Source organism: Diadema antillarum, unplaced genomic scaffold, assembly GCF_040938485.1.
Source record: "Diadema antillarum isolate AM-2024a unplaced genomic scaffold, OU_Dant_1.0 seq00000819_RagTag, whole genome shotgun sequence".
Lineage (NCBI taxonomy): Eukaryota > Metazoa > Echinodermata > Echinoidea > Diadematoida > Diadematidae > Diadema > Diadema antillarum.
Genome location: NW_027271696.1, coordinates 540,448 through 828,805, shown reverse-complemented (window position 1 = coordinate 828,805; position 288,358 = coordinate 540,448). Strand labels below are relative to the sequence as shown.

Genomic DNA, 288,358 nt, shown 5'->3' with positions numbered 1-288,358 from the left:
TTTTTGTGGAATTCCCTTTATATTTTCTTTATATTATTGTTCACACATGACATCATAACCTTTAGTAGTCTCATCATCCAGTGGTTTCAACACCAAAACTTTAAAAATTCATAAGTTTTGCAGTGATTGTCTGATTTTTCTCAAAATTTCACTAATGTGTACTACTAATGTTGCTGCTTTCACTCAATCCACATTTCTCTTTGGGTTGGGTTTCCTTTAAAGGGGATGGCTAGTAACTGATCAGTGGGAATGCTGGGGGATGATTGTTCCAATCCTTGTGGGATTCATTTAAGAGTACATTATATGTCTATTATTGTGTGAAAATTATTTGCTTCAGAATGGTCTCGTATTCAAGTAATGTGCAGTTCAATGTTTCCAGGTTAGCATGCCTGTACAGTGACGGGGCGATCGTTAACGGGCCGTTAACAATCGACACTGTACAGGCATTGACACTGTACAGGCATGCTAACCTGGAAACATTGAACTGCACATTACTTGAATATGAGACCATTCTGAAGTAAATAATTTTCACACAATAATAGATATATAATGTACTCTTAAATGAATCCCACAAGGATTGGAACAATCATCCTCCAGCATTCTCACTGATCAGTTACTAGCCATCCCCTTTAAGGACGGGCTATTTTTCTACAACACCCATTTCCCATAGCCACTTGCCTGAGTATACTCGGGACTCATCCTCAATTGGTTAAGTAACTGATGTGACATAATTGTGACTTTAATCCCAGCTCCCCTTTTTATCTACCGCAAACGTAAAACGAGGTATGATATCCAGAATTCTCACTATGCTATCACTTTTAAACTACCCTTGGACATGTCCGTTTAACCCTTGCTGTTCAAATGAGTCTAATGTGCACAAATTTGACATGCACATATTTCACACACATTCCTATGAAGAGGAAATTGATGTTGCACACAGAGATATCGAGAGAGGTCTATCATTCATTGAGTATAAACAATGGATAAATGAATGAGTAGCAAGCACTGCCTGTTTCCCTATCAATATATTTTTCTTCACTAGAGTTTACTAAGGTGTTACTTTTCCCTCAAAGTAAAGTACATTTTATCGGTATCTGTAGGCGAGAGATGTCGTTTAGTACAAGGAGCTGTTTGCTTCATAGAATTTGAGCAATATGTATACCACTGTTTTGTCAAGAGATGATGCACTCTCATTTTCACAAACAAAGTTTAGAATATATAATGAGATGTATGCTGCTGCTATTTACTGAAGCATTTGTATGCTGCCACATCAAAGTACCCTAAAGATTCATCTGTCACGGAATTGAAGAATATGGGTAATTATGTAGGGCTACTGGCAAGTGTAAAGTGCACATGTGCATGGGTAGGAATAAACATGGAATCTGTGTTGCAGGCGAAGTTGCCAACCTCTTGGTATTACCAGATGGTGAGCCACATGTAGTTTAACAATGGATGTCACACAAAGGGTTATTTCCAATCAAGAACTTTCATTTTTTTTTTGTTATGCAGATAGTGAATGCCTTTGTTGTTAAATTTGAAATAGTAATACCGGTACCACAACTTATGGTACTGTAAAAGTGAATATTTTCGCGTGACTAATTTTTCGCACTCAGCTGGGTAAGGAGAGTGTTGCGTGTATTTAATTCTGGGGAATCAAGACCTCAACTACTGGAACAAATGGCAAGCAAAAATATTTGCATGCTTTTATTTTCGCGCTAGCTTCTGGTTGCGCGAAATGCGCAAAAATTTCAACACCGCGAAAATTTCCACTTTTACAGTATAAGATTTACCCTGAAACTTCAATTCCACAGAAAAAAAAGAGAATGCTGAATAGCCCGGTACATCTAAAGAATCATTCAGGATTCAACAAAAGAAATATGTGGACTGCTAGAATGCAGGACACCATTAAAAAACACATTTTCTTTTGACACTATCTGCATGTAGTATGAAATCCTTTTGGAATGGCATTTTCTCCAACTACACAATACTCGTGCAACATTTTGTTTCGCACGTCACAGAAAATCAAGTCCCTGAACCTGCGTGGGTGCCGTCGCGTGACGACGTCAGCTTTGGAGGTCCTAGCGAACAACCTGCCCTTCGCTGTCAAGCTGGATTTCTCCAAGACAAAGATCAGTAGTCTGGCTGTCCAGTCCCTGTTCCGTCTATGTAGTGACCTGCAAGAGTTAAGCCTTCAGCACTGTCAGGTTTGTAGTAGTGGCTGCCCGAGATAGGGTATTATGATTTTGGTTACCTTCCATTTGATCCCTATCTATATTGTTCATGGAGCCTAAATCAGGGAAATGTCAAGTCGTTTCAAATGACAGTATCTATGAATAGAATGCATGGACCATTATTAATCTGTTCCTTACTGGAATCTGGTATACCAAGTTCCCATGGCGTCAACTGATACACGGAACTCGGTATACCGGTTCCCAAATTGTAGACAAGAGTGCCTGCATACGTGGCCTAAATTCATGTTTGTTATGCTGCCTAGAAAAATGACTTTAATCGAAAGATTACAGTTTCTTCTATCAGTATCAGTTTTCTTTCGGTATGAAAACTGTGTGTTTCCCAGTATTATATTCCTTTTTCTCCAGTGTAGTTGATTTTGCTATAAACCTCATATGAAGATGTAGGGCCCTACATAGCGATCAAAGATGTGTAGAACAAAAGAGTTTGTGAGCCCATCAGCGCACGGTCTATTCATACTTAGGACCTGATCGATATTTTCATCGTTCATAGTGACACGTGTAGTTGACCGTGGAAAGGGAATACCTGTACTGTTTGACTGCTTTCGCACAGGTAGATCACCAACTTGTCTGTTCTCTGTCGACCTGCAAACAGAATCTCATTTGGGGGCATTGGAGGCTCTCACAGAATTGTGGGAGGAATATCTCATTTGGGGGCATTGGGGGCTCTCACAGAATTGTGGGAGGAATGGGTTAAAGTAGGACTTTAGCAAATACTTGATGTAAAATTCTTGTCAAGTAACAAAAATTCCAATTTTCTGCATCCAAAAGTCATGGGATTGCAAATAGAAGTTGCATTGGCAGATAGTTTTGTACTCTAAATTCAATGCATGGCAACTTGCATGTGGTTATACAGCTTTAATGACATTGGGGCTATAAGGGTACATTCAGTGTTTCTTTCCTTTCAAAATCGTTAACCAGTAAATCATGACCATGGATCACCAATGTTTTTGGGTAGGTCACCTGCAGGCAATTTTCTGAGGTGCCGCGTTTGGTGCATAAACATTGCAGTATGTCCTTCAGAGTTGTATATCAAACATCATGGATTATGCAATCTTTGAATAAGACTTGCAATGTTGTGGACCAACACTGCAGCTATACAGTTCTCTATTTCTCTGCTCAAAAGGTGGATTTCTACACAAATCTGACATTTGGACCATGATGGTTATTGAGTCATCAGATGGCCCATCTGATAAATTAATGTATTTGTTTGTCTTGACAGAATCACTATGTGACAAATGCTTGAAATACATTCTTTATTTTTCTGGATGATTCAGTTTGGATCTGTGAATAAAAAATAAAAAATAAAATGTATACATTTATAAGGGCTCAACACTTTTTTTTTTCCTCTGGTGGCCCATTCAAATCATTAGACTTTAAATGTTGGTGGCCAAAAGAAGAAATGTAGAAGTGCTAAATGAAAGGAAACAAAGCTATCTATTTTTAATATTAGTTGATAAAAAGGTACGGTATGCAAAAATAAACTTTTTTAAATTTTGATGGCCCAACACCAATTTTTAGTGGCTTTGGGCCATCAAGCCACCGCCAATGTCGGGCCTTGCACATATCATAAGGTGAGAATGATAATAATAATAGTAATGATACATTACATTTGTAATGTGCTTAATACAATGTTTCTAAGCCCTAGGAGAAAAGATGAAAGGAAAGAAAAGGGATAATGAAAAATGAGAGATAAGGGCATAAGTTGCCACTGAAGCCATTGTGTTCAAGGCACCTCAACGTCCTCCTCATTCTCAACAGACGATATATCATATAATCACGTATGTTATCTTTGCAGGTGTGTGACAATGATGTGGGGATTCTGTGCAACCTGGCCATGCAGCACCAAAGATTCCAGCTGCGCAAGTTGGACCTCTACTCCTCCATGGTGACAGAGACTGGCATCCGGGCCTTACTGAGGAGCATCCCGCAGCTCTGCGAGCTCCACAACTCAAACCTCATCTCGAGCATCATTGCCGAGTCGCCGATCACCGAGGAGTATGCGGCCCAGTACCTCCGCACCTTCTCGCAGTCATCAGAAGACGGAAGAGGACTAGGGAGGGACTGTGTGGACCGGGAGAGAGGCCAGAATGGACTGAGGTTGCTGGAGTGCAGCGATTTCACCACCCTCTCGGACAGTCACCTCAAACTCATCTCGTTCCTGTGCCCGCAGCTCACCTCACTGGATCTGAGATTCGCCCGTGGGTTCTCCTCCAGGGGAGTCTCGGATCTTGCCGGCCTGGAGCACCTGCGGGAGCTGAAACTTGCCAGCTCTGGGAATCTGACGGTGCTCGGGGTGTGGAAGTACCTCGAGAAGCGGGGCGCTCAGCTGAAGGCGCTCTCACTGGAGGACTTTGATGGACTGGATCTGTTGCGCATCGGCGTCCTGTGTCCCAACCTGTGCAGGCTTCTCGTGTTCATGATGCTGGATGATATATGCTTCCACTCGGGTGACGAGACTCCGCCCGGCCCACAGAGGCCTTTCCAACACCTCGAGGACATGGCCCTCTGGTGCACCAACACAAACATCACCCTCACAGAGGCCATGCTCAGCTACGTCTTCCCGCAATGCCGCTCGCTGCGGACCCTGGAGGTCATACGCGTGGCGAGCTTCAATGACGCCATCATCGCAGAAGCCATGGCGAGCCACGGCTTCCGCGAGTTGCAGTCTCTGACGCTCCATGAGTGCAACGCCGTCACCAGCCAGGGCATCTCGCAGCTGGTGTTAGACGGCCAGAATAGTCTGGAGGCGTTGACCCTCATGGACTGCTTTGCCATCAACAGGAGGGACTACGAGGGCTGGTGCAAGGTGGCAAAGAAGCTGAACTACAATCTCAATATATCCTGGAAATGAGGCCAGTCTCTTTTCGCAGCATGCTTTGGGAACTTTGAGATTGAGTTTTAGGGTGTTTCCTGATGAATGGCTGCGTAATGTCTCAAATGTTTTCTCCAAACTGGGAAACAATGAAGTCCAGTCTAAGATTAAAATTTTATTCAGTTGAATACTGATACCTTGTCACAATTTTCAACTATGACAGTATATTCAAGATTTTTATTAAAAATTGCATTTCTGAAATGTGAAAAATGTGATGCATTTACCTCACACTCGCATTGCTGTATTTATCGAGAGATACATAAAGTCCATATATGTATATAAAGAAGTGAGTTTTATTTGAGTCGTGTGTGTGTGTGATGAGTGTTTTATTTATCTTCCTTACCTGATGTGTGTTTTGAGATGACATCTGTTGGAAGTGTTAATTGAGTGGAACCAAGATTTTCACCATTTTCTAGCAACTGTGTAAAGTCCAGAGTTTCACCTTGTGCCAGTCCTTGAGACATTTATTTTAGAAAGGTAAAAGTGATGTAGGGATGAGTCTTGTGACGATTAAGTTGTCCTGTAATTTTTCATAATTATGGAAAATCAGCTGAGTATGTAAATGTCTTAGCAACCAAGTGCCTTTTAATTTGCCTTATTCTTTTTTTTTTTACTTGAATAGTATGCTGTCTGGGAACTTCCAGTAACAGAGTTAATAAAGACACTGTTTAAAGATTGCGGTGGCTCAATTTACGAAATTGTCAAACTTTGATGACTACTAACCGTAGGATATTCAACTGCATTGGTGAAATATGCACTCCAGCATGCAAATAGTTGTGAGAGCTATGCTATAACTATCAAGAGATCTATGAACAAATATTGCCATGCTCATAAAACAGCTACTAGACGGTGTATTTTAACACTGTTGTCTCTTACAAATATTGAAGCTTCTAGCATTTATATTGAACTCTATTTTTTTTTAAGCTTCACATTTCTACAATATCAGAGATTAAAAGCACAAAGCACAATGCAGCTCAAATTTTTCAAACTGGAACCATTGTAAGAAAAGAGAGTACCTTTGATGTAGATTGATCAAATTCCATGTAGAAAATTAGTGCAAATGCAAGTAATGATTTCAACAGAATCAGCATGTCATTGACGTTGAACAAAATCATACATACACGTAAAAGGAAATAAAAGTTGATTCAGACCTTGGTTGTGGACCCTGACAAAATTGTGTAATTCTACTCATTGCTGATCATAGATATCATTAGTGTGTCACTTCCTGAATAGGAACATTGTATCTTTGATTTTGATTTTGATTACATTTTAAGTACACTTTATTATCCCCCCCCCCCCCCCCCCCCCCCCCCCCCGGAAAGTATTTGTGGTGCCCATACTAAAAACAAGTGGCTGTGTGATGAAAGTCTACTGCCTGTATAACCTGCCAGTTTCTATGCTGTGCATGTTGTAAAGCAGTGCAATCAGCAGCCATTGCTACGTAAATGCTGCTTACAGCAAACAATGGCTGCCCCCACAAAAAAATTATTGTATTGCAATTTGTCACTTTGATGTAGGATGTGAGTGCTTTCGGTCACTTATTGATTCCTAATGATTTGTGATACTGAATTAAGGTTGAATGAACTTTCTACCATGTCGTCATGTGCTTCTGGATAAAAGATAATACAGTAACTTTCAGTTTTGCCCAGGATGTTGATGTACCTAGTATTACCTAGATACGTTTTGAGCTCACCACCCTTAGTGAATATTTAGTGAAGTCCTGATACAGTGACAGGAAACCACTACAAAAGCAAAGAAAAGAAATGAAAAGCAGGTTTCATTTTCGTATTGCAGATGAGATACTGGAGACATACATCCAGCATGTGCTTGTAAGGTTTTGCCAGAGTTTGCATAAAGTTACGAGGTTGGAGAAATCAAATAACTTACATATTTATTGTGAGCGAGAAATACTCCAAGTCTGTGTAGATAGTATGAACTTTGGTCCACTTAGTGGCTGTGAGAGTGTCTGATCTTCAGCATTTTTTTTTTCAGTTTTGTCGAGGCCTATACCTGACTTATTGTACGTGGGTTGTCATATTTCGTGCATGCTCAGTCATTCTGTGCAAAGCTTTCGCAAGATCTTTTGCAGTAGACTGTGATTTTCCAAACCATTTTAAATCCTCAAGTTGCATGCTTAGCCATTATCTGAAAAACAAACAAACAAATTGAAAAATGGATTTCTTTGTACCAGTCGACAAAGGTTATATTTGATCCAAGGAAGCTGAATATTTGATGCCGGGAAGTTGTTCAAGTTCACAATGCTTTGCCGTAGCTAAAAAAAGAGGTTACAAAGGTCAAGGATTCCACTTTTTTAGTTCCTGTAGAGAATCAAAATGAGTCACCATATATGTTCTCTTTCGTAGGCTTCTAGATAGTCTACTATATATAGGAGCTTTTAATGCAAAAAAAAAGAGGATGTTTCTACTATATATAGGAGCTTTTAATGCGAAAAAAAGAGGATGTTTTGCAAGCTGGTACTGGAAAGTCAAGAGGAAGGGGCATGAAAGATAAGACTAATCAGGAAGAGTATCGGAAGAAGCATTTGCTGAAATGCGAGTGTGTAAAGATTGAATGCAAGATATTCTTCTTTCTTCCTGATAGATTGTGGTTAAATGATCATTGTGTGTTGTGATTCAAGCCAAACAAAGTTCCCAGAAGAGCTCAAAATTCATCTTACACCATTTGGAATTTGCTTGCAATGCATACGTACGTCGAAAGGGTCTACCCAGAATTGTGTCTGGCTGGCGGGATTTGCCAGGATGATGAGTTGTTTTTTGCATATTTTGAGATCAAAAGTGTGAAATAATTTCAATTGTATGCATATGACTTTTATTTCTGAAACATACGAGGTGTGTCAGAAAAGTTCCAGGACTTGTGTCATAGAAGATTTATTTCAAACTCAAACTTCAAACTAAGAGGTTTCACCTTCAAAGAAATCTATCTGGAGTATGTAACAGTGATCTTAGCTCTCTGCAGCCATCAGATTTTTTTTTCTACATAATTTTATATACACACATCCTCTGTTTCTGATTGTTCAGCAATGACCACAGAGCAATCAACAAACTTGAAGTTTCTAGTACAGTTGGGGATAACTCCGTCAGAAGTGGCGAGAGTGCTGCAGCAATCTTACATGTCCTCTCGTCCTTCTGTAAACCTGTTGTATTATTCAAAAAACATGTATGCATGACATCGTCTCATCTCCGTACACTTGCAGCAATCTCAGCGCATGTATCCTCCCCATTCAGTAGCGAGTGGGTAGAATGTTACATGATGATCAACCATGCCCTAGCAATCATATTTTAATACAAGCTGCCTGCGATTCATGATAGCACGGAAGAAATCGACGGACCCTGCTTTTGTCAATTATCAAGTATGCTCACAGCCCAGCAGGGTTCTCAGACTGTAGTACTTCCGCCGAACCTGTTTACTTGATATTTCACATTTTTGTCTTTACCCAACTGAAATTGTGTTATCATAGTGTTATTTCACACATTTTTTTTATGCATAGTGTACATTTTTAGCAAAAATCAACAGTTGTGCAGAGATATGTGAACTATATGTTTTCCTGTTAACTGGTAAATCAACTGCAGCATTGTATTTTTATTTCAGATAAAAATGATCACGACATATATGTATGTGACTCAAAAGACAGATGTTATGAAGAAAGTGATAAGTCCTATCTTGCAGATTTCAGATTGCACCAAATTTCAACCACTGTGCAATGATAAAATTTCACTTGCCAAATATCATGTCAATTTTACCCTTTAAAAAGAGCAACAATTTTGAATGACTTTTACACTTACGTATGTGAGTGAATGATAGATTTGGCACAATTGATCAGTATGGTATGCAGGGAAGCTGTAGCTGTCAGAAAGATTATGAACCTTCTTGGGTGATTTCAATAAGTTTGTTTGACCCAGGACCACTTCTGTCAAATAAGAGCATCCAACAATGTACTGTGATTAAGGTTTTGCAGAGGCACAAAAGATGTCTCTGGTGTGAAGTCTCTTGAGTTATGCAATTTTTAGGTGGACTATGCAGTGAATATGTTTTATAGAAATTTTAGCTGTAAGAGATGTCAATTTATATGAGGGACGAGGCTTAATCAACAATTTGAGTTTTGAATTTTTAGTAGAAGTCTACCTCTTACTGCTTCTCGCACAAAGTACGGATTTAATCAAATGAGTACAACACAGGTCTGTACTCACAATACTCAATAGATCTTATGCTATGTGCAATATGAAATTTTTTATATATTTATGAATGGTTTTTTTTGTAAGCAAATCATGAATTCAGGCTATCTGCTCTCTGTTGCTTTTTGGGCTCCTTTATTTTGTAAAAAGTGATATTTGTGGTACAATAGGAGTCTCCTTTTGGAGCGCTGTAGAGTGAGTTGTCTCCCTCTAACGAGACCTCATGTGATTCTTGTACAGTAGTGCACCCAATGCAATTATCAGAGCATCATGTCCCGCAACATCTATTCAAAGGTTAATGGTCAGTACACTTGTATCTCACAGCAACTAGAATATGCCATTAAGTGTAAGAATTGGAAGGTGCAGAGTGTATTTATACTCATGTTGTTTTGCATAAGTCGGGGAACAGCGTGAGGAAGTTGAATTGTGATGGATATAAGCTGCTATGTCGTCGCTGGGGCGACAAGACCTTGTATCTATGAAATGTCAAATGTTCAGGAGAGCAAAAAACATGGCGGCCAAAGCACTGTGGCGAATGGGATAGCCTTTCCTTTGACATGCTGTGGTGGCTTCATTTTTGGAGTAAGATAGTTGGGATTTGGACAGGACATCACTTAACCCATTATTTGACCATTAATCCAAAAAAGTCATTTTCGCCAAATTTGCAGATACAAGGTCTTGTCACCCCAGCGACGATATGCCAATCGCCATGAGCAGGTGCAATGCCCTTCAAAGTGGAGAGCACATAGCAACAGTCATGATAATTGTTTCTAAACCATTGTGATACAATGAAACCTGTCAATAAACCTCACTCAATGGAGGAGCCTACACCTTCCACCCCAAAGGATTTCCTGGGCAAGTGTTCTTTATGTGCATGTTTATTAAGGAAGTAAAATGCTTATGTGAAGGAGTACAAATTTAGTGGTCTTTACACACAGGTGGTCACTAATACAGGTTTGACTTGTCAGTGAAATTGTATGTTCCTTGTGCAGGTGGAAGGATGTCTGCTCTGAATTGGACTCTGTGCGTGTTTACAGTTTTTACCTTCCGAGCTAGGCGCAATGCCGACTTTTATCAGGGTCTTCTGTAAACAGTCTGAATGTAACATTATAACCTATCCCCTGCTAAGATGATATGCTTTTAAAATGTTAATCTTTGGTCAAGGCAATTCCTGCCATGGGGAGGAAGCTGCTAGATAAACAGATGCCAAAATAGGAAATATGGTTACGTTTTATGGCAGTATTTTCGATACGGGATGGTACTACCTGAATGTCTTGAATTAAAGCCCACATGTGCATTTCATTTGTTTATCTGCTTTTGTATTTAGCATGATGCAGGGACAGCAATATATGGAACGGTTAGGCAAATGATAACAGATTGACGTAAACCTCTTAGCATAGTAATGTTATGTTACTTCAGTTCTAGGTTTGTGTGTTTGTTTTGTCAATGGTTTGGTATGGCTTCATCAAATTTTGAAGCATCCAGTGAACAATACTGCATGCACACATGCATGCATGAAAGGAGAGAGAGGCATGCAACCATAGTCCTGGAGTAAAAGGAAGGAAGCGGATTGAAAATCTGTGGATTAGTTTAGTCCTGCCTTGGTATAATGGGTAATAACCTTCCATGTTACAAGCAACACATCTCTCCACTGCATACATTACTTCCCCACTACAAGCAAACGGAAGTTGCTTCGTGACATCAACATATTATTCAGGGAATTTCTGACATTTGAGACCAAGAAAAATCTTCCTGTTGTAAGAGTTCCATCCTACAATAATTATGTGCTCCATGCCCAATAGACAGGTTCTGTAATGTATTCGGATTTTACGCTTGCTTTCTTCGCAAAGGTTGCCCTTAACAACCACAGAGCTTGCCGAAGGCTTGCCCTCCCTAGCAACAACAAAGTGAATTCCTGCCTATGGAACTTAATGGCCGGGAGCAGGTGAATGAAATACACCATTACTTGGCTGTTGGAAAAGAAACATCCATATATTGTGATGCATTACAGAAATGGTCTCTTCTACACAATTAGAATGTCAGAAGAGAAGAAAGAATATGAGCTGCAACTATGAATAGCAAATATATTCATGTTATGTTTATGTATTTGTGTTGCAAGTTGCAGGGATCCAAATATTGATGTGGTGCTGACGAATTCATCATGTTGCAAATGGACATATTGCATGGTGTTATATCAAGTAGTCCAGTCTGGATACTGGTACATAGTACTGAATCTACCAAGATGTTTGATGCATGTCCAGAAAGTACTGTTTTGCAATTGTAGAGCTGTGATTTCATTTCTAATGTATAATTAATGGCTCTCCTTTGATGCTCTTGAGCCAGATTGAGCATGTTTGGAGGTGTAATTAAACCAACTGCTGATACTACAAATGAATGACATTGCAATTTCTAAGAGGTTTCTTGTGTATGTGTGTTAAAATTGTAACTTTTGTAGCTACCAAAGATTCATATCATACACAGTAGAAATACAACATCTTCAAACATTCTAAGTGGTATCTCACTTACTGGTTCTTCATCACAGGTTACCTCTGTACTAGGAGGAACCTTGTTACCTCTGTACTAGGAGGAACCTTCCTAATTGTTACCTCTGTACTCGGAGGAACCTTGTTACCTTTTGAGTCATGTTTTCAATTCCTCTTTTTTTCTTCTTCTTTTTCTGGCTCCATTTATTACCTGGTATTCATGGCCTTCCCACTGTAAGTGATGCCACAAGCATTACATGTATAGTTTCATGTTGCCACAAGCATTATGTTTTCATGTTGCCATAATTGTGTCTTTTTCAGCTCTGTCAATATGTTTAACAGTTATTTTTCCAATATTTAGTGGTGATGTCTTAAAAATTTGGAGCAAGGATGGCATTAGACTGGGCATTTCACAACTAAGAGTTGAGGAAAACATTTCCTGTGTGTAGCTAGGGCAGAGGGTCAAAGGTGAATGTCAAATTGTATATATTTCACTTCGCACCACAGCTGCTGCTGACACTGTCTGTGGAATGAGATGTATCACAAAATCTGATCCATTAAGCAGTGGTAAAATTTCCATATAGTCTGCTTGATGATGGAAGCTATTTCATCTTAACTTGGCTACTTATCTACGTAGAGCACCTCATGGAAAGGTAACAATGACTACGAGAGTAAGAAATTACAATTACATCCAGATGTAGCACCAAACCACGATAATGTGGTTTCTTCTGGAGCGATTGTTTGAGTATAGATCTTTGGCAGAATGCAAGGAAGGGCATCACATATGCTAACTTTGAAATCCACTAGCTGTTCTATGTAACTAGGAGGTGGATATATTTGACATGTAATAAATGTTTAAAAAATGTGGAATGTAGCTGTGTTTGTTAAGGCCAAAAGCTGACTGTTGATGTGGGCTAAAATGTGAGGTCAGGATATAGTTATTTGACTGTGTTTGCATTAAACATAAAGTCCTATTTTCTTATACTTGTTTGGGGGATTAAAGGAGGAATTAAACCTGAATACACTGTATAATATATGGAAACTGAGTGAAGGCAATTAAAGCAGCAATGTTAGTAGAACACATTACTGAAAGCTTGAGAAAAATTGATGGAAAATCCATTCATAATTTATTAATTTTTGAAAGTTTTGGTGCAGCCATTGCTAGATGAGAAGACTGCTACAGTTCATGACGTCACATATGTCTATGAAAAATGCTACAAAGAAAATATATAGAGAATTCAACAAAATTCATATCTTTTGTGAGAATTATACATTCCCTCGACTTGTTACTAACAATGTTAAGGGCAATTCCCCCTGCTTCTTGAAAGAGCTGCACATTAGTCAGGTGCTCTTTCAGTTAGCTAGAAAAATTCCAATATGTTGAATTTTCTTTGTTTTCTTTATATTGATCTCCATACATGGTGCCACAAAGTGTTGTAGACTTCTCGTCCAGGTATGAATGGCAGCACCAATACGTTAAAAAAAATCATAACGTATGTGACCCGCTACAACAAAAGGATCCTAAAGTCGCTGACGGCTGAACAGAGAAAAATCGAGTTTGAAGTCACATCTGTTTTCTGTTTTTGGCATAATTCTGTACTCTAAAGTTTTGTCTATCATCTGCTGAAATTTCGAAGCTAAATGATCAAAAGAAAGGCAAGAAATCAGCGTTTTTCTGGGCCATGATTTTCCGACTTTCAACGTAACAGAAACGTGTCCGAAGATTTGGATTTAGCACCGCAACTGGACTCCGCCCCTAGCAACGAGGGAGTGATCTTATTGGTCAGTGCGTGGCATCCTGATTACTGATTGGTCGTGGGTAGACTACTGGCGCTAAGCTTGAATGAACATCGCGGAGGTTGCTAGGAGCACACCTTCTATTGTCAAGCGGTGAAAACTGTCTTGCCTCCCCTTGATCATGACAGCGTCAGAAGGATAACTTTGAAGGCGTTTTTCTTGAAACTCTAATTTCCTCAACCACTTGACATGCTAATAAAATCAGCGATATCTCTGCAAGCGAGTACTTTTATGAGTTGTGCTATATATGAAATTAAAGTAGAAGAGTAAAGGGAATAATGTCATGCAATTTTCAGAAAATTGTCCTTCCTCGACTTTCGGATCCTTTTGTTGTAGCGGGTCACATATTGTTAAGAATTGTCTGATTTTCCTCAAACTTTCACTGATGTGTTGTGCTAATCCCTAGCTGCAAGTGGAAGGAGGAGGAAAAGAAGAAAAAGTTGAAGTTGAATGAGGAAGAGGAGAAGGAGAAGACATGTTGAAGAAGATTGATTGAGGAAGAGAAGAAAAAGAAGAGAGAGAAATGCTGCCTTTCCTTTTGATGATATGGCACGTCTACAGTATGTCAGAGTGATACCATCTGCTGGCTATGTTGCTGGTCGCCTGGGGGTAAACCACATGCGTGGGGACAACTATGCATCCAGATCTCTTGCTAGTTTTCTGGTGTTTCATGGAGTATAGGAAACCCCCTGCTCTCAGTGAGAAATGAATAAAGGATCTGTGACATGCATGATTTGTGTCTATTCTCACACATGGGACTTACATTTTGTATGTCCTTATCCCAGCAGCTATAGGAACAGAGTGTTGGATTTTTGCCTCTGCCTAGAGGGGGCAGCATGCTAGCTAGGGTTCAGCTCCATTCACTGGGAGTTGAACCTGAGCCAACTGATTGTGAGCCAGATGTGCTACACATTAGCCTTTCTCAAGGACCGTCATGCTGTTGTTAGCACTGACAGCCATCTACCACGAGAGTGTAATAAAGAGAGGTGAAACCAAGCGCGTCCGGGCAAGAGACCTTTTTGAGATCTGCAATTGTGATCATTATTTGAGATTGGAGGAAAGACTAACCCACAAAACCCCTCGTACAAGGACATATGTCTGCCCAAATATATTGCATGTGGATGATATTTACTGCAGCAATATTAGTAGAACACATTATCAGTGAAAGTTTGAGGAAAATTAGGCAATCTGTTCAAAAGTTATGAATTGTCTGAAGTCCCTGCACAGCCATTGGTGAATGAGAGCACTACCACAGTTTTTGATGTACATTGCAATAATCTAAAGAAAATATAAAGGGAATTCCACATGATTTCATTTTTTCATGAAAAGCATGTCCATTCCCCTTGGTTGTTACACATGTTAAGGGTGTAATATTGTTCCCCGTGCTTTCTGAGAGTGGTAAATCAAACATTCTTTCATTTTGCTAGAAATATGAAATATGTTGAATTCTCTTTATATTTTCTGTTTGTTGTACATGCTTTACATCACAACTGTAGTACTAGTAGTCTTTTCACCCATTTACTGTCAAAATTCATAAGTTTTGAATGGATTGTCACATTTTCCACAAACTTTCACTGATTTATTTTACTAATCTTGCTGCTTTCACTCAATCCACACTTATATTTTGTGAATTTGTCCTTTAATTTTTCCAGTTAGTCACCTTGCCCAATAAAATTGGTTGATTTCACCCATTAAGATGACCATCAATGCAAAACGTGCCTGCATGAGCCTATTACATGTGGACAGTGCTCTGCAGACTGGTTGTGCTCTTTGCTTTACCCCAGGACGCTGGTATCTAAATTTGTTTATTCATAGGGCGTAAGTTTAAAAAATTGATGTGAGGCTTTTGACAAAGGCTAGATAAGCTGCAGACTGAGCCACCCACTGCCCTAGGGAGTGAGATGGAAAGAGAGAGAGAGAGAGAGAGAGGGAGGGGGAGAGAGAGAGAGAAGGTGAGATTAAGGATGGGAAAAGAGAGAGAGAAAAAAAAACAACTTTAAAGGTATTGTTTACCATTGGCAGCAGTGATTTAAAAAGATATTCGAGATATCACATTTGATGCATATGTGTAGGTCATTTGTATCACAAACCATCCTACCATATAAAAATTTCATAATCTTATAAAGCCTAAAATATAAGGAGATACATGTATCACTATTTTCCCCCATTAAACCATAACTGTAGATGGTTTAGTCTAGAAACATTTTTATTATAACTATTTTTCACATTTTGTATATTTAACAATAGTCAACATTGACTATGCTGATTCAATTTTTTACATTGGTTGTTTCTATCCCTAACTTACATTTTAAAACAATTTTGAAGCACTAAAGGTGGGTCTTTGTTTCATCTGCAAATGGTAAATGGTGCCTTTAAGGGATGGTGTAGTTCTAGTTGAGATGGGAATGTAGGTTTTAAATTGTTGCAAAATAATTAGAAACTACTTATATGAAATATCAAAGAGCATACAATTCTGAGAGAAATTAAGAGTTGTTTTCATGAAAATCGGTTTTGAAATATCCAAAACAAAACAAATAAAGTGGTCTCATAATATATGGTGGGTCAACCTTTTATTAGGACCACTTTTTTTATCTTGTGTCTGCAGGGATATCTCAACCATTCAAAACCCATTTTTGATAAATAAACTTTTAATTCCTCTTAGAATTGTATGCTCTTTATATTTCATAACAGCAGTTTATATTTTGCAGAAAGTTAAAAAGTGAATCCCTATCTCAACCAAAACTATACCATATTCCATTAAGCTTTAAAAACTTCGTGGTACAGTGATTTCCTCTTCTGTTTTACTTGCTTCTAAATCATAATCACTTTCAATGCTCTCAGCAGGATTTATCCACTTGTGTGATGTGCTGTGATGATGAATATGAATATGAATGTGCTTTTTATTCGATCTCAAAATTCCTGGAATACATGTGTCCTGTCTCATTGCAAGCGTCATGTTTTCATGTATTTTTGTTTCTCCTCGCAAAGAAGTTACCACCAATGACCAAAACTGCCTTTCCAGTTATCCCACCACTATACCTTGAAACTATTCAGAATAATTCCAAGGTCATGCTAACCTCCAACAAGGATATTTCATAAGAGAGGTTCAGAGATTATTCACCCACACACACAATCTTGCACCACGTGGGTGTATAGGAGTTTGTTTTTACCCTGATACCAGCAGTAGCAGGGCAGCACCCACGTGTGGCGACCGTATGTGTCAAACACGCCTCTATTCTTCGAACATGCAAACTCAATTATCATGGACATTATCCTGTTTTCTTGGTATTCCTCCTCATTAAGTGGGTGAAATAATATGATACTTTTCCACCCCTCACAAGTATGTCTGGCAAATGGAGAAAAGACATTTAAAGGAATAGTTGGTTGGGATGGGGCATTAACCATTTTTTATTTTGAACATATAATTGGAAACCACCCATGAAATATGTAAGAGCATAGGCCTACAATTCTATGAAGAGGAATTCAGAGTTTATTCGATGAAAATTAGTTTTGAGATGGCTGAGATATCCAAAAAAAAAGTAAAACAAAGTGGTCCTAATAACAGTGGGTCCCACCTTTTATTAGGACCTCTTTGTTTCTGGATATCTCAGCCATTTTCAAAACCAATTCCTCTTAGTATTGTATATGCTCTTGCTTATTTCATAAGAGGTTTCTCATTGATTATCTCACAAAAAAGCTGGAAACCTGATGCCCCATCTCAACCAAAACTATACCATCCTTTTCAGGGGAAACTCCTTAACTATTTCCACAGGCATGTCATTATTTCCCTTACTGATAAGTAGAAAAGGTGACAAAGTTTGAACCAAGCTATATGATAGTGCACTCTGGTTCGCCATCCATGATTTGTTTTGCAAATCGATCCTACTCACCATGGATTCACTCTCTGTGCTCACTGTTTATTTGTTCCTGGTAATCCTTTTATTTCATCTTGCCATATGGCAAAAAGAGATGGAAGAACTGGGAAGAAGTCCATGCAAGGAGTCTAACTCAACGATGAGTCAGATAATGTCAACTATTCTCCACAGTTTTTTTTTTCCCCTTCGCTCTCCTCAACATGCCTTTGGCAAGATTGGCATGATTCATAGTCTGCACTTACTTTCCTCATGTTCATTCATACATGCACACACACACACACACACGCACACACACACACACACACACACACACACACACACACACACACACACACACACACACACACACACATACACACACACACACACACACATAAACACACCCATTAACTCATGCACAATGCACTGCATTCCATCAGACTAGCATTCACATTTTTCCAAAGTGAACTAGATCTAGATAGAATTAAATCATCCCTAAAGAAATTCTTCCCAATTTCATGAATACTGTAAAAGTGCAGGGTTTTGCTTTCGTGCTCGCCTGGGTGAGATGAATATATCGCATGTTTATAATTCTATGGAATCAAGACATTTATTAGTGGAACATATGACGTGCAAAAATATTTGCATGTTTTTATTTTCGCGTTGGTTTATAGTTGTGTAAAATTTTCTGAAAATTTCCACTTTACAGCAAAGTAGTGATAGTAATACATGTATAGGCCTACTACTAGTACTAATACTAGTGATAGTAATGACTATGATTCACAATGATTGTGATAATAATCATAACAATAATGTAAATGATAATAATTGTTTTGATTACAGCGATGATACTGATAGTAGTAACAATACTGATTGTCATTGTTCATAATGGGCCATCACCCTTGCTTCAGTGTTCAAAAGGCAGTATAAACAGTTGATGATCACCAACGATCAGTATGCACACAGCTCAAAAAATAATCAACAAAATGAGAGAATGTAAATCTACCCTTACAGGGGGGCTTTGTCTGGAAACTTGCTGTCAATAAATAGAGATGATCTAATCCCCCTAATCCCTCTTGTGTCATCATGTTCTTCCTGTCGAACAGAGGCACATTGCTGCACGCGAGTGGGCTTGCTAATCGACTGACAACTAGGTCAAATTTGGATGGCTTGATACTGAAGTAGACAATGTGGCTGGGTGCATAGCAAGCTAAACAAGCTTGCTTCCATGTTCTGACATTATTTCTATGTCTTTTAATGTAGTATAAGTGTTCAAGAAACTGCGCATACTCATGAATATTATTTTTGCTGGTTGTGACACGTTTAGCTGGTAAGTGACTGTTTAGCTATCATGTGCCACATACATCTTATCTACACTTGATTTTGTAATTGTCATCTAGTCCATGATATATATCTATATGTTTATCTCCATCTTTATATCTCCATCTATATCTATATATAAAATAGCTGTATTTATGTATCTATTTTTATTCTGAAGATAGAATAGATACATAATAAGATATATAGACATAGAATATATTTATGATACATGTTTACATATTCAGCCACATTTTGTTATTCATAATGTAGTTACATTCGTAGATTAGATATTGACAGATATATGTGTATGTATATCTATATTTATAAATATATATAAATATATACTTATGTTTATTTATTTATTCATTTATCTATTTACTCATTTCTACACCATAGAAATTGATTGTACCCTAAACAGAGACCCACACAGTCATAATTAACACGCGCATTACGCAGAAACTGTGAATCATCTCCCAGTGATAAGGGATTGTGCTTTTAAATCTGCCCGATAGGACAGTCTTGATTAATCTCCGCGGCTAAATATAACTGCTCATCAAATTTCACATCATCAGCTGTATACCCACACAGCACTGCGCAAGAAAGACGCTGAACTGAAATTGGAGCTTATAATTGCACTGTGTTTGAGCTTGTGTATGTGTTGGCTTCCTTGTATCATGCACATGACATGTGGTGGAATGTAAACACAGCAAGGAAAGTAACTTGGGACTGGAATTCGAGAATAGGTTTACTGGATATTAAGTAATTTTCTTCTTCCCCCCCCCCCCCCTCCTTCTCTCTTTCACATCTTTCCTTGTCTCTCCTTTTCCCCTGGCTCTTTCATGTCTCCCCCTCCTCTCTCCCTCCTCTCTCAATCTTTCTCATTTCTCCCTCCCTCTGATTCATATATCTTTCTCCCTTCTTCCCTCCCTCCCCTTTTCATCTCTCCCTTTCTCCCCCTCCCTTCTCTCATCTCTCCCTCCCCTCTCCTTCTCTCTTACCCTTAACTCATGTCTGTCTCCCCTCTATCTCTCCATCTGAATCTATCTCTCCCTTTCTATCTTATCTCTATCTTTCTATGGTATATCTCTTCCCCTCTATCTAACTTTCTATCTCTTATATCTCTCTCTTTCTATTTCTATCTCTTTCTCTATCTCTGTATATCTCTCTGGTTATCTCTATCTCTCCCTTTTTATCTTATCTCTATCTTTCTATGGTAACTCTCTCTCTCTCTCCCCCCCCCCCCTCTCTTATATCTCTCTCTTTCTCTTTCTATCTCTTTCTCTATCTCTGTATATCTCTCCGTCTATCTCTATCTCTCCCTCTGTATCTCTATCTTTATCTCTACCTCTCTATATATATCTTTCTTTCCATCTATCTAGCTCTCTCCCTCTCATCTTGTCTTCGTTCTATCTCTCCATCCATCCCTTCAAACATCGTAGTTGGCTAGCCACAGGCAGGGGGTTTAGTCACGGCATGAATCTAGCGCTATCAAATGACGATTAGTCAAGATCTATACGCCTACTGTCCCCGGGAACTGATGCAGGCTGGGTTTTTCTGGGCATAAAGCTCCCTGCAAAGGGAATTAAATTACACTTTTTTTCCTACCTTCCCTCCCTCTCACTCTACCTGTATACACACACACATACACACACACACACACACCAATGTGGTATTGCCTACAGATTAGATTCCTGCAAGTAACACCCATTCCAAATGTCGGTGGTTTCTTAATTTTGCCTGAAGAAGGTTTGTAGAATGCCAGACCAAGCATCGGCACACAATATTAGTGAATTCAAGCAGACATCGAAGTCAAAGACAACAGGGGGGCAGTAATGACATGACTAATGCTCTCTTCACCGACATCATGCCCTTCATTATATCCCTTATATACGTGCGGACATGATACTATAGTATCTACGTGAGCTGCCAAAATTGTTGGAACAGTCTTGTACTTAATTGCTATGTCGGATAGAATAGTCACCAAAACACAAACTGAATACCTTTAGCAGCTTGCTCTGTGCTTAACAAGTTGACTCAACTTTAATATGTTACTGTATACGCCATAGATTTAGCGAGTCTAAATTTTTGCGAATCGGGATCTCCCGACGATTTCGCAAGTGGTCAGATTCACAATCGTGGAGTTTTAGTACTGAACGGAGAAATGTATACATGCACGTCACATTCACATCGGGATCATGGTCAATATTTTCGCGGGTCTTTAAATTCGCAAATAGAACCCGACTCGCGAAATTCCGGAAAATTAAAATGTATACAGTCATTGTAAAACAACACAACCAGAGTCTCAATCAGGAGGTCACTGGTTCAAATCGGCGCAACTCTAGCAGAAGTGGTGGTATCCTTTAACAGACAAGACGCTTTTTTCCTCACTGCCCAGCATGGCCTTCAGAGGGACTTGGGCTATTTGCCCATAGGTATAACTAACTCATATGCATGCAAGTACTTAATTCCTTTGTAAAAAAAAAGGAAGCAATAAAGAAAACGAAAAGTAAACTTGCTTCTGATGCAAAAATTTAAGAAATATTAGAACCGGTCAATATATCTTCCTTTAACTCTGTTATCATGATTGTCAGTTGACCTGTTTGCATGCAACGTTAATCAATAAAAGTTTGAGGAATGGACCCGATAGACTTACACCCAACACCCAAAGATATTGGGTTTCATCAGGCACAGTCACCATGATGTGACAAAAGTCCACCCAAATATTAGCTTGCATAGGATAGGCTTATACACAAACACACATATGCACACACAAACACACTGTAGTCTTCCTGGAAATTCTTAGACAATTGAGATATAAAAAGGAATTTCAATAACAACACAAGTGCCCCCACAGTGATGTACTTGGCAGGTACCCCACTTGGCAGCCATCTTGCGTTTCATTCGTCGACAAACTTGTGGACACTTAATTCGCTGCGTACGTATAGCATGTCTTTAAACAAGGAAGAGAGTGTGAAATAACAAACCTCAAATACACTATACACTCTTGGTCTTGAAACTGTCAGCTTCCCCTTCTGCTTCCAGAGAATTCAAAACAAGCCTTTGAAAAGCTTTACCAGTACTTTTTCGTAGACAATGCCAGTGAATCAATTTATAATCAGCCCTTCAGCACCTCAAAAAGCTTCTTGCAAATGTCAACCTCTACTCACTAAGAGAAGGGGGTTAATTTCACACACATTTACACAGGCCAAGACAAATTGATCATGAACTCATTCTGGAAAGTTATATGAATGAATGAATTCATTCATTCATTGGAAAGTTACATGATATAATATATGTGATTTGTGTGATGTGATGTGATGTGATGTGATGTGATGTGATGTGATGTGATGTGATGTGATGTGATGTGATGTGATGTGATGTGATGTGATGTGATGTGATGTGATGTGATGTGATGTGATGTGATGTGATGTGATGTGATGTGATGTGATGTGATGTGATGTGATGTGATGTGATGTGATGTGATGTGATGTGATGTGATGTGATGTGATGTGATGTGATGTGATGTGATGTGATGTGATGTGATGTGATGTGATGTGATGTGATGTGATATGATGTGATATATATTTATGATATGATATGATATGATATGATATATGATATGATATGATATATGAGATTAGATATATGATATGAGATAAATGATATACATGTATGATGTGATTTGATATGATATGAACTATATATTTACACACTGCTCCCTAGGACACACACACACCTTTGCAGCACTTTTTGTTTTGAGTTTGTTTGAGTATGTGTGTGTGGGTGTGTTTCTATCTATTATCGCTGCTTTTTGTTTCGCTTCTGTCACAGCATTTACATACAGTTCTGTAGCAATCGAGGTCTGGTAACCAAGAGTACTCGTCCCATTGAAAAAATGCTCCACGATGCACATGTAGAAAGAAAACTGTTGTAATCTACAAAGTCTGTGGACAGACACAAATGCAGAGGACTGATGCACAAAATGAGCAAGTTGTACTTTGTGACTTTTAATGACGCCACGTCATGGCGAGCACAAAATGTATAGGCCATGTCTGTCATTGATACTTTGTCGACTGGGATCAAAACAAGTTTACAAAATGAATGATGAAGAATTTGATATTGATATAACACAGGAATATTCCTTGTGACTTCAATGATTTACATGTAGACTTCCATGCTTGCCTTCAAAGGAACACTCACAAACACACACATGTTTCACACAACAGCAGAAATCGCACTGGGTCTTCTCACAAAACATGTCAAATCAAGAAACGTACAAACACAAAAACACACAAATTATACCTCATAAATAGGCTTATTTTAATTCTATCTATTTGACCAGCATACCAGTCTGATCAAATTGAATAAGTCTCAGTTTTTAATCATTTTGAAGTATTTAAACTCAAACAGCCATGCACATTTTTGCATAGTTCACAATTCTAAGTCAAAATATGAAGTGTAACGTACAGTGTCCAGAGAATAGCTTTTTCTGAAGTTGACACCCAACATCTGAAGTTTGACGACCCTGGACTTTACATCAAATTAACTGATGAAGTCATCTACTACTAGTACTCTTTCAAGCACTTCTATCACCTAAGGTACTTTTCACAATTAAGGTACATTATTCGGAAGGTTCTTTAATCCAAAAATGAAATAAGGTTTGTTATTCCAATAATCATTCCGAAAGTTTGTGAATTTGAAAATAAGATAAGGTTTGTTACTTCGAAGATTCGTTTATCCGACATTGAAATCAGGTTCATTATTCCGAAGGCTCTTTTGTACACACCTCCTTTTCATTTTCGGAATAACAAACCTTCGGAATAACGTACCTTATTCCAATTTTTGGAATTACGAAACTTCGGAGTATTGCCACAAATGCTCAGGTTAAAGAACCCTCTTTCATTTTCGGATGAACAAACATCTATGAACAGGAAATGGTGTGTTTTGAAATATTGAACCTTCAGAATAACAAACCTTATTTCATTTTTAGATTAATGAACCTTGGGGATAACGAACATCACCCTTTTCACAAATGGAGGCATGCTACTCTAGCCAAGTAGGTGATGTGGACTCTCCCATATCAAGGACTCTACATGACAGATATGGGGATTCTGCAAAAGACGAAAAGAAATGATCTGTAGGATGACACCATAGTCCTGCTTAGCACAGGCAAAGGGCTCTGTTTTGCTGTGCTGTCTGAAAACAAAATGGCTGCCTCTGGCAACAACATGGCCGCCATGGCTTTACACAGGAAAGGGACTGACATTATACAGTATTACAGGAGGAGCACATGAATTAAATAACCAATCATCACAACCTGATTCAAACAATGTTTTAGTGCGGTTTAAAGTTTGATAGGTCACTGCGGAAATCACAGGAAAGTGACTATTATTTGCTTTCTACAAAAATGGTATCCTTACGGACAATGATCTACTGTAATATCATCATCATCCCTCAAGAAGCATTGTGAATCATAATATGCAAACACACATCTTCGTGTCATGATTCCATACTTAAAAATAAACAAACCTATCAAAACATTACAGTATAAGCAGTTGCAATATGATTTGGGAGGTCTACACAATAAAAAGAGCAAAACATATATGAAAGTAAAATATGAAGCATCTGTAATTTCTCTTCAACGTGAGCTACTTGATTGGTCAGACTTGACACAGGAGGAAATCATTTGATGAAAACCAATATCCAGCTGCATTTGCACCAAACTTGTAAGAGTTTGGATACATACATAATTCCAATTTGTTTTTTTGTGTTTTACTTAAGACATCATTAGAGTCTATCACTCTGGCAAACACAATACTTTCCTTTTTAAAAACTAGAAAGGCTTATTCATTTATTCCACACGAGTATGATTGTATCAAATAATTTGACACACTTTCTAGAAAGAAAGCAAGCAACACCATTATGAAGAGATGTGCACACCCTGCTCACCTCAACATGCAGCTTGTACGCACACACACACACATATATAATCATGTATATATGCACATGACTGCTCAATATATTACATTTATTTATGCATTTACATTACAATAATACATGGTACAATATCTCTTTGTGTCTCTAAGCACAGCCATAAAGGGGATAAAGATTCTCACAACAAGAAAAGAAAGAAAAGTGAGAGTACAGAGATCTACAATCTTGATCAAAATGTTACCGTGAATTCCTGACAACACGTTTGTGACTCGTTCTATTTTGCCTTACACACTGGAGAAGCTTTTTTGCAGTGCTCTCTGCTTTCTTTTGCTGTTTTTTTTTTTCACTTCCTTGCAGAGTATCAATATCATGTTTGCAAATATATATCAAAATGTATTCATTCACACGGGATTATACCTCAGTGAAACACACGGGTCTATTCTGTGGCTAGTCTACATCTTCAGTCTCTGTGGCTCACATTTACATACAAGACTACATTTAGCAAATGCCAAGACTTGTGGAAGTTTGCCTACTTCTTGGTAAACACACAATGTATGTCACATAGTACTAGGCATACCGGGCACTAGGCACATCCAGAAGATTAGTCTCATTCAAGACTAACGCATGCTTCAAATTTGAGGCAAACACATAGAATTTGTTCTAACAAACAAACAAACAAGCGAATTCCCGTATCTACAGCTTGGATGCTTGGACAACACTACCATTAAGTCTTCAAGAACTTAGTGCCCAAAGTTTGAAAGTGTCTACTAGTACCATCTGGTTGCATGATACAAGCAGTCCGCAGGTACAGTGTATCAAAACATCCGATTCTAAAATTTCGATACATTGAGCACTACTCTTGGGTCAAAGGTCAAGTCTGTTCACAGACATCCTCTACAGAGCTTATGGCCTTAAAGGCATACTTGTACTGCAACGCCACAATAATCTTATCAGGTATGGCATGAACTTGGTGACATCATTTCCTGTGCATTCATTCTGGTAGATTTTATGTTTAATTTCCTTGGAACACATAACAAATACAGTGCACTTCCATTATAACGAACACAGTTAGAACAAAATTTCAGTTAGAACAAAATAAAATTTAAGCCACAAAATTTTCTGCTCTGTTTTTTATTGTTCGTTTATTTCGTTATAACGAAATTTCAATATAACGACAGAAAACTGCCAGTCCTGAGGACTTCTTTATAGCAGGAGTCCACTGTACAGCAAAAGTCCTAGGTGCTTGTGAACAAGAATAATTTCGCAATGGTTTAGACTGTCATGAGAAGTGCAAACAAAACAGTATGATATTTGGCCTGGGCACATTAAGTCTGTGAGTCTACCTTGTGTGATGTTCTATCATATCTGTTTCAGACCGACAAAATCACAGCCTCTACATGGGACTTTAACTGTTTTCAGCCCTCACCGGGGAGAGCCACATCTGGGGTAATATTTGGAGCATCAAGGGCTGACATCTGTTGAAAGCAGGAAAAGAACAACAACAACAACAACAACAACAACAACAACAACAAAGCTAGAATGCTGCTCTTTCTTATTGATATGTTCTGGTTTTGTTTTGTTTTTCTTTCCTTTCCTTCATTTTTTTTTTTTTTTTTTTTTTTTTTGGGGGGGGGGGGGGGGGAGGGGGGCTGCAATATTCCACAAGATACTGTAAGCTTGTAAACATACGTACTTGGATATGTTATCTCAAACAGAGCAATTTTGGCAAGGTTCCCGGTCGTACCCTGGCAGATATTCCAGCTTACAACAAACAACATCCTTATCGCTTGCACTGCTTCCTCTGCATATAACCCCAGGAACTATGTTCCTTGGCGCAGCATGAGAAGCTGCAAATGTTGTAGATGGTGATAACAATGCAGCAATGCCCACGATACGACACACACTGCATTTCCTTTTATTGGTTTCTTCAAATTTTTCTCTATTGCTTCCTAACTTATCATGTGCTACCCTACCCAGAGGACACTGCTGGATCCTTGCCGCATTGACCACAGTACCTAACCACTTCCAGGACGAGTAAGATATAGCATCGCAGATTTCGTCATTGCAGAGTGGTCAACACGGGGTGGCTTTCCTGGAATGCGTACCCAATGCCATATATTGTACTCAAACAGTGCAGAACACATTAAGATTCGAGAAGCAAAGTGCACAATCGCCTACACATTTCAGAGTAGCCTTGACTTATTGGTTTCATTAATGATGTACTACATTTGTATTACATGATATATATAAAACAAGGCATTTGACTTCCTTCTTCTACAATCTAATAGGAATATGTTTGTCATTGTTGGGTTGGCATTTTTTTTTTTACTGTGATGTCAAGTTGCACCCAAACTCCCCCGGAAGTTGAGACCATGATATGAAGGTATCTTGAGTTTCAATTACTTATTCCTCAGGGCCTGAACATGGCTTTACTTTATACAGGTAGAATTTGAAGCACAGTTACATTCTATATGACATGAAAGTGTCAGATCTGTATCATTGATATACATTGTAATTACTCTGTCATGACGACAATGCTCTCATTTTTATTATTAAAAAAAAAAACAGTGAGTGTGGGGGAGAACAGACCTGATATGTGCACTAAGTATGAATGACAATAAGACAAGCTTCCATGAATGTGTGTTGGTTCGTTGTTTTTTTTCCACAGCTGTAAGCCACTGCTCTGTAAGCCACAGCTCAATTTACATCTACTTAGTGATGAAGATGACGGTTTCAAACGAAAAACTCAGATCTCGCTCAGCCCTCTCAGAACAAGTGACAGATTCGCCATCTTTGCGCATTAGTTTCATTATCTTCCACTATTGCTGTTTTGACTTTCTTCTAAGAATTTCACGCACAGATGAGGGTGGGGGGAAGTAGCAAGCTAAATGATACCATAACATCACACAGACATGTTTGCTCAGTACCAACCTAGAGTGCAGGATACGTCCTCAGCTCTAAATACCCTCAGTGTCTCATTAATAACCTCTCTATAAACAACTGTCAAAAAATGTCAATGAGAATGCACACAAGCAGTTCACCAATTGTAATGACAAGGGTCTGCAACAATCGTTCTGATGGTTCGGTCCTGGCACCAATTGAGTTATGTTCAAAGTACAGTGTGCGAGGTATTCACAGGGCCTGAGGTTCTGATACATTCACACATCAGTAGAGTATTCTCCCAATCCTATACTGTATTTACTTCGGCAGTGATGCAAAAATCATAGGACGTGTGAACACTAGTTAAGTTGACGCATGGTACGGAAGGGAAATTCAAAATCTAATTTGTTACACAATGTTTCCAATCTGGTGCTTAATATATCATTAATCATCCATGTACTATCCATAGTGATCTCTTGGTCTTCACAGAAGAATAGACAAGCAAAGATATGAGAAGAAAATTACAGCTGATAACCATATCTGCGACTGCAGAATCATCAACATCACACATAATGCTCTGCTGTACAAATTTGTTACATCTATTCAAAAAAAGAATGGACAAATTGAGATGTTTCATTCTTAAAGGTGTTATGTCAATGATACAAGTACTCAGTAATTAAGATGACCTTCACAATATTTCATTTATCAATGCCAACAATAATATTTGCTAGATTTGCATCGAATTATCATACTATTTCCACAACATATACATTATATTTTCTGTAACTATAAAACAAGCTGATATTTGCTATTTAGATATCTTGTCCATGCCAAGCTTCGTTTTGGACGTACACTTACATTTAAGTAAAGGAATTCACATCTGATACACGTACATGTATGTTACAACTGTAAGAGATGTAATATAGATGCCTCTTTTTTGTATGACAAAGGGCACTGTTACCATTGTAATATGTGAATGCATGAAAGACAATTATGAATTCCTCTACTATTCATGTCGTGACATTGGTTGCCACGGCAACTGCATAAACTTAAGCTATACTTCAAAGTGTGATTAATGTCATTACATGAAATGCATGGATAAATGCTCGGCAGAAAATGTTGGCTTGCCTTGAAAGCGGCACACACACATAGAAAAAAGAAGAAGAAATAGAACCCCTTCCTACCCAGCATTCAATGTGTGGAGTGTTGGGAGCATTCAGGTAGAACGACCCTTTGTTATTTGACAGCAATGCTTTTTAGAATTCTTTTTTTTTTTGTTTTCTACACATTCCTGTTTTTGTCTTATGTTGCGGCAACTGCAACATGACATGATGGCTACATGTCTTCGTCATCATAATGCTGAGAGTATCAACCCACCTGGTACATGTATACTCTGGTGGCAAGGAGCTACAATGGTGCACACAAGCAGCAGAGCGGCTGTGAGCATCCACGGTGGTGCATTCCTCAAAAATCAACTAACACAGATAATAAAAATGCAATATTATTTCAGGTCATACTTGCTTTCTAGATTCAAGCATCATTATTCTGCTTTGTAATGTCATTTGAAGCATGAAAGTCAAAATATATATGCACTTGAAAAGAGAATAGTAAATGCTTCTTTAAATACAATTTCATAGAAATCCTTCTTGTGAGTACACATATTATATTCACATCATATACTCCCAATTTTTAACATTAATGTAAATAAAAATGAAAAAGGAAATCTGATAGCAAGAGAGTTTCATTACAAATTTTCAGTTCACTTCCAGGAAATATGAAACCATGCTTTGCTAAAGCAGCAGAGATCAATACCAGATTCAAAACCTTTGGTACTGTCAAATATTTGTCCAGTATTTTATGGCAAAATGTTGACCTGGAAATTGCTGCAAACACACTTCATCAAGTTGAACCCAAACACAAAGTTTGTATAACCCACTTGTCACACAGTTCTGCCTTCTGCCGCGTAAAAATTAAATCTCAAGGGCAAATTTCATTCTACGTGATATCTTTATCTTCAAATTCATCCACCACTTTTTGAATTGAGACAACTCTTGAATTTCCTGCCAAACCCCACCCTTATGATCATACATGTGTAGATCAGACCGATCTGGAATAAGCTCAGAGGACCAAGTACCTTACTTTCCAGTTTGGACTCAGGCAAACACGTTAGACCCAAAGATCGTTGACTATGCAAAGCTCAATTTCACACCAAATTTAAACCTCTCTAACTTCTTCTTAATGCCTTAACAACAACAACAAAAAAGAAATGTGACAAATTTTGATCAAAATTGAATGACTGCACCAATACCACATGGCATCTTACTACAAAATATAGACTTCAGGGAATTTTCATCCTTTTGTCTATATGAGACAGAGGTACATAGACCTCGTCTACTGTCTGAAGACTGCATGAATAGTCTTACTTGATGGTGACACTGTAATGCACCAAAACAACATACAGACCAGTGCACGCAATGCAGACATGAAAAGGGTATATATTATCAAACAAAATCATGAAATTTGGTTCAATAAACAAAAGAGCATGGGTCCCACTAGTTTCAGATCTTCTCTAAGAGAGGAATATGAGGTAAGTTTGTACACATACCAGCATATTACTGTAAAAGCGGAAATTTTAGAACACGAGATTTTTCGCAATTGGCCGCGTAAGATTAATTTTGCATGTTTTCAATTCTGCGGAATCAAAAGAAAATATAAAGTAGTGCTGCATATAACAAAAAAACAGTGTGCTTTTATTTTTGCACTTCTTTCTTGTCGCGCAAAGTGTGGTAAAATTTCAGCTTTTACAGCAGCATTCTTAAGAGCATCCTGGGAGTTTCTAGCCTCTGCACATGTGGTTACACACACACACACACACACACACACACACACACACACACACACACCCCATCGAGGACATTTGGTTCAACCCCTGTGAAAGTGAAGTCTGAATCACATGTCACCAGTCTCAAGGACTCAAATTTATTCCAACAGGGAACAAACAGACGTGATCACCACCGGACGCAGAACTTCTGCATTACTTTCCCCATCCATCTCGGTCATTATATGCCTTTCCCTTTGATCGCAGATGACCGGGAATATCATGAACAAATTTTGCAGTCACTGCAGCAGGACAGAACCAAGGAGTAACCTTTTGTCTGTAAGTACACCGTGTTCATTTAGCTACGCCTTACCGTATCGTCATCTCCGTCTGCAGTATACCAGCATGTGTTGACATGAGATTTGATCCCAGGTCTGCTGACACCATACTTCTTTGACGGCACAGTCCTGCAAGCTGACGGATACAGTCGATCACGTGACCTTGCATGTGAGATGGACGACAAGCCCCTAGACACACATGATCAAGCGCTATGGTTTATACATTCTGATGATGTCCGCGATAACCGCCCGACATATCGGGCAGGAGGAACCGCGCATCTTGTTGGCGCACTCGAAGCAGCAGCAGACATGGCCGCACTTGTAGAAGACGGCGTTGACGGGCGCCTCGAAGCATATCGAACACTCCTCCTCTTCCGACACGCCCGCCGACGGGGCAGGGGGCGGTTTCTGGGGGACCTTGGCCCCTGCAGTCTTTGTCGGTGGCTTTGACGGGCGGGGCGGCTTCGGCTTACTCGTTGCTGCCGCGGAGGCAGATGTCAACGGTAACGACTGGCCAGAGGATGCAGTCCCCGTGATAGACTGTGACGATGACGACGTTGTCATGGTTAAGCTCAGAGAAGAAAGAAGCTCCGCAGTAGCCGCGGCCTCGGCCTCGCTAGCCGATGCTGTATTCAAGTTGGAGGTGTTGCTCTCTGCAGTCGTCTCTGTCATACCAGTACTAGGAATGCTGATTGTCCGAAAGCCTAGAACAAGTGAAAACACATACACACACACACACAAAGTGTGTAAGTTAGATGTAACAGGCTTTGTGACAGAAACAAGCAGCTGGTACAGCTTGTGTCATGCCGTTTAAAAGGTCCCAGCAATCCAAATGTATGTTGACCTCTATTGATGTCTTTTGGTCTATACATACAGTGTAAACCAAATCAATAAAACATGAATTATATGCATCATATATTTTTACAAACTTTTTAAAAAGAATTTTTCTGCACCCTGTTAAGGCCCACATCTTTAAAAAAAAAATCATCCAGATCTTCTTCATAGTATTCCAGCTGTGATATCATCCTGCATAATAAAATTGAGCTGAATACTGTATAGACACAGTTATGTGCCTTACCATTCATTGCTATTCAATGCATGCACTTACAGTACTCATAACAGCATCACATGTTCTTTTAAATGTAAATGTTTTTCTTTTTTTATATTTTTCTTTTTTTTTTTACATAGCATTAGCAATGAATGTCCTGTACACATATTTATGTTTCAGAGAGCCATTACATATGATCGCACTGACATTTTCTCATACATAAATGGCTCTTACCTTTGTAAGTCAATTGATATGTTAATATCGAGAGAAATGCTACTTTTTAAGAGGAAATCTTGCAAGATTCATGAAAGAATGATTCTCTCTTCTTCATGTTCTGAAAGCAATTGGATCACACTCAACACAGTCAAGAGGGATATTGTGCCTTTCTAACATGATCACAAAAAAGAAAAGACAACTCATTTGTATGAGATTCAATCTGTCAGCCTTTGACACCTTGACCCTGACTTTAAGTTTGACTTGTGAGTTTGATTTGTAATCCCCTTTGCACTGAGAAAATGTACATAAATTCCTCCATTTCAGTCTATATCTCCTTTACCACAATTTATTCCCATTTACGTGTTAAGCTCTCTCAGCCAAAGGTATTTCTTCAAAACGAACTAAAGTGTACTTAGCCAAAATTCTGTAACTTTTGACCTTGATCTGTGACTTGCATCTCTACTATTCTACCAATTTGCTTTCTTCCTTTCTTCCACATTATACTCCCAAGGAACATGCCAAGATAGGGTTAGGGCTGGTATATCGATTATATTTTTCAGTTCAATAACCTTTGACCCTCTAACCCTGTCATACCGTATATTCCAACTTATTGTCTATTACATGTACATTGTACACATGTACTTCCCATCCTCCTTACAAAACATATTCAGCTGGAGAGTCCTACAGTTGTACATGTAGGTTAAAATGGTAGTTGAGTGACCTTTCACCCAAGCTCATCTCTGTATCATGTAGCGCATACATTATCAAGAAAGCCCAGTAGAATGTGTTTTTTTTTCTTCTTCTTCTTAAATCACAATATTAATAAGATCTGGGGTAGATGGCCCAGCAAAAAAGAGAGAGAGAGAAAAAGGCATAACAAACAAATGTGATTCATGAGGCACCCTTTGTGTCCACAGCATCAAAATAGACAGAAATGGAACATGCCCTGGAATGCATCTGCTGCCTTTCACTGCGTAGATATCTCTCAGTTTTCATGAAAATGTACATTGTACATGTATCAGTATACAGTTACACTCGCATTTAAGTCGATCTTCTCGGGACTGAGCAAAACACATCGACTTAGGCGAGTTTTGACTTGTGCGTAAGTCGCAAAAAATTCGACTTACAGTTACACCACGCGTACACATGTATAATGTACATGTATGTTGTCTACTCTGGAGCCGAGAGCTGGAGCGGTGTGCCCGATATTTGCCCTTCAGCAAGACACTTTATCCACATTGAATATTACAGTTATTCATTTCCAAAATTAAGAGCAAACATCTGACATTTATTCTAGCATCTTATGGAGCTGATTGTTACCGCTGTTCATTTCCAAAACTGAAGGCAAACATCCGGCTTTTTTTTTTTTTTTGGTGGCCCGGCGTGCGTTTTTTGTGACCCTGGTCGCGTATTAACCATTCGCGAAATCGTGATTCGATTCGCGAAAAGACTCCGCCAAGTATATAAGGCATAGATCGCTACACTCGGCAGGGGCTACGTCGTCCTTTCACCTGGTCTGGGTAACGGAAACCAAAATCTCGCGTGAGTTCTTGCGTTACCTATCGTTAATGTCAACGAAACATCGTTAATTTGCGCTTGGGATCGTTACTCATCGTTACTACAAACGTTAATTTTCCCGATTGTTAGTTTGCGTTAATAACGATTCAGGTGAAACCGCTTGCGTTAATGAAACTTTACTAGGGAGCTTTAGGTTTTGACGCACGGACGTTTGAGCCGACGCTTGCGCTGGACGTTCTCCTCTCCCTGCGTCGTGTGGAAACGTAGCTTTAGATTACGCTGGGACGCAACGTATAAAAAATAAAATCGCGCCCCCATATGATCAGTGCATGAAGAAGCTCTCTACGTCGCAAACTGTGCGGACGTGAAAACAGCCCAGTACGCGTAGTAAACAACTCAGGCGACGCAAGCTAAAAATAGATTGACTTTACGCGCGCTACTGCGCACGCTCAGACCATGTTTTTTTCCTTTGAACGTCCGCGTGTCTAAAATCTAAAGCTCCCTAATGTTTATTGACGCAAAGTTTCTTTTGGTAATACTGTATGTAAACAAAAACTGGCGTCTCGTGATTTTGACAGTGATTTATTACACAATAAAATCTTATTCGACTTAGGCAAAGTGAATTCAATGGTTTTTCCGAGAAAGTGTTCTTGGAATTTCATCGACTTAGGCAAGTATTCGACTTAAAAAATTTGACTTGTGAGTGAATTAATACACGTAAGTCAATGGGGAAAAATCAGGACTTTTTAAAATCTTCGACTTGCGCGATTATTCGACATATATGCGACATCGACTTAGGCGAGTTTAACTGTATTAGAATAAACTGCAGAATAAGGTCAGTTGAGAAACAATTGCGCATCGACCACATTTCAACCAGGAGGAAGACTTCACTATCTTTTACAAAGTAGCTAGGTTAGTCTCTTTCTTTGCTTTTCATCCTTGGGAAGTATTTACTGCTTCTGTTGATATCAGTCAGTTGACTTAATAGTACATAGTTAGTGTTACCTGTACCGTTCTTGTTTTGCTAATTATTTTACCTGACTTGCTCTGGTACACATGTAATTGTGATGTTTCATTTACAGTCTTTCATAAAGTAAGCAGGATTCCTCCTCTGGAAAGGCTTTTCTTTCATTTTATTTTTTGTTCCATGATTAAAAAAAATTATAACATCCAAACAAACAACAAATATTTGATTTCCTTTCATTGATAAAAAGAGAGAAACTTCTGTAGCATAGACTACACTTTGGGGAAATTCCCAGTGAGACCCAATTGTTATCAAAAGTGTGACAATCAAGGAAATAACAGAAAGAGATCTCTAGTGCTGAAGCTGTATCAATTCCTGATAAGGTTTCCATTGTCACTATCATGACTGTTTTAGTTTTCATAAATGATATTAATGCATCATGCACGCGGAATGGTCCAAGTTGAACTAAAAGTGGACATCAAATATGAAAGTTATGTGGCTTTTCACAAAACAATGGGGTGGGTTACAACCTACAGTACAATGTCTGATAATATGATGTGAGGTAATGATGTCATATCTCACCTCACATGGCTCTGATCACTGTGTGTACCAACCGTATGTACTGTACATGTAGCGTAAAACCAGAATATGTTTGCACACATTTTACTTTCGTGAAATTCACTACAGCCAAGATTCACAAAATCAAAATGCATGCAAAAGTTCTTGTCTACACTATATATGCATTGAATGCCAGTGGTAATTTGCGCAAATTTCATGTTGCTAAAAAGGCCATCAGCTCCAATTCTCGTAATTTTCATGCCGCTAATATTTCTGGTTTTACAGTTCTCCCTTTTGCTGACATGAAATCATGAAGAAACATATCCATCACACCATATGTGCTGTTGCATTGTATTTGTAATGATAAAATGACAATCTACGGCCATATTTTGCGAGGTTTCTATTTCCAATTGCAAATTTAACCATTCACGAAATTGTTGGGAAGTCCTGATTCGCGAAAAATTAGACTCGCTAAATATATGGCATCTACAGTGTACAGTATGACTTATCAGAGGTATGGGATGTAGAGATTTGTATGGGTGGGATCATCTACCTCAAACAAAATTTGCATTACATTTTTGACAATGTGAACTTTAAAAAAAAAAAAGAATATAGTGTGGGAAATAGATAAGTCTTGCTCTATCATCATCATCATCGTATAATTACAGGGAATAATTTTCCTGGTATCATATTGCAATTTGCCATGCATTTTTGCACCATTGCTGCTACACAAGAAATCTTTTGTACAGCAGTTTCCTTCCACAGAAGGGTGCAGGATACCATCTGAATTATTATTTTGAATCAGCTGAAATTGCTCCACAAATTCAAGTTGGAAAATTATTCCCTGAATGATAATGTTGAACTAGTCCAGATAATCTATCATTTCAATTTCCTATCTGAACGCTTGTACAAAATTTGTATGTATACATCCAAAATGTAGTGTAGTTGGCCATGATATTGCAGGAGTCAGATTCAATCTACTGCATTTAATTCAAAATAATAAAGATTTTAAAATACATACACACACACACATGTACTCATATTGAGTACAACTGTATGTGTACATTCCCAGATACATGCATGATGCTGAACAGGCAAAAAGTTATGCTGCAGGGCAGTGACTATTCAATGCATTTTTTTTTTTCCATGCAACAGGTGTTACAGAATGATACACACTGTCCTGCAAACAAGATAACAAACTTGGTAAAAAACTGTACATGATAATGGCTTTGTTGCTAGAACACACACACACACACACACACATAGTTTGTATGCTATTGGACACAGATGCACAGTGCACATGTACAAATGAGCTGCTGTTATACACATGCTATTGTAAATAAAATTGTACAGTGAACCTTTCTCTCTCTCTTTTTGCTATGTACAGTATGTCCCCAATCAGTATTCATTGACTGATATACAGTGTACTTTACAAAGTAGTACAGAATAATGAATTGTCATAGCAACACGACTCTAAACTCTTCCTGCACTAACCATTACTGGCACTTCCTTGTAAACCCAATAGCTCATTTAAAAAATAAAAAAAAAAAATCATACAAAATCAGCCATAAAACCATGACTATGGATGTTTGCACAATGTGTTTTGCTCTCAATTTTGTCATTGCACATGTTTATACACGGAAATCACATTCTCAAAAGTAAAACTGTGAAAGCTGACTTAACTGCCATTTTCAATTCCAAGAAACGAAGGCGTCACAAGCGTTCAAATTCTTTGAACTCAACCATTCAGACGGCTCACTTCATCATACTCAGTCGTTGCAACTTACAGTTATAGTTTAACAAATCTTTGACTTTCATGAGGAATGAAACTGAAACTTAGGCAACTTTATCACCTTTGGAATTGATTAGTGGGTAACCAACTGCAGATGTTTTGGGTCATATTTCGTCAACTATCTATCTAGTGTCTACAGCTATAGATCTATTTCTCAATAAACCAGGTTACTCACATGTATTCAAAGTCTAAGCATGCCTTTATGACTAAGAATGTTTTTAACAACCAGAAAGCTTACTAGCAATATCAACCAGACCTGTTCCTTACCGGGACCTAATACAAAATTGTACATACCAGGTTCCCAAAGTGTCAACTCACATACACCTGTACGTGAACCTGGTATACCAGATTCCCAAAGTGTAGACAAGAGTGTCAGCATTCATGGCCAAAATTCATGTTTATTTGTGTTAAAATTCTGACGAAAAAAATCACTTTGATTGAAAGATAGAGTTTGTGCTATCAATACAAGCTCTTTTTCTGTATCACAGCAGTGTGTATTTTGGTCTTTCCAATGTACACTGTAGAAGTGCACTCATTTTGATATAAAACTTGTATGAAGAGGCTCGTAGCCATCCAGGTTGACCTCACCATATTTTCACTTTCTCTGACCCAATTCGGTTACCCTTACATGCTTATGTCCCCCCCCCCCCCCCATGAATAATGAACATTGAGTTGAGTTGTGCATCAAATGAAAGAAGAGAAGCTTATCTTTCCATTCATGTATATCTCATAATAGCACATTTACAATTTTGATAGAACAAATTTGCAATGAAACTCGGGTTTTGTTTTTTTTTCTTTTCTGGGAAACACTATATTTCAATTTATCAATCTGATTCTTACCTAAACTCTGAACGGCTTGTGTGGTCCCATAGACGTCAAAGTAAAGCCATAGCGGTATGGTTGTATCCACAAACATGAGGCAGCATCTGCTGGAGCCGTCCGCATTCAGCAAATGGACTTCACCTTCAGAATTGAATACAACCCCCAGGATGTCGTTCACGGCTGGCTGCTCAAATTCTCGCGTCAGCACCCAGTACTCTGGCCTGTCGTACACGTGCTCCGCATCATCCGGAATGGGGGCATCCCGCAGCACTTTGGGATCACAGTTGGTGAGTCCAATGCCCAAATGTCCAATGTATCTGTGGTTGACCTTCTTGATGGAGATGAAGACGGCTTCGTCCATCTTGAGCGACCTGCAGATGAACACCAGTCCTCCGCAGAAGACGTCACCCTTCCTCTCTGCCGTCATGAGGCCATCGCTGAATGAGATGTTTGAACCATGCACACTGTGGAATGGAAGGTGCTGTATATGGGGGTGAAGTGGGGCTGGTAGAGGGGGGAGGGGCGGCAGTTGCGACAACGAGCCCGGTGGTGGTGGGGGAGGAGGAGGGGGCAGAACAGTACCCTCACTCGACGAAGCATTGATGGTGGGTGGGAGAGAATGAGATGATGCAGATGAAGTTGGACCCCTTGCGAGGATTTCGTTGTGAGGGTAACTTGAGGTTGGAGCTAGATTGAATGTGTTCGGCATGGTGTGCTCATCTGAAAAATAAAACAAAAACAAGTTTTCACCAAATTTACAATTTGTATAAAACTAACAACTGGTCTGTGTCAAACTCTTTAACTATTGTACATGTATACGGTGTAACTTAAAAGTTTATTGCCCAAGTCATTTCATGTCACAAGATACACATACATGTAAGCAATAGTCCGTTATGCAAATACTACTCATTTAAATTTCACTTTGACCTGCATTCTCATAATGGTTTCATACACAACATGTACAAATATTGTAGCATCAATACCGGTATCCTGTCAAAAGTGAACATAAGTGGTGGATGATTTTTTTTTTTTTGCCAGATAGTTTCATTTAGAACCAGAGCCCATGCACATCTATGTGTAACCTTAAACCCTTAACTGTGGCAGATGTCAGATTTGATTTATGCATCCAATTGATAATCAACTGCCAACATCCCTCCATAAACAAACAAACAAACAAACAAACAAACAAAAAGGATTTAAATGGCACCCATGCCCATGGTTCCTCAAAAATCTACATTTTAATAGTTAATCTACCCTAAACAGGTCTAGGTTTTGGGAGTAAATGAAATGCAACTGTACTCTAATCACGAACAAAAACAAACAAACAGTACTAATATCACTTGCAATTGACACAATAAAGTCTATGTTTTCCTTTTGCAATTAATCACAACTTTAACCCGTCGAGGACGGGCAGATTTTGCTTCAACATGCATTTGCCACAGACACCTGCCCGATTATACTCGGGACTCTTCTTCAACGGGTTAAGAAAGTGAATTCTGTGGTGTCAAGATGTATGGAGGTATTAAATGCCCTCACACATACAAAATGCATACCAGTATTCACAAAGAGTCATACAGTTGTATATTCATGAAATTTAAGCAGAAAACAGTTCAACAAAACCCAAGTGCCATTTCCATGTAATGAACTTTTATGACCAATAATTTTACTGAATTCTTATGGAATTCCACACATGCAAAGGGATCTCAATAGCTACTTTCCTCTTTCTTTTTCTTTTTTTCTTTCTTTTTTGTAATTTCCACTTGCATGAAATCACAGTCAAGGCATATGACTTGAATGTCCATTAACTGCCAAAACACTTCACCCTCATGGGGCAAATCAATCATGGTACTAGAATCAATCATGGTCATAGAAAGAGGATCCTACAAGTATGTCGATTGCTGTTACAAAGAACCGTCCTTTGTCACTTGAGTCTTCCCGGAGAATTGAGGATGTGTCATTTCATTTGAAACATACATGTGTTTACAAAAATTCTCAAAGATACTTCCTTCTGTAAAGTCTCACCTGAAACAACACTAACGATTTCCAAGGTCAACATGGCATACTTACAGTATACTTCCTCAATGGTACTGCTTCTCATTTTCTCACAAAGATTGTACACAAATGTTGTTTTTCCCCTTTGGAAGAAATGACTTTTAATATATAGTCAGTTTCTTTGCTTTTACATCAGCTTCTGAAGAGCACAAAAGCATTGAAACATTTGTATGTCCAGTAAATGCAACATCCGTAGCATCTATTTGGCACAACACTGACAATAATTTCAGGCAAGAATTCATTGCACATCCCTATAACATGTATAAGTTTTGTTGGTTAATGTAAAATGGCCAGTCACATTCACACCAGGTGCAGCAATTTTGAAGAAGTTGGTTGTGTTTTTTAAACATTAAATCATTCATATCAACACTTAATGCATTTGTATTCTTACTTACATCACTCAATTCTAAATTTGTATCATTAAAATCCATACCAAATACACCAAGGTTGTAAACTGTGTCTGCTGCGCAATAACAGTACTGTAAAACAAGGAATTTTCGCGTGCACTTTAATTTCGCGAATTTCGCGAGCGGCAAGATTCGCGAAATTAAAATGCACGCGAAAGTCCATGTTTACATTATATGCATTGAACGCCAGTGGCACTTCGCGAAAATTTCATGCCACGAAAAAGGCTGTCGGCTCCAATTCGCGAAAAATTCATGCCGCGAATATTTCATGTTTTACAGTATTCTGGTGTTCAAATACACTTTGGGGAATTTAGTTTTGCACACTGAGCATTCAAAATCCTGAAATACTTCGAACAGATTCCAAAGATAACCCTTCTAGTATTTTCATGCATTGCTCATGAATTGTCTGGTCATGAGTACAAGCCTGTTCTCTTTATTGAGTAATACCCACTAACTTGACTAGATTCACTCTAATTCTATGTTTTTAAAACATCCTAGAATCCAAGGCTTTTTCATTTTTACATACATGTATAGAATGTTTCTAAATGAATACAAGTGTACATACAAATTGTATGTTTTCTCGCAGCAATTTGATGAGTTGTGGTTACGTATACGTATGTATGTGACTAGTGGGTCCATGATGTGTATGTACCAAGATACATGTAGTGTTAGAGAGCGGAGAGCAATCAAATGTAAGAGCATGGAATGGAAGCGCAAGGTGTTGGGAGTAATACAGACTTGGCGTCACTTGAATCACAAGTTTACAGACCACACTATGGAATGGAATTTACACATGCTACCAGTGCATGCTACCTGCACTGGCAGCTTCAAGGGATGGTACAGTATTGGTGGAGATGAGAATTGGGCTTTTAACTTTTTTGCGAGATACCAAGAAAACACTTATGATATAGTTACAGAGCATACCAATTTAAGAGGAATTCAAAGTTTATTTGATGAAAATCGGGTTTGCAATGACTGAAACATCCCAAAACAAAGTAAAACAAAGCGATCGTAACAAAGTGTGGGTCCCACACTTAATTAGAATCGCTCTTTTTTGGATATCTCAGCCATTTCAAAACCAATTTTCATCAAATAAATGTTGAATTCCTCATAGAATTACATGCTCTTTCATATTTTATAACAGGTTTCTCATTATCTCATCAAAAAATGTTAGAAACCTGAAATTAGGTCTCAACCAAAACTACACAATCCCTTTAAACTATTGAGCTTCAAAATATTTTGTACTCTTTTGGAGATAAATTATAAAAACAAAAGTTAGACTAAAGTACCTATTGTAGCATGCATGCTGAATTCAATTAACTTGAGTTCATTATGAATTTGAATGCCCACACAAGATCTGAATGCTCTTATCAAATCTCTCCACTGCCTGTTTTAGACAGAAATTTTGATTTCTTTGGGGAAAAAAATACAAAATTGATGACAACATATAAATGACTGAGTGAGTGCAAAACCCTACGGTGTACAGTTGTACATTGAAACCAGTCTCCATACCTACTGTAAAACATGATATATTCATGGCATGAAATTTTCTTGAATTGAAGCTGACGGCCTTTTTCACAGCATAGAATTTTCAGGAACTGCCACTGGCATTCAATGTACTGTATAGTGTAGGAAAGAACTTTTGCGGGCATTTTAATTTTGCAGATCTTGGCTCTCGCAAAATTTGCGAAATTAAAATGCACACGTACATTCTTCATTTTACGGTGTCAGCCGGCACTACAGAGATTTTAACTGCATCTAGAAATTGAAAACACAAATGTTACTTACAAGAAAAGATTAAAGATTAATCATATAACATACAAGAGAATATTCTGTGCAGCTTCTTCCCAAATTATGTAGTTCAATGCTTACCCACTATCCTAACTCCAGTAGTATTGCCGTAGACATCGATGAGTGCCCATAAAGGTTTGCTTACATCCACTCCATTGAAAAACATGTGAAAGGGTTCATTGTTCACACTGTAAAACACCTCTCCTCGCGAGTTCACAAAGAAACTGAGCACATTGCCATTGGCTGCCAGTGTCTCCCTCAGCGCCTTCACCCAGTAGCCTGGCTTCACAGTCAAGTCCGGGCAGGCATATTTAGGCAACATGTGAGGCTTGAGGCGGTCGGGACAGTGACAGGTGAAACCGAAGCGGATGACACCGCTCCAACCCTGGGTGCTTTGGATCAGCTGGAGGTGCAGCGGATCCTGCAGCCTGAGAGGCCGGTGCGTGAACACTATGGCGTTGCAGAAGCTTCCATTCCGCGTTGCAAGCTTGTGGTTGGGCGACAGCACAATGTTCTTTCCGTGCGTTGTGTGGAAGAGGTGGTTGGGGGTGCCGCTGCTGGGGCCAGCAATCTCGCTCGCTGCCGTTGGGATGGTGTCCGGTGGGTGAAGAATGTTTGGCCAGCTCTGGCGAGTGGACATACCAGTGGTGGTGTGCTGACGAGGTGACTTGGGCCGTATTGCTGCAGTAGGACCCCCAAAGGTCACTCTCCTCCTATCATTGGCATGGGCATCTCCACCAGAAGATCCCCCATTCCCTCCTCCTGCTGGTTGTAACACATAAAATGACAAAATCCATGACATTCATAATTTTCTCAAAAACAAAGCATAGAGAAAATACTGGTCTTTGATCACATGGGAAGTCAATTTTGGTTTCTTTTGGTTTCTAGAATCACAGCCACCATGGAAACAGCTAAACTCATGATAGCTAATTGGGGGTATCTTAGTAGAATGGTTGCGGCAGAACATGACTACAAGATGTATAAATTTTATAATTATGTCACTACCGCTAGTCTTAAGGTTAATACAAAGGAATGTATTAACCTATTCCGTACGGGAACCTGTGGTGGCCTGCATATTATTATTAAGTCTATGGGCATTTCAGAATTCAGTACAGAACGGGTCAAAAGAAAAGGTGCACTCATTTGGCCGAGTCAGGCAAAATGGATGCAACACTATTATAGTCTACTGTGATAATACTACACAGGAATACACATGACATGGCAGACACTAAACAAATGTTCAAGTCACTTTAACAACACATTACCATTCTTTTTACTACGTTCCTACTGTAACTATTCACAACAACAACAGTGCACTTTCAAACTAGACTGTGTCTAGGGCCCTAGTAGTAGTAGCGTTAGAGGGGTTAGCTGAACCTGAGGTAGACACGTCCGTCTACCACCATTATTTATTACTACTTAGGTTAGGAGAGCATGGCAGCATTACAATGTATATATTTCATTATATTTGAGACCATCGATCATATCATGAGAAGTTATGAGTTTCTTCAGGGGCACAGACCAGACAGCAGGATCAGGGGGGCATTTCATAAAGCATTTTGGTCAGATATTTTTCTGACAAACTGTTAGACCGCCTAGTTACAAGCTACTGAAATCCTTGCATATGATCTGATTGGCTGAGAGGAAATTTGTCTGACAACTTTGTCAGACAAAATGCTTCATGAAATGCCCCCCAGGAGTAGGGGCCTTTGTTTAGCAGTTAGAGTCTAAACTCTAGTCACAAGTGTGTCGCAATGTGTGTTTTCATGTGATCTCCGGACGGGCAGTGCTGGGCGAGGGCCGGGCTGTGCAGAAACCATAAATATCTCAACTAGACATAACAGTTTTTAGGTTCTAATACCATTTTTGCCTTTTGCAAATACTGCCTTACAGTACACACTGCATAATACTAATAGTGCGAACGTAACGTTCGGTTTCTGCATTCACAAGACAACAACTTGGCTAGGATGGCTAGTCATGTAATACTAGTAATACTAATAGGCAGGCAACCTCAAACAGACGAGGATATCGTGCCGAAAACTCAGAAAACCACGGGTAGAAAATGCCGGACATAAAAATAGGACGGCATCGATAGTCTGACATGACGTTTCTCTGAGACTAAGCTGATGCTGAAACGATTTCTCTCAGTATACTTACCGCTGTTGCGACTATTCTGAGTGCCGGGGTTCACAGGAGTAGTCGCTGTTTGACCCATGTTTGATCATCAGAGACAAAGAATCTAGGCGTCTTCTTCGCTATCTACAATTACTTGTGACAAAATCTACACAAACGAGACAGATTGACGTGCCATTTTGGTCGCTCGACATTGACCTTCTTGGAAAACCAATGGAGACTAACTAAAGTATAAATGAAGCTCGTTCGCTAATACTTATTACTTTTGTGTCGTAATTTTTATTATTTATGATCAAATGATACAATAAAAATATTTTGAAAATGATTCTAATATGTTTTTGTTTTTTAATTATTGAAAATATACATTTTGTAACCTTAATATTTTTAAATCTTTAAAACCGTCTCGATCTCCGCTCCGGTCCGTGGTATTCGGTAAACCACTGTCACTGTAGGAAATATTTCTGTAGGAAATATTTCCTGAAGATATCATCATCAGTGAGAAAAACAATTATGCACTATACTAGTACGCTGTATCACCATCTTCGTTGGAAAAAGGTGTTTTGGTCAAAGCTTGTTTCTTTACAAGCTACTAGTAGATGTAATATTCAGACCCTTTTTGATATGTTAACATAGGTGTGTCACTTTTCATCCCCCCTCTGTGAGTCTCTCGATCTCGAAGTTCTTTGTTCTTTTTTTTTTTAGAACGTCTTCTTCTTCTTTTTCTTCCTCCATTTTTTTATAGGGAGGGGGGGGCAGGGCCATGCTTGTGTAGTAATACATTAAATAGTCATGATCCCTGAGCTTTTGGTCTCCAATGTATACATTGCTTCGATGGGTCGATACACGTTAAAGTACTGACACTAAAGGCGAGGGTGAATGATATGCATGAAAAATGTATAAGGGAGAAAAACATTGGTAAATAATATCTGCCTAACTTGCGGTTTTCTGGGCTATAACGGATTAAATTGGAAGTTTCTAAACAGTTCTATCATTCAACTTTTATTTCGTTTTATTGTCTGTCCAACGTCAATTCTTAGAATAAGTTCAACATTTTGTAAATTTCAGCACCATCATTCTGCATTTTCAGTAAGGGTTGCTACGCGTACCGGAAACATCACAATCAACATCATACAGGGTGACTCAAGTTAGCAATTTATTAGCAAGTTATTTACACCCCCTGGTCTCTTTGCTCGTCATCATTTTATTTTGTACCTCGCGTTGTTTTAGTCATTGATTTTTATCTTCGCATCTGAGGCTGTTCAGAGGCAATACAATGATCTGCGTTACTTAGATTTTAAAAAACCCAACAAAAACAACATGATTATGATTACTGGGTATAGGTCTATATATCGCTATAGTCGCATGCCATACACTTATATACCTACAACAATGAGACTAGCTCAGTTTCGGATAATCCTAACCCCAAAATGATCCTAACCCACTCAAATGCATGAGTCAAGAAGCGGAATTGGCCGGCCATGATTATTCTGAATCAGATTTCAACAACGGTTACACGTGGGCCGCGCAACAATGACGAGGAATTTGTCGATTTGTCGATTTTTTTTTTTTGCTTCCTTTTTTTTTAAATTGGAATAGGTACAAGGATGTGGGTGTGATACCAGTGCGCCAGCGTGTATAGGTCTCTCATCATCTGTGGATGATTCTCCATGAGAAGAGAGAGAAAAAGAATAATATTTAAAAAAGTGAAATACGAGAAATATTCGGTGTCATTCGTGTTTCAACTGCATGCCTTTTTGTTCATTCTAATCTTGAAATTTGCTCGAAGGTTCTCGATTAAAGAAAGACTGTGGTAATACCATGGGCATGCACTCATGTGATTTCATGGTTGTTTGAATCTGTTTGAACGCTGAAACAAAGTTTATTGTACAGTCTCCCTTTCGAAGTAAAAGAAAGCGTGCCCAGTCTCCAAATGAAGTGAAATATGTATCGAGATTCACCGTCATCAGCCATGCCTTGTAAGTTTACAACAGGCTTTTGATATTTTCTTCATTTTTTATCTTTCCCAGATTTATTTTAGTATATAGGAACGAAACGTGAAAAGGCAAGGGTTGCTCCACTTTATTTACAGGTGTATATAGGTTTGACCAATATTTGGGAATTTATACGACTTTCTCCATTGCTCGTTATCACTGTGGATACCCAAAGCATTACTGTTGAAGAAATACAATGTTAACCACAATGTAAAACGGATACGGCCAAAAAACAAGCGGATAGTTTGATGCCCCCCCCCCCCCCCTTATATACACAATGACTAAACTTTTAGCTTCGAAAGGATAACAGTTCTAACTTAACCCTATTCTAACTGGGGGGGGGGGTAAAATTGACCCCCCCCCCCCCCTTGACGTTTCGCGCCACGATTCTCCGCAACGCGCAAAGATTTTGCCGCGTCGTTTCATGACTTTTTTCATTGAAGTTTCCCATAACAGAGACCAAATTTGCGACGTTCGGGTACACCATTCTGAAGTTACGCAATGTTTTGCATATGCATGTCAACCCGAAAACGGCTCAAATTCATGATTTCGTGTTCAAATCCAATGTAAACTGTATCCTTTTTTTTTTGTTTAATTGATATAAATTAGATTATTTCAACTTTTAACCATCGAAAATTCTAATGTAGATAAGCTTGAAAAAAGTGCCTCCAACAAATTTGGAAAAAACAATAGAAAACAAAAGATCGAAAAAACAATGAAATACATAAGAAATTAACAAAACAATAAAAAACAAAAGAATCTGATTTTGATTGCACTATTTTTTACAAGAAAATTGTTTGATGTGTCTTGAGGAACTCTGACAAAAAAAATTTAGCAATCCTTCAATCTTTTTGATGGAGTTATAGGTGAAAATATATGATTTCATGCGTTAATTTGCATAATTAATTTAAGAAATATGAAATCAACATTTTTCTATTGTATGATCATGTAATCTTGTATGACATCCGGCTCTATGTTCAGGCAAAATGTTCAGTCAAATTGTCTATGTTCAGTCAAATTGACCCCCCCCCCCCCCCGTAAAAACTTGGTCTCAAATAGCCCAGTTAGAATAGGGTTAAACCAATAAAGCGCGGTCCTATTCCATAGAGTTCATCAGTGTCCGTTATTATAGACATTATTACGAAAGGATGAAAGAAAAAGGGAAGAGGTTTCATGATCTTATTCACAATCCTCTTTCATTAGTATGGTATCTTATGTCCATGTAAGGACCTAAGCAGAGCAGTTAGTGACATACACAGTATATTATGTTACTGATGATAGGTACTAGATAATAAAGACCGTGTAAATTGATGTTTCATCCTCCTCCTCCTACTTTTCTTTTTTAATTTTCTCTCCTTCTAGTCTTTTCTCAATCCTTTTACTCAATCCTAATTTGTTGTTGTTGTTGTTGTATTATAATGTACATAATGCTGTATTTCAATCTAATATTTTTTTGTGTTAAAAAGTCAGTATAAGCGCTACACAAGTGTTATTTATTATTATTATAATTATTATTATTATTATTATTATCATTATTATTTTTATTTTTTTTTATTATACTCATGATATGTTACAGGTTTAGTGATGTATGAAAGCTGACGAAAAAGATTTCATTTCCCTCTGATGATGGACTTATGTATTCTAAAATGTTTAATGGCGCTTAGCTCAGTTTGCGATGAAACTCTTCTGTATACAATCCTTCTGGATATCAAAGTGAAATGGCACACCGTGATGTAGGCCTAATATCGACTATAACTGTAACTATTTACATAACTTACATTATAACTCTAATATAGAGCCAAACGGGGTATCTCCTTGGTAGAGCGAAACGGAACACAAGCATTTTTTTCTTTATATTATGTTGTATTGATTTCAACTATTGGAATACAAACATAAATCATTTCTAATTATGGTATACATTTTAATAACACAAGAAAGAAAATTAAATTTGCGAGAAAAGAAATAAAGAAAAAGAGAAAAAGGCAGCAAAGTAGAGGTATGTTTGACCTTCAGCCCTCCATCAAGGGGAGAGGGGAAATAAAAAAGCAGAAGATTCGCGGTAGTTCATAACAACAAAAGGAAGAGATGATTTCGATTCACCACAGAGAGAGGGGCAAAGGGCAAACTCACTTATACTTTGAATGTATGACTATTGTTATAAAATAGATAGATATGAAGAGAGCATCTATTCCCTCCCAAACACTCTAACGTATATATAGTAAACATATCATCCTAACATATTGATTGTACGTACATACATACAACTATATACAAAGGTTCGGAAGAACTTGCCCTCTTCTCCACATTCCTGTAAATGCCGAAAATCTCGGGGAAAAAAAATCAACTACCGCTGTATAACCATACAACTGGGTACTCTGTACGCGGAAATATTTATCAACATGTAGTTCCCAACACCCTTGGCAGAGGATAACTCGGTCGGCTAAGGTGCAAACAGCAATATAAAAGAAATATTTGACAGGATATATAAAATATGACGAGGTAAATACAATTCATGTAACAAGCGTGGTTTCATGGTGTAAAAGGTACTACACTATACAATATGCATATGCACGTTACAAATCAAACTTCCATTTTTTGAAATGGGTTGATAATTTGCCTCTCTTTTTTCGCCAAATAATATTCTGTTTCCTTCAGATTTTTAATAAAAGATTTTACTGCCACATAATTACGATTACCACCTTTAAATTTGCACACATAAATGAAATATCTAACAGCCAGAAAAAGAAATGTCAAAAATTTATCTTTAACAACCCCCCAAAAATTTATTAAAATCTGTTAAATTAAAATTAGAATCATACTTTTTATGTATGATGCGTAACAACTATAGAAATGTCATGGAAAACAATGCGTCACAAATTGAGAAAGTTGTATGTTCGATGACTTCGCATGTGTGTGTGTGACTGTGTGACTGTGTGTGTGTGTGTGTGTGTGTGCGTGTGTGTGTGTGTGTGTGTGTGTGTGCGTGTGTGTGTATGTGTGTATTTTGTAAAGTGATATGCTGATAGGCTACTGATATATGCAAAGAGGCCATGTAATTCACAAGTCATGCCCCCTTATGATACACAAATCTGAGCAAAATGCATGGTATTGAATGAAGGAGCACTTTAATTTTGCATTAAAAAGACATAAAAAGAATAAAGACGAATCGTACATCTACGTATCTTTCAGCACGCATTATGTAAAATAATTTACAAAATTACGTTATAAAGTCAAAATTCCTTTCTGTTAAATATCAATTTCTGCTAAAGATAGTTTCGAAGATTTTCTCGGCTGAAACTGAAATGACCTGCCATTTGTCTGCGTGGTCTGTTTCCGTATAGGCCTACTTGGAGAATTAGTGTCCTCTTTGCTGATATTGTCAGAATAATCATGTTTCACGATGAACTCAAACAAAGTGTCTGCGTTCAGAAAAAAACAAACAAACAAAAAACAAAAACTAACAAAAACGCTTAGACCAGAACTCCATGCCTGCTCCTTCCCTTGATAACATATTCTTGACACGTTTTTGTTGCGTATTTCTTTGATAAAGTATTATATACAGACATGCACAACAGTACTGTCTTCCCATCCGCGGCCGTCTTTCCCTGTAATAATTTTAAAGCGTTTGTTCGTGATACTCTTCCTAACTTTTAGCCTGTAAAAGCTTTGACAATTTGCCTATTAGATAGACCTACAAACCCATGCTCTTTCTACTTTTATTTGTACAGCCTTTGTATATACTAAAAGCAGGGGCGGCACCAGTTTTTCAAACATATTCGATTCGGGCGCTCTAGTTTCCTGCCACTTGTCTTATACCTTTGAGCTGCCACTTCTGCTGCTTCTGGGTGCTTGTCAGCTGGGCCCAGTTTCATAAAGAGTTGCGATATCTCTCTAAAAAAATTGAGTGAAAATATTCACTCTTAAAAGAGTGAATACAAAAAAGAGTGAATTTAGAGTGAAATTGGAGTGAATTTTTAGTGAAAATGTTCATTTTTACTCATTTTGGAGTGACCTCAGGGATCACTCGAAGATTTGGAGTGATCCCTGAGGTTACTCTAAAATGAGTGAAAATGAACATTTTCACTCAAAATTCACTCCAATTTCACTCTAAAATCACTTTTTTTTTGTATTCACTCTTTTAGGAGTGAATATATTCACTCGATCTTTTTTAGAGAGTAGATCTTACGCTCAATTTATTGAGAGTAAGTTTAAACTTACGCACAATCTTTATGAAACGGGCCCCTGGTACACGATATCTCACGACTCCTACCGAATATGACTCAATCGCCGCAGAGGGCGCATTACTGGTACGTGGAAGGGACTGTTGGCATAGGGTCTGGAAATTAGACTAGGGGTCTGTCTTATTTAAAAACTTGTGATAGAAATCAATCACAAGTTTATTGAGAGCTGCAATGCAAGTTGCGATTGATCTGGGGACTTGTGATTGATTTGAAGGCTTCATAAGACGGGGCCTAGGTCTGTAGCGATTCGATTTCTTCACTTTTTATTTTAAATAATAAGAGTATTATTATTTCCTTCCTCTTTGCATACTTTCAAGACATTACATCAAATAATGATAGATTCTCAACACACACACACACACACGCACACACACACACACACACACAAAATCAAACGATTACATCTAAAACAAGACAAGATCATCCACACAGAATAGGGCCTATATTGAAAAATACTTCATTGTTTTGCCCAGTTATCGAGAAGAAAAACCCTCATTATTTTACTCAATTCACTGTTTTTCTCATAATTTACCCAAAAAACCCCTTACAATATACTTTCTCTCGATAACAATTCAAACTTGTACATTGGTTATTATCTTCTCTCTTTTTTTTCAATTCAAATAGTTTACAATCGAAGTAAAGGAAAATGTAAAATTTAGCCATAGAGACACTTGCACTTCATATTAGATCTAGCCCAGAAATTATGGGAATAAAGTTAAGTGTACAAGAGGAAATAAAATTGTCTATGTATGCTGATGATATCACCGTTTTTTTAATTGATCAATGTTTTCTTAATCTGGCAAAGATTTTAGATGATTTTGCTATCTGTTCGTCTTTATCAATTAATTATGATAAGACAAAAGTGATGCGAATTGGTCCATCTGTGTTTACTACTGCACCTAAGACGGACGTGCAACAATATTTAGGAATGTAGAATTTGTATCTGCTCTCACTGTTTTAGGAATAGATATTTCGTATTCTTTTCACGACCGAAAGGCACAATTACAACGAATTTTGATGAATATTAAATCTCAACTGCACAGGTGGAGATTTAGAGATTTATCCCTCTACGGGAAAATTCAGATTGTTAAGACTTATGCTTTATCTCAGTTGCAACATATCGCAAGTATAGTTTCAGTGCCAGATTCTTTTATACATGACGTGAATAAAGTTATTTATGAATTCATTTGGAGAGAACCAGATAGAATAAGGCGCGATGTTTTAGTTAAAGATTATGAGGAGGGAGGTTTGAAAATGTGCTGTTTAAAGTCAGTGATGCAAGCTCAAAAAATAAAATGGGTGCAGAGGTTATTTGGGTCATGTTCAAAAGGATGGAAATCCATTTGTTTGAATTTGTTGGCATCTGTAGGAGGAGAATTTTTGTTCTTCTGCAACTTCGATGTTTCAAAGTTAAAGATTAATGTTTCACGGTGGTTTTTAGAGGTATTAGAAACGTGGTCCCTCCTTCAGAACAGAGAATTAAGCATACCCAATCAAATAATCTGGAATAATAAATACATTTTGTTTCACGGGAAGTCTATGTTTAATACACATATAGTAGAGAAAGGTTTTTTGAAGGTAACTGATATGTTAGATGAATACGGCCGACCTCTGCGTTGGAAGGATTGTAAGGGTAAAGGCTTTATACAGTTTACTCAGTATTTCACTCTTCTTGATTGCTTCAAGAGGATGCCAAGTGAATGGAAGCTTTTTTTTCTTCGTCAAAATGATCACCCCTTTATTAAACCCCTGAGTATTATTCCTTTAATTTGGGTTAAGGGTAGATGGTTGGAATTACATAACGTAACAACAAAGCATTTATGTAATATATATTTGCATTTGAATAACCCTGGAAAATCTAGTGTTTTTGATCGTTTTGACGTTATGTATGACATTGGATTTGAAGATGTTCAATCTCTTTTCAAATTACCTGCCCGTTTGACAATTGATACAAAATTAAGAATAACGCAATATAAGATATTGAATAATTTGATCCCCGTTAATTCGTGGCTTGTTCGAATAGGAAGAAAAGACGACTCAAGATGTTCCTTTTGTAAAAGTGAACCGGAGACAATAGAACATTTGTTTTTTGATTGTCGGAAGGTGTCAGTATTCTGGGAATCATTGTTTAAAGAGGAAAAAAGGAAAATTGATTCCTTGCAATTGTTTTCATGTCAAAAGGTATTATATGGTGTTATACATCCGAGGAACGATTTTGTTTTTTCATACAATTTCATACTATTATTGGGTAAACAATTTATTTTAAGTTGTAAATATCAAAGATTATGTCCTCAAAGGCAACATTTTGTGCAATATGTAAAAAAATATAGTTTGATAGAAGAAGAAATAGCTAAAAGCAAAAATAAATTTGATTTGCATGGAGCAAAGTGGAGGAAAATAGAACAAATAATATCTTTGAAAGTCAAATGCCCTTCCCACTCTCTTCTTCTTTTCCCTTGCTCTGATGGTTCTTTCTTCCTCACCGCGGTTTATACTCCTTTTTCTAATTCCCTCCCCCCCCCTCTCTCTCTCTCTATCTATCTCTCTCTCTTGTCATGGCATTCACGGTATTTTATGTTCATGAAACAATTGTTCTGTCCTGCATTATCACCTCAAAGATTTGCTGCGTCGAATACCCCCCCCCCCCCCCCCCCCCATGCCGGGAGAAAGGACAGGAGACTTCGCATCTGCAGCCCAGGGCTGGGTGTATAATAATGTTATCGTACAAAGGAAGTTACGGAGAGTGCATAAATGAGCTAGGTGAATAGTACCTTTGTTTTGTTTTGTTTTGTTTTTTTTGTTTTTGTTTTTTTTAAGATTGTAGTGTGTGTTCTTACGCCTTTGGTTTTGTTTTGTCTGGTCTTTGGTAATATTTGGTGTTTCCATTGAAGCCTATTTTTTCCCCCTCGTTTTCTGTGTATACGATTCTAGAACTATGGTGTTAACGTGTATTAGAGACTATAGTCCAAAAAAGGATCAGACGCCTGGTAGTTTTACTATCATTGAATGCTATCAAACTTTTGTTTTGTGATTTCAAAAATGCATTTGTCATATTCCCTGTGAAAAAGCACGATGTTCTTCGATCTGATAAATAAAATCCAGAAATACAAAAAAAAAATGTAAAATCAAATTTCCTACCTCAATAAAGGTCCTACCCAATTAAGGGAGGTATACGAATTTAACACTTCCCTCACATCACAAAACACCTTTCATAAACATTCCCGACAAAGTCATAGCCCCTGGCCCTACCCCTGTACACACCAAAAGACCCCCCCCCCCCCACACACACACGCACGCACATACACATTCATACAAACAAGGAGTTCCGGTTTATCTGTCTGCACATAAAAACAAGAAACAATTCCATTCAAGTAAAATCCATTAAGTTGCTCCCGTTTTTGTAAATGCACCCTCAAATTTCCTTTTTTAAATGTTTTTTATCTCTATAACATTTCATCATATCTCTTTTACTTTTTGCACAGATGAAAGAGTGGCTTTACGCACTAAAGTCCTATGCTTCACTAAGAAAATTAGACAATGTTTATTACATTAAATATTGGGACGTCTGTAGTGGGTATCCCATCCCCCGGGCACCTCACAAAAAGATTTTCAATCATCTCTATCAACCTTCTTTTAGATACAACCATTACCTCTTGTCATAATCGTTTTACTTTAAAACTATCTAAAATAAACGTTCATTATACTTTTGTCTACAAAAAGAAAAAAATGATATGACTCTTATAGGAAAATCTAAATCTGAAAAGTTCCTGTTTCGTATATGCAGCCCCTTGTATAGTTTGTATCAAAGTTCCCATTGCCTACTATGATTATAACATTAATGGCGCCCCTGTTATCAAAATTTGTCTTCACTCTCAACATTTTCTTTTATTTCATTATTTTCCAACCATGTTATAATTTCTTCTCCCTCTCTCCCTTTCGCTTGCTTTTTCCTATTTTCTGCATGACAGCGACTTAGTGTTGGGGTTAAGTGTCTGGGTGTTTGTCCAGGGCAGTGCCAGGCCAAGGGCTAGTCAGGTTTATATTATGTTCGTGTAATTCACTTTGCATATCTAATTTCATGAAAAAAAGGAAGATCAGTGATATATGTATATTGTTTTACTATATATGTTTCAAGGGGATTGCACCTTGCAAGTATCGCTTTTTAGCATTCCTCCCCATCTCCTGCACTTTCTAAACTTCAAAACTTTGTGGTTTTTCTTTTTCACCCTATCAAAGTGTATTTCCATAAATTTCATTTATCATATTTTGTACTGTTGACTATTCATATCATGTAATTATATCTTATGTAAAAAAAAAGTTTTGTTGGAGATGGTTGAATGAAAGAATGAAAAACTAACAGCGTTTACCTTCTTTTCAATAAAATGTCTACATTAAATTCTTGCTATATTTTCAACATTTCTGTATAAAACATTGGTATTATACCTTTCAAATCCCTTTTTAAATGATAATATAAATCAACCGCCAATTGAACCTATAAATCATGAACCAATTAGGGACTACCTTCCAACCTTATTTTTCTCTTACAACCGTTCGGAATCATTCTCTTAGTCTTAATAAATACTTTAAAATTCGCTACATTAAGGTCCCAAAAGCAACAATATTGATATAATATTTTCCGTGTTATTCTGTACTTTCCTTCCCCAAAATGAAATCAAAGTATAATTGTAATTGCTTGGAAAACAACATGGGGAGCTGTCATAAGAGACGAAACATAATTCAACTTTGAAAACATCATGTTCAACAGTTTGATTTGTTCAAACATTTTCAAACTCGCTCCTTCCACCAACCAATCTATATTTTGATTTTAATCACAATTTCCTTATAGTTCATACATCATTTATCTTTAAATTACGCATATTTTTTCCACTTTCACTCAAAGAAATGCACAATGTCATCAGTGAGTCAATGGGAGGTGAGCTAGCTACCCTTTCTGCTGCATCAGCTACACACCGAACATGTACTCGTAAATGTGCAAATGCGCGGCGGCGACGTTGATCTCCCCTAGATAGGATCCACGAATATTCTCACGGCCACGGGCGGACGACACGCACGGTATCGGTACCCAAGCACGGTAGCAGAAAATCTTTTTCGATCTCCAGTTTTGCGGCATCGTTACAAGAGATGTGGTTTCTGTTTCTCTTGTCGTGGGTGGCAACCTTCGTGCAGGTTTGCCTTGTAACCTTAGCATTAGGTAAATATGTTGATTTTAATTAGATATTAATTTTATTGTCCACGCAACTTGCAACCACAATGCAATGACATGACGTGGCCGTGGTGGGTTCGTGCTTGAGCGTTACATGCCAGCCCCATGTATAGATTATCGTGTAAGTTAATACTGGTGGTAAGACAAGAAGCTCGAGCTAACTAAACGTGCTATGCTTCGCACAGCGTCTGGTCGGGCTAGAGCTAACTAATACTTGTCTTTAGTCTTTACAGCACTTGATGATGGTAGATCGGTGGTGGTGTAGTTTTGGTTGAGATGATTTGCGACTTTTTTTGCGATATAATTACGAACCACATAACTTTACCCATGCCATATGAAATCAATGACCAATGACTGACTGTGTTACAGTTACACAATAAATGTGGCAAGATGAAAGAAGTCAGTGTAGAAATGCATGCAATGTGTGTGTATATACGTATGGAGCTGGAGGTCTGTCTGTCTCGGCTCTGCTCTGTGTCTTGTGCTGTGGACGTATGTACAATGTACTATGTCTATGTGTCGCTTGTGTGTGCTCTGTTAATACTGCAGCTAACCGCAGCAGCGACCCCATACGGACAAATACGTACCGTAAAGGCTGTTACTGTGTTACAGCGCCCCGCGACGGGGTTATACTGCAGCCAGCGACCCCAACACGTACTGGCTTTTACAGCTACAGCGCCCCGCGCCGGGGTTACTCTGTTTAGTGCATTTGTCAATTTACTTCATTCACCTAGACGTCCTAAAAATTTAGATTGTAGAATCAACATTGGTTTTTTTTTTTTTTTTTTTTTTAGTAGCTCACACTTAAAATGAAAGATTTGTTAGACTGAGCACTAACTTCCGTTTCAATTCATTCAGATCACTCGAAAGAGTGAGTTGTTTTGAGCAACAACATGAAAGTCGGCATCGATATCAATGCTTCTTCATAATTGATATGGTTCAAATTTATGGGAGTGATTGGAAATTAGCTCATGAGTACATATCCTATGTTTTTGTTGGAATTTGGTTCAGTGATGGTGGAATTTGGTGGAATTTGGTTCAGAGATACAAATTGTATTTAGAAGTACTCTACATGGATACAAAAGTACGCTAGTGCAGAAATACATATTGCCTCTCTCCACTATATGTATGGTGTGTCCAAAGTTTAGATACAGCTGCATCAATTCAATGTCTGCATGTACTGGCAAAATAAATGGTGGGGCATGCAGTGGCAACAGAAATCACGAAAACGCTTTTACTTTTGAAAAAAGTGTTTTTTGTGGGCTGACATTGTAATGTATGGTGCAAATAGGGAATGCTGCATCAAGCAAACAGAAGATGCACATATGGCATACCCATGCTGACTTGAAATGTCTGATAATGAGAAACAACTACAGCTACAGGGAGGTGACTCAGTGTGGTTCACAACTTGAAATTTGAGTGTGTTGCAAGCTCAGAATGTGAGAATATTGTAGAAATTGTATGCATGCGGAGTGCACATCACGAGCACTATGCAATATTTCGCAGCCTACACTGTATCTGTCTTTGTGCTGCTTACAAGATTGTATGTTCAATGTTTTCTCTCATGTTTTGCACTCAAGTAACTAAGTACCAAGTAGTTTGATATTTTGCAAATTTTGCACATGTTTTTCACATCGTTTGAATACATTTTATTGTCCCCGCCGAACGAGTTCGAGCAGGGGACTATGAAACGGGCTCTGTACGTGTGTGTGTCCGTGTGTCCGTCCGTCTGTGCGTCCGTGTGTCCGTCCGTGCGTCCGTGTGTGATCAAAATGTTCAATTTGCTACTTCTCTGTCAAATATGAGCCAATTTCGATTCTGTTTGCTTTATATGATAGCACTACATGGGAGCTTTGAAACTTCTTCGCAGAATTGCAGTTGTGACCTTTGACCTTGACCTTTGACCTATATTGTACATTTTGCTTCAAAATGCTACTCCTTCGCCATTTCTAACCCGATTTCGATTACGTTTGCTTTATGTGATGGCACTAGGTGAGGGCTTCAAAATTTCTACACAGAATTTTGACCTTTGACTTTGACCTTTGACCTTGATTTTTGACCTATATTGTACATTGGCTACAAAATGCTACTCCTTCGCCATTTCTAACCCGATTTCGATTCCGTTTGCTTTATGTGATGGCACTAGGTGAGGGCTTCAAAACTTCTACACAGAATTTTGACCTTTGACTTCTTTGACCTTTGACCTTGATTTTTGACCTATATTGTACATTTTGCTGCAAAATGCTACTCCTTCGCCATTTCTAACCCGATTTTGATTCCGTTTGCTTTATGTGATGGCACTAGGTGAGGGCTTCAAAATTTCTACACAGAATTTCGACCTTTGACTTCTTTGACCTTTGACCTTGATTTTTGACCTGTATTGTACATTTTGATACAAAATGCTACTCCTTCGCCATTTCTAACCCGATTTTGATTCCGTTTGCTTTATGTGATGGCTTCAAAACTTCTACACAGAATTTTTACCTTTGACTTGCAACTTTGACCTTTGACCTTGAGTTTTGACCTATATTTTACATTGGCTACAAAATGCTACTCCTTCGCCATTTCTAACCCGATTTTGATTCCGTTTGCTTTATGTGATGGCACTAGGTGAGGGCTTCAAAACTTCTACACAGAATTTTGACCTTTGACTTCTTTGACCATTGACCTTGATTTTTGACCTATATTGTACATTGGCTACAAAATGCTACTCCTTCGCCATTTCTAACCCAATTTTGATTCCGTTTGCTTTATGTGATGGCACTAGGTGAGGGCTTCAAAACTTCTACACAGAATTTTGACCTTTGACTTCTTGACCTTTGACCTTGATCTTTTTACCTATATTGTACATTTTGCTACTAAATGCTACTTCTGGCGGGGACATATATTACGCACGCACCGCGTAATTTCTACTTTTCCTTGTTTTGAGCTTGTTGCAAATTTTTGAGGATGTTGCATAGCATGTTGCTGGCTTTTGAGGATGTTGCACAAGAATTGAGCATGTTGCCCAAGAATTTTAGCTTGTTGCAGAGACACACTGAAACCCCTGGCCCTGTGGACCACCCTGGAGGTCATAGATATAATGTATGAATAATGTCACAAGTAAGGTAATTGTGGTACGCCCTCTCTGTGTTCCATATAAAGCATGTGCCAACATTGCATAACTATACATGTAATGAACATATAATATAGTTGGTTGCTGAGCCATGAAGCGTACTTCTTATACCTTGTGCAGTAATGGTGATTACATAACAAATTGTAATACTTTTATTTATTTGATGTCATAGAAAGAAAAAATAAAGAAATCAGATGAACTTATGATCCTGAATTATCATCACTTAGGTGAAAAATTGCCCTTGATTTAATTCAAAGTATATTGATATTCAATATGATAATGATTTGGTATGCAAAATGCTCTTAACTTTCATTCCATTTCATGTAGTTATTTTCACAACATTGATTCACAGCTGCAGGGCTGTACTATCTAGCAGAACTGGTTGAGGAATACACAGTGTTTGCTGGGAAATGCATTCGATGGCTCCATGTGGTAAGTAATACTTTCACAGTGCAATGTAGAATTCAGCAGATATCCCATCTTTCTTCTCTGTATGAAATCATGGGACATCTTACAGTTCAATGGTGTATAAGAGTAATTGATATCAAAGTACAATACTGTAGTGAATGGTAATGTTAGATTTGAACTGATGATTTTATTACCAGGATTTATACTGTGGACTACATGAATGTGCAGCTACAAAAGATTTGACCAGCCTGCTGTCATACAAGTGTAGCATAGATCCTGTTACGGGAAAGTAATTTCCAATAATTGTGTAGGCCTGAAACAGCAGACAGACCAAACATGTTTAAGAGTTATTTTGCAATTAAATGACATGTCAGAATGCCTGTGGTGTGGCTAAAAGTTACACAAATTCAACCACCCACACTTTACACATTTAATAAGTAATATTTGATAAACATACTGAAAGAGTACGTATAGAATTTATTCTCATTTAGTACAATAGTAGAAGTTTGCTACTTCACTCTGGAGATGGCCTATATCTTCAGAATGAAGTCTTTGAAGATAAGGACACGAGAAGATTCAAGTGAATTGTATTTTATTATAAGATGTTTAGCTTTCAGAAAGCTACACTGTGTTATTGTATGAAATATCTAATGTGTATGTGTTTATCCTTTGACTTCATCCAGGGCACTGCCGTGGTCTATGTGGGTCTCCTTCTGTTCGAGGATCTGCCTTACAGCATGACCTTGGTCGGACTGTTCTCTGTCTTTGTCTACTCATTTATGCTCAATACTTTCCCTTTTATTGAGCTGACTTCCCCATCCTTCATTGCCAGCACATGTAAGTATGCACAGATGCAGTGCAATCACATGGCAGTACTATAAATGTTTATGTACATTTCCTTTTAATGACTTGAATCTTCACATTTTGACTGCCGCCATTTTGTCTAGTTCAGGGTACCTTGTGCCTTTTGTTCTGCTTGTGTGTTGTTTCATAGTCTTTGCTATTTATTGTTAACAGCCCCCCCCCCCCCCCCAATAATTAAACCAACAAACAAGCACCTAAGATTATTTGATTCTCAAAATACAGAGTGTTGAGTATTTTGGGTCATGTTAGTCATGGTTTTAACTGGTATTTGGTTGTGGCATGTTTTTGGTGAGTGAGTAGAATTCACTCTGAGGAAGGAATTGTCATTCATTTAGATCTTGATCAGGAGCAGATGAGCAAAACTTTGTTTAAAATTTGATAGACAAAAAAAAAAGAAAAGAAATTGAGGATGTATGTCAGTATATCAGCTAGAATAGTATTTCTGGATCGCTGCTCACACCATGCCTGTTTGGTCATGTAACATTTATGTTTTGTGCTATGTATTTTCCTTACACCCACGGGGTGTTGACTTTTCTGTCTAGAATCATTAATGTCAGAACATGTGGCTGAAGATATATTCCCTGCAATCACCAGAGACTCCAACCCCAAGCACCTTCTGATCTGGAGATTCTCCCGCCCAAAACCCCTAGCAAACGGGAGACTCCAAGTTCATGTGTGCCAAGCGCGAAGTTCCTAGGGTTCTAGCATGCTCTCTGGTGCTATCTAAGGCTTATTTTTTCAACACACGGTAGCAATAAGTAAGAAATCATTTCCAACGGGAGACACAGAGCCAGGGCGGGAGGAATTAGATCTCAAGCGGGAGAACGGGAGATTTTGCAAAAGTGGGTTTTCGGCGGGAGATCTCCCGTCGATAATGGAAGAGTTGGAGTCTCTGAATCACAGCGAAAATTATCTAAGGCAGTGGAGAGAGAAAGCTGAAATCACAGTCGTGTCATGCAATAGTACAAGTCCATTATAATGACTCAGTGAAATGAGAAAGATGTACTGTGAAACTAGAAACATTTGTGGCATGCAGTTTTTCACAAAATGGAGCCAAAGGCTTTTTTTTTTTTAATGCCATGAAACTTTCACAAATTGCCACTGGCATTCAATGCATTGTGTAAAAAGAAAATTGTGTGCATTTTACTTTCACGAATCGTGGCTCCTAGCAAAATTGAGTTTTATGCATGCAAAAATTTATGGTTTTACAGTTACAATAACAACATTATGATATTTTTCTTTTTAGATGATTATCCTAACATATGGTGAATATGTTTTTGAGCATTTTATCTGATTTTGTTGTTAGCTGGAAGTTTCTCTAAGATGGTTGTATTCTTTTATTCCTATTTTTGATAAAGAAAATCAACGTGGAGTTACTTTCACATCGAGATGTTAAATGCATTATCTCTGCTGGTTACAAGTCTGTTTAATAATGATTTCTATTGTTAAGATTCTGATTTTTCTCTTGCCTTTTAATATTCTTTAACTTTATTGATTTCTGTCCCTCTAGTACTGGTCATTGTCAATCACTATCTGGCTTTCAGTTTCTTCTCGGAAGTGTGGCATCCATTTTCGGAGGTGAGAGTCTCTAACATGCCTTGTAACCTGTAGCTACGATTGACCAGTGTGTGAAATAATGAATGATATTATTATTCTGTAAGGTTCTTTGATAGTGCCTCACACATTATTTCACTGAACAAAACACGTAGCTATTGTTTCATGTAGCTTTGAAATGTTGTAAAGTATGATTAGTCATCATCCACCCATCATCTTTACAATCATTACCATTTATTAACTCTTTTTCATCCTCTTCTGTAAGTCCTTTTGATTAATTCGCAAGATTTGTTTGTTATATCAGCAACATCAGTTTAAGACTAAATGTATCAATAAGAAAAGACACAGGGAGCCTTTGGTCTACGCAGTAGCAAGTTAGATATGATAGGGATTTGATTTAGCATATATACCTGAGTTTCTGAAAGCAATCATCATAGTTCTGATAGTTATTTTCAATTTCATTTGTTTCAGAAATGTTTGTCATTGATTATTGCTATTATTATTATTGTTATTATTATTATTGCTGCTTTTGTTGTTATCATCATCATTATTATCATTGTCATTATCATTCTTGCTTTTATTCTTCTATCTCTTCTTCTCTAATAACCAGGTTCTAGCATATTTCACCCTTTGCCTATGGTTAGTCCCATTTGCATTCTTCGTCTCGCTCTCAGCAGGGGAAAATGTTTTACCTACAACAAATAGACCAGAACCAGGTAAGTATCTTCTATCCTCTCTTGTCTTGAAGCTTTCCAAACCAATGTTTTTAAACCAACATTGGAATCAGAGTCCAGTGTCTCCTTTCAGTTAAGAAGCCTGAAAGTAAATTGTCCATTCATGTATTTTTTTTTTTTGTCCCCGCCGAACGAGTTCGAGCAGGGGACTATGAAACGGGCTCCGTACGTGTGTGTGTTTGTTTGTTTGTTTGTTTGATTTATTTTTCTTCCAACACAATTTCATACATAAATCAAAATCATTTTCAGTAATATCACATGGAATATCAGTAAGCAGATTACAAGTACATGATTCAAAGAAGGAAAATCGATGTGTAAATTAATTTCATTAAAAATTATGCGGAAGAAGGACTGCCACTATAAGCAAAAGCTTGAGCACGTGGCAGCCCAGGGACCTATCTACATAATACACAAAAAATTATATTTTTTGCGGAATGGAGAAATACTACAAAATATAAAACACTGTAAATACATTATGTTTTTTATATATGTATAGTGCATAGGTATGAATAAGAGTAACGTGAAATATGATGATGATGATGATGATGGTGATGTATGATGATGTTGACAGGGTAATGATGAAGAAAAATGTGATAATGAAGATGAAAGTGATAGTGATGATGCTGAAGATAATGGGAATGATATGAAATGATAGACACAGAAACATTGCGTATATTTATTGTAGTTTTAAATCCAATTTACAGGAAAAGAAATGTGATCATACAAAAAAAATATATATTCAAATGCTATATTCATAGATTGTAATCTGACAGTAATGTAGTTTTCAGTCTAGCCTTGAAAGAATATAAAGTTTTACACGATTTAACATAATCTGGGAGTGTATTCCAAAGATTTGGTCCATTGTGTCTTATAGATTTTTGTGCAATTAATAATCTGGGATTTACTAAATGAAAATTTTGCGAATTACGAGTGGGATATGAATGAACGGTATAATTCAGTTTAAAGATATCGTGAAAAATGTTTGGAAGTAAGTTGTTCAAATACTTATACATAAAAAGCAAAGAAAGTAATGTATTTATATCAAATATATTCAGTGTTTTTAACTGATAAAAAAGTGAACTGGTGTGGGCTAAGTATTGTGATCCAGTACAGATGCGAATGACTTTCTTTTGTAGTAAATAAATAGGGTTGAGTTTAGTTTTTGAACTTGTAGCCCACACTAGATTACAATGCATAATATATGGTAGGATTAAAGAATTGAAAAGCATAAAATGTGTCTGTGTGTCCGTCTGTCCGTCCATCTGTCCGTCCGTCTGTGCGTCCGTGTGTGATCAAAATGTTCAATTTGCTACTTCTCTGTCATTTATGAGCCAATTTTGATTCTGTTTGCTTTATATGATAGCACTACATGGGAGCTTTGAAACTTCTACACAGAATTTCAGTTGTGACCTTTGACCTTGACCTTTGACCTATATTGTACATTTTGCTTCAAAATGCTACTTCTTCGCCATTTCTAACCCGATTTTGATTCTGTTTGCTTTATATGATAACACATGGGAGCTTTGAAACTTCTACACAGAATTTCAGTTGTGACCTTTGACCTTGACCTTTGACCTATATTGTACATTTTGCTTCAAAATGCTACTCCTTCGCCATATCTATCCCGATTTTGATTCCGTTTGCTTTATGTGATGGCACTAGGTGAGGGCTTTAAAACTACTACACAGAATTTTGACCTTTGACCTCTTTGACCTTTGACCTTGATTTTTGACCTATATTGTACATTGGCTACAAAATGCTACTCTTCGCCATTTCTAACCCGATTTCGATTCCGTTTGCTTTATGTGATGGCACTAGGTGAGGGCTTCAAAACTTCTACACAGACTTTTGACATTTGACTTCTTTGACCTTTGACCTTGATTTTTTAACCTATATTCTACATTTTGCTACAAAATGCTACTCCTTCACCATTTGTAACCCGATTTCAATTCCGTTTGCTTTAAGTGATGGCACTAGGTGAGGGCTTCAAAACTTCTACACAGAATTTTGACCTTTGACTTCTTTGACCTCTGACCTTGATTTTTGACCTGTATTGTACATTGGCTACAAAATGCTACTCCTTCACCATTTCTAACCCGATTTCAATTCTGTTTGCTTTATGTGATGGCACTAGGTGAGGGCTTCAAAACTTCTACACAGAATTTTGACCTTTGACTTCTTTGACCTTTGACCTTGATCTTTTTACCTATATTGTACATTTTGCTACTAAATGCTACTCCTTCGCCATTTCTAACCCGATTTCGATTCTGTTGGCTTTATGTGATGGCACTAGGTGAGGGCTTCAAAACTTCAACACAGAATTTTGACCTTTGACTTCTTTGACCTTTGACCTTGATTTTTGACCTATATTATACATTGGCTACAAAATGCTACTCCTTCGCCATTTCTAACCCGATTTCGATTCTGTTTGGTTAATGTGATGGCACTAGGTGAGGGCTTCAAAACTTCTACACAGAATTTTGACCTTTGACTTCTTTGACCTTTGACCTTGATCTTTTTACCTATATTGTACATTTTGCTACAAAATGCTACTTCAGGCGGGGACATATATTACGCACCGCGTACTTTCTACTTTTCCTTGTTTACCATTTCTGACTGTGTATTAGTTGCATTCAAGGGGAGAAATTGTGAGCGCACAACTTTTCTAAACTACCAAGGGAACGCAAAATGTCAAATTTTTAATGTTTTTCAATGTCTTCTGTCTTTCAGCAGATGTTAACAGTTATGATGTACATGTATGTTCAAACTCATTGACAATTCTTGCATCGAGATCTTTTTAATGCAACTGATTGACAAATTCCCCTTCATCAGTGTTAATAAGCATCGATTATTCAGTGTTTTAGTAGTAGCCATGACAGGAAATCATGAGCATACATACTTGGGTTGGACTAGAACAACAATCTTGTGATTGCCAGTACAAGACAGGTGTCATAACCACTGAACTACTGAGCTTCCGCCCGACAGCCAGTGCTGGTTCTAAGCCTTTTTGCTGCAGGTACTACATACAGTATTCATTCAAATTTAATGATGAATTCTCTTGTGGAGATTGTTTTATTGCAACTGAACTTACCAATTTACAAATTGCCCCTATGATGCATGTATATTCATTCATTTGCAGTAGGCAAAACAGAAAACAAAATAGAAAAAAAAAAAAAAGAAGAGAAATACTCTAAAAAGACACTTTTTAAAATGTCTGTGTTTATGCAGGTAAGGACGATGTTGTGACAAGCTACTTCAGTAGAAAGAGCAAGAGGAAGGGGCTGCTGGCGGGCTTCAACTACATGAAGGATTCGCTGCTTCCCCAGCGCACAAAGGCCTTCTGAATCCGCTGGCATTTAGAAAGCAAGGAGAGGAGGGAAGATATCTCGAGCGCAGAGCCATTGTCGTAAAAAAAAACGGCAGCGACTTGCTCTTCCCGGTTTGTGTCTGTATGATTGTGCGCGAGTGACACCTTCACTCCAGCCGGCCTCATCAGTCTGCTGAAAATGGGGTAACCAATTTTTTGTTTGTTTGTTTACATGGCAGCGGATTTACCATCTGTCAGCTCCAAGAGGCGTCCACAGTCAAAAATCTGTTATCTTTTCAAGGTAGCTTGCTCTCTGGATTCAGACAGAGATGCAACACTAGACTTGGCACCGATTTATTTATAATAATCATATCTATTTGTTTTTTTGCATGCAAAGTGAAGCGTAATAGTGTTCTTTGCAGTATTGTACCAGACATTACACGTATGTAGGGTTATCGTCATTTCCAGTGAGCAGTCCAATGGAATTTATTTGTTCAAAGATAGATGCAACACTAGACTTGGCGCTGAGTTATATCTATTTGTTTTTTTCATAAGTGAAGTGTAATAATGTTCTCTGCAGTATTGTGTCAGACTCGACATGTACGAAGGGTTATTGTCCTTCCCAGCGAGCAGTCCAATGGAATTTGTTGCATTGTGAAAGCCCCTTTGCCAAGTAAGATTTCATTTCCAGGTCTGATTTGATATCAGAGTAATGCTTGCCATGTTGGAAAGCATGTTGTTGTTGTTGTCGTGTTTTATTTTTTTTCATGTATGGTATCGCTTCCTACTGTAACTTCATGAAGAAAAGATGAATTGCTTTGCAGCGTCATATTAATGAGTGCGATGTGAAGTTTGTGTTTTTAGATTTGTCCGATTGTTTTTAACTTGAATTGATGTAGGGTGAATCTGACTGCTTTGGACTGTTGCAATAGCTCCAAAGTAGGATTTTGAGAAGTCAACCAATAGGTGGACAGATGAGAACAGTGCGTTTTTATCCAGTACATTGAAGGCATCACATTCTTCTTCTTTTTTTCATGTTACATAAAGGTGAATGATGTAATTATGTAACGCAGAGAAGACACTACATACTTGTCGAAGTGCTGCACGACTACAATATATAATCTGCTCTCTTAATTGTGTATTTTCTTTTTAATGGTCCTCTCAGAATGATCAACTCTGGAAAATGTTCTGCTTATGGCCAAACTATCCAAGTTTCTTGAACATTTTGGGATTGTGGATAATCATCGTACATTGGTGAGCATTGAGGAGATATCAGTGACTGTTTTATAAAAACCAAACCAAACAAAACAACAAAACGAAAAACCAAACAAACAATTGAGAATTTAAGAAAATTCTCAAACCATGGTTGCAGCAAGCTGAGGAGAACCAAGTGACCATGTGACAGGCATCTCAACAGCTAGCTGCAAAATCTTTGTACCCAATCATCTATCTTTTACATGTTTTTTAAGGATGAGAATGCTTACTTGTCTTGCGTGCAAAATTTTCTTAATTTGGTCACAGAAGTTGCTACACAGAATGGCATTGCATTGAAAGTAATGATGATGATGTAATTACATTTACAAAGTGTATATTCTACATGAAACAGATGTTAAGAAAGTGGCAGAATAAAGAACCTGAAATACCATGCCATATACGTATAGGCATTAAAGTCCTAACTTATTTTGGCCTGCACACACTTCTGATGCTGTTGTAAGTTATACATTGCAATGTATGAGTGATTTTTCTCTTTTTTTAAAACTAGGGATGTCAGTAGTTTGTTGGCCATTAAGTATCATACTGTATACGCCATATATTTAGGGAGTCTAAATTTTCGCGAATCGGGACTTCCCGTCGATTTCGCGAGTGGTTAAATTCGCGACCGTGGAGTACTGTACTGAATGGAGAATTGTATACGTGTGCATCACATTCATATCGGGATCAGAGTCATTATTTTCGCGAATAGCACCTGACTTGCGAAATTACGCGAAAATAAAAACTTAGTGAAATATTTGTGTATACAATAATTTATTGGCAGCGTAAAGGCACAATTTGTGCACAACTTCGTGTTACACGTAAATACTGATTATGAGGGAAAAAAATCTTTCCTGGATCGCATCCATGTAATCTTTTATACTTGAGATGACTGTCAATAGTTTCCTCTACAGAATCACAGGATTTATGAAATGTCTGCAGATCTTTATGGTGTATCCAATTTTTGTTGCACAATTGGTGATTATGGAGCTGTAAATGGTTGCAGAGTTGTGTAATTTTTGCTGTGGTTGTTATACAAGCTCTGCCCATCAGGTTTGCTGTTGGGCAACGGTATGCATGACTCTTGGGCAAACTTTCGACATTCTCACGTTCCATTTTTATGTGTGGTCGATATTGGTGTAAGTGTGTGGAGTGGACTGAACTGTATGAATCCGAGTATTCTTTCCAATTATCATGCTCCATTCGCCTTTTGTCTGTATGCTTGATACTCGTTTGATTTTCACAAAACACTTTGAGCTTCCAATCTTGTTTTCAATTTTGTGTCAGGCTGGTGATGCGCTTGGTGCAGTGCAAATAACTCAGTACATCCTACATGTAAAGAATTTTGCTGTGTATGCAATATTAGAATATTAAAAGGAAAACATGGTCTTTTGCACTTTGTGACCAAGATCAGGGTGACAGTAATAACATGCAATTGGAATCTCTTGACCAAAGCATGTGAACTTTGATATTGCAAGCTCCTCAAGTGCTGTTTGTAAAGGCAAAAGAAGAATGTAAACTTGTCATGATAAATGTAGCTAGACTATAGATGTAGCAGTCACTTTATCACGACACCATTAAAGCAGAACATTCAGACGATTAGTTTGCGTGGGCATGTAATACGGTTAAATGCCTAAGACTGAGTCACTGCTCAGAAAATGATAATGATAATGATGATGAGAGTGATTAGTTGGTCTTATTCACCTGGAGAGTCACCTCTTTAGGGAAAGTACTGCTCTTCTAGAGAGCCCTGCTGTTGTCAAATCATTTCCCCAGCATTGCTAGGTACCTGTGTATACCTCTGTGTCATGAGGGAAATCTAGGGCAAAATTTGTATTACTGTTGAAGTGGAAATTATCATGGTGTGGAAATTTTTGTACATTATGTGTGATATGAAACTAGCATGAAAATAAAAACACGCAAAATGTTTTGCATGCTATAATATGTAATATATTCACTTCTTATTTTGATTCCGCAGAATTCAAGTACAAGCAAACTTCATCATAGCATGCCAAGTGCGAAAATATTACTGCTGTGTGAAAATTTCCACCTTTGCAGTACTTCACGTAATGTCTACCATGTATGTTTTATATAGCTGTTAAAGGGCAAGTTCACCTTCATAGAAATGTGGGTTGAGTGAATGCAGCAAATAGTGGAACATATCAGTGAGAGTTTGAGGAAAATCGGACAATCCGTTCAAAAGCTATGAATTTTTGAAGTTTCTGCTCAGTCACGGCTGGATGAAAGACTAAGTAAGCTTGTGATGTCACATGAGTACAACGATATAAAGAAAGAATAAAGAAAATTCAACATATCTCCATTTTTCTCGCATAACAAAAGAACACTCGACTTCTCTCTTTCAGAAGGCAGGGGGAATAATATTACCCTTAACATACGTTAGTAGCAAGTCGAAGAAATGTGCACTTTATTCAAAAAGTAAAGTTTTGTGAAATTCTCTTTTTATTTTCCTTATGTAGTTGTACGCATGTGACATCATACACTGTAGTAGTCTTCTCATCCAGCAGTGACTGCGCAGATACTTAAAATATTCATAACTTTTGAACGGATTGTCCGATTTTCCTCAAAATTTCACTGATGTGTTCTACTAGTATTGCTGCATTCTCTCAATCCTAATGTATATGAAGGTGGACTTGTCCTGTAAGGAAGCCAGTTGATGCTTGTAAAGTGAGGGATCGTGGGACCAAGGGCTTTTAGTCCCCTCCAAAGGACTACTAGGCAATGAGGGATAAAGTGCCTTGCCTTGGGGCACAACCACTGCAGCAAGGGGAATGGAACTACATCTTGTATGGACCTCGGATTGTCAGTCCCATGTCTTATCCAATGATCCCCAACAGATCCTCTGTGATACAATATGTACGATGTATACGTCATATATTTTGCGAGTTTAATTTTTTTTGCGAATTGGTACTTCCCGACAATTTCATGAGTGGTTAAATTCGCAAAATTAAGTTCTTTATTTCTGCTCCAAACTACAATGTACATGGTATTGAGTAATTTGTGTCACCTGCCCTATTTGATTTGTACATCAATTGTGTGCTACATCACTTGCTGTCAAATTCGACAAACTGTGGGTAAGCATGGCAACGTTTTTACCCATATGTACCTAGGTAAGATTGTTTGGATAGTGTCTAAGAAAATGAAAATGAATTATGAAAAAAAAGTTTACTTATCCCATTCAGGACTGGTGGCACTCATAGATATAATATGACAAGATATCTACATAGAGTCCCGATGTTTATTTGTTTTGTGGACTCTTTTCTCAGAAAAAAATGCTATGTTTGTGATTCTATGATAATTCAGTACACCTGTGAAATGATGTTTCTGTAATGAAGTAATGCATTAGAAAGAAGTTGGGTATTTGACAGCACTTTATAACATATGTATATTCGAAGTGGACTGTCTTGAATTAGATAAATGATTTCAGCTTTGTTCTCTTTTTGGTTATTGTTTATTCAATCTACAAGGTTGAATTAAAATTGCTGAACCTTCTGTTTTGTTGCATGTCAGTCCTGAAATTATGTAATGCAAAGCAACAGTTTTAAGTAGAATTTTGATGTGTCAAATTTGTTTTTTGTTTTTATAAACATATATGTAACATTAGGCCTTGGACTGTACATTTTGTATGTTCTGTTCCTGTGGAATACTTATCATGTGCACGCATATACACATGTATATTCGTTCAAAATACTTCACATGAATTTTCCATTTGGACAAGCATGGGTAAACCCAAGCTGTAGTGTAGGAAGTTTTCCCTGCATATATAGTTTTGTTTAATTATTTATTTATTATTACTATTTATTTATTTTTTATGCCTCCGCCACGAAGAGGCGTTATGTTTTCGGTTTGTCCGTCCGTCTGTCCGTAATGAATTTTGTAGACAAGGTAACTATCAAAACCTGTTGAGATATCCAAATAAAACTTGGCATGTATGTGTATTAGGGGGTGAAGTTGTGCCTATCAACTGTTGGGTGCACATGCTCAAGGTCAAAGGTCAAAAGGTCAAGGTCAAATGCATGAAATTTCACTATTTCCCCCATATCTATGCAATGCCTGAAGATATTTTCTTGAAACTTAGTGTATACATGTATTACCCAATTAAGATTCTCTGGTGAAAGCTTGGGTCATGAGGTCAAAGGTCAAAGGTCAAAAGGTCAAGTAAAATATTGACACTTCTTTTTTTTTCTCTGTACCTTGAAAAATTGTTCAAGGTATCTTCATGGAACATATACATGTACTGACTGGCAGTGATTATCTAGAGAATGTAGGGTACATGGGCTCAAAGGTCAGGGGTCAAAGGTCAAGGGCAACACTTCAAAATTTACTTTTTCCCTCATGTTTATGCAATGCCAACAGGATTATGTTTTTTTTTTTACACTTGGTGTATGGATGTGTAACCTAATAGAAATTCTAGGAAAAGTTTTTTTTTTCTTTCTTTTTTTTGCCTCGAAGGTCAAAGATCAAGTGAAAGTGCTGAACTAACTTCTTCCTCCATATCTCGGAAGTGGCTCAAGTTATCTTGAAACTTACTACGTATTTATGCATGTTCTACCTGAAAGTGATTATCGTATGAATTTTAGGGTCAAAGGCCAGATGAAAATTGTAACAATTTACTCTTCAATACAGAAATTGCACTTTTTCTCCATACCTTGAAAATTACTCAATACATAAATGTATGAATGGGTCAAAGTCAAGTTAAGTCCTTAAATCCCCAAATACATGCTCTCCTATTCATCCAATTAAACCTAGGTCAAGGAAGGTGAACATTCAACACATTTGTGACAAATTTGTCATTTTTTGCCAGTTTTGTGAAAATGTAATCACACATTGTCCACATGTACTATCTAGACCTATTAGGAGAATCATGCATTATGGCAGAGGCATACCAGTCACCATAGCGACATTTCTAGTTTTTTTTTTTTTTGTTGTTTTGCTATGCATGTACACAAAATCACAGCATCCCTGTTTATTAGCTGCACTGTTTGTAACTTTCAAGTTTCCTTTACTGCAAGAACCATTGACTGATTGAGGAAAAAATGTTTGACCCTCACATATTGATTATTTGTTTTGATATATTTACTTTGGTGTATATGCATGTTCTGTGCTGGCAGTGTGGTGTCCATAGTATTGGAAATGAATGAAAGGTAATAGAAAATATTTTGTTTGTGTCACAAGACTCCTGTAATACCCTGACTGCAAATGTCAATAGTAAGTGTTTTTAATTTGCCTTTCTCACTGGGAAATAACAATCAACATTTTATTGTGAATTACATACAGGAGGCATTTCATCTCGTCTGCAACATGCCAAGCTCATGGAGTACTGAGGAAAAGAATGAAAAACATATCAATTTAGCAGAGTAGAGCATTCTCTTGAAGCAGAAGAGATGCTCTTGTAGATCAAATGTTTTATGCTTGAAGAAAAGTTGTCAAACTTCTGTGTACAAGGATGGCCAGTCTTTCTTTCTTTATTTTTTTAATAGAGCCAATTAGCTCTGGTTATATACCCAGCATTGTCTTTTTTTATCATCATTCATGTGCGATACTAATCTATGATGCTCTAATGTCATCTTTGTTTTGCATATCTCAATTTCCGTTGGGAGGAATGAGAGAAAAAGGAGACGAGAAAGAATGACAGAGAGAATGGTTTTGAGAATACAGTACATCTGTAATTAGTTTTACTCTGAACGAAAGTGTGATAACTTAATATGATAACTTAATTTAGAATGCCTTCTGTATTAACAAAAGTAGGCTGCCATATGACACCTTTGAGCCAATCATGCCTATCATTATTAGTGTGAAAGTTCCACTCAAGGTCTCTTTGGATTGTCAGGTGCTCTGTGAATTGGAAAATGCTTGCAGTGTTTTTCTTTTAAAACTGAGCTTGACTGCAACTTGCTCAGAGACATCCTTGTCAAGTTATAGATGTCAAATTGTATGACGTTCTGAACATGACAATTTAATGCAGTTATGTCAAACATTCTCCCATTTACGTCAAATCTACAAAGAATGTGGTACATACATTTACAATCTTTGAAGCATTATGTGATGCCTTTTTAGTTTCCAAAAACATGTGTTTCACTGTGCAAATAAACTCTCTTCAGTACTAACAACGCATTTCTATAAATGTAAAGTTGTTCGCCCATGTCTAATCTTGTAAGTGATTGATATTGTAGAATGAACTGCTGAAGATATTGCCCATATTCATCAAAGCAACAGCGACCACAGCTTACTGCCATTTGACTGCCATTTTGTTTATAGATCATCAATGACAGTAAATTCACCAGTGAAAATTGTCTACATATCAAAGAAGAAAGCTGGGCTCCATTTTTGTAAGAAGTTGCTATGATAGCAACACTTGGATGCATTGGCAAGTGTCATGGTAATGATATGAATCCTGCTTCCTCATTGACTGTTCCCACAAGAAGTTGCCATTGTAGTAAGAATTGCTATCATAACAGCTTTCTCAGGATATGAGACCCAGAAGTTCTATAAAGTTTGAAAAGTTTAAAAGACTAAGTAATGCAGTAAGACTATCTAAGCCAAGTATCCTGCGAGACTAGTAATGCAGCAAGACTATCTAAGCCAAGTATCCTGCGAGACTAGTAATGCAGTAAGACTGTCTAAGCCAAGTACTGTAAAACATGATATATTCGCAGCATGAAATTTTCGCGTTATGGAGCCGATGGCCTTTTTTGCGGCATGAAATTTTCGCAAATTGCCACTGGCATTCAATGCATATAGCGTAGACAAGAACTTTCATGTGCATTTTAATGTCGCGAATCTTGGCTCTTGCAAAATTCGCAAAATTAAAATGCATGCGAACATTCCTCATTTTACAGTACACTGTATCCTGCGAGAATGTATGCCACATTGGTTTATGTATGCTAGCATTATGTCATTTCCATACAGTAGAAACATTGTTGATGTATTAAAATTTGATACATTTTTTTCAAAGTGCAACAAATACTGTCTCTTGTTACTTCTTTTTGTCATTTACCATGAGCATTACAGACATACTTGAATTAAGTTAAAGTGTGTTATAATTATGTGAAATGCCAGTGAGTGTGTACACATTAACAATCAAACGTGCTGAAGTGACCATCTTCCCTATAGACCCCTAGATTTGATTCCTTGTGATGCACCTTTACATTCATTTATATATCTGTATAATGACAACCTCAGAAAGTGTATGGTATTTACATACTTGGCAACATTTTGAAATCCTGAAGAGGTAGATTTTGCGAGGGAGCGAAGCAACCAAGCCCAAGCGCGCTTGCGTGCGAGGGGGGGCGGGAGGGTGGTGTCCTCCCTCCCATGGTGTGGACTAAAATATGAGATTTGGTGCATGCTTTTTAACCTTTTAACCTGGCTGAATACGGCGTTTTTGAGGAACGAGTTCCTTGAAGGGAATCAACGCACAATGAAGGGAAAATATGACTTCCATTTCATTTTATGGTAGGTTTGCTACAAAATCGGTAGATCAGAATAGAAAATCGGTAGCCGGTCAAAACCTCTAAAAAGCGGTAGTCTACCGCCCAAAGCGGTAGAGTTGGCAAGTATGTATTTTTTTTAAAGGGCAGTTTACACCACATTTATAAATGGGTTCAGTGCATGCAGATATATTAGTAGAACACTCCAATAAGTTTAATATGCAAGATTGGATGCCTCATTTAGAAGTTAAGAATTAGTAAAATTCTGGTTGAAACCATGTGCTGTTGTCGCTGGATAGGAAGGATACAAAAATGCAATGTATGTCATGTCACAGTAGGGGAATGGTATACAGAAAATGTATGGAGAGTTCCACATAGTTTTATTTTTCTAGCACAATGAAAGAAATTACTCTCACATAATATGTCAGTAACAAGTTGAGGATATGTGCACTTTAAATGTAAAATGAAATATAGTGGTTTTTTTTTTTTCCTTTCAAGAAAGCAGGAACTCAGATGAAAACTTCGAAAATTATTTTTTTAATGATAGTGAAAAGAAATGTTCAAATCTGAAGTTTATTTTGTAGAAGGATGGTGGAGAAGTATACATTGAAACATGCCACCTTCCACATACAAAATAAGTACTGCACTTCACACATAGTGAATACAAACAAATACACATGATTTTCTTCAAGATCTGTATTTTATAAAGGGTAAGGTTTTGAAGTGCTTGGTACAAGAACAACAACAACATCAGGGTTTCTCTCCATCTTGCTTCGTTTAATTATATGGTCCATTAACTTGACATAATTCATGTCATTTGACAACAGTTTACAAAGCTTAATTAACAGCTTCGTTTCAAAGCATTGCCACACAGACATGGCAGACATTCAGTCAGTGAACACATCAGATTGAGCTAGCCGACAATTCTAATCAAAAGGTTTAATAAGATATTGCAAAACTTAATAAAACTTTTATGTTGACAACAAAACATCCCGGGGAGGGGGTCAGGATACCATATGGAATTATTTGAGCCGGCATTAAGCCCTCCAAGATTTTGTTCATAAATGTTAGATGGCAGTAACGTTTTAGGAGAGAGTACTTGGGGAATATACTTAGCTGCACTGTCATCTGGACAAATACTTTTGAAAGAGGTGTATACATCCTGTGTAGAGTGATGGGCTGCTGTTAACATGCAACATAAACACAGTACTGTTGTCATTCCAGTCAATTTTGACATACCACCACAATGTTGTAGTACTGGCACTACATTGGGAAGATTCTCTCCAGATCATTTGTGGGAAGCAAAAACATATACTGTTCGAGCTGAAATTTTCGCGTACAGATATTTTTGCGAATTGCTACTTGGAGGACATTTTCGCGTGTTGTTAAAGGGGCATTCCAGACGATTTTCATAATTTCACATCATGTAGTACATAAATCGACAGCTCCATGTATAGATTTGTGGAATTTATTGTGGTCCTTGAGCAGAGAAACCAATAAATTGAAAATCTTAAACAAATTACACTGAACAGTGTTGATGACATCAGAGCCTCATATATTTCAGAAATGTAGCGGTGTAATTCCATTACAATACCGCTTGCTCAACAATTTCACCTGTGAAAAATCTATGCATGCCTTCTTCCTTTGTTCTGCTGCCTTGAGCCCCAACTTCTGCATTCTTATGGTGAGGCTGCTATGTCATCATCCTTGTTCATTGCAATTTGTTATCGATTTTGAAAACATTCTCATTCCTCATCCCAATCACTAAAAATTCTAAAAACTCTGTATTCAGTTTAACTAATTTATAGTTGTTCAAATATAAAAGTCTGAAAATCATCCGGAGGTCCCCTTTAATTTCGCGGTTGCGAGGGTCTAAATGAACTTACTTGAACTCTCACACGCGTTTTTGTTTTCGCGCGTTTTCATTTTCGCGTGTTGTTATTTTCGCGGTTCAAAGGCGATTCGCGAAATTCACGAAAATAAAACCACCGCGAAAATTGCAGCTCGTACAGTACCCTGTGATGACATTCTCGTGACCTGAGCTTGTTCTCTTTGTGTACATGTACTGATACACACAGGTCTGGACTGAATGCCAGTATACTCAGTCAATGCTATAATCCATATACACTGTATCTGTTTATATGTCCCCTTCAACGCTACGGGAGATAGGTGCAGTAAATGTTGAAGTCAGCCCTGGCATTTCTTTTGGAAGTTTTTGTCACAGAGGTCACTCGACAGGGGAACTTCATAATACTTCAAATCCGTAGGTATAATCCTGACCATGTAGTTGAGGAAATCGATATGGCTTGGCGATGTGTTTCAGGGCATCGGCAAGTCTCTGGTTGTTGAAACTGTCCCCGTCCGAGGAGCGACTGGACTTTGAGGATGCTGTCGAAACCTTCACCTGCTGACCCGGGAACAAGCTCGACGAATTGTCATTTGAGATGTGAGCATAGACCTCCTCCATCGGCTTTGTGCTGGAGTCGTACAGACGTTTGTGCTGGGCATCGATGATGTTCTTGCACTTGAAGAGCAGTGGACGTTCGTGAGGGGACAACTTCTCTAGGAGGATTCTGTCAATGACCTCCTGGGTGAGGTCAGGCACAGGCTGTGTATACAGCGTGGCTTTGTCTCTATTGGGCTCACCGGTAATCTCGAGAATGGGAACTTTGACCTTTGCAATGGGCTCCAAAAGGGGTTTCTTCTTCCCTTTGCACAACCTCTGGGCGGCAGCACCGCCTTTCCCGTCGGCCTTCTTTGTCTCTATCTTTGCCTGCGTCTTCGGTTGCCCTCTTTTGCTCTGGGAGTCTCCCTTTTTGCCTGTCGTTGTCTTGTCCTTGCTGGCAGGCGCCTTGACTCGCCGCGGACTGTTGGCCTGGAAGAGCTGATTGGCTGCGACCCCCAGGGCTACGGGCTCCCGTTTGGTGGAGGTGGCCGCCGTCTGCGCTTTGTGGGCGGTCAGTCCCTTGTTCTCCAGCCACTCGTTGAAAGTGTGCTCCACCTGGATGTCTCTGTAGGCCTGCTGGTCCTCCCGCTCCATCTTGTCCACGACGTCTTTCAGCTCCTTCAGCTGCTGCAGCTCGGTCACCTTGACCAACTCGGACTCCTTCTCCCTCTTCCAAGTCTCAGAGGCAAGAATTCTAGAAGGTGGGTGGGAAAACAAACTTGCTGTTCACATCAAGGAGCAACAGTCTATTGAGAGGGCTGACCCTCAATACATACATTGTTACTTTGCCATTAGTAAAAACACAAAATAAAAGCTTCTGAAATAAAACTTTACTCTTGGTAAAAGATGAATAAACAGCTCTTTAACTGTCCAATTCAAATTTGCTCAATACTGACACAGATGCCATACCTGGTATTTGTATACCAGTTTTGACCCCTAATGAATTACACATAATTCATTTATTTCTTTTTTTAATTTAAGCAACTGAACCTAAGTATGAAACACAGAGTATCATCTCTCCCATGTCATAAACTTACTTTGCACCTCTGTAACACAGCAATAACTTCTTGTGTGTTGCTACATGAGTGGAAGTTGTGGTCTGCCACATGTATGCAAATATAAAGCTGTAAATATAAACTGTTAAAGAAGGTGGTAAGGTGATTTAATCTTACCTGGCACACTTTCTGTGACCCCAAATTTTGGCGTAATCCAACGGAAGGTGATCATTACTGTCCACTTTGCTGATGTCTGCCCCTCGCTGGAGCAACACTTCGAGGCACTTGACGCTGCCCTCAATGGCAGCCTGGTGGGCAGGAGACATCAGGTCCTCGTTCACACTGGGAGGGAAAAATCATGCCACATGTTTGGATTATAATCTTGGCAATAGTTTAGTTCGAGATCCTCACATCTCATCTACTTTTAATCAAGCAGCTAGCTATGTGTATTATCCACCAACCATCTTAGCACACTCTAGTACTTCTTTAAAAAAAAAGAAAAAACATATTGATGCAAATTTTTCACACAAAGAATTTTAAAACTGATACATGATAATGAAGACATTAACCATGAGACAGCTCTGTGCATTCTGTGTTCATTCTGTATGGTGGTCATAGTTGACTTACACCATGCAGGAGTATAATAATGATTAATAAAAGACATTGTATGGAAGCATGCAAGTTATACTGTGAAAGTGGAAATTTTCGCGGTGTTGAAATTTTCGCGCATTTCGCGCAATCAGAAACTAGTGCGAAAATAAAAGCACGCAAATATTTTTGCTTGCCATATGTTCCTGTAGTTGATGTCTCCATACCGCGGAATTAAAAACACGCGAAACTCTTCTTATCCGGCTGAGCGCGAAAAATTAGTCGCGCGAAAATATCCACTTTTACAGTACTCAGTCTAGGGGAAGATGCATTCCAATGTCTTATGGTAATCATATCAGTGCTTTAGCAGTGATTGACAGATGATGCCATCAATAAAATCGTGGTTTAATTGGAAGTTTGTTTGTTTGTTTGTTTGTTTGTTTGTTTGGGGTTTTTTTCTTTTGGTGGGCATATCCAAGTAATCTGAAGAAATATATTCAAAAAAATATATATGGCACATATTTACAATAGATATTCTTTCGGCTACTTGAGTGATGATCAGGGTATCGTAAATCAACACAAGTTAACATATTATATGCATTTGCTTTGCATAGGTCCTTTGAATATGAAGTAATGGTATGAAAGAGGAAGATTTGAGTGTAGATAGAATTATCTCGACACTTACGCAGAAGGATCAGCTCCCATGTCGAGGAGGTATCGCAGGCATTCCAAAGCTCTCTTTCCTGTCCTGCTGTTGATGCACAGATGGAGAGGTCTCCATCCCGTGGAGCTGGCAAGGTTGACATTGACGTGGTATTTCTCTACCAGGAGTCTGAGGCACTCGATTCGTCCGTGGAGAGCGGCGAGGTGGATTGCCGACAGACCCTGTGACACAGAGGAAAATGAAACATTGCATAAGTTTGGAAGTTTTTGCACCCTGAGCAGTAGGTTGCATGTTTCCCTGCAGCAGACAATTTGATATTAAACCATCTTAAAACTACTGTCACCTAAATCCACTGTTCATATAAACAGGATAGTACCTGGACCTCTAGTTTTTCCTGTGGGTGTGACAGGGTTAACATACGGCATACAAGATTGCTAGGATTAAATGTAAGAAAAGCCTGCATTTTACCCATGATAGGTGTGAATCACTATGCTCTAGTCAGTTTTATTACACTTGGCACTTTGAGATTTCAGACTGAACAGAATCCAACACTGAATTACCAGCACCATCACTATAATCCAAATATCCCTTTCAAGCCTTCCTGTTTAAAAAAAAAAATATGGAAAAGAAAAACAAACATACAATGCTGCATGGTTAAGTCAGCAGGCAGTCAGTGTTTGCACTGCATTCAACAGAGTCAGAACTAAGTTAAACGATAAGAAGTAGAACAAAAAAAAAAAATTGATGATGAACTGTGTAACGTTACATGAAAATGATCAGTGATCCGTATTGTCACACTGACCCTACACTAACTGCGACAGCCGCCACACGCAGTGTGTGCGTGTGGCGGCTGCGCAGTGCTCCCATAAAAGATCTTCATGTTGAACAAACGGGTGCCTTTGCGGCGCTATATTTCCTAAATTTTTCAACAGAAACTACTAGGAATACTTACATGGGTCGATGAAACCTAAATGACTATCATCGGCGACTGTTTGATGCATTTCATTGCTTGTGATGCACAAAATGATGTCTTATAAGCAGCTCACCGATGTTCACAGAATTCACAATCACTTGCACAAGCGCACAGAATACTTGAACTAACATAAGCGAAACTGCAGGGAAGCCGCCAGGACCGCGCCTGGCAGCGCGGTCTCCGGGGCTAACCCTACACATGCAGCATGCAGAAAACCACTTGGTCTACCAGGTACACTTTAACGTTAGATTTTTACTCGCAATTACAATACAATTACAATGTCGATGACCATCGTTTGTGCAACAGGACAGATGATATATTAATTCTACAAGGATTTACTTTCTCCTTACGTTTTTGTCAAACAGCGCTGGATTTTTGCCTCCTTTCAGGGACTGCCTCAGCCAAGCTGTGTCCCCGATCGCTGCAGCCATGAACTCATCGCCACCGAGAAGCCCTCTTCGGGTTCGTTTTGAGGTGGAAGTCGACGGAGCACCAGTCGTGTATCTCGAAGCACTCCCCGTTCGTGACACAGATTCCGACATATTTGTTAAGACAGTGACAGCATGAGAAAATAAGCTGTAACAGTTAGGAAGGCTTTCTAGTACTGTACTTCTAACTGTGGCTGAGTAGGTCTATAGAGTCTATAGACTATAGACATAGTATAAACAACCCTGTTGTTGTAATCAATGGAGCACTACACACAAGTACCAAGGTCTAACAAATCTTTAAAACAACCGCTGTATAGGTTCAAAATTGTGAGAACTCCTCAGGAATTATCAGCGCAACATGAATAGATTTCTCCTGTTATCCATCGACGATCCATCGGCATTGCAATCAGTCCTTCTGATCCTTGGACAAACTAGTCACAACAGCAATACAGAATGTACACAGGATCATTGCCGATCACAGGATTTATAAACACACTCACGCGGGTACACGGAACTGGCAATCTATCGGCCGCCGAATCTGGCCGCCGCCGATGATTGATGATCGAGCGAGAGATATAGATACGAGAAAGTCGGTCAGCAGCTGCTCTTGCACGTCGTCGCACGTTCCCATGTTGACGAGTGTTGCTAGGCAAGCATCAACGCTTCCGGGTTTTTATTGTCAATTTTTGCTATTTTTTAGTCAATTTACTTCAATAAGATTTTTTAAATTGTAGGATATAATAGATAATAAAATGTATACAATCTATTTGATATGCATTTTATTATCATATAACTATTTACCGGATTAAAGAATTCATGAATGGTATGATTTGTAACTATTTGATGACTATGTCAAAGGTCATTCTTATTAGCAACTGCACGCCACAGCACACAGCGACACTGAGCTGAGCGAGCCCTGTGGTTGAATGCATGCACCGCTTGCTGCTAGCTGCTTGCGAGCTGTGAGAGATTCCATCAACCGCCGCCGCCAGTGCAGCTGCAGTGTGGAGCCAGTCACCGCCGGTCACTGATCACCGAGCCGAGAGTCTTGGCAGCGGGGGCGAGACGAGTCCGTTCAGGCGTTAGATTTGTGTATTTGCCAGCGCAGGTAAAACCAAGGGAGATTCTGGGGTACAGTAGCGTTGCGTTGTGTTGAGAGCGAGAGACTTGGACTTGTAAGTTGTAGATAACTAGAGTAAATTGCTGTGGGACTTTAAAACACCCTAAGCAGAGCTTGTTATAATGACATGTTAATATTGATAATAACTTAATTAAACATCCAAAGCCAAAAGGTCCCAGAAATGACAGAACAGAACTCTGATCTGAATAGATGCAGATGATTGAAAATGATTCTATACTAGAATCTAACGTTAGAAAAAAATTGCAGAATAAGGCCTGAGATGAGAAACCAAAACAAGAGGGAGGTGGGGAAGAAAGAATGGAGGGAGTTGTGACATAGAGTAGGCCCTGTGTAGGGTTGGACCTACTACTCATCGACCGCCTAATGTTTATTTGCTTGATAAGAATATTTAATACTGAAATTCACATAAAAACTTGACCTAGGTCTATGTGATTGAGAAAATCCAGCACTATCAAATGCCGTTGCGGCGTTGGTCCCTTTTCGATTCGAAGTTTCAGTGCAAAAAATATCGCCGTCGAACTTGCGTGGCCTCGTTTCATCTCCCCGCGGTAACGCTCCTTATTGAGATTGACCGCTGTTTTTGCATTGACAGTGCACGCAAACCGAGTTGTATTGAACACCGTGTTGTACGAAGCTTTTTAGAAACTTCCATGGACATTACGATTCAGTGAAAATATTCATTCGAAATTTTGTCCTTGATTAAAACCATTAATGAACAGTGAATTTTCGCGTTTTCCCACACTATCCTCATCAACAGTCAAAGCCAATCCATTTTTATGTGCTCTGCGCGCAGTGAAGTGTGTACTAAGCGTTCTGTGCGCCAATACTTCGCGGTCGGTTTCAAAAAGGGTGGTCGATATGTAGTAGGGCTACCATACTAGATGCAGAGTACCAAAATATGTTCCTTGTAGCGTAGAACCAGTTCTATCCCTCAATAGAGATAGAGTCTACATTACATAGTCTACTAAAAAGAATTCTATAGAATAAAGGAATAGTGATTAGGATTCAAGTCTAATAGAAACTGGGCCCATTCCTGGGCCGTCTCCACAACTTGTTCGCCGCACCATGGCGCTTTATTGGCAGATCCTAGAAGTTTATTACTCTCAATATAAGTTGTATTCTAGTGTATGTCCTGCACGCTTTGCTTTAGAAGTGTGTTTGAGAGTTTTCACACCTTTGCTTGGCATGATGAGGAATCACTACGATACTGTGTCTATCAAAATGTGCAATCTAACCTTTGTCATTTATTCTGAAAGGGCAGTTCTGCCATTGAATGGTATGCATCACATGAATGAACCATGGTTTTCTTGCAGATCATGTTGTGTTTTGACAGTGAAATGTATCTTTAAAAAAAATATTTAAAAAAACTCTTGCAGAAACATGTCATGTGTAAAACAAAGCACTCCTCATTTTGTTCTTTATATTTAGACATTTCAGGTATTCACATCAGTTTAACAACTCTGCATCCAAGATGGCTGCCAGCAGAGCATCTGAGAGGAATGCCCGGGAGTTCTATGAAACCAAGCAGAGGGCAGTGAACTTCTACAGAGAAAACCGTATCCCAGAACAGCTGGAAGAGATTCTGAATAGCATGTTTTATGACAGCCCAGCAGATGTGTATGGGTATTTGGTGAGTATGGAATATTATTTTTATATGTGACCGTGCACCTCAAAACGAACATAAAATCGCACGCACTGATTTTGCGTGAGGACTGAAAATAAGTGAAATGGGTCAACCTAGCCAATCTTGACTTTTTCATATTTTCTGAAAGAGCGGGTCTTCTTTTACATTATGCTGAAATTTGGTATCATAAATCGGGCAGGAAAGTGTGTTTTTTTAGCAATTTATCTTGAACATTTTTGGTAGAATAGTGTGATTAGGTGTGTCTTTAGAATCCCTTTTTCTTTTCTGAAAAACCTTGTCCACACTCTTCACTTTCAACTCTAATAACTTTTGAAAGGATAGTGCTCCTGCTTTGAAAATTGGCATTAATCATGGACAGAATGTGGTAATGAGGCATGCTTAATTTCAGTTTAATTTGATAATCCTTTCATTGTTGTTACTCTGGTGGTTTACTTCCTGTTCTTCGTCCCATTCATCGCACAGCCAGCACGGTTTGGTAAAGATTAAGCGCTTGAATAGACACTGTACTTCAGAGCCTCTTTTCTCAGTTCACACTTTTCCTGAGTTTGTGCTTTCTTTCCAATATTTAGATAGGTTAGGAGAGTCCATTTGATTTGAGTTATACATCATTTTAAAGCTTAAAGTCTGCTCTTTTATAATATGGTCTTAACTAAAAATTCATGTCTGGCGACTTTTTGTTTGTTTTGAGGTGCAGGGTCACATATGTTCATTTCTCAGTGTACAACGAAGCTGTCAAATCTCAGCTTTTTTTTTCTTTTCTACCCATTTCGGGATTCGTAGGATATGCTTAATAACAATCCAGTGTCTACATGTTGTGCCACCAGTTCTTTTTTTTTTTTTTAACTTATATAACAATATTGAAAGTATTGTTTTACAACCCTGATATTAATCTGTTGACACTGTATATGAACATTTGGCAGTGTAAGAATATTTCTTGATTTCGTGCTAATTAAGAAAATAATAGCACATAGATAGTTTCAGAGGTATAAAATTTTGTACAAAAATGCTCGTATCCACAAAATTACAAATGAGCAAAATTCTTTTAAAATTGGTCAAGCACTAAAAATTCACATTGTGAAAGTTTGCACTTTCGCAGGGCGGTTACAAATGTGATACAGCAAATTTGCAGTGTCCCATAGTTATGCGGCTGATTTAAAGGAGTTGTTTCAGACATCCATCCAGTCTAACCAACACATCTTATCTCTCGGCAGGCGGAATACTTTGAAACTCTGGCAAAGCCTCCCAGCATCCATAAAGTCACTGCTCGAGAAGTCCTTGATGCCAAGGGTCAACCCACAGTTCAGGCAGATATCACCTGTATCATCAAGGGACTTGAAAAGGTGAATAAGGGGATATATTGGGTTTATCAAACTATGTCATAATGCAGAGTGTTGAGAGTTAATGTTGAAACTGTATTTTTGTCAATATACATTGATCAACTTCTAGCTGTTCTAGTGTGGAGGTGAGATATCTTGGATCCCGCACCTATGTTTGTTTGTTGGTGTGTTGTTTTTTTTCAACGAGAAATCAGAATGTAATTTTAAGTTGCTGTGTTTTTGTACCCAAAAAGAAAATGTTCAAGGATGCATCATATTTTACCTAAATAATCATAGCTGGATGAGAATGCTATAGAATGATGCCTCCTAGATTGATATTGAATAATTTGCCAGTTTTTGAGGAATATGATTTAACAAAGATATTTTGTATATCGTCATCCATACATATTATCTATTAAAGGTAAAATTGATAATGCCCACAATTCAAAAAGTCAAAGTGGGAAAGGAACTCGAACTGAGACTGAATATAGTTGAAGCTTTGTAATCAGGTGTTTTTGAAATTTTGCATTGCAATGTTTGCCGCAGCCCTTTTCCAGAGCAACTGCTAGCAGCATGAACCATCTGCCTGACAACATTCCCGTGGAGAAGAAGGAGGTAGACGAGAAAGAAAGGCAGCAATTTACCAATGCCGCGGTGGATACGGTAAATGGTCCAATCAGAGAAGCTCTTGCAGGCCTAGACCCTACACAACAGAGCGAAGTGGATGACGCCATCATGTAAGTGCCTCTGCCAGTTCAAACCTGTTTCACGCTACTAACCCAGCATAACAAGTTGGTGATATCATAGACAGAGTTAACATCTTGTTTGATCAGTAGTATATGCATCTCATATTCCGTGTCTTGCATCTGATTTTTGTGTGTGTGTTTTTTCCCACCACATAAAATGTAATAAAATGTAAGCACTGGACAGGATTTGATCTCGGGATCCCCTGTTTTGGAGTCTGAAAGCTTTTCCTTTTTACTGCTTTGCTCTTGAGGGCTTATCACCGTGTGTCATTGTGGTGCTCAACCATCAGCAATAATACCATATCAGGCCTTGAATTTCATTTGATTTGGGTCATTGACTCTTATATTTTTGGAGTAAGCATCAGGACCACCTAAAGGAGCATCAAGACTAAAATTAATTACCTAAAGATAATGTTTTTACTTTCACTCACAAATTTGATTGAGGTTTGTGTGCCTTGTAACAAAAGTTATCACTATTGTCTTAAGATATGATGCTGTGGGACATGTAGTACCTTGACATTTACTCAATGTGCAGCTATGCTATCAAGCCAGCTAGCTAGATCTAGCTCACAGCTGAACTGAAGTCGAGCTTCAAGTTTATTTGAATGCATTGTGCAAATTTATGAAAAGGCAGGGAAAATCAAGTGTTTGTCTCAAAACTTATGAGGATTTTCTATTTACTTTTACTAGAAATGGATCATGGCCAGTAGTAGCCTTTAAAATAACTCTTCATATTCTGGAGGGGCATCCTAGCTATTCAGTGGGGTGTCACAGCCACTGGCCTCATCATCTCTGTGTAATTCGAACCCTACTATGTTTTTCAAGGCATACTTTACCATTTGCAGATGAAACAAAAACCCAGCTTTAGTGCTTCAAAATAGTTCTGAAATGTGAGTAAGAGATAGAAACAACCAGTATAATCAGGGAGGTGGTCCCACCTTCCTGGTAAATCAATGTTAAGCATAGGTAAGTATACAAAATGTGAACTAAGGTTATAATAAAAATGCTTCTAGACTAAACCATCCGCAGTTATGGTTTATTGAGAAAAATAGTGATATCTCCTTACATTTTAGGCTTTATTGCAAAATCTTTGTATTGTAGGATGTTTTGTGATACACCTGACCTACACATATGCATCAAATGTGATATCTCGATTAATTCACTGCTCCCAATGGTAAACAGTACCTTTAATCGTATTCTGTCCAGTAAGCTGCTGGAGAAGCTGAAAGAGGAGGCGGACAAGAAGGAGGAGGAGGAACGACTGAAGCGCATCGAGGAGGAGCTCAACCAGGAGCCCAAGGAGCCCGCCAAGGAGGAGAAGGTGGTGTCACCCAAGGGCAAGAAGAAAGCAGGCAGCGCCCGCTCGGGCATCGTCCTCATCGAGGAGCCCCGGGAGCCAATGTACCCGGGATGCAGTGCGGCGTGTGCGGTCTCACAGGCCGTCGCCATGGCGGGGGCAGCGGTGAAGAAAGTGGAGCTCTATGAACACGTCAGCCATCTGGCTGGCAATGTGGTGAGTGCCAATGCTCTTTTTTTTTGTCTCTTGTTTTGTTTTTTAATGATTTTTGTACTGTATTCAAAGAAAATGATGTGAAGAAAAGATGTCACTCCCAACTTGTCATAACTGCAAATACCATCTTGACTAGTATAGTGTGGTCATGAATATAAACAATGTTGACTTGGTAAGTCCAGTGAACCAATTCTGAGCCATTCCAAAAGGTTCATTTCCTTTTCACTGTTACATATGATACTGTAAATATGGAGTAATTTTATGATGGACATTTTCATGAATTTTGTGCTCTACTGAACTAGCACAAAGAAAACAGTGCCAATAATATTGTATTAGATATTAAAATTTAAAAGAAATGCTCGTGCCTGCAAAATTATCAACTAGTCCAGTTCACTAAGCTTGGCCAATTATTGTGTGAACTTATCCACAATAAAAAAAAAAGAGAATAATATAAATATTGGGTAAACTCATCCAAGTTGACAGTATGGCAAATCTCTTACAATTCAAATTTGATTACCTTTTTTCCTTTTTTTTTTAAATCAATTTTTCATTTTGAAACCTCCAGAATATTGAGGAATACATGATGCCCATTCCAATGATGAGTGTCCTGAGCTCGGGAAAGCCTGCTCTGGGGAAACAGAACTTAATCAAGGAGCTACTGCTACTCCCAAAACCGGGATGCCCTCTTGTGGAGGTAAGTATGAAAGCGTTCTTGTATGCCATATTGCATGCTTCTAAAACAACCTCCTTAAAAGCTTTATGATTCTATCCATCAACAATGCTTAATTTAGGTTTTGCCTGGTTACAAAATTTGTTGCCTCATGACTATACACTGTTTTTGTTTATGATGTGGGCATGTCACATTAATGATTATGATGACTTGATAAATATCAATGCAAGACTTCCCATGTTGTGTACTGTTTGTGTCTATGAATATTACGCTATATAAAGGATGGATGACAGGTGACAAGAATATCAAATCATTATACCCCCGCCAAACGAAGTTTGAAGGGGGTATATAGGAATCAGCGGACGGTCGGGCGGTCGGTCGGGCGGTCGGGCGGTCGGGCGGTCGGGCGGTCGGGCGGTCGGGCGGTCGGTCGGGCGGTCGGTCGGGCGGTCGGTCCGTTGCAAATCTTGCGTCGCGAACTACTTCCTCAGTTTTCAACCGATTCCCATAAAACTTGGCACAGATGTGTGCCTTGGGTTGTAGATGTGCAAGACGTATTTTTTGACAGTACCCAAAAGTACGTTGCCATGGTAACGGCATATTATGGGCAAATATGGGTACAAATCTTGCGTCGCGAACTACTTCCTCAGTTTTCAACCGATTCCCATAAAACTTGGCACAGATGTGTGCCTTGGGTTGTAGATGTGCAAGACGTATTTTTTGACAGTACCCAAAAGTACGTTGCCATGGTAACGGCATATTATGGGCAAAAATGGGTACAAATCTTGCGTCGCGAACTCCTCCCACAGTTTTTGATCAATTTTTATGAAATTAGGTACAGATGTTCATCTGAATATGTTAATGTGCAAGACACATATTTCCGCAGTGGCAAAAAGTGCGTTGCCATGGTAACGGCATGTTATTGGTAAAATATAGGGCAAAATGCTTCATGGCAAAACTGCTTCATCAGTGTTCTTCCAATTCTCATGGAATTCATATTGAATGTTTGTCTTAGGATATAGGTCAGCATGACACATTTCTTGACAGTGACAAAAAGTATGTTGCCATGGTAACAGCTCACATATTATGAGCCAAAATGATGGAAAATTTTGTGTTGCAAACTACTTCCTCAGTTTTTGCCCAATTTCCATGAAACTTGGTACAGACGTGTGCCTTTGGTTGTAGATGTGCAAGACGCATTTTTCGACAGTACCCGAAAGTACGTTGCCATGGTAACGGCATATTAATGGCAGAAGATCAAGGAAAGATCTTGCGGATTTAACTACTTCCTCAGTTTTTTGACCAAAGCTTATCAAATGTTGTTTTGACCAAAGCTTATGAAATGTTGTTTGACGGGGGTATAACCAGTCGCTGTAGCGACATTTCTAGTTGTCTTTCCAAGTCAAATATTTTAAAGTTTTATAGTCACATGGAAGATCATCTTACCATGCAACTGAGATTAGAAATAGCATCTGCCAGATCATATACCTGTAAGGCTCAAAGTTTTTGTCACTGCGGGAAGTCAGCAAATGAGCTCGAGTTACTTGGCAAAACAATGTGCTTGTATGTTTAGTCTAATGGTATGTCCTGCAGAGTCGTACACAGAGAGAGGAAGACAAGAAAAAACAACAACAAACAGACGAACAACAAAAACAAGCAACCAAAGAGCCTAGGAAAGTTCTGGCTAGGGATGATAGCCAAAGTCCATGATGTAGGGCATACAGGGAGATGCAAGCTACCTTAATGGACGAATGAAGGACACAATAACACACCTGAACAAATTTCACTCCTTTGAGCTGCATGTTCTCTCAAGATGAGTATCAATGCAAACATTCTAGGATTGCATTATAGTGTTGTTTTTCAGTGCTAGGTATTGCCTTTAAAGTTGTCTTTCACTGATCTGAATCTTTGTTTTCATGTTTGTGCAGAGCATGAAGAAACTCACCAGTGTGTACCAGCAAATTGGCAAACTTCTCTTTGCAAAATCAGGGGTGAGTGGTCTCTTTCTACGTACTAATTGTGAATGAGAGATTGTTTGAAAGATACACATCGGGTGCAAATAAAGGAGATGTATTCTGAATGTGAATTGAAAAATGGGTTATCAGTTTTTGCGACAATGAATTTCTCTGAGTTGTTGAGTGCAGCAGGGTTAATATGTAAGAAACAATATTTCAATGAATTAAAACACAAAATTGTGCTCTAATTTTGTAAATGTGTATGAACTTTATCAAGGTCTCTTCAGTTTCAAGTACTGGCCTTGTTCATGTTTTTTTTTTTTTCCAACTATGCCTGTAGTCACCCATCTTGACTATCACTAAACTGTCCGTGACCACCATTGTGTGTGTGTTTATATATGCTGGGTGCCTGTGTGTACTCTGTGTGTTCCTTTGCCTTTTCATATCATTCTTATACATCATACTACTCTGCATATAACTCTCCGTAGATTAATTATGAATTTGTTTAGACCCATGCATACAAATTTAAGATTTTATGATAATAATAATAATAATAATTGCATTTATATGGTGCTTTGTACAGGTGTTTCTAAGCGCACAAGGTCTGATTCAGGACAAATTTACTGCTTCCTTCAGGGAATAAAGAGTGACAAGAAGCTGCCTGTAAGTGCTAAAAGATTAAGGGATGTTTCTGTATAATTAGTGATGTACAATATCACAAGAACTCACATCATGCTTCTTATCCACAGGTGGCTGCAAATTATGTCAATGACCTCGGAACATATACACCTCAGTACGACAGACAGGAACAGCTGCTGGACCTGTTCCAGGAAGCAGTCCAGGCCCTGGAACTTGTCCCTGGAGAGGACATCTTCATGGCCCTCAACTGTGCTGCCCACGAAATATATGAACCCGTAAGACTGCATGTATACATTGTATTTTTTGATGTGAGATTACACAGTCTTTGTATTGAATATTATTCCAAAGACCTTAGCAGTCTGTTTAGAACCCATTTTGTAGATATTGTGAACACAAAATGACCAATTCTTTGTTTGTTTGTTTGGGTTTCTTTTCTTGCAATTGTCAGCTCATGTTGAAGGATGACCTTCTTGTATAATTGCTGACTTTATGCAACACACTTTTAGGTTTGCACAAATCAGTGCTGCAATACTGATATCGAAATACTGTGTAATGCTGTTAGTTTCTGTGTCATATCTAAGAGTTAGAAAGTATATCGCACACGGTTATTTTCTGAATCGGAGACTCTGATGCATGTGGTGATAATCTTCCAGGTCATGTATGTGTGTGCTAAATGTGAAGAATGCCTTTGAACTATACTGTAAAACAAGGAATGTTCGCGTGCATTTTGATTTCGCAAATTTCGCGAGCGCCAAGATTCACGAAATTAAAATGCATACGAAATTTTTCATCTACACTATATGCTTTGAACGCCAGTGGCAATTCGCGAAAATTTCATGCCACGCAAAAGTCCATCAGCTCCAATTCGCGAAAAATTTCGTGCCGCGAATACATCATGTTTTACAGTAGTATGAAGAGTGTTTCTTGGAAGGAATGTAGGAGGATGTGATAGTAATTTTTCTCTCTTTCATTTGAAAATGAAGTATACAAGACAAGACCACATTCAGTCTTACAAAACAACATGGTAATGTGATTTTTAACATGTCAAAGGTCATACCTGAAGTATCACTTAGCTCTCCTTCCATCATTCCTCCTCCCCAACCCCCTCTCCATTGGTTTTCCTGTAGGAGAAGAACAAGTATGAGGTGACAGCGGGGCTGATGAAGACACCTGATGACATGGTAGAGTTCTATGCCGATCTCATCAGCCGTTACCCAGCCGTGGTGGCCCTGATTGACCCCTTCAGGAAACAGGTGTGTTCCCCCCCCCCCCCCCCCCCCCCCCGCTGATTTATAAGGCATTCCTTAATTAAAGGACAAGAATTTAGTGAATGCAGCAATATTGGTAGAACACATTAGTGAAAGTTTGATGAAAATCAGACAATGCATTCAAAAGTTATGAATTTTAAAGTTTCGCACACTCACTGCTGGATGAGAAGACTACTACAGCATATGATATCATATGTGTAGAACGATATAAGAAAAATACAAAGAGAATTCCACAAATTTCATTTTTTGAAAAAGTACACATTCCCTCGACTCGATACTGAGATATATGTTAAAGGTAATAATATTCCCCCTGCCTTCTGAAAGAGGCAAGTCAAGTGCTCTGTATATTATGCGAAAAAAGTGAAAATATGTTGAATTTTCAAATTGACAAATCTTTACTTTGCGTTATGTATTTCCTTCATTGTTTGATGGAAATAGAGTATAATTGTATTGAAATTGAAGAAAGATTTCTCTTTTTTTCCTATTTAGAAGCTAGTATGTGCTGCATGAGGACGAAAAAGTCTCAAGTAGTGATAGATCCTCTGGAATGGTAATTTTAGTATGCATTTTTTTTTTCATGTACGGTTGGTTGACTTTTGTTACTTGTGTTCTACAATTTCCCTGTTTTTTCTTCAGGACTGTGAACCGTGGAGTAAGCTCTGCGAGAGGCTATCGGAGAAGTGCTACATTATCGGAGAGCATGTTTTCCCCCGAGTCGAGCGCTTCGTGCGAGAGGGCTTTGGCGAGCTGGCGTCCAGTGGTGTCTCATTGCGGATGCGACAGCTCACCACGGTAACCGACATCATCCAGGCATCGTCTCTCATCAAAGGTAGGCGGGGAAGGAGCAATTAATCTTTTAGTCATATTTACATACTCATACAATATTCAAGACAGAAATATATATCTCTGGAAAGGGAAAAACAATAAGTGTATGACTGCCTCTTTGTTGTGAATTTTGAAGGCCAAATTTTATTGTGCTCAAATGTTTCAAGAGAATGTGGAGTCCCTGATGATTTGTGTACAAAATATGTAAGTACTTACAAGTTATCAGACTTAGGACAATAATTAGAAGCATTCCAAACACAATGTACCGGTAAGCCGTTTGGGCAACATTGAGGTGGTCATGACATTCTGACATGTGTGATGTTGCTCATCAAGTTACCACCCAGTAGCAATGGAATAACCACTTTTGCATCAAAACTTGCCGGTCAACATATTTTTCTATGTTAGCAAACATTGTGCTGTACTGTAGAAGAAGTGGAAATTTTCGCGGTATTAAAATTTTCGTGCATTTCGTGCAACCAGAAGCTAGCGCAAAAATAAAAGCGCATGAATATTTTTGCATACCACGTGTTCCAGTAATTAATGTCCTGATTCTGTGGAATTAAAAACGTGCCAAATTCGTCTTACCCAGCTGAGGGGAAAAAATTACTCACACGATAATATCCACTTTTACAGTATGCCAAAAACCAATGTGGAACGTTAGTTATATGGAAAATGCAAAATATGAAAATACATGTATGCTGCGTTAAGGAACGGCCATGGAGTACACGTATGATCTGTATATCTGTACTTCACTACTACAGTCTGCACTTGACCAGTTGAGGACGGGCTGATTTTGCTACAACACGCATTTCCCCATAGACGCTTGCCCGAGTATACTCGGGACTCGTCCTCAACGGGTTAAGGCCACTTTAGCAGACAGATGCATGAAGGTATGAGAAATGTGCAGCATTTATTTGTCATTTTCTTTCCCTTTTTTCTCTCTCATCATGTCCAGAGGAGGGGTCAGTCACAGTGGTAGCCAGTGTGCCAGGCGACACCTCAGAGACATTCCTAGCTGATCTTGTGAGTGCCAAATTACATTGCTTCCATCTTACTTTCTCCTCCTTTATTCAAATTTGGTATGTGTGTGTGTGTGTGTATGATGCTGTTTGTGTATATTATGTAAAGATGTGTCCTTGTTGCTTCAGAATTGTTTTCAAATTGGTAATTAGCTTTGTTGACACATAGGCTAACATGCTTGTCACTGTATAGTGGCAAGTACTTGTAGCTAATGAGTCACATTTGTCAAAAGCTATTAATACGTTTGTATGATGGTGAAGTATGATCCTTGATTTGTTTTTGTTTCTTTTACATAATTTCTTATCAACATTTAGTCTACCAATTAATCAGTCCATTCCCCTAGATAGATAGATAGATAGATAGATAGATAGATAGATAGATAGATAGATAGATAGATAGAGAAATAGATAGATAAATGAATAGATAACTAAATAAGTAAAGATGAATAAAGATGAATAAATAAAAAAATTATGATTAATAAAATATTGAATAGATAAATGGATAAAATGAAAGATATATTGGTAGATGGGGATGTGAGGAGGGAGAAATCTTAAAATTACTCAAAATATAACATGTATTAAGAATTCAAACTCTCATGCTCCTCAGAAGATCACATTTCAATTTATATCTTGAAGGCAACAGTGGTCATTCTACCAGGAAAATGAGGAAAATATCACCCATCAGTGTTGGTTTTGTCACTCAGAGACTCCAACCCCAAGCACCTTCTGATCTGGAGATTCTCCCGCCTGAAACCCCTAGCAAACGGGAGACTCCAACTTGATGTGCGCGAAGCGCAAAGTTCCTTGTGGCCAGGGTCCAGCTCTAGGGTTCTAGATGTTATCTCATGCTATCTAAGGCTTATTTTTCAACATACGATGACACTAAGTTAGAAATCATTTCAAGCAGGAGAAATTAAATCTCAAGCGGGAGAACAGAAGATTTAGCAAAAATGGGCTGTCGGCGGGAGATCTCCCATCGAAAGCGGGAGAGTTGGAGTCTCTGGTTACTGTGTTGGTGCATATAACTGTATGCTCAACCTGAACACTTGCTAATACAGGCAACTCCCATTATAACAATGTCCTTTTGACTGGCAATTTTTTTGTATCAAAATTTCATTAATAAAAGCATATCGTCACAGGGGCGACAAGACCTCGTATCTGCAAAATGTCAAATGTTCAGGAGAGCCAAAAAACATGGCGGCCAAAGCACTATAGCAAATGGGAAAGCCTTCCCTTTGACATGCTGTGGTGGCTTCATTTTTGAAGTAAGACACTTGGGATTTGGACAGGACATCACTTATCCCATTATTTGACCATTAATTAAAAAAACTAATTTTCATCAAAATTGCAGATACAAGGTCTTGTCACCCCAGCAACGATAATATAGATATATAGAGAATAATTTTTGGAACTTGAATTTTCACTTGGTTGTAACAAAATTTCATGTTTAACTGTGTTTGGTGTAGCTGGAGTGCACTGTAGTATGTTAATGTTTGTATGAATTTTGTACAGGCCGTTGGCGTCGGAGCAACTTTTGTCAAGTTCGGGGCTCCGGCCAGGGGCGAGAGGACGTCGAAGTACAACCGCTTGCTTCAGATCTCCGAGAGCTTGAAGGAGCAGGGTCAGATGAGGTTGTTGGAGGAGTTCGCCTTCCCCGTCAAGAGGCCCCCCACACCCCCTGCAGAAGAAGGGGCAGATGGCGCCAGTGCAGATCAGACAGGGGGTGCAGCTTGAAATGTCTGTGTGACCAGCTAGACCAACAGACAGACATACTTACACAGATGTGCACACAGACATACACATTCATGCAAAATCTGTTAACATGAACAGGATTTGCATTATGGAGTATGCATTATTTTTTTTTTTCTTGTTCCTTTTTTTGTTGGGGGGGGGGGGGGAGTATTTACTGAAAAAAGGAGGGTTAGTGGGTGCCAAAATTGATTGGAGGAGAGTAAATTCAGGAATGTTAGCACTCTCCTCTCGGGTTGTAATCATGTTATTTATCTGTCTCCAATGAAGAGATGCCAGTGGTTGTGTATTTTCAGGCTGTCTGTCTGTCTGTCTGCCCAAGTTATTGCAATCAAGGTTTGAAAAGACTCTTCCGCATCATTTTAATGATGTGTAACTCAGGTATGCTCCACAAGTTATTGATGGGCCAATTTAATCGGGGCAAAATCCGTCTTGGTCTCAGGTCACCGAAAGATAACTGGCCATAAATGCCATTTTCAAGTCACAACTTCAGCTAAGAATGCCCAGTTATAGTATGATTTGCTAGCTGTGAGGATAGAAATAAACAGTTATCAAGATGAAATGATGGAAACAAAAGCTAAAGTCAGCAGTTGCTGACTTTTTGGCTCAGAATGTCATCTATTCCAACAAAAGCTTCAACTAGAAATGCCAAGGCTGTGTAGTGCATCAATGCTGGCTTATATGGCAAATATGATTTCCATTTGTACGGAGCATTTTGGAAGTGCATGCACCTTGCTTTCACAGCCACAGGCCGGAAAAAAAAAAAAAGAGGGGGGGGGGAAACAGGGTGAAACATTCTAAGAGTGTATTTTGATGACCAAAAGCCATTGGTACATGTCGTTGTATCCCTCATGCTACCTTAGCAAGTGCAGAATTATATTGGATCCAAGTTTGACATACGATTGAAGGGATGGTGTAGTTTTGGTTGCGATGGGGGATTCAAATTTTAGCTTTTTGCAAGACAATTAGAAACCACTTTTGATATCAGATATGAAAACGGATACATTTCTGAGAGGAATCAAAAGTTTATTTGATGAAAATTGCTTCTGAAATGGCCGAGATATCCCAAAACAAAGTAAAACAAAGTTGTCCTAATAAAAGGTGGGTCACACCTTTTATAAGGACCTCTTTGTTTTTGGATATCCCAGCCATTTCAAAACCAATTTTCCTCAAATAAACTTTGAATTCCTCTTAGAATTGTATGCTCTTTCATATTTTGTAAGAAATTTCTCATTATCTCACAAAAACTTGGAACCCGAGGCCCATCTCAACCAATACCATACCATCCCTTTAAAGTTTAGAAAGGGTTCATCAAGTCCTTATTTTTTTTCCCTCAATACAAAGTGTCTAATTCTGATCTTGATATGAAAGCTAGTCAACCAACTTCCGTCCATTCAACATCTTTTATGCATTTGTATGAAATTTGTACATTCTGTATTTTATGTAAAAAGCAACATCCTTCTATATGTATTTGTACAAAATTTATTCACTAGTATTTTCATGTAAATAAGTAAAAAAAAAAAGATGTAACTGACTGAAGTGGATTTATTAAGCAACAAATATGTCAAATATGAAACGTCAGTTTTATTTGCATCAAGCATTTCCCTTTCTAGTGTGAATTGGGTGAAAGAGGATGCGAGTTAATTTTTGTACAGATTCTGGCCTCATTTGGCAAAGCATATAGTTGCCTCGATACTTTAAACAAATAAACAAGGAAATTAACAGCTGCAACAAAATACTATAATAATGCACACAACTTCCTGAAACAAAACACCCCCAGCTATGAAAATAAAGCACCTGCAGAGTGAAAATAATCCCAGCTAATATTCCTGGTATGCCAATCATAACAGAATGAGATGTCAAACAAGGGCAGAGCGGGTTGATGGATAGAGTTGCGACATTGGGGTGCAAAGGTCACGTCAAATAGTTCCCCCTGGTCGTCGATGTCGACTAATTATTTCTACAGGGTTTTCACATAGGCGCGCAGTACCATACGGATCCAGTGGCAGTGTGAGATATATTGTTGCTTGCGACGGGAGTGTGACTTGTTGAGAAAAATGTCGTGTTTTTACGGCAATCATGTAAACTTAATGAAGTAGAGAAAGGAGTACTTACTGTCGAGGTCAAGGAAACGGATGCAAACAACCTGAAAGGATGAAATATTTTCAGAGTTGTTTTAACGCTCCTGGCTGATGTTGATGGGCGCACGTCAAAGTGTAAGGACAGAGTTGTCATGTAGTCCCACTCCTTTACAATTATTGTTGTAATTCAAAATCCCGGGCTGTGGGTCTTTACTGTTGTTATAACGACGAGGGGAAGCTATTTTGCACTCTCGCGCAAAACCCATGCGCGGAGTGTGTAACTCTACTTTGCGCGAGCCACGGAGCAAAATAACAATAAATGCATTGTTTGCGTCATAATAGGGTACGCGGTTTTCTAAAGTCTTATCAACATCATACGACCAGGGGGAACTATTTTTAGGGATTGACCAATCAGCGCGAACTTCCGGTGTCGCAACTCTATCTATCAACCCTCTCTGAACAAGGGTATTTACTGCCCTCTGTGTTCGGGATTGCAACTGTGCCTTATTACAGTATCCACAAAATCACTATGCACGCGTGCTTTACATTTGCACTAATTTTAAGAATACACTGTAGATTACATCTGTCAACAGTGATGTTAATCATGACTCTCACTGCTTGCCATGTGGTGATGAAAGCCACTGAAAATGTACTGTGAGTGCACAACTATGAATTGTTCAGGTGACACACACACACACACACACACACACTCCTCATATTTTGTCTATGAGATCTTCTAATGTGGCACTCCAACAGACCGTTTCTGTGATGTATTACAATTTCTGCATGTTTCTTTTCCTACTTGTAGTAATGAAACATTTCATTCACCTGCTTCCATTAAGATCCATATACATGTACAGGAGTGCACTTAGTTGGTGCTCGGTAGAGCAAGCCTCCAGCAAGCTCTATGGTTGTTACGGGCAACTTTTGTGAACAAAGCATGTATAAAATTTGAATACTTATGTACATTACAGAACCAGTCTATTATTGAAAGCCAGATATACAATTCACCTATGGTACATGATGAAACTGGAAACATTTAAGTGGCTTATACTATGGAGGGCACTACAGTTGTACTACAATCTAACTCAAACACATACGCCAAACATGCACACAGATACAAAAGTACAGTTGTATGTTGATCACTCATTGCAACCTATCGGCAAAGCCTATAATTCGTAGCCCATGTGATTTGTGTGTGTGTGTGTGTGTGTGTGTGTGTGTGTGTGTGTGTGTGTGTGTTAGCTTGCATTTCTGGTTATTTCTGTATGTTTGACATATGAAGTGGTATCCCAAACCTCATCCGTGAAGTTCAAAAATGAAAATCTGAGCTGAGAAGCTTGAGTCTTCTACGTAGTGAACATAAAAATGTAGTACCTTAACATTGGTTGAATATTTTATCAAAGAGTTTGCTTCATACGAATCAGTGCACTCAAAATGAAAAGGAAGTGCCACAGCTTCGAGACAAACCATCCTAATGCGCTTGTCAAATGTTCTGAGTGCATAAGCGTATGCTGTTCCACCCTTCAACCTGTATCACCAATGTTTGAGATGGGATTCCACTTTACACCGGAGAATGAGAAATATAGATGAATAAGAGCATCAGTTAAACAAAACAGATAAGGCAGCTGACTGAGAAGTGACATCATATAGCACGCAAGTTAAAAACAAAAGAATATGAAATGTTTTTCTTTAAAAAAATGTACATGTTGAATTTAATCATCAAAGTAGCAAGACATTTATACACAATTTCCACACAGAATTACAATAGCAACATTGATTCTCACCTAAAGTTCTCACTAACCCCAGCAAAAAATGAAAACCATGCAGTTTTGAATGTACCTGTTCTTATCACAAACGTTTAAAGATAATTTTCATTGCGTCAATGAATGCACACATGATGCATGCTTGAACTTGATGTCATGGGGTGCCATACTTTATCGACAAGTTGAAATAAACTAGAAAACACATAAATGTACTAACATCATCATGGTATGATTGGTATGTACAATAATTACCAACATGCATGGGACACGAAGTACCTCCTCTTTCCATGTCTTGAAACTTTGCAAGTATTTTGTGTTTGAGGTATTTCACATTTCACCAACATCAAACAAACTGAGGGACAGAAACCAATGTATTCCTTGACCTATCAAACTGCCTTGGATTACAAGCTCATCTGGTTCTTTCGACTTGAACTACATCAAAATCAAATTTATCCCATTTCATATCCCATTTTATCCCATCCCAATGTGGCAGGATATCCAAAGAAAGGGCACTAGATTTTCGCTTGGAAATACAAGTGAACATTCAGCTTGGATGCCAGACTAAAAAACAAACAACGACAAGCACCTTTACAATGCTCTCTTCTCATCTTCGATTTGCAGAAGAAATTGACGCACTCTGGAATGTCAACATCTCTTAACTCATCCTTCTCCCAGTTCAATAAAGGCAACATACCACACTTGCTATGTTCCTAACACAACTCCCTCCAAACTCTCCTATCCTTTACTACATATTTACATTTCTAATACACAGCACTGATGGGCCTACTCCACAAAGCTTCAGTCCACTTTAAAAAAAATACAAATAAATGATGCCTCCGGCGACACTTCGTGGCGGAGGCATAAAAAATATGTGTCCTTAGTTGAGCAGCTGGAGGACATAAAATGAACAGGCATACTTCTGAAGTCAATATTTTCCACTTTTTGTCCACATAATGAATACTCAGAATGAGTTTAGCTTTTGTTGTTGCTCTTGTTCTCAGTCACATGCTTTCTGATCTAATGATGACCTGCACAGTACATTTGCTGGCCAAAATTAGGATAGAAAGGACAGACATTTCTTCCTATTTATATGCCATGCCAACTTGTAAAATCTATTACTGATGTGTCATGGGGAAAGGAAGATACAAAGCCATTATCTCATGAATCATTTCCTCAAATGAAAAAAAAAAAAAAAAGGGGGGGGGGTTGGGATACATTTGACACAAACAGATAGATGCCAAATTTGACACAAACAGATAGATGCCAAATTTGTTACAATATCAGCAGTTGCTGGCAAGCCAGTCTGGTACGGATTTAAACTGAAAGGTTTGTGAAAAAAAGTCCTCCCTAGATGCTGCTTTCTCCAGGTCTTGGCCAATCGGATGCCAACACTTCAACATCACACGCAAAGGAGCGATGTGCATGGTAGACGGCCGCTATAACACTCTGTCCAGAGCTTCCAATAGGATGATGCTGTTGCCACGAACGACCTGGGGAGACAGAACAAAACAAAACACAGGCATCATAATGACATTTCTTTTCCACTAAATAATTTTATATCAACATTATTCACATAAAGCATTTATCAAAAATATATAAGAAGCACACACACAACTAATTTCGGCTGCCTAAGAAATTTATAGACATCCTTTTAGACTGTTTCACATACCATAATTAATTTCTTACCTTCTTGTGATATTCAAGAAATGCAGCATACCAAACACTGAGTCAATTTTAGCGACGTGATACTGAGCACATGGTAAACATACCAGAACTGAGGGATGAGGTCCTAAACAGTAAATGTATCAAAACAAATGTTTACTCAAAGAATGAATCATGAAGTTTTGATTCGAGCACTGTATGACTACACTGAAAAGCAACATGTTGTACTAGTTCATAAACAAGGAAGTAGTTTTGCTGTTTGACAGCACAGTGATTTGAACTCGATAATTGAACATAGGCTCTCCTGAAATGACTACTGTTTATAAAGCATGTATAATTATGCTTATCAATATGGCATAAATCCCTCTTCAGCGGCTCATGGACAGCATGATTTCCGAAATTTCTTAAACAGTCATTCTCTTCACTGAAATGGGACAAATTCACCTATGGCACAATTTTGACAAACTTGCTGTCTGGTACAAACTGTCTAAGCATTGAGCTTCAAGAGATGGAGTTCTAACTGGCTGTAATTATCCATACAGTCGTCTGATTTCTATGGATGGACAAAGAATTCCACATGTGCATTTGTGCCTTATTGATGATGGGGGTTTGATGTCGTCATCTTTCTGATCAATCTGAAGATTCATTTTGAATGCTAACATAATGACAGTCTTTTCCCCTTGGAATTTTTTTAAAATATGAAATGCTATTTCATCTAATGACAAGGCATATTAAACAAAAGTAAATTCCATCCAGAAATATGTGCAAAAGTATAAATCTAAGTTGTATGTTGTGAACGTATATCAAACTGTACCCTCTCTGGAAAGCCGATTTTTATTATTTTACTAATCACTTTCGACAAATGAAACTGATACACATGAATGTTATAATCTTCGAGGACCAGTTTAGTTCTTTCTTTATTTATATGTCAGATCAGTGTAAAGACATTTAAACTCAAGTAATTAGGTGATAAGCTTACAGTGTATCACCTATTGTGTTTGTACGGAATCTTTTTAAAAAAATACATTATTATTCTTTCTTTCTGACAAACTCTGTGAACAGATTAAATTCTATAATCTTGGTCTAAATGCTGACAAAGCATGGTGCCTAGACTGACATGTACAGTCTGCAGCCCGTAAAGATCAAGAGTAGACGAAAAGTGCTTTTGACAACCCTTCAGTTTGCTTTTCTTGACATTCTCCTTTTCATATTGATTGCTGAATTTTGTGTTTTGATTGAAGCAGAAGATGTGTAAGGAATAGAGAGATCCCTTCTATGAAATATGTCATTGGTGCATCACATTATTTACCAAACTTCCACACATTGCAAGTGCAGCAAAAGCTTTACATTGTGTTTCCAAATACAATCTAATAAAGTCACACATCTCATCTATCAATTGTACTTTTTTTGGATTCTGCACTGAAATATTTGGGTAATTCTGTTCGTACCTTGGACAACATTTAAAAGTGCTTCACATTCTACTGGTATTTCATTTGGACACTTTCATCTGAAAGGGCTTTTGAGCATACAAAGAATGATAAAGCCACATCGTGATCCAAGCTACAGCACACATGTGCCAATGAAGTGCACTCCTGTTATAATGAACAGGGTTCTAACAAAATTCCGGTAATACAACAAAGTAAAACTTCAGGCCGCAAAATTATGTGCTCTATATTTTGTATTGTTTCTTTGTTTCGTTATGATTAAATTTCGACATAATGAAAGAAAACTGCCGGTCTCGAGGACTTCGTTATAACGGGAATCTACAGTAAAACTCTGAACATGAAGACCCAATGCTGAGTCATTCTCGTTTGATTCAAAGAATTGTCAGCCTACCACCATGCCGATGTCGTTCTTCTGTGTGGGCGAGATGTCCTCCACTGCCTCGTCGATGACCAGGTTCATGAAGGGGTCGAATCCTCTCAGCACTCCGGTCACACGGCGGTTACCATTCAGCTTCACTGCCCGGGACAATAGGATTGGAAAAGAGTTAAATATCTGCCCAAATACACATATTATATGGGGATATCATCATGCTGAAGCATACATAAGTCTCTGAGCCTGATCATCTCACTATCAAGTGCACATTTCATGACTCTACTGGTACAAGTCTTAAACAGGCCATTGTAGTTTCAGCTGGTTTAGTTTAACAACCAGACTGAAATATGAATATCACTCAAAAGTATTGTGTACTACAGATATCAACACAGATATATCTCTATCAAAATCATGACCAAACTCACAAGCTTTCCATCAGCACTCTAGGTATTACAGCCATAAATCATCAAACTGCAAATTTTAATTCACAATCTGAAAGAACAGCATGTACATGTAATCCAATAATACTGTACTGATGTATGTATCACCTTTGTCCACACAAACTAGATATATTCATTGATACATGACAAAGTCAAAACAATATCTTATACCAAAAAGAGATAGATGGGTATCATACCAAAATCACAGGCTGCGTGCTACAAAAATTTACCTATGGGACATGTACGGTGCACATTGAATATGCTCATTAACACTTTGTGTTTCCTAAAATACATAACAAACATTTGCACATGTATAAAACGCGAACTGCATCACACCAAGTAAACAGAGGGTTAATCTAATAAGTTTTTGTATTGGATATTCATATGCTTGCCTGGAACTTAAAATTACAGGTAGTAGTTCGAAACAGGCGGGCATGAGGGTATGCACCACGGTGTGTTACGGTTTAGTGATAGATCAGAAACTAGAAATGTCGCTATGGCGACTGATGCCTCCGCCATAATGCATAAAGTGAAATTGTAACATTCTCATCTAACCTTTGACCGTTTGACCTTTGACCTTATGACATGAAACTCTTTCTGGAGAGTCTTTACGCAGTAGTTCATGTCTACACTAAGTTTTTAATAAAATACCTTCGGACATTGCATGGAAATGGGGAAATAGCAACATTTTTAGCATTTGACCTTGACCTTTTGACCTTTGACCTCTTGCCAATGTCACTAAAATCAACTCAACTAATTGCCCCATCATACATCATCCTTGGACCAAATTTGGTGAAAGCTGCTTCATCCAGTTTTGAGTTATCACGTAAACACTTAAATTTTAGGATTTGACCTTGATCTTTGACCTTTGACCTCTGTCCAATTTCACTCAAAAACTAATCAAATAATTTTCCCATCGTACATCATCCTCGGACAAAGTTTGGTGAAATTTGCTTGATCCAGTCTTGAGTTATTGCGTAAACGGATACAATTTCATGATTTGACCTTGACATTTGACCTTTGACCTTTGGCCGATTTCACCCAAAATCTAATCAACTAATTGCCCCATCATACTTTATACTTGGACCAAGTGTGGTAAAATTCCAGTCAATATTACTCAAGTTATCGCGTAAACGAATGCGGACGGACGTACGTACAGACGTACGGACGTACGGACGGACGGACAACCCGAAAACATAATGCCTCCGGCACCACTTCGTGGCGGAGGCATAATTATATCGCTCATATGAGTGTTTAATTATAATTTGATCAACCTAATACTTTGATAATGCTACCCACTTTTGCCATTCGGGATGATTTATGCCTTAATGTATGACTAGATCACTGCTGATCAATATTTAGAAAATGCACAATGACCAAATTTGATTACACAGGAATGTCACATATACAGTAGCCAGGGTCTACATCAAGTAATGAAAAAAAACAAACAATACTTACATGATAACCTTTTGTCCATGAACCTGACAAGAAAAACAGAAAGAAACATTGTAAGCACAATGGAAACAGTGTGCCATATTACAGTAGTGGTGACCAGCACTTTACTGAACTGTCATGAAGCAGCACCCTTCTTACTAAATTCTCTAGCACACTGATTGATTATTGAACTATGGTTTGCACATAACATTCATGTAAATTGTGTGAAATATCTTGGCAAACTGGTCATTTTCCAAATATCAATCAATTTAAATACAATTTGAAAGCAACAAACAACGCTGGTGGAGTACAGTTAAATCTGACTATACCGACGAAACCGAAATAGAAACAAAAACAAGTATATGGATATTACGGTATTTTCTCATGCTTTATATGCTTCTGTGTACATTGAGTAAATCGTAAGAAATATGAGTTTTAAGACATCATTTTAAGTCCTGTCCTATCCAATTCTGCTCCCCCCCCAATTTGAGTGGATTGCCATTGTACTGTAAAAGTGGATATTTTCGCGCGACAAATTTTTTGCACTTGGCCGGGTAAGAAGCGTTTCGCGGTTTTTAATTCAGCGGAATCAAGACATCACACACAGGAACATATGGCGAGCAAAAATATTCGCGTGCTTTTATTTTTGCGCTAGTTTCTGGTTGCGCGAAATGCGCGAAAATTTCAACACCGCGAAAATTTCCACTTATACAGTATGGGGTCGGTACTTGTGTTGTAGAACTCTACAGTAGCTAAACATGCTGCAGCTTATGGATTGAATTGCCAGGTACTCTGGAAACAAATCAGAGTAAGCCCTAGCCCTGTGCTTGACTCCAGTGTGAGCCTGGGCTAAAGGTACTGAAGCAGGTTAGCCAGTACAGACTGAAAGATCAGTCTGTATTATATTGTGAGGGATATACTGTCAAACATGATATATTTACGGCACAAAATTTTCGCGACTTGGAGCCAACAGCCTTGTTTGTGGCATGAAATTTTCGCGAATTGCCACTGGCGTTCAATGCATACAGTGTAGATAAGAAATTTTGCGTGCATTTTAATTTCGCGAATCTTGGCGCTCGTGAAATTCGCGATATTAAAATGCACGCGAACATTCCTCGTTTTACAGTACATATGATTTTCTGCTGAGACTACATCCGGCTTCACTGAATCTCTCTCATATATAGACTGAAGGTTGTGATATGCTATTGCTATACATTGTTCTTCACAAGGAGGATGCTCTAGAATGGAAACCAATTTGCAGGTGATCAGTTATCACCACAGAGCATGAAAGTACAGGCAGCGTGTGCGCTTCTATATATATATCCTTTGCTTGTCATTTATGTGTTAGCCTGTATTCTAATTTAGCATGTCAAAAAGCTGGTAGCTTTTTTTTTTCCATGAAAATTCCACCCAATTCTTTGTTAACTTTGGTATTTAAAACAGCTGGTGAGAGCATTGTATAACGTATGAGATATCAATTTACTATTTAAGCTAAAATTTGTCGATTTGAGTACGACTGTGAATTAAATGTACCTCATCAATTTGTCCATAGCATAGGGACAGTAGTTAAGCTCCCCCCCCCCCCCCCCCCCCCCCCCCCGTCTCTTCCAGACAGACAGATTTTTCTGCCTAGTCAGGCAGCCGGCAGTCAGCTAAACTTTTACAGCAGAGTAGACCGATATGGCAATAAATCTGCTTCTTCTTTTGTCTTGTATAATAAAGTGACCCTTGATTCGACAGCTTCCATAAATAGACCACTCTTACAAATAAAAATTCCCTGAAATTCATGAATTAAAAATGGCGCATATCAAGTGCGAAATTCAAACTATGCAACTACCTCCACACATGTTCCGAAGAGCACAACAGTGGGTCACATCGCCGGACCCCCGAAATCATTGTCGCGACCCTCCCGGGTCAGCTCGCATAAGCAGTTTAACGGGTAAGTAACGGGTAAGTAAAGTTGCATAGCAACACATATAGACTTGTTTCATTCTAAGTTTCGAAGTTACAGTTAGTCCGTTTATCTGCATTGAATCTGTACAGCATGTACACCTACAGCCACAATCGCAGCCGTTTCTGAGAAAACTTGAACGTTTAAACGATATTTGCGTGCCACCCATGCCAGAATTTGCGGTATCGCCATGGTTTGATCGCAACGTGTTGTGTATGCGTTGAATCTCTCGTACTGCGTGCGTGGATTGCATGGAGTACATGTACATGTAGCGCTCTCGTAGTGCGATGTACAGTACTATCCCAGTTTCTCCCGCGTGTGGCAAGCGCACTAATACATTGTACATTCATCATAGGCAGGGCGAGCGCACGGCGCGGCACGGCGCGAATGTCGAAGCACGGACATTGGGGCCGAACAATGAGTACAGGCGTTCGAACGATGATTGCAGTGCATGCGTTCAGATCATGATCATGCACATTATTTTGCTTCCGCAATTTAGGATGTCAAACATTTGGTAACTTGTAATTTACCATGTTTGTTCATGCTATTGTATTCAGTGGCCTCTCATTCTAAACTGTACAAAACTTACATGAATATACGGTCAGCCCCTCACACAACAGACAAATCATCTTCCACTCCCTCCAGTTCCACTGCATTCCCTCTCTGCTGCATGTAACTGCGACAGCCGCCACACGCAGTGTGGCGGCTGCGCCGTGCTCCCATGTCAGATCTTCATGTTGAACAAACGGGTGCCTTTGCGGCGCTATATTTCCTTAATTTTTCAACAGAAACTACTAGGAATACTTACATGGGTCGATGAAACCTAAATGACTATCATCGGCGACTGTTTGATGCATTTCATTACTTGTGATGCACAAAATGATGTCTTATAAGCAGCTCGCCGATGTTCACAGAATTCACAATCACTTGCACAAGCGCACAGAATACTTGAACTAACATAAGCGAAACTGCGGGGAAGCCGCCAGGACCGCGCCTGGCGGCGCGGTCTCCGGGGCTATGCTGCATGCTGCTGCTGTTGGTGTTGTGAGGGGCCAACCGTATCTACCAATTTGACCCACCGCCCCGTAAACCGCATCCCAGGCCATATAAGAGTCCACTGAACTAGAGGCAAATTCATCAGTCTACTGGCGGTACAACTACAGAGCTTAGTCTTCAGAGCTGAAGAGCCTTCAATGAAAGAAAAAAAAAACCACCAAAAAAAAAAAAAAAAAAAAAAAACCTACTCTACACAACACTTATCTCAATGGCTGGGACTGAACAAAACGATGGCGACGTAGTGTCGATAACTTGATTTAATGAGGAACTATCATCCCCTGTAAAAGCAACCATAGCACATTACATATTACGCAACATAACAGGGTGACCTATTATTCAGATTAAAGAAATTCAGACCATTAAAAAAATCTCAAGTAATGAATTTCATAAATTAATGCGATAAAACAAGTAACGTTAACGCTGTGTTTTACTAGCGACAACAGTTGTTCATCATCAGAACGCGCTGATAATACCCACTTTGTTCTTCCAATAGCTACAATTTAGTACGAATTTACGGTATCTAAATTAGTGCTATGAATTTTCTTACTTTTTCAGTTCTGGTGGATGTGCTTTACTCATGATGAATACCCACGATTACACAGATCTTGACAGATTGAAGTTCTGTTCCACAGGCAAGTCGCTGTTGATCCACGCTCGCTCGATCGGCAAATTCCACAACGTACGCTCTCTACCTAGAGATCTATCACATACTCGTATCGCACGGGCACGTCGCTGGGGGGGGGGGGGGGGGGGGGGGGGGGGGGGGGGGGGGGTCATCTGTCGTCTACGTCTGACAAAGTTTCTGTTGTTGTTGTTGTTGTTGTGGAGGAACGGTGCTCTATAACCTTAGTTTCAGGCTGTTCTAGTTGTTATTTCTCCAGAAGAGCAAAACAAACGAAGATTTTTGATGGAAAAAAAGAAATCAATTACACATTCTTGTCTCATTTCGATTTAGAAAAAGTGCGCGTTCTATTTCCTCGTAGAAATTTCTCAAACAATGATTATAAGACACCAGTAGATGTCTATAATGCAATGTATGTTTTTACCGCAGTCTAATTTTTTTTTAAACTGGCATCACTGCTGAAGAGAGTGACACTTTTGTCTTTGTTGCTTTTATATAGAAATTGCATGATTTAAGGTGATGATTTTCATCTACTACTTTAGCATATTATGATATCATTATCCTTAGGTTAGCTATCACTATAGTTACTCACTATGATTATATTAATGACCAACATCGCTTCCGATTGATATTCAGAGATCCTTCCAACATTCATGCGGACTTGCATCACATGTAGAAATATAGATATTTCAGATCAATCATGAGTAGAGGTCCTAACCAACTGCATGGTAAATTTAAGTATTGTACAGTGGAAAAAAAAACAACTACATTGGTTCAACATTGCAAGTAACGTGTGTGTTATTTTTTATGTAGGCCTACCATGATTAACAGTGATCGACAAGGATTTCATAATGGTGACATATCCACATCACTCAACATGATTTATGTAGCAGTTTGAATTTTCAATGCGCCAGTTTTCTTCAAACATTTCGTAATGGCAATGAATTTTTATCTAACCTACGGTCTAAATGACAGTTTTCTTATGAAGAGATTTACTTTGTTAGCCTTTCGCTTAGGGATTTACTTTCATTAGCCTCTGATTTTCTGAACATTAATTTGAATTACATTCTCGAGGCTTTCCCCTTGATTTGGTCCTTTAGATATGTCTTATAAACGTTGTAACTATATTCGTTTCGCTCAAAAGTAGTTGACAACTGGATACATTACAGACATGCACCGGTATGTGTCTTCTCACTGTGAAATTCTCCCATTTGATCAATTCGATGAAGATTTTTTTTTTTTCCAATTCATGTTTAGGCCGTTCGTGGTTTTCCCACCTTTTCTAATGCAATAACATTTCCATAAAAAATATTCTCAATTTGTTATTTTTTTTCTGTTTCATTTTCAGTGATTGCAAAAGGATTTTGTCATTTGAAGCATTATGTTTTTAACTCGGATCGGACCCCTTGTAGAAGGCCATTTGTGGCTAAAAGGGCTATCCATACCCATGTGAGTTTGAAACCCCACACTGATTATACAACATGACTCCACTACCTTTCGGAGCTCAGAGCTATTGCTGACATCAACGACTCGTTATGCCAAGACACTAAGACAGGGTAGATTCTTAAAAAAGAAAAAAAAAGTATAGCATGATTCATAAATGCCTCATTCCAACATAATTTTTTCCGGGCATTATAGCCCTATAAATTTCAAGATATGTGGGATTTCTTGGTGTTTCCCCAAAGACTAAAGAGAGAGAGAAAGAGAGAGAGAGAGAGAGAGAGAGAAGAAGAAGAAAAAAGACCAGGAGAGGGAGAGAAAGAGAGAGAGAAAAAAGACTACACGGTTGTGCAATTTGCATTGAATAATAGGTGTTGACTATTGACAAATGTGATTAGTTTGCCTGTATACGTTCACGGGAACAAATCTCATTTTGTCTTTGTAAGTTGTGACTTAAACATCTCTGGTTCTGATGTAGGGCCTACGTCGTAGTAGATCGGAACGTCCATTTACCTTTTTTTTTGTATGTCTCCGCCACGAAGTGGTGCCGGAGGCATTATGTTTTCGGGTTGTCCGTCCGTCCGTCCGTCCTTCCGTCCGTCCGTAATGAATGTTTCATGGACAAGGTAACTATCAAAACCTGTTGAGGTATCCTAATGAAACTTGGCATGTATGTGTACTAGGGGGTGAAGTTGTGCCTATCAACTTTTGGGTGCACATGCTCAAGGTCAAAGGTCAAAAGGTCAAGGTCAAATACATAACATATCACTATTTCCACCATATCTATGCAATGCCTGAAGATATTTTCTTGAAACTTAGTGTATACATGTATTACCCAATTAAGATTCTCTGGTGAAAGTTTGGGTCATGAGGTCAAAGGTCAAAGGTCAAAAGGTCAAGTAAAAATATTCAAACTTTTTTTCTCCGTACCTTGGAAAATTTTTCAAGGTATCTTCATGGAACATAGTATATACATGTACTGACTGGCAGTGATTATCTAGCGAATGTAGGGTTCATGGGGTCAAAGGTCAGGGGTCAAAGGTCAAGTGCAACCTTCAAAATTTACTATTTCCCTCATGTTTATGCAATGCCAGCAGGATTATTATTTTTTTTTTACACTTGGTGTATGCATGTGTAACCGAATAGAAATTCTCTGGAAAGTGTGATTCTTTTTGCCTCAAAGGTCAAAAGGTCAAAGATCAAGTGAAAGTGCTGAACTAACTTTTTCCTCCATATCTCGGAAGTGGCTCAAGTTATCTTTGGACTTACTACATATCTATGCATGTTCTACCTGAAAGTGATTATCTTATGAATTTTAGGGTCAAAGGCCAGATGAAAATGGTGACAATTTACTATTCAATACAGAAATTACACTTTTTCACCATACTGGTTCCTTGAAATTACTCAATGCATAAATGTATGAATGGGTCAAAGTCAAGTTAAAGTCCTTAAATCCCCAAATACATGCTCTCCTATTCATCCAATTAAACCTAGGTCAAGGAAGGTGAACATTTAACACATTTGTGACAAACTTGTCATTTTTGTATTTTGCCAATTTTGTGAAAATTTAATCACACATTGTCCACATGTACTATCTAGACCTATTAGGAGAATCATGCATTATGGCGGAAGCATACCAGTCGCCATAGCGACATTTCTAGTTTAATTCTATTTTTTTTTCTATGTTCTTCTATTTCACTTTATATGCAGCATTAAACCCACCCCGTCGTACTGTGTAATGTGTATTTCTGGGGTTAGGCCGGCTTATGATAATGGTCTCCTGTATTTCCGCACTTAGATAATGCTTTTTGATTTTGTCTCTCGAACCGAAGGTACATGAAATCTTAGTTTAGATATACATAACAGGGGCTACGCCTACAGAACCACATTTTTGGATGATGTTCATGCCACCTGCTCTTCTTCATTTTGCTTTATCAACAACAAAATAATGCTGTACATGTAAGTCAATCAGTTACCTGTTCCCAAGTATTTCCGCTGTTAGATTCAAATATTACTCAATAACTAATGACTTTTCACTGTGACTAGTGTGAGTGTGTTATATTCTTGTGTTAAGAAGGAATGCAGGAATAAAATAAGATTGACAAAAATAATTATGTTAACTACAGCGTATAGTAAAATGAGAACAAATTTCAATCATAACTATCTCACTACTTTTCCCAATCATTTAAAAAAAAAAAAAAGTTCCCATTGTTCAGCACAACTTTTTGCATCCTTTTGCTTGCCTCGGCTTTGTGGTATCCAGGTCTTGCTTGGTTTTAGTTGTTTTTTGAATTGCAAGTAAATGTCGGTTCGTTTGTGCACTGCCTTCTTTAATTGTGCAGCACAATACATTGACTGACTTGAGCACAGGAGAGAGGATAATTGGGACTTTTATTGACAAGGCTTCCTTCTTTTCATTCTTTTCTTTGCTGCAGCACTGTATGTTTTCCGTAATGAAAGGCTGCGTCCAGGCACAGCCATTGATTGGTTGTTATATTTTCCCCTGGCTGTACAGCCAATCATACATCGGGATTTAGAACCACGTGACAAATCCCAGGCACACTGAGTGCGTGCTCCATGCAGATGGGATGCGAAAACCAAAACAAGTTCTGTATTGTTTACCAACTGCGAAGCTACGTGTACCATACCAACTACTATCGAACAACAGCATTAAACACAAATTAGATTAATTTTTCAATTTCTTTGTTTTAGTGTTGTATGAAGAGCACACTGACGGCAACATTGGCGTGATTTTGGTTAGAAGACGGTGATTCTGCGCCACGAACGGAGTCATGGAAGTTGAGTCTGTCCCCCAAGTCCCCACCAACCTCGTGCAGGAAAATGGAGACTTCGTCAACGATAGAGACGATGGGGACAGCAACAACAATCCAGGGGCCCTTACAAACGGCACCACTCTCGCTTCTGACACCGCTATCGAGGGCAGAATCACCAAGAAAGCTAAGCGACGACTCAAGAGAAGTCCGTCGAAGGAAACCCCACTTCTTCCAGCAGACCACAGTACGACCAACGTCGCTTTGAACAACGTTCTGAAAGATAGACGCGACAGAAAATCTCGCTCTGGAAAGGGACGGGGATTACCGAAGAAAGGTGAGCCAAGTCAGAACAGGCGACTGGTTGTGTGATTATCCGCGTGGTATGTCCGTCCGTCGTGTGCTGCATGCCATGCTCACTTCCTGTGCTGCAAAACTGTGCACTATGTGGCGATTTGTTTATTTGTTTTATCTCTCATACCTTCCCGGGTGCTCATGCAAGAAATGTTTACATAACATTGATGTTGAAATGTAGGATGCTCCACTATGTTCATGTATTTTAATTTGTAATTTAGGGTTGTTATAGAAATCTAGTGTTGTTTCTGTAAATTTACTCTTCTTGTTTGCAAAGTCTAGAGCGTCCCTCCTCTTCAAAATATTCAGGAAATTTTAGCACAATAGCAGTGATATTAAATCATTGCCAAGTGCATGCAGAAATAACGATTACCAGTTCCAAGAGTCCAAGACTCGCTCACTACTCATCATATGCGTACATTATGTGCATATGCCTGGCGGAGGCACATGTTCTGCTGAAAGCAGCCAGTGCCAGTGGCAGTAAATGTGATGAATTGTTACCGTCGGGGTGCTTGATTATCTGTAAGGCTGTGGGCTGGGTGCGGCCTAGCCCCGGAGACCGCGCCGCCAGGCGCGGTCCTGGCGGCTTCCCCGCAGTTTCACTTGTTATAGTTCAAGTATTCTGTGCGCTTGTGCAAGTGATTGTGAATTCTGTAAACATCGGTGAGCTGCTTATAAGACATCATTTTGTGCATCACAAGCAATGAAATGCATCAAACAGTCGCCGATGATAGTCATTTAGGTTTCATCGACCCATGTAAGTATTCCTAGTAGTTTCTGTTGAAAAATTAAGGAAATATAGCGCCGCAAAGGCACCCGTTTGTTCAACATGAAGATCTTTTATGGGAGCACGGCGCAGCCGCCACACTGCGTGTGGCGGCTGTCGCAGTTAGGTGCGGCCCTGTTCAGTGTGCATTGCTAGAAACTCGACTCGATGTGGAACCTCACAATCACATAAAGACAGGTCGGCTTATCGCCTGAAACTTCGCATTTGGTCAGAATCAAATGCAAAGTTGCGTTTGATATTTGCATAAGAAACCATGCAAATGTTCTTTTTTGCAGTGGGCCTGTGCTTAAACGCAAATTGAGAATAGGGCCTAAGGTTGTGAATAATTTGGGGGGTTTGCATCTGATTTTGTTTAGTTTCTCGTAACTAGGCCTAGGAGTGTTAGATGCCAGTTTTCCGTCAGAGTGGCTGGCTAACTTCAGTGGATTATGTGCATATATGCTGGGCATACATGTACATTGTATGTGCATTGGTATCAAGAGAAGTGAGTGAGAAGAGCAAATTGGTAACTATACAATTTCTGTAGGCATCTGACACTATTTATGGCAATAATTTCAGTATTGATTGTCAAATTTATTTTGCAATAAAATAGCATTGCTTAGAAAATGATACATGTCAGAATACATTTTGTTAACTTAAAATATCAGTACAACTGTAAGTGTCAAAGTCGGGTCAAAACAGTGCATGGTCACCTTTTAACCCCACGATTGCCCTTTTTTCCTTTTTTTTTCTTTTCAGAAACTCCATGGAACTCTATGAATTAAGTTTTTATAAAGTTTTTAGATCAACTATGCTCATCTGTGTAGAGCTCTTGCTCACGTTGGATAGATATTTATTTGCGCGGTATTTCTTCTTTTTCAAACAGAATATCTCTTACTCTAACTTCTACAGATTCTAGAAAATGACACTAGTGAGGTAGTGTACTGTCATATTCATAGATCAAGATTTTAAGTCACACCCAATTTGCACCAAAATCACAGGATGTAGTGTGTACTTACTTGCCTATCTTCAATCACTCATGTAAATTTAAACCAAATACTGTAAAAGTGGTTTCTTTCGCGTACAGAAACTTTCGCGGTTTCCATTGGTGCGGACTTTTTCGCGTGTGTTTAAATTCGCGGTCAGTAATGATAGCGATGAACAAGCGACGAGTTCAAAACATTTTCGCGTGATGTTAAATTCGCTGTTCAACCTCAAAGCGCGAAAAGCGCGAAAACAAAACCACCGCAAAAGAAACCACTTTTTCAGTACTAGTTGGTCATTGGGAAGTATCGATATCGATGTCAACATTCATATCATTGCTTATTAAAACAACTACATTGTAGTTCTTCCGGAGCCATTGTGGTTTATGCTGCTTGCACAATCTGATTACTGCAGACTTAAGTTAGCCATCTAATATTTTATGTGACTAATATTTCAAGTATTAAACAGGGAGCAACAAATTAATGTACAAATGATTTAATTTATGCAAGTCAAATAATATTTTCAAAATTAACAGCAAAAAAAAAAATCAAATCTGATGTAGATAATTATGTAAAAATACTGGTTTGGGGCAACCCTTAGAAGTCAAATCAAAGTGCATTTTTGCTCAGGCACAGTGTCTGTTGCATTGGTGTAATATTGTTTTGTGTATGATAGTGCTATCTTTCCACATGATGAGAGTGGCAAGAGAGAATTTCCAGAGTACAGAGTTAGAGCTGGTGTGTGTGTGTTTGGGGGGGGGGGGGGGGGGCTAGGAGTAGAGAGTCTGAGAGAGTTTTGGCCATAGTGGTTATTTGTGCAGGCCTATGAATTTACACAAAGGTTGTGGGAGAAAATGACTAAAAGTGATACTTTGGATTCATATAATAATCCCAGTTTAAACCTACATTTCTATTGTCATGTTTGATCTTCTGCAAAGTAATCATGGCAGTGATTTTCATTCCAAGATTTTATTTATTTATTTTTGTATTTCAGTGCATGGTAAAAGTGAACTGAGTACCGTATCTCCTTTTTACAGTGTGTCAGGAAATTTGACTGTGACTGGTCTTTTCTTCTTCTTTCTTTTAAAGCATAAATGTTAATTTCCCTTTCATATGAAGTAAAGCATACATTATTGTTGTACATACTGTGTACATATATGTACAAATAATCAATCATTCATCATTTTGGAAAACTGAAAAACAAAAAAGATAATGTGTGCCGTCTTCATCCAGACATTCAATGTGCATTTTAGTTTAAGAGATAACATGTTTTCAATTGCATATTATGACAAGAAGCTGCCATACTTTTAGACACTGTATATTTTTTGTAGTCCTCAGAAACCAAGTTTTATGAACATTTGAATTTTGAGTTTATGAGAAGTAGTCTTTGAAAGTACAAATTGTAAAGTTGTATTTCTCAACTTTCATCCCTATCAAGGGGGAGCTGGAGGCAAAGGAACATGGGGTAAAATGGGAGAGCTGTATGATGAGAACGACGCCGACTGCTATGACATCAACGATCCCAACTATGACTCTGAAAACCAGGTGAGGAATGTTGCGAGCGGTAGTTGGGCGGCTTTGTCACATTCATTTCCTTTTGATGGAAGGTTGTGATTTGCTGATGGGATAACACAAATCAACTATCTGTAGAGGCAGACTGCCACATATGTTTCGTTTTTTTTTCTGTCTATTTTTAGCAGTGTTTTGGCACATGCACACCTACAACCTGGTCATATGTGTGATTATGAAAATATTAATTTTTGTGGTGTTCAGTGTCCTCTGGTCATGCCATATGGGGAGGAGTAGGTACCTCATTTTAGCATTAATTTTTTGACTAATAATAGCAATCATTCTTACATCACTTACATCCTAACATATTGTTATCATTAAAGGACTTCTGTTTACTCCAACATAAAAATGTCCTATCTTTGAGTGCTGTGTGTTTGTATTTACACATATGTTGGCCAGTTATATATTACTCAACACTGGGAAGTTATCAATGTGTATGTTATATTGCTAATGAAAGGCAAATCATGGTGATCATGGTACAGCTACAGCTCTAGAGTTGTTAGACAGATGAAGGGGGTGGGAGGAGTTTTAATTTCTAAGTTAGATTAGTGAGGAAACCCATTGTTCAAATGTACCAATAATCCAAAGATGGCATGCTGCATTTTAGCTGGTTTGCGGCAAACCAAGTCCCATGGCACAAAGTTGTTTGTGTGCCGAGGAGTCTACTGTTGGGCAGTGCAGGGGACTTTGCCCTGTGTGAACTGGGAGTGACCTGTTCGGCTATCGCCACACCGCTGCTAATTGATTGGTATGCACAATGGCAGAGCCACATCTGGCGATGCAATACAACTTCAATTTCATTGGCTTGTTCATGGGCCCACTGCCCCAGGGACCCAGAGTTCATGCTCTTCTGTCCCAGCTGTGCAGAAGTGAGTGTAAACATATTAGCGTAAAAGAGCATTGTATGGTCTGCCTGGCTGAGTTCAAGTGTAAGATGTGGTCGGAAGAATGATGCAATCGTACATGAGGCACTGAATGGACCTTGCGTGCATTTGTGCCGTTCTTCTGGGCACACCTTAAGCTCCTCCTGTCAGTATGTATGCGGCATTCTTCTGGACGCACCTTACACTCCATGTGTGCATTTGTGTTATTTTCCGGGCCACACGATGATAAGTAGTATGAACCACTCTCTCTCTTTCGGTAGGACTTTGATCAACAATATTATTGGCAAAGGACAACAAAAATATAACCTAAAATTCAGAATTTACATTTTGCAAATATTCTATTCTGAATTTCCATTATGTTTTTGTTTTTGTGGTGTGATGGTCCTATAGCGCCAGGTCATTCCATGTAAAGCAAAATCTAATAAAGACAACATCTGTCCTGTTTATGTCGTACTGCGCCACAAGGAATTAACAATATCTCCCATTGAAACATGTCAGTGGTCTGTGAAATGTGGTGCCCTGTAGATGATGCCACACCACACCGAGTGTATCTGAGAAAGGCATCCAAGCGCAGATTTGATTAGAGGGAGAGAGGCTCCTTCGCCTCTTTCTTTGCGAGCCAATAGTTATTGGAATCTCATTTTCCTGGAAGCTAGCCAGGGTCCCTGCTGTTGAGGGTGGTCACCTGACGTACAGAGAGAGAAATGGAGAGAGTGCAAGCAACTGTCTCTCGACATGGTGCCTGACCAGAGCATCATCATTTTGCTGAGTGTTTGTTGCTCATTGCAGCGATGTATCCAGCGTTGTAACATGGAGTGGTTGGCGAGAAGGTGACAGGTGCTGTATGCAGTGGGCAAGTGCCTGTTTAGTGCTTGCATACAAGATATGTTTTTGTCTTTGTAGTCTTATAATCCTAACCGTCAATGAACTCACCTCCCACAGTTTATTATCGTTATTCTTGTTCCTGTTGCTGTTGGTGTTATTGTTATTGTTGTTGTTGTTTGTGTGTGTGTGGGTGTGTGAAAAGGATATGTATGAGAAAGGAGGTATTGACCGATTCGGGTTCGTTGAGGGCAGCAGACATTTTACGGCACAGGGCGCAGCCATAGTGGGTGTATCAGCCGACCCCCCCTGCTCTCCCCCACCCCGGGGCAACATGTTTATCACGCACTTGTAACAAAGGCTCGCGCACTAGCAAGCATTCGCGCACTCGGTACGAGACGCCTATTGGCTAAAGCAGTTTTTCATTCTGCGCGCGTGCTAATGTAGGGAGAGGGGTGGGGGAGTGGGAAGGGGGGGTCGGCTGATACACCCACTATGGCTGCGCCCGTGCCAAAAATACACATAGCGTGTCACAGAATCGGTCAATAGTTGTGTGTGATACCTCCTTGGTATGAGTGCATATTGTGCAATAGTAAACAATAAGCCAGTTTGTAATTAGCTCATGTTTACGTTGGTACAAATGACCTTTCTATTTTCTTAGTTGGTGAGGCACTTCACTCATATAATTCAAGCAACATAATGCGTACTGGTAAGTTTGCCTGGCGTAACAATTCATGGAATTCGTGTTTAAAAAAAAATGATCTTGCATAGCGAGACCAGATGACCAGAATGGTCCGTCAAACAACCCTTGGGGGAAGCATCCATTTCTTTGTTTTGTATTGAATGCATTAAAACATATTTAGATTCGTATTGCCAAATACCAGGTTTGCAGTCAGGTGGATATAATGGCAAGTATCATGTAGCCTACAAGGATTGCATGAATAATCATTATATGACAGATGCTTATCTGCGTGAATTTAAAAACCATCATCCGTTTTGGTACCAATGACCTTTTTCTGCTCATGCGCAAAGTAGAACTACGAACTGGCTTATTGCGCAAGTTCAAGCATGGACAAGTTTGATGTGTGTCTGCATGCATTGACATTGTGCAACTCTGCAAACAATTGGCAAGTTCAGGTACGCACATTGTACCTTCGAGAGGGGATATCCCGTGTCACTAGGTACACCAAAGACAAATGATGCAACTGTAGAACTTGTATGTGCATGATCTCGAACCGTGACAGGGTGTATATTTTGGATTGTAGACTGATCGTAGACTATTGCCCAATGTCGTTGGGAAATCCCATTGACTCCATCAGGGTTTCTCTCATGGGCTATACGACTGTCATGTGTCTTTTGTTGGCCACCGGATGCAGAATTACCCAAAGTGAGCTTGTCTTCATGAAGGTGTAGGCCTAATGGATTCTCTCCATTTGCAGTGATGCGTAGAAACGTGACTCATTTGCATTCGGAATTGAGCTCTGGATGGAATGGTACTTATGCAAATGATAAATGAGAGACATTATCATACAACACAAGCCAGGGTAAAATCGTCCCGTTGGTGTTTGGACAGCCTCTCATTTTTTTAACATAATTTTGCCTGAATGTTTTGCTGTATTGATTCACAATGAATGTGTTGAATTACTAAGTAGAAAAGTTTTCCAAACATTCAGAAAATAAGCAATGCAGCATAGAGACCCTTAAGCATGAGGCATTGGTAAAATTGAAACAACAGGGATGGTGGATTGGTGGAGATGAGAATTGGGCTTTTAACAATTTGCGAGATACCAAGAAACCACTTATGAAATAGTACAGAGCATCGCCATTCTAAGAGGAATTCAAAGTTTGTTTGATGAAGATTGGTTTTGGAATGGCTAAGACATCCAAAAACAAAGTAAAATGAGGCGATCATGATAAAAGAGTGTACGTCCCACCCTTAATTAGGATCGCTCTGTTTTAGATATCAGCCATTTCAAGACCAATTTTCATCAAATAAACATTGAATTCCTCTTGGACTACATGCTCTTTCACATTTCATGAGAGGTTTCTCATTATCTCACACACCAAAAAAAGATGTTAAAAAGACCTGAAATTAAAACTATATGATCCTTTTAAACTACACATCATCATTTCTATCCTCGTACATTGACATTTAAACTTGTGTAAAGCTGTGTTGGTCAGGCAGTAGACCATTCACCCATTGCTGGGGTGTGCAGTGTGGTGATGAAGGATAACTATCAGCAATATGACATTTCTGAAGTTACTAGCATGCTTTTGCACTGTCAGCTTCATGCGCTAACTCCATAACAGGGTGCTGTGAAGTATGTCTACACCATGTTCGAGTTGACCAATAGTGAACAGTAGAATCAGATAAACAGAAAATCAGATAGATGGAATATGAGAAAGACATGTGGAATTTCTAATAAAGTTCACATGTTTTCACAGAACAGTGACATTTTGTTCCCATCATACAAATGATGTGATAATTATCAGTCATTGCTGAACACCCCTCCTATCAGCTTGTACACAAAATGTCATAAAGTCATGTTTTGGATGCCAATGGAGAAACTTTCTATCCTTAAAGTCTCTCTCTCTCTCTCTCTCTCTTTTTTTTTGGCAAGTTATGTCAACACAAAAATAATACAAAGGATACCCTTTTCTTTTGATGTGTACCCCCCCCCCTCCAAAAAAAAAAAAAAAAATCTGGTATTTAACCTGTGAGTATATGACATGTTGAAACTTTAGACTCATGCAAATGTGCAACCTCTACCATTCTCTTTTTATGTGATATGACTCTTCACGAAAGGCAACCAGAACATAATATCAGACTTGTACTATTTATTGCGATGTAAAATAGAATCACAAGCTTAGCAAAATTGGCCTTCAGTGTACACAAAGATGATGTTTACACAGAGGTCGTATCAAAATAGGTTTGTGTGACAGTACCTATGCTCTATTCCTGAGAAAGCATGCAGAAAGGAAAGCATACTGTAAAAGTGAATATTTTCGAGTGAGTAATTTTTCGCGCTTAGCCGGGTATTGAGATGAGTTTCGTGTGTTTTTAATTCTGCGAAAATGAGACATTGAATACTGGGACATATGGCAAGCAAAAATATTTGCGAGCTTTTATTTCTCGCGGTACCTTCTGGTTGCGTGAATTGCGTGAAAAAAATTTCAACACTGAAAATTTCCACTTTTACAGTAAGTTGCCTTATGTGAGTGAATCTCTTGAGGTCTACTTTTGTGCTGGCATGGAATGAAATGTATGCTGTAATAGTCATTTCATGTTTGTGCTTTGCATCAAGACATCAGGTATGACCAACTAGGGCATAAAAAATGCAGATGGAATATCGCTGGCATCGTGCCCTGTAAAGGGATCAAGCGTATGGTTCATTGACATTGTGTGCGTTCAAATGTCACGCTTCCCCTGGGAGCCCAAATCCTTCAGGGCCTGGGAATGGATGGGGGAAAAAAAACCCAAAAATCCTCATAAAGAAAATGAATGCAACATGAGTCCAGACTTGCCATGCTCTTTGAGCCCATGACTGCCAGTCAACAACAAGAACAGTCTTAATCTTAAAAGACACTACAAAATGATATTGGGGTGGGGATGGGGTGGGAATGGGATGGGGGCGTAGAATAGTGTGATCTCTTTTGGAGCATCTATGAGAGGCCCTGGGGATTATTGGCCCAGGAAGAGATCTTGTCATGCGTTGATTTGATGCAACTAATATTGCAATGTCGCACAGACTTGCCAGGTCTGACTCATCACATTCCATATGTGTAATGATGAAAGACAAATATCTGGAGCGCACCTTTTTTGCCTTTCTTTTTGTACACCTTTTTTGTCGATCTATCTATCTATCTATCTATTTCTTTCTATCTATCTATCTATCTATCTATCTATCTGGGTCATTCCATGGGGTTGGGCCTGCTCTAGATTTTCATGTTCTGCAGGGAATAAAAGTCATATTCTGAAAATTTTATCAAATAATTGCTTGTGGTTTGTGGTTATTCTTGGAGAGAGATGTGTGAAGAATTATTTGATGAATAAAAAACAAGCCTGTGTACAAATTTATTTTGTCTGTGACTGTTTCATTGTTGATGTCTCATGGTTTTTTTGTGGTACCAGTTGTGACAAAAATATATGCCATTTTCATGGCAATGTAATACAGAAATACACAACCTTTCAGCATTATGCCTATCATAATTAAGAGAGGCAAGGTGACTTCTACAAAGACTATAAGGCACATAAACATGTGTCACAAAATAAGAACACCAGAGCATCTTGAAGCAACCTCATACCGATGTTACAAACGAAGTCCGCGGCGATTTTTGTTGTAACATCGGTATTGCATGGATTTACATACACTTATAATCATAATATGATCAGAAACTTGATTTCTGTAATTAGACTCATATTTTAGGAGTATTATTGTCCAAAAATTAGCATCAAAAAGCTCCAAATAAAAGAGAAAACACAGAACATATTACCGTACTTCCGTCCGAAGTCCGGCCTCTTCGTGTAACATCGGATAAGAAAGTCGCGCTCGCGACAAAAAGAAGAGCTACTAACTTCAGCAATCGTATTTACGTCACTGGCAGTACTTCCCCAACGGCGGGAAGACCACTTACAGCCCGTTCACACCTACCTGGACGGCGCAAGACCCGTTTTTCTGCTGTAGTCCGTGTTACATCGGTACGTGAATTTCGATGTTTCCGATCGGGAATTTCAATGTTTCCGATGTCAATCAGTAAGCTTGTACGCTATTTTACGAAGTAAATAACTTTTGTCACATTTTGTAAACTGTATTGGAGGAAAAAAACGATATTAAAACCACTAAACTGGCCAAATATACGGTGGACGATGATGCTGTTAACACGCTGTAGTCCCACATACTGAGATATTTGTTACTTGTTCATGTTCGTAATTGTGATCGCCAAATTTCCCCTTTTATGCCCGTCTCTGCAAAAGGAGCATGTGTCCCTCTCTTAGAAAACCGTACAAAAGTATGTCCAGTGTATCTTCACGGCAATATAACATTATTTTACCTCCCGATTCTTGTGAATTTTGGACCTTACTTATGTCATTCGTATCTACCAAGTAGATGTGCTGAACGTTAGTACGGTACTATGAAGTTGGAATACGTAGACGTCCAGACTGCGTCTGAGCTAAAGAAAGAGTTTGCCCAGTTTTGTTGTTGATATTTTGGGAATTAAGAGCTGTTAGATTCTTTCTCTTGAACAGATTTACAATGTCAGTGTTTTCCTTTCAAGATTTCACTGACCTGTTAATAGTGTTAGATGGCTTTACGGTGCTCTGATGAAGCAGTACCGGTACATGGGTTCACTGTTTCCATTCCACGTTCACCCACTGTAAAGTCTCAAAGCTAAAATGCCAGTTTCGTATTCATTTTGGGTAGGTAATTGGTAGGAAATAGTTCCATATGTACCGCAATCAAAATTGGCATTTTATAATATTGGTCTATCCTATCCTAAAAAGAGGGCAAAAATTTTGAATTTGATGGGGATTGAGTACCGTAAAAAAAAAGAAGGGGGCCTAGTATTTTGTTTGAGGTCTATTTGGAATAGGACCGTAACCGTAAACCTAACCCTATCCCTAACCCTAGCCATGACATTGGGGGCAGCGCCCTGCCCTTGGCCTTGCTAGCTTACATAGATGTGAAAAAAAAAAATTAGCGTAGAATATTAAAATGATTTTTTACATGCTATATTATTATTAATATTATCAACATTACTGCTGTACATCATTTTAAGCGTAACCCAATTTTTTTTTTTTTTTTTTTTTTTTTTTTTGTGGATGGTACACATGGAACTGTAGCCAACTGGTATGACAAGAGGTAGAAAGGTAAGCAAAATTGTCCAAATTATTTAATTCCATTCATATACACAGATACATCAACAGGAATATAAAGAGTACACAGACACAAATTTTCTGTTAATTCTTTCATTTTATTTCTCTTCACACCTTTTGTCCAGTTTGTCGATGAATCTGCCATGGATCCTCCTCTGCCGCCGCTACGTGATTAAACTACGTGAAAGAGTGAAAAGGGCACAGCCACAGCACTCCACAAACAGAGAGAGGAAGCTGACAAAGCAACACCAAAGAAGAGCGAACATAACAAACTAGACAAAAAGAAAACTTCACGGAGGGAAAATGGACATTGTAGAAAAGAGCAGAAATTAACTTCAAACAAAGAACATGGAGAAGACAAGAAAACTTGTATGATTTCTCTTTATTAGTTTTCATAGTTGAGTTGACAGTTGATGAAGTTGTTAGTCAGAGTATATAAGGTCAAATTGTGTAAGGCTCGACATCATTCTTCTTATTATTATTAAGTCTACCTTCTTTCATACCAGAGTTACAAAGAATTGAAGTCTGTGTAACATAGGTATTGTTCCAAAGGTATACAGCAGGTATAATTCCAAAGAACTGTTACATTAGTGTTATTCATGGGAACATACATAAAGTCTATGTGTGTAGGTTTTAACATCTGACACCACAACAAAGGAAATCAGTTGATATGTCGTAATGTACCTATGTTACGAAGACATACTGTCCGTGTAACATAGGTAGTATACTGTGGACAAGGTTGTAGTACGAAAACCCCTGATGATAACAATAAAATCATGTTTTCACTTGAATGTCCATACAACTCACTTGCCTCGACTGTAGTTTTTTAAAGATTGTTGTTATTGTGTCACTCTTGAGGAAAAAGTTAAACCTTTGGTTAAAATTGTTAATGGTTTGTAGAAAAAACATGTTAATAAAAGTGTCTTGCAGTTGATATCAGAATGGACAATCTTACTAATAATGATCTCATGTGCCTGTCAGATAACATGTTGATGTGTTATGGTGGAAAAAAACTGGGATATGTTCATTGTTATCATTTCAGAACACAAAATTATTGAGGATGTCACAAAATGAAGTCCATGTAACATAGGTATTTGTCATACCTGTTTACCCATGCTGACTGAAAGTGTGCGAAGTAATAAACAGATTTCTAGTGGAATAAGTTGAAGAATGGGAGTAACAAATCAGGGGGAAAAAGAAAATTTCAATTTACCCAACTTGAATTTTCAACTTGTATGTCACAATTTCAGTCCCAACCCCATGGAATTACCCATCTATCTATCTATCTATCTATCTATCTATCTATCTATCTATCTATCTATCTATCTATCTATCTATCTATCTATCTATCTATCTATCTATCTATCTGTCTGTCTGTCTGTCTGTCTGTCTGTCAACAAATGTCTATTGGTCTATCCAGATCTTGTTGAGCATTTTTTTTTTCCAAAGTGCAATTTAAATCTAGTCTCTGTCTGCAAGTTGGGCAACCTTCCTGTTTTTGTTGCAGGGCTAATGTCATAACATTTTAGGGTTGAAGTGAAATAACATTTGAGGATATCACATTTTGCCGGTAATGAAGAGAGAAATGGTAGAAATCCTTGTCATGAAATGATTATTCCTTGGTGAAGGGAACCAGTATCGTCTTTGGGATTGCCATCAGCTCTCCAATTTCCTGCCTGGTCTTGTGTTGTCTGTGAACTAGATTTCAATCTGAAGCCAGGAAACTGATATGAAAGATCACCGGGCAGCATCAAAAGTTTGTTTGTTTGTTGTTGTTGTTTTTTCCTTTTCAATATTATTGAAAGCAAGATGTGTGATTTTTTTTCTTTCCTTTTTTTTTCTTACCCAGCTATGTTAAAATGTTGAAAAAGCTAACATTGCTTATTCAACTATTTGATCTCCTGAAAAAAAACAACAACAAACAAACAAAGGTGATTGAATGGTATGGTAGTGCAAAGTGCATTGCAGTTTATACATGTATAAGCATACAGACTTCCTTGGTATTGCCAGTACTACAGAGCTACATTTAGTAGGTGGACCTATATTTTAGCAAATAAGGATACTTTTTTTTTTCTTTCCATACTCTACAAGTTAGATTTGTCTGTGAGATACAGATTGTACATATACATTGTATGCATGTATAGCAGTATGGGGGTAGTGATGTGGTCCTCATGGCTGTGAATAAAAAAAAAAGACTCTGTAGAAATAATTTGTAAAGGATAAAGTATATTTTATGACCATCATAGCCTTATACTCTTTATGCCTGATTTTAATGGATCCTGGAAAACAGTGCTACAACATGATCCATGCACCGACAGAAGTCGTCATTTTGATAAATGCTGGCAATGCTTTGTAACAGCTCCAGGGATTCTGATGAAAAGGCACACAAGTGTGGAATTACTCAAATGTCTGTGCAATGTAATGCCAAGATAATGAGACCATCTGGTATTGATGTTACATACGGTACATTGTTAGTCTTCATGCATCAGGAACAAAGTGTAGACATGACATGAATTGATCACAAGAAGAAAAGAAAAACACCTGGATTTCACATTATGTGGCAGAAGCGTGTGTCTGTGGAGCTCATTCAAATTTAAAAGTGACCTTGAGAGACTAGGCGTTTTCACATCAGCCCGATGTTTCGAATAGCGCGCTATTTTCTGACTTTTTTCCGATCACGAAATAGCGCGCTATTTGATAATGTGAATACAAATTAGCGCGCTAATTTTATCGCTCTGATCAAGAAAATTTCTCGAGTCCAACTCGGGAAATTTCCGAAATAGCGGGATAATTTGGGAACTAGCGCGCTATTTGATAATGTGAAATCGCCCCAAGAAATTAGCGCGATGCATCCCATCATGCCTAGCGTGTGTGATGGCGATCATGCAGAAAATTTTTTTGAAAGCGCGCGCTCTACTGGTATACCTGACACTGTTTGCGCATGCTCAGCTGTCAAATTAGCTCGAAAAAATTTTGGGCTGATGTGAATAGGAAATGAAATAGCGCGCTAATTTGCGATCGCGAAAAATATCTCTAGCTTGGATTTTTATCGGGCTGATGTGAAAACGCCTAATGTTTATCATTTGAAGCATATACACTGTACACCCACCCTTCATCATTATTTTGAGTTGTGGAGGATGTTATTATCACAAACCTGAAAAAGATACTTCAGAGGGGTTTCAGTATGGTTTATTTCTTAATGATAGGCGTACATACAGGTTAAGGGACTTGCCAGGTTTTGCAAGTACAATGGCAAATAGTTTTAAAAACAAAATTTATAAATAGTGTTGTGTTTTTTAGAGTCTTAACAGAAAAACAACAATAAACAATGCCATCAGAATTCATATCACCAGGCATTCTCTCAGAAATGTTGAAATAAACATTGATGTTTAAGATGTGATTTTCTAAGTGCAGTTAATGCAATCTTTTATCTTATGTGATATCATTATTTTGAGAGCTATTTTCTTCTTTGAACTTTCTTGTCATTCACTATGGTATGTGATTTCTTCTCATGTTATGTACAAATTCTTCCGTCATATATGGTTTGCATTTAAACTTCTCTCCTTTGTGATATCAAACAACTGTACCACAGACTGGTTGTTGTTGTAAATTCTTGTAAGAGCTTATTATTAAATTGTATCACCCTTATTAAAACTAGATGGAATTGGTTTACTTCATACAGGAGCTTAAAAAAGCATTAATTTGGCCCGTTCGAGGTGCTTTCCTTGTTACATCCAAAATGCCCAATATCAAAGCGTGATAAGAGAATATATACCAATCTTTTTTTTCAAAAGTTCTTACAAGTTCAATTATACTTTGATCATATTTGAATTGCAGATTCATTCAGACTGGAGACATCTAAAGCATACAATACTGCAGTTTTATTCAGATGCTTCTCAAACGTATGAATTTACAGTTTGGGAGATAGTAGTTTTCATAGCGACAAACGTACTGTCGGCTATCTCAACCTGGTATACTATTCTACCTTTCAGGATGACTACACAGTGAAGACTGTGATTCCTGTGCTGAGTGATGAAGAGGTGGTGGAGATGATCGAGCCCATCTTCCAGGAGTTCTTCGAGCATGGCGACACCGACGAAGTGGCAGTAAGTCTTTTTTTTTAACATTAGATACCCATAAAATATATCAGTGCTGTGTGTAGCTCAGTCTATCCTCTGTATTATATCTTTCTGTCAGTGAAAATCTTGAGTGTTGATCACCAGAAGAGGTAATCTCTCCAAGCTTGTTCATCAACATTCAATACTTGATAGATAGAAGACACCATGAAACAGTTATCACTATTATGTCGGCCTCATGGTTTACTTCAGCTTTGCTGGATTTTTAAAAAAAAAATATCAATAGAAATATGCCACAGTGTTAAGAAATACAAACTTGGTAGTCTGATTGCTCCAAGAAGCTGTTCACCACAGATAATTGTGTTATTTTGATTGAATGCAGCTTTTATGATGATGATTTCTGAGAAACCAGATTTCTTCAGCAGCAGCTCGCTCAGTAATTGCAAAGCAGATGAAATGGGTTAAGTTGTCTTTGCAAAGGAGTCATGCTCCAAAGATGCTAAATCCTTGGCAAAGATTCATCTTTTATGCGCATTCGAAATGGTTGAATGATGCTGGATGGTAACGATCCATGTACGATCTGCGTAATATGTACTCCAGATGGGAGACTGAGGTGACTTATGGAAGTATGATTCATTTTTGTAGAGAAAAAGTACAGTGAATTAAAAATAACAGCTCATGTATTCACAAATGTTGAGCACAGTTGATATGATGGGTGACCATTTAGTTACTATCAAAATAACATGCTTGAGTTTAGAGCCTAGCAAAATAGTCTCCATAGAGCCCTATTGAAAGTATTTCTGTTAAAAAAGAAAGGTGTGTTTAGGGCAAATTGAAAGGTGTGTTCTGAAGTGCCTCGGAAGATTACGTAGCTACCTATCTCTTTGCAAGGTATCTATTCAAGTATGCAAATACGTGCTCAAATCAATGGAGTGTGGATAGGAAATTTTTCTTTTTTTGGTCAACCAACCTAGCATGGCACCTGCATGCATACCAATGGTGAATCTTCCCTCTTGTTTACAAAATTCATACCCCTCTCTTTTTCTCTCTTTCTTCCTGTCCCATTTCTTAAAACTCCTGGTTTATGCATTGACAGAGTGCAATGTCTGTTTTCGGCATCTCTGTGCTAATGGTACTTATAGTAGTGCACTTAGCACAGCAGGTATCCAGAGCAGACAATAGAAGTAGATATGGGGCAAGAGGAACAACGCCTATCAGCAGATTTCCCGCTCATCAAAGGGCCCCTGGAGTCGGCATGTTTGAAAATGTTGAGCTATAATGCATAATCTTACCTGCATCAAGTTTTGATGCCCCCCCCCCCCAACATTATTTTAAGACTGGTACAGAGGGAGAATTTGAACATGTTGTTTTAAAAATGACAATAATGTTTGCCAGAGGAATGATATTATCCTAGAATACAAAGAATTACCAGTAGAAGTTCACTTCCTTTTAGAGCGAATGTAGTAGTGTACTTCATGACTAGTTTTTCACAATCTGCAAGCCCTTGCAGCAAAGCTGTTAACAAGCGAAGAAATCAATTTTGCTCTGCTTGTAGTTGTATCCCCCAGCATGTATGCCGGAAGATACTTTGGATTCAGCAGTGTTACGCTGCCGCCGCCATCTTCGCCGCTGCCGCTGCCGCTGCTGCCGCCGCCACTGCTGCTGCTGCTGCTGTCTTTGCCGCCGCCGCTTCACATTCTTGTGTGCGCTCTAGCGGCCACAAACCTTGGCGGATTTCTTTGAAATTTAGGATGGAGGTTCATATTGGTAATATCTCCACACGTATGCAGGCTTGTCTGGCCGACCTCGCCATTTCGGAGACCTTCAGCCCCAAGGTCCCGGCCCTCGTGGTCACCCTGGCCCTGGAGAAAAAGGCCACGCAGAGGGAGCTGACCTCTCGCCTGATCTCTGACCTCTGCAGCAAGAGGGTCATCTCCGAGGACACTCTGCGGGCGGCCTTTGAGAAGCTCATGAACGACTTGCCGGACCTGACTCTTGACACCCCCGATGCCCCCATGGTGAGCCATACTGAGCCCCACCCATCTGCCTTGGGAACAGTAGTGTTAAGGAAAATAGGGGAGAGAAAAGAAATGAAAAAAAAACCCAGAAATATACAATGTCTGGCATTTGAGAGATGTGAGTGTCTTTTGTTCCAGTGCAAATGTAGGGTTTAAATGGTCGAAAGTATAAACGGTTGAGTTTAAAATTCATGCAGTGGACATTGTTGGTATACATCATCTGAAGATTTTCTGGTGTAGTTGTGTATTTGTTAATACTTGTATCTATGAATTTTTTTTTTTCACTTACAGCGGAAAATGACAGAAAAATTCATGGAAAAATATGATTTGCTGAAATAAGAATTGCTTGAATGTCTCACAATTTTGTTTTTATGTTTGTTTTTTAATGAAAAGTCTCATGTACTTACAATGTTGACAATGTTGGCATTAAAAAGTCAAGTTGATTGGAGGTTTCGTTGTGAATATTTTTATTTTTTTATGTCAGAGTCAATGTATGTGATATATTAAGCAGTTTATCATTCAAAAGTTGACAACTACTTGGTAAAGTAACATTTTCATTGACAAAGCCAGTAATTTATTTTGGATTATCTTTGCTAAAATGAATTGGATATTGAAATACTTTACATTCATTTGAAAAAAAAAAAAAATCTCCCATGACTTTTGTGATAATCGAATCCAGATATATTCTATGTCTGTGATTGTAATTACAGATCAAAGACTTACAATGTGTATCATTCATTACTCTGATACCTGGTGAATATGCCTAAAATGCTAACATATTTTGAAAACATGTCGACTATTTCATTAAAACTGCTAATGATCCATGACACTATTCAAATTTAATACTTAATTGCCTAGTAATGGTAAAGACATGGTTGAAAGTCACTACTGACTAGGTGTTGGTCTTGAAATTCTTTGTGTAAATTTTCACCAAACACCATAGCTATATATTTTAGAATCTCTACTGAATTAAGACTCAATTTTCATGGTGTGAAAATTATAGCGATTGAATTGACTTTGTGTGCGTGGTTTTGATTTTCGCCGTTGGTCAGATTCTGGGTCAGTTTATCGCTCGGGCCATTGCTGATGATTGCCTCCCCCACTCCTTCGTGCAGCGCTACAAAAGCAACACGGAGTGCGAGCACGGCAGGTAAGTCCGGGTCGGGGAAAAGTGACCCTTTGAGCCGGGACGCCACAGGAAGCGTTCAATAATCCCAGCCCCACCGCCCAGACATCCTCTTCTAAAAGAGCTCTCCGAGTCGATTAATATCCCAGATCAACCAGACATTGACCTGGAGAAAAATCCGCTGTGCTTGTGTGAGGGCTGCAGCCCTGGTTGGGTGTCAGTCCTTGTCACATGGCCTCTTTTAAAGGCACTATTTACAGTTTGCAGATGAAATGAAAACCCAGCTTAGGTGCGTCAAAAGTAGTTCTAAAATGTGAGTTATAAAAAAAAAAAACCAACCAATGTAGAAATTTTAATCAGTATAATCAATGTTAAGTATTATTAAATATACAAAATGTGAACAATAGTTACAATAAAATTGTTTCTAAGAGAAAGCATATGGGCAATTCCGCGGTTAGTAACGTTACATTTAAAGAAATTTAGATATTTATTTTTACTACTAAATCACCATTTATTCATTTCAAGTCAAAATCGTCGTAAAACATGTTCATCCTCCCCAGGTCTATGATGTACAAAAGAATGAGTACAAGCCAACAAATATTAGAATTGCTATGGCAACTAATAGGGCTGGTTAGTAACGTTACGAAAAAAGGACATGACAAAAAAATCAATGTCTTGTAACAAAAAGTGTGCAAAATTTAAAGTTACTTCAAACAAAGTGTTGCATTAATTTCAATTATTGCATCATGACAAATGTTCACGCAAATATTTTTAGCAGTTCGACCGATAATTTATTAGCTAGACCCCCAAATGCATGGTTAGTAACGTTACGGTTAGTAACGTTACATTTGTCCGGAGTAATTCCGCTGGTCATTTCACCCTTTTGTAATTGACAAAATGTCACATGACTTCTGGAGTATTTAAGTATATTCATCTTTTACCTTTTAGCAAAAATTTCAGGAACAAATTTCAAAGCAACCCACTGTAATTGGCATTTAAGTGAATTTCAGCATCCCCAGTCCCACATGTACATTTTAAATGATGGTTTTAGATCTCGCAAAATCAATAAATATGAAAAATAAAATCTACTGAATTTTAAAGACCTTAATGATTGGTGAACATCCATGGCATTAGTTGATACCTAAATTAAAGAGTAAGATAAAGAGGCACATTTCTTTTATCCATGTCATGTCCACCTAACTGCGGAATTGCCCATCTACAGTTATAATTTATTGAGAAAAGTAGTAATATATCCTTGTATTTTAGGCTTTATTGCACAAATTTTTATATGGTAGGATGTTTTGTGATACAACTAACCTACACATATGCATCAAATGTGATAACAGTTTTTTAAATCAGTGCTCCCAATGGTAAACAGTACCTTTAAAGAGAGATGTTCTTAGTCACAACACATCTTGGGTGGTCTGGCTTAGTAAATAGTCCTTTGCTGCTGAGAGCAATTTTCCCCCTGAGCTACTAGGTAACATGACACATTGCTGAATTCATGTTCACTGTGTGCCATGTAAGAACTGTACCTATTTTTTTTTTCAGTCATTGCAAGCAAAACATTGTTCAATGATCCCAGTTATTGCAAAGAAGAGAATATTTGCACCTTGCTTGTCTTGTAGCAGGACAAAATGAAATTTGAGATTTTTTTTTTCTTCTTTTGAGCGATTTGTGGATGCCACATTTATTCAAGAAATAATTTTGCTTGGCGTGGGAAAGAGGTGCCAATTAGATCTGCCATCTCTTCCGGCCTCAGTTCTGTGTTCCTCCAGGTTCTCCTTTTTATGTCCTTTTTCCTGAAGCCAAATTTGATGCCACAAGTGATAATTGGCCAACAGATGTAAGAGTGCTGTAGCTACCAGTGTCAGTTTGGTGCTGTGCATTCAAACATTGATGTGATGTGGTGTGATGACTTGATAAAAAAAACATAGCATGCCATGATGTTGTACTGAGCCAGTGAGCAGACAAAATTACATTGATGCAGGAAGGGGTAGGATCGAATGCATGAATAGGTGTACAAAGATTGCAAGTTGCGACAGCCACTGCTTTGTAGCAACAGCAGAATCGCTTTTAGCTGATTAGCATGATAATGTACTGAGCCAGTGAGCAGACAAAATTACATTGATGCAGGAAGGGGTTGGATGGATTCCATGAATAGGTCTACAAAAAGTTGCAAGTTGCGACAACCACCGCTTTGTAGCAATAACAGAATCGCTTGTAGCTGATTAGCATTATTTAGCTACGAATGAATGAAATCCTAGTTCTGTTACCGTCTGTTATGGCTCCTGAAAGCTTGTCCAAAATTAAAGGAGATGCTTGAGGTTTAATAGAGTAAAGTTTGACAGAAGTGACATTATATACATTGTATGACTTGACTGTTCTAAGGAAGCAAACCCAGGGAGAACAAGAGAAAGATTTAGAGAGATAGTGACAAGACTAACCTGTGTCAGTTTGTGTGCATTCGTTTTTGTGTGTGCTGATATCGTAGGAAGGCGCTGGAACGAGCCCATAGTCTGCTCAGCGTAAACCATGGCATCCATCGCATGGACAACGTGTGGGGAGTGGGCGGTGGGATCAGACCCGTCAAGATTCTCATCAAGAAGGTATGGCCTGTCGCATCAGCATTCTGTCCCCCCCCCCCCTTTTTTGTCCCCGCCGAACGAGTTCGAGCAGGGGACTATGAAACGGGCTCCGTACGTGTGTGTGTCCGTGTGTCCGTCCGTCTGTCCGTCCGTCCGTCCGTGTGTCCGTGTGTCCGTGTGTCCGTGTGTGCGTCCGTGTGTGATCAAAATCTTCAATTTGCTACTTCTCTGTCATTTATGAGCCAATTTTGATTCTGTTTGCTTTATATGATAGCACTACATGGGAGCTTTGAAACTTCTACACAGAATTTCAGTCGTGACCTTTGACCTTGACCTTTGACCTATATTGTACATTTTGCTACAAAATGCTACTCCTTCGCCATTTCTAACCCGATTTCGATTCCGTTTGCTTTATGTGATGGCGCTAGGTGAGGGCTTCAAAACTTCTACACAGAATTTTGACCTTTGACTTCTTTGACCTTTGACCTTGATTTTTTGACCTATATTGTACATTTTGCTACAAAATGCTACTCCTTCGCCATTTCTAACCCGATTTCGATTCCGTTTGCTTTATGTGATGGCACTAGGTGAGGGCTTCAAAACTTCTACACAGAATTTTGACCTTTGACTTCTTTGACCTTTGACCTTGATTTTTGACCTATATTGTACATTTTGCTACGAAATGCTACTCCTTCGCCATTTTTAACCCGATTTCGATTCCGTTTGCTTTATATGATGGCACTAGTTGAGGGCTTCAAAACTTCTACACAGAATTTTGACCTTTGACTTCTTTGACCTTTGACCTTGATTTTTGACCTATATTGTGCATTTTGCTACAGAATGCTACTCCTTCGCCATTTCTAACCCGATTTCGATTCCGTTTGCTTTATGTGATAGCACTAGGTGAGGGCTTCAAAACTTCTACACAGAATTTTGACCTTTGTCTTCTTTGACCTTTGACCTTGATTTTTGACCTATATTGTACATTGGCTACAAAATGCTACTCCTTCGCCATTTCTAACCCAATTTCGATTCCATTTGCTTTATGTGATGGCACTAGGTGAGGGCTTCAAAACTTCTACACAGAATTTTGACCTTTGACTTCTTTGACCTTTGACCTTGATTTTTTACCTATATTGTACATTTTGCTACAAAATGCTACTCCTTCGCCATTTCTAACCCGATTTCGATTCCGTTTGCTTTATGTGATGGCACTAGGTGAGGGCTTCAAAACTTCTACACAGAATTTTGACCTTTGACTTCTTTGACCTTTGACCTTGATTTTTGACCTATATTGTACATTTTGCTACGAAATGCTACTCCTTCGCCATTTTTAACCCGATTTCGATTCCGTTTGCTTTATATGATGGCACTAGTTGAGGGCTTCAAAACTTCTACACAGAATTTTGACCTTTGACTTCTTTGACCTTTGACCTTGATTTTTGACCTATATTGTGCATTTTGCTACAGAATGCTACTCCTTCGCCATTTCTAACCCGATTTCGATTCCGTTTGCTTTATGTGATAGCACTAGGTGAGGGCTTCAAAACTTCTACACAGAATTTTGACCTTTGTCTTCTTTGACCTTTGACCTTGATTTTTGACCTATATTGTACATTGGCTACAAAATGCTACTCCTTCGCCATTTCTAACCCAATTTCGATTCCATTTGCTTTATGTGATGGCACTAGGTGAGGGCTTCAAAACTTCTACACAGAATTTTGACCTTTGACTTCTTTGACCTTTGACCTTGATTTTTTACCTATATTGCACATTTTGTTACAAAATGCTACTTCCGGCGGGGACATATGTTACGCACTGCGTAATTTCTACTTTTCCTTGTTTTTTGTATCAAAACATAGCTTTTGAACAGAAGGAAAGAGGCTATTTAGAGCTGCCAACCAGTATCTTTACAACATTTGACATGTTCTTTCTTAAATCAAAACAAAGAAAATATGTTTTTGAAAGGATTTTGATGTTGCTGTCCAGAACGTTACCAGAGGCATTATGTTCAGTTGTTTTGGGGTTTTTTCAACTTCATAAATGTAGCAAAATTTTTCAATTTTTGAACCCAAGTAAGATTTTTGCCCTCATCTTTTTTATGCCTCTGCCATGCAGTGATGCTGGAGGCATTCTTTTAATCTGTGTCAGTTAGCATGTTGATATTTAGAGGTTTACAGCCTCATAGTGGCATAGTGCTCTGAAGTATTCATGGCTATTTGAGCCCAGTGACATTGATAAATAGGGTCAAATGTAATATTTGGTGGATTGGAGGATCAACTTTCAGTGTTTATTTTGTGTCGACCTGCAGTGTTGACCTTGTGCCAAATCACTACATGCAGGAAGAATATAACATCCCTCAGTACTGGCATGCAAATCATGCGGAAATTGTTGAAACTTGATGAGAGCTGTATTTTGTATACTACACCCCCACCACCCATTTGCAAATGGTACAGCTGTGTTCAAAACCTACTGCGTTCAAAACCTACTGCAATAGCCACTTCTTTGTGGACACTCCAAAGTTCACATGAACATATGACATGCAGAAATGTAAAGCAGCAGCCATAATTACAAGGAAACAACAGGTTCATGTGGGCCAAAATCATGCTGAAATGATGAAACTGCCAGCAGCAGCCCTCAGTTACTCAATGATCAAAAGTTTTGAGAAAGTGCAGAGTAGTTGTGACCTTGGATAAGGTGGTAGCAGTGGCAGTTTGTTCAACCCCACAGTCCACGTTTTTGCTTCCTAATCTGAGTTGAGGGGGTCTTTGAACAGTAGTGTTTCCCCATGGTGCTTGAGTTGTCACACCAAGTGTACCTTTGAATAATTCGCTTGCCAGATGGTCCTGCTGCTCAAGGAGTATCTCTCCAGTGGAGACGTCCAGGAGGCCATCCGATGCCTGCAGGAGCTAGAGGTGCCTCACTTCCATCATGAGCTGGTCTATGAGGTATGGCCAGCCATTGCACCTCTCCCTATATAATTGTCTGACTGTCTGACCCTTATAAGCTGTCCTACCCTTTAAAGGAATGGTACAGTATTGGTGGAGATGAGGATTGAGCTTTAAACTTTTTGCGAGATACCAAGAAACTACTTATGAAAGAAAACAGAGCATACCATTCTCAAAGGAATTCAAAGTTTGTATGATGAAAATCGGTTTTGGAATGGCAGAGACATCCAAAAATAAAGTAAAACAATGCAATTGTATTAAAAGGTGGGTCCCATCTTTTATTAGAATCACTCTGTTTGAGATATCTCAGCCATTTCAAAATCAGTTTTCATCAAATAAATGATGCATTCCTCTTAGAATTACATCCTCTTTCACATTTCATAAGAGGTTTCTCATTATCTCACCAAAAATGCTAGAATCTGACGTTAGGTCTCAACCAGAACTATACCATCCCTTTAAAGGGATAGTATATTTTTTTATTGAGATGGGACTTCTGGTTTCCAACTTTTTTGTGAGATAAGAAGAAACCTCTTATGAAATTTGAAAGAACATGTAATTCTAAGAGGAATTCAAAGTTTATTTGATGAAAATCGGGTTTTGAATGGCTGAGATATCCAAAACAAAGTGATCCTAATGTAAGGTTGGTCCCACGTTATAATAGGATTGCTTTGTTTTACTTTGTTTTTGGATATCTCAGCCAGTTAGAAACCAATTTTCATCAAATGAACTTTGAATTCCTCTTGGAATTGTATGCTCTGTAACAATACATAGGTGATTACGTAGTATCTTGCAAAAAGTGAAAAACTCATTTTTCATCTCAACCAGTACTATACCATCCCTTTAAGTAATCAACTTTCTGTGATTCTCCTATCTGATCGTTGACTAGCCTTATCTTCTGAAACCGTTCTACTCTCTGTCTCTGATCAAACAATTTTCTGCAACCAATCTTCAGAATGACCAGCCTGTCCAACCCTTGACTACTCAGTTTTATTTGACTGTCCTATGCGACCACTGACTAATATCTTCTACGACTGTTTACCTTCTCACTAACCAATTCTACGAGTGTCTTATCCCCTGACTAATTGCAAAGTATAATAAACATCTTTAATTTTTTTTCATCTTGCAGTCTTTTTTTCATCTTGCAGTCTTGTCATAAACAAATCTTGAATTATAATTCTGATTATGTCCAGTATTATATCATGTCGAATAAAATCACTTTGAAATGTTACTTAAGAAGCAATTTGTGGAGTTGGGTGCACACATTTTATTGCAAAGTAATTTTCTACTTGTGTCAGTAGAATAATCTTCACTTCTATAATGTGTAAAACTAAATGATTGAGATGGATTATGCCTATGGTATGGTGATCAAGAAAGTTGAGCACCCCTGTGTGATTAGCAGTCTTGTGAGAGGGGCGATAATTAATGAGCTTTTCCTGTGAGATTTCAAAAGTGGACTTTTTTCGTGTTCCGTCCCCAGTCTGTGGTCATGGCCCTGGAGGTTGGGGGAGAGAACACCACGGCGAAGATGGTGAAGCTCCTGAAGGAACTGTATTCAACCACCGTCATCACGTACGACCAGCTGGTGGCTGTGAGTACTCCCCAAAAGTCCCGTGTCACTTAATAAAGGGATGGTAGAGTTATGGTTGAGATGGGGATTCAGATTTTAACTTTTTGTGGGATAATTAGAAACCACCTATATGAAATATTAAAGAGCAGATGATTCTAAGAGGTATTCAAAGTTGATTTGATGAAAATCGGTTTCAAAATGCCTGAAATATCATAAAACAAAGTGGTCCTAATGAAAGGTTGGACCCACCTTTTATTGGGACCCACCTTTTATTAGGACCAATTTGTTTTTGGATATCTCAACCATTTCAAAACCAAATTTCATCAAATAAACTTTAAATTCCTCTTAGAGCCATGTGCTCTTCAATATTTTATGTAAGTGGTTTCTAATTATCCCACAAAATGTTAAAACCCGGAATCCCCATCTCAACCAGAACTACAATTGGTTGTATACCATCCCTTTAAACATCATGAAGACAATGAACAATATAGTCTGTGATCTGTTGGTGACTGTGATGGTGGGAAGTTGTGAGATGGTTGTGTACCATGTGCAGACATATTATCAGTATCTGCTGCATAAAGATAGTCCTCTGGTCTCCTTGACTTGTGTTTTAGAAGTTTGTTGTTGTTGTTGTTGTTGTTGTTGTTGTGTTGTGTTTTTTTTTTTTTGGGGGGGGGGTCCTGTTCATAGTGGGGCTAGATATGAGAATTGGCTTGTAATGAGGTAAATCGTCGAATCCCAAATAAACTTTACATGTTAACTCTTGGAAATTTGATGTTTGTTTTATTGCGGGATCAATTTTTGTGTCAAAAAATAGTTAGACAAAGAATATGTGTGGATATGTGGGAAAATTTGGAGTCTTGAACCAAATAGTGGGCACAATCATGCACCTTTTAAACACTCGCAAACTACTGTTGTATAAAACCCTCTCTATACTTGTTTCCATAGTCAGTACAAGCTTGCAGTGACTACCCACAAACAGTGACAAGAGCCACATACATGTATGTTCTTGATTGTCTGTGCTTGGATTGGCTTAGTGGATAAGAATGTAGCAAAATGAAAGTCTGTGACACAATTATTGTCAAATGTAAAACATTTGACAACATGCTTAGAGAATATCAGTTTCGCGTTGCTGTCGCAAGAATACTCTAAGCACTTTCCAGTCGCATTTCCACTCTTCCCCGAGTTCATCAATATTACACTGTACCATGTATGTAATCCAGTCATTGGCAGAACAAGTTCACACAATGTACATTTGTGGTTGTGCTCCAAGTGTAACAGATACAAGAAGTGTCCTGATATAACGCAGTAAAATCAGCTGGTCCCGACGACCTCGTCATAACAGGATTCCCCTGTACGGACAGGCCACATGTGAGACTGACCAGCTGGTTGATTGGTTTCTTGCTTGCTTGCTTGTTTGTGCTTAGGGCTTTGAGCGTGTGTTTGATGCCCTGCCGGACCTGGTGTTGGACGTGCCCTATGCCTACCAGATCATGGAGTCCTTTGGTGATCTCTGCCTGAAGGAGAAGCTGATGTCCCCCCAGATGAGGGACCGTGTGCCGAGCAGGTGAGATTCTTGACTCTTGGCCATTTATTTTAGACACAGATTTTTTGGGGTACATTCATTTTTGCGTGTTTTGTGTATTATTTATTGTAACTCGCATTAAAGTCAAAACACAGTACTCGGAAGGGCTCAAAATTCATCTTCCACTCAGTGGACTCCTGATATAATGAAGTCCTCGGGACCGGCAGTTTTCTTTCGTTATGTCAAAATTTCGTTATAACTGAAGAAATAAACAATAAAAAACAAAGAGCCGGTAATGTTGCGGCCTAGATTTTTATTTCGTTATGACCAAAATTTCGTTATAACTGTGTTCGTTATAACGGGAGTGCACTGTATTTGAAATTTGCTTGCAATACATCAAAAGGATCTACCTAGAAACTTGCCAGGCTGTTGCGATTTGTTAGGATAATGAGTTGTTCTGGAGTATTTTGAGATCGAAAGTGTAACATAATTCTGATCGTATGCAATAATGAGTTGTTCTGGAGTATTTTAAGATCAAAAGTGTAACATAGTTCAGATCATATGCATACAATATTCATTCCTGAAGCACGCTCCCCATTCAGCAGGGAGTAGTTAGAATGTTACGCGAGTGTGCACTAGCAATCGCATTTTCGTACAAGCTGCTCACTCTAGTGCAGACATCTGTATAATAGTATGTGTTTTTGTGTGTGTTTAGGTGTGTGAAATTAGAAATTCACTTGCATCAGGTGGCAAAGGAAAATTGTACAAAACTGTTGTATTCTTCTCGTGAATTTTGGTTATCTTGCAGGGGCCGCAAGCGCTTTGTGTCCGAGGGCGATGGTGGCCGCGTGAAGGAGTAGAATACCTGAGACAAGCAGGAGCGTATAATTTATGTGTGGCTACCAACAAACCGCATGGCGTCTGTAGAGGAGAAATGGTTTATGTCAGTATCAAAATCTTTTGGTGCCACTCAGGTATTTCATATTACTACTGTACAGAGTTCCTACAACCGTAACTTGTAAATGAACATATAAATATAGTTTGATAAAAAAAGAAAGAAAGAAAGAAAGAAAGAAAACAGATCAGAAAAGAAATAAACAATCCCTAAATGGGTCAGGTTTAGAAGAGACAGTTTCCAAGCTGCATCTATCAATAGAAAGGAAATATTTTACGATACAGTTCAGCTGTGCTATGTGAACTTTGTGAAAGTTTACTTTACAAGCTGAAAACTTTTAACTTTTAAAAGACGGCGTAATTGTACAGTAGAGACAGACAGGCCAGTATCGCTTTCTTCCTTGTGGATTTGTTTTTAAGCCTGATCAATCAAGGGTTCAGATCTTTACTTTGCATTACTACTGTATCTTTACTGTAGATGATTGCATCAAGTTGTTTTGTCTTACTTCTTCCTGCCATATTAGTAAAAAGAGAAAATTAACTGCTTGAAAGATTAAAAAGTGTAATTATTGAATTTCATTCCAAAGACACTCCAGTGAGGAGTGCATAAGCAGTGCACAATGCATACATATTTTTTGGAACTATATATATTTTTCGTCTTCTGTGAAGCCTTTTGTTCATATTTGTCTTGGCCAATGCAAGTAACTGTAGCTGAAATGAATACTTACTTTGCAGTGTAGCTTTGAGAGACAGGATTAGTTTTTGAAAGTGACAGACAGCAAAAAAACCTCCTCTCGAGGTGGTTGAAGTCTAATGTTTGTTTGTTATTCGCATATACGATCTACTTACAGGCAATACATCGTACTAACAAATCAATCTAATCAGCAAGCAACTGTTGTGAAAGAGGTTGTGTTTCTTTTGGGTGCAGTTTGTGCATTTTCAGAGCACTTTCTGGCCACAGCCGGTTGATAGTGTTTAATCATTTTGTATGAAGGACAGGGAAGTACTTGTATGTAGGCGTTTACCGAGCATCGTACGTTCTGTCAACTCCACAATGAGTCTAATAAAAATTGCCTGTACTGTCTTTCAAACGCTGTGTGTGTTCAAGACTCGTGAATGGGTTATTCTGCTGCCTGTACTTCATTGACACAAAATTTCCATGATCAAAATGTTACAAATTGTACCTTCTTGCAGACATGATTTGCATGTGTGTCACTGAAGCTAAGTGATTGAAAAGTTGCCACTGGCTACCAGGAGGCCATTCGCTGCTGGGATGACAAGACCTTGTATCTCACATTTTGGTGAAAATGACTTGTGAGTGAAGTGATGTCTTGTCCAAATCCTAGCTGTCTTACACCAAAAATGAAGCCACCACGGCATGTCAAAGGAAAGGCTATCCCATTTGATAAAGTGCTTTGGCTGCCACGTTTTTTTGCTCTCCTGAACATTTGACATCTTGTAGATATGAGGGCTTGTCGCCCCAGTGACGCATTACTTTTGAAAATCGAAAATATTCTTTCATTTGGCAACAGTGTTGATGTGATCTACTCCTGAAGTACCCCCAAAGTGCTCTGCTACTGAAGTATCCCAAATTGCTCTTGGATAGTACTTCCAACTCTAAAGTGTCCTTCCAGTTTTTGTTAACGCATGGTGTAAAAGTGGAAATTTTCGCGCATTTCGCGCAAACAGGAACTAGCATGCGAAAATGAAAGCACACAAACATTTTCGCTTGCCATACGTTCCAGTCATTGATGTCTTGATTCCACGGAATTAAAAACACGCGAATCTCATCTTACCCAGCCGAGCATCAAAAATTAGTTGTGCAAAAATATCCACTTTTACCGTATGTCCCCAAAAAAATTACAACGGGACCCTCCGCGATGATAACTTTAAAAATAGTGAATCAATCCAAATACAGTTTCAGGGTATGACACTATAACTCATTGCCCACATCTTACAGAAAACCCCATTCAATTTGATTCAGTGGTCAAAGAGAAATGAGGAATTTTGTTAAGCATGTCAAGAATCTCTTCCCTCCAAGTTCTGTCTATTGTGTTCACACACAAGAGCATCCAAGTGCTAAACTTGGAAGAATGCTTTACAACAATCCACATTTCTCTGTGACCACTTAACCAAATTGAATGGAGTTTTATGCAAAATAAAGCTAAGATGTTATATTTTAAGACCCTGAAGTAGCATTTAGACAGTTTAATCATATTGGGTGTTATCAATGTGAAAATCTGATTGTAATTTTTTTGGGACATACTGTACAGTATTTGAGAACTTTTGCTTCATTTGAAATCAGTTTCAGGCATGGGTTGTGTAAATTATCTTGTCCAGCCGCATGCTTGCAGACATGAAATTATTATCATTTTTTAAAGCAAGGCCTGTGTAGGCCTTCCACACCAGATGAGATTTAAATGTACTTTCACATTCATTCTTGTAGGCTTGGAGTATGAGTGGAGTTCACTTCTACCCATCAACATACAAGCTTTGGTCTTGGTCGAAACTCACAGTGCACACACACAGACACACACATTACAAACACTTGCTTTTTTCTTCCCATCGGCTTTGCATAGGAGAGTCATTGGCCCGAATTTACAAAGGTGGTTTAAATCAAATTCACAGTTTAGATGTAGTGTTTGGACTATTACACAAGCGCAGAATAGATATACCTTTCACATATGTGTGTCAGCGTGCATTCATTATTGGCTGTCTCTTGGTGTATGTCATTTGCACCCAGGGCTGTCAAAACTGGCCTAATGATTAATCCATGAACTAGATTTAAATTACGGCCATTGAGTCTGTAACTACAAGAAATTGCAAGAATAAATAGGTAAACTGATATGAATCAAACTAATTTTTCACTCATCGAGACAGATGTACTCGTTAGTATTCCTAAAAAGGCAGTAGCAATGTTGCCGTGACAGCCACAGTTACGAATAGTTCATTGTTGCTTTAGCAGGAACTACCATATTTTTCAGTATGACAGGAAGTCTTTTATACCGACTAGCCATACATTAGAAGACCATCAAATTGATGGACACACGCACAGAGATGCACACTCTCTCTCCTCTCTTATACACATATCATCACTTACTGTAAAACCAAACATTTTGTGTGTGTGTGTGAAACTTCATGCTGCGAAAAAGGCCATAGCCTCCATTCGTGAAAGTTTCATGCTGCCAATGTTTCTGGGTTTACAGTGTTGTTGTTTTGTTTTTATTGATTAATAGCAAACGCTTGGTATCTCCAACAGAAGTCACGAACATAAAATTGGAACCAGTAGTGTTACATTGCAACTGTATTTCACATACTTTAAAAAGCCACTGTTTAGAACATTGGGAAATACATATTGACAATCTTTATGTGGAAATCTGTCAAGGTAATAATTGTGAATATACCATCTGCGCACAAAATCAGGTTTAAATGCAAAGTGACTGTCATAAAAATTACGGTACATGAAAGAAATGGAATTTAACTGCACAAGCAAATTTTGAATGTCAGATCCTATTTGAAGCAAGAGGTCTAGTACCTTGACTGCCCTGCATTTGGGCAGTAAAGTCTGTAAAATCCATAGCCAGTCAGGTTGACCAATGGATAGCCCAGCAATGGGATTTCAATCAAAATATCAGGGACTGCCATTGTCGTTTTGTCAGAGCTATGCTCGATGCTCACAATGTCACATATTACAAGTTAGTCCAGATGGTATTAAAAGGTAATCAAAATGCCAGAAGCATTTACAGTCTATTAGAAGTCACAGCATAATTTAATTTCTTGTTCTTTCCAATGCATATGTGTGGAGCTCAGTTTTCACACAAGCTACTTTGATACCATATACCATCTTTGTAAAATATTTTCTATAATACTTGCAACAACAGCATTTACACATTCCTTATTCTGTCATGACATCATCAGAGGAATCAAGGTGAAAAATAGAGTTTGCTTTGAAGCTTCAAGCTAGGTTTACAACATGTCTATGATCTAATATAGTTCAAGTCATTTTTAAAATTACGATGTAGATCTCACGTAAGTATACAGAGGATTCAAATATGTAATACACAGAAAATTCTATCAACAATTGATATCCTGAATAATACACAATGGAAGTTGTATGAAATACGTTACAATGCCAATTGGACGGAATGACATCAGGCTACGTAGGAATAATGTAAAAGAGTTTGAATGACAATACATGAATTGGTATCATAACTCAGTCCCCAAAAGGCAGACATCTCTTTTTGGTGTAGCTCACACATGTAGAGTTACCCTTCATATCATGAAAAATGAAATGCAAAAAACGATTCGACTCTTCCCCACCCCCCCCCCCCCCCCACCCCAACTCGGGCCAGTGTTCTTAATTTCACTGACTATCAACATGTCACTCATGCTATTCAAAATTCATGTTGACAGAGCACAATGTCAAACTTATTTGCAAATTTTTATTTTTGCACAAGTAAAACAATGCATCAAATGTGGAACAAGTTCCACACCATGCACTATTGCATGCTTCCATTGTTACTGGGATAATACTTCCGTCAGGGAAGTTGGTTTAACCGAAGTTAGCAAAACACTAGATATCGCTTATTGCTTAGTCAATGAAAAGAAAGAAAGATAGAAAAAAAAACACTGCATGGCAACTGATATTTAAAGTGATAATGTGTTTCCTCGACATCATAACACAGGTTTCTAATTCTTTGATAGTAGAGAAGAACCCTGTTATAGCTTTGGTAATGAACATTGGCGTACTGTAGAAACCTCGCTGAATATTGTTAGGAACCTGAAAAAGCCAATTCAACTTATTAAAATATTTGTTTGTGGTTTTAACAATACTGGCTCCTAAGACACCGTTATACTTTGTCATACAGTTATGACTGTCGCAGCAGACTCTTACTTAATTTTTGTACAAAGGCAAAACAGTGCCTGGGCTGTGAGGCTAAAAAAATTTGAGGAAAACTGTAGATGATATACACACGCACACACAGAACATTTCCTTGGTGGTGTCGAAAGTACGTACCATTGACCTCCCACCTCACAAGAAGCTACACCTGGGTGACCATTAGATTTGGCAGGCCATAACAGACAAAGTTGAACCAGCCCCGATTGATCAACTCCAGCTGGTTCTCTTGGCCCTGCTGCTGCTGCTGCCCATCCTTGCCTTTGACCTCTTGACCCGTGCCACTTGACCCCTGACCTGCGGCCTGAACCTGGGCAGAAGGCGGGGCACTCTTCTTACCCTTGTCCTTCTTGGTGTCCTCGGCCTTGCCCCCCTTGGCTCCCTTGGCGCTGGCCTTCTCCTTGTCCTTCTTGGCAGCGCCCCCCTTGGCTTGGGAGGGGGTGCCGATCTTGCCCTCTTTCTCCCCTCCTCCTGCCTCTTCGCCCCCTTCCCCGGCCCCGTCTCCCTCCCCCTCTTCCTCCTCCTCGCCTGGTGCCTTGTAGTAAGGGATGAACATGCGCCGTACCGTCTGGCCAGAGGTCCTGCCCACTTCCAGCATCCCTGTGTAGGATTAGGGTGAGACACTTCAGTTTTCATGGTATAATGGTACTGGTAAAACTGAACCACTAGTGCAAAATGTGCATTGCTAAACAGGGGAACCTCTATGTTGTGAGCTGATTAGAACCACTTAAATTTTTGCATTTTATCGCGTATCTTGTTATATCAAGGATGAACAAAAAAGAAAAGGAATGGGACCTGTAAATTTCGTCATTCTATCAGGTATCTCTCTATATCAGACCTTGTTATGAGGTTCCACTGTATATGATAAGCCACTAACGACCTGGAGACACATTTGTACAAACCTATACCACCAGCTTATTCTCGTAACATACTACTTCTGCTTTATAACACACTGATCACTGGGTCATGTTGTCATGCTTATAGATCTCAACTCCTTGGAATTGTAGAGATGAGTGTCCTAGCTCATATTCATTTTTCCTCCTCTGTAGGCCATTTAGGAATGTCCACTTTAAGTGCACAAGGGTCAAGAAAGAATTGCTCAATCTAGCCCGAGAAACAGTAGCAAATTCTATTAAACTAGCAGCACCCGTGGAAATCCACGGGTCTGAGGGGTTTTATTTTTTTTCTCATAATACGATTTTGCACATTTTTATTGAAGAAATAAAAAGAAAAGTCTTCTCACTCTTTCGTTAATTGTGCTGTCTTCTAAATGACCACCCTTCCCAGAAATTTTATAATACATTTTTGTAGTATATGCCAGGCGATCCGGTCCATTGGTAGGGATCATTCCCGCCACTACTTGCTTTTATTATAGAACTTGAGTTTCGAGGGGTTATTTGCACCCGTTGAAGTCCAACAGTTGTCTTGTTGCCCCTCACCCCTCCCCCCCCCCCCCTCACGCACACACACATTTCCACCTCCGCAGGGCAAAAAACAAAAACATTCAGGGAAAAATTGCCAAAAACGCAAATGAGATTCCCCGAAAGTTCTGCCCACAGGTTGTTCCCGTCGAAACGGGAAGATATTAACACTATGACTGATTACCCCCTGCTCTTGCATCCACGCGGGCACCCGCGGGAATCCACGGCTGGTCTCAAGGCCTCGGTTTGTTTTGTGTTTGTTTTTTTTTTTCATGTTTCTTTTCCCCACGTTATGAGAGAAAAATAAGATATTTTCGTCTTCATAATTTTGCTCCCTCCTTTTTGTTTTTAATCACCAAAACTTGGCTTGATATATCATATTAATATAGAACTACATCTGCTTGAGATTGTACATTATCATAATTAATATTAGGCCTACAATTATTGCTCCTATTATTGTTATTATTATATCATTATTATCATTATCCTTATCATTATTATTATTATTATTATTATTATTATTATCATCATTGTTATTATTTGGGGAGGGGGAGATCATAGTCATCAGGTTTAATAGGCACCCGTGGGAGTAGGTTCTCACGACCTCGTATTTTTTTCTTTAATATTTTTCCCATGTTATGGAAGAAAGAAGAATATATACATCACTTCATTCGTCTTCATTTGCTCCCTCTTTTTTGTCACCAAAACTTGGTTTGATAGACCATAGAACCACACATTCTATTTCCACTTGCAATTGTAAAAATAGGCGGTCGGCAAAGCGAGGTTTTCCTCTACGTCCGCTCATCTTATGAATATGTATGATTACAGCAGCTCTGCAGTAAACGAATGGACACAGCTGCGCGTGTAATCTGATATGTAAGGGTACGATTGGCAAATATATTTAGCCGCGTCTAAACAGTCTGCGTACAATGACACCGGACTTGAGAGCAAACGGCGAGCAAACTAAATGACGTACCTGAGCTGCATATAGTATTCTGCAGTTGTGCAAAATACAATTACATAACCAACGTTCGTTGTTTTCATTTGGGGACGCCAATAATGGCGAACTGTACGTAAATGCCCTTGTAGTCCATGTCACGCACACACAGATTCGTGAAATCATCGTGAATACATTCAGTACACGTAACAGGCGGAGGCAAAGGTACATCACAGAACTATATACACACAGTGTAGAGTGTGTATAGAGTTCTGCGAGGTACATTGTGTGTGTGCGTGCGCGTCCGCCGGAAGATGTCAGAGATTTCGCTGCACCATCATCTTTCCCCCAGTGTCTCTGCAAGCTAAAAGATGGAAGATCGAGAAAGCAGGAGGCCAGCGCAGGTTCCGTGAATATTGAAACGCTCGGCTCTTTCGTCACGCACAAAAATGCATTATGCATGTAGCTAATTAATTTTTCTTTTTCGTCCTCGACGTCGACACGGAGGCGGAGAGGGGACGAAACCCACGCCATTCGATGTAGGATACTCTCCTGCGGCCGACGGCACCGGTCGCAACTGCCCGGAGCCGACGGCTCGGGAGGAGATAGACAAACCAGCAACGCCGAAATAAAACAGGAAATACATAAGGCTCCGACAACAACAACAACTTCGAGTATTATAGTAGTAGATTTACCTCCGCGCTAATAAGGCACAATACATCACATCCTTAGCTTTGTTATAGCAAATTGATAACTAAGTGATACCCTTGATCATGATAAATGCACCTGGCAAATTTTGTAGTAAACAAGGATTTAGCTCAGATATCAGCAAACAGATATCTCAGTGATACACTTTATCACAACAAATGCTCCTTGCTGATTTCGTAGTAAACAAGGACTTACATCAGCTGTTTATATAAGATTATTTTCGAGAAAGAAAAATTCTCATCAAAGCATTCCTCGTATCTGATCAAAGTCTTGACACTAGAGCGCATTCACTCGTCGAGTATTACTCCACAGATATGCATGTTTCAGCGACAGCAACAAGACCATGCCATACTACGGTTTGACAATAACAAGGAGTGTCCACATTTGCCCTGTGCAAACAACCCCAAGCACTAAGTACACAGAGTCTGGAATGACTTGTGTGTGTAGAGGAGATCATATCAGCTTGTTTGCTGCCAATAAAACGTGCAGCACATGGTCAAAACAAGGTGGTTCCCACACAATGTAACATGTCACAGCACGTTTGTTTACAACGACTGTGGACAATCTTCTCTTTTAAGCATGGAATTGGGGCAAAGCTGATTCTTACTCTTCTATTCCTTTCCTTTTCCCCCATTGCAGGGGATTAAGAATTGCTAGTGAAGATGTGTCCAAAACATGTAACTTTGACATTGGCAAAATACACCTTTGCAAGAATCCAACCTCAAAATGCTACCAGATACACTACAAGCTGGGCTCACAGGAAACAAGATACCTGGAAATACACACATCTACTTTCAGGAAATGGTTTCAGCTGGGAATAGGATATGATGTAGGTATGATTTGCCAATTTATGCCAGTTATCTGGATCTATTAGTCTTTCGACACCAAAAATCTGCAAATCATAACTGAGTGATATCTCAAGAAACTTCCATTTTACTTATATTTTTTTTTTCTGCCTTAGGATTGATTGATGCTCAAAGAGGTCTTACAAATAAAATTCCCAAACAAACACAACAAACTAACTTTGTATGAAACCATCAAAATCAACTGTATATTGCTGACAGAGGAAATTGATAATCCTCTCACATGGAAATCAGATTGTTCAAAATTTGACATCTGCTAAGGAGAGCAAAGTGTTTGGCACGATTAGGTTCTGTAGTGTGTGTTATGACATCATAATGAGATGATGATGATAATGATGGATATGATGATGGGATATGACATGATGATGATGATGATGATGATCCGTCATCATCATCATCATCACCATTATTATTTTGGGGGAGACTAAAAGCAGTTGGACAGTTGCATGCCGGGATGTGAGAGTTCAGGTTTTAATCTGATTCAGACTACAACTTTGTATGTTATTCTGCTCCAAACCCACATTTCCGAGTATTGATTTTGTTGTTGTTTTTTTGTTGTTGTTTTTTTTTTCAGTTCAGATGCATTGAAATTTTCACCTTTTAATGCACTTCAAACCTTTTTTCATAAATTTCAAATTTTTTCAGACTTTTTCCCTGCAAACACCAAGTACTTTCACACCCCTGTGTATAGGAAAGCATGCTACTTACCTTTCATGAGGGTGTTGAACGTGCAGGCGTTCTCGGCCAGCTTACAGTGCCACTGGTTAGCCATCACACACCCCACCCCGGCCAGACTGAGCAGCATGGCCGTCTCCACAGGCTTCTCCAGCGACAGGTCCGTGTTGCTATGGAGACAGTCAAATTAAAGGGCGAAGAGTTTTAAAATCACCATTCAGTGCAGTCTTGTACTAAACCAGGCCCCACTTGGGACGGGTTGAAATATCCTGCTACACAAAGATGGGCTACTTTAGCTAAAATTACAGGGATTCAGTTGCAATGTGCTGTTCGACAAGAAGTCCTCTTTAAACACAGTCAAATTTCTCAATACTGTGATTTCAGAATGAAATTCATGATAAATCAACTACACTGTACATATGAATTCTCTGCATTCGTACAGAATTAAAAGAAAAGAAGTGTTAAACTTGTAGAGCATGCTCATAAGGCTGACTGTTAATCAAAGCTCAACAAATAATGGGATCACCCCACAACTTTACAAACTACATGTCTCTACATGTAATCTGTTCAGTTGATAGCAATTACATAAAACATATGAATATCAAAATAAACAAACAGAATAAATCTTATATGGGGCATGATGCAAAGTGTATCTCGCCAACTCCTTTGATCCTCTACAGGATACAATACAGGATATACTTTGTGAACCTTCCGATTTACAAGGACAGTTACTCCAATACTTTCCTGAGATATCACTTCCGTTTACCTGGTAAATTATGTCGTATCTTTCTCAGTGTGTATACACGTGTATTTATAGATGCCTGAGGAGGCAGGGAAGGGAATGTTTTGACTTGCATAACAAAGGATTGCTACCATTTGTGGAAACATAGTACATTCATGTGTTAGAATACTACCTGAATATGTTGCCCTTCAATGAAAGAAAGAACCAAAAACAAAAACCAAAACAAAACACAGAAACGATTGAAGTTCGTATAGGAAAAAACTCGAGACATTTGTATCATGTTATGAATGAGCTGTAATATCTCAAATACATATTATGGCTCTGACATTGAGCATCAAATTTTGTAAATATGAAGTGTACTGCTAAATATGTATTATGGTATGAGTCATATCAGAGTATATAAAGATGCAAATATCAAACTCTTGGATGCTGGCACATTTGCACGTAATCGAAATGATCTGAAAATGCTATCACACATGTATGTGACAAAAGCAGAGCCATTAAGAAATGAAGTGATAAATTTCCATATGTCTGCGGAAGAGGCGGTAGTTTCTTTGAAAAGTTGGGGAAAAAAAAATTTTTGCAGAGCATTTTAATGGTATTCATGTAAGTTTTACTCTGAATTCTCCAAGCCCCATAATGTTATATGGACTTCCCCCCAGGCGTGGAGTTTTTATGAATATATAATGAGGGGTAGATTATGCCTCGCTTTGTTGGCGGCATTGTGAATAGTGCCGTTAATCACGAACTGCAGTGACAACCAGTCCCATTAATGAGAGTTTCTTTTGAGGACAGCTGTGGAAATGGCTTCACACCATACATGCAGTTGCATTTTACGACTGTGTGGGAGGACGGTGCCGACTAGAAACACAATGTTTTGAGGTTTCCTTTGTCTGCAGGCTTTGTCAAACATAACCTCACTGCATCTCTCTGTGATAATGCGATGAGGTTATTGGCTCCAAAGCTCATTCAAAACACTCGGTTTCCATTCGTGATTACACCATATTCGAGTAGTTTGTTAATGTCAGCCAGACCATTGTACATGGTCGCAGTGTTGTCATTCATTTGGCAACAAACAAACAAACAAACAAAAACATATATATGTATGTAATATTCATGTTGTTCTATATTGCAATGACTGGAGGAAATGAATTTGCCATATTTTTTAAAAAGCAAGCTTGAGCTGGAACATGCTGTACATAAACTTATACTGCCGATGACAAATGTATGATGTGATGAGATGGTGTGTAGTGTAACAGTGCCGACAGTCTTATTCTAACATGATACATTACATTTTAAATATTCTTATCTCTATCATAGCAGTTTGATATGCCACCATTATCAGTAAACGTGTAAGATGGATTGGACATAAAAGCCATTGTTTCATTATGCAAAATCTGACATTGGAGAGCCAAACACAATATGATAGTGTGACTATTGGAACTACGTACTTTGCACCACTAGTTACAGAAAACGCAGGAAAAAAAAATGGCTGTTAACAGAACACAGATCTATTCTAGGGGAGAGACTTAGTACAACATAACGAACTTGTCTGCATTTTGTGAAACAAAATAGAAAATAAATTTGAACAAAAAGTGCAACGCATAACAAAAGTATCAACCTTTACTGCACACAGGCACAGAATCAGATACTATTACAGGGCAAATTAAATGTTTGTAAAAGATACAGGGTTAATGACAAAACTAACAAACAGTCATTTGATAAACTGTGTTAGACAATTTAATAATGCCAGTATAGCCTCTGGCGACACTTCATGGCGGAGGCATAAAAAGGGGGTATGAAAATGATGTATAAACCAGTTGGTTAAATTAACGAGGTTTTAGATTATAGCGTTAACATCATAACATTAGCCAGGCAAGGCTATGTGACCTAATGACTTACTTTTGATGGTGACACTCATTATTATAAGTCCTTAACTCAATTTCTGACTGTGCATTGAACAAACTCCCCTTTTACTTGCACTTCTCATATAACAGTGCCCTAGCTGTTCTAAATCAAACAAGAATGTTTGACCACCTGAGAAGGAAACACATTTGTCCCAGACTAGAGAAACTCAATCTCCAACAAAAAAAAAGTATTTCAAACATGCTTGAGAGGGAGCACTCGATAACAGAGAAAAGAGAAAATAAAATAATTAACAGAATTGTAAGCTTTGGAAATCCAAATCAACACCTATGCAGGAGAATCAACACCAAGGTATAAACAGACTGAAGAAACTAAAATCAAAACAAAAATATATAAGTGAAAGAAAATAATCAGGGAGTTAAATGTCTGCAATTACCCTTTGAGCAAAATAAAAAAAGATTTGCTTTCGTGATACCATATGAGTTATGTATTTAACAAATATGATAATTCTTTATGCCATGATCTGCACTGACTGACTACATAATACTGTAAAACCAGAAATGTTGGCAAGCATTTTGATTCTGCGAATTTCGTGAGAGCCATGGCTCGCAAAAGTAAAATGCATGCAAATGTTCCTGTCTACACTACATGCATTGAATGCCAGTGGCAATTCACAAAAATTCTATGCCGCAAAAAGGGCTGTCAGCGCCAACTCGCAAAAAATTTAATGTTGCAAAAATATCTTGCTTTTGCAGTACCCAAGTTGTCCGCAAAGCAATTCTGCGGTGATAAAACCACTGAGAAATGTGCAGTCTGGATTCTCTATGTCATTGAAAAGCTGATGACGAGAGATGTGATGTGGTAGGTTGGGTGTAACAGTCATGAAATTTTTTGCATATCTGAAATATTCATATCCATAGTCTACTGAGAACTGCTGGCAAGCTGCAAAGGTGGGAACCTCGAGGCCATCTGGTATTCCTGATTGGTGGAAAGTTGGCAAAGTTGGAGGTTAGTGCCGCAAGTCACACCTCGTGTCACCCCCCCCCCCCCCATCAGACTCTGACATCCACATCTAGATTAATTTGCATTTCATGTAAGTGTAGATTACTATCTATCAATTTTTCTGCCCGACAGTGAGAACTTGGACCAATGCTTACAAGCAAACAGGAGCATGTTGACTATTAACGATGATACATGTATTGTCTTCTCTATGCTCTACAGTATGTCCCAAAAAAAATTACAACAGGGCCCTCCGCAATGATATCTCTAAAAATAGTGAATCAATCTAAATACAAATTCAGGGTATGAAACTATAACTCATTGCCCACATCTTACAGAAAACCCCATTCGATTTGCTTCAGTGGTCAAAGAGAAATTAGGAATTTTGTAGAGGATGTCCGGTACCTCTTCTGTCCAAATTCTGTCTATTATTCACACACAAGAGCATTAAATTGCTAAAATTGGAAGAATCACTCATGACATGCTTTGCAACAATCCACATTTCTCTGTCACCGCTTAACCAAATTGAATGGGATTTTCTGCAAAATAGAGCTAAGATGTTATATTTCAAGAACCTGAAATAGCACTTAGACAGGTCGATCATACTGGGTGTTATCAATTCGAAAATCTAATTGTAATTTTTGGGGCGACTTACTGCAGTATGTCCCCAAAAAATTACAATCAGATTTTCGCATTGATAACACCCGATGTGATTAATTCTTTTAAATGCTACTTCAGGGTCTTAAAATATAACATTTTAGCTCTATTTCGCAGAAAACCCCATTCAATTTGGTTAAGCGGTCAAAGAGAAATGTGGATTGTTGCAAAGCATGTCATGGGTCTGATTCTTCCAATTTTAGCAATTCAATGCTCTTGTGTGTGAATAATAGACAGAATTTGGATGGAAGAGATTCCCGACATCCTCTACAAAATTCCGTATTTCTCTTTGACCACTGACGGAAATCGAATGGGGTTTTTTGTAAGATGTGGGCAATGACTTACAGTTTCATACCCTGAATTTGTATTTAGATTGATGCAATATTTTTGAAGATATCATTGCAGAGGGCCCCGTTGTAATTTTTTTTGGGACATACTGTATATCTTGGTAAGCAAATTCAAGTACTCTGTTTAATATGCCATTGATTCCCCCCCCCCCCTTTTTTTGGGGGGGGGGGGGACTTTTGTAGCCTTTCTCAGGATTACTTATGTTCATCTTGCAGGCACTTTATAACTCTGTGTCTACAAGATACATAGACACAAAAAGTAGGTGTAGAATGTGCCATTTTTTTCATTACACAACTACCTTTTTCCATTCTTGCAACGCCATGAAGTTCACAAATACCTCTATCTGTTTGAATGGGCTGTGTCATGACAAGCACCAAGACTTAATTCCACATCAGCTAACTAGTCAACCCCACAAATCATTTTGCCTTACAAATTCCAAATAATTTTGGGGAAAGAAAACTAAAATACAGCAACACATGTGACTCATCAGACTGGGAAAGGTTTTTTGCTTCAGGGTCATCAGGAATACCAGATTTTCACTAGGGTGGCATTAAAGAATTGTGATAAATAAAAGAATACGCAACTGCATTGGCAATCAGCAGGATCCATCAGCAGTGATGCAGATTATGTGTGAGACTGTAGTTGACATTTTGATTCTAAACATTAATCTATTTTCATCTGATAAGAAACATTCAACATTTCTACTGAACTTTTTGTGTCCATCACAATTACCGGTATAATCTTCTTCAATAAGTTTCCGTGCATCATGGTTTCTGCTCATCATGAAAATTATTCTATTTGATAACGTCACACAGAGGTTATACCGAGTAATCATTTCTCTTCATTTTGCCTAAGGACAGAGTGAATTTGGAATTGATCAGCCCAAAACTAGAACCTGCACACTACAGATGGATGCCTGCATGACTGGGAAAGATTCCATAGGTATAAGCTGCTTGCACGTAGCGTGAAGAACATGAACGAACTGCTGAACGATTGCAACGTTTTTTAGGGGTTCGGGCTTCGTTACCGTTCCATTACTGCAAGATCCTTTGGTGGATTAATTTCTTGACCTAAGGCTCTCCTGTAAAATAACATCAGCACATCCACACACACACACTTCAACATATGACAATACAAGATAATCCAGTAGGCAATCCCAGTGAATGGATTGAACAGTTAAAGTTAGCACTAATTCATAACAACTAACATAATTCATGGTACATAGACAGACAACATATCTCTCATATATGATAATCAATATGATATCCCAGTGACACATTTCTGAAGATGAAATATGATCACTACCTTAAAAATGTGTAACAGTTTTTGACGACTTGAATAAGTACAGTAAATTAAGATTTCATATAGTTTTATGAAGGTGATTGAGAAAATTCTAGCATTGAGACATCTGGAAGAATTAACAGGATACAAAGTTTCAAGGGTTGGACATTCCCGTGAAGTCAGAATTGTTAGTGGAAAATGAGCAAAGTAAATGGGATTCCAACAGTTTGATTCCTACATTCTACTTACTCTTAAATCCTAGTGATTCCATGAGAGTAACTATTTGAGTTAACTTATAAATCAGTGACATGGAGATTCCCTTAAAAAGAAAGATGTTACCATCCCCACTTCCTCCATTTTGTTTGACAAGATGGGTTATTACAGAGTGTACATTTTCATGTCAAGTGCTCGAAAATGGTTTTCACAAAGTACATGACATCACAACTGGTGGCTAGATAACAAAATATTGCCATCGCACACCGAAAACACCAGTGAACATTTGACCTTTATGGTCTTTAGAAGCTCATCAGACCTTGAAATTAGTAATCGTGTCTTATGTGGATTGGTGACGTGGGTTTGAATGGCAAGTATCTTTTACATTATCAGCATGCAAAAGATGAACCAAAGACATTCCTATTCATATTCTTCCTGATCTTGAAAATCTTCAAATGTGGATAACAGGATGATCAAATACTTATTATGGCATCTCATGACCAATCAGTGAATCAACCATGGTCCCATAATGATTTTTTTTTTTAATGATTTTTAATGACAAATATCTTTTACATCATCAACACAAAGAGATGAATCAAAGACATTCCTAAATAGTCTTCCTGATCCTGAAAATCTTCAAATTTGGATGACAGGATAATCAAATATTTATGGCATCCCATAACGAATCAGTGAGTGGTGACAGCCATGCACCCATAATGATCTATGTAGCCAAACAACAAATATCTTTTGCATCATCAATACAATGAGATGAACTACAAAACTCGTGAAAATTCTTCCTCATCTTGAAAATTCAAAATCTGGATGGCAAGATTATCAAATGTTCGGAGCACCTCCCGACCAACAAGTGAGCGGTGGTAACCATGGACCCATATGATCTATGTAACTAAACAATTTATCATACCGTATACAACATACCATCTGACATGACTTACCTTTTCTCTACATCAATCTTAGACTGTCTCATGAAGCTCTGGTTGGTTTGCACAAGATCCAACACAACTGCAAGAGAAATTTCTGAGAGAGGGGGAGATAATGAGAAATAAAAGAACAAAAAAAAAACAACAACGGGTGAGTTGTTGTGTTAAGCATCTTATTAAAGATAATGGTACATCTCCATTAAAAAAACAACAACAACCAAACACAGGTTTTGGACAGTGTTAATGCCCTGCATTATAGCAACACTTTTGATGTTTCTATGTACATTTGTTTCTACACATAGCACACAGAAGGAGGAACTGTACCGACTTTGGAAAATAAGAATTTGGAAGCGGGAGTATTTTGGGAATTCTTCCAGTGCAGAAACTTCCCATCAGATGGTACTAATTTGCAAGATTGTAGGTTTCCTGATTTTCAGTATCAAAACATTGTGCTGAATTTTCCACGGCAGGAGTAATATGGAACAAAGTTCACAGTGAAAGTAATAGACAACTAAACACACCTGGACTTGATTGTCATTGTTCTCATCAATATAAATTCATATGCCGCTCGACATATCATTTAATGCCCATTTTTAGATCTGTTCTTTGTTTGCTTCGTGCTGTTGTTGTTGTTGTTGGTTGTTGTTGTTGTTGTTTGTTTGTTTGTTTTTTGGGGGGGGTGGGGTTTATAGGCTGCTGTATTATTCACATCTATGCTGCAGTTCTCTAAAAGAAACCTCTGGGATCCTCTCTTGAAAGAGATTTTGTTTCTCAAAAGTCCAATGTGTCCTACATTTGTCCCCCCGCATGACAGTGTGCATCATAATTCTACTGCTTGTACATACTTATGCATATGTGTATGCATATTTCTTTTCTTCCCTTGGTATATATTGAATAATTCAATTTGGATGCAGTACTTTATATTTGATTTTTGCAGCAGGCACCTCGGTCTCCTCGTTGTTATCTTATCTAAGACAAGTAGGCCTACAGTTCTCCTAATGCAATATCAAACTCCCATCTGTACATCATCTCAAGTGTTTCCACGCAGCTGATAAATATCTCTTTCTATCTCAAGCAAATGTGAGAGAAACTTTGCACTGCATAGCAAACACAGCAGTGGAAAGATAATAGATATACAATTTTTCAGTGCAGCACTTCCTTGAACACCATGACCCACTGGCATGGCAGAAATGCACTTCAAAAGATGAGACAAAAACTGACCTTGTCTGTTTTTTAATGTGCTAATGTCATCCAGAGACCAGTTTCACACTTATATTTGCAACAGTTGTAAGATATTTCAAGGTCTTATATCCCTTTTGCAACTGCAACAAAATTTGAAATGGTTGAAGAATAATGTCTCCCAACATCGTGTACAGTAGTACATTTTAGAGTCTTTAACCCATTGAGGATGGGCTGATATTGCTACAACACGCATTTCCCATAGATACTTGCCCGAGTACACTTGGGACTGGTCCTCAACGGGTTAAAGATGAAATAAAAAACTACAAGCCAATGTCACTCAAGAGTATGCTCCACTTTTGTGCCAAGAATAATGTTGGATTTCTTTTCAGGGCTGAATAAATTCACTGGAAACCTTCCCCCCTTCATCATAAAGAAGTTTTCAATTTTATCATTCTGTGGAAAGGTCTGAATTACCTACCTTTACATTAAACTAGCTTTACAAAGGAATTTAATTGTCAGGGTTGCAAAAGGGACACCTGAACTTTGATAAATGCAGTTACTACTGGAAGTAGCCAGGGCACAGCTAATCAGATGAAAGCAATTAAGTTGTTGCCAGAGTAATGATTGTGAAACATCTATATCAACAGGACCTTTTGGTCAGGATCTTTTGATGAAATTGTCGCAATCCGTACTTTTTTTTTTTTGGGGGGGGGGGGGGGGGGGGAGGGGCTCACCTGATAGATTGAGGGGTGCCACCTTGAAGGGAGGAATGTGGGAGAAGAACTTCTCCAAGCCGTAGAAGACGAAAGCGTTGCAGTCTGTCATCTGTTCTTCTATCTCTCCCAGGCTGGATGAAACAAGGGAAGGAAATGTTTGTCGATAGACTCATTCTCAACATTGTTTAACAGTGGTGGGATGAAGGTACAAGATGGTAGTTGGCAATCTAAACACATTCTTTATCTTTTCCAGATGTTTCTTCCTCTCTACACTTCTATGGACAAAACAGTGAGGAGTTTACAGACCAAATACCTACAGAGGAACGGTTGAGATGATTTATGACTTGGCGATGCCATGTTGCTGTTTATAAAAAAGATTTTTTTTTTTTGAATTCTTTTTTTTTTTTAAACTGTATAAACAAAAATTCTCTGTCTCACCTTGGTACATGGTCATCACCCATGAGACCTTCCCAACGGGCAGTGAACTGAGACATGTAGAGCTGCAGGGCCTCCTTCGCCACATGGATGGGACTATACTCCTCTGGTGGCAAAAAAGTAAATAAAAAGAAATATGAGGAAATCATCTGATATCACCAAAAGAAAAGTGTAGATAACTGGGTGTCAACAAATATCATGCAGTGCGGATTATACAAAACACCAAAAGAAAGATGAGTTTTATCGTTAGAATATGTAAAAGCATACAAAACTATTTTGTTGATGATGATGACACTTGTCATTATCATCATCACTGTCCTCCTCCTCATCCTCCTCATCACCATCATCAATATCATCATCACCATCATCACTATCACCATCATCACCATCACCACCATCATCATCATCACCATCATCATCATCACCACCATCACCACCATCACCACCATCATTTCATTTTGTCAACCAGTCTTGATATAAAGTCAACTATGAAAAGAAGGCATGACAATTTTTGCTTTGCCTACAAGACTAGACTGTATCATCTGTTTGTTTGTTACAATGTACACAGTTTTAAATCAATACCTTCTCATGTGACAATTTCTTTTCCACAGAAATACATCAATCATTGCTGATAGAGCACGTGGATGATTGGATAAAAATGTAAAGCTATTCTTACCTGACTCGGGACTGTCATTATGTGGATCAACAATGTCTGATTGAAAATGAAAAAACAGGTCAAGGAAAAATTCGTGATGGATAGATGAAGAACTAGATGTATCGCTACGGCGACTGATATGCCTCCGCCATAATGCATGGTTCTCCTAATAGGTCTATAGTACAATGTCTTGACAATGTGTGATGACAGTTTCAAACAATTGGCAAAATATTAAAATGACAGGTTTGACACAAATGTGCTGAATGTTCACTTTCCTAGAACTAGGTTCAATTGGATGAATGATTAAAATGTCAGAGTGCAGGTATTTGGGGAACTGATGATTTTTACTTGACTTTTGACCCTTTTATAAGTTTATGCATTGAGTAATTTTTCAAGGTATTGAGAAAAAGTATAATTTCAGTATCAAATGGGAAAATACATGTAGCATTATCTAAACCTGGCCTTTGACCTTTGACCTCACAGTTCCAAAGAGAATCACTGTTAGGTTGAACATGCATAAATATGTAAGTTTCATGATGATACCTTGAGTTACTTTTGAGATATGGAGGAAAAAGTGCAATTCAGCACTTTCACTTGACCTTTTGACCTTTGACCTTTTGGCAAGAAACTTCCCACAGAATATATAATGGGTAATACATGTATACATCAAGTTTAAAAAAAAAAAAAACCTTCATTCATTGCATAAATATAAGGAAAGTAGTGATATTTTGAGGAGTTGACCTTGACCTTTGACCTCCTTGACCTTTGACCCATGACCCCCAACTTCCCTAGATAATCACTGCCCATCGGTACAAGCATATATACTAAGTTCCATGAAGATACCTTGAACCATTTGCGAGATATGGAGAAAAACATGAAATTTCAATTTTTTTTTTCACAAAATAACCTGTGACCTTTGACCTTTGACCCTGTGACCCTAAAATCCACACAAAGTATTATCCCCCAAGGATATACCCTCATACCAAGTTTGATGTAAAACCACCACACAGTTCTTGAGATATCGACAAAAACAAAACGGGACGGACGGACGTACGGACGGACGGACGGACGGACGGACGGACGGACGACCCGAAAACATAATGCCTCCGGCCACTTCGTTGCGGAGGCATAAATCATCTTTGTCATAATATTGTCACTCACTTCCTTCCAGCTTCTTATTACCCATCCATGAAATGAGTTTGTCAATGATAAGCTTTAATGAGGAAAAACAGGATGAAAGGGCAAATTTACACTCCTATTCCTCAGAACAAGGCAAGTGCCAAAATGTGTCTCGCCCATTCGCGTAGAAGAAATTAATGTTTTTCTAACTCCCGGAAGTTCATTGACCCGCCTATGACCTTTGACTTGTGGTGACCTTCAACTACCCAAGGGACATCTACCATCCAAGTTTAGTCACAAACAGACATATACATCAAAAGTTATGAGCCATAATCAAAACGCGCCATAAAAACTTAACATTGGGCCCTAAAGTTTATTGACCCCTGCCTGTGACCTTTGACCTTGAGGTGACCTTCATGTTTGGTAAAATGTGTAACTTTGTATAACCATTCTTTCCTCCAAGTTTAATTGAAACTGAAGTCCTCAGTAGAGAGTTATTCAAGTTTTTGTAGCGTTACGGACAGACGACGGACGGACAGACGCCACAGGCGATCCCTTAGTCTCCCTGCACCTCCAGTGGGCTCGACAAAAAGAAACACACAATCGCCATGATTTTATGTGGATGTCCAAGTAGAGCTATGATAATTCAATTTTTGAGTATTCACACATACCTTTGATTTGCAAGAGAAGCGGACAAGCATGAAGTAATCCTCACAGAGGATTAGAATGAAAGATTTTGTTTGAAAACAAACACAAAGATCATCGTCATTTTCAACAAATGCAGTTACCATGGCAACAGCCGGGCAACATCTAGTCTGCAAAGGAGTGACTGGTTAATCAATTGCTGTGACAGTTCGCAACTTGGACTATTCATAGCTTATGTACGTGTGTGTGGTAAAATGAGATTAGGCTTGCAGGAAGTAATCATATTCCTTCAAAGACCACAATTGTACCATGTAAATTTACATCTTTTGATTTGGTCAAATTGTATGGTAAGGATACACTTGAAGCTGTGAGTGTCCAACGGCAGGCATCCGGGTGGAACTGGTCTATCCAAAGGAACCTGACAGAACAGATGGATGAATAGATGGATGGATAGATAGACAGATAAACAAGTAGAAGATGAATGAATAGACAGACGCATAAAGGTTCAGACATGTACGGTCACAAGAATATACATCATGCTCTAGTACGTCTAAGAAAACTGGCGCCAGTATTGGACTATTAACTTACCTAAAACACAAGAACAGCAGTGTTTCAGCACAGACCCAGTCTGCATAACTAAATACCAATCTCAGACTTTTCTCCACTAAAGAAACTGAGAGTACAAGTACAAATATGAAATTGGACATTGAAAATATGCATATTACCGGTGTCTACGGGTGTGTACGAGATTTCTGTGTATTACTTTCATCTTGATATTACCATACCATTTCAGAGATGCCCTACAATTTAAAAATCTATACTTATGATGGAAGAAATAGATATCAAGATGGTGGAGATTCTTATTTGGCTATTTATTGCACACATCAATGTGACATCAACAGTATCTAAGCTGAGCAAAGCATACATCCTGCAAACTGAAACTATTTTTGTCTGTGAAAATGAAGTCAGAAACGATGAATAAATTTACCACTTTCACTCCCTTGTTCTTCTCCTTGGCTGCCTTGGCTTTGGCCGCTTCCTTCTTCTTCTTCTCCTCCGACATCTCCTCTGTAATTAAAAAGAATTATCACAATACCATTGGGACACAGTCATAGCAGCAAAAATCACGAAATATCAGCAATTGTGATATGACACAGCGTCTTCACTGAAAATCAAATAAAACTCATTTAAAACAGTGAAATCTTTCACGAATGCTTTGTATTAGACAAGTGATGTTGATGAAGGCTTAAAATGCCACAGATTTATTTGGCCATGTGTGCAGTGTTTGTGTACTTTCAAAAGGCGACGATTGGCATTTAGGCTATGCAGGTAGCGATGTGAGTGGGTCTCGTATGTATAGCAATGCTAACATCAACACATAACTTGAAACTACCAATTTGATAATCCCAAGGAAGTGGTGTTAGCCAATGGGGAAAAAGCATGTAGGTGATCACCACAAAGAAGAGTGACAAGATGAAATTCAACACCATTGGAGGCCAGACACTGGCTATCAGAACTATGTCATAATTTTGAGGTCAACCTGAGGTCAACATCGACTGATTTCAAGTTTAGGACCGAAGCTGGTGCTAGTGTTGTGATGGCAATTCTCCACCAATCTGACTTTGGAATTGTAACAACCCTGATACCTTCAAATCTAGACTACATTGTAAACATCTCTACTTTCCATCAACTTTGTGAATAATTTGTGACATATATATATATCGTGAAAGCCGGGCACCTTTGAATGTTCTATGCAGACAGATGGCACTATATCAATGCGGTTCACCATCACCATGATCATTAGCACTGAACTTGAATTCACCCCCGTCACAGACCCCCCCTCACCTTCGGGCTCCCGGTAGAAGCGGTTGTAGAGCATCTGGAGGGAGAAATCCCTGGTCAGTGCACCGATGGCCGGAGAGGAGAAGACGGCCAGAGCCTCGAGGGGCAGCTCCAGCAGCCACTGGTCAGCCAGGATGATGATGCTCTCGTCCTGGGGCTGACCGGCCGCATCCCGCCCAGCCGGCTGACCACCCTGGGTGGTGAAGGTTCTGGGATGAGGTGGGGGGGATATACATAGGGACAGGCATGTAAGAGACTTTTTATTCAAATTTTCCTTTCATAAGACTATCAAGATTATATGTGTACATCAGTGCACTTTTTAGCCCTTCAATATATAGGCTATCTCTCAAGAAATAACACCTACTGATATCACTGACAATGATTACACATTTCATACAGTACTGTCACAGGATTCAGGAAGCTGCCTAGATATCATAGCATCAACTGATATTACCTACTTGTCAGCATAAGTAGATCGAGTACTGCAGCAAATCGTCCATGGGGTGAGAAGACCTTGTATATCAGGTGGCATATATCAAAAAATCCTCAATTTTGAACACCAAAAATATTGAATATCAAAAATACTGATTTGAGTTTTGAAACAGTACAACATATTACTAATGTAATCGAAAACAATCTTTCTTCAATATTTGACATCAACATAATGATGCTTTTCTGTGAAAGTTGCGAAAATGGGACAGGTTTTTTGCTCTCCTGAAAATTTGTGATTTTAAGATTTAAGGCCTTGTCACCCCAGGGACAAAATGGAATGTTCACTGTAGTAGTTTATTAGTGTCAGAGACGACAAATCTCAGGTTTGGGCCCATCATGTGATTGAAGATCCAGAATAAGACATGGAATGACTAAACATTTTGTTCCAAAATTTCCCCTCACAAAACATGTCTGGATGAACATACAGCAAACTACTAGTGACAAGGACCTGTTACCGGTAAGTCCACAAAAAACATAACAATGTCGGAATTTCAGAGGCTGGGTATCTGTTCCAAGGTCATTGTGTCACTGCCGGCAAACAGGGACAGCCTGGTGGTGGTGTCTCTGCCCGGAAAGCAGTAGATGACAGGTTCGAGTCCCACTGGTTCTTTTTTCTGACATGTTTGTTAATCTACAGATCAGCAGTTGTGATTTTTAAAAATTTCATTTGTAGAGGGAGACAAATTGAAGAAACTCACACCTGAACCATGTCCTTCTGAATATCTTGCTTTCAAAGTAAAAACAACTGAAGAGGAGAAAAGATGAAGATGGATTACCTGACAGCAGGCTCCAGGTAAGATGTAATAGGTCTGAGGTAGTCTTCCAGGGATGCTAGAAGTGCCACAAACTGCTCCTGGAGTTTCTGTTCAGCCTCCACAAGATCATCGGACAAATCCTGGTAACAGAGTTAACATAGTAGAGACTAAATCAATGCACTGAATCAAATTTACTAATCCTAAGCTTCTTTTCTTCTTCTTTCTTTCTTTCTTTTTTTTTTTTTTTTTGGGGGGGGGGTACAAATTGAGAAGCTTTTTACTTTTTAATAGCAAAAAAATTGCATCACAACGTACATAACTTTGTGAATATTCTTCCCGACTTCGTAAACAAGTTGTGACTGTTACATCAGCTTTAATCTCATCCATCCCTTATGAAAACAAGAAAAAAACAAAAGAAACAAACATTTTGAAAACCCTCAAAAAGACTAGAAATATCACTTAAGGTGATTAATACCCCCGCCCCGTGACGACAGTCTTACCCAAGGAATGATCTTTCCTTGATCTTCTGCCATTTAAATGCTGTTACCATGGCAACGCAGCTTCCGACACGTCCGAAAAATATGTCTTGCACATCTTCCCACCAAGACTATTGTGTGTGCCACATTTCATAAGCTTTTGTCAAAAACTGAGGAAGTAGTTCAATCCACAAGATCTTTCCTTGATCTTCCACCATTAATATGCCGTTACCATGGCAACGCAGCTTCCGACATGTCCAAAAAATGTGTCTTGCACATCTTCCCACCAAGACCAATGTGTGTGCCACATTTCATGAGCTTCAGTCGAATACAGAGGAAGTAGTTCAATCCGCAAGATCTTTCCTTGATCTTCTGCCATTTATATGCCGTTACCATGGCAACGCAGCTTCCGACACGTCCGAAAAATATGTCTTCCAATCTTCCCACCAAGATCAAGGTGTGTGCCACATTTCATAAGCTTTGGTCAAAAAACTGAGGAAGTAGTTAAATCCGCAAGATCTTTCCTTGATCTTCTGCCATTAATATGCCGTTACCATGGCAACGTACTTTCGGGTACTGTCGAAAAATGCGTCTTGCACATCTACAACCAAAGGCACACATCTGTACCAAGTTTCATGGAAATTGGGCAAAAACTGAGGAAGTAGTTTGCAACACAAAATTTTCCATCATTTTGGCTCATAATATGTGAGCTGTTACCATGGCAACATACTATTTGTCACTGTCAAGAAATGTGTCATGCTGACCTATATCCTAAGACAAACATTCAATATGGATTCCATGAGAATTGGAAGAACACTGATGAAGCAGTTTTGCCATGAAGCATTTTGCCCTATATTTTACCAATAACATGCCGTTACAATGGCAACGCACTTTTTGCCACTGCGGAAATATGTGTCTTGCACATTAACATATTCAGATGAACATCTGTACCTAATTTCATAAAAATTGATCAAAAACTGTGGGAGGAGTTCGCGACGCAAGATTTGTACCCATTTTTGCCCATAATATGCCGTTACCATGGCAACGTACTTTTGGGTACTGTCAAAAAATACGTCTTGCACATCTACAACCCAAGGCACACATCTGTGCCAAGTTTTATGGGAATCGGTTGAAAACTGAGGAAGTAGTTCGCGACGCAAGATTTGCAACGGACCGACCGCCCGACCGCCCGACCGCCCGACCGCCCGACCGTCCGCTGATTCCTATATACCCCCTTCAAACTTCGTTTGGCGGGGGTATAAAAATATGACCACGAAACAAACACTGTAAAAGAAAAATACTGCCAAGGCCCATATATTTCAATTTTCTAGTATAGTCTAACCGGTTATGTAACTTAATTTGGTGAGATACAAAAGAGTACTAACGTTTATGGCTCTTTACACAGAGTCTATCCTGGTTAGTTTTGGTGATAATTTACTGTTGACAAAATAGTTATTCTAGTTCTTTATTGCATCAAAGGACCAGGCCACAGTGATGCCTTCCCTTGGTCGGTTACCTTGACAACCTCCTTCATGTCATCCGAGAGGTTCTCCAGCATGCGCTGTCTCTGGGCCTGCTGGGATCTCTTGTACTCTGCCTTCAGCAGAATCGACATCACCTCCTGCTTGTGTTGACGGAACCTGGGCGGGGCGAGGAGAAAGAGGGGCACTGAAAGACGTGGATTGACCCTTGACCTATTACCAGCACTAAAAACTATCATGGCTACCACCTCTGAATGCTAAGTGAGGCACTACAATTATTGTAAATACAGTTTTGTTTGTTTGTTTCATTTCCATCTGAGAAGACGGCTGGACAGCCCACATATAGCTGCAATAGCTGGTCTTCCATGGGGTCCTCCTCTTGCACTTTTATATAATAGATATTATATTTTCATCCAAATATGAAATATGTTCATTCCAATATGACAGGACACAAAATGTGCCAAAAATGAATCCAATTTCACTGCTATATGTATGCTTATTTACCATCAGAATGATTTTAAAAAAAAATCAAACCAGTAAATTATACATATTTTTTCAATGTGTTTATAAAACAAGAAAACATGACAGCAAGAAAAAGTGGAAGAGTAGAATTCATAGTAATAATAATGTAGCACTACTTATGGAGCACAGCAAAATTTGATAGAGAGCAAACTTACGAAACTTAATTACTAATAGATGCAATATGCCTACAAATTAAATACATACTTTCTCAGGTTTTTGGTTTTCTATTTGTTTTTGTTTTTGGGGAAGGGTGGAACGACTTGACTTGTATCATGATTATCCCAAATGTTCTCTGGAAAATTTGATATCTTCGATATTAATGTGTTATACATAGGAGCTGAGTTTCTAAGAAGCATAATATATACCCTGGTAATGCACAATGATCACTGATTAGAAACCAACCTGTAGCAAAGGTTTTCCAGGGCTGAGGGCTCCACCAGGCTACGGGTGACCTTTGCCCTGGAGACCTGGCTGCTGCCGCCCTTTGACCTTCCACCCTCCTTGCCACCTGACGCCTTGGGCTTGTCGAGCAGAGCCCCGTACAGGATGGATCTGTTCGAAAAGGGCAGGAGGGGAGAGAGATACACGGACATCAACTTATCTGCAACTAGAAGTACTACAAACACTATCATACCAATAATTTCACACACACTTTTTTATGCAGAGCTTCAATCATTTTCCCCTTCGACTGTCACGACAAAAAAAAAAAAATCATCACGCTGCCCCGATGGCGACAGCTATTCGTGATTCCAAGATACACTTCCCTTCCTCTTTCCAGGAAAAGAGAAACTGCAATGAGAGGCACCAACTCATACACTTCTATGTAAACTCATATGGTAGCATGGATGTTCTCACTAACCCCTCGAGTTCTTCAGGTAACATGTTTACATAGAAATGCACATGCATGCAGAAGGCAGGCATCTGTCCAGACACTCACCTGTCATCCGTGTGCTGGAGGATGATGATGTTGAAGTTTGGTGGCAGCTCCTTGAGGAGGTCGAGATGGTTCGGAGCAATGACCAGTCGCTTCCAGGCCTGTGCAGATGACAAAGAGAGATAGAGATAGCAGTCATATCTCAATGTTATGTCATAGCACAGTGACCAGCCTTGTTTCTTGAGATGTGCAGTAGTAATTTAATATTGTTTGAGCAGTTTTGGGACATGTACCCCTAGACAATTATCCCAGACCCTGCTCCTGACCCTAACCCAAATCCTGAACCTAATCCTGAACCTAATCCTGACCCTAACCCTAACCCAAACTCTAATCCTAACCCTAATCTTTACTCTAACCCTATCACTATAACCAGTATTTAGCTGGGCAGGAATTGTCCTGGTGATGGGGGGTAGGGGGTGGGGTGTAATTGTCCTGATATGTGATTGAGCATATTGGAGCCTTTTCATTCAGTATGAAGAAGCTGTGCAGCCTTTGAGTACAAGATCAACATAACATACACTTGTAGTACCAAGGTTACATCAACATCTATAGGTATGACATTTTTACGAAATCATGACCACATCCTGGAACATATATTTTTTTAAAGAAAAAAAAAGGCATAACGGGTGTGTGAGTGTGTGTGTGTGTGTGTGTGTGTGTGGGGGGGGGGGGGGGGGGGGGGGGACAGGAGGAGGGAACGAATTCCAGAACAGAATAGCACAGTTGTGACTCAAGTACAGAACTGTGACAATCACCCCTGACAAGTGTCTTAGTATATTTATTTCAAGTTGGTCTTCATGGAAATGACAAAAAGCACAACATGTCATGAAAAAGCTTGAACGAAAAAATGCAAGACATTGAAACAATGTAACATCATCTTTTTATTAGAGAATGATTCTTGTTATCGTATGTGTCCCATATATCCACATCTGCGTGAGAACCTTTTCTTGTGCATGCATACACAATTTCTCTATTCATAGACAACCCATCAAATTCAACAGCAGCTGAATAGCTTTGAGAGCAATTGTTGTAATGACATGAAATGTCTGTGAGTGATCCTTTCATACAAATGAAGAGGAATCTCTGGCATTCCAGGGTCACTCGAGAGACAAATGGTTTCTGTAGACTGTAGGTGGGGGGGGGGGGGGGAGGGTTTGGGCGGTTCCACCCACCTCAGACTCGGCGTCAAGGGTGCCCACGGCAGTCTTCATGATGGTGCCGACGCCCTGGTTGCTGGCGGTGTCCCCGGCCAGGATCTGGTGCCGCTGGTGGAGGAGGTTGGCCTGACGGGAGGTGGTAGGGTCGATCTGGGCCCGGGACAGGGTGTCCTCCAGGGCCACCGAGGCCTGGCAGCTCTGGTAGAGGGCCAGGTACTGGGAGGCCATGCCCTGGTCGTACTGACCGCACGCCTCGATGATGTCCATGGAGGCTGACCGCACAATTTCCTGAAGCACAAAGCAAATGCAATACCTCATATCATTGCATTCTTACCCATTTCTTAAAGTCAACATTATTTTAAAACAACATTAACAATTTCCTTAACATTAAATCATTATAAGTTTAAAAAAAAGTTCCTTATCAAATCCTATACAAATTCTTATGAATGACGAAATATAGATACATATATATATATATATATATATACATTTTTATTTTTTTCTTGTAATGGCAAATTAACATGGCATGGAATACAAATTTATGGTTGTATAATTTTAGATACATTGTTTCTTACCCTATTTTTGACTATTAATAAGTTTTTGGATATATCAATATTTTTTAGACTGTCATTTACAAGGCTGCTAACCTTGGTGATCAAAATGCAAAACATACTGATGCCTATTTAAAGAAATCACATTTTAAAGGTAAAAAGTATTCTTATTTCTTTTTATGATAAGGGAAAACTGCACACATTAAACATGCTAGCTCAAATTTTCATGAAATGTATTTTTTTTTCTTCATACACAAAGCAAAACAAAACATACATTGTACATGTATGTTTTCACTTATGGTCTCAGTAAAGCATACTGATACTAAGAATCATTAAAAAAAAAAATTTCTCGGTACTGTAGCTCAGTATTTTGTTGATATTCCTGAAATCTTCTCATACATACCTTCAACCCAGCCTGCAAAGCTAGCTGCACACTCTGAGCCAAGACCTCTGTGGCCTGGCTCAAATACAGCTCTGACGCCGTCTGCTCAGTCTGTAGGAAGGAGAGGTCAAAGTTCAGTCATCTTAGCTTGCAATCATAGAAGTAGTACAGTGGCACAAGCAAAAAATAATGATAACGATAAATGGTTGGGCCTTGCAGGCACCAAAATGATTTAGACCGATAGCATACATATAATATAAAGGTTTATAAAGATACAGAGAAAACCTAGCACCATTCATAGGCTCATAATGAGTGTGGTGAGTTTCATAAATAGTTCTTTTTTCTTTCTTTTTTTAAATCAATGGCTCTTGTTCAACATAAAGCCAGCACTAAACTGTAAATACTTGTGGCTAAGAAAGGTGGATAGAGTAGGACCAATGCCTGAAAAAAAAGTCAGGGCACTTGCTACCGTGACAACACTGTCTATGGTGATGACGACATGGCCACTGCAGCTACCACTACTGGAAATAGACAAATGAAGATGACAATGATAATGACAGAGATGATCTGCACGGGGGCATTTGTCATGATAATCACAAATTTAGGCTGTAATGACGGCAGCAATTGTCGGATCTTGGCAATGACTGTCAACTAGCTTCTTTTTTTTTTTTTTACTCACTCTGTACTGGTTGACCATCTTCTGGATGCTCTCAGCCTGTCTGATTTCTTGAGGGGATGGCTCCTCCTCCTTCTTCTCTGCCTCGGGCGGAGCCTCAGCCTCCTCCTCCCCATCTGCAGGGGGAGGCGGGGCGGCGGTCTTGTTGGCGGTCCCCGTCGTGGCAGACACTAGGTTCTAGGGCAGACAGGGTCGGTTTCAGTAGTTTATTTCTGTAAACAATGTACTCGACTGTGGTGATCACGACACTGAAAATTGATGGTGTGTCTGATTCACATAATACCACTGATGCATATAACATCACTGATAAGTACAAAGAAAAGAGGGATACAATTATAATTCAATGGAAATTTTGTTTGAGACTTGTGTAATCATCAGTTCATTCTAGTATAATATATAATATAATATTCAAATGGGATTGCGTTGTACATTCTATACACTCTCTGCCATATATGTCAGGGACAATTTCATAACATGAACATGACGTCATTCAGCTGAAGTGACTAGCAAAGCACAGTAATATTATGAACTGGGAGCATCACACTGTGAGAATATGAGAAAGAGAAAAAAAAAGAACACAAATATCTTGAATATGTTGCAAATCTGCATTTGTTGGTCTTATCCATATATTCCTGATTCACTCTTTTGCTAGTGACCTAGAAATTCTTCATTGCTTTCTCTTTGTGACCTAAAATGATGTTTTTAAACCACATGCTGAAGAAAACTGGAAAGAGTAGTTTTCTTAACTGGGAACAAAGATCCCGTGAAAAAAGAGTGACAGATAACTAAACATATCAATTCTGAAACTCTAGAAACATACTTCCAAGATAAGGGGTATTACTAAATGGACCAGTAGAGTTGGAGATGCCATATTACAGTTCTGAGACACCACAGAGTTAGGCAACACCACATAGTTAGTCAACTTTGAGTGAACTCACCATGAACTGGACATCCCATTGATTGGGTGCGCTGGGGCCTCTTTGAATACCCAGCATTCTCAGACATCGCCCAAGGTTGTACAAGGCCTGATGGAATCATCACAAGTATGTCAAGAAGAGTTACACCCAAAAATCTCAGCACTGGTCTCTTGCACTTGAAATAAACTTGCTCAAACTACACCTACACGGATTATTTTGGAGATGGTGGTCTCTTACTCTCTAAATTAATTACTTTGCTTTTCCTAGATACAAATGTAGGTGATGAATCTGAGTGTTTAGTGACATATGCCTCTCAAAGCCTAATAATGATTGTATCTGTTCTCTTGCTAACTTCATTTGTAATTTAATGCGCTGCGTTTTAAATCTAGAAAACTTCCATCGACAGGTGTATCAATGAGCAAACTTCTCCCATGACATGACAGAATGATATACGATTTTCTAATTAGCACACTCTGGCAATCATTTAAGCGTATCATTCATGACTAGCTGCTATGAATCAGGGGACTGTTGGCCTAGTTGCCATAATCAGCGTCCTCTTCGAGTGAATAGACCAATTGAAAGTAAAAATAGAATTGCAAACTGCATGTCTTTGGGCCTATACGGCACCGCTGGATCAAACATCACAGAGAGATTGAGGTCTTTCCATTTTTTTTTTCAATCTTATAAATTCACAGAATCAAATCAGTCTGTACTGAGACTGACCTTTGCCCTGAGGGTGGCGATGGAACCGGTGAGGGTCAAGGCACTGGTCAGCTGACTCAGGGCCTGGGACGCCATGGTGCTGTGGTCACGAGACAACAAACATTGGAAAAGACAAGTGGCTATGAATGATGAGAACTCAATATGCCTGCACAAACTCACACCTAGTGGATGTGGTCGGCAGAAAATAACGCCTCACAGGACCCACTGATTTCACAGTTTGATCATTTATTCAGTTCAGCATACTCACAGAATTTGCTTTAAATTCATATGATATCATACTTACAATCCATTATTCTACACGATAGAAAAAGATGATATTAAACATATTATATCCGACTTTAAACATATCAAGACATTGAAAACATGTAAAAATACTTTCAAATCTTAATGGCATTGCCATGGGCATGTTCACTTTGATGAAAATTTATGATGTGGTTGCACAACATCAGCGTGCCACGAGTAAAAATAATTCACGGCCATTCTGACATTGCGATTCCATCCACAGCACAACTTGAACTGGAAGAGTGATGGAGATATTTGCTGCACACAAAAAGAAAGAAAAAGTCAAGTTTTTTTACCTTGTGAGGTCTTTCCAGTCCCGAGCGACATCGGTCATGACTGGCGTGGCAGCAATGAATTCTTCTACCAGCTGTGGGGGCGTTTGCGAGATAAACAGAGGTTAAAAATCTTGTTGCTTGACTATTCACATTCATAAAAGCCTCTAACAGTTTTGGACTGTAGCAGAGATGACCATGATATCAAAAGTTGTATTAAAATGGCTAAGAAATCAAAACTGTATAGTGAAAGGACTTAGCATGACTGCATAACAATTGCTGTGCACTGTGGGGAATAAAACAACAAAAAATCATTACACTTCCATATACTCTCACTTCATGGTCAAAATCCCTACTCATTGTGAATCTGCACCAAGAATCATCAATGGTCGAACTGGCCAAATTTTACAATTTATGGTGAGGGGAAAATAGGGTTAAGGTTACACATACAAATCATGAACAGGCACAAGTAAATCTGTCAGGCTACATGTCCCGTTAGCATGAAAAAAAAAATGACAGAATTGGAGACTACAAGCCATCCTAGTGTTCAACCTTGTCTTTAACTGTAAGGCTTCCTCACCTTTTCCAATGAGCTCTTCCTTGATTCGGCCACTTTGTAGACCCGGTTCTCCTCCGTGAAGATGGCCAACATGTCAATGAGGAGTTCACTCAGGGTCAGCTTGGCTGCACACGCCTCCCGCTGCACCGGCAGACTCACGTTTCTCATCTGGGATGAAATGTTAGACATACTAATATGTAACGTTATAGTTAACTAACTTGAAAGACTCTAAACTCCCTTCACTGTGGTGCACACACAATATTTCATATAACTCAGTCGAGTCAAAGAAACCTGATCAATTGAAACAAAGTTTTTAAAATACATGAACATTGCTGCATGAGATAGGTATACTGTATATGAACCATTCATGCTATTTCGTATACAGCAGAGGGTGGAATAGGGTAATCACAGGAAAATGTACATTTTTGTCACACTTTTTCGCTGCCTGCCCTGAGTAATGATATTGGATGCTTAATGATCTTAAACAATGATTCTGATAATGATACTGATAAAAGTCATGATGATAATGTTCATAATTATAGCATCAACTATTAGAGAAAATTTTTATATACAGCTCTGTGTATCAAGAGTGAAAAATTATTTACACACAACACAAGAAAAACCATAAAAGGAAGACATATGGAGAAAGCATGAATCTACATCAAAGAAAGAACAAATATGCCTTCAGGCAGATCTTTTAACAGATGACATTGTTAATCTCATTGGAATACTCTAATTCCACATTTTAATCATTCTTCCCTCTCATCAAATTGATGGAGTAAGCTGTTTAATTTTACTGAGCCACAGAGCACAGCAGGAATTATACAACATTAACTGTTACTTTTTTTTTATTCATCTCTAACACTACAACATCCTATTGATTTCTGAATATCTTCGTAGTGCAAATCTTTATGGTTGCCCAGCCAAACACAGCAGCATAAATCAATCTTTTAGAGGGCTCTTTGTCTATATGTGTGACATTTATTTCCCAGGAAAAGCATATCAAAGTTTGATAAAGACATCGGCCCAAATTCACAAAGGTAGTACATGTATAAATCAAATCTACGGTTATAAATTTAGCACACAAACTAAATCCATTGTAAAATAGGAGTACCCTTCACATGCACGTGTCAGTGTGCATTCATTATTGGATGTCTGCCAGCATCGCGATCTGTTACGCATATTCCCACATACAAAGTTTGCATAATCCATACACTAAGGCCAAAAAAAAAAAATTGTTGCATTGGCGTAACCCGCCCGACCCTAAAAATTCCGCCGACCCCATGTTTTTTTATTATTTTTTTTTGCTATCGATATCAAATATCTTGTTGATTGCGATCGCGATCGCACAAACCCGGAAGTGGAAACGGCTCTGGGGATATCGGATGTACGAGGGAGAGATCTAGCGCCTCGCATAAGCCTTCCTTGATCAGTACATCATCTGTTTCCAACACGGACACGTACTCTAACAAGATTTATTCAGTGTATACGTAGCATTCAGACTGCGATGTATTGTGCACAGTTTTGCCATAGGTTTCTTGTGTGGAGAACTTACACGAATCTGTATATGTGGGACTGTACTAGAGATCGCCGTGTGCGATGAAAAGATCGTACATATGGGTCAATTTGCATCTATCTTATCTAAGTCAAAATAGTAAAATATGAAGTGAAAACATTCAGGATAGGGATTTCAACATCTTTAAATTCTGTGAAGGGGTATAATTCCAGTAATATCGGCCTCATAAATGATTTGTAGAATAGATGAACACAGCACATTCGGTGCAGCAGTTGTAACTGTTTACTGAGCTGAGCACGAGTTTTACACGTAAAATGCAGGTAGCAAAAAAAAAAAAAAAAAAAAAAAAAAAATCCGCCCGACCGACCCTATTTGAAAATCTCATGTTACGCCAATGCAACAATTTTTTTTTTTTGGCCTAAATCTAAAACATCTTTGTGAATTCGGGTCAGTGTGTGTGTGTGTATGTGAGACTTACGTCTGGGACTGAGAAGAGAGTGAGGGTACGCATGAGGAGTTCGTCGGCAGTGATGACCACTTTCTTCATGAGGGTGAAGGCTTCCAGCAGAAACTTGTGCTGGAGCTCCTTGTCATGACTGTCGCAGGCAAACAGTCTGGTGGAGTGGTGGGGGGTAGAGATGAAAGGATTGTAATGATTAACCCTTTACAAACTGAACATGACACTTGACTACAATGCGTCGCAGGCAAACAGCCTGGTGGAGTGGTGGGGGGTAGAGATGAAAGGATTGTAATGATTAACCCTTTACAAACTGAACATGACACTTGACTACAATGCGTTGCAGGCGAACAGCCTGACAGAAGGCAGGAGTAAAGATGACAGGATTGTAACGGTTAACCCTTTACAGATTGAACATGACACTTGACTACAATGCGTTGCAGGTAAACAGCCTGGCAGAAGGCAGGAGTAAAGATGACAGGATTGTAACGGTTAACCCTTTACGAGCTAAATACACTTGACTGTAACTTGTCATGCTTTGTTTTTGTTTTCTTTTGAGTTCAGAAACATGTCACGTATGCGGCACAAATTTTTGTTTCCATGATAGGAAGTATCAAACATCAAGGGTGTGCCTTCTCTATAAACACAGTAGGACAGCCATTCTGTCTTTGAAATGTGCTAGCCAGCCTTATTCTCAGTGGCTAACTTAAGCATGTTGTAATTCTACACATGATCTGTCACCCCAGAGTTATGATAAAGTCAAAGACATTTATTGAGCAAAAAGGTCATACTTAATTCAAACTTCCAAGTTAATATTTTTCCTCCTCAAAACTATGTTCATCTGCAGGCCAGCTGTTTTGCTGGTTCTGTGGTTATTTTTTATTACGAAAATCAAGCAGAACAAATTATTAATTCAAGTCACACTTGAATTGTTCATAATATCTTCAATACTTTATAATGGATTGACAGTTGGCCTTAGTGACTTTGTAGGCCTACTCTTATTTGTTCAAATGATCAATGTATTTCCTTCTTTTTAAGTGTGACGTCACAGTTCTCCGTAACAATGATATACAGATTCATTTTTCACTTCGTCACTGCTAGAATGATTTCATGCTGTGTTGTTTTTTTTTTGTGTGTGTGTGTGTGTGAATATACATGTATACATAAAGCCATAAAATATGTGTATGAATATATTAGTTTGTCTTACTGGTAACCTTTTTATCTATCTAGTGTGTATTATGTAAGTTATGTATTTGTTTCATTCAGTCACTGATCTTTTCAGCTGTAATACTGCTGATCAGTGAGCGTAAGTTTGGAAAGCACAAATTTGATAAATGAATGAAATAAATACAAACTATATGCCATCGGACAGCTTACACCGTGAAAAATCTAAAAAACGTCATATTAGTCAGAAAACTGCTGTGCGTTTCAAACTTATCAGGCTTTAAACAAAGATGGGAAGTAGGCCTATACCTGAGGATGTTTGCGTGCTGTTGCATAATCTGGACAGCCTCCCTCTGGTAGCCGGCTTGGCTCATCTCCTGGGCGCTGTGCTCAAACTTCTGGCAGGCAGTCTGCAGCTCCCGGTGGGCCTTGGGCTGCATGGTGTCTCTCGTCTCGTGCAGGACCTGGTTCACCTGGATGCTGGCATACCTGGGCAGGGGGAGGGAGTATACCAGAAACAATAACATATCTTTGACCTTGCCTCAAGCCTATAATAGCAATTATTCCTCTTTAATACTGTGACAGCCTTCCAGTTATTTATGGCATGTGGCATCAGAGAAATATATCTCTCTTTATGGTGACAAACAGATAGTGTCTCACAACTGTAAATTAGAAGCAAGAAAGACCCCTAGATAAATCATCATTTTTCATTAGTCTGTTTAACCCTGAGACTTGTTATGCAGTCTTTTTGACGGCTGAGAAAACTACATGGAAAGATGGATTTGTTCAGTGATGTAAAATGCCAGTATATACATGTCCAAATAAAGAGAGATCGCACCTTCAGCTGATGGCCATGATGTTTATTTTCCTCTCAGTCAAACATCATGCACATTCACTGGAAATTCAGATATTTGTAAGTAGCAAACCTTGTCGTGTTCAAATCTAATCGTGATACATAATGCCAAGGTAATGTTTGCTACATGATATCTAATAATTCCATGGTACGTTGTAGCTGCAAATTTTCTTCTGAAGAGTATTTTTGATCAACAAATCATGCTTTATGTCAGTTTCTAATCAGAGAATCTGTAGATAGTCAAGTTTCATGATAGTGCAAAACTTCTATGACAAAAGCAATATGAAAATCTTCTGTAAGAGGATCTCTGAACTCACTTTGCCTCTAGGGTGGCCTTGATGTAAGAGATCAGTCCAGCCTTGTTGGGCCTCTGCTCAGTCAGAGCGCTGAACATCGAGAGGGATTTCATGAGGAGCGCCCTTGCCTTGTTGTTGCGCTCCCTGTCCTCAATGTCTCCCAGGTAGGCCTCCACCATCAGCAGGGTGGTGTCCAGCCAGAACATCTCATCTGTCTCTAAGGTCTGTCAGTGGTACAAATCAAAAGGGGAGTCACTCACATGCAAACATGATAACACAGCAACACAGAACTCAATGTGTGGTAACCATGTGCAACTAGCAGTGAGACAACTAGCACAATAATGCAATTTGCAGTCGACTTGAGGTTACCGTATGTTTTGAAAACTGGCCATTTGCAAGCAAAACAGCCATAGCTTTGTCATAACTTGACATGACAGTGAAGCTATGCAATTTTCGGTACGACTATACTGTACTGCATTTCTATTACAGATGTTTTATAACAAGTTACATGGCTTTGAACAACAGAATGTTTTCTAAAAGTGCTGTCATACATTGCAGTCTCAAAATAGTGTAGCACACGAGGGGTTACACCATAGCGCACAAAGAGTTCAAGAGCAGTACTTTTGCTGCCCCAGGGTGCTGCACTTGAGGCCGGCCGAGGCCAAGGCTGATCTCGGACGAGTCCAGACGGTCATGTCACACTCACTGACCTGAGCCTCCTTGAGCAGGTTGATGGCCTGGCCAAAGTTGGCCTCATCCGAGATGGCCAGATGGGCCAGGTTTAGCAGGATGTGGGCCTGGGTCCAGGTGTCCTCAAAGGCCTGGGCTGACAAGTAGGCCTCATTCAGGAGTTCACGGGCCGACTGGTAGTAACCCTGTAAGGGAAGGTACGATATGGACCTCAATCCCGATAGTGGAATGGGATTTGTAATTTGAAGGGTACAGAGTACTACAAATATTCCACAGTCCAGTATATGCCATGAATCTCATAAGCAGGGATGCCAACCTTGTTAAAAGCATTGCAGCATTCTGACAGGTAAAAGACTAATTCTTTATGGAAAAATTGTGTTTTTACCTTTTTCTGCAAAAGACATGTGTAGTAATACAATTTTGGAAAAACAGCATTTTCCCAAGATACTTGCAGTATTTTTGGCAGACAATATATAAAACAAAATATTGCCACAAATAACTAACAGTTGGCATCTCTGCACAAGGTATAATTTATTGCAAATAGGAACTCGGGAGAAAATTTTTGCTATATGCAAAACTTGCAATCAAGAACCATAGCAACAGGTTCGAGAAATAATCATCATCCCTTTTCACAAGGCCAGTCGAGAATTCCTACTCGGGAGGCAATGTACATTGCATTTGTGTTACGAGAGGTAAGGTTTTGGCATGTAACTAATTTTCCCAAAATCAGTTGCCTCATAAAATTCATAAGAAACAAAACTGCTGCTAAATATATGGTGTATACAGTTCATGGTAGCACGACAGTACAAACTGCATGTGTTTGGTAGAACATGATGCTCACAATCTTATATAACCACTTGATGATCTCATCATATCATAGAAGATATGATCAATGAACATATACTGTTAATAGTAGATTCCAGCCGTATAAAGTGATTGAGGTACCATGAGAGGAATCAATTAAAAAGTAAAGAATGGCCATCAAACCTGTTTGATGAGGATTTCTGCTTGTTGAGTCCATGCCTGCCTGAAGGTCAACGCACTTAGAGACTTTCTGAATCCCTTCACAGCCTCAACAATGTCAGTCTGCAAGTAATTAAGGTGAAATTAAGTGAAAGTAAAGGCTTGGTGTGTCCCAACATCTCACATAGCTGTTGTCAGACAGCCTAGAGGAAAAATGCTAAAGATGCTGTAATTATTCTGAGGACCACTACTAGATGAATATCTGAACATACTAGAGAGTGAGGATACACTCTGAAGGTTATTTCTGAGGTTGTGCATTGTGTATCATCCTGGTATAAAAAGAAATCCTGGGTCATTCACAGAGGAGGATGGATGCTCCATGGTCCGCCTCCCTTCTGGTCATGGATGGGGACGGATCATGGGTGTTGGATAGGTCAATGGCTCATGGCCTACACGTCTCCTCACAGGAGAATGGGGAAGTTGAGCAGAGGAAGGGGGGTGGGGGGAGAGGTGGAGGAGAGACTTTAGGAGTGCAATGTGACATAGCCAACTTACAGGGAGATGGGGAGGGGTGGGGGGTATGGCCCCGTAGCCTACTCTTGTTCTGGCCCAGTGTGGAAGGAGAAAGATTGAGGAGAAGGATTCTGTAAGGCCTACATGGGGGAGGGGAGGGGGGAGGGCTTGGGGGTGATCATACTGGCCCCCTTGGCCAACTTACCTTCTGGTCAGGAGGAATGAATGTCCTGACAGTCCTAGTCTTCTGCTGACCAGTCATGGCTCTCTTCATCTCTTCCAGCCGACTGGCCTCTCTCTTTACCTGGACCTGTCTCTCCCTCAGCTGGGCTATCTCATCACGGGACCTGGTGTAAGGAAAGTGTTAATGAAGTGTAGTAGTTCAATATCTTTGTCACTTGACACTGGACACCTCATAACACCAAGCTGAACACATTGTAACACTGTTCTTTACACTGCACACCGCATACTACTCTGTCATTTACACTCAACAAGTAATTCTTGTCCATCTACACCAGGCAACTTAGAACAGCCTTTGTCACTTCCTAAACAGGTTTAACTTTCATTTTCACTGAATGACATGTGTTTAGTCTTCTTCTTCTGCTGCGATGAGTTCCAAGTATACCAGACACATTCTGCAAGGTTCTAAGCATGATACATACGGGTAGGCATTTTGCCAGCAAAATTAGCTGTTTCACATCATATTCAGTAGGAATGCTGTATCTGTGTTTAAACAGAGTCACACCAAAGCACATATTTCACAAATGAACTGAGACAAGGAGAAGTGTGCAGTAGGATTCTCTTTGCCTCCCTCAAACTGGAATTCATCCTTACTTTGCCTGCTCGTCCTGACTGAGGGCTGTGGGTCCCACAACTGCTTCGTGGAATTTTGCTGCAGTAGGAAGATTCATCTCCCAACAAACCTCAGCAGCACTGGAAGGTAATGGACAAAATGTTGAGACAGTTAAACATATTTAAAATGACCCCATACACTATGGAGATCTAGAACATGATTTAGAATGGACTGAAAGTCTTAACACACTGATGCTTTCATACGGGGTAGCAATAGTATAAGAACTGACTGTTGCATTGATGAGCTCAATTTATATCACTCAACGACAGTTGTATCTACAAACATGACTATTCTGATTGTTATTTCTGAACAGGAAAGAGATGTCATCATGGAAAATACAGAGGTAACAGAAGGAAGTAAGAGGGGGATGAGATGATCTGAAAATTATAGCAAAAAAAACAACAACAAACAAACAAGTTGGGGAGAGAGAGCGATTGATTCTAAGTTGTATCCTGTCTTGTCTGATCTGTGACCTCAGTTACTGAATTCCGCCTTAAAATCCTTCTAAAATCATTAACTAACTTCTTATCGAGGAGATCAGTTTTACAAGAAAGAAGGCAGGGACTGAATGACCAAAAGAGATGAAAGTGAGCACATTGTGCAGGGGGAAAAAAATGGTTTGCAGAGAGAAAATCATTAGCCCCATGATCGATGTGCAACATGGTTGATCTGGGTACATGCATGGTCACGACTATGATTTTGCCATAGAGATTTCGGAGTGCGACATATGCTATGGTGACACTCTGTAAAGCACCACAGCAGCTAGCCTTACATGAGGCGATAAGTCTTGGCACAGGTCTCGGACAGGACCAGGTCCCGGGCGACGACCTCCGCCATGTTGAGGGCCGGGAAGACCAGGTGATTGTAGTTTGCCGCTCGTAGCTCCGCCACTAGGGTCTCCAGGTAATACAGGGTAAGAGTCTGGCAAAAGAAAGCAATGCAGTGCATCAAGTCTATGCAAGTCTACGGTTAATTTCATACACACATAGCAAGTAACTGGGGTTATCAATTGGTATGATGCTGATTTACAAATCTACAATACAATGTCTAGTCACTCGCTGCCACTTTGAATGCATCTGAGAGAAAGACATAATTACATGTCATGACAGAAGCGTAAATATGTTTTGGAATCACTTTTTTAATTTGTAATAAGCATACATCGCAATCATTCAACAAGTTGCTTGTGCCCTAAGCTTGGGACAGTGTGAATCCCAGTGCTACGATTTGTACATCTACAAAGTATCAGTGAAAGACAAATTAAGTATGGAGAAAAAACACTGACATCACTGAAAATTTGAGTTAACTGAATGGAAGAAAACTTCAAAAAAGTGATTGATGAATTCCAGCCAGAAAAGGGACTTTAGTCCATGGCCTGTTAGGGCCAAGACAAAAACAGTTTAGGTGATGGAATTAATACATACGGGTTTGACAATGCTCTCTTTGTTGATACTTTCACCAGACGGGTCATGCTTGAAGGCTTCTCTGATCTGTGTCAGAAGAAAAAGGAATCAAAACCATGATTAAAACAGAGATCCTACAAATTGATCACCTGAAGAACTATCATACATATTGTGAATGTGTGGTGGCTGATACCAATCTAAAGTGTTCATGTGTCTCCTTAAAAATCAAAAGAATAGCATGTTGTATTTTTACATCTTTGCACACAACTGTGAAACTGCTAGTCTATTCTCCCATCTTCTTCATGTTGGATAAAGTGTTGAATTTTGCATGGCAATTTGCACCAAACTGACAAAATGAAAGTTCTTTCAATTTGTTACTTCTGAAACAATTGGGGCATGTTCTATATTGAATCACATATCTCAACTTACATGTACAGCAAGCCAGATATCTTGATTTATCACCAGATCTTTTCACTTTTCCCTAGTAAGTAAAGTCTACTGTAGGACTACCAGGCATAGTGGATAAGGCTCTTGAATCTCAAACAGAAATCCATGCTTCGCGTCCTCAGATGAGATGTTTGTCCCACAACATCCCTCTTGACCCGAGTACAAAACTGGTAACTTGGTAACAAATCTTAGTTTTACTGATAGTGACAGGGCATTCTGGTAAGGGCAGTGTCTATGCTCGAAAGGGTCACCCTGGCTGGCTGAATGACACCATGTTTGATATCATCCTTACCTCCTCGGGCACGTCATAGCCAGCCCAGTCCTCTGGGGAGGATGGCACAGCATCGATGGGTCCTTTCCGCTTGGGCTTCTCCTTGGCCGGCTCCGCCTCCTTTCCCCCCTTGCCCTTGTCGGCTCCCCCCTTCTTGCCCTTGGCTGACCCCTTGCCCGGCGCCTGGTCAGTGGCCGCAGCAGCCTTGGCCAGCTCCTTGGCGACGTGGCCGGCAGAGCTGATGGACACCTGTCAAAGGTTGTTGATGGCAAAAGAGGATGAATAATGAACTGCTCTATCACATACGAATACACATTTGATTGTTGCTATCACGACGAACGATGAACAATTACTCACAGGATGGCTAAGACATCATTCCTTTTCACTATGAATTTGGTGTATTTAACATAGTAATTTTGTCATTACAATTATTTATCAACAGTTTTGCGGAATGACTATCCTGATCATTATCATCATTATCACCATCATCATCATCACCATCACCACCACCATCACCATCATCATCATCATCATCACCATCATCATCATCATCACCATCATCACCATCACCATCATCACCATCACCATCATCATCATCACCATCATGATCATCATGATCATCATCATCATGATCATCACCATCATCATCATCATCACCACCACCACTATCACCTTCATGACAATCATCATCATCGTCAAAAAATAGACTACACCATGATGATAGTAACACTGAACATTGCTCCTCTACCTGCATGAGTCTGGTGAGGAAGCCCCAGGCAAGGAGACAGTAGTTGCGATGAGCCTCTGAGCCACGCCCGGCGACCACAGCCAGCATGGTGTGGATGCGGACGAGATGCTCCAAGATCTTGGCACTGGTGATCTCCTCAGCGGTGAGGTCCAGGCTGGAGGCAGAGAGACCGATGATGGACTCCTTCTTGACAGGGATGTAGCGGGCGGCATCCATCCCATCAGTCTCACTCTCTGTGGAATCAATGAAAGAATAGTTGTCAGCCTCACATTTCCATTCAAAGTTTGTTTTCTTGAAAGTTATATGTCTATTAATCTTATACACATGAGGTTAACAACACTAGCCATTTTTCTGTGAAAGAAGTGAGAGAAAGAACACCAAGGCCCTGCTGCATAAAATTTGAAATCACACATAAGTCAGAAAATCAAACGTAAGGCTTTGAATACTCAATTCTGATGGGCTAATAAAATGTACCTGACTTACATTCTATTTTCTGACTCATGTTTTATTAGATCTTTTTATGCAACAGGACCCAGATCTGGGAAACTTCCCAAGATCAGATATTAGCAAAGTATGGATCTTCAATGACAGTTCAATATAAGATGTGGGATCCTGATAGTGTGAAAACTAGTGTTCTTTATAATGAACATGCATTGTGATTGATCAGTGTTCAATAAGAACATCCCATATAAAAGAAAAGAGCACATATTGCAGTGAAAATGAGGGATGCATCTTTGAAACCCATTGGTACATCTTACCTTTTGCCTCTGCGGTTTTATTATCTGTCAGAGTGGGAGACTGGGGTAGGTTCTGTTGGTTCTCGCCACGGGTTGGGCTTCCCACCTTGGACGACCTTTTTCCTCGCTTCTTGCGACTCCTCTCTGATGCTGAACAAAAGCAACAACACACACCACATGCTATATGATCAGAGAAGTAAGAGATTGAGTAGTCAGTCTACATCATTACCAGCATCAGGATTTTCTATCATACCTGTTGTGGTTTATCATTTAGAATGAGCGATGAGTCTGGACTTTCAATTTCCACCTGTGACACCGAAGTCATTCTGCAAGACATTCAAGGGGATCCCGTTACAAAAATGATTCAATTTGGAAAGCAAAAAAGTACATACTAGATTGACTAGAATAGAATCTAGCTTCTGAGGAAGTATTACTCACGATCCACAGGAAGTGAAGTCAAGAAAAAGCTATTTCACAATACTCACATCAGACTTTCAATACTTCTGGAACATAAAATTTCCAATTCTTCAATCAAATCACTTTACTATGCTGTTGTTTGTTTGTATGATTGTTCTTTTGTTTGTTTGTTTGTTTGTTTGTTTGTTTGTTTGTTTTGGGGTGTTTTTTTTTTGGGGGGGGAGCTTGAAAGTCTCGAACGCCATCAGGGTAGTGTGGTGATGAGTCACATACGAGTATGATAAAAGGATCAAGTGAAAAAGATGCCATTCAGAATGTATTACTGATTGCTAAGCTACCAGGTATCTTGGCATGAGAATCTAGACTGATTTTCATGCCTCCGCCACAAAGTGATGCCAGAGGCATCATGTCTCGTGTTGTTTTTTTCTTATTTTCATATTTACTATTTACTATCAACATAATTTAATTCTATTTCATTTATTCATTGTTTGTTGTTGTTGTTGTTGTTTGTTATATTTTTGTTGTTGTTGGTTTGTTTTTTTTTTTTGGGGGGGGGGGGGGGGGAGGGCTCACTGGCACTCTTCTTGGCACTGCGAGTCCTGATCCTCATGCTGAGTAGGATGTCAACGGCCCACTCCAGCTGGTCCTGGCAGTCCTGTAGGGGGAACTCATTGAGGTACAGCCACTCCGCAAACTCCACCAGGTACTCCACTTTCTGCCAGTTTGTGGAAGAAGACTGCAACAAACAAACAAAAAACCAAACTTATAATGTATACTATATTCAACTTTTCATAGGGCATACAGAAATACACTAATTTATTTGCCCTTGGATGATGGCCTAGTTTGGTGGTTGCTTGCATTTCTTACCAACTCAAGTCAGAATATGTGCCAAGTATTTATGAGATGACATATATAGATTGCCTGCATTTTGTAATAGGAGCCGACATGATAGTATAGAGTTATGGTTGGCTCTGTAATTATTCTTAATTTGCAATTGGGGTACAAAACATGAATAAATGTTTGGTAGATATTGAGTAGCATATCAGTTGAAGAATTAAATTGCAGAGGATACATGATTTTAATTGAAGTGTGATACAATATAGCTGAAATGTGTACTTATCCTTTAAAAAAAATGATAAAATTAGACAGTGTTTTACATAAATCAAGTTTATTCATGATAATAGATACTGTATATCAAGTAATTGTAACAATGAGGGTGGAGGGAAAGATGTACTAATGTGAAAATTGATCAAACAAACCCACTGATATGAAGGGATACATAGGTGATGGAATATTGAGTAAAATCCAATACATGATGTCTGGATGAGAACAATACAGATTGAACAATCAAACATGGCATCCTCGAAACAGCCCCTTCTCGGTTATGTGACTGTTACTTCATGATGATTTGATTTGTCACTGGAATTATCTTACTGGCAGTGCATCAAACCCTGAATAATATCTGGATAGACAGTGAATTCTAAGAATGTTGGAAATGATTGGTAAACATTAGAGTAACAGGTGGCAAGTGTGAAACCGGACACTTCTTACCCGCAATGCCTCTACAGCGTTCTGGTAGGCTGTGAGTTGCTCAAACTGGTCCTTGGAACACTTGGCCACTTTGTACCACATGAGGGCGACATAGTCCTCACTTTCATCCTACAAAAGGAATGTACAAAGAGGAATGTAGTCAGGCACACATGTGGGCTCCAGAGTTAGGAACTCACAACTTCATGGTGAGACTGAGAATTTATACAAGGAACACAATAATATACATTTACGATGTATGTACACTTAAGTAATAAATGTCTCTGACAGCTAAACTACATCAGTGACATCAATAGATGAATCTTAGAAAAACAAACAAACATAAATAACTCAAAAAAAGAGAACACAAAAAGAACAGCAAAAATCAATTAAATAATGTTTGATTAAAATGGGCCGGGTCCATATCACAGAAGACTTGAATATAATACATCATGATAATAAGTTTAAAACACACACACACACACACACACACACACACACACACACACACACACAAAAAAAACCTCATACCATGCAAACACCACTGACTAAAGAGGGGAGGAGGTGACATTTGTTATTTAGGCATTCGGACCCATTGTAGTACAAGTCAAATATGAAGAACTACAGATTTTGACTAAACTGACAAATTGAATATTGGAAATGTAAAATTCTGATTGAGTAGGAGGAGAGCTGCCAGACCAGCCATCAAGGTGAAAGTTGAGTCTTTGATATAGCCATGTCGGGCAATGTAGAGTTTGCACTCACCCTAAACTTGGCGATGTCGACGTGGATGTCTCTTCCAAGTTGTGCCTTCACCATCAGCCGGTGCTTGAAAATCAGACTGTAAGGATAGGAACACATATGAAATATTCATCATGTTTTGATATTGCAAAGGAAGCACATGCCATTGACATCATGCAAGAGAAATGCTTGTCATTCGATTGTGATGAGTGATGAAGGCTGACAGGACAAACAGACTACTGAAATGACAACTGTAATGGTAAACATGTGCAATTGACATGAAAAATAATGACAAAAATAACAACATCAATAGCTAAAATCATCATCATCACTATCATAACAGTAAGAATTCACACGACTATCACACATGATATCTCAATTCCTTAGACTTTGAATTCCTATGCAAAACAAAATGGAAAGACTTATCTGAACCCAGTGTACAAAGAGACACATTAATTACAATCCTTACCTAAGATTAATATGCCTTAGCTCCTTAGTTTTACACACATCTCACTAGTATCATGACATTTGGGGAACAAATCTTGACAAAAGAAATTCAAAGACCCCTTTAACCATTTCTATGCCAGATGTCTGTGCTAATGGGCAAAGAAAGCACAGTAATGGTTAATGACTGGTAGTTACTCACAGTCTGTGTCTGGTGCGAGGCATATCATTCACAGCCTTGTCCATGGCGGCCAGAGCAGCCTCCCACTCTCCCTGCAGAAAGAACAAAGACATTCATGGACTTTATATCAAATATTTCATTGGGACATTTATCTTTAGATATAACCATTGGCACTATTGGCTATAAGAGTAGACTGATGCGGTGTGGGCACGTCGCAAGGAGAGGTGGCAGTCGATGGTCATAGAAGACTTACAAACCTCTCTGCATCTGGTTCAGGACCATGGGGCAGACTCCCCTCCCTCCCCCCCCCCCCCCTCCCAAAAAAAAAGATGTTGGAAGAGACATTTCCAGGGGACATTAAACTAATTAGTCTCACTGCGGTAAAAATCCCTGTTGCATAAAACCCTTACCGCTGGACATACCGCTCCTTTCTAGCGGTAAGTCTTCAAATTAGCGGTAAATTTTATAATCCTTGATGCTGATTGGCTGTGATGCCTAATTTTGACGGTAGTTACCATTGAAATTCAATGGTAAGTTTTATGCAACGGGCCTCAGGTAGCCTGGAGATAGGCCACAATAAAAATGAAATGTGAAAAGACGATAATGAAGCAATTTATTTAGCATTAGATGTAGCGAGAATGTGAAGCAAACAATCTTGAAAGAACTTGAAAGCTGCACCAAATACGTAATATGACACTCCACCAACTTTTGTCTTTTAAAGACCCAGTAGCATGAGGATACATGGTGTGGGAAGACTGGTCTAGCTGAACTGACTAAGATATATTCGAGAATCCCTGTAATGAATTGTGTACAGCTTTATCACTGATCTATATGTAAGTACACACAGCCAAAGAATCTCGACTGGGGTCGACCGTTACAGGTGAGTGTATGCTTTGATGCACGTATTCGCTGATGGGCGCTATTCATAATTTTCAGATGCACCCTGGTGGGCGACAGAGGAAAATCGATTTAATTGGCCCACTCATGTTTTCCCACACTACCTGGCCTTTAATTGATCATGGGGTACATCAATGGATTTTTGTCGAGAACAACAAACAAAGTCAACACTTACTAATGGTTATCACTATAGACCACACACTACAATTTGCCACGATGAATCATTACCTGGTCTGCATAGGCCTGGAACAAGACTCCGTAGATGGCGGCTCGCAGGGTCAGGTCATCCTCAGGGTCAGACAGGATGTCCACCACTGGCTGAGGTTGAGAGGTCGCTACAGAGGTCACGGTGCGCGGGGTCACGGTCCCGTCCTCAGTCTCCTCGTCATCGTCTGATTTCTGGGCATGGACGACAAAATAAAAAACAGCATTTCACAGAAATTGTGTTTTCCTAGATACAGTGCATCCGAGCCTGATGATAAACCAATACCCATCACGCAAAAAACAATCATGTGAGAAAAGAATTTAACAAGTTCATGATAATTGCACTGTGTTACTTTCACTTATCTGTTGGGACTCACATTTTGCCTCATGATCATCCTCATCATCATTCTATTATCAATACCAACATTTTCATTACCATCATTGTTAGAATCACCTTTGCAGCATTACCGTCATCACCGTCATAACCATTATTACATTCCTCATCAACATCATCATCATCATCATCCTCATCCTCATCCTCATCATCATTCTAATTGTATTATCAACAAAAATGTTTTCATTACAATTATCATTCAATCATTACCTTGGCATTAGTAGCATCATTATTTTATAATCATCAACACATTCCTCATCCTCACTATTATAACTATCATTATCAACACCATCACCACCATCACCATCATCACTGCCATCATCATCTTCATTATCATCACCACAATCACTATCACCATTATCATCTCCATCATTTTCATCACCATCATCACTATTATCATCATTATTACTGTCTTCATTATCATCATCATCATCATCATCATCATCATCATCATCATCATCATCATCATCATCATCATCATCATCATCATCATCATCATCATCATCATCACTATCATCATCCACACATTATCATTTCCATCATTACTACTTTGAACTCAATTTGCAACACCATCACCATTCACAGCAATGACTAACCACTTTGGTGTCCTTCTTGTACGTTGCATTGATGCATTCCAGGATGGCGGTCAGTGGTTCCTTCAGCAGCTGGCGTTCCATTGGCTCTGAGACCAACATCAGGCAGGCGTTCCAGTAGCGACGAGCGGCCGTGATTACGAGGTCATAGTTGTTGGCCTTGCGCCCATACCTGCAACATGCAATGCATGCTTCTTTGGTGAATATGTTTCAGGAACGTGCAAATGCACAATTGAGTTCAATGCTTGAAGACAGGCTTGAAAAGACATCCCCGTAAAAGATACTTTTTCCTGCCTACACTCTATCTTACCATGTGCATGTAACTTGAACAAACTTTTTGCCGCAACAATTCATCTGACATAAAAGCGTAAAAAGCTGAATTTACTCTTGATGTCACATTCATGAGGTCAAGAACCCAGCTTCTTCTCATTTCTCATTCTTTGTAAGGTGTTGTTGTTGTTGTTGCTCTTGTGGATGCAATAAACCTGTTCAGAGTTCCGCTTTACCAATGAGCAGAAAATAGTAATTTGTACCAACAGGCATGTTGGTTTCTAAATTCACTGAGATAAGCATCTGTGACAGAATGATTATTCATGAAATCCTTGGTTAATGGTGCTTGCCAGCAAATCCACCTAACAGCAAGCCTGCTACTAGGCAAATATCAATAAAAAAAAAAGTTTGCTCATACATTCAATGCCAAATAATAAAATGAATGCCTCCCAAGTGTTAATTGATGGGCCATTTTGGTCACCTGGTCTCTGCAAGTTCATTCTTTATATGAACATGACTGATGAATAATTCTGTAAATTGTTACATCAGGCAAGCTTAATGCATTATGTCGCTCTGAAGATGTGCGAAGTGCCTAACCATAACAATAAAAAAAGGTCATTTGTACTAATGTGTACATATAAATGAGTCAACTAAGAACTGGCTGCACAGTATTAAGCATGGTGGCACAAGAAGCCCTTTTCACGAGGGGGTCAACCCACCTTGCACTGTAGAGGAAAGCCTCCATGGCAGCCCTCCGGACGGCGTTGTTTCCCTCCATGCTCCTGACGTGACTCTGTCCCAGCACACAAGAGGCGTAGCTCAGCATCTCATACCACACCATCAGCTTGTGCCTAGCAGGTTGGAGACAAGTGTGGGTGGGAAGAGGAATACAATTTACTCTAGCTGAGACAACAACCCATCAACTTCAGTCATCACTACTCCAAATCAATGACGTACAGTCTTATTACCGGTATACATTATGACATTGCTACAAAGCTTTTGAGTCACTGGGATGAGGTTTTATTGCAGACATAATCTTAATATGTGACCCTGCACCTCAAAACAAACAAAAAGTCACCAGACATGAATTTTTAGTTAAGACCATATTCTGAAAGAGCAGACTTTAAGCTTTGAAATGATGTATAACTCAAATCAAATGGACTCTCCTAACCTATCTAAATATTGGAAAGAAAGCACAAACTCAGGAAAAGTGTGAACTGAGAAAAGAGGCTCTGAAGTACAGTGTCTATTCAAGCGCTTAATCTTTACCAAACCGTGCTGGCTGTGCGATGAATGGGACAAAAAACAGGAAGTAAACCACCAGAGTAACAACAACGAAGAACTTATCAGATTAAACTGAAATTAAGCATGCCTCATTAACACATTCTGTCCATAATTGATGTCAACTTTCAAAGCAGTAGCACTATCCTTTCAAAAGTTATTAGAGTTGAAAGTGAAGAGTGTGGACAAGGTTTTTTCAGAAATGAAAAAGGGATTCTAAAGACACACCTAATCACACTATTCTACCAAAAATGTTCGAGATAAACTGCTAAAAAACACACTTTTCCTGCCCGTTTTATGATACCAAATTTTAGCATAATGTAAAAGAAGACCCGCTCTTTCAGAAAATATGAAAAAGTCAAGTTCGGCTAGGTTGACCCATTTCACTATTTTCGGTCCTCACGCAAAATCAGTGTGTGCGACTTTATGTTCGTTTTGAGGTGCACGGTCACATATGTAACACAAACAGTAATCACTCTGAGCTAAGCTTTCTTTTTCAACAATACTTACTGGTGCTTTTCTGTTTTTATTATGTGACAATTCTGATAGTAAGGAAATGCACTTCCCCCATGCATTTAAATCAAATTGTAGGACATTGATGACGGAATAATATTATGAAGAGAGAATTTACAGGATTGCACATCCAACTTACTCGTCCAGTTTCCTGTGTCTGATGGGGACCTCCTCGAAGGCTGTGGCCTTGCTGGCACACCGCATCACCAGGGAGTGGTTCCTGGCCTTGTAGGCAAGGTACGCCAGCCGGGACCAGACCTGCAGCTCCACGGACGGGTCCGGCCACTGGCACTGCTCCACCATGTTACTCAGCTGGTCAGACGAAAGAGTGAAAGGGAATCAGGAATTGAATACAGTAGTCAATCGAAGTCACCATCACAACAAAACAGAAAGGACGCTTTCTCGGAGCAATCCTCGATCAGTTGAAGAAGGAGAAGCTAGAGTCTGACATCCGTATGAAAATGAAATTGCAAGATTTCCTTTTGTCATAGCCACTACTAAAACACCGATCAATTCAGTGCTTATTTATGTCCATGGAGGGCAATCTGTCAATCAGTTGCAAGAAATTGAAAGAACTTCCTAAATATCTTCACTTTGTGACAAGAATAATCTAGTGAATACAGGTTCAACATACGATATCAGAAATTCTGCCATAATGTTACTTGTTGGTCGAAAGTGAAATTATCAATAATTTCATAAAACCAGTTCTTTAGGTACTGCAATGAGTGAAACAGAGACAGGCAGCTAGGCCTTACATCATTGAGAGATGGAGCATCCTTGAAGTCCATGATACCGTTCCCATTCAGCGTCAGCATCTCCAGGGCAACCATGCATCGGGTCAAAGGTCGCTGTCCATCCATGTTGTTCTGCAAAGCAGAAGCATGTGTGAAAAGCATCGGTGGTACGGTTTTTCTTTTGACATGCAAGCTTTGTTACAGCACAAACTTTCGAACAAAAAAAAAGGATCTTTTTACATGTAATAAAGACCAACCTTTTCATAACAAGAAACACAACAACTTTTGACATGGCAATGATTCCTGGTTCAAACACACTAGGAAAATTAAGAATTTGCACGACTGGTTATGCAAATATTCTTGACACTGTGGATTACCCAAATTAATTACTCTTGAACTTTAATGATAGGTAAGATGCTGTTTTGGGCACCAGTATTTTGTGGACACAGTGAATAACAAGAAAGGTGGTTGTGATGTTGCCAGACCACAAAGACTCTTTGAGGTGCCTGTAGAATGTTAAAGGCACATGGTCCCAGTGGTTTAGTTAAATGCGTATGCGGGCGTACGGCGCAAGTTTCCTATAGAGACCTACGCTATCGACTCCTCTTTATCGTAGCAATGCTAACAGTGATCGGTAGTATCATCAACAGCGCCCTCTACACTACCGGGACTATGCGCCTTTAAATAGCTGATTAATTATTGAGGGTGAAACGGACATAGCTCTGTCATCATGTGCCACAATTTGTTTACATAGTTTAGGGAAAATCAATCTTAAATATTCATGTTGATGCAGTGAATGTAGAAGTATTAGTAGCACACATTAGTGACGTTTGAAGAAACTTGGACATTCCGTTCAAAAAGTTTAGGAAGTTTTTAAGTTTTGGTTAAATCCATGTGCCGTCATCTCTGGATAACAAGAGTACCAATAATGCAGCACATAGACTTAACCAAAACTTTAAAAAATCATAACTTTTGAACATTTACTGATGTGCTCTACTAATACTTCTGCATTTACAGAATCCACATTTAAATGTTGGGTAAATCCCCCATTAGATGTTCATTGTTTTCATTTTTAGCTTTGATTAAAACAAAAACAAACAAAAAAATACTAAAAACACCTCCATCTGCAAAAGATGTGATTCTCCAAAAGAAAAGCGAGTGATGGGAGACACTGGCACTGCAAATGCGGTGGTCTACTTACCTCGTCCTCACATCCGAGACTCTTGTGGATCTGACTGCTGCTGAGCTGTTTAACCCTGACCCAGGTGATGAGGAGAGGGTGGCGGATGGCTATGGGGACCAGGTCCAGGGGCCGGGACCCGTTGGTCACCTCCAGGGCGTAGTCACACACCTAGACAGATTGGAAAAGAGTACAAGAGAATGCCTAACGTGATGATCACGAGCACAAAGAATAAAAGTATAACCCATCACAGTAGTAGTTCTTTATCTACTTCTGATTTCACTTGATATTTACGAGAAACCAAAACTATGCCGACAAGTTATGAATTCCTTCCTTATTAATCCCTGGGTCAACAGGAGTATTTTGGGTAAAACATTTGTCATTCTCCAATTACATCTGCACCAGCTGGAATTCAAACTCATGCAGAATTTCTCATTTAAGCATCTAGAGCTGTGCCCAATACACCACTATGCTCTAGATAAATCCATATTCATTTTCAGATTTCATTTTCTGTAACCACTAAGACATGTTCAGGCATGTCATATCATATCAGGTAAGGGGGGGGGGGGGTGGGTAGCAGACTAAGAGTCTCAGAGTGTGTTCAAGCGCTCAAAAGTGAACCAAAGCGAACCATACCAAACTGTACCAGATTTGGAGCATTCGAGCACCCTCACGATCTGTAGAGAAAGCATAATTCATGAGTTATTTTTTGAGGGGGTCACACATTTGTAGCAGCAGAGTCATTCACCTGACACGCTTAAACCATTTACAGATGTCCCAAACTAAGAGAATGAATTCTTTGCATTATGATGCATGTGCGTGTTACGCGCATTTTCCACACGTGAACTATTGTTATGCTATTGGATCACTTTTGGAGCACATTTGGCTTGGTTCAGTTCAGTATGGTGCACTTGAGGACCGTTCCAGCGTTCCTCTGGCATGGGTAAAGTACAGTTTGTTTCGCTTACGGAGAGTGCTTAAAACGCACCCCTAGAAGAAGATCTGACTCACCTCTAGGGCTTGTTTGATGTCATTGCCTCCCTCTGGGTCCACCGTCAAGACCAGCTTGCTCTTGCCACTGGTGTGGCTAGCCACGGACTTGGCCTTCCTGGGGGAGGGGTCCGGATCCTTGGCCCCCTTACCCCTCGGGGCCGAAGGGGCCTGATTCTCTGGCTCAGGGTCCCCCGACGGGATCCAGGGAATGATGAGGCCCACGGCCAAGGCATTGCACAGGTTAACTAGCAGCACTGTCTCGCTGCACACAGGGAAAATGTTGCACAAAGTTTGAGTTAATAATCATATTATCATTTGATGTATATACAATCCATTTTCGAGTTCCTCACACTTATATAGATACCACTGTTATAAAAGTATTTCACCTATAAAGTTCAACATCACAATGCAATCATGGATATAAAAATCTAGAATGAGCACTCACTCCAGCAGCTGAATGTCTTTGAGTGCTTGGTCCTATTTACTATTGTTATCTTTTTTCAATCAATACATCACAGAAAAGAATATAAACACATATGTGTGGGTTATGCACATTTTACAACAATAATTTTTTTTTCCACATCTGAAATATCTATGGGAAGAAAAGCATAAAAATGCACATTTATCAATCCATTGTATCAACCTTATTTTCTGCAGTGATATTCTACAAACTACATAATCTGACTTCTCTTATTCAGCCATGTTGGGACTGGCACCCGTCCGGATAAGTGATTTGGCCGGATATGGGAGAAACAATGTTTATGTTCATGGACATGTAGCTGCTGACAGAGTAGTAGCTATTAAAGTTGGAAGCATACACTGCAATAGTGGTGTAATCTATTCTAGCCTACTTAAAATTACAGTCCATTTTTATGGAAATTAAAATATTTTAATGAAAAATTCATAACAGGCTTCTGTTGGAGATACACTATTGAAGGTAAATCATGTGAGTTTTGTAGGAACTTTTATAGAGTATCAAATCACCCTTTTTTTTTCATTTTCAACACATAAACACATCCAGATGATAGCAAATTCTGGAGAAGAGATGGCCAGATAATGAAGGTTGGACTGCATGATTTTTTTTTTTTTTTTTTGAGTATCATTTCTCTGTTAGTCCATGTTACTTACCTAGAATGGCCAACCTGCTTCAGGGCCTGAAGGAGGGAGGTGAAGGGAGTAATGAGCTCCCGATGTCTGTTATCGGTCATCATGTGGTTGGTGTAGTTCCACAAGTACGACGCGGCGCTGCACACTATCCAGGATTCGCCCAGAGTCACCCCGAGCTCGGCGGCCCGCAGGAAACCCCTAGTGGCTGACTCGGCCAGATCCTTGATGAAGTCACTTTGATGTTAAATGTGAAAAAAAAACAACATATAATATATTTTTTAATTTGATACATGTCTTTTGAGAAGTGTGTGAGATCCTGCATGAATTAACTAAAGATACTACTACGAGGTTATAGTTGTGTTTTGTTTGCCTTCTTTTCTTTTCTATTAAAGCATACATGTCGGAAAGGAAACTTTTTTTTTCTTGGTGCTGACCGAAAACCTCGAAGTGCAGCAGCGTACTCTGAATTGATCCAATATCTTTGACGTCTCATGCCACGGGTACTTCTCCAAGGTGTAAAACATCTGTTGTATTGTCAAATCTCTTTGACACACTACTCATATGTCACTGTGCTACATTTATCTACACCTTGGCAGAATGTAAGTACAATTCACACCCTACATCACATAACTTAATTTCCTTTCAACCAGCATCATTTCTATTTCATCTCTCTCTGTCAATTAGTCTCCCTATATCTAACGGTCCCATGACATTTGCTGCTCTTGTGACAATTGCTCTCATGAAATATTTGCACACAAAGCCAAACACAAATAAGTTCTACCCGCAAAAATCCTAATCTTTACATCAAATTAAACCTAAACCCTATCACAACTAACCCTTACCATAACCCTAAGTCCTTGGAGAAAATAAGACCGGGGCAATTGTCGCAGGAGCAAATGTCATGTCACCATATCAAACATGTATGAATTTTATATAATCTCAAAAAGCAATGCTACACTGTACAGTATGTCTGTGGATAGACTCCTGTGAGGCACTCTCCTCCTCTCTTGGGGTCTCTCTCCACACCAACTCTGCTGCAAATCTGGTACCGTACACTGCCAAATAGATCCTTAGTATTTTGTGAGCAGTTTTTGGCCTACGAGTGCCAAGTTCAAGAGAAGAGGTTGAATGCTGGAAAAGATTTTTGTTTGCTTTTGTTGGTTTCATTTTTCTTCTTCGAAGATGGCTATTGTAGACAGGTCATATTCAGCTACACTAGCTGGTCTTCAACAGGGTCCAGTTGGATGTGAGACTGATCACTTCACTGGGTTGAGCACCCTGCTCTTTGCGATGAATGAATGCAGTGGGATCTTTTACGTGTATGAGCTGCGCAACTCTCTCACACATGGGACCTCCAATTTATGTCTAATCCGAGGGACAGAGTACTTTGTCTCTTACTAGAGGGGATGGTATGATTATACACAACTTGCTCAGCTAGACTTGGGAATTGAACCCGGGTCATTTGGATTGCGAGGCAGATGTGATACTGACTGAGCCAAACCACCATCCTGCATGGGATGGGGAAGAGGGGGGGGGGGGGGGGGGGGGGTGGAAGATGATGGATGACTCACCAGTAGTCCAGCCAGTCCGGGTCCTCCTCTGGCTTCTTGGCCACGTATCCCTTGGGGTGCTTCCTCTTGTCCACTGGTGGGATGGGCTTGTTGTACATCTCCACGCCCTCCGAACGCAGCAGGTGGATCAGGGCCTGGATGAGAGATTGAGGAATTCACGGGCATTCATTCTAACCTTGGCAAATCTTTTATCATTAGACTTATGCTATCAACTTAACCCACATCACTCCAGCACAAGTGCACACACAAACACCTAAATAGGTTGGCCACTTTTCCACATGAGCGCATTCATACTGACAGCTCTCAAAACAAATATTGGTACTCTATGTTGGCAAAGAAAAAAAAATGAAATATGGGCAAGTTATGTATCAGTTTAAAGAGGAGAAAATTGTCTTTGTATATGAGAATAAGTCACTGGCATTCAATTCATTCAACGATGATAGCATTCCACATAATTCCAACAAAATGGCTGCATCGCTGCTTGTTCAACTATGGGATATCCTGGAATGTGACTCACTCTGTGGGGGTTTGAGCCCCCTACGGGATATCCTGTGTCTGGCCTGATATGGGTTAAGATACACATTCAACACATAACACTGTGCCAATAGATGCATGGACTACATGTATTTAATAGAACTTGCAGCAAAAAAAAAACAAAAAACAAATGCTGTGACATTTAAGATGGCATGTAAATAAGAACAATGAGTGTGAGGACAAAAATATGTGAGCTCTGTCTGACTGACCTCAGAGTTCAGGAAGTGGACTTCAGCAAGCATGCGGACGAGATCCTTGTCTGACAGTCCCATAGTCGGCTCAGCGACCATTGCCATGCTGGATTTCTTCCGTCCAGTGGGCGTCTCGGCCGAAGGATGGTGGTCACTGGCTACGCTGGCGCTGGAAGGATTAGGGAGAGAACTCTACTGGTAATACACGAAGTACTGCATGGATTCAGGGACAATATAAGATGTAAAAATGGTTTATGGCTCAGCCTCAGTTGATTGAGAACTAATGTTTGTTAGTCCACGTACTACAAGCACACAATTGTATCTTCTGGATTGAGTGGTGGGCTGTCATTTGATTACATGAATTTGTTAACCTTCACCTCTACCAGACCGGAGAACCTGCATGGTGTACCATTGAGTTTCGTTTCTAAACCACAAAGTCTCTACATAAGTATCTTCTACTGAAATAGATGCAAAACACCAATGAAAACTTGAGATGTTATCCCCATCACCATCCAAGGATACCTCCTAATTGTTTAACTAGTGAATCAATAAGGGTTTTTTTTTGTGACTTGATAGAACCCACCTCTAAACTTGCTGTGGAACACTACCACACTACATGTGCTTTGACATCACTGCGTACACAGAACAAGCTGACGTAGGGCAGTTATGTTTTTAGCTTGTGATTTTCAGTATGCGGTGTGGCCTTTTGGTCTGAAAGGCACATACAAAAAGTCATTCATTGCTAAGATGCATAATTCCTCCCCTTAAATCAACAGGTGATGCACCGGCCATCAATGAGTGGAGTAGACTTGAAAGGGGTAATATGTTTGCATATTTTCTTTCCTCTCAACTACACTGAGTAAATCCTTAACTCATTCCATGCCAGGGAATTTGGACAGTGTGTACAATGCTATAGGGTTTTTCTGTGTCAATCGGGCCCACAAGGCACACAAGGGGTTAAGAGGGGCTCACTTGTCTTGTCTCGTTTCCGGTCGGGAGGGAGATGAGGGCTTGTTCCAGCGATCGTCGTCATACAGCAGGCAGAAGCGGGAGGCCACGCGACAGATGTCCCACACCTCCTGCTTGCGGGCCGTCTTGGCCAGGTCGCCCCACAGACGAGCCCTTCAGAGATCACAGCACAGGGGTAAATAACAATAGTAACGCTCTTTAGCAAAAATTTTTTTAAATGACTCGATAATATCATAACATGTGACAGATATCATCAATGTTATCAAAGATATTTCATTCCTGGTATGTGGGAGTAGTCTAAGACACTTTTACAGCACTTTGAAAACAATGACGCAGAGATACTCAACAATAACTTTGATTTCAGTTCAAATCGTATAACTTTGGATGTTATACACTTGACAAGTATCATCATATATCAGGAAGAGGTCACAATTTTCACTGATTTGATTTCCTTCTCTGATTTTTCTGTTTTCATGCACAGCAATACAATATCGTCATGGAATTTCCCTTTAAGAGAATTAATGAGAGGCAAACAAAGCATAAGTACTATGGGTGGGGACTAATGAAAAAAAAAAAAATGTGACAAAGCAGAAGAGGAGAGCCTGACTGCTGTGATGGCCTTTCAATACGAGTCATACTGGCGTCCCCAGGAGCTTACCTCTCCCTCTCATTCTCGCTGGCAATCCTCTTGATGTGACCGTTGGCCTTCTTGGTGCTCTTCTTGTAGTTCCGGGCCTTGGCCCCCAGCTGAGCAATGATGGAGTCAGCCCCGCGGCCTCCGGCTGTAAGAGGAATTAAAGGAAGGCCATGCCGTTCAGCATTCCTGGCAAGAGCTTTTCAATTGATGCGTTACAGATGAGAAGCCTAATTTGCCGACACATGGTCAATGCATGAAGATACTGGATCGATTTTACAGCACGTTAAGAATTTTAACAACGCATGTTAAACTATGTGGACAATTAGTAAAGTACTCTTACATGGCAATCTGCAAATCAGATTCCAAAGATTCTGAGACTCACACAATAAATGCTCATGAAAGAGAATGCTGTTGAAGGATTTGCAAAGTACCAAATTAAGAGAATTGACCATGTGGTATTGTCTCAGTACCATATTTGAAGGGGTTGCACAGAGTTTACAGCATTATCCCGCTTTATGAATCTTGATCTCCCTGTTTTATTGAACACTGTCCTAGTGTGAGATTGAATGTCTGCAAGCTCTACACCAACCTTTGGGTTCCCTTTCACTCTCCAGGACCAGCATGAAGGCATCTGGGGACAGGGCCTGGCCAGCCTTGACCAGCAGTGACCGCTTCATCAGGACAGTCCCAGAGTCAGAGCTGGTCCTCGCCTGAAAGATGACATACCAAGCAAGTGACATGGATACTATTCTATTGTATGTCTTCATCATTTAAGGCCGCGCTTCTCAACCACGAAGCGCTCGCAGATGGGCTGCGATGTCTTCCAAAAATGGAACAAAAAAAAATTCATATTCTATATAACTGAGCCTTTAAAAAAAAAAAAAATACAGGAGCCAGAGTAGGTCTTTGGTTCAATAAAAAAAGCTCAGATTAAAAGGGACAATTCATGCTCAAAACTGTGACTAGTGACAGACTTTTGAAATGGAGAATATATAAACAGAATGACAAGTACAGTTCTTGCAGAGTAATATAGGAAGAATTCCTTTGAGATAACTTGTAAGTAAGTAGCGGCTTATCTTTCAAATAAGTAAAGAAATTTGTCAAAATTTGATGGCAGCACCAGTTTTACATTTCACATATTGCCACAATACATGACTAACTCAATTGCACATTTTTGCCACTATTTTTTATGTAATTATCAAACCTGATTTGAACATTCATAAAGTTATTTTGCATAATTGCTCTGTTTATTTTGTTAACACATTCCATGTGATTGCTAAAATTCAACTTGTATAACATGGAACTAGAAATAATGATTATTATTTTTTTTAAATACAAACATAGCAGGACCTTTTGTAAATTTTTCGGTCAAGTTTGCCAAAACTTTAAACCACCTTTGCATTCATTTCACAGCTTGCATCCAATGCACCGCCTGCACTGAGTCGTATTTTATACCACTGCCTGACATATTGATCAAAGCTGTCAAACACAAGTTTTATCCTCCAATGCAATGCGCACCTGTTCAATGATCATAGCTGCCTGGTCCTCCAGTCTCTCGGGGAGTTTGTAGAGCTCTGCCCTGAGGTCCAGCCGGTGAAGGGCCGTCTCCAGACGCTCGCGGTACTGACCCCCATCATCCAGGCTCAGGGCCTTGGAAGGAGAAAGGAACGAGATGGAGTCATGATGTAGGATCAGTAATAGCCACCACAATAATGGTTTTAGATAATACTAATGTTGCTCATTACCCTCAAGTAACATGAAATTCTGCAGATGCCAATTTATCTGAGCATCAGTGAAATTACTACCAGTAAGAAATGCTTTAATACTTGGGAGTGGAAATATGACACTTACATGTACAATAGCTACAGATAAGAAGTGCAGCCATATGAGCAGGACAACTCAAAGTGTTTCTGATGATGAATTGGCCTTCATAAAAACTGTCTATCACTGCATGGACATATTATCAATTCTCATTCCAAACCAGGCCCCACTTTCTCAGTTTTGACAACAACAACAACAAAAAAGCATGATTTGATTGTTTTGTATTTTCTTGTTTTACTTTTATGTTCAGAGTTTTTTTTAAGTAATATTTGATGCACATTTTTTTATGTCTTCGTGTTTCCATGAACACACTAAGATAGCATATGGAAGGACAGAGATACAGACACAAACACACAGACAGACAGACAGACAGACACAGACACGGAAGTATACACACACACACTGCCAGCAAACAGACAAACAGACAAGCAGACACACACTCAAACACAAACACAGACACATACAAACATTCACATGGGGACAAACATGGATACACATAATATACAACTGACAGACAAACAGACACACACAGAGACACACACACAGATACAGACACAGAGACAAATGGGTAGGCCCTACAGACATAGATACACAAATAATATACAAATGACAGACAAACAGACACGCAGACATATAAAAACAGAGCTCTTGCTACTCCTGGATCTCACCTTCCTGAGGTGTTCCATGGCCACCTGAATCTGCTCCACGTCCTCCTCACACTTGGCCAGCTCTGTGTGCAGCTGACATCGCAGCAGAATCAACAGGCTGCAGAGTGGCGGAGCAAAGGAACTCTAATAACCATCATAACATTTGGCACTCTCAGAAGCTAGCTGTCTGTTCTTTGAATTTATGGGGAAAACATCAATGATGACATTCTTTTTTTTTCACATAGTTTTTTTCCACTTCTCTCCCTTATCTTTATTATATTTCCAACCTTCTCCTTCCCCCTCACCTCCCTTCTTGCCGGTTCATCTATATCCTCCCACCGACATCCATTTCCAAACCCCTTACTGGATCCTTACTCTATTCATCCTTATGACTATCCCCATCTCTTAATCTCCAATCTCCATTAGTGCAACCTCAACTTCCAGCTCACCGCTGCCCTTCGACTGTCACTATGTGCTTTCCTTACACTCTCCCTATGTTGCTTTGCTCCTCTACTTTGCTCCCTCTAGCTTCTTCTTTTGCAAACCAACTGTCCTTTCGAGAACTACATGCACATGGTGTCCCGCAAACCTCCCTTCCTCATTGCTTTACATTGTCACCACTGATGCTGATGTAAATGTTTTAAACAAATGACATGGACTGGATATCTAGAGAATAGGTAAGCATGCTTTCTGTCTAATCTCACACAGAAATCCATAGCATGCAAACAGGCATTATAGGCCGCTCTCATCAGACACACCGACATATTGTATATCCATGCATCCTATCATACCTCATATTCATATGAGAGCATTCAGACACAACGTCATAATATATGTCAATTGTACGGCAGCATCAGATCTCAATCACTGTTACATTTGATGGGAAGCTCATGGATCACAGATGGAGTCTCCTCCTTGTGTAGTATGTACTTTGCATGTGGTTTGAGCATTGCACTTACACTTAGTGGTGCATTCATCAGTATAGTTCGCGCTTACCCATAACAAGCGCCGCAAATAAGCCCCGCCTACTTGTATGAAATTATTGATATGAGAGCATTAAGGCACAAATGTTCGTCGTATATCCATACGATGTATCAATGTAAGAGCAATCAGACAAAAAAAACATGCCATATTCATATGTCGTATATCCACACACGAACTCTCTGGTCTGAAAGAGGCGATTGTGTAGTCACATGATCTCTCAGCAAGGAACCAGAGCTAGTCTATACATTCAGCACCCACCTGTCAATGTTCTCCAGAGACTCGGCGACCAGAGTGAGGGGCTTGCGGACCTGGCTCCTCAGGTTGGTCTGCAGCAGGGGCAGGCAGAGGTTCCAGAGGGTCACACAGCCTGCCTGGATCACGTTGGGGTCGCCGTGGCGCACTGCGTTCATGACGGCTTCGCTCTGACGGTCTATGGCGTGCAGACGCACCTACGGTATACACCAGGAGCAAGGTACACACAGGAAACAACTATGAAAGGTATATATCCATATCGCCAGTTTGTGTACTTATTTATTTTCCATTTCCTGCTGCAAATGCATAATTGTTCCTTCTCTACTTTGCGACCATTATATTCGTACATGTCTGCTTCATGAAGCAATTATATTCGAAACTTTGATAACAATTTATCGATACCAGGTCTTCCAAATCTTGTAGTCAAAGACATGAACACCAATGTACCACTTCATCCCAGTAGTACAAGATGCCTGTATGTCAACAAAGATATGTCCTTAATAAGAGGATGGTATACATTGTAGTTCTCTTACAGCAGCATCTCAGGAAATTATGAACTTGCTGGATTTAGTGTAAAGGTACAGCTTTCTCAAACATTCAATGCTTTTTCTGTCCCTTGGATATCGATCCCTAAAATGGTTGCTAACTTCAATGTGACCCTTTAGATGAGCATCTAGTTAATGCCAAAGATGTCAAAAGAAGTAAAGGACCTGATTGGTACAATTGTAGTGTTACTTAGTAGTTTGCAGAGAACATTCAAACCGCTTCTGTTTGGAGGATCTTTTTGTTTTCAATGCAATAGCTTATATGAATATCTAGTGTGAGATGAAAACTCCGGCAGGTCCTTCCATGACTCAAGCTGCCTTACCTCCACCGTGTTCTTGCTGTAGACCTCTTGCTTGTCCAGAAGGTTTCTCACCATCAGTTCGCACTGCAGGAACTCCATCTCAAAAAATGTTCCCTTGTCCTGAAATCATTCAAATAGTTGACTTCTTTTCTTCTCTATCAAATGGCATTTATGGAAAAACCAACATTTAGCTGCAAGTATTTAAGTCTCTTCAAACAATACTGTTCATACCAAGAAAGCTGGCTTACAGAAAACTAAAAAAGGATTTAGGCTTTAGCACACCTGAGGCAAGCATAACCTAAACATTTTTAGTTTTGTTCTGTGACAAAAACTTGCCACAAAAGAAAGCTTCGATGGATAATGATCCAACACTTTCCCCATACAGAACTAGCTAGTATAGTAGTCTACATAAATCAAATTAAGTTGATCAATCAATGCACAATCAGAATACAAAGCTTTTTTTTTTTATACAATTCGCAAAGATCAGTTCATCTACTCTACAATTTGTTAAATATCTGATCAATTTTCAAAGTGAATATTGTGCAAGAAGTCTTCTGCTCTCCAGGATACCAACACCTCTTCTTCATCACTTTTACATACAAATCTTGAGAAGTAGCATCCCACAGAATCAGCAAAGCAATGACTGGATTCAGATTGAAGGGGTTCCATCCATCATCAACTTTGATCTGAGGGCGATAAGGCAGTGCGGTGTGGGTGCAAATTGCGCTTAGAAGTTGTCTATACAACATGGTGTGTCAAACACGGCCAACGGCAGACAACACAGAAGACATGTCCACTGTACCTTGAGGGGGAAATTCTTCATCGCATCCAGCGTCCGAGCCAGGAGGTCTGGTAAGTTGTGCTCGGCACACAGTCGGGCCAGGTCCATCAGCAAGGGGGCCCTATACAAATGGCAGTTCAGAAGTCAGTGCGTGAATCATCTTTAAGTAGAACAACCATTCATTACTTGTGGTATATGGCCTCCATTCTGACATTACTCTTCAAATCCTGTTATTCCATTTTCGTGTTGATCAACTCCCTGGTGATGACGATTGATCTGACACGTCACTGATCTATCACCGGGCAATGTTCATCTCTGCTTGGACTCAATCATTTTGTGGTTGTCATCTTATTGGTTACCGTACTTAAAAGAAGAAAAAAACTGCTCTATTCTAGCAAAAAAGCTGAATTTTGTGGGTTTGGCAGCAAGTCCATCAAGTATTGATTAAGTCTGACAATACCTTCGGAATTCTTCGTGTTAAAAACCTCCGAGTTTCCATCGCCCAATATCTTAATCTAGGACAAAATCAGTCTTTACTTCTCACAAAGTGGAATTCATACAACTTGGCTGAGACTTTACATGAACCAATACAACATACCGGTATTTCATATTCTTTGCAAAATGTACATTTCAATATACTACAAAATATGTAATTGTATACAATATTATGTAGATATGGAACTGAAGACCATGGTGCTGAAGGCGCAATCCTATATGAACCTCAGTTTCTAACAAAGACATCATGTATCACTGCAGTCTGATCTAAGCTTGCTGCAGCTTCCTTCTTGGATAGATTTACTGTCAAAGCACAGATTTTAGCAGTACATTAATTTTTCGCGCATTTCGCGCTACTTTTGGCTAGCGCGAATTCTAAAACCCACAAAAGTATCTTCAAAATTTTCTCTGCACATTTTGAATGGGTTGGCAATTGTGCAGCGCAAATTCAAGAACCCATGAATATGTTTTTAGAGCCTCTCAGTGTGAAAAATCAATTGTGAGAAAATAAGACAGTTACAGTAGTCTACTGCAGTTTAACTGTGACTGGAGAAGACTGCATCTCTGATACCTGACTTGTTCTCATTTCTCAGGCAGGGATGTTTCACTTTGCGAACAATAAACTGGCAGAGCGTTTTTGAGAGTGTGTAATGACACACAAAACACTAACTTCTGTGAGATGTGGCCATCACGATTATATTCTGAGCGTCACGTAACAGATCATACTTCAACACACATTGAACAGGTGAGCTGGATGTGAATGTGTGGCGAGTTTGAAACAATCTTCATGAAACTTTTGAGATTTGAAAACATTTCGAGAAAAAAAAAATCTTGGTTTCCGTGTTTCACAGCATTTTTTGCCAATGCGATGCAGTATGACGAAACATACCTTATTTGTACAGCAAGCAACATAAATTATTTGAACAAAATGAAAGAAGTCACACATGGTGCACATGGGTCGGCAAGTATACGGAGACAGTTTGAAACCAAAATCAAAAGACTCTTGCTCAGGTTGAAGCTGAACATCTCGTTGATGTCCATCATTTTCTCCAAGCCTCTCAATGAGAGCACACATATTGTAAATATATGGGAACAACTTACCTGTCAAATTAAACTTCACAGTTTTAATACACTCATACATTCACACCAGTATGAAATGAATACATACAAATTTTTAATTGTGCAACTTTTTTCCCCATTTCTTCTATTATATGATTCTAAATATCACAACCCATGGCCACAACTCACTAATAAATTTCATTTTATAACAATCTGGGACATCAATCCTTTTCTTTTTAAGCCACAAAAGTTAGGTAAGTCACTTCTTTGTTTCCAATGTGTTAGCACAATACCCTAGTGTCTATTCTTTGGTTTAATAGTCTGATTGACCAGGGAGGTGGACATCTTCCTTCCACCTCCCTGATCTGACCTCACCATTTAAAAGCATTTAAGAGACCATACCAAATCAATTATTTTATCATAACAATATATGACTTCATTGGTTGTGCATAACCTAAATCCCTGTCATGTTACAAGGGCAAGACTTCTTTTTTACTTGGATTTCATCTAAAAGGGTGAAAGATATAAACAGTGAATTGAAAGCATCAATGCATAATTTCAGTGTGTGCACAGACGTATATAGCAATGAGCTGGAAGCAACTGAGGCATTGAAGGGCTACCTGGGCAAACACTGTACTCCAGGCAAGCTCATAGAAGAATGCTCCATTGATGTGAATTGGGGACATTAACATCTTGATAAAGGGTAGAAAAGAAAGTGCACTGGAAACATCTGAAACAGTCATAAGATTCCAATGAGCAGAACAAACTGTGAGTAGGTACAACACTGCGTCTTTAGAGTCAGGATATGAGCTTGAGATAGAAGAGATTTAGAACCCAACTCCATCTCAGGTAGTGACCGGTACCTGGTCAGCGGGCCAGTTTGATGCCCCAAAACTGCCCATAATGCAAATCACACACACACTCAGGGAGGAGAAAGAGTTATCTTATCGCCCGGCACAGATCAGGACTCAAGCGGACTTACTTTTTATCTCTAGCCACAGGACCGACAGGTGCAGCTTTCCATTTGGACACCAAAGACTTGCTGCATGACAGCATGCATTGCCATGAAGCATTGGGGTGGGGGTAAGGGGATAGGGTCAAGGGGGGTGGATGGGATTTGGGGAGGGGGGTAAAGTACAGGAACAAGAAGCATGCAAAATGTTAGAATGCGTATTATATTATTCAGATTATGAATATAGCAATTTGAATGGTATCAAATCAAGCAGAAATTAAAATGTGAAGGAGATAAAGATGAAGGGGAAATGTGTTGCTTCATGCAAAGGAGAAAATTTAAAAAGAATTTGCAAAGGATGATAGACTGTCACTGCTGAGATCACTTACTCAGAAAATAAATGCTTTGCAGATTAATTTTTATAACCTTCTCTGGGTCATTACTTTACCCGAGTCAACGGTGCATTTTTGGTACCACAAAAAAATTACTACAATTAAATAATGACAAAAAGATGATAAATGGCAAACAAATATTTCCTATCCATTCCTTATATGCTTATTTCATTCCATTACATCAGTTGGAAAAAAAGGTAGTACAGATGTACAGATTTGCAAGTAAAAAAATAAAATAGAATAAAAAAATAAATGTAATAAAAATGATAACTTTAAGTGGCAGAATTGTGTGGTGTGTTAGCCAGTATATGTGGCAGTGCATCAGTGAATGAATCATTATCAGAGAAGTGTATGTTGCCTATGAGCACTGCAGGAAATTCCTAGATGGGAGTGATATGATTTCACACAGTGCACATTTCACAGTACTTAACAATATGGCTTGTCTCATCATTCATCTGATACATATGCAGCACTAATGTTGATTGACATAATATATATATATGTATACATATATATATATATATATATATATATATATATATATATATATATATATATACACATATATAAGTATATATCAATATAATCAACCTTAACTTCGTTGTGGAATATCTTTAGGTGAATAATGATTTGCATACACCTATTATAGCACACTATTACAGTGGTTTAATGGTGGTAGTTGCCAACTTGATCACTGCTTCAAAATGGTGAAATCAAATAATCACTGCATATTGCAATGTGCAGGATTTTGTTGATATATAGCTATTTCATCAAGCTTCTTACAGCAATTAAAGACCGTTAGTCACATATAATATACGCTAGTGGCAATAAGTCCAACAACAGGATAATGAAATAGAGATGCAAATATTGTATAGAAAACTAGTATCATCACAACAATTATAAATTGAACCTGGGTACAGACCAAGGTATGTAGATCAAGGAAGTTTACTAATTTTCATCTATAGATTTAATAGCCTAAGGCCAAGCCTCACAAAATTCAGAAGCAAACAAAATTTGTTCAAAGGACAACAAATAGTCATTTCTAGTGACAAGAGAAACCCAGGAGGTTAAAGTCTACAACACACTGATTTGCCTTTAATTCATCACCAAACAAATATTGTTTTCATGCATATTTGCCAAATGAACAAGCACCTGAAATACAAATCAGGCATGTAGGCCTACAAGTGACTCAAATTAGTGACCCATCCATAAATTATCTTCTATTTCAAACATAAGTAGGCACTCACAAAAATGTGTACTATAAAATCAAACAAATGGGTTGGTAGATTTAAGAAATAATTTTTTTGGGGAAAAAAAAATCCTATTCAAAACACACTTTCCCCGGAGGAAAAACGCCAGAAGAAAAGAAAAACTTTGGTTGCAAGTCTGCTATCAAATTGGCAACTCCATCACAATCAGCTTTAATACCTTTCCAATATGTACACCATACTCTTCATCAGCAGTTGACTACCAGTATTATAATCATGACACCTAAAATGTCCATAGTGCCCACTTCATACTAATAATTAAAGCTACAAAACACTGATCACTGAAAAAGTCAAGTGGAACATCAAAAGCTACAAAAATGTATATTCTACAAATTTGCCCGTCAAGATTAGTCTAGGAAACACCTCATCTACTCTATGACTAGCGAATTCTAAATAGTGATCCTCACTGTATGAAAATGGATATAGGTCTGAATCTACAGCTCCACAAAATAATGCAGTCTCTACATGCATTAGTTGTTCTTTCATCACTACACAGAAAACTCTGCTACTCAGTACTACAAAGGAAGAATTGCTAGCTCTACGAGCAAACCTCTCTCTCAGAAGAAATCATAAAACACACACTTGGCAAACTTTTCTATACAATCAACGGTATTTAGTTAAACATAGCAAATACACCATGATTTAGACTATTTGAAATGACATAAGGATGACATATTTTGGCTTTATCAGAGATGATATCTGTCAAAGACTTTGTCTAGTTACTAGCAAAATGGACAGAAAGTTGGTCACAAGGACTTATAGGCAGCACTTCACTTTCCCCTCTACAAGACAGAAACTGACACTGGCTACAAACAGAAAGTCTACCATGACGCTACGTACACCCGAGAGTTGAACCTACATCTAAGCAACAAGAGCTCTAGACTACCTAAATATCACTGAAACAAACTCATGATCGAAAACACACAAGCCTCGACACTTACATTTCACCAGAATCCGCCTGTGATCTTCTCAGAATGGAATGGAAAAAAAAAGTTAGGCAAGCATGAGATGAAAATGGTATTAGAGTGGTATGAATATGATTATTAAAATGAAAAAAAAAAATATTAGTGTACCATGGTCAACCACAAGCAAACCTTTAAAAAGAATGGCAAAGCTGCAACACAAAATGGAGCATGCACAGCATCAATTGCAATGGACTGAAGGATCTTCATAGAGCCTACAAAAACATCTGCATTGAGGATATGCATTTTTATAATTCATAGCAGTTTATGATCTTTGGCATCGGGACTCATATATGTGACCCTGCACCACAAAACAAACAAAAAGTTGCCAGACATGAATTTTTAGTTAAGACCATATTCTGAAAGAGCACACTTTAAGCTTTAAAATGATGTATAACTCAAATCAAATGGACTCTCCCAACCTATCTAATTATTGGAAAGAAAGCACAACCTCAGGAAAAGTATGAACTGAGAAAGGAGGCTCTGAAGTACAGCCTCTATTCAAGCGCTTAATCTTTACCTAACCGTGCTGGCTGTGCGATGAATGGGACAAAAAACAGGAAGTAAACCACCCGAGTAACAACAATGAAGGGAGTATCAGATTTAACTGAAATTAGGCATGCCTCATTAACACATTCTGTCCATAATTAATGCCAACTTTCAAAGCAGTAGCACTTAATTCCTTTCAAAAGTTATTAGAGTTGAAAGTGAAGAGTGTGTACAAGGTTTTTCAGAAATGAAAAAGAGACTCTAAAGACACACCTAATCACACTATTCTACCAAAAATGTTTGAGATAAACTGCTAAAAAACACACTTTCCTGCCCGTCTTATGATCCCAAATTTTAGCATAATGTAAAAGAACACTTGCTCTTTTAGAAAATACGAAAAAGTCAAGATCGGTTAGGTTGACCCATTTCACTTATTTTCAGTCCTCACGCAAAATCAGTGTGTGCGACTTTTTGTACGTTTTGAGATGCATGGTCACATATAGTCTCCCTACAAGCACAGGCAAAGAGACAGAGAGAGATGTGAAAACTGAAGTTTATTTCACATGCTTGATTGATAATGATAAAAGCTACTGCATTGACACAAATATTCTTCCCAAGGGAGATGTTCAAAATGTTCTTTGCGTGCTACTAAGTTTTACACTGCCATTAAATTCCTATATTTGTATGACATCTTTAGCCACTAAATGATCATCAAAGAGTCAACTTGAAGTCAACAGAACAATTCTACGGATCCTTGATCCTAGGGACAAAAAGAAGATTGAAAAGTTTGAAGAAGCAAATATCTTTGCAGCAAATGCATAATTTCCTGAGATTTTCTATGAGAAAACTATAATCAATACACAATGAGAGAATTTCTGAACACTTATTAATCAGCCCTGTCAAAAATCATGCTCTGTAATTAGCTAACACTTTAATCAACTTTCAGACCCCATACATACTTGAAAACACAGCAAAAAACATAGCATGCCAAATGTTGATCATGTGTTCCTTAACATGATGTAGGTAACAAAACTTGTTTCTGTATTGTCATGGAAATCTTCATATTAAAATTGCAAAGGAAAAGCACAATGTGCATTGATGTGTCTCATCAGATCATATCCACAAGCAGGAATAGAAATTTCTATAGCAGCATTACAATTTGGAAACATTATCAGTCACTTTGTATCTCATTGATGGATTTTTATATTTTGGTCAACATTTAAAACCAATTCAAGTTTGATGCAAAATTATATCAGCATATTAAGGAAAGAGGGGAAGAAATAAAATGCAGTCAAAATGCACACAAGTGACGGGTTCATAAAACACATGCATGTGAGTGGTGTCAGCAATGTTGTGGCGGGGGAGGGAAAAGGGCGGGGGGAAACGGAGGCGGGCGTTAATTCTGGATGAGGCGTGTGATTGTGAGGTGGAAGAGAGTCATAGTGTTTTGTTCCTCTACAACACGCAAACAAACTTACACCTCGCTGGCAGTGGAAGCCAGGCGGAATACAGAGCTTATGGAGGGGGAGCTTGCCCCCTCCTCCCTCCCATCAACCGCCCCCTGGCTGGTGGGAGCGGTGGGTTTGCTCCTAGGGTGGGGCAGAATATATACAGGCAAGTGGGTTGATATACAGGTTAGAAGAAATGTTCAGTGTATTATACTGTCTAACCAGAACATTTTTGCGTGCATGAAACTTTTGCGAATTTCACGAGCCAAGATTTGCAAAATATAAAATGCATGCCCCAATGTTTTATCTTTCTACACAATGCATTGAATGCCAGTGGCAATTCACGAAAGTTTTATGATGCGAAAAGAGGCCGTCGGGTCCAATTTGCAAAAGTTTCATGCCGTGAGTGTTTCTGGTTTTACAGTATACTGTCATCACACTGTATGCACCAGCACAGCAACGATGGCAGATTTGAAAGCGGGTTTAAATGATTACTATATGCTGGCACACTTTGTGCCCCCATCTTACTTTTTATTGGCATCTTAGTGTCTGTGGTTAATATTTCAAGCACTGATATACATTTATGACTATTTGATTTTTGGTGAATACATTAGTATGATGGCATTAATACACCCAAGGCAAGGACGGGGAGAAAGTTGTTGTTAGCAGGTATTTTGCAATATTTCATGTAAAGCAACGTGTGAATATCTTAGGCAGGAATCATTTGCTAACTCCTTTATTCCATATGACTAATCTTGGATTAAAACTTGAAAGGTTACATGAAATTACACACTGAAATATGTGATGTTTGTATGTCTCTTTTTTATCTGCTCTAAAGCAATGACTTTGCTTGGCCTCATTCTTACACACGAGTACTGTCAGATTGTTCATAGCAAAGATTATATGGTTTGAAACTTCACACATTATGCATAATGAATCAGTGAATGCATTGCCCAATATAAGGGCAGATTGCCTTTAATCATTGGTGAGGGTTATGATTCTAAAAGTAAATGTAGAGTCTATTCTGTTTCCCACAATCCAGATTTTTTAAAGAAAAAAAAAACACTTTAAGAAAGAAAAGAAAGAGCCTTTATTGAATATGACAACACATCACTAGAGATACATATTGATGTGTATAAACAAGCATCTAGGATTATCCAGCTGTTGGCTTTCTTTTATACTGATTTTCTGCATGTTATGCTCACTTGCACACAACCCTAATGCATACTCACATAGCTGTAAAACAGTCAAGCATAAACGAACATATGGCAGACTCCCACAGCATTTCTTGTGGGTCTTTCCTCCAACACACCTGTAAAATAATCTACCATTGTTTCTTTTTCACTACAGCACACACACACGTCAACTTATCATGATGTATTCATTTTTTCAAACGGCAGTTTGAGTTCACACACATTTGCCATTAAATATTGTTTTCTTTTGTGTTTAAAGATCTTGATGATGGAAAGCATCTTACTTCTCTTCCGGCAGGGAGGGCGTGGCCGTCTTGCGCCCACTGGCCACACTCATGGAGCTTGAGGACCGCGAGAAGTCTTCATCGTGCACGATATTCTTCAGAATCCTTTCCAGGTGGGGGGCAGGCTCGGTGACCTCTCCCTGCTCGCATGCCCTGTGTTGAATATTGGATATAGATACCCAAAATGCACAACCTAATCTCATTTGAATTTGTGGCTGTAAACCAATAACAATGCCTTGTGGAAACATGTGAAGCGTTACAATTCCATGAACTTTCATATTTTGCACCCTATGAAAATAAACTTTTATCAATCATTTACTTTTTTTTTTTAATTGCTACTTTGTTCATTAAAAGTCAACTGGAACACAGAGCTAATGAGCAATCAGCACATATGTGATATTCTTTTGTAACATGGTGATGTGTATACATAATGTGGCATTCTCTAACAAAAGCTGATTGAAGATAAGATGAAATAAGAAAGGATGAATTCTTCCACACAATGACTTCTGGCTGTGAATGTAAGACATGGCCCAACTTTGACGGCCGATCCCTATACTCACACTCTCAGTCGCATGAGCTTGAAGTACACAGAGAGCTCTCCACTGGGTTTCAGATCCTTGGCCAATTTGTTCATGTCCACGAGCTGGTGACGGACCTGGCAACAAGTAAAAAAACATTCAAAAAATTGCCCCGTCTGTGTTCGTGAAAGGTAATGTTTATAGCACATATACTTACTTACTTATTCAAGTTGGCAGAACAATAACCTGTTCAAGAGCTGAAAAAAAAAAAAATCTAGACTCACAATTTTGACTCCAAGCTTCACTTAAACACACTTCACAGGCAAAAGCTATCGCACCTATATTCAAACTTAAGTGACATTTTTAAGCTATGTACCTGTGATTTGAGTTTGGTGGTCATAACTCAAAAGCTGTGGAATGTTATGGAGAGTACACCAAATTGTTGGCAATGCTGATGACAACTGAAAAGTGACGCCCATGTCTTGCTTCGGCTATGCAGATGAGACAATAAAAATGTTGTGTCACTCAAAACATTATACTCCTTACAAGATTCTCAAAGTCCCTCAGACTTTGTAGAAGACTGACCAGTTTTCATGGATAAATGGTATAAATTTCCATCATATGACAGAAAAAGCATACTTGTTATTTGCCTGTGCTCTGTGTTCGAGATATTGCATGTTCAATATTTGTAAAGGAATTTCTCTTAGTTCCATCTGGAGTGGCTTCTACGTGTAATATTATCTAGTCTGACTACAAACCTGGAGGGCGATGACCTGCTTGTACATGAGGGGAACGTGGGTCTTGGTGAACTCCGACGTCGCCTTGCTGACCTCGGCCGCCTCCTTGGTGCGACCGGCGTCGACGTGGCACTCGATGAGGGCCAGCATGAGCTGGGCCCGCCACTCGTAGTCCTTGTCCTCGATGTCGTCCAGAGCCTTGACCACGTGGTGGAGGCTGACCGACAGGAACTGGCGGAAGTTCGGCTTCAGGAAGGGTCGGCAAAACTGCCAGTACAGCACGGAGGCGTTGTACACCAGGAAGTGATACCTACGACGCGCACACAAGGAAAAAAGACAAGAATGATTTCAGCTCCAAGAGGAGGGCTTTGCTGCAAGTGATTATATCACGTCTCGCTTTACCTTCCTTACGATCAAAGTGCATTATTCTCATTTCTACATGTTTTGTTATCATTTCTTATCCTTATCATTAGCTAGTGATTATGATTTCGAAAAATTCTTTGATAGACACCATTTTTGGTCTTTTGACATAATTTTTCTCCCATTGGATACCAAAATACAAATAAATAGCTCTTCTAAAGATCAATGTATGCACAGCTATTCTGGACGTACAGGAAGACTGATTTTCTTGGTTCTAGTTTGGTATTTTCTGTGATAACTTCATGTGAATTTATGACATGATATAGGGTCTGTGTTTGACACGGTGAGGTATGATGAATAAACTTGTGCTTCACCTCAAAGCACTTGGCAACATTTGACACTGTCTTACCTTGTGTTCTCCTTGGCAAAGTTGATAGCCTTCAGTATGTACACCACTGCCTTTTCCAACTGTGCCTATTAATGGAAATATGATATAAAGTTATTAAGGCTACTGAATAATCAATCAACTTAACATTGCTGAACATGACTTCTACATTGCTGGGCTTTTCTCATCCCCTGCACTGCAGCATGCCTGCATGCAGCTCCTAGTCAGTTTTACATTTGCACAACTATTTTCATTATTTCCCCAACCCCCCCACTTCACCTCATATCAGCAACCTGTATTGCACAGGATCATAATGTCAGCTAAAAAGCAGACTGATGCTTCTTTTCTGCATCTTTCTTCATAATCCTTTTTCCATTTCCCTGCTTTTGTCATGGCACTGCTTTTTATATTTAGAATGCAAATGTACCCGGTACTCAATATTTACGAACTTCCTTACATTCAATCGTTTTTAACATACAGTGCTCAGCTTTTACAAGCAGTGGGAGCTGTTAAAAAATAATAGAAGGAGAATGTCCTGAGAATCATAAGAAATATCACAGTATTCATGAGTGAAACAATATGATGAGCTCTTACAGAATCATTGGCAGATGTTGGGGCCAGTAGCTGAGCCTGACAGAGATAGGCTCTGCAGAGAAACTGGTTTGCCGGCGGAGTCTTCATGAAGAACATCTTCAGGCTCTCCTTGGTTATGTGAGGAAGGCCATTCTGTGTGACAAATGGAGATTAAAAGAAAAGGTATTATATAGCAAATATCTATTTGTTTTGGGGGTTGGGTGGGCTGGGAGGATAATCTATTGTGAGAGTGGAAACTTTTCCAGAATTGATTTTCCCTCTGGGCTAATTTCAGTGAACCTCACTGTTTAGAGTTGTGTGGACGAAAATATTTCTGTTCATAAATATACAACACCTCTATCTCAAGAAAAACAAAAACAAATAAACAATGTGTGTTTTTGTTCACACTCTAACTCACTAGTGTAAGAAATAAGTAAAAATACCACTTACAGTATTGTAATTTTATTCATTCATTGCAACAGAACCCTAGTCAATCCAACTGTGCAATGGGTGCAATGATTCCTGAACAAGGCTGTATAAATCAACTACTGGATTACATTTCTTTTTCTTACTTTGGCCACAGTGTCTTTAAAATTCAGATTTATAAACAAATACACAAGCATTTAGTGAGTACAGTTCAAGTATGTACACTGAAACTGATATTTCTTTAACAAAAAAATAGAGTCTTCCATACCATGTTTAAGGCTGACATTTTGATTTTAAAAATGTGATTTCTTAACCACCAGGAATCAAAAACAGGAATAGACAACACACTTACCTGAAGTGCAAGTTCTGCACACAGGACATAAAGATCCTGGTTGAATGGCAGGGGTCCGTCGGGGTTAGGCTTTGCCTCAGCAGCACTTTTGAGCAGATCATAGGCTTGGTGCAAGAAAGAGCCATCTCCTTGGACTGTGAAAAAAAGACCAAAAAATATGTAGCAGAACAAGTTGAGCATACTCCTTGAAGGAACACTGACTTGAAAACTGACTGCAACATTCCAAATCAATATACATTTGTGTGTTCAGAATTCAGAGGTTTTGATATCACCATAACACATTCGTTTCCCCATTAAGTCTCCTTTACATCACAGAGCAACTGGATGTGAACTATTATGTTCAGTAGTTCTATAGGATGCTCGATTAGAATGGGGCAATGTCTGCAGTTTTGCAGCAAGCATCACTTGAAGAAAGTGCTAAAAAAAGATATTAGTGCACATAAATAAAAAATGTAGATCTAGTAGATAGAAGTCTATGCCATGGCAACTGCCTCAGAAAAAAACAACAACAACTCAACAAAAACCTTTGAATCTACAACTTATAGTACAAGCTACATCTGCTGGGGTCTCCCTTTTTTTGTCTGTGTGTGTTGAAAATATGCATGCCGAATTATTTTTGAAGTTAGTGGTAGACGTGTCTACTCACTACACACTAAATTTTATTGCCAAGAGTGCAAGACGCTAAAAACATTAACTTCATAGTTCATGTTTTAATTTTTGTAAAGAACAAACTTTCACGCATGAGACTACATGCAGTGGTTTTGCATTCTTCATTGGGGATTTGCAAATGTCCAAATATTACTGAAAAACCTGATAATAAACAAGATCAACAGCGAAACAATGATGCCGTAGATTATAAATCCTTTAAATGCACATTGCATTGGTAACGTTAGAAACTCTACGGGCATTTCACTTGTATTGTTAATACAATTTACATGTTTAAATTAATATGGCATACTCGTGAAATAAGCCCCACCACTGCGTGTCCGTACTAATACTACGGCGGCTCGCCTATTTATACTTGTGAATTCAGCCCCACCGTGTGGCGTTCATCGGTAGGTACTGTAAGCACGGCGGAGGGGCTTCCTTCCACAGTATAATACTCATGAATGCGGCCCCACCAAACGGCGTTTACGCGAAATTGATACAGCGGTGGGGCCGATTTCCACAGCATAGCATCTTTCGTCCTCCCTTTTTTCTCGGAAGGACTCCCTAATGTCCCTCGACTAATTTAACGGCCAATTTAATCATAAATACAACCCTACCTAACCCTAAACCCTAACCCTAAACCCTAACCCTAACCCTAGCCTAGGACCTACCCTTGGTTGCTAACGCACGGGTGCACGCGCACTGCGGATGCGGTGGGGCCTATTTCACGATTTTGCCATTAATATTATTATGATTAAATGGAAACAATAAGTATTAAGTTCATAACATAACCATATATCAATGGAAAGATGTCATTCACTTTGGAATGAAGGGGGGGGGGGGCGAATTGGCCAATCATATCCAGTTGGAATAGACCTAAGTACTGTATACGCTATATATTTCGCGGGGGTTTTATTTTCGCGAATTTCGCGAGTCGGGAGCTATTCGCGAAATTAACAACACGCGAAAATATTACCTTCCAAAATGAATCCCTTGCCTTGATGATACGAACATTTCAGTACTAGAATACCATGTCACGGCTTACCGAACAGACCATACTGGCTAAGCTTGTTTACGCATATCCACGTCTACTTTAATACGAATACTGTAGAGAGCCAATCCATTATCGCAAGGGGACCACTCGTCAGAAATCTAGCGCGACGGACTTAACCACTTCAAAAATGTTGAATTCTAACTTACTAGTTCGCAGAGTTTGGCAAGTCTTTTTCATGCAGTGTATAACTAGTATCATTTATATGCTAGTAAGTTGAAAATTCACACTTTCTTTGCCACTTCACATTTTCTCTGGTCCCCCAATCGCGAATTTAACCACTCGCGAAAATGTGTGACATCGGCAATTCGCGAAAATTTATGTACGCAAAAATTATAGCGTATACAGTAAGTCCAGCCCATCACCCACCCATCGCGTACCAACCCCAGGCCATGGCCATGGCTCACTTCTATTCCACTTCATCATAGTCCCATCCTACGCAAAATGTGTTCTGTCGTCAGTGTTACAATTTTATCATTCACTCATCACTCGCAAGTCTGCATTTTATTCAGAGATCAGGTCATAAATAAAACATTTCAAGAAATTCAGCTCATATCCTACCTCCAAACTGTTGAGCTGCCGCCAACAATTGTCTTATATTGCTGTCCATCCTCAAAATCCATCAAAATAACTCAAAGTTCTGACATTTTCTCAGCTGTCGAACGTAGTGATAGCAACAGGATTTTGTTTAGATCCCACAATGCATGCGAATTTCCGGTGGGTTAATCGATCATGGTTTTGAAGGGTTTTGAGTTCAGTGGTTTTGAGCCTGGGAAATGGAAAGTGAGAATCAAAGAGTATAGAAGCTAGCTTCTATACTCTTTGGTGAGAATGGTAATTAACCTCACCTTGTAAGGTATATAATAGAAAGCATAAATGAGGGAACACGGATTGTCAAAATAATGCATCATAAGTCCACAAAAAAGTGACTAGGATCTCAGGAAATTTAGAATCGATATACAAATCTGAACATCGATATACTAGTATTCAATATGTGAATAAACGTAATTATTTCGGATCTCGCGGAGCTGCAGGAGCCAGGGACAGAGCAGCAGACTTGCTACGTTCTGAGGATCTAATTGTACTTTTCTCATATCATCTCATAATCCAAGTTGTTAGTCATTTAGTTACGATTTGCTGAGCTAAGAAGCTATTACCAGTTTCTTTGTCTGAAAATGTCATCCTTTGGACCTCCTCGGGGTCCACCTACGAGCAAAAAAGCAGCGGCGTCTGGAAGTAGCAGCAGAAGTGCTAAGCAGCCCACCGATGGAAAGCGAGCCGGCAGCTCAGGCGCAGCAGGGACGTCAAGAGGTGTTAAACCCTCTGACCGGCTAAACCCTAAAACTGTCGATCCAGTGAGTATACTGGGTACTTGTGCCGTACCATTCAGTACAATGTTGTAAATGCCCGTGACTGCGTTATGTGTTGGCTGTGACCTGTGTGATATATGGATATTCAAGCGATATTTTCGTTTTAATCCTTCTTTAAAATAGTATGAATATAATTTATTATAAACTCACTAAACTGTAGAGTAGATTCTATAGAAGGTCACCACCACCTGGCACTGCCTAACTGCGACCAGCCCGAACGCGAAAACATTTTGTGCACATATTCACTAAAACAATTCCATACTTACTTGAGTATACTTTGGTGTAGAGACTGGAAGCAAAGCTTATTTGTCCCTCGTTACAGTTCTGTCCCGTCTCAGGTAGGACTCATATTTGATTAAGTTGTTTCTCCAGTGTCTTTCTAGGGACGACTTGAATTGGTTTATGGTGGTAGCGTTGATGACTTCCTTGGGTAGTGCATTCCAATTGTTAACATTTCTTATTGAGAAAGCAGACTGCCTCAGACTAGAATGGATACGTTGTTTGACAAGTTTGAGACCATGACCTCTTGTTGTTGAACCGCTGGCCAGTTGGAAGAATTTAGAGGGATCTACTCTGTCGAAGCCTTTCAGAATTTTGAACATCTGTATCAAGTCAGCCCTCTGTCTTCTGTAAGCCAGAGTGGGAAGGTGCAATTCTCGGAGTCTTTCTGGGTATGTCATTTGTTTCAGCTCAGGAAGAAGCCTTGTTGCCCTTTGTTGGACTTTTTCTAGCATGTCCTCATCCCTCTTCAGTGTTGGGTGCCATACTGAGTTGCAGTATTCCAATGTTGGTCTCACAATTGTTTTGTAGAGTGAGAGAAAGCCCTTCTTCTGTAGAGTTGTGAAAGATCTCTTAATCATTCCCACTTTACTGTTGGCTCTATTGGCAGCATCTGCTGAGTGTTTACTGAAAGACAAATTCTCCTGAAACAGCACCCCCAAGTCTCTTTCTTCACTTCCACATGTTATTGAGATGGGATTTGAGTCAGTATCCAGTGTGTAGTCATACCTGTGGTTTTTCCTCCCGTAGTGCATTACTTTGCACTTACTCTCGTTGAATGGCAATTGCCATTTGTTAGACCAATTTGTTACTGCATGTAAGTCCTTCTGTAATGAGTCTGAGTCGGTTTTGGAGTCCACTATCCTGTAAAAGATAATGCACTTGTCAATGTAATGACTCACCCCACTACCCCCGGACATGGGTGCGTCATTTCCTCGTTTGGTCCGTCAAATTTGTGACCCAGGTGTGCGTCATTTTACCAGCTATGTCCGTCAAATTTTTGACCGAGAGGTGCGTCAAAAGCCCATCATTGTCGTCAAATTTTTGACCGAGGGGTGCGTCATGTTACGTCACTTGGCTATGGAAAATAACACGCATTATTCTGAACCGAGGGGTGCGTCATGGTATGCACTTGGCTATGGGAAACTGCACGCATTTTTGCACGCTACCAGTACCGGATACACGTACGTACCGCGAGTGAATTTACAGTGAGCGCTTTCCCGCGGCAAGTGAAAATCAAAGTCGGGAAGCGTTTTGGAGTAGGCCTAAGAGGGAAAAATGCTTGCTCGAATCTGGCAAGCAAATGACTTAAAAGCCACCCTTTCTCCTCACATTTTCTTTCCAACAAACTCATGAAATCACGCATACTCAATCTCAAGCCAGACGGACTGTTACCGATTTCGACCTCACAGACAGTACTATAGTAAAATCAAAGATCGTATACAGATCGTATACGGATATGGCCGCGCACATACAGCGCATCTGCAGACAAGTCATATGTATGGCCAGGTGACTATGGATTGCATGCACATACATTCGGAATATCGAAACAGCAGAGTGATGTACGGTGAATGACAGTACGGTGCTTACAGGGCCAGGGTAAGGGAAACTTGCCGAAACTTTGACAAATTGTGTTTACGAACCGAAAGGAAATGAAATTGCTTGAATAAAGCGTATGCAAAAATCCTTTCAGTATATACGGGGGTGCGTCAAATGTACCGAGGATGTCCGTCAAAAAAGTGACCTAGGTGTTCGTCAAAAACCCTGTGTGGTCCGTCAAAAAGTGACTGTGGGGGTGCGTCAAAAACCCCGTGTGGTCAGTCAAAAAATGACCATGACGCACCCATGTCCGGGGGTAGTGGGGTGCGTCATTACATTGACAAGTGCATTAGTATCATCTGCAAATAGTTTTACACTGGAATCAACTGTAGAAGGCAGGTCGTTAATGAAGATGTTGAACAATGTTGGTCCCAGCACACTTCCCTGTGGTATGCCACTTGTCACAGGAATAGATTTTGATTCATGCCCGTTGATCGTCACTTTTTGGGTTCTGTCTGTAAGGTAGTCACTAATCCAGGCAAGTAAGGTACCATCTATTCTGTATGATCTAAGTTTGCATATCAGACGTCGATGTGGCACACTGTCGAATGCTTTTCGGTAATCAAGGTAGATACAGTCTATGGCATGCCCCTGGTCAATTGCATCAGTCCACTCCTCGCAAACCTCCAACAGTTGAGTACAGCAAGATCTTCCAGCCCGAAATCCATGCTGTTCATCACTCATCAACTTGTTTTGTTCTAAATGATCCATGACACGATTTCTGACAATTTTCTTCATAGTTTTGCATACAATGGAAGTAAGACTAACAGGTCGGTAGTTGGCTGGGTCACTCTTCTTCCCTTTTTTGCAGATAGGGACTACCGTAGCTTGTTTCCATACAAGTGGACATTTTCCCTCATTGATTAGCTTTGTGAATATCATTTGCAGGGGTTCGGCAATCTCAGCATGTGTTTCCTTTAGGACACGAGAGTGAATACCATCAGGACCTGGAGATTTGTTGATGTCCAGATGCTCCAACAAGTCATCTATTTCCTCAGTTGTAATATCTATGTCAGTGAGAAGATCATTGCATTTTCTCTCAACAAATGGCATTGCGTGAGTATTCTCCTCAGAGAAGACACTTCCGAAGTAATTATTGAGGGTCTCAGCCTTCTCCTGGTCCTCTTTAGCCCATCTTCCACCCGGTGCTTGGAGATCTGGTACTGTCGACTTTGGTTTTGTCTGCTTCTTCACATAATTCCAGAAACTTTTGGCATTTTGCTTGATTTCTTCTGCTAGTTTGTTTTCAAAATCTGCTTTTGCTTTCCTGATCACTGAGGTAGTAATGTTTCTTATCCTGATATACTCCTTCCCAGTGTAGATTCACGTCAGGATGTTGTTTTCTCTTACTGTCACGATATTTATTCCAAGCCTTCTTTTTCCTTCGAACTGCCTCTAGGGCTTCGTTATTCATCCATTCCGGTCTGTTTCTTTTTCTCTTTCTTTTCAAGGGGACACAATCTTCTATAGCTCTGTGGAGAGTCATCTCAAAAATATCCCATGCCTGTAATCCTGTAGCATTCTCGAAACTGGAATTCCAGTCAATGTCCTTCAGTTGTGACCTCATTTTGTCATAGTCGGCGTGATAGTAGCTTCTCGTAATAGGCTCCTCCTCTTCCTGTGTGTTGCTGACATCCATCTCAAAAGTAATAGTCACATGGTCACTCTTGCCGATGGGTGGGCCAATGATGACGTCATTAATCATATCCTCATCGTTGGTTAAGATCAAATCAAGTAAACTAGGTCTCTAGCCTGTTCTTTGTCTGGTTGTTTCCTTCACATGTTGATGAAGAAACAGGTCATTCACAGTATCAACAAAAGCTTGCTCATTGTTGTCGCTTGTTTTTTGTTTTTTGTTATTGTATTTAACTTGATAAGTGATACTGCAACTCAGTGCAAGTGTATAGAATGCGTAGATGGGGTCTGCTTGTAGCGTACAAACATTTGGCATTTACAATTATAAATATGAACATTGATGTTTTACTTCCTGTTTTCTTAACTTTTTTTAATGACTCGTCTTTTTTACTTTTATCTTAACACTTATTGTCTAGTTCACAAATCAGAAGAAAGCGAAGTCAGCATTTGAAACTGTGTACGTCAGTGGAGGAGTGCCATGCAGGTATAGTGTGCAGTGGAACTTTGGACAGGAGTTTGTTCAGATCTTGAGATGAGGATGTTGTTTTACATAATAAATCATGTACACTTTGTACTCCAATAAAATCAGATTGCTAGACTTTGGTCTGCAATTGGCATGTTCAGTTACATTTTACTGTATGATATTTTATAAAGCAGAGTTTCAGTTGTGTGAACATCAATAGTCTATCTATTGACTGCCAGTGAAATTGAAAATGAAATTGAGAATGTGTGATTAAGAATCCCAGTTTTTGATTTTAAAAGCCAACAAAAAGTAGAGTACATGGGAATCCCATTATAACAAGGACCTAACAACCATTACAATAACCATGTTGTATCAAGTTTCTTACTGTATCAGTGTACTAATACCAAGAAATATATCAAGTTAGGACTTGCAAAATTACTGTCCTTGTTATATACACGTACTTGTTTTCTTATATCAGACCTCTTTATAACGAGGTTTCAATGTATAGCTAATATTACACACAGTTTATGCTGTTGAAGGTGCTTGCAATAGGTCTCTGTAAAGTAAGTGAATCTATGTCAGTTTTCTATGTTATACCATTGTGCATTTTGTTGCTGCTGTCACATCAAACAGATTGATTCATGGGTCTGTGAAACACAAACTTCAGTGGGAGTGTAACCCAGAGGAAATCTCCTTTGATCCAGTTCTCATCACTTTGGCCGAGGTAAGCAATGAAACTCCTTGAACAGTGACAAGCTGCTGCAAACTCAGTGCAGAGAAAATATATTGTGATGGATTTTATGGAGTATGATAGCTTTCTCTAATTTCTATTCATGAGTGAGATTTATTTCATGATACAGTACTTGAGTTATTCTGTTAAGGAGCTGCTGTGATTCAGTGGACATGACTACACAAATTTTCAGTAATGATGTCCATGGTTGAGTCTGCTGGCTGCAGCAGTTTTACCCTGCGTAATCCTTCTGACAAGACTTATTTTCATTGGTCTCATGATTGCTTGCATTTAAGCATTCACAGCTTCCTCATAACTGTCAGTGCAATTCAATTCTTTTCAATTATTTTACTCCTAACTTATTTAGTTCCTCGAGCATCTTACTTTAATAAATTGCATACTTCTTGCTTCTATTACCATAATCCAAATAATTATGTCTAAGTGGAGAATCTGATTTTGCACATATGTTATTACAAGCAACTTGTATCTGAGTGCATTAGCAAAGTATTTATGAGAGTATCTGTATAGGGATTTGAAACGTCTATTATCTGTCTTTCATGTGCTCTAGGGATTGAAAGAGGTTAAGCATCCATATCAGTTTGTGGCTCAGCAGGGTTTTAAAGAGCTGCTCCAGATATCTGATGCTGACATCAAGGCAGTACCAATCCTCTCAAGACTCATCCCACCCCTCCGTGCTGCTCTGGTGAGTTAACAAAGAAAAGAAAAGAAAAGGAAACAAACAACAAACAATCCAACCAACCGACCGACTGACCGACCAACTAACCAACCAACCAACCAAACAAACAACCAACCCAGGCTGTGCTTGTGTGTAGACTCTGTATTTCCTGTGTTTCTTTCCAAAGATTATAGAAAAAATAGCATAGGAGCTATACTGTAAACTTGGTAGAGATCCCACCTTACTACAATGCATTGTGTAAATCATTTGCTTCGATATAAATGAATTTTATTACTTTTATATTTAATTGTGGAGATCTTATTCTTTTCCTTCTGATTTTTTTTTCATTAAAAGAAGAAGAAAAAGGACTACACCCAGCACATGCCTCATTGACCTAGAATTCAAAGATGTTACGACCGATCTCAAAGTTTTATGATTGATGTCTCCTTCTCTTGCAGGGCTCAAACATTGACTCGGTCTACGTTGGGGCTGTTGGCGCTCTGGTGACACTCAGTGCAGCAGTGGGACCTCACCTCAACCCTCATCTCAAGTCGGTGCTCACATATGTAAGTTTGAAGAATTTCCTGCTCCTAAGTACTTACAGTTAGGGCTACCTGGCATGGAGTATAGGCAGACATTTGTACACTAGGAAAGTTCAAATTCACATTATAATAACATTTTGTACTACAGTAATTGTGCACATCTCACATTTCGTGTGAATAAAAGAACTGTGATTTTTTTCCTAGATTTTCCCCCAAATAATTATAATGTCTACCTGTCTAAATACTAAACATATTGGTGAAAAACATCAATAGGCAAGCTACAATTAGCAGTACATGTATTTCTTCTTAGAAAAAGATGTTACATATGGAAGTAATATAGGTATAAGTCATTTTTCATGATATGTCCTAAACAAATTTGCACAGTAGTTTCGTGTAGTCTCCTATTTTTGGGTATCCATAAGCTGTTGCAGTGGTTGAAAGGGAATTCAAATGCACCAAGTAGATTACCAAGTACTTATATTTCTTATATTTTTATTGATTCCGATCAACGTCCTTACAGCTGGCCAAACATCAAAGTGACAAGAAATACAAAGATATGATCATGTCATCACTCCAAGACATTGAACAAGCATGCGGAAAGGTAAATGTTGATTTCTTGGTGTTAAGAGAATGAGCACTTACAAGTGTGATTTGCTGATTGAGATTTCATGACATGACATATTGAGAGAGATAAAAACAAAATATCTCTTATCAGTCAGATTAACACATTATATCAGTAGGTCAATTCATGCAATGGTGTATTTGCCAGAACAGATTTGCCAATTCTCCTACGATCTAAAATCACAAAATATACTTTGCCATCAGGTCTTTTTCACTACATGTAGAATACATTATTGTACCATGGTCGAGCTCACAATATATTTGTGTTTCATTTGTCAAGAGTATGTACACTTGGTATCAGTATGCCAAGCACAATGAATTTCCCTGTCTTGCGCAGATGAGAACATTCCTTGAATTCAATATTATACAAATGATGCACAGGATAGAGTGTGTTAGTGAAGGTGCGGCGCGCTCGAGAGTATTGACAATGGTGCGACATGCACGAGGCGCACCCACTAACGCCACGAAATAATCCTGTGCATCATTTGTTTTATAAAATGGGTCGAAAACTAACAGCATTATTCACGTACCTTTGTGGGTCAATACCAGTCAGCTACATGTAGCACTCGCTCAAAAGTCAAGATGTCCGAAGATGTTCGTCCCAAACATTTACGCACGTCGCACTCGGAAATCCCGCACATAAGTACTGTACGTACGTATAAGAGTATACGTACGCCACGTGTTATGCACAAGAAAGGCCGCCGGCTGTTGTGGCAGCCCGAACTAGAAGTTGTTTACAGGATTGACAGCGCGTATAGTATCCCGTGACGCACTTGTAACAACTGATTGAGTGCGCACTGCTAGTGTAAACATTGTGACGTACGTCAGGCCCCGGCCGTGCATTTACTAAGAAATTAATGCATGCACACGTGACTCATTTCAGCGCTTCCAATTGGCTACATTCTTGAACCCATTTTATAAAATCTTCTTGCAAATGCTGATGACATATTCCAGTCAACTCAAGGGAAATGATGTAATTCAAAAGGTCCAGCTGCAGTGAAGTGATCATAGATTTATGTTCCAACAATGAATTTTTACACTCCATTGTCTGTGAAGCCATAATGCATCGGTCCTGTTTCACAGAGGCAGGTACTGTAATATAATATGAATGTATACATTAATGAAACCCATTTAGGTATTTCCTGTCAACGACCTTCGAAGCACAGTACCAGTTCCCTGTATAGATATCCAAGATTCAGTCCATCTGAAGTATGCCCGTTTTGCATTGCTTTTGTTTTTTGCTTTTTTGCAGGAGAGTGTCAGCATCATCAAGTCCAAGATTCCGACATATACATCAGTGACCTGAAGGCCCTGCATGTACAGTTCACATGGACTTATTCAAATTAATTTTATGATTCTTGTATCAAGCTGTTTTAATTGTAACTGGTCGAGAAATAGCCCTTCAGCGGTGTAAACACACACCAATTATCCAGTGGTGTGAGTAACGGCCATGATAAAAAATCATGGGCATACATGATTACTTGAGTATTTATGCCTATGCACGCTGAAGAAATGATGAGTATTTACATTGATGAAGGGCAGTTTGTCAAGCAGTTGCAAATTCACAGCAACTTCTTATGCAGATAGATGTATTCACCTTGAGCAATTACATGCCATTGATTGTCTACTCAAAAATATAAAATGTGAATGATTATGCAGAGTTTAAGGAATATTTAAGTTGTACTATATTTAAGCTCACTTTGATGTGAAGTTGTGAAACATCACAAACTTAGCATCCGTGTACTAGCTGCTCTATACGATCTGTACAAAGTTTCCACATTGCACTAAATTGACAAGCAACAATAACAATAAGAGGCTAATACTCAATGAAATGTTGGTGGATTATTATCATTTTTTATTATCTTTTTTTTTTTTTTTTTTTTTGCCTCATGAGACTGACATAGTCCTAGACCTAAAGAAAATTTCAGTGACAGGGTATACTTGCAATAATGAGTGCGAATTCAGTTGATCCTTATTATGGTAGAAAGCACAAGTTTGTGTGGCCACATGAAGATATCAGCTTTATTATTTGAACGTTTTTGTGTGTTGTTGCTTTTTTTTTTCAAACCATCATAATCTCATCATAGAAGTAGTGCGAGTTTTGGAGTAATGTTACAATATTGTTGTCAGTTTCCAGGTCACAATTGAATAAGAAATGCATTAAGTATACAATGGAAAACCTTATCAATTTAGTACTAGATCTGTTAAAAACATATTGATGTTACTGTGTGGTGTAGAATTGACAAACATACCAACAACAACAAAAAAATCATTGCACCTTATTGTCATTGCCATTCAACTGGGTTGAAGCCTTAATTATCAATCAAAAGAATTAACCCAACATACATCATTGTTCTTCATAGGCAATAATTAGGGTTTGAGTGCAAACAGAAAAAAAAAAAAATAACAAAAAGGTTTAAGTGAATGTCAGTAAATCGTCCAAAATTTTATTTTGTGAGTTCCTCAAGATAACTTTCTTGTTCACTTAACTACTGTGTTTCCAAAGTAGTATTCCAGATTTGCTGCACCTATGCCATCCATCAAAATTAGTCATTGTATTCCAGGTGTATGAGGGAGATTTTAAAAAAAAAAGTAATTTCCTCTGTCTCCAGAGGTTGTATTTGATTATACTTTCCATGACATACTATGTATGGTGAACAAAATCAGGTAAAAAGAATTCCCTTCAAGAAAGTGCAAAATTCTTGACATCAAGTGTTAACAATGCTCATGCTCCACAAGCCACATCACAGCCAGGTGACAAATGGTTCTTGTGAGGTTTATTTGGGTTTCTGTGCGAGGTAACTTGAGAATCAATGTTTACATGACCACAGTGTTGTTCACATACATCCAACATGCTCAATTTGTCACTAATCAGTGCATTTTGCTTTTAGGTCACCAAGTTGCAGGACATGAAAAGTGGGTAGCACAGCTGTAATGGCAGCAAGAAAAAATAGAGAGCTTCAGACATAAAACTATGATTGTTATTGTTCATTATTTTTTTATTGTCATTGGCAAGTGTGCCAGCCTCTTTTATAGTGCAACTCTATCCAGTGGCCAGAGTGACTTAATGTAATACACGAGTTGAAAAATTAAATGTGAATGTACAATATCATGAAGTGGTTCTGATTTTGTGAGTAGTGTTGTGTGGAGGGATTACACAGATCTTCAAGACCTTTCAAAGTGTAGACAATTCGAAAACCCAAGTCAATGGGATACACACTGAAATGTGTATGATTGTCTCTTTTTATGTGCTCTATTGAACGTTTAAGAGAATGGTGTTTATGTGTGTCTTGTGTATGTGTGTGAAGAGTGTGACAGCAATACTACTACAGTGTATAATATGATACATCTGTAAATGTACAAACGAATGTCAAATAAGGTCTGAAAGACAGTTTGATTTCAGAACATGGCATGTTGCTAATTTGAAAATGACTATAAACTTTGGTGTGTTCTTTCAAAGCCACATAGGAGTACAAACACACACACTCATACACACACATTTTTATGTAGGTATGTATATGAAATACATGTACATCATTTATGGATTAACCATGTTTACTTCAAATCAGCTCAAAAAGTAAAATTGTGTTTGCATGTTGCAGATAAAACACTTCCCTTAATAATCTACACAGCACACACACACAAATTTATAGTTATGAGGGTATCGACAGCTTCAAAAAAATACTCTGTAATGTCAACAAAATATGTCATGTAGAGCTGTTCTGTATACGCATTACATTTAGCGAGTCTAAATTTTCGCGAATTTGGACTACTCAATGATTTCACGATCGTTGAGTACAATACTGAATGCAGAAATGTCTGCGTGCACGTCACATTCGTGTCGGGGATCAGAGTCAATATTTTCGTGTGTCTTTAAAATTGCAAATACATGTAGCACCTGACTTGCGAAATATATGAAATTAAAAACTTCGCGAAATATTCAGCGTATACAGGAAGTGGTTTAGCCTTACATCAAAGAGTACAAGCTATTTTTTTTTTGGGGGGGGGGGAAGGGGGGTCATATATTAATATGGCCTACTGGCTCTTGGTTTTCATGATTTGTAGGAGGTTTTGGACAACTACAGTAAAAACAATGATCGTTGATATCAATGGGAGGGTAAATGTGGAACAGGGTGGCCTGAAAGGACTGAAATCAAGGCTCTTACAAAGGAAAAACAAAACACACACTGAGATTTATCAAATGGACAAAATGTGACATGTCCACTGAATTTCGATCACCTTTTCCAGTCCCTGATTTAAAAATGAAATGAATAAATAAACCAGACAGAAGTCTTTATCAAACTTCAATAACAGTGCTCCTCTTTCGTACATGTTAAAGTCCACAGGTGATCAAACTGAGATTCAAAGTGAGAATAATTGATTTCAAAAGCCCCCACTGAAAACTTCTGATAATACAGAATTGAATAATACATTGCCCTGAATTCCATACTTAAAGAATTTTCTTCTCAACATAACAAATGACTTGGGGCTCCACATTAACATTTTTCTCCGGTGGCCAGTTCGGGCTACTAAAATACATGTATTTGAAAGTTTGGAGGCCCGAAAAAGAATTGTAGAGGCCTGGGGCCCGTCTTATAAAGACTTGTGATAGAAATCAATCACAAGTTTCTTAAGACTTGCAATGCAAGTTGTGATTGATTTGGGGACTTGTGATTGATTTGAAGTCTTTATAAGACGGGGCCCTGAAATAAAAGGAAATATAGCATTTCATTTTGAATTTTAGTTGTCTGATCCAGCCAACAACCGATAACCTGTTAGCAAATTTGGTGACCCAACATCAATTTTGGGGGGCCAGGGCCACCAGGCTACCATGAATGTCAAGCCCTGCTTAACTGTATCTTGTCTCCTTAGCCATGATTGAATGCTCTCTTTCTCTATCTCTGAATGGTCACAATTGCCTTTATCAAGGGCTATTTTCAGAGATATGAAAGTTTATTGGACTCAAAGGAGATTTCTCCATGGAAAAGAACTGATTCACAATTGATGGAATTTCAGATGTGCTCACACATGTCCATTAAATGCTCAAGAACCATGATATGGAATCTTACATATTCGACACAGGTATATAATGCTTATTTCAGCAGCATCACTTTGGCACTTAATTTTGCTCCAACATGATCTTATCGCAAAGAAAAAAAAAAAGAACTATGCATGTTCATCTTCTTGAACAAAACTATTCATTATTTCAATTTCAATTACAATACATGTACCAATCATTCTTCTTTCATCAGTCGCATTACATATCACAGTTTAACCACTATTAGTATTTCGGCACTTGTGGAAATGGAAACAAAAAAACTAGAGGTTGATCATCAGCTGCTGTGCACTCTTGACAATTCTGATCTGGTGAACGACTTCTTGCACCTTGGACAAAGTATTCCACTGGGAATGTTAGACACACAGTTTCTGCAAATTAAATGTCCACATGGCATTTTATAGAACACAGTCTCAGAGTCTTGCACTGGAGTTTTGCAGCTGACACATGATGTGAACTGGTCTTCGAGAGATAAACCTGCAGGGGGAAAAAAGAAGAACCAGTGTCGAAGGAATAAGCAGAGATGGTAAACTGTGGAGTACCACAACTGAAATGTATTCAGGCCATCCTCTCACATACCCCTTTATCACACAGAAAGGCAGCACCCAATAATTGGTTGGTTGTAAATTTTTTTGAGCAATACCCTATTCACACTTGGCAAACTAAATCATATATGAATCAAGATTCATTTATTGACATCTTTCCCATCTGAAAAGTCCCTTTTATCTTCTATCAACTATTGTTGCGACACATAATCATAAAACATCCATGGGGTAGCCCCCTTTTGGACTGAAAGGTAGGATGAGAAATTAATTGCCAACAGACAATGATCAGGGCCCCATTTTGTTTTGTTTTTTTAAATTTAGGATAGCAACTCTTGCTGGAATGGCAAATTCCCATAGCATTAGCCAATCAGGAAGCTGGATTCTTGTCGTTACCATGACAATTGCCCTTACAGCAAGACTTGCTATCATATCTCAACTCTTTATGAAATTGGGCTTAGATTCTCCCTGTGGAATCACTGCATTTCAATGGGTAACCAATGAAAAAATTCTATTTGAATTTGTGCACTTCCAGTCAAAATTGCCTAAGTCGAATTTATTTGGACTGAAGAAATAGCTTCAACTTAGAGAAAATTCAACTTGAGGGATTAAAATCAATAGAATATAAAGAGAAGAGGACATGAAAAGACCTTTGACTAAGGCGATTATTCGACTTATAATGCGAGGTTGCCTTAAGCAAAGTTGACTGTATTTGCATGTTTGGATATCACAAAGTAAACGGGCTATTCTTTGACATGAAAATGCCACCTTTCCAAAGTTCTTGCCGTAGGTAGCCTACCAATGTTTACAGTGCACTGCCGTCAAAAAGAAAACGGTTATAACGAAATTCTGGTTACAATGAAAAAAAAAAATCCGGGTCGCAAAATTATCAGCTCTATGTTTTTCATTGTTTATTTGTTTGGTTATAACGAAATTTCGATATGACGAAAGAAAACTGCCAGTCCCGAGGACTTTGTTATAGTGGGAGTCCACTGTACCATGTTTCGCCATATGCCTCGGCCGTGAGAGAGATGACCCATACAAATCAATCTGAATATGCCTATCAAAATGTCATTTCTTGGATCTGCACATATTACCAATACAGTAATAGATACAAAAATGCTAATAACTTGCCTCTTGTAGCACTGCTTGGTTTGCTGTATGACGGAAGAGATGCCAGAGTTGAGGCCAGGGCATCATTTAGACTGTTTGACACAAGCATCTCATGACTCTCTGCTCCTGCACAAGTTTGGGATATACAGTACATGTATGTATGTTAAGGAAAGTGGATGCCTTTATGCTTGCCTTACAGAGGAGGGAAATTACATTGGATGAAGTGCTTTTACTTTTCCCTCAACCAGTCTTTGTTTTGCTTAGCTTTTTCTTTCTGAATTGTGATCTAATGTTTAGACAGCATTGAAACAAACAAACAAACAAATATTTCAAATGATCTGGTTTGCAAATCCAAATTACAGTTAAACTCGCCTAAGTCGACATCGCATATGTCAAATAATCGCGCAAGTCGATGATTTTAAAAAGTCCCGATTTTTCCCCATTGACTTACGTGTATTAATTCACTCACAAGTCGAATTTTGTAAGTCGAATACTCGCCTAAGTCGATGAAATTCCAAGAACACTTTCACGGAAAAACCATTAAATTCACTGTGCCTAAGTCGAATAAAATTTTATTGTGCAATAAATCACTGTCAAAATCATGAGACGCCAGTTTTTGTTTACATAAGAACTAGCCCGACCAGACAGGTGACAAAAAATGATCTACGTGTAAAGTACTAGTATCAAAATTCAAAGCGATCGCATGCTTCGTGTTTGGAGGTCCGCTTGTCCAGCCCTGTCGCGCTAGCGCTACGTACGTACAGCGACTGGGCTGTGTATTGTCTGTGTATGTTTGCAGTCTGCGCTATGCAGTGGATGGATGAAGCTGCTGAGTTTTCAAAGCGGAAAGTAGGGGGAAAGTTACGGGCACGGGTACATCAGAATTACACCTCTACACGCATTTCAAGCCACGGTATGGTAAACTGGAATCAATCACTGCTCAAATATAGTTCATATTCACTTCCCCAAGGGTTAACAAGGGTGTAAAGTAATCGGACCTGTGCCAATACTAATGCACTGTCCATGCAAAGTTAGCCGCGGCCCTGCCGGGCGACCCGTGCTGCGGCACACCACCTCTCCAGCTCTCGGCTCCAGTGTAGACAACATACATGTACATTTATGCATAATGTACGTGTGGTGTAACTGTTGTTAAGTCGATTTTTTCGACTTACGCACAAGTCGAAAATCGCCTAAGTCGATGTGTTTTGCTCAGTCCCGAGAAGATCGACTTATGCGAGTTTAACTGTATTTTTATTTTCAGTGGATATAGGATTCAAAGACTTATACTTGTCTTTCTGAAAGACACTGCAACTGAACTCACATCTATGTACATAGCATGCAATTTCATCACTGGATTAAAATCAAATTAAAATAAAAGAGGAGAAAAATTAACTGGTTCAGCATGTGAATGAAGCAATTAAAGAATAGGAGAGAAAGAGCCTGTATTACTTACTATCACATGGCAGGGATGCATAACTGCTTGAGCTCACAGCCAGTGGGGGAATGTTGTCGGTTCCATAAATTTTTGATTTCTTGTTGTGAAGCAACGGATATTGCACGCCACTCTGAAATGTTTCTACCACAAGTTTCCGCTTTTTCCTCATCTCACTAGTGACACATGCTTCATCTTCTTTGATACTATAGGCACGTGTATGCGTGTTTATACTCCTAGAATTCTGTGCTGTTGACCGAGGATTTTGTGATGTTGACGGCAAGTTAGTATGGAGGAGAACCGAGGACTGAATTTGATCTCCCGAATGCAATTCTGGGTCTGGCTTGGAAGCCTTCCCTGCTGTCCTGGGCACTCCTTTGACTGCATCACCACCAGACAGCAGAAACTTGTCGATCCGTGCCTTCAGGTTGACGTTGGGGATGGGTTTGCTGACAGACGAAAATGGCACTCCAGTGAATGGATCGTTCTGGGGCCGGCCCCAGGTCGCTTCGATGCGATTATGCTTATCCAGTGTGTCCTTATCGACGGTGTGTCCAGACGGAAGCAGTATGGGAATGACCATCACCTCGCAGGTTATGGGGTCGAAAAATTCCTCTGGACATTCAGGTGAGCTGCCATTCACGGCATTTGATGCTTGTCGTTCTACTGACTGCCCACTCTGAGGCTTTCCAATAGCAGATTTTTCTGAGGAGCTGGTTTCCCTTGGAGATTGAAAGTTTGGCTGTCTGGGAACAGCGAGTAGACGGAGCTGCTTCGCAGTGCTTAAAATCTTGTTAATGACAATCTTGCCGCAGGATGGCGAGGGTTGACCCCATATTTCAACCTTTTTCAGGGCAGGAACCGACCCTCCCTGCACTCTAGTTATGCGAATCACAAGATGGTTTATTCGATTCACGTGCCAGGCCTGACCACACTTTAGATCCCTCCTCAGCACATTGTCTGCGTCATTTCCACACGGAGGGACGGGGAGAGAGTCTTCATACAATGACCTGTATCTCCTGTTAACAAACTGCATAATGTGTGGTGAAGAGTCTTGGCAATAAACCTTGCCTATATTTGTAAATATGGCACTGTCGACAGAGCTGCCTGTTTTGTTGCGAGCATTTCCAGAGTTTACACTGTTGCCAGTTTTACTATCAGACTTCTCACAACTATCGCTTCCTTGCAAGACACGTGCCGAGAATATTTCAATACCACTGGACCGGTGAGAACCCACACTGGGGTTGATGGCAATGCTGTGGATGTCGATGTCGAATGGAAGGGCAAAGGTTATGTTCAGCGGTGGCTTGATGAAGTGTTCGGCGAGGAAACCTTTCCACAGACCAAACATTCCAGGCTTCAGTAGGTTCTGCGGCTCGTAACCATCCGCACTCACCGAGGAGGCAGCAACAGTGATGCCGTACGCCGGATTGCAGAAATTGACAGCCATTCCAGTTTGCCTCAAAAATGAAGCAAAAATGGTTACTTCAGATTGGTGACACTGTGCTTTAAAGACCTGGGATGACACCACAATTCATTGCTGCAGGTGTTTTCAAGAAGGCAGAAAACCATGTATAAGTTCCATGATTCAAAAACCTGTGTGGCAAAGGAGGGAGAAAGGAAGAGAGAGAGAGATAGAGGGAGAGAGAGAAGACAACTTTAATACAAATCGTTTACTTCAATCAGATTGATCCCAAAGGTTACCACTACATGTAAAGCTTAAAAGAGCAATGCTACAGCCATATCTACTTTCAACCAACAAGGAAGTAATTGCTGAAAAGAAACTCTTTCCTGAATTCAATTTCTTTTAGTCCAACCTAGAGGTGCAAGCCCACGCCACGTCCACGTCAAATTTAACAGGCAAAACAGTAGAAGTTTCATTTCAACTGGACATAAAATGAGATTACAGGACCTTCCAAGTTTCACATTTTTCACAAAACAGTGATATTACCAAGGCCGGAGCAGCCGTGGGGGCCGTGGGGGCTTGAGGCCCCCACACTTTTTGTGCACCATACAAAGGAATACATAAGGTGTCATTACTTTGGGCCCCCACACTTTTTTCAACCCGGAAGTACGTAAGTGGCACTAAAATAGAAATAGATAGAGATCTTGAAGTATGGTGGCGGTAAGTTTTTTCTCTGAAGACCTTTTTTTTTTTGCTTGTCAGGTGAAAACACCCGGAAATGGGAGGGGAGACAGAATGAGCTGAGGACCTTTTTTTCTTTTCTTTTTTTTGCTTGTCAGCTGAAGAAACCTGGAAGTGGGCCCCACACTTTTGAAAACATTGCGCCGGCCCTGATTACTCACAACCAACGATATTTGATAAGCTGGTGCAGTGGTAGAATGAAGTGAATGTGATGCTTCTGCTGTCATCACCCTGCATGTCTCCCATTTATGTGCACTCAAATATTAATGAAATATCATTACTTGAATAGTTGAAATGAAATTATAAAGCAAGACTCATGTATGTCATTCACATCAAATTGTTGTTTTGCTGTAAATAATCGAGCAACGATGACTTGAAATCATTGGAGGGGGATTGTACTGTATTAATTGAGCAAACTATGATTCTTAAAAGATAGATATGAACAATACAATGCCATGGAAAGTTTGGAAGTGACTAAGCTTGCAGGTTTGTGGTTGCCCTTTTGACATTGTTTTGTGAAGACATGCAAATTCAAAATGACATAACCTCTTCCCTACTTCTAGCAGTTCTACCGTGTCTACTGTTCAGTTTCCTTGCCTTCTCAATTTCTGACAATGAATGGCTCTTTCCTAAACTGTCAATTTAATGGGGCTGCTCTGCATCATGACAAATATTAATTTTTACTAGGGTCTACACCATCTACACCAGAAAGTGGCATAATATTTAATTTGAACTCAAACTCCCTATTGGCATTGCCATTATTGGTGCAAATGTAAGTTTCTGCAGGGGAAAAAACCGTGTTCATATCCCGTGTCTAGCAAGCATGCGGCGAGAGGTGTCCCTAAAAATACAATACGCAGAGGAGCGGACAGTGGGCCGACGCGACTGGTGACGGGATCAGCGGGGAAGCGGCCCGGCAGATGCGAGGGAAGACGATGCAGCTGCCCCCATCCTGCCCACACGGCTCGTGAGAACCTCATTCCCATCCTCGGACCTAATAATTGAGGTGGAAAGTTGTGCTTTTCATCAATAGCCAGCGGCTATCTTGTCCTATCGGCTACTCATGACTCTTGTTATCCCAAACCATTAGTAAAAATGCAGAAATATGTCGCTAGACCCTCTATTTACCTCGGACAACCCGATGCGAACAGCGGCCTTCAGTTCCCCACACAGTGTTCCCCATGGAGGCAGACATCTTGTGGATATCGCTGTGCATTCTGGGAAAAAGGCATAATTCGACACCTGCCGACAACGAACAATGATTGGTCAAAAGTTTGTGCGGGTGGGATAAGATCGAGAAGACGCGAAAGTGGATGGGAGGTTGCAAAGATCTAGTAATTATTTTAAAACAAAAAAACAGAAACGAGAGGAGTGGAGAATGAGGCAGGGCCTACAAGTTATTAAAATATGACCAAGTTCAGACTACAGGGTAGATTATTGAAAGTAATCAGGGATGTAAAACAAGGGTCGCTTTCTATGAAGACAGTGATCAAATCTTGGTCCTCACTCCTCAGGGTATATATGCTCCTGTTAGTGTTATGACCATCATTTCCAGTTACCATAGAACACAAATGTCTTTATATTCTTGGCCAAGCCGGACATTCTGTTCCACCCTCAGAGTTGAAAGCCCAGTTGACCGTGTAAAAATTTACATTCATTTTAACAATTCCACGATATTATGTCAGGATATAAGATCCAGATAGAATACTTACATTTCACTTCTCTCTGTCTTCATTTTGGGGTGGTGGAACGTCCCCCCCCCCCCCCCGCCGCCGCCATTTTACACATTATGTCGGAAAAGAATCATCAGCACTCAGTATTGATGACATACGTAAATACTCATACTCGGACTGTTATCTCACCACTTGCCAATATTATGATCCTCTTTACCTCTCTTATTCCCCGATCCCCTGCCCCTCTCTCCCTGTCTTTCACCATCTCTATCTATCTATCTATCCATCCATCTATCTATCTATCTATCTGTAACACAGCAATAAAGAAGGGTTATATATGGTTGTGCCCTCCAAGGAGTATGTCCCCTTTGCATTCACATTGTTTGAGAAAATAAGTCTGTCGATAGATAAGTTAGTGTTGGAAATACCGATACAATTCTGATCAGACAGCCAATGCAGCAGCATGCATACAATATATTTCTATACTTGCTCTTGTAGACCTCTCTATGAAATTTCTTGCAACATTGTTGTACATAGTGTATATAAGTGAGCATATTTTGTAGTTCAGCAGTGTTACATCCATTTAAAACACTAATGATTTGTTTTCGTAGCAGTAGGACTAGCCCTCTCCCCATCCCCTGCCTGAGCTGTGGTTAAAGCCCCCTGTCTCTTATCTTCCTTCCTGTTTATCTTTGTGGTCATCGCTCTACTGGTGGAGGGCAGTGCAGAGTGCTGTGTTGTTATCTTTTATGTCTTTCTTGGAAAATTTAGGGGGGAAAGGGGATGGGGACCACTGGGGCTGGAGAATATATAGCAGATGTAAAATATCGAGACTCTCTCTCTCTCAATTCTGGTACCAGTTAGGCAGCATGTCAGTGCAAGAAACGTGGGGTGGTTCTGTTTGAAAGGAGTCTAACTAGTGGCTTCGACCTGTAAATATGTCATTATTATATCTGTACTGTATAGTTTCTGGTGGTTCATTTGTGATTACCGACCTGCTTGGTTTGTGAACTGGCGAAGGAAGGAGAAACTACCTCGGACGACATCGCTTGTATATAAACGCCCTTCAGACCTGAGACTAGAAAATCACATTGCTCTCTTTCGCTATACTCGTCCCTAATCATCATATGTGTGAAAGATATGTGGGCATATCACGTTATATTGTCTTCACCATTTGTATCCTGCTTGCTGTACGTTGGAAATTGTGTCCTACTTCGGAATCGCAGTTAATGGAAATGGAAAGTATCTGCTTTATGGATGGCTATGACTGTGTTTGTACTGTTTACCGGAGCTAATCAACCCAAGTGAAAGTGCATTGGTGTATGGTCGCAGAGTGCCACCAGTCGCGTGAATCTCGTGTCATTGGATCCCCAACACTGAACCGGTCCCGCGGTGAGGAGAGCTTTATGTTTGACACTAGTCATCGGCGATAGTATAGAAATCTGCCGCGTGGACTGTGGAGGACTCTCTATGAGAATGTGAGTCATATGTGCCTTATAATTATATTACATGATCACTGATTATTGTGTATGAGCCCTGTTGTACTATGCAAATGTGTAGTATAATGTATATAAATGTAGACGAGTGAGGTTAATGTCATATCCCTCTTATGCGATTCTTGTAGTATATGGATTGTATGTTGTGGGAGTAGTCAAACACATTTGGGACCTGACGGTATTGTGTAAGAACAGGAAAAAGAGTTCCAAAGGACTGTAATAATCCTCTGCATGGAAATATCGGATATTGATTTCTGTCATGTTATATGTCACCCAAAATTTGTGTATAAAATGATCCTGTAGTACCCTCAATGGATGAAATATTAAGTTAAAGTGCACAAACAAATGCACGTTCACGATTCTGAGCATTTAAACTTGACACATGAACCGCTAGAGGCCTGTGAAGTGGCCAAAACTGTGTTTTATACACTAGTACACTATGAGCTTAGTATAGTTCGACATGCCGGTGATACGAGAAGTTTCTTAATGTATGTTGTGATGTTATAAGAAAAGCTTGTAATTGCTTACTGGCTCCATTATCATTACTCTATGTATTAAACCACATTCATGAGTTAAATTGGTGTTCAATCGATTCCTAATTGTGGAGTGACGTGTCTTGTAAGAAGAGCTATCCCTGATACGAACATAAATAACGGTCGCGTTACATATCTATCTATCTATCTATCTATCTATCTATCTATCTATCTATTTTTGCTGTTTAATCAAAGAAGGTTGTCGTTTCAAGTCCAATCTAAGAGGGGGATTATTAATCAATAGACTTAAGCTCAAGTTTATAAACAGGAAGTATAGGTCCTACATGCATTGTTATGCAAAAGTGAAGCAGATGTCCATTGCAAACACACTAAAACAAAATTATAACACAGCTGATGTATAACGCGTAAAAGAGTGCAATAATCACCATTTCTGAGGTAACATAATTTCCTATAGCAAAAAGAATGGAGCTACCTCAACTTCACAACAATAGTGATAGAAATTACCATGATAACAACGATAATGATGATGATGATGATGATAGGTCATAATAATGATGATAATAATAGTGATAATAATAATAATAATAACAATAATGATAATGATAATTGAATGGGATCAAATCAATTTGATTTGATCCCATTCAATTTACTTCAACGCAATGTTGGTGCAGTTTTGTGTTAGTCCACATCTTGCTATATGAATACATTTATTATTATTATTATTATTATTATTATTATTATTATTATTATTATTATTATTATTATTATTATTATCATTATTATCATGTTGTAGCCTGGCTCCTGAGGAGCAGAAGTTACCTTGCCTTGAAAAAAAAATCATGCAAAAGTGTGGTAAAACAAAATCCACTTCTACTTCTTGAACAACAAACTGCTATATAGGTATTTCATACAGTGACTTGTTTCGATGTAGCCTCGGTTAGATCAAGGAGGTTCGAGAAATGGAGTCACAACAGTCTTATTCGCTTTGATCCCATGCTCGAAGCCGCCACTCAAAAATATTTGAAGTATGTGTCAAACTGGAGCTGTCTCACAGATAGGAAGACAATTGATTCATGTGGCATTGCATCATGACTCGTCACTCTCAATGGAAGATATGTCTTTATGATGGTAATTACTTTTCGCTATCCCTACTTACAAACGATGGGCGGTAGACAATGGTAAAGGCACGGGGGTGCGCGAATAGAAATTGCTAAAATATTGCTGAAATAGATATCAAAATTACTCGACTGTACGTGTCTGTACGCTAATCTGACATATTAATTTATAAAGAGCTATACTTGAAGATGATACCATATTAGTTTCATTTGGCGGAAATAAGGAGAAAAGTGATAAAACCGGCTTTCCATGAGGGTAAAATTTCAAACACTTTCACAAAATACAGCTCAGATTTACACTTTTGCACATATTTTCGAACGGAATTGACTTTTGTTTTATATGCTTTATCATTAGGTGAAATTTCATTGCATTTGATATATAAACGAGCAGCATATACCCGATATCATGTTAGCGTTAAAAATGAATCTTCAGATTGCTCAGAAAGATGGCGGCTTCAAGCATCGAACATCAAAGGCACAAATGCACCTGTGGAATTCGTTTGTCCATCCATAGAAAACTGACAGCTGATTGAATAATTATAGTCAGTTGTAACTCCATCTCTCGAACCATGGACCTAATACACAAGGACGTTCATCGTATCGTTAAATAATTCATGCACCTGTACATCTCAAAAGCGCCACAAAGACATTTTTAGCATGCTTCACTGCTTTGATCCCATGATCGTCACCGCCAGCAAGCCGGGAGAAGAACAAGACGGAGATTCGAGAAATCTAAAACTATATGCGCAGAAGAAATTAACTCACAAAAATCAAGTAAAGTGAGTGCGTAGTTGTAAAATATGTTAGAAAATCATACCTCAAACAATTTCGCTTGGGAGGAGCAGTCAGTTTTTAAAAGAAAGCGAACAGTTTGGCAAAATGATTGTCATTTGTGATCTCAATATTTCACTTTTCCGCAGCTTATTCCAGAGCAAAAAGGGACGGTAATGGTAGAGAACAGGTATATCTTGCCATTAGGCAAGGTCTTATGCGTGTGCGCCAATGTGCGAATCAGCAATTACCCATCTTTTGACACAAAATTTGTCATGATCACAGGTTTGCTGCTCCTCATCATCTGTATTTATTCAAAGACATTTCATTCTGAAAAAGGCACATCAGCGAAACAAGACTGAAATGAGCTAAATGATTCATTTGTTAGTGACGATACATGATCACACAATCGTTATTGTCCAGACACCTGAATGTACTCATTAAGATGCACATATTATGACATAATCATGTGTCGGCGACGATCATTACATCAAAGAAAGACTGCCGTGAACAGTCCATGTATATTAGGTCCATGGTTAGATCAAGGAGGTTTAAGAGATGGAGTTCCAACTGGCTGTAATAATTCAAACAGTTGTCAGATTTCTATTGATGTACAAAAGAATTTAACAGGTGCATTTGTGCCTTTGATGATCGATGTTCGACGCCGCCGTCTTGCTGAGCAATCGAAGATTCATTTTGAACGTTAACATAATGTTGGCCATATTTTGCTTATTTATCTATTAAATGAAATGAAATTTCACTTAATGATAAAGCATGAAAAACAAAAGTCAAGCCCGTCAAGAAATTTGTGCAAAAGTGTAAATCAGAGCTGTATCATGTGAAAATGTTTAAAACTGTATCATCCTGGATAGCCGGTTTATCACTTTTTCACTTAATTTCCACAAATAAAACTAATATGGAATAATCTTCAAGTATAATTCTTTATTGATAGATATATCAGATTAGTGCCCGGGTATGCCCAGTCGAGTAATTTTCATGTTTATTTCAGCATTCTTTTGCGCAATTTCTATTCGCGCATCCTCGTGTCTGTACCACCTATACCTTTTATAAGAAGGGATAGCGAAAAGTAATTACCATCACAAAGACATATCTTCCTCAGAAAGTGGCTGGTGATTATGCAATGAGACACGAGTCAATTGTCTTCATTATTATCTGCGTGGCAGATCCTGTTTGGCACATGCTTCAAGTATTTTTAAGCGGCGGCATCGAACATCTAGCAAAGGAAATGAGACGGTTGTGACTCCATTCTCTTGAACCTATTGGTTAGATAATCTGTTTTACATTATGCATAACGGGCATAGAGAGCATCAACAACACGGCGTGACACCAACCTGAAGTGAATAGTCATCTCCTGACGCAGAGGGCGCATTGCCCATCAATCCGACGTCATTGTGAGGATGATTTCGAGGTTAGTAATCATCTCAAATGCAGAAAATGCAAGAAGTACACATTTGTAAATTTGAGGAAATCAGACAATCCGTTCATAAGATATCAATCTTTCAAAGTTTTGGTGAAATCAATGCAATCTGAATGGAACTGCAATTGTCGATACTGCAGCTTATCCAACTGTACAGTCCAATTTACCTATACAGTATACCACGTAATATTCATGATGTAAATATTCATGAAAATACTTCTTTCTAACAACATTACAGGACAAGTTTCAAATGGATTGCCCAACGTAAATTTGCTGAAACAAAATTGTAACAATAATTCATTCAGAGCCTGGCTTCCATTTGCAATTTAGATAATTATCATGTAATGATCTACAGGGAAAAACAGTGAATGGAGAACTTTTTGGTTTGATCATGTTAATGATAGTTGCCTCCTAACAAAAAAAAAAATCTATGAATTTTAATCAATATTCTGAAGCGTTAAACACTTTAATTTTAGACTGCCTTCCACCGAGTGAATGTGATGAGGGAAAAAATCCGTAATTTGTGGAATCTCTGTGATAGAGAATGGAATGATTGTATCTTATTGGTGAGCTTGTTTGCTAATTTATTATTTGCGTTCTGTGACATCATTATCATCACTATCAGAACTATGAAACTGCAGCTCACATTGAGACCATAATTCAGTTCCATACACATGTAAATACTCGCCTTCCTCTTTATGCGTCATATCCATGCGTTATAGCTTTTTGTTTGTTTTCTGTTTCTTTGTAATTGTGTTGATTTATATCCTCTCCATAAATGTATTATAGCGGAGGTCAATTTATGAGCCTATTCATAGTTTCACTTTACGCAAGAGAAGAAAAAAGGTAATTTGTATACTATCAGGAGAGGCACCCAATATGTTGACTTTTAAATGCACTAATTAAGCGTCTGCAATGTAATGATTATTCATATAATGAATCCTTATAAATAGTGCTTCCCAGCATTATTCATACATCTGACAGCGACAAGGTGTCGATTAAAGCCTATAGAATTCGGCAATATTACAAGAAAAGTTTGTTCATGCATGCATTCAATGCAAAACAATAAATGAATAGCTTTCCCAAATGTTAACTGACGGACCATTCTGGTTACCTGCTCTATATCCGACGCGAAAGTTCATTCTCTGGACATGAATTCCAAGCTTATGCATAAGGCCTATAAAAATGTCGCATTGAAAACGGGTGAAGTGCCCGACCATTGCAACTGAGAAAAAAGAAATGTCATTTTTTTTTTTAATCAATGTGCACGTGACCTAATTACTAAGTGGCTTATACCAGTTAATATTTCTTCTCATGAGCTTCGGTTAATTGTTCAAACACTGTAAAAATTAAACGGTTTTATTCATACATAGTCTTTGCTGTTCCCATATGTTAACCCACATATACAGTTTGTCTCAAAAACAGATTACGATTGGACTTTCCGCATTGAAAACTTTCACAATAATTACACAAATAGAAAGCCGTAAAGGAGAAAGAGCTCAATCCGGTCTTCCATGAGTTAATTCATATTCAAATTCAAATTCAAACTTTATTTTCACTTTTTATCAACAGAATGTACAAAGAAATTTGATAAATCTGACATGCGTGTCGTTGAGGATATTACATAGCCAGCCAGGGATAACAACATGTCCATGTCTACATGGTCAGTACAAAAAAAGAAACATACAATCGTATTTATCACTCTGTGAAAAAAGTGGAGGTACCCACTCAAAAGACGATGCTTGTATCATGAGGGTACCTCTAAGGGAAGGGGGAAATAAGGGGGTGAAAAGCTTACAACTACAAAAGAGTGTGGGAGACTGGGGAAATCGGGAAAAGGAAAAAAGAAGAAAGCAAAAGTGTGAAAAAAGGGAACAGAAAATAGGGAGAAGAGGAAGAGGAAGAGGAAGAGAGAGAGAGGGGGGGGGGGGGAACCCTACCTAAATCATTGATGCATACACCAAGGGTTTCTGTAAGATGAAGGTAATAACTTACAGTTTAATAGTTTGATATCTTTCTTTAATCATTCATTTTTACACTTTACCAACGTTTGCAAAACTCGGAAATCTTCTTCCTGATGATATATAATTATTCAATTTTATTTTGTTATTTGAAAATAAAAAGAAACAAGCATTAACTTTTTCGAAAGACACTTTTTTTTTGTGCGAGAACACAATGAACAACTTTATATTTGTAAGGTGGGAACACAATGGGCAACGCATTTCCTTACAAGACTTGGAGGGAAATGACTTTTGACATGCTTTACAGAGATCTTCATTTCTATGTGACATAGTTTGATATCATGAAATTACATCTTAATGATTCACTATTCAATTCAATTCAATTCAATTCAATTCAATTCAATTCAAAGTTTATTTCATTTTTCAACAAAGCATATAATTATATTACACTTCTTTTGACAACAGAGAATAAGGTAAACAGAACATTATGCAATGAAAAGACTGTACAATAATTGAGGACCTTAATATAGTAATTATGCATTGTAGAAAAAACCCCAGAAGTGGTCGGAATGAAGTACATGTATAACCTTGCTTAAAGTGCGAAAAATGGAGAGACCACTAAAAAGACAGAGCTTGTAGAATGTGGGCCCCTCTGGAAAAAAAAAAACATCGATGGGAAGATTAATTGGAGCATCATAAATACAAAAGGAAAGGAGGAAGAAGAGGAAGAAATCTGGAAGCCCACTAAGAATTAGATTCACAGATGAATACACTTACTTTCATAATATTATAATCTATAGACGCGAACAAACATGAAACAAGACTAGACAACAAAGCAACTGCTGAAGAAAAGGCTGTACGGGACAAAACGGAATGGACAAGACTAACAAACGCGAACAAGCATGAAACAAGACTAGACAGCAAAACAACTACTGAAGAAAAGGCTGTACGGGACAAAACGGATTGGACAAGACTAACAGACAGAAGACAAAATAGCAAACAAAAACGCACAACGGAGACAGCGATCTTCGGCAGAAGCATGCCAAGAGAAAGAGATGATAGTTGTGAAAAAAAAACTCGTGATATTGTAATGCCCGAAAAGAGAAAGACAATGAAATAGAGGAACGTATCAACAGGAGTAACAGATGAAAATTCAACTCTTTGACACTTTGAGCAATAGCATAGATGACAACAGACATCCAAAGATTACAATCTATTCTACAAAGAGGAGAAAAAGTGAGTAAGTCAGTATGTGAGAAAGAAGACCAAATGGTTATAGTTCAGTGGTGCATAGTCATACGATTGCAATAGAAAGGACTTCAGTCTCCTCCTGAAAGAATATATGGATGGGGCGATTTTATATCATGATTCAAAGAATTCCAATAATTTGGGCCTGTATAAGTGTGTTTTTAGCAAGGATCGTTCGTAAAAGGGGTAAATGAAATTCATTGGAACGCCTTGTGGGATATTCATGAAATGACTGATTTTTTAGGAACATAGAATCAAAAATGGACGGAAGCAAATTGTTGCTATATTTGTACATAAATTGCCATAAATTATACTGAAACAGATTTTTAATCTTTAAGAGCTTGTTAGCTAAGAGGCAAACAACGTATTTGTATGAGAACGTATTAACAGGGGAATGGCATATAACGCGGAGGGCTTTCTTTCGCAAGAGGGACACTCTTTCACGTAAATTCTGATGCGTGTTGCCCCAAACTAAAACTCCATAGTTCAAATGAGGCAATATTAAAGGGATGGTACAGTATTGGTGGAGATGAAAATTGTGCTTTTAACTTTTTGCGAGATACCAAGAAAACACTTATGATATAGTACAGAGCATACCATTTTAAGAGGAATTCAAAGTTTGTTTGATGAAAATCGGGTTTGGAATGACTTGAAACATCCAAAAACAAAGTAAAACAAAGCGATCGTAATAAAGTTTGGGTCCCACACTTTATTAGAATCGCTTTTTTTTTTGATATCTCAGCCTTTTCAAAACCAATTTTCATCAAATAAACGTTGAATTCCTCATAGAATTACATGCTCTTTCATATTTCACCAAAAATGTTAGAAACCCGAAATTAGGTCTCAACCAAAACTGTACGATCCCTTTAACGACGAATATAACATAAGTAATGTTTTTTGTTGAATATGAAATTTCACTCTATTTATAACACCTATGTTACGCGATATTATGTTACATTTCTAAAGTTGTCGTTGCAGAAAGTCCGGTTGTATTTTTTTGACATAGTATTATGGTACAGTTTAAGAGTCTACAAATCCTATAAACTACCTTTAGGTAGATATTTTGTGAGTACTTTGATGCATTGAGCAAGAGCGCTGATTTATTTCATTAACTACACACTTATATAGTACTTGCAATCATCCATCGTTATTTCATACTAAATTTCGTGTTTTCGTTGAATATCCCGAAATAAGCAAAAACAATGAACAATCGCCATTACTCTTGTATTTGTTTTAACAGGAACAACACATTCAGCAATTGCTGCTAAATCAAATTACTTTTCATCGAAAGATTTGCATACTTTCTTTGCGCTTATGCCGTGAACACTTCAATGCTTATGGTGACATTCCAAATCCATACCGATCCCATGGTTGTTTATAACGTGACCATGTCTTGTCTGATACTTGCCAATCTACGTTCAAATGAATTCAGTATCATAGCAACACCTTCATTACTATATACATAATTATTATAGGTTCACATGGAACCAACCAACCAGCCAAACAAACAAACAAATAAACAAACAAACAAACATCAAAGCACAACAACAACAACAACAACAAATCATTGGTCAATGAGCTGGCGGAATGGATGGCGGAATATCATGAGCATTTTTGGGTATAGTAATGCAAATATTTTTGTTTGTATTAAATAATATGCTCTTTTCCAAGCTTTCCATGGAGTACAACAAGACCGTCAAACGATCCGATCATTATGCCGACATAATGAGATATTTCATTTTGTTTTGCATATCAAATATTAAAGTATACATTGCATTTTTTTCGATTTTCAAGTATGACAATAGTGAATGCGCCAGCAGGAAACACAAGACGAGCAAATAACGAAACTTTTTTTTTTTTTTTTAAGGCAATAACAATTTTTGGCGTAATACAGAAAAATAACAAACAAACAAACATTATGAACATTATTCTCCCATGTGTTTATCGACTAAGTTAAAGATATTCCCTCAGTAGATCTGAGGGAATGCCACCATCTGTCACACCGCAAGTGGCGTTTTGCCCTGTTTTTATGGTTGACTAATCTTTTGTTCGGTGGAATTCGAGAGAGAGGAAAATCTCTCTTGTGTGTCTATATACCTCCGTCCATGGGATCTGTGATTGCTGGCTACACGTACCAGTAGGTCTTTTGTGCCCTTTTCCTCGCAATTCCGATAGCGTTCTTGTGTAAATATAAACTCTCTTTACGGAATGCAAACACGGCACGGCTGCCAAAGGGTACACAAAGAGGTGTGTCTTCGTTGTTGGTGTAAGGTTGTCTGGCGGCAGCCATGGCCACGATGGCGGAAGAACGATGGAGAAAAGTGGGCCTGGCCGTGTCATTTGCGACCATGGTGAGCGTCGATGCGGCAGCAACTCATACTCAGACTGTCATCCAGGATATCGAGAACTCGGATGAGTTGATAGCTCCGATCATAAGGTATATACAGTCGTATAGATGCCTCCACCTTCTACTACCATTATGTAATGCCACATAGCCTATACAAATGTCTCATACACATAAAACCTAACGTTTTTCTGTTTTTATTGCTCTACTTATACTGAAACAATGTCTGAAATGTGTATCATCTTTCCTTTTCGTTTCTAATTGTTTTATGTGTGTTTGTTTACAGGTGCATACCAATATTGTTTTATATGTTTTTGTGTAACCAACAAGTGGTTCCGTTGTGGCGCCACTGAAATGCAGGCGTACCAATCAGCCCTGCAGTGATTTGAGTATAATGCGCGTGTATTACACACTCGATATTCGTTTTTGTTGTGTTGTGAATCTTACACTGAGACATGTATGATACATCATCAATCTTCAAAGTAACTTTATTTCTTGAAACTAACATTTGGCAAGAAGCAAAGTTCAAGTTTCCATCTGCCGCTGGCTGATGAACGGGGAGCTCTCATAGGCCCTACCCCTTTTCTCTAACCTTATGAATAAATGATGAGTTTTCTACGGGTCATTTCGAAATTCTGTGTGGGGTTATTGCTGTTCACGCACAAATCGTACGAGAAATCCGCGAGAGGGGTTCTCCTGAGTAATATCGGCCATGTATACAGGCGGGGTTTGGTGGCACCCGTAGACGTACAGGCGTAGTGTACGCTGGCTAGCTGGCTACCGCTGCTGTGTGTATGATGGCTGGCGGAGACCAAAGGATGAAAGGCTCGCTGGAGGAGCCGAAACAAGACTTCGAGCGGCTTATTCGCATCATCGAAGACTCTGATTCGACTTCAGTCGGCCAGATTTTCAGGTTTAAGTCCTTCCTGTCGTTGAAGAGTGTGTGGTAAAATGAACCAAGGCAGCGGAAGTGCTGGATAAATTTCTGACTCAGTGCCGCCTGATGAGAGTATGTGTGTGTGGGTCTAAGGATTATCGCAAGCTGTGATCGTGCGATATACAGGAGTGTGGGCTCTGTATGTTTGAGAGAATGTGTGTAAGGCAGAAAAATCATTAGATTCAACTCGCTGGGGTACACGAGCAATATGCTGTTTAGCCAAACTGCGGTGTACAGCACAGCTGCTGCGTTGTTAGTCCGGTATGTACGAAATGATGGCGTGTATAATTATTCATTATTCTGATGGGAATCTTCTTTGGGCTAGACTCAATCGTGTAGCAATTACAGTATAGACCCTGTTCGTCAGTGCACTTTCACCTGCGATACATCCACGACCACGGCTGTGCCACTGAACACTGGTGCAATACACTACCAGATTCGATATCAAGTGCCAAAGCCAATGAATTAATGAGCCACTTTGGTCAAGGGTCAGAATCCAAATTTGCATTGCATGGCTTTGCTTGATGTGACTGTAGCATGATCTGATGTGAATTGTGTTTTTTCTTCTGCCAAGATCGAAGCTCACATTGAAATGTTTGCCAGATGTTTTTCTATATCATGCATTTTTTTTTTTCCTCAGGAGTCTGTGACACTATCATTCAGAATCATACCAGCTGTTTTCCTGATTTGCGATCAACCTACAATTTAACACCAATTGCTTAGCCTAGCTGTTATTTTTTTCTCCCCTGATTCGATAGAAAGTCATGTCCAAGATATGAATTAATTTCTGTGATTTATTAACTGTACACAGCCCTGTCTCCGTACGTACATTGTACTTCACACCGCGTCTGGTCGGGCTAGTGATTTGTTTGTGTCATTTGATAGAGCCAGACGTCTGCTCGCCAGACTGACTGTCAAAACAGTAATTGATCTTGTAGCGTATGTTGTATATCAATGCAGTAATATGCTACATCAATAAATTCATTGTGGAAGAAAATCTGATGCTGAATCTCTCTGGAGATCTGTCTAATCCCTATATCACCAAAGAGCCTAATGCTCTAATAGCAGATAAACTTGTGAGGATTTATTCTTGTGCAAGTCTAACCAAGCTCTGTATTTACACAAGGTCATTCACAAAGCATGACAAAGTGGTATGGGTAAGATGATATTTTGATAGTCTGAGAAGTTCTCTGACTTAGTTACAAGAAACAATCAAGATGGATGGCCGTGATGTTTGAGTAAACAAGATCAATCTGGAATTCAAATCAGGCATAGGGCCAGAAAGTTTCCTCTAACAATATCTAACATGCTAGCCACGCTGATATAGGCCAAGCCAAGAATTTTACACTTGTCATGCCATATTGAAATTGGCCAAGCCAAGAATTATACACTTGTTGTGCAGTTGTCTGCCTTTTCTGTCAGCACGCACTGAATACTCATTCAAATTGCCACTCTTACAAAGTGAGGACTGTGGACTTATGATCTTGCTGTCGACAAAGATGCTGTAATCAGGACAGCTCGGACAAATATACAACTTTTCTCATTATACATTGTAAACTGGTAAAGCATCCCCACCTCAAGAATGAGCCTGTACCGCAAGTCTGCAATCAGTCATATGTGGCGTGCAAAGATCGATCAAATAGTTACTCAGCGTGAAATTTTCAAAAGCGGTCCAAAAATGATTGCTGATCTCAGGTATTGGATATCATGTGCTTTTAAACATGTCACACATCCAGAGTATGTGCTTCGGGCAGAGGAGTGGATATTCATACAAACCATTCGCAGGTATGAGGACTCCTGTGTAGTAGAAGCCCATGTGAAATAGATTTCCAGCTGAAGTACAATGTTTTGTAGTTTAGTATTTGTTTGGTTCAGCTTTTGGATGAATTTGCCTTTGAAGATATTGGATGCTGATGATGTTATTTTCATTCATAGTTATAGGTATACAATATGCAGGTATAAAGGTTTAATTTACAGATAAAAGTGACAAATGCTGAAATTCCCCCCCCCCCCCCCCCCGACAATAAGAGAAGTATCAATGTGTATTGTTGACCTTTCCAGAATTGTCCAGACAATAAGTCTTGACATCTTGCCATTATCCTTCCTTTTTTTCTGCTGCTCTTATGAAATTACATTGGATGTTATCTTCAAAAAGTATGATTTTGATATGATGTTAAACATGTTTTTGTTTGTTTGTTTTTTCCGCAAATTTATCTATGAGATCTCCACTCAAAGAAAGCATTACTTTACTAGAGTGATGATAACAATGTTTGAGCAGTAGAAATAGAGATTTGTATTTCATGAAGAATGTGGTTGTTGAAATAATCTCTAACTTGTATGTGGAGAGAGGGAAACAAAAAATCTACTGAGGTATGGGTACTGGAGAAACCAGCTGTAAGCTTTACAACTGTACATGTTTGTATGACTGGTAAATCTGATATGAGGGTACAAGATGTCATGATGTATCACATTTATCGAGAATGATAGTGAGTCTGCATTCTGGAAGATTTTAAGAATATTATGAATTCAGTTGTTTGCAAATTGCAAATTTGGTTCACACTTGGCACATTTTTAAATGAGTGATAGAAGTGCATTTCCTGTGGAAATGCTTTAACAATGTTTTTAGACTTGTATACCTTCCTTACTCATTCATATGGAATTTTACTATGGTAGGTGATAAGATTAAAAAACAGGGAAAACTCAAATGACATTTGATCTGTTCTGATAAAAACAGAATATATTGAAATAGGCAAAACTTGTTTGAACTCAATATTTACACACGAAAAAAAGTGCTTGCATCAGTTTTGTTGTCGTATTTCAGGCAGATTTTGATATCAGTAGGTTTTAGATGATTCAATATTGACTCTGTTTAATTATGAGGATATGATAATACACCTGTAGGTCCAGCAACAGATGATGCCAGGACCAAACACAAGTTAAAGGTACTGTTAGATAAAGTACAAATGTAACCATTAATAGAATTTAGATCTTAGGTCCTGTTTACCTTTGGGAGCAGTGATTTAAAAAATTTTCAAGATATCACTTTTGATGCATATGTGTCACATAGGTCAGTTGTACATATGTATATCACAAAACATCCTATCATATAAAATTTTTGCAATAAAGCCTAAAATATAAGGAGATATCACTATTTTTCTCTTTAAACCATAACTGTAGACGGTTTAGTCTGGATACGTTTTTATTATAACTATTGTTCACATTTGTATATTTAACAATACTTACTGTAAAGGGATGGTACAGTATTGTGGAGATGAGAATTGGGCTGTTAACTTTTTGCGAGATACCAAGAAAACATGTATTTTACAGTACAGAGCATACCAGTTTATTAAAGAGGAATTCAAAGTGATTTGATGAAAATCGGGTTTGGAATTACTGAAACATCCAAAAACAAAGTAAAACAAAGAGATCGTAATAAAGTGTGGGTCCCACACGTTATTAGAATCGCTCTTTTTTGGATATCTCAGCCATTTCAAAACCAATTTTCATCAAATAAACATTGAATTCCTCATAGAATTACATGCTCTTTCATATTTTATAAGTGGTTTCTCATTATCTCACCAAAAAATGTTAGAAACCTGAGATTAGGTCGCAACCAGAACTGTACAATCCCTTTAACATCGATTATACTGGTTCAAATTTTTACATTGGTTGTTTCTATCCCTAACTCACATTTTAGAACTATTTTAAAGCACTAATGCTGGGGTTTTGTTTCTGCAAATCGTAAATTATGCCTTTAACACCAGAGCACAATACAATTGATTCACAAGTACTGGACTTCATTCCTGTATGTATCAGTCACACATTACATGTATCTACTTACCGGTATGTACTGTTAAAGTGAAACTCTGTGCAAGATTTGTATAAAAATGGGAATTTTGCCCAATGAGGCAGTTTTTGTTTTTATTTCATCGATGAACAACAGGGCAGCATGTCATGAAACTTGTCAGTCACTGACAATTGTTTTCAGCTTCTGAAATCCTTGCATATGACTGGCTGAGAGCAAATTTGTCAGTGAAAATCACCGACAAAACACTTGATGAAATGCCCCCCCCTCCCCTCTGTGAAAATGTATGGTATGGGAGATTCTATGTGATGAGCATGTGATGAGCATGTCAAATGTCAGTAATTTTAGCATGACACCCTGTGACTTCAAATGGCTATATTGTAATTATGTATTTTGCTACAAGGCATCAAATGATTACCTTGTAGCTAGTACATGTAATCTTGCACTTTGTTCCAAGCTGAATCAGAATGCTGTTGTGATAGAAAGCTGGATGATAAGGCATGATATTAAAATTGATGATATTTGACAAACACCGATCATGATATTTCACTGACCCATTTTTAAATTCCAATTTTGTGAATCAAAGTTTGTGTGGCTTGTAGCGACAGTGTAGGCAGTGTTACAATGTAAATGTGTTTGTGTGTTGGGTGGGGGGGGGGGGGGGCGGAGATAAATAGGGAGGGAATGTTTCTGGAAAGTAATACTTGAAAACATTGTAATGCAAGGACTGTTTCATGGTCTTTGGAAGGTGTGATGCGTGATAAACATCTGCGGTAGAGCAATTTATTTGAGTGTTGCACAGTAATGACTCTAGCCTCTAGGGTGAGAGTTGAGAAAGGTTTGCAATTTAGTATTTCTGTCATTTGGTTCAGAGCCATGTACACATGATTGTATGCAGTGTGTGTGTGTGTGTGTGTTTGTGTGTGTGTGTGTTTTGTTTTATTCAATGCATTTGTTTGATGAAAGTGAGAGTGTTTAGGAAGCATTAATTAGGAAGTGGCACCCAGACATTTGATAATGTGCTATTAAATGTGTGACTTAAAGTTGATGAAAGGGTGTCAGCAAATTTCCATTATTTTATCTTTGGCAAAGGTGTTAATCTATTAATTCCCAGAAACTTTATTGCTATTGCACTATGATGTATCTTTTTGTAATTTAATTTCTTTACTATTTGTCATTAGTGTTCTATAAGGGAGAGTAAAGAAAAGCTTTCGTTTCATTTCATTTCTTTCACAATTTAAGCATATTATTGTTCATTGTTTGTTTGACTGCATACCTTCAAGAATCCTTAAGTGTTATAAAAAGCACCCAGACTTTGTATTACGTGTCATTCTCCTATCCTATCCATGATGATATCAGTTTCATTGTTTTCATTGATAAAAGTCATAGAATTCCCCAGGGTTGACTGAGAGTAGTCTCAAATGACCAAATAGAAATAAAAAGGAAATACACAGTAATTGAAAGCGAGGGATTTCCAAGAAAATGTTACTTATTGTATTATTGAATGTGATTTTGTTCAGAAGTCAGTGGTTTTAGTCAGAGTGACATTCAGTTGCATTCCTTGAACAAATCGCCATTTTATTTGTTCATTTTATTTTATTTATTCATTTATTTATCTATTTATAAATTTATTTTTTGCTGTCACATAAACTGTACAGACCAGCTTGTTTTGCACCCAGTTCATATGAGTTGCCTATGTGTTCATGTGAGTCTTTGGATTGTGGGGGAGTAAACGGTGATTGATACCATCTGCAATCCCTTGCTGTATCTCCCCAGAGCCATCCAAGATGGCAAAGGGCAGCAGGAGTTTGGCGAGCACCTCAAGGCCCGCATCGCCGACCACGACCGCGACATCGAGCGGATGTGCAATTTCCACTACCAGGGCTTTGTGGACAGTGTCGGCGAGCTCCTACAAGTCAGAGCTCATGCAAAGAGGCTGAAGGTACGTACAGTATATATGAATGCACTCTCTTGTCCCATGCATGAGTAATTTGCAGTCCTCTGGAATAGAAACAAGTTCCAGCGATTTTATCCACGCATGAAAATATGAATATTGATGGTGCGTCAACGTCTACACATTAAAAATTGTGTGTTGTGCCTCTCTGTACAAATAAAAGCAAGACACACTTGCCACGTTCACACTGGCAAATCTTTTTGAATTTCAATGTTGAGAACTCTTTGCAGAATTTGCTTGTCCATTCACACTGGCACCCAAACTTCTTGAAGTTTCAGTTCGCGTAGTTTGGGTCACTGGTGCCAAAACTCGACATAGAAGAGAGTGCATGCCATCTGACAACCTCTGATTGTGACAGAACAATATAATGCACACATGTACATCCCATTGAGCGCTTGCTTCAGAGGCACTACAATGGGCAGGTCATGTGACAAATTTCACGAAATTTCAGTTGCATCCTTCCAGACTGCGCAAACTTCGAGAAGATTTGTAGGGTTTTGGGAAAATACAAGTCTTCTTTTAGCGGGAAATTTTGCGAGAGGTTTCATTGTATTTTTTCAGGAAGTTTGTGATCACACTGGCAAAACTTCAAGAACTTAAAATTTGTGAAATTTTACCAGTGTGACTGCAGCTAGTGTTCCATACAAATACGAAAGCTGCACACCAATCAACATGAACAGAAAGTGGTTCACCCAAACAGTGCGTCGCAACATCAAATTGATAATGTCTCATCCTTCAAAAGAAAAGTGATTCATGTAATTTGACATCTTAAAATGGCCTGTCTGTTCCAGGATGGTGTGCTCACAACCAACCAGGCACTGCAGAAATCTGGCCAGCCGGTCATCGAGAAGGCGGAAGAGTTACAAATGACCAGGAGCAAGCTGCGGAATATCATGGCCACCATTGACCATCTCCAGACCTGCCTACCAGGTATGACCACAGCAAAAAAAAAAAAAAAAAAAAAAAAAATTACCACTTTTGACCGTGCTCTGATGCCGCTTGCAGTTTATGAACTTCCAGTACATGTATGTGCTAGTTTACAATGAACAAGAGAGAATGATTTGTTTTTCCATAACAATTCACTTGGAATTATTTTCTTCTGTTTTTGAAATTTCAGTCTTTAACACAATTTATTGTATAAAATGTTTGTTTTGGACTGCATTGCATGCTGTGTGTTGTTTGTATTATTTTTTGTCTACTGTTGCATGTCACCAAGATATAGTAATGGTAGGCCTTCTTTCGCTGTGTATGTGTGTGCGTGAGTTACTTTGTACATAAAGTATAAACAATGTAGAATATAAGCCATTGTTAGTCCACTTTTTGATATATTTCTTAACATTTTTAAAAAAAATAAAATTTCAGAGTGCCCCTTGTGAACCAAAATCAGTTTGAGTGTTGCCTTTTCATCTGTAGAATATATTCGTAGGAGATTTATGCTGTAATTTTGTACAATGCTTTGGAATGAAAATTGCAAATTGTTTGAATCTGATAGAATAATGCAATGAATGCCTGGGTTATGTGTACATGGTGCAAACTGATTGATTGCAGCATACCTTGTGCAGTAGGTATGGTAAAAACAACCCACCAACTACATAAAATGTATGCACATTATATTCATATTCCCTTGAGTTCTAACCTTTAACAATATGCATAGAATATAAACTGATCACAATATAACGATCATGCTGTATTAGATAAGTTCTAAGAAAGATTGTCCATCTACCTGGAGAGTGTTGAGTATGAGTATTACTTGTGGGATCAGTATGCAATATTCCATATTTACATGTATTATTATGGGCCCTGTAAACAAATAGTTTTGCCTTGAGTTTAATGCAGCCAAGGAATAAGAAGAATGATTTTGGTGAAAAGATGTCATCTCTGTATGACAGACAACACAAGAATACCAGAACAGTTGATATGGTTGTACACAAATTTTCATTTGAACTTAATGTGACTGATTATTCATCATTGTGTGAAGATCATTTAGCTTACTCTCATACATGACGTTCAAGTCAAATATATGAAAACTGATCATTGATTTGGTCCCTCCTGTATTAGTCCTCATCTAGTCCCCCTGTGGTTGCCACAAGTACAAAAAATAGCTGCATCTTAAGACAGTTGTAGACTACGCCACCACGCAAAAGTGTAGCCATTCAAAGTGTAATGACCTCCATTTTAGCATGTACCGTGAACACTTGTACATTCAGACAACATACCATTGTAGGCACCTTGTTTTCTGATGTTGTAATAAGTACAATGTATGTGAGTATTATACCTAAGATACATGTATGATAATGTCCAAGGCACCTCCCTGGGCCTTGTACATTTTGTATTACATGTACATGTACATTGTACATTGATGCTGCTGTATTTTGTCCAGTGATATACAGCCATTGTGCTTGTGTGTACATGTGGGGAAACTACGTTGTATGTATGCAAAGGTTGGCCAGACTCGGGAATCCATGATACATCTTTGGAAAATGTTGACAGACAACAGGCTGTCGCAAGCAGCCAAGTTCTGAAAAGATTATTGATTGGTTATATATGGACTTCTTTTGTCCAGTCTGCTAATAATCCATGCATACACTGCAGGATACATACCGTTATTTATATGTCGGTGCACATATTCACTGTAGCACAATTCTATACTACCAGACCTGAACTTGTTGTGGTTATCGAACATACCATGGTGGCCAGCGAATAAAGATTAACTCAATCATACACTGTACAAATTTGTAGATACACTGTGTCTGCCAATTGATTCCTTTTAAAAATCTTGAGGCATTCATAAAGGCAAAGACATACTTAAAATGCTGATATTAGGAATTACTGTGAGAGATACACACGATATTGGCCTGACCTTAAATACAGTGCACCTTGCTGTATAAATTCTTTGCATATGATACTGTCACTGACATGTATATGTACAGTTCACAGTCAGTTCTGGTTAGGATTACGCTACAAGTACATGTATGACAGCACTATGGCCATTACAGAGTGGCCTGTTCTGGAGAAAAAAAAGACGAAAACTTGATTTCTGATTCACTTTCCTGTTGGCCGTGCCTTATCGCTGCGATCATGTGTGTATACCTCCATGACTCACCCTTCCCCTGTGAGTAGCAATGGTTCCCGATTTGTCTGACATATCGAGTGTCTCTCTTGCAGCGGTGGCAGTCTCTTTTTGTTCAAAAGTTTTAGGAAATTAACTTTGAGTTTTCCATGTACAGTGTAGCCGTTTTATCAGGAAACGAGAGTTTTGCTTTGCTCTTGTCATTGTGTGATTAAATAAATAAGGAAAAATCCTCTAGGTTTTTTAACGGTAGAAGACCTTGGATACAGAAGCCATTGTGCTCAGTAGTCTCTTAACATTAAAGGACAAGGTCACCTTAACCTACATGTAAATTGAGAGAATACAGAAATATTAGTAGAGCACTTCAGTCAGAGGATAATTGGACTATCTGTTCAAAAGTTATGAATTTTTGAAGTTTCAGTGCCGTCATCGCTGGATAAGAAGACTACTACAGCTTGTGATGTCACGTGTATACAATGTAGAATGATATGAAGGAAGTATAAAGAAAATTTAACATACAGCTGTATTTTCTCTTTTCTCGCATAATAAAAGTGTGCTTGACTTGCCTTCTTCAGAAGGCATGGGGTATGATATTACCCTTAACATATGTCAGTGACAAGTTGAAGGAATGTGTACTTTTTACAAACAAAGAAATTTTGTGGAATTCTCTTTATTTTCGAGATAATTCTATGCATGTGACATCATACACTGTAGTAGTCTTCTAATCCAGCAGTGACTGTGCAGATACTTTTAAGAATTCACAACTTTTGAACGAATTGTCCAATTTTCCCCAAACTTTCACTGATGTGTTCTACTTTAAAGGGACTGTACAGTACTGGTTGAGGTAGGGATTCATGTTTTGAACATTCCTAAGTGAGATAATGAAAAGCCTCTTATGAAATATGAAAAAGCATGTAATTTTAAGAAGGATTCAACGTTTATTTGATGAAAATTGGTTTTCAAATGGCTGAGATATCCAAAAAAGTGCTAAGAATAAAAGGCGACATGCCACAACTTTATTAGGATCTCTTTGTTTCACCTTGTTTTTGGATATCTCAGCCATTTCAAAACCGATTTTCATCGAATAAACTTTTGATACCCCTTAGAACTGCAGTCCCCCTTACATCTCATAGAGTGGTTTCTGAATATCTCGCAAAATGTTAAAAGCTAAATCTACACCTCGACCAGAACTGTACACACCCTTTAATATTGCTGCATTTATTCAATCCACATGTCTGTGAAGGTGGACTTGTCCTTTAAGTTTTGTGTGTAGCAGTCATGTCAGGAAATAAGAAAGTTTTGCTCTGCTCTTGCCGTTTTGTGATTGAAGAATAGATAAGGAAAAGTCCTCCAAGTCTATTAATGGTGGAAGGCTTTGGATACACAAACCATTGTCCTCAAATTCTTATTAAACACGAAGGTTTGTGGTTGTACACACTAGTAGTGATAGGTTTTGGTAGGTTGTGTCGATGACTCAGCAAACACACAGCTCCCACTGCATGATGGATGATATGTGGTTGTGGTTTACATTGATCCAGGGGAAATATCTTGAATGTTTTACAGGAGGAAGACATGAAATTTGATTATTCAAAAGCTCGATTATAGTTTTTGAAAACATTACAATAGATTAAATTCAGAAAATGTAATAGCAGTGAACTGAACTGAACAAGTTATCTCATTCCTCCCCCCCCCCCCCCCCCCGAAGAGATCTTTATAGAAGCACAGACATGTATGACAATTACTTTAACCCTTTCACACCAAGATTTTTTTTTTCCCTTTGGCAATATCTATCATTTTCCAGTGAAGGAAGAAGTTTGAAGTTTCATGCTATTTTTGCATTTGTATGCAGTGAGTGATTCATTGTATAGTCCTTGATCTAAAGAGAAAACAGGGCAATAAAGGGATTAAAATGAAAAAAACAACAACAAAATAACAACACAGAGAAAGAAGAATAAAAAAGAAGAGTGATGCTGGACAACCTAATAACAAATTAAATAGCATCACAAAATTTGATCCAGATGGTGGTACTATTCTTTATCTGGTGATCCAGAATAGTTAATACTGATAAACTTTGATATTATTGGTGGATACCAGTGAAAGTGTAATGCATGCTGATGGAGTGAAAGACTTACAATGTACAGCTACTCGGCACCCATCAAAATAACTGGTATTTGCATTTGTCTGTATACACAAAATATGCATTCACACACACACACACAAACACAGACATACTGATGTGTACATTTTTTCCCTCTCTTTCTGCTGGGAGAGATCTTAGTTGTTGAAGGCATATTATATGTGATGACTCAACCAAAATAGCCAAACATTGTCACGCATTTGTCCAGGCTCTGCTGATCAGAAGTGGCACCCTGGTTAATGATTTGTGCCGTGTGGAGTTCAATTGTACTGTAGGAAATATTTTGTCAATGATTTACATGGAGTATGCTTTCACATACCAAGATGAATGGCAATATGAGAAAATGATAAGTTGATTGTAAACATGGGTCTCTGTGTCAATGTTTGCCTGAGAATTCAAGTCTCTGTTGAAGTTAAGTGTGTATTGTATTCCATACTAATAGATGCATAATGAGCTCTCCATGTTTGTTATGAAATGTACCAACTTTTGATGTACATTTGTAAACACAGTGAGGAATACATGTAGTCTTGGTGACCATCTTCAATCACAGAGGATATTTCTTCTTTAAGAAGTGAATAAAAACATGTGTCAATATGATTAAAGAAGAAGGGAGAAAAAAGTCTTTCTTTGTGAAGATTAGCAATAAAGTTTGTTTACCTGTACTTTGATAAGTTCTCTTAATGATACAGTATGTATGATATAGAAGATCAGTCTGACGTGTAAACTGAAGCAAAATGCATTTCTGATAATTTGCTTAAGAGACGGAAACAAACAAACAAACAAACAACAAAAAAGATAGAAAGAAGGTAAAAAACCCTCAAATTTCCTAGTCATGCTGTAGTTGCCGAGTGCAAATTTTGTATTAAAAACTACAACCATATTTTGGCACAATATTTTGGGAAGTCTGGCCATTTTCTATATGAAAGAAATACAGTAGCACCATTGAAGGGAGATGATTCCATTTTAATCATAATTTCTAGTGTCCTGCCTGCGTTATGGAAGCAGCACTTGTCACGTAAACATGGTTCAATAGCGTGACAAGTCAAAAACAATTATTTGCATCATGTAATGTCTTATTTGATTTTATTTCGAGGTAGTCTTTTGCCAACAGTGTGCTTTAAATGAGGTACATGGTTTAGGCAAAGGATCAGCTCATTTTTTTTTTCCCCCTTTGCATCGTTTTTCTGTTTTTTCTGCCCACAGTGCTGGAAATGTACTGCAAGCTCAACGATCAAATAGAAAGCAAACGGTGAGACATTTCACATCATTGAAAGTCTGTGTGCATGTACATCTATTGTAAATACTCAGCCTGCTCAGTGTTAACACAAATGAAAGAAAGAGGTGGGCCCCTCTCCCAGTCAAGCATTATGTTCTGTCTACTGCACTCACTCTTCCATGTACAGTCAGAAATAAGGAATAATGAAGAAAGAAGTTATTTACACAGCGAACAAGACATTTTGCATTGAGAAATTACTGAACTTTGCTCTACATGTGTATGTGGTGAGAATTTTCTGTGGCTGGGAAATTTCTGTAGATAGGCATTGATTTATATGGCATTACAGTATTTTCTTGTGTGTTTTATGTACAGTAAGACCTACAGCTTATGTATGTGTATAAAGCCACGTACTGGAATATGCAGTTTGTGATTGATTAGAAAGAAGCTGATTTGTAGGAATACTCACGCTCACTTTAAAGGAGAATGAAATCCCAAACTATACAAACCTGGATTGAGTGAATGCAGCAGGACAATGTATTAGTAGAACACATGAGTGGAGTCTGTTAATATCAGCTGATATGAGTTTTTGAATTTTGGTGCCACCATTGCTGGATGAAAAGACTACAACATTTCATGGCATCACACTTGGACAATTGAAGAATGAAACATCACCTGTACTTGCTTTTTTCTAGCATAATGAAAGAACACTTGCCTTACCTCTTTCAGAAAACAGAGGGAATCATATTACCCTAAACATATGTCAGTATAAAGGGGAGGGGATGCATACTTTTCATAAAATATGAAACTGAAGTAGGGATTTTAAAAGTACCAAATTTGTGTGACCCACTTTTTGTATTAAATGTTCCGCTTTCATCATGTGTGTATGCACCTTGCCCCTATTCCTCATCATTCTCTGTCTATTCAAATTACCGTCCGTAACCGTGGGATGTAGGTACTACCCCGCCCTTAAGACTTTGGAACAGCTGGAACACACATACCTGCCCCGAGTCCGGCGGTACCGATTCTGCGAGCGGATGGCGGACAACATCCCGCGCATCCGGGAGAGCATCAAGGAGGCCTCCATGAGTGACCTCAAGGACTTCCTCGAGAGCATCCGCAAGCACTCCGACTGGATCGGGGAGGAAGCTATGAAACAGGTGCATCATTCTTTCTGATTAACCCATTGAGGACGGGCTGATTTTGCTACAACACGCATTTCCCATAGACACCTGCCAAGGAAACTCGGGACTAGTCTTCAACGGGTTAATGCCATATAAACAGAGGGGGCCCGGGGTAAATAGAAAGTTGAATGGGAATGGTAATATGGTAGGAGCATCTGATACCACCTGGAGAGATCCATGCAGGTACTTTGACTTCTGGTCAAGTTTTCATGTTAGGCCAATTTCAGTGAACATCAGCTGCTTGGTGATTTTGCATATGAGGGAATTTATTAGTGCATTTTCTGATTTTTCCCCAAAAAATATTAGTGTGCTCTTAGTTTGATGCCATTTCAGTAGAGCGCAAATGATGCCAACATTTCCTCACCAGGGATGAGGTTAAGAGGGAGGTCAGCCTTGAGTGAGACAATATTGGAGAGGGGATGAGAGTTCAACTTGAGGGAAGGTTGGGTGTAACAAGGCAAGGGCTGAGTAGAGTGTTCATTTGTTAGTCTGTCGTACGATGTGTGGACTTTCATAGATGTAACTTGACAGTATCGGGAGAGAAGCTAGGAAGCAGGTTTGTTTCCTAACCAAAAAAACTCTGAGTGGTGTGTGGAAGGCTTTGCTTGAAAGTTAGTATAAGTACATGTAAATTCATCTTAGTGTGAAACACCGGCCAGATGAATATTTAAACTAAAAATACTCTACACATTTCTTCCATATATGTTTAGCATTTTTTGTCAAGAATTATATGCTCTTGACTTCTTCCCACAGGTCCAGAAGCGCAGCACACTTGAGACGTCAGCCTTCATGCGGGCGAGGCACCGGACCGTGAAGGCGGAGTCACCCCTCACTGAGGCAGACAAGGACTCCGTGGGAGAGTTCATGCTGGAGGAAGAGGAAGTGAGTACAGGGTATCTGGTGATCACAATGCAAACATGTGCTGCGAGGGTGTGGCCAAGTGACTGACAGGGGAAATAGAGGCGTGCCATTGGCTGATGGCAGATGGAGCTGCAGCCACTAGCCATTTAGAATCATGTGGAGGTGTGGCCATCTTTTCTTTCCTAAAGTTTGTTGAACTCTTCAAGTATTGCATTGTGAACTGCTGATTCATTGCAACAGATGTCTGTTATAACAAAACAATTCTTCTCCTTGTAGATGTCTCTGGTTTGTGAGTAGAATGTACCAAGTGACATGTTGAGAGATTATGTCAACAATGTCAGATGGATGGATGGATGAATTGAGCAAATTTTGTCCACATATTAGCCGGGTTCACACGTACACCAATTAGCGGGATACAAATCTCGAGATTTGCATCGCGATCGTCATCCCAAGTTTTTTGCACGTGTGGACAGAAAAAACCCGAAAATTAGCGGGATAAGCATCGCGATGCTAATCCCAAGAAATCTTGCGCTGGTTCGCCAATTAGCGGGATAATTGGCCGCGCGCTGGTACGTGTGAACGGTCGGGATTAGAATCTCGAGTTTTTACATCCCATCATGCAATGCGCACATCACAACAGCGAGGCCTCTGCGAAGAGGTCCTTCACCTCTTTGGAGCACAACAACAACAGCGCGCGAACCACACCACTGACGCGTAAAAGACAATGGACAAAGGTAAGTGCGCGCAAGCAGTGATAGAGAAGGGCGCTGCGTGACCCAGTTTGCAGGCTTTGTTGTTATCTCTATCGGCAATTAGCGGGATAATTCGGTACGTGTGGACGCTCGCCAAATTAGCGGGATACCGATCGCGATCGCTATCCCGCTAATTTGGTACGTGTGGACGCTCGCAAAAAAACTCGGGATGAGCATCGCGTTCGTCATCCTGCTAATTTGTACGTGTGAACCCGGCTAACCTCTCAGTTTGCTTTGGATGCTCTCACTTGATTAAACTCTTAGCATGATTGAACTTTTTAACTCTTCGGTTAACTTACCATGGTTTCTGCAATGTCATTTTGGCTGTGATTATCATTTCTGTTCTGATTTATTTCTCAGTTATTCACAGTTTTTCTTAAAGCCATGTTTTCTTCACTACTGGGATCATTGTATGTCAAGGGCTACTTGTTCGTGGAAAATTTCTCATGATAAAGGAAGTTTATGCCTTTTGAAATAGCTTCGCACAAAAGTCCTGTTTTTGAATTTTGGAGGTCACACCAATGAAAAATTCACAGTCAGGAAGTTGAAAACGGCAACCATTGCGATGTCTCCATAGCATACCAAACATGCACTGGTCTGTTGCTCTGAATTTGCTTATTTCAACGACATCTTTCTTGGGGGTGGGGGGGGGGGGGAGATGGAATGTCCTCCATAAACAACCGTGTTTCCTCATGAAGGGGTAAATACCACGGGACAGACATGACAACCTTTGACGTACATTCTCTGTTTCCACACTTGACCTCCTCCCTGTAACTAACAGGAGGTTAGCCCACAGGACAAGGTGGACTTCTCGCCCGTCTACCGATGCCTTCACATCTACTCCGTGCTGGGTGAGAGGGAGGTATTTGAGAACTACTACCGCAAGCAGCGTACGAAGCAGTCCAAGCTGGCCATACAACCTCAGGGCAACACGGTGAGTCCCACTGAGAAAGAACGATTCATTTCCACTTTATACACTGTGAAACCTGTTGATAAAAGACACCCAAGGGAGACAAAGAGAGGGAACCTCATTGGTAGGTTGTCGTTATTTAAGGCAGACATATTTACATGGATGATGTTCTGAAAGGAAGCAAAGTTTGGTGGCGCAAAAAGCTTTCATTGGTTTGGGAAAGATTACAATAACTTTAAGCTTCATCTATAAACCTTTGTATCAGTCAAATACAAAGGTTGGTTGAAGCTTAATTTTGTTGTGACAAGTTTAGTGGTCGTAATTTGCGGATTACAGTGGTTGGAGTAATGGGCAAGATTGCTGTATATATCTGTTACCAGTAACACAAATATAAGCTCCAAGAACGGCATTATATCACTCAAATGTAATGGTTGAACAAAGCTTAAATTTGTAGTGATAAATTTGGTGTTCTTAATGTATAGGTGGAGATGGTTGATGTAAGGGGCAGACATACTGCACATACCTGTGACCAATGACCACCAATAAAGGAGTTCTAAAAGACTTTTGAAACTGTTATGAAATCATATGACTATGAGATGTAAATATGTCCAAGACCATTGAATATGTCATGATGAAGTATTGAAATTTTACATCAGCCACTTCAATTGCAAAGCATGCCGTAATCTGAAGTGAAAAGTAAGCTGTTGTCACTTCCAATGACATTATCTCAGATATTAAACAAAATCATCGAAATGATAAAAGAGTAGAATTTGTGACTGAAAGATTGGTAATATAATGCAGTTGTGGCAACGCAGGTCTAGTGGCCAATCATTTGATGACAAACAGTCCTACTTCGTATGCATTATTTCGGTATTTCTACTTTCAGTGTTCAGTGATGATTGGACTTGTTTCGGTTAAAAGTATTTACTCGTAGTATTTAATTTAATATTTAGACATCAGTGTTCTTCATGTATTTATAAATTGTTATGTTCGTTTTCTTCCTGTTGCAGTATGAATCATTAGATCACTACAAGAAGTACTTTCATCAGATATTAGGGTGAGTATGATTCATTTGTAATATGGCTGAGTGATTGGCTGAGAGGGCATTGCAATATTGAATGCAAATGTAATATGTGTTGTGATGTGTGTGTGGAGTGTTTAGATGCATTATGATGGTGAATGACAATTGTCACATGTATGAAGGTGTTTACATATGGCCTGTGATTTTTAGAACTTTTACTATTCACACAAAACAAATCTTGATACATTTACCATCACACTAACAAATCTGAGTATTGCTTTGTGGATTGCGTCGGTGAATACTCTGTATAATAATAATGTAATATAATATATACGATATGCTTATAATTTTTTTTTTTTGAATGTGTGTGTGTAAAATAGATAACTGTAAAGTGCATAGGGAACATTTATATTTCATAACGCACTATCGGTAGAAGTTTAACTATGATTATAAAAATAGGATATCACTTGATGCATTCATTGTAAGTTTGATTGTGTGCCCATGTGTGTGTTTGTGTTCAGATTTTTCGTTCTGGAGGACCACGTCCTCAACACGACAGAAGGACTCGTAACGAGAGAGTACCTGGACGACCTGTGGAACACGGCTCTGTCCAAGATCGGTAGCACGCTTAGAAACAATTCAGTGAGTTGCTCTTTACATCTCTTCTTGTCTTAAAGGGTGTGTACGGTTCTGGTTGAGGTGAGGATTTAGCTTTTAACGTTTTGCAAGATATTCAGAAACCACTCTATGAGATGTCAAAGAGCATACAATTCTAAGGGGTATCAACAGTTTATTTGATGAAAATTGGTTTTGAAATGGCCAAGATATCCAAAACAAGGTTAAACAAAGAGATCCTAATAAAAGGTGTGGCCTGTCGCCTTTTATTATTATCACTTTTTTGGATATCTCGGCCATTTGAAAACCAATTTTCATCAAATAAATGTTGAATCTTTCCTAAAATTACATGTGCTCTTTCATATTTCGTAAGAGGTTTCTCATTATCTCACTTAATTCATGTTCAAAACATGAATCCCCACCTCAACCAGTACTGTACAGTCCCTTTAAACACAAGTTTTGTTTTGTTTTGTTTTGTTTTTTTCAGGAAAAGCTTCTAAAACTATGTAATTCCATAACTCTGTGATAGTAATACCATTATGATAAAACAATAATATTAAATTAGAGCTGCAGCTATTACTACTGCAAGCAGTATTGCTGCAAATGATAATTGTAGTTCATTAATACATGTATATTTATGATGATAAAGAAATGTTTGTACAAACACAGTTCAAACCATTGATGCACTTCTTGTGTTAACCACAGGCATACTGCACGGATGCAACGCTGCTCCTACGGATCAAGAACCTGGTAGTTCTCTTTGTACAAACTGTAAATGTGAGTACAATGCTCAACGTACCATAAAGTCATTTGTATGTTGTTCACATCCAAGTGAAGATTTGGAATTCAAGCACAGCATTGATAATTAATGGTGTCATTTTCTCACCTGATTTTGATCTTATTTCACACATGTCCAGGCTATTGCTGTGTGGTAGAAAATGTTCACCAGTCTTCTGTCATTTTTTAGTTGCTGTCTTCACTAACCTCTGATAACTTTGACTTGAAATTTGCAATTGATGGCTGTAAGAGAGCACATTTTGTGTGCCAATTTGGAAAGCCAAGAATGCTTCTGAAGATGTACAATGGCTTGAATGGCTTGTGCATGTGATGTTCTTTTTGAGACTTTATCTTTTGTCCTTGATCATGTCCAAAGCAAAGGATATAGGTCAAGAACACTTCTGGTGAGATATAGATGGTATTTTTGTGACCATATGTAAATGGCAACTGATCTGCAAATGGAATAGCCCTAGAACAAAATTGCATTTTGAAGCCCATTCCTGAGATTTACATATTTATACACTGTCATACTCCCCCAGAGTACTACTAGCTCTCAGGCCCACTTTTCCAGGGCAAATTGAAACACTTGTTGGGCAAGTTGTACGAACGGAACTAGCTTGATAGTGTTAGAAGTATGTGGCCCCTGCCTGGCAGCCCATTTCGACACGTGGGTGGAAGGAGCTGTGTAACGTCCTGTCACCCTATATTTCGTCGTTTGAGAATGATATTGGGCGTTAAGTTGTCACTAAACCCATAGTGTTCAAGACAACTTAACACCCTTCTCATTCTCAACAGACGATTTGTGCTTGTTAAAAATCTCCTACATTGATAATTCTTTCCTCCAATCCTCTGTCTCTTCCACAGAGTTATGGTTTCAACACAGGGCCTCTCACAGAGTTCCTGCTGGATCTCAAGGATCAATACAACGAGATTCTCATGAAGAAATGGGTCCAAGTCTTCAGGTAGGAGAAAAACCAGCTTTACGTATTTTCCATCAAGAGAAGACACAGTAATGCACAAAAGTTTGATTTAAGCTCACATCTATGTGTATATCTGTATTCATGTCTGTATCCACTCATATATCTGTATCTGTAGCCCCATCTGTTGCTACATTTACATCCATATACACATCTGCATTCGCATCCACATCCATATCCATACATGCATCCGTTCGATATCGATTTTCATATTCATATCCCTATCCATACGTGTATCTGTTCAATATCCATTTTAATATTCATATCCATATCCATATCTATATTCATATCCAAATCCAGATCCAGATCCATGTCAGTATCCATATCCATATCCAGATCAGTATCCATATCCATATGATCATATCTGTATCCATATTTGCATCTTTCTCCACATCTGCAGTAGTATCTGCATCTGTATCCTTGTCCATGTCTGTATTTCATCCATAATCTATCTATCTGGTTTAATGACTTTAATGTTGATCTATTTCTTAAATGTTGGGTGTGTAAAACCAGTATTGAAATATCATGTAGATATTATTGGTTATTTCAACAGAATTGGGATACATGAACTCTGTCCTTACCCTTTTTAAATGTCCGGATGTCCTGTTTTTCATTTGGCATGCAGCGACATCTTTGATGAGGATAACTACACCGCCATGGCCGTCCAATCAGAGACAGAGTACCATGATCTCATCAGGTCTTTCCCGCTCAGGGATGAGAAGATAGACAAGGTAAACTACTGTATACGCCGAATATTTCGCGAGGTTTTTATTTTCGCGAATTTCGTGAGTCAGCTGCAATTCGCGAAATTAAAGACATGCGAAAATATTGACTCTGATCCAGATATGAATGGGATGTACGCGTACACATTTCTGCGTTCAGTAAAGGACTCCACGGTCGCGAATTTAACCACTCGCGAAATCGTCGGGAAGTCTCGATTCGCGAAAATTTAGACTCTCAAAATATATGGCGTATACAGTATAGGGAGTCAGCGCAATATGAATCCTATCATTCAATAGTCATCTTTGGAAAATAGTAATAATGCAAGAAGGATACTTTTGTGATATCCATTTTGATTTTATTTGAGCACTATTGCTTTAAAGCGCAGACAAGCATTGTAAATGTTGGTGAAGTGTACACAAATTTTATGGTTGTGGTAAAAACTGCCTGAGAAGAATTGAAAGAAAATGCTTTGGATTCTGTTTAAAAATTGTTTTTTGATATTTTATCTTTGTAAGATCATTATGTTTGCTTTTTGATTACTGGAACACTAAATACTTATCTTTTGTCCCGATTTTGCCAAAATCTTTGTAAAGTATGTTCCTTCATTGTACATTATATCTCTCTGCTTTGACAAGATTGTAGTAGCCTGTTCATTTTGACATGAATAATCACTTTTAGATGAGGGTAGATAAATTACAATTGAAATAATTTCCATGCTGAATTCTGTGGAAATATTGGCCTTCTGCCTCCAACATGAAGCAATGGCAACAACAGATTTAAATGGCCAGTTAGAGCTCAGTACCGGTTAGTATCCGCATCAGACTGAGTTGTACCATACTCTCATTGAATGCAATAGACAGTAGCATTCTACCCCACCCTTCCATGTCTGTTCAGGCGCCCTACCCGAAGCGGCTGCCCTTCTCTGAGTTCGTGCCCAAGGTGTACCGGCAGATCAAGGAGTTCATCTATGCCTGCCACAAGTTCTCCCAGGACCTCCATCTAACCCAGACGGAGCGGGACGACATGATCCGCAAGTCCACCAACGTCCTCCTCACCCGCACCCTCAGCGGCTGCCTCAACGCTCTCATACGCAAGCGCTGCCTGGGCCTGACTGAGGTGAGCGTGTTTGAAACTCACGGTAGACGTTCACAATTTTTTTTTTTGTCTCCGTTTGTAATAATGATAATAATGATAAACCATGATTATACAGTGCATATCACAAAAAATAAGATTAAAGTCTCTATGCACATGAAGGAAGGAAATTACAGAAATAAGGGAAAATAGACATTAAAGAAGAGGAAACAAGTTAAGATGAGAAATGATAAAACTTTGACATACAGCACAAAGCCTAATCCATCGTCAAGTTAAAAAGAAATATACTTTCATAAGACTGTTAAAATCATCTTCTGCGTCGGCCTGCTTTAGATGCGTGGGTAATTGTCCCCGCCGAACGAGTTCGAGCAGGGGACTATGAAACGGGCTCCGTACGTGTGTGTGTCCGTGTGTCCGTCCGTGTGTCCGTCCGTCCGTGTGTCCGTGTGTCCGTGTGTGCGTCCGTGTGTGATCAAAATCTTCAATTTGCTACTTCTCTGTCATTTATGAGCCAATTTTGATTCTGTTTGCTTTATATGATAGCACTACATGGGAGCTTTGAAACTTCTACACAGAATTTCAGTCGTGACCTTTGACCTTGACCTTTGACCTATATTGTACATTTTGCTACAAAATGCTACTCCTTCGCCATTTCTAAACCGATTTCGATTCCGTTTGCTTTATGTGATGGCACTAGGTGAGGGCTTCAAAACTTCTACACAGAATTTTGACCTTTGACTTCTTTGACCTTTGACCTTGATTTTTTGACCTATATTGTACATTTTGCTACAAAATGCTACTCCTTCGCCATTTCTAACCCGATTTCGATTCCGTTTGCTTTATGTGATGGCACTAGGTGAGGGCTTCAAAACTTCTACACAGAATTTTGACCTTTGACTTCTTTGACCTTTGACCTTGATTTTTGACCTATATTGTACATTTTGCTACGAAATGCTACTCCTTCGCCATTTTTAACCCGATTTCGATTCCGTTTGCTTTATATGATGGCACTAGTTGAGGGCTTCAAAACTTCTACACAGAATTTTGACCTTTGACTTCTTTGACCTTTGACCTTGATTTTTGACCTATATTGTGCATTTTGCTACAAAATGCTACTCCTGCGCCATTTCTAACCCGATTTCGATTCCGTTTGCTTTATGTGATAGCACTAGGTGAGGGCTTCAAAACTTCTACACAGAATTTTGACCTTTGTCTTCGTTGACCTTTGACCTTGATTTTTGACCTATATTGTACATTGGCTACAAAATGCTACTCCTTCGCCATTTCTAACCCAATTTCGATTCCATTTGCTTTATGTGATGGCACTAGGTGAGGGCTTCAAAACTTCTACACAGAATTTTGACCTTTGACTTCTTTGACCTTTGACCTTGATTTTTTACCTATATTGCACATTTTGTTACAAAATGCTACTTCCGGCGGGGACATATGTTACGCACCGCGTAATTTCTACTTTTCCTTGTTTGTTTTTTCTTTGATACTTTTTTACTTGGTTTTAGGGCAATTACCTCCTGGACAATTACCCCAGACCCTTCCTCTGAACGTAACCCTGATCCTAATCCTGAACCTAATCCTAACCCTTACCTTTCCTCTAACCTTATCTCTAACCAGTAATTTGCCAGGGGGTTATTGCCCTGATACATTTTACTTTATATCTGTTGTAAGTCAGTCTACGTGTACTAGAGGTATTTCAAGAGTTATTGATTTGATGCTTGTACTGTTTCATTTGTGACATTTGTTGCAGGGGCTTTTTATTCCCATTGGTTATGTTCAAATCAGATTCACAATTTTTATTTAGTGTATGATCAGATCAGCCTCAAGAGATACTATAGGTTGTTATGAATAAGTTTGCCAAGCAGGTGTACACAAACGTGAATATGTTATTGAACTGATCTACTGATGGTTAACAATGCCTGTGCTCACAAAATTCATCAGTAGAATGAGCAAATATGTTTGTATTAGTGTACTGATGATTCACAATTTCCATGCCCTTATAAATTTCTGAAAATTCATTTTCTTATGTCCGTGCTTCAGCTAGTGCAAGTTACAGTCAACACAATTCACTTAGAGAATGCCTGCAAGTACCTGGAAGATTTCATCTCAAACATAACAAGGTGAGTTGGGAAACGGTCGCCATGGTGATGAAGCCATAGATGCTGGGATGTAGTTTGATGGTGGGTCAGGACGTTCCGTGTGGCTGGGAAGGTGGTTTAATTAGAGAGCACCATTGGTTTCCTTTTCGTGCGTTGTCGAGTACAAAATGGCAAAGTTCAAATGTGACAACCGAAGAAAGTAGCTGAAAAAGGCCATGCCCTGTTTATATGTTTTTAAGTTGATCTTTTCTATTTTGTTGCCCTTTTTGTCAGATATCAACTTCTTTGTTCCCCTTGAGATGGTCAATATTTTTTTTGTTTGTTTTTCTAATTGTCATTGTAAAAGCTGCTTGTGCATACTGTCAAATAATCTGTAAAGAGTAATCAATCTACATGTCAATGTGTAATGTCAGTCACTGAGCATCTGCAAGCAAAATTAGTTCTAACTTAAACAAATATTGGAAGTGTCTATTTTGGAAATACATTGTATTGAAAGTGTCTATTTTGGAAACCATGAGGAAGGAGGTGATTCCTCCTGATGTGGGCAATATAATGAAGTGGGTAATATAATGAAGTGGGTAATATGATGAAGTGGGTAATATAATGAAGTGGGCAATATAATGTAGTTGGCAATATATGTTTTACTGTGATTATGTAATCATTGCAATTAATGTGCTTAGTTTAATAAGCCTAATGAGTTTCTTTTGCTCTCCAAAATGTTGCCCCTCTCTTATCTTTTGATCGGATTGTGACCTGGCAGGACGACGGGAGATAACATCCATGCAGCTGGTCTGCAGAGCACAAACATCTTCCGGGATGCCAGGAGTGAGGCAGAGCAAGAAATCTACCGTAGACTCAACGAGAAGGTTGGTTGTTCTCTATGAAAAACTAGTGTACACTAAACCATTTGCTCACATTCAAGAGCAGAGACTTAACCTGAAATTGATCACATGAAGATCTGAAAAAAAAAAATAAATAAAAAGCTGCCTTTCATTGTAGGTCCATGCTTTGAGTCATTTTGTCCTGTACATCAGATTTTTACCACAGGTTATGCAATGGTGAAATTTCTCTGATGTTCTGAAGTTGGGATGTGTCACTTCAATTGTTTGGATATATCAAGATATACTGTTGTGTACAAAGTTTGTATGAATATTGACAAATTATGCAGTGGCATAGAACGTCAGCTGCAGCTGTGTCATTGTTATTGAAGCCAGAATGGATGAAGTCATCTGGTCACAAAAAAAAAAAAAATGTATGTTTTGACATATGTAGGAAAATGTCATAGGGACTATTTCAGTCAGTGTGTGTATTCAAAAGCAGCTACCTGTATGTAAAGCTTTACGACATGGTTTTCATGAGATTGTATTTGTGCACTATACAAAAGTATACAAAAGGTCATCTGTCTAGATAGGCCGTCTGTCCAGAAAGGTCATAAGTTGGTTGCCCTGGAAGGGTGTTCACAGACAGGGCTGACTTTACTGGACCTTGTGGGGTAGGGTCTCTTACAGGTAGGTTTCCATGCCATTGAGACAAGGCTGCTGTAAAATGAGGAACGTTCGCTTGCATTTTAATTTCGCGCATTTCGCGAGAGCCAAGATTCGCGAAATTAGAATGCATGTGAAAGTTCTTGCCTACACTACATGCATTGAATGCCAGTGGCACTTCGTGAAAATTTCATGCCACGAAGAAAGCCTTCAGCTCCAATTCGCGAAAATTTCATGCCGCGAATTTATCGTGTTTTACAGTATGTGACTTTATTCTTTCTTCTCCCCCCCCCCCCCTCCTCTCTTTCTCCTCTCTCTATAATATTTCTCTCTCCTCACCCCAAAGGTTGACGAGTTCTTGGAGCTGGCATCCTATGACTGGTCCCTCGATGAGTCTCAGGGTCACGCCAGTGGCTACATTATGGACATCATCCGTTTCTTGGAGGGCAGCTTCAAGGCATTTAACCATCTACCGGTGAGTTCCCCCATCCCCCCCCCCCCCCCATTTAAAAAAAAAAAAAAAAATCATGCACCAATTCCCACTGTAAAATGTCTGGAGGATTCCGGGAAGGAGCTGTGCTTGCTTTTCTATTGTTACGTCATTTGTCTATCCTCTCACATTCATGCAGTAGATGGATTGTTCAGTCATGAACTTATTGTTGCGCAATTAAAAAGCAAACCAGCGCTTTTCGTTAATGATTCCAATATGTGTAAACTATGTCAAAACATCAGTGCAGTAGAAATTTATTATGTGGTTGCTGCATATGTTGTGCAAAATATTTCCTTGAAGTATGCATGTCTTGTTGCATATAACATTGACAGTGTTGTCATTTCAAATTGTGTGTGAATCATCTTTATTGAATGTTGCTAATGTGAAGGGACAAAGCAGAAAATACTGTTGCAACATAGATAGGCCTCATGTCAAGACGTTTATGTGGAAGGAATCAAGTGTTCAATCTGGACCATTGTGTCAAACATTGCATCTGTGTTGTGGTAGCGTAGCTTGCTGCCCACTTGAAGTAACTTTCTGTACAATAACACAATTTTGGAGATGTTTGCAACAGATGCTTGATTGAATTTTTCAGCTCTTGGAAGTCAAGAAATATACCTCTTTTTTTCTTCTTCTTTTTTTGACAGCTAACTTCTCATATCGGTGTAATGGTGTAAACGTATGAGTCACCAATTATAATATGGCTGTCAGGTATTCTTCTGTCAAAATTACACACTTACTTTTTATCTATCAAGAACATTGATTTCTTTGGGCTTCACTTGACTCTTAACTGGATATGAAAGGCGGCACAAATTTATGATCATGTACTGTGGACTGAGATTCTTGCATTGTCAGGCGTATTTCATGGGAGTCTTGTGATCTTTCCAAATCTGCAAGCTGAGCATATCTGTTGATTAGTGTTACAACTGATGTCAAATGTTTACACCTGTTGAATCTCTTGAAAACAGTGACTCCTCAAAGCTTGTGTCTTAACTTTCACAGCTCACTGCAATAAAAAAGTCAGCAACAAATTTCTGTTAACCCTGTAGACACACACCAGATTTTAGTGACACCTCAATTTTAATATTTGATTCCTAATTCTCTTTCACCTTGTTCTGATCTGGGGTGGCTTTATCTCCCATATTGCATGTACCTCTGTCATGTTATGTCATTCTTTTTGGAAGAGAAGGTATGCAAAAATGTCTCTTAAATGTGGTGTCAAAAGCTACTACTCTATGGCCTTTTCTATGATTCCGAGCACGCTTAGTTTTCTTATGCATTCGAATGTTGCTCCAGGAGAGTGCAATATCTCTTGTCTGTTATGATTGCTTGAATACTGACTTTATGATAGACTTAACCACTAGTTTATTTTCCTTTTATTATTTATTTGCTTTTCAATGTAGTGTGGAACTAGAGTTACAGCACCATTTAGTAAGGTGGGACTGAAGACAACATTTGAATTTCGTTTTCCCCTCTCCGAATCTCATGAGATTATTACTCTGCTGTCTTATTTCTTGCTGCCGTCTGGATTGTTTGGATACTAATGAGCACTAATACTTTTATCTACATTCTAATCTGTAATGGTGTGACATCTAGGTTATGCAAGTTCATGGTAAGCTTCTCAACATGCAGTGCAGAGGAATGTTTGTAATCATTTTGCTGGGAGTAGCTTTTACAGGTACCATGTTAGAAGCATTATCTTTATCTGTATCATCTGAATTGTCCTCACATTCAATCTGACAGCAGTGTCATGTTAAATGGGTATTGCCCATTATCTCAAATTTTAGCACAATAATGATGCAGAGGACAATATTATGGGCAGAACAGCAGAGATACGTACATGATTTATACAAAGATATCAAAGCTCTTTTGCTTGCTCATATACTGATACTTTTCCATCTGGGTATAAGGTTTATGTTAGATTATTATGCTATGCTCCTCTGTTTCATATAAACTGGATTATAGGTAAGTATCACACAACAAACACAGAGAGGAGACAGCAGATACCAGTGTCAATGTGGAAATTCAGTAGGACTGTGGGAGATTTTTAAAGAAATATAAAAGCAACCCCCACCCATCCCCCTGCAAAAGACGAATAAACAAACTAACAAATGAACAAACAACCACCAAAATATGTCTTAGGATTTATGATAGAAGTAGCGGTGTTCTTGTGTCTTTAGCTAGTGTGTTTGTGTGTGTGTGTGTTTCAGACCATGCTTGTTTAGAGAAGTTTCTACACGGTTTGCTTTGTTTGGCAGGGAAATGACCACACCTAATAGTTTAGATTGTGAATTAATTAGATTTGATTGGAGCTGTGGCCTTATTTGCATTGTAAAGAACCTATGTGTTCATATGTACTTGAGAAATCTGAACATGATACACAGTACCCTTTAACGACAGATGTCCTTCTTCAATACATCGTAGCTGTTAATTTTTACTCTGCCAGACAAATCACATTGTCTCATTAAATAGCTTTATGCCAAACTTGTAATATATTTGACATTAATTCTTGTAAAAAGGAACACAGACACACACCAACAAACAAACATGAGGATTGTTTTTTTTTTCTGTTAGCCTTTTGTCTGTATTTTGTAATTCATGATTGCATTATTAATGGTAGATAAAGGAACCAATTTGATCTCCCATATTGGTGATTGCTACATTTATGGTGCATACAGCTTAAGTGTATCTGTTATACTCCATGATATATGGGATGTCACATATCCTTTTCTATAGAAGTCTAACCCCTATATATACTAGTAAATCATCTCTGTATCTTCCTTGTAATATCTGGGAGCCCTCATTTGCAAATCTCTCCATCAAGAATGATTCTATCAGCTCAGAACCAGAAGGGCATTAAGACTGTACAAGAGACTCTCATTGTAATGCTATTTTTGTTCTGAACGTCTGACGATTCGGTGCTTTTGGCATTTGGTGTCAAGTCATTTAAATACTGGCTATCAGATAAAATTGACCTTCAGTTTGTTTTAGTGCTGTGATATATACAGTATTTATGTACACGATGTGGAATTTTAAAGACTAATATATATAGCTGCTACCAAAATTCCTGGCTATGCTTTGGCATGGAGTGTGTAATTGTGACAAGTCAGCGAGCCAGTTTTCAAAGTTGTAATTTCAATCTTTACACATTTGATAATGCAAATGAGGGCTCGTTGTGTTTCACTCGTATCTTTGCCGCGGGGAGGGAGAGGTCTCCCGTGCGTAGGTGATGCGCGCATGATGGCAAGAAGTCGGTTTGTGTCAACCAACAGGAATCTTTCGGCCATACTTGCCGTGAATCCGGCAGAGGAGAGCTGTAGAACCTCACTTCCACACTTGTGCTTGATGTGAAACTGACTGAATAATGCACTCATAAATCTTTGTGTGATTTAATTGTGACCTGCCACCACTTTGTTCTGGTTAAGTCATAATCTGAGAAAAGTGTAGAATTGAGTAATTTAGCTGAAACTCATTAGATGTGATATTTGTTCCAAAAAGCAAAAGTTTAATATCTTTGCTACTTTCGATGTGAATTTCAAAATCTAGGGATACTTTGAAACTCAAATCTATTTTATCTTCATGAAGCATGCTAGTACAGCGTTGTGTTTGCAATGTGTTTACATGGCTACAAAATCCACTGCCTGCATGATGCATATAAATTTCAAAGCAAATTTTTGGCACCCTTGAACGTCTGATAGCTGGCTCCCTAACCAGTTGAGTCATAGGTATATTGAGATACTATTCAAATATCAGCTTCTAAAAGCATGAAGTACTGAGAATTGAATGATTCCAAAATCAGAAAAATGTAATGTTTGGCAATGTTATCAGACTTCCGTGGTGGTAGGTCACCCTTGTCCTTATATGATCTCATACACCCCTGTACAGTAAACTATGATGTTTTGTCAACATTAAAAAAAAAAGAGGATGATACTTATACTATTGCAATAGTTCAGTATTTGTGGATAGAAATGCTAAAATTGTTTTTAAGGAATCAATGGTATAAATTCATTAGATTGAAAAAAAAAAAGAAATCAAGGAAAAAAAGAAAGCAAATCAAATAACCCTTTGGCTAACACTGATAAGACTTAGTGAATAATTAACATATCATGGTGAGTAATGTTTGTAAGCCACCTTTCCGTGCAGGTTTCTATGACAACAGCAGGTGTGACATAGAGCGTGGAACACTAGCTACTTGCTATTATGTATACTAAGACACCTTTAAGCATAACCATGAAGGATGATTACCTACCCTCAAAACTTTGCATTGACAAGAAGACAGACACGGTCAGTTGCAGCAAAAAGAAAGGCCTTGTCAAGTGCAACTTTGTGTTGTAAATAGGCAGTTGCATACCTGATGCTGATGGGGAACACAAATGCTCTGCAGTAAGCTGCGATTCTTCTGATCTAAATAGATAGCACAAGTTATTGTAACTGTGATAAAATATGTATATATACATTTTTTTTTATGATCACACATACTTTTTTTGACTACTCCGCAGAGAAGTGACTCTTCGTCTATTATGGACTTTGTGGTGAGTTTTTGCAATTTTTTTTTTTCGCTGTTCTCTCTTCTCAGTCATCTTCACCCGTCTGCTGTACAGGCAAAAATCTCTCTGATTGCTTTAGATGTTGTTCTAACACAGACAGAACTGCTATCTGCATATTTTTTTTTTTTTTTTTTCAGTGTCCCTCACCAGCACATTTTTTTCCTATCTCTTTCACTTCTGTGTGATTAGCCGAAGGTTGAGTCAAATAACACACCACAGCCGGGACTGGTCTTTAGTATTCATCTTCAGTCAACGGTTTCTGTCATTATTTAGTCTTCGCATAACTGGGAACGAACTGGTAAAAAAAATAAACAACAACACACACATGGTGGACCTTGTTCTCATCACAGTTATATAGCTCTGTATCATATCATGTACTAATGTGTGCAGGTAAAGGGTGCATTTTTTGTTCTTGTGTAGAATTTGATATATATGGCCATCATATCAGAAAATGTAGGTGTATTATGTGTTGCTTGAGAATGCTGTGTGGTACAAGTATAAATGCTTTGTAGCTTTGAAACTTGGCATAAATTTTTGTTAGAAGGTATATGTGTATCTTTCCACTGTACCATCATATCAGGCTCACATGCACATTAAAAAAAGGGGATCTCTGTAGAAAGAAAAAGTAAGAAATTAATCATTACCATCCTGTTTAAGTTGGACATGTCTTCAGTTTCAAAGAAAAGTGAAACTAAACTGAGCTTTGAATGCAATTTTTTGCCTCTCACCAAGAAAGAAGCTTATTACCTTGTACATATTCTTTGGGCTATAATTTTCCATTCGGCCAGTGTGAAAGAATTTGAAAGGCTTGTTCAAAAGGGCTAGTGCCTCTTTAAAGGGCGATATTTGCATCTACAGTCACAAAGCCATGTTATGATGAGCACTCCATCAACTCCAATACCTGCAAACTGGTACATAAGTGCTTTGGAGCAGTACCCCTTTATTCTAAAGGAGGTACAACTGTATGTTGCCATGGTGACATATACTCAATCACATGATCACCTTCAGTCTGCTGTGGTACTCGTCCGTGTGGTTTGTCTGTCCTGTCTGTCTCTCTGTCTCGTAACATTGTCTCCACCTGTCTGTCCTGCTAGAAGGTGCTCTAAAACACACAGTGGCACACACTCTTGCAAGTGGGCCAGGTCACTAACAGCCAAACTGGGTCTTCCTCGTGCATTGAGTGCCAAAATATGATCTTTTCTTTCACATGCACCACCCTGTTCTGTAACAGAAGTAGAAAATTTTTTTATTGTGAAATATATGCTAACTGTCTAGTTTTCCTAATGCCATGTTAATTTTTCTACCAACCCATTTTCATCACAAAGCGTAAGAACTCTTATGTACCCAATGGTAGAGCAGTTGAGACAATAAATTCTATATATAGGAACAAACTGAGCTAGCTTTGTGTATTGTAGCTCTATTTATACTTAACCTAAAGGGACGAGTAGATCATAATGTCTGTAATGACTACACACATTCACAGATACATTTGATATGAGGCTATCTCACTTTTTGCTTGGTGTAGTACAATGTCCTTTTCTGATGATGGTGATGTAATAGTCCACCATAGAATTAATCTAGCATATTGTATCCTTCCTGTAATTAGTAGCAATAATGTATATCAAATTCAATTGACGGACCTCTCAGAGCAGAGCTCTTGAAATTTCATTGTGTAAAGATGTTTCTGATGATTCTTTAGAGATGTAAATGCATTGTTGTAAATGCAAACTGTGAGCAATCTTTAAGGTATATTAACTTCAGTAGGAGCAGTCATGCTTAATATTAAACCCACACCCACACCCCAACCAACTCTCTTTACTTACTGAGAAAGTCATGCACCAGGTAACTTGTGGAGCAAAAGCACAGTCATGTATTTAAGTTGTGAATAACACATCTGCCCTGATCGGAACTTAGCAGACAAATACTACAAATTTAAAAAAAAACAACAACTACAGTTTCCCATGATGTCCTCTCATTTCATAAATATACAAAATAAATAAACAAACAAACCTTTTCTGGAAATATGTCATAATCATCATCAGTTTATTATGACCGATCGTTACTTTGATACTGACAGAAATGTTTCCCTTGTTTCAATTAATCCTCGTTATCATCATTATCACTACTGATTAGCACCCATGACTTTGTGTGCGCTATAAAGGATTATCATGTGTGAAAAAGCATTCATACAATCATATTATGTAATGAATTTCTGCCTTTGCCGTTTATCATAGCAAAATATATGCATTGTCATTTTCCATATTTTCTCATTCATTATTATACCGTTCCCATGAAAAGTCACCATTAAAAAAAAAATAATGATAATAATTTGAGGCCATATGTATGTGTACAGTTTGTACAAATCATCCATACGTGCTCCCAACTGCTGAACTGCAACCTCAACCCCAGCCAGCCCCCTCATAGATCACTGCCGTGAAGATATTGTGTACAGCTGCAGAAGCAGAGAAATCTGGATAGTCAATAGTCATTGTCTTTGAAACAAGACTTTAAAGATATCCTTGCTTTGCCACAACTAGATGCAATTCAGCTCTTCCCCATGTAGTGGTAATGCTCTTTGCTGAAACCTTTTGCATTTGATGGCACAAGCTATGGATGCATTTAAATTTAGAAGCTGCGAAGAACTAAAACTTTGCATCACTGTGTGATGCAAAATGTGGTGTCTGCTTTAAATAGGTAATCTTGTGATGTCCTCTTATCTAAAATGTTTCTACTCATTTCTTTGAAATTTGTAGAGATCATAAGAAGAACATCGTTAAATCCCATACTGTACATGTATATATGCCATATGTTTAGCGAGTCAAAGTTTTCTTGAATTAAGACTTCCCAGTAATTTTACAAATTGTTAAATTTGTGATCAGTAATGAACATAGATTTGTATGTGTGTAAGTTGTAGTCATGTTGTGATCGGAGTCAACATTTTGTGTGTTGTTCAATTTGAATTTGGGAATAATATCCGACCCACAAAATTCATGAGAATAAAAACTTTGCAAAATATATGGCATATACATTATTTGAAGAACTATTTTAGCTTCTAAAAGAGTTTTTCCAGTTGGTCATCTTTTCCTTAAATGGATACACCACTGTAACTGGTGATACTCGTGCTCACGAACTAAAACTACACTCCACTTCTGTGTCCGCACACCATACATGTAGTTTGGTATCTCACTAACTCTGTCAATCTCTCCTTGTACAACTAGCTCACTTAATGCTGAGAACACATCTGTGTATGTGTGCAGATATAAGGTTGCGGGATACACTCACCTACAATGTATCATGTATTGTGTGCTGTTCATGCTTTTCAGTCATGTCAAATACCCACTGTAGTTTGGGTCACATACATTTCTATTTCAGGTCACTCTGGTCAAATTTTCATTCAAGTGGCTACTTTGGTCAATTTTTCCATGCACTTCTTTGGAGTCTAAATTTGGGAAATTAAAACAGGTTCATGAAAACTTTCCTGAAGACTATGATAACAAGTACAATATGTTCTTTACGGATGACTAGAATATTTTCTTCTCTCTCTCTCTCTCTTTTTTTTTTTTTTTTTTTTGGGGGGGGGGTTCAAAATTATGAATTAATATCATAACAGAAGAAGTGGTTTTTAAACAGCAATCTTTATTTGCTCCATTTTTGTCAGGACATTATCTCGTTTTGCTTGATTGTAAAGAAAATTGGAAGTGGTCATATCTGAACACCATACTCTGGCTTTGAATATGATGATATTGCAACAAGGAAGCAGTGGCAATTGATATATATTCACAAAAGCGCAAGACACTAATTTCAGATTATTTTCCTCAGTATGGAATCTAATGCCTGCTTCTTGCCAGTAAATGGCAAATGATTCCCCAACCCATGCCATCATGTACCAAATGCCAATCCTACTTGCGCTTTCCTGAAACATAGATGGGACTACATTGTAGGAGGCTTTTGGTTGCTGTTCTGTTTTTTTATGCCTCCGCCACGAAGTGGTGCCGGAGGCATTATGTTTTCGGGTTGTCCGTCCGTCCGTCCGTCCATCCGTCCGTCCGTCCTTCCGTCCGTCCGTCCGTCTTTCCGTCCGTCCGTAATGAATTTTGTGGACAAGGTAACTATCAAAACCTGTTGAGGTATCCTAATGAAACTTGGCATGTATGTGTATTAGGGGGTGAAGTTGTGCCTATCAACTTTTGGGTGCACATGCTCAAGGTCAAAGGTCAAAAGGTCAAGGTCAAATACATAAAATTTCACTATTTCCACCATATCTATGCAATGCCAGAAGATATTTTCTTGAAACTTAGTGTATACATGTATTACCCAATTTAGATTCTCTGGTGAAAGTTTGGGTCATGAGGTCAAAGGTCAAAGGTCAAAAGGTCGAGTAAAAGTATTAAAACTTCTTTTTTTCTCTGTAAATTGGAAAATTGTTCAAGGTATCTTCATGGAACATAGTATATACATGTTCTGCCTGACAGTGATTATCTTAATATGAATTTTAGGGTCAAAGGCCAGATGAAAATGGCAACAATTTACTATTCAATACAGAAATTGCACTTTTTCTCCATACCTTGAAAATTACTCAGTGCATAAACTTATGAATGAATCAAAGTCAAGTTAAAGTCCTTAAATCCCCAAATACATGCTCTCCTTTTCATCCAATTAAACCAAGGTCAAGGGAGGTGAACATTCAACACATTTGTGACAAACTTGTCATTTCAATATTTTGCCAGTTTTGTGAAAATGTAATCACACATTGTCCACATGTACTATCTAGACCTATTAGGAAAATCATGCATTATGGCGGAGGCATACCAGTTGCCATAGCGACATTTCTAGTTTTTTTGTTTGTTTGTTTTTTTATGGAAGGAACTTCACTGCAAGACAAGTTACTCTGTAACATGCCTTGTATCCACAAGATGAGCTCCAGAGTCAAAAGGGGCATGTGTTAAAAATTTCCTCTTTTTTGTGTGTAAGCCCTCAAAAGAAAAGAAAATATGATCATGTGAATATCGACAGTAAGTATGAAATACCTCTGGAATGCTTTCTCTACCGAGTTTAAAGATTAAGATGATGTGGTCATTTTGTGTGACTTAAACACAGAGTACTGGCATTGGTGGTATTTAAAGTGGGAGTGGACTGACCCTTTCTATTTGAGTATCTGACAATGGATAGATAATGGGATGTCCATAGCCCTGTAAAAATTGTCAGTTTTGCATTATGAATTCATATATTGAGCTGTAGAAAGTGCAGTGTGCCCTTGCTTCTGCAAAGACTTTGTGGAAAATTGTATCTTGTAGTTTAAGAGTTGCACAATATTTGATGTTTGTATACTAAAAAGTTTGTTTTGTGACAATCATATGTATTCAGAAAGGAGTAAAGAAATAATGCTGAGGGCATTGTGCTAATGATTTTAGTTTGCAGAGCTTTTTATTTTATCTTGAAGAATAGTGTTCTTTCAGTCATGGACAAATCAGCGACAGCATTAATGTGACTGTATAAACTGAAATATGAGACAGACTAGACCACTTTAAAGCAAGATGATTTGTTGTGTAGCTGTAAATATATTTCTTAACCATAAGAATTATTACCAAATCTGTGTCAAACTGCACAGATTCCAACAGGGCTTTGGTGACGTAAACATGTAATGATACAATTCTCTTATTCAGTCAGTTCTAACGTGTCTTACATCCTGCTCAAAACATTTTTTTTTTTTTTTTTTTTTTTTTTGGGGGGGGGGGGTAACTTCCCGTAGCAGAGATGTTACGAGTGGGAACAATTTTGTGCCAAGACAGGTCTGAGAGAGTGCTTTATATTGCAATGTCTGTTTGCCATTGTACAGAGTGGATTTAAAGATTGTGGCATGACGTATACTGTAGTTACAGAATCCATAGCCACTGCTGAGCAAAATCGGTCAGATGCAAGTATTCCAGTTGTAGTAAACGTCAATTATTAAAGCTTGCCAAAATTGTTAGCTCCCTAATGCGATCCAGGCATCAATTCAAATGCTGAGTTAGAACCGGAGTGTAACCCCCACCCCCCCCCCCCTTTTTGTAATCTTATTTCATCCCACAGGGCAAGGTAGCGCAGACAGCCTGTATGTCCACCTGCAAGCACCTGGCTTCGGCTATGATGAACTTCTTACTGGACACCAACATTCGCTTCATTTCCATGGGAGCGTTGCAGCAGTTTAGTCTTGACGTCATACAGTGTGAACGTGAGTATTTTGTTTCCAAACACATTTCAATACTGAGATATTTTTCGGGAAATATGATCAAGCTATATAAGTGCCGTGAGTGCATAGCTCATCGTCTCTATCACTGTTGCGATGAATGCCAGCAGGGTAGTTATCATTAAACAGCATTATCATCGCACATGCACACATGACCATCATTGTCATTATCATTCTTATTATCTTCATCATCAGTCTGACTATCATCATCAGCATCATCATCAGCATCATCATCTATCCCATCACAAGTCCCTTCATAATTACCATTATCGCGTATTATTATCGTTATTGTCATTAAATGTTACCATCACTGTCAACGTTAGTCCTCTCTTCCTTCTCCTTCATCATCATCACCATCATCATCATCATCATCATCATCATCGATTCATTTGTCATTTTCATCATCATCATTGTCATCAGTCTGTCCCTTCTCCACCTTTTTTCATCGTCATCATCATCAGAGATTCATTTGTCATTCTCATCATCATCAAGATTATCAGTCCCACCGTCATCATTGTTATAATGGTCACCAATGCATTCTTTGTTCTCATCATCACCCATTTATTCCTTATCATCATCAGGATCAATGCCACAGCTGTCAAAGTCGTCAGAGTTCTGATTTTGCTGACATCTCACTTTATCTGATCCATTTTCTTATCCCCCCCCCAAAAAAAAACAATATAACAACAACAGAATTTGCCAACTCGGAACCTGTACCAGGCTTCCGGGATGGTGCCCTCCAGATGGTGTTCCTGGAACTGCGTCAGCTGCTGGACCTCTTCATGGCCTGGGACTGGTCATCCTACTTTGCCGACTATGGACAGTCCACTGGGAAGTACTACAGGGTCAATGCACAGACCGCCATCACCGTTCTTGAGAAGTGAGTGTTGTGTGGTGTTGTGTTGCATGTAGATAGCATTGATACCATCAGAGCATTTCATTCATGCGAAGTATGTCGGGAATATAATATCACATCTTTATGCGTATTACCTTAAAATATCAGATGAGTAGTGATGTCGATATTGAATAAGAATGATACTCACGCTTCTATCATTATTATTATTACTTATATATTTCCTGTGTACCATTGTGGATGATGACACTCTATGATAATCACTTTTTCAAAAGTTTGAAATCTTTAATTATTTCCAAAGTTTGAAATCTTTAAGTATTATGGAGATGCCAGGCCTATGAAAGAAATGTGAGCACACATTGCATTACTTGAGCCTCTGATGAGAAGTACTTGTAGTATATATAGAAACTAGAATAGCATAACCCAATATAGTTAAAGAAACTCATAGTCATAAAGTTGTATCCATACATAACATATACCATTATCTAGCGCATTCTGATCAATGAAGAATGATTTGCTGACGCAAGATAATTTTCACAAATTAACTTGAGACGGCCAAGATCCTTAAAGCTAAACTTCCCATATTTCATTGTCTGAATACTCCCTTAACCCGTTGAGGACGGGCTGATTTTGCTACAGCACGCATTTCCCATAGACACCTGCCCAAGTATACTCGGGACTAGTCTTCAACGGGTTAAGAATGAGTTGTAAAAAAAAAGTCAAGTCATTGACTGCATTCTGAATCATGGGTGTCTATGACCAAGCCTTGATTGTGTTGTTTGTTGATATTAAACTGAAGCAGCTATCTCGACATGGTGAAAGAGTATGACGGTTCAAAAGATTAAGATGTGACAATGTCCGATGTTTCTTCCATTCTTCCAATACTGTAGAATGAGAGATACGGACAAGAAGAAGAATCTCTTTACAACCTTCAAGAAGAACGAGCGGGACCGGAAGAAATTAATGGACACGGTGCTGAAGCAGCTCAGGGGGCTCGTCCCCCCTCTCTCCAGCAAGTAAGGCGCCACCGTGCTGCACACGAGGGCAACATCATGCTGAAAGCAGCAGCTGACTCTTGCAGACCGAGGTGGGTCTCTCGCAAGGTGTCGCCCGTCGTCGTGGTAACGGCTCAATGGAGGAATGTCCTCCTCTTAACATTAGTTCTGGCAGGACTGGTAGGATTTGAATCATCTCTATAAAACTTTGTTCACCTTCCACTCACTGCGATCCAGCTCGTGAAAGTGAACTTTCGGCACCTTGCGTGCTACTGATGTTGATGAGCAGGATTATGATGATGGTGATGATGATGATGATGATGATGATGATGATGATGAATGGTGATTGCATTGACGACGACGACGATGATGATGATGATTCTCCAGTCCTGTGCATAACTGCTGTCTTAGTTGCCAAATATTCTGGCCCTGCATTTTGATGTGCTCGTCATAGAAGTCTTGTTTGTCCCATTTACCTGCTCAAATTGGACCATGAAATATCTGTTCATCAATAGCGACATTAAGAAATATATGAGATTAAGGTAGAGAAATTACTGATA

The 288,358-nt window shown here is 38.9% G+C and overlaps 11 protein-coding genes across 12 annotated transcripts in view; 6 read left to right on the top strand and 5 right to left on the bottom strand.

The window, feature by feature from the left end:
- Positions 1–5,210, top strand: part of LOC139739818 (uncharacterized) — a 7,875-nt gene extending 2,665 nt beyond the window's left edge. Inside the window, exons 3-4 of the mRNA XM_071650412.1 lie at positions 2,019–2,204; positions 4,048–5,210. Coding sequence (XP_071506513.1) covers positions 2,019–2,204; positions 4,048–5,103 — 1,242 coding nt within the window. The 3' untranslated portion in view covers positions 5,104–5,210. The remainder of the gene's footprint in view (positions 1–2,018; positions 2,205–4,047) is intronic.
- Positions 5,211–27,341: 22,131 nt separating this feature from the next.
- LOC139739776 (E3 ubiquitin-protein ligase NEURL1-like) lies at positions 27,342–44,241 on the bottom strand. Of its 2 annotated transcripts, none has more exons than XM_071650369.1 (4): positions 44,067–44,241; positions 41,991–42,674; positions 37,678–38,379; positions 27,342–31,445 (listed from the first exon to the last, which is right to left on the bottom strand). In XM_071650369.1, the coding sequence occupies exons 1-4, from the start codon at positions 44,122–44,124 to the stop codon at positions 30,952–30,954; spliced, it is 1,938 nt and encodes a 645-aa protein (XP_071506470.1). In that variant the 5' UTR covers positions 44,125–44,241; the 3' UTR covers positions 27,342–30,951. The 2 variants fall into 2 exon arrangements, with proteins under 2 accessions (XP_071506470.1, XP_071506471.1); XM_071650370.1 differs by having other exon boundaries at positions 41,991–42,671.
- Positions 44,242–55,345: 11,104 nt separating this feature from the next.
- On the top strand, positions 55,346–68,393 carry LOC139739791 (protein TEX261-like). Its single transcript, XM_071650384.1, has 6 exons — positions 55,346–55,486; positions 58,966–59,045; positions 59,705–59,858; positions 61,396–61,463; positions 62,050–62,155; positions 65,402–68,393. The coding sequence occupies exons 1-6, from the start codon at positions 55,417–55,419 to the stop codon at positions 65,515–65,517; spliced, it is 594 nt and encodes a 197-aa protein (XP_071506485.1). The 5' UTR covers positions 55,346–55,416; the 3' UTR covers positions 65,518–68,393.
- An 8,031-nt stretch (positions 68,394–76,424) lies between these two features.
- LOC139739817 (uncharacterized) lies at positions 76,425–80,387 on the bottom strand. Its single transcript, XM_071650411.1, has 4 exons — positions 80,196–80,387; positions 78,894–79,093; positions 77,798–77,962; positions 76,425–77,319 (listed from the first exon to the last, which is right to left on the bottom strand). The coding sequence occupies exons 1-4, from the start codon at positions 80,385–80,387 to the stop codon at positions 76,425–76,427; spliced, it is 1,452 nt and encodes a 483-aa protein (XP_071506512.1).
- A 2,498-nt stretch (positions 80,388–82,885) lies between these two features.
- LOC139739816 (enolase 4-like) lies at positions 82,886–94,741 on the top strand. The gene is made up of 11 exons (XM_071650410.1): positions 82,886–83,044; positions 84,271–84,399; positions 84,922–85,112; positions 86,328–86,634; positions 87,197–87,325; positions 89,230–89,292; positions 90,006–90,170; positions 91,023–91,148; positions 91,800–91,992; positions 92,944–93,011; positions 94,520–94,741. The coding sequence occupies exons 1-11, from the start codon at positions 82,886–82,888 to the stop codon at positions 94,739–94,741; spliced, it is 1,752 nt and encodes a 583-aa protein (XP_071506511.1).
- A 5,109-nt stretch (positions 94,742–99,850) lies between these two features.
- LOC139739789 (small nuclear ribonucleoprotein G-like) lies at positions 99,851–107,596 on the bottom strand. The gene is made up of 4 exons (XM_071650383.1): positions 107,512–107,596; positions 103,982–104,004; positions 102,102–102,226; positions 99,851–100,093 (listed from the first exon to the last, which is right to left on the bottom strand). Exons 1-4 carry the CDS (start codon positions 107,541–107,543, stop codon positions 100,040–100,042), a joined length of 234 nt encoding a protein of 77 aa, XP_071506484.1. The 5' UTR covers positions 107,544–107,596; the 3' UTR covers positions 99,851–100,039.
- A 4,055-nt stretch (positions 107,597–111,651) lies between these two features.
- On the top strand, positions 111,652–139,959 carry LOC139739775 (programmed cell death protein 4-like). Its single transcript, XM_071650368.1, has 10 exons — positions 111,652–112,134; positions 115,339–115,445; positions 127,043–127,156; positions 128,917–129,144; positions 130,197–130,294; positions 132,765–132,879; positions 135,699–135,806; positions 137,284–137,394; positions 138,801–138,940; positions 139,707–139,959. The coding sequence occupies exons 1-10, from the start codon at positions 111,819–111,821 to the stop codon at positions 139,756–139,758; spliced, it is 1,389 nt and encodes a 462-aa protein (XP_071506469.1). The 5' UTR covers positions 111,652–111,818; the 3' UTR covers positions 139,759–139,959.
- A 4,875-nt stretch (positions 139,960–144,834) lies between these two features.
- LOC139739815 (cilia- and flagella-associated protein 46-like) lies at positions 144,835–218,988 on the bottom strand. The gene is made up of 63 exons (XM_071650409.1): positions 218,882–218,988; positions 216,622–216,755; positions 215,865–215,996; positions 215,295–215,359; positions 214,547–214,835; positions 213,831–213,925; positions 213,271–213,423; positions 211,824–211,934; positions 207,265–207,324; positions 204,750–204,849; positions 203,969–204,067; positions 203,107–203,297; positions 201,886–201,982; positions 200,915–201,046; positions 199,986–200,106; positions 199,418–199,541; positions 198,763–198,912; positions 197,809–197,959; positions 197,066–197,199; positions 195,516–195,728; positions 194,406–194,649; positions 193,416–193,565; positions 192,236–192,346; positions 191,620–191,792; positions 190,406–190,537; positions 189,420–189,588; positions 188,454–188,624; positions 187,350–187,420; positions 186,728–186,803; positions 185,987–186,094; positions 185,009–185,171; positions 184,040–184,168; positions 183,282–183,514; positions 182,555–182,782; positions 181,837–181,902; positions 181,188–181,336; positions 180,397–180,495; positions 179,768–179,909; positions 179,074–179,172; positions 178,107–178,271; positions 177,418–177,620; positions 176,557–176,736; positions 175,105–175,240; positions 173,132–173,278; positions 172,576–172,646; positions 171,998–172,076; positions 171,296–171,382; positions 170,361–170,534; positions 169,703–169,792; positions 168,764–169,036; positions 167,595–167,692; positions 167,060–167,209; positions 166,171–166,294; positions 164,200–164,318; positions 162,935–163,140; positions 162,078–162,157; positions 161,447–161,507; positions 159,347–159,382; positions 158,674–158,776; positions 158,254–158,366; positions 156,353–156,434; positions 149,327–149,463; positions 144,835–145,289 (listed from the first exon to the last, which is right to left on the bottom strand). Exons 1-63 carry the CDS (start codon positions 218,928–218,930, stop codon positions 144,835–144,837), a joined length of 8,682 nt encoding a protein of 2,893 aa, XP_071506510.1. The 5' UTR covers positions 218,931–218,988.
- A 507-nt stretch (positions 218,989–219,495) lies between these two features.
- LOC139739814 (PACRG-like protein) lies at positions 219,496–227,659 on the top strand. Its single transcript, XM_071650407.1, has 7 exons — positions 219,496–219,675; positions 223,620–223,687; positions 224,300–224,390; positions 224,965–225,099; positions 225,531–225,638; positions 226,135–226,215; positions 227,488–227,659. The coding sequence occupies exons 1-7, from the start codon at positions 219,496–219,498 to the stop codon at positions 227,539–227,541; spliced, it is 717 nt and encodes a 238-aa protein (XP_071506508.1). The 3' UTR covers positions 227,542–227,659.
- A 3,909-nt stretch (positions 227,660–231,568) lies between these two features.
- Positions 231,569–237,716, bottom strand: LOC139739813 (RING finger protein 37-like). Its single transcript, XM_071650406.1, has 4 exons — positions 237,653–237,716; positions 234,400–235,974; positions 232,968–233,072; positions 231,569–231,768 (listed from the first exon to the last, which is right to left on the bottom strand). The coding sequence occupies exons 2-4, from the start codon at positions 235,826–235,828 to the stop codon at positions 231,569–231,571; spliced, it is 1,734 nt and encodes a 577-aa protein (XP_071506507.1). The 5' UTR covers positions 235,829–235,974; positions 237,653–237,716.
- Positions 237,717–249,017: 11,301 nt separating this feature from the next.
- LOC139739774 (exocyst complex component 6B-like) lies at positions 249,018–288,128 on the top strand. Its single transcript, XM_071650367.1, has 19 exons — positions 249,018–249,157; positions 255,583–255,748; positions 256,552–256,690; positions 262,171–262,216; positions 263,136–263,340; positions 264,118–264,246; positions 265,759–265,911; positions 266,898–266,944; positions 267,430–267,550; positions 268,229–268,300; positions 269,165–269,262; positions 269,903–270,008; positions 270,895–271,116; positions 273,145–273,224; positions 273,964–274,069; positions 275,034–275,162; positions 285,794–285,935; positions 286,644–286,830; positions 287,694–288,128. The coding sequence occupies exons 1-19, from the start codon at positions 249,018–249,020 to the stop codon at positions 287,821–287,823; spliced, it is 2,418 nt and encodes an 805-aa protein (XP_071506468.1). The 3' UTR covers positions 287,824–288,128.
- The last annotated feature ends 230 nt before the right edge of the window (positions 288,129–288,358 follow it).

Coding starts and splice junctions, on each gene's coding strand:
- LOC139739776 (XM_071650369.1), bottom strand. CDS start 44,124: ATGGGTCAAACAGCGACTACTCCTGTGAACCCCGGCACTCAGAATAGT. Junction 38,380..41,990: donor TACTGGAGTTAGGATAGTGG/GTAAGCATTGAA, acceptor TTTATTTTTCAG/ATGAGCACACCATGCCGAAC. Junction 31,446..37,677: donor ACAAGCCGTTCAGAGTTTAG/GTAAGAATCAGA, acceptor CACTTGTTCTAG/GCTTTCGGACAATCAGCATT.
- LOC139739789 (XM_071650383.1), bottom strand. CDS start 107,543: ATGAGTAAAGCACATCCACCAGAACTGAAAAA. Junction 102,227..103,981: donor CATGGACAAAAGGTTATCAT/GTAAGTATTGTT, acceptor TGTCCCGGGCAG/TGAAGCTGAATGGTAACCGC. Junction 100,094..102,101: donor AGAACGACATCGGCATGGTG/GTAGGCTGACAA, acceptor CTGTCTCCCCAG/GTCGTTCGTGGCAACAGCAT.
- LOC139739814 (XM_071650407.1), top strand. CDS start 219,496: ATGTCATCCTTTGGACCTCCTCGGGGTCCACCTACGAGCAAAAAAGCA. Junction 223,688..224,299: donor AGTGGAGGAGTGCCATGCAG/GTATAGTGTGCA, acceptor CACATCAAACAG/ATTGATTCATGGGTCTGTGA. Junction 225,100..225,530: donor CACCCCTCCGTGCTGCTCTG/GTGAGTTAACAA, acceptor CTTCTCTTGCAG/GGCTCAAACATTGACTCGGT.
- LOC139739816 (XM_071650410.1), top strand. CDS start 82,886: ATGGCTGCCAGCAGAGCATCTGAGAGGAATGCCCGGGAGTTCTATGAA. Junction 87,326..89,229: donor CGGGATGCCCTCTTGTGGAG/GTAAGTATGAAA, acceptor ATGTTTGTGCAG/AGCATGAAGAAACTCACCAG. Junction 90,171..91,022: donor CCCACGAAATATATGAACCC/GTAAGACTGCAT, acceptor GTTTTCCTGTAG/GAGAAGAACAAGTATGAGGT.
- LOC139739775 (XM_071650368.1), top strand. CDS start 111,819: ATGGAAGTTGAGTCTGTCCCCCAAGTCCCCACCAACCTCGTGCAGGAA. Junction 127,157..128,916: donor GCGACACCGACGAAGTGGCA/GTAAGTCTTTTT, acceptor ACACGTATGCAG/GCTTGTCTGGCCGACCTCGC. Junction 135,807..137,283: donor ATCATGAGCTGGTCTATGAG/GTATGGCCAGCC, acceptor TTCCGTCCCCAG/TCTGTGGTCATGGCCCTGGA.
- LOC139739774 (XM_071650367.1), top strand. CDS start 249,018: ATGGCGGAAGAACGATGGAGAAAAGTGGGCCTGGCCGTGTCATTTGCG. Junction 271,117..273,144: donor GCTGCCTGGGCCTGACTGAG/GTGAGCGTGTTT, acceptor TCCGTGCTTCAG/CTAGTGCAAGTTACAGTCAA. Junction 273,225..273,963: donor TTCATCTCAAACATAACAAG/GTGAGTTGGGAA, acceptor GTGACCTGGCAG/GACGACGGGAGATAACATCC.
- LOC139739791 (XM_071650384.1), top strand. CDS start 55,417: ATGTGGTTTCTGTTTCTCTTGTCGTGGGTGGCAACCTTCGTGCAGGTT. Junction 59,046..59,704: donor GCATTCGATGGCTCCATGTG/GTAAGTAATACT, acceptor GACTTCATCCAG/GGCACTGCCGTGGTCTATGT. Junction 62,156..65,401: donor AACAAATAGACCAGAACCAG/GTAAGTATCTTC, acceptor GTGTTTATGCAG/GTAAGGACGATGTTGTGACA.
- LOC139739813 (XM_071650406.1), bottom strand. CDS start 235,828: ATGGCTGTCAATTTCTGCAATCCGGCGTACGGCATCACTGTTGCTGCC. Junction 233,073..234,399: donor TGCATCCCTGCCATGTGATA/GTAAGTAATACA, acceptor AAACTTGTGCAG/GAGCAGAGAGTCATGAGATG. Junction 231,769..232,967: donor ACCAAGCAGTGCTACAAGAG/GCAAGTTATTAG, acceptor TTCCCCCTGCAG/GTTTATCTCTCGAAGACCAG.
- LOC139739815 (XM_071650409.1), bottom strand. CDS start 218,930: ATGGACAGCAATATAAGACAATTGTTGGCGGCAGCTCAACAGTTTGGA. Junction 215,997..216,621: donor GTGCAGAACTTGCACTTCAG/GTAAGTGTGTTG, acceptor TTTGTCACACAG/AATGGCCTTCCTCACATAAC. Junction 204,850..207,264: donor CCTGTGGCTAGAGATAAAAA/GTAAGTCCGCTT, acceptor CCATTTGTATAG/GGCCCCCTTGCTGATGGACC.
- LOC139739817 (XM_071650411.1), bottom strand. CDS start 80,387: ATGTCGGAATCTGTGTCACGAACGGGGAGTGCTTCGAGATACACGACT. Junction 79,094..80,195: donor CAGCGCTGTTTGACAAAAAC/GTAAGGAGAAAG, acceptor TCTGTGTCACAG/GGTCTGTCGGCAATCCACCT. Junction 77,320..77,797: donor GGTCACAGAAAGTGTGCCAG/GTAAGATTAAAT, acceptor CCCACCTTCTAG/AATTCTTGCCTCTGAGACTT.